A 288,358-nucleotide genomic window follows, 5' to 3' on the forward strand; every position below is an offset into this window, starting at 1 on the left:
CTTACCCGGCTTGTTCTGGTTAAAAATGGGGAAGATCGGAAGATACCATACTCGATTTCGTGTTTCCGACCACTCCTCTTTTGTTAACTTGCGAATATAACCCTTTGCAAGGTATTCACTTATTTTTGTTCGCAATACTGCTGCCAGCTCAGGATCTTTTTTCAGTCTTGACTCCAGACAGCACAGTCGCCGTAATGCCATGGGTTTGCTATTTGGAAGGCGAAAATCATCGTACTTCCACAGCAATCGGGTGACATAATGTCTACTTTCAGCTCATGTGATGCACTTGAGAATGTCTTCAGCCCGCTGGTCTTCGATTGATGCGAGGGAATTTTTGGGTTTGTAAACCCCTAAGTTCTCAATCGAGAAATACTCGGTCATCATGTTCTGAAGGGCAGCATCATCCGTCCCACCACAGGGACACTTCTGCAAACTGTGAAACCCGATTAGTTCTTGAATGGGTTCCGTTCCTCCGTGTATGATCCAACCCAAGCGTGTTTTAGTGGCGATTGGCTGATGTAAACCTCCTTCTCTACCCTTCAACGGAAGCGTCAGGTTAGCATTGTCAATTCCGATGAGAATACGGGGTTGAGCTTTATGAAAGAATTCCACTGGAATTCCACGCAGGTATGGATATTGGTCAACCAACTCTTTTGCGTTCACGGATTGTTGGAATAAATCGAGATTGGAGACAGTATGTACCTCTTGAAGACTGTACTTCTTGTGATTCTCCCCCGTTCCAGAAATCTCGACATTCAACCGCAGGGAATCGTTCTCCAAACGGCTCTTATTGCTTGTCCATCGGAGACACAAAGGCTCTGGTTTTCCGCTAAGCCTGAGCTCTGTCGCTAAAACAGCATCTATCAAGGTTAGCGACGATCCATCGTCTAAGAAGGCATAAGTTCTGATCGATTTCTCTGGTCCGTATAGGATTACGGGAACGACTCGGAAAAGCGTTTTGTTTGTAGACTTCAGATGCATATTACACTCTCGTTCTGTTTGCGCACTTTGCTGCACATCTTCCGCTTCTGGTGTCATGGATATCTGATTCGACGTAGTGCTGTCTCGTTGACTATTGTGCAGAAGCTGATGGTGCTTGAATTGACATCCGTTCTTCCCACAAACTTGTTGAGATCTGCACGATCCTTTGTGTTTCTTCAGGCACTTTCTACACAAACTAAATTCTTTCACTGTCGCCCATCGTGAATTGTAGCTAAGTTCAGCAAACCTCTTACACTTGTCTACGCTGGGACAGCTGTTCTTGCATATTAAACAGGTTTTTGATGGAGGATTTGGTGATGCAGACCTGACGAGCTGATTCGACATATTTCTAGGATCCTCTACGCCTTCCGTATGCGCATTGAGATAAGCCGCGTCTTTCTTGCCACGAGTTGCTCTTGATTCAATACTTGGTAACATGGCAATCGGGCAAACTGTCTCAGCGAGATCGTACAACCACATGGAGAAAGTGGTCAGGCTGACGCATGGAAGATTCCGACGGTATTTGGCCCAGTCGACCTTAATCGATGGCGGCAGCTTGTCGACGAGTTCACGCAGAAGCATGACGTTGTGTGAATACTCGTCCAACTGGCAAGCCTCTATTGTGGCACATAAATTCTGGACCGCTACTGAAAACTCTATGAGTGTATCCAATCTATCCGACTTCGGTGGAGGTGTGGTCCTTACTTTCGCAATCAAATTGTGCACAATCACCTCGGGATTGCCGTACAGCATCTTCAACGTCGATATGATCCCTGGTACGTTCGATGGGTGCATTAGCCTGCACTTGACTGCTTCGAATGCTTCCCTTCGAGACACTTTTGAAGATGTATCAGATTCTCCTCGGGTGTGTAGCCACACATGTTGGTTGTGGTGTTGAAGGTTGAATAGAACAAGGGCCACTCCTCAGGGGTACCACTGAAGAACGGAAGCTCTCGGGAGACTGCTTGGCGAGCGGCTTCCTGACTACGTGACAGGTTCATATCATCATCTTCTACTACTGTCTGACCGAATGTTAGACGCTGCACTGGATTAAAACCACCAGCATTTGGTCTGGTATTCTCGATTCGCGACGGACGTTGTGAGTTTTCACCAATTCTTAAATGTTCAAGTTCTGGAATTGCTGGTTGAGGCAACGTTTTGTATTGTTGCACGGTGCTTTGAGGTAGCAACTGATATTGTTGTGTCGTGGGTTGTGGTGGCGGACATTGTTGTACTGTAGGTTGAGATGGTACATGCGGATGCTGCTGGGTTTCCCCATGATGCACTTGAACTGGGTTGTTTGATGGCATTCCTTGCATCCACTGATTCACCGTGTTGTGTAACGCTTGATCACCTTCATCGTATTTTTCGACTTCATCGTCCGTTGAATCTTCAGCCATCTCCCTCAAAAGTTTATGTTTTTTGTGAAGATATTCACGTCTCCTCGCTTGTTCTTCTTCCTGTAGTTTTCTCTCTTCCTCGAGAATTTGTAGCTCCAATTGCAGTCTTTTCTCCTTCTTGGACTTTCGGGAACATGCTGCTCCTGAGCGCTGGCTGGCAACTTCCTCTTGTCCTTGTTTTTTGTTGACGGATGGATTGTTCCCTGCCAACATAGGTACAGCGTTGTGGTTTGTTCTTTCAGGTAAACTGATGGTCGGCACATTTCTTGTTGATAAGGGCGTACTGTGCTGAACGGATGGAATCATTTGATTGCCACCTGAAGGCACTGTGAAACACTGAGCTTGCGTAAACACTTCCGGATAGTAACTAGGCGCGCGCGTACTCGGTGGGAAAATCGGACACGAGGGCTTTGACAGAGTGGGCGGTGGCATTTCTAATGGCAACGATAGACTGAGCATTGATATATGTTCGTATTGTTCGAATGTTCTTGGCGGTACCATCGTAGCTGGAGGAATAACGGTAGCTAATGGTACGAATGAAACTTGGCTGACAGTGGGGGTGTACGTGATTGGCGGAATTTGTGATGTTAATGCTGTTTGCATAGTTTGGAAAACGGGGACACTCGGTTGTATATTTGTACAAATTGCAGTCGAATTGACGACGGACACACAACCATCTACTACTGCTCTTTCGGATATCTCTTCTGATTGTCGTGTTTGTAGTTGAAATGAACTGGTTCTTGGAACATTTACATCCGTACTTACTGGCGGAACAATTGGTGGGGTTCTTGTCAACGTTCTGCGGTTCTTCCTAATTGCTCCCGCGGCTACTTCACACGAGAAGCAGAGGAAATCGTGATGCTGAACGTCCGCGGTAACTCCCACGCACTCGAAGTGGAACCAGTCGTCACACTTGTCACACTGAACCATGCGACTGTTGTCCAAATTTTTACACAGTTTACAATGATGTTCGGTGGTCGTTTCGATGACAGTGGTCTCCTTCTGCTGTTGTTTGTTTCGTCGCGACATATCGCTAACTTCCGGATGATCTCCCAAGTGATTAAACGAATTTTTTAATGTGGTGAATTCTCTTCACGTTCAAATGTAAATCCGTTTCCGATTTTTTAACCTCTATTATTCCAAATACGAAGATTACAGACAGATTACAGAATTTGTTTACACAAATTCCTACAAATAACAATAAGGTACAAGGTAAGTATACAAATAATTAATTTCATCGTAACTCACGTTTAGTATTTATATTCAAATTTACAATATTTTCTTTTCTTTTCAGCTAATCCAATTTTCTTTTCAGGTTTTCCAATCAATCACTTTCTTTACAGGTTTTCTAATCAATCGTTTTCCTTTCAGCTTCTGGTTTGCTTTGTTTACCTCTATATGACAGACCGTCCCTTTCTAATAGCGAATTCGTTTTTAAAACTGAGTCAGTGCCAAACTGACTCTGTAATAAAAAAACGTTTTCAGTTTCACGAATGCGGTGGTTTGTTGGTGTGCGTTATATAGTCTGATTTGTTTATATTTACGACGGCAAATGTACAGTGTCGACGTCTGGTGGTGATATTAGTGCTTGGGAGGTAAATTGTTCTCCATCAGATCAGAAGGGCCAAGTGCAGTGTAAACATATAAAAGTTCGAATGAAAATTTTTACTTAATATTGTATGATTACCTAACACATGTAGTTCTGACACTCACTTAACCATTTGTCGATGCATTTCCTGTTTGTTTCACAAATAATTACTATTATAATATAAAACCATCATTAGACACAGTTTTCGTTCAATATTCTGCGATATCGGAAAAAAACTTTTATTTAATCACATAAAATAAATATTCGATACGTTAAAGTAAATTTTCATTCATAATTTTGATTTTGAAATTTATTCCACCTGAATATCCATCATTATTTTCACCTCCCAATGAAAGCACACGTAGCTTAATGCCGTCTACTCTATTCTTCAAAATCAGAATCCGAATTGGACTACGATTCCAATAATACAAAAGCAAAAGCAGCAGGTTTTCCATTTTCATAGTCTTTATTTTTAGATTTTCCAAAACAATATTCGGAACTTGACAGTTCAGTATAGTTGTATTGGTGAACCCGAGTGCCAACCCGTGAAACATCTCAGTGCGAAACTAACAGCTTTCGGGGCGAACTAGTGCGACACTGAGTGCGAAACTGAGTGAATAAAAAAACGTTTTGACAGCAGTTAGTGCGGCATTGGGGTTGAAACTGAACAAAAACGAATTCGCTATAATTTCCACCGTTCCTGTACCAAAATGATAGAGAGAGGTGCGACGACTGTGTTGCTGGAGCAATGGTGTCATGTTAAGGTGACACAGTCGTAACACCTTTTATATATATTTATATTTGCAATTGTTCATCGGAACACATCGTTTATGCATTTTACTTCAGTATTGAATTGTTATTATTTTTTCAAAGGTATTCTAAGGGTGGGTTTAGACTAGTGATATATTCATGTGAAGAAATATGATGAGATTTATAAAAAACGCATCAACCGTTTACACTAGCGTGAACTTCTATAATGAATATATTCATATTTTAGGTGAATTTATTCACCTGAAGTAGAACTGCATCCAACTTTAGTGATTTCTCACCAGTGAGAAATTCTCAAGCGTTTCCATATGCTGAATTTATTCAAGTTATATATACCTCGAATAAGTGTATCATATTTATTCTCACCCGATTACACCTATTTCACGTGAATAAATCCATCTATAGCTATAGATCTCCCTAATGTAAACCCGCCATAAGACTCGTGTCAGTGAAGCGCCACACAGTCTAATAAGTGAACAAAATTGATCATTGTACTAAAATCAAAACAAACGGTGTGCTCTTCTCTTACAAACACTATTACCCCTTGAAAACACATGGTTTTACCTATACTACTACAATGGCTTCGTTCCACCTTCACCTTATCTTTCCCTCCATTCTGATTCCATCACTATCCTTACTTTCTTCTCATCCTGATCTTTCTTTCTTTTCCTTAATTTTTCGGATTGCTGCAACTTATTGAGATGATTTTTTTATACCTTACCGGTTTCTCCGATTAGACCTATTTCACCAGGCTCACCTTGCAGATTTTAGATTGAAATTGCGGACAGAAAGAAATACATGTGCCATTTTCCGAACAAAATTCTCAATATTCTATAAAATAAAAACATAACGGTGTAATTGAATATTAAAACCATTTTATTTGCCGCTGATGACACTCAAATTTACGTAGCATCACAAATTGCTTGATATATATATATATATATATATATATATATATATATATATATATATATATATATATATATATATATATTTAGTATATCCTACCGTTCGATTTTTGTTTTCTGCCTTGATTTAACTGACAGTTTTATAAAATGTAATATTGTACATTCACTTTGTTTATGTAATAATTTAATCCCTACATAATCTACGGATTTAAAAGTTAGTGAGGAACCAGGGAAGTTTGCAATGTACCTGATTTAGTATTAATCTTTTTTTTTTGCATTTCAAACACAAAATCATATAAATATCAAATAACATTTTGTCATTATTACCAAATCTTTTTTTGCAGATTGGTCAACATAAAAATGGTTTTGGTTGTGCTATTATGTCAATAGATTATTTTTCCTCACACTCCATGTATAATCGCACTCTTTTTGGTCGCACTTCATGCGCAATGTTTTTTAATCGATTGGATCCTTCCATTTCTTACATATTTAAATAAAAACAAACGCAAATCGCGCCGATGGCCAATTCTATTCTATACAGGCGTATTATCCTGTGCCTGCAAGGTTTAGATTTTTGGCTGGATTAGACTGGATCTTTGCGCTCTGTCCCAGCAGGAATAAATTCGATTGATGCCGAGTTGATGCAATACCGTTTGCGCGTCGGTAGTGGTCCATCCTCGAATACATGACCCATATGGGCGCCACATTTGGAGCACCTAACCTCCGTCCGCATGCGGCCTGGTTGTGTGATCAACAATAGGAGATTGCCGCCTTAGTGCGAGTGAGTTAAGCAGGAGTTTTGGATTGGTTTTGTGTGGGAAGGTTATTTAGTCCAGATTAAATGAGGAGAGATTAGTTTGGATAGTGTGTATGTATAATTAAAGCATTGGGAAAACAACGCATTGAAGGACAAATGACATGTGAAAAGCAAGATTGTTACAGAATGCCATGGATATTAATTGAAAATACAGGTAACATGACGGTATAAATTGAATAACATTGAATGGCATCATCGTTTGCAGTTTTTAGATTTCCACAATTTAAATCATGGCACGATTTTATTATTTTTCGTGGCAAAAATTTATTTGGTGGTAACGTATTCGGTTGATATGCAATCGTTTCGTGTCGAGAGGGAAAAATGAGAAAGAGAGAAAAGTAAACAACCATTTATTAGAACCGACACCGTATTCTACTACGGGAGAGAAAGATATTTTCAAGTTTATACAGCTACTTTGAAAAAGATGAGCGATAATAATTGCGAAAAACTCAAAGTAAACAATACTAACTCACGTTGAAAGAGCAAAACCAAACACCAAACCACGAGCAAAGAAAAAAATAAGCGAGCGTGCCATGAAGTGCGTCGATAAGCGAATGTGGTGTATGGAATAACGAAAGTTTCCGTAATCTAATACGATGAGCAAGAATTAGGACACACAAATACATATTGCATCCGATTATTGCCGTGATTATCACAAATAGTGTGGATGACAATGAACTCTGTTTATACAAAACAAAACATTTAGATGAGTTATAACTACATTGAGCTTTAAAACGAGGTATGTCTCATAAACGCTAACAAAGCACATAAGTGCATTATTACGAAAAATATCATCTAAAATTTATCGATCTTCAAAACTATCCTTCTAAACGTATCACGGTGGTGAAATTTTTTTTTGGCAGTTCTCAAAAAATCACATCTGATGGCTAGAATTTTCTATTAATTTCCTTTGAATTATTAATGTATGGGGACGGCGTCCACGAAGAAGTGACCCATATCTTTTACATGAACTATATCAAGGTCTACGTCGATTCACGTCAGCGTCTAGGTGTAGCTATCCGGGTTGTCGAAGAAATAAGCAGGGACATCCGCATGGAGTTCGGCCTCGACAAATGCCAATATGCCCATCGAATCCGGAAGCTACGAGGTCTATGACGGCGAGTTGATAAGAGACATGGTTCGTGGCGAACCTCATAAATATCTCGGATTCCGACAGCTTACCGGGATTCGCGTCTCCGTTGCCAAAACGGAACCGAAAGACAAGTTCTTGAGTTGAGAGATTTTTGTCCCAAAGATTTTCTTCAACGCGGGAAACAAGATGCGCACAATCAACACATTCGCGGTTCCCCTACTGACCTTCAGTTTTGGAGTATTCAAGTGGAGCAAAACTAACCTAGAAGACCTTCAGAGAAGGAGGAAAGCATTCATCTGCAGACAGTAGAAAGAAGACTGCAGCTTGGAAGCAGAAGGCAGTGCATGGTCTCCCCCCATAACTAGAGCGACCAAACGTCGACAGAACCGCATATTATCTGTGGCTAACGCGTGGTAAACTCTCTTCAGTAATAGAAGCCGACATAGCGATAGCAATCCAAGAGAGGATAACATGGACAACAAACTGCAAGCGATACGTCTGGCATCAAGATGTTCATGACATTAGCCAGGTGTGTCATCAACCCGGAGAAAATATAGAACACATCATGAGAGCAAAATTTGCAAATACCGGCCATTGGTTGTGGAACTCAAGGAACTGCAGGGACTAAGGGAAGAATTGTTCCAGTCATTCTCTTGGGAGAACGTCCCAAAGACTCTTCTGGAAGCTCTAAAGATGTTGATAGCGAGAAGGAATTGGCTACCATCCAGAAATCGGTCATCCTTAGCACTTGCGCGATTGTTTGACAACTGCTCGGTCAAGACTAAACAGCACGAGCATGCAGATATGTGCATTCCGCAGAGCATAGCCCCTCTTTGGCATTAGGAGGTCCGGGGCCGGTGAATATTCTGGCTAGTGTCGCCTAGTCAAGAAACGTTATCAGTTATCACTCGGCAAAAAAAATTATGAAAAAATAAAATTTAACATAATAAGCTGTTACAGTATCTGCACCATAAACACCATTCACAATTTCAGCGGCCTTGCTTGCATTTTTGTGTTTATCAAAGGAAAACTGTAAAATGTACCGAATTTTCTCTTTGTTGACTTTCATTGTTATTACTCTGTAACTCACAACTGAATGGAACAAACAAAAACCAGCAAAAGATTGTTCAGTGTGAAATGTCGCCTTGGCAACGAGCATGCACTTGAAATTGTTTGATCGATACTGTACAACTACCGAGAAAATAATGGATTTCTGTTTCTCCAACCTACTATCAATACACATACATTGATGTTAGGCAACAAATATTAAAGTAATCATAAGAGTAATTATCTCTTGTGTATCAAAAGCATCAGCAGTTATTGCCTTACAATCATTTTATGTGTTTTGTTAGACCAATCTAAATTAATCCATTCCAATTAGATATTATAAAACTTTGCGTACAACAATTCGGTATCAAAAATGTATCGAATCTTCCATGTAATCAGCATTCTACAACATTTTAAAACAAGATTTTGCTAAAGAAATCTAAGATGAGACTAATTTTCACACTAAACCTACTGATGTTTCATGTATACCTATTCTTACTACAGGGGGTCAAGTGACCCTTTATAAATAGTTAGTGAACAATGACTATATTTATATTTTTGTTGAGAAACGTGGTATACCATATTTCTCCTGTATATTTCGACATTTTGGGATAACAATTATTAGCAAAATATTGAAATTACAGTTTATGACACGCAAAATAACACTGTAGCTTGGAATGGTTACTGTTGGCTCGCTTGGATAGTCAGCAATACGATTAATTCTGATCATTCACAATTCATTCACAAAATCCAACAAACTATATAAGGCAAAAGCAAAAAAATATGTAATGCAATGGTTTCGTATCACAATCCCACATACAAATCTTTCTGATATCATATAAATGTTCGCAAGGGTCAAATGACCCGTTGTGGTAGTTAGGGCAGATTACATATATATCTCAGTAAAAAAAATAAAAAGAGGAGTAAACACTGAAAAATACATTCGATGTATGTTTTAGGAAAAGTAGTGTAGGCAAATGATGTGACTAAAAGTTTAAAATGGGTCATTTGACCCCTCGTGGTAGGTTTAGTGTTAAATTGATAATACATTGGCATGCATGCCTCATTCCACTGTGCGCAATAACAGCAAATATCACTGAACGAAATAGTTACTGATAGATGCACGTTTTTACACATCACCGTGTTCTGAAAGCATTCAAATTCTAAACATGCAAAATATCATTAACCAACTATCAACATAAAAAAACTGGCTAAAAATCATTTTACTACAAAAACCCAGTACGCAGTCCATTCCTTACCGGCTAAACTTGGGTCTGCGTGAAGCGTCACCTTGCCCTTGTCGAGCACATCGTTGAAGGCCGGCCAACCGCAACCAGAGTCATATTTCGTGTCTGAGCTGAACAATTCTTGGCTGCACACCACGCAAATGTAGGTCCCCTTCTCGTAGAATTTGTTGTACTTTCCTGTAAACGGCCTCTCGGTACCGGCCTCCTGGGTGATCCGGTACTGTAGAGGGGTAAGTTTCGCCAGCATCTCGGCTTTCTTGTCCACGCTCATTTTCCCCTCACCTTCTTCAGCAGCAGATGCCTCACTGCCGGTTGAGTTACTCTTATCTGCAAAAAAGGCGGAATCATTGATAAGCTCATGTGTATTCGTTCTATAGGTTTCAAGAAAATAACAAGGAATAGGGAATTGGATGTAAAGTTTTGGTTTATTTTTCCATAAACAACAGAATATTAACACGATTTACTAGAATTGGAATTCTTTATAATTCATCGCTATAGCATGTAGTCATTTCAACCGATCAAACAAAATCGATACATCCATAGCTAATTCATGAAGCAACACGAGCTCAGTTTTGTACGACACATATATTCAGCAGTTCATCGACGATAAAATTATTCAACCGGTATTTGTTTGTTTGTTTTAAATCACCGGCTCAACCTTTAACATCATTGTGCAAAACAATTGCGGTGAACGTTAAGCCACCACAAATCGCCCCTGTTTAATCCATTACCGGCCAAGCTTTGAAAAAATCTTAGTTATTCTCCGATTTTTCGAACAACCGGCCGATAATGAATTTATAGCTAACTGCCCAGCTTATATTGAACGCAGGCGCGAATACTCATCCGTGTATCACAAATCGTTGAACCTATCGTCATGGTTTGTCATTCAACCCGAGGGCTAGCTGTGCACTTTTCTTCAATAATAAAGGCAGAAAACATAAGGCAAGACAATTATTTTTTCTTCGCTCCGTTGAGTTTCTAAGGGTCAAATAAAAACGAAATTTTTCGAATGGTAACTTTGTCCGGATTTTATTGCACTAGTTTATTTCTCTACATGCTTTTTTCTCTATTTTCATAGGTACATATAAAGGTTGAACACGAAAAAAATACGGACACATTAAAAGCTGCCATTAAGGCATCTTGGAAATAATTTGTTTCAAAATTTCACTGAATCAAGCTAAGAGTGTATAGAATCATAGTAGACATTGCTTGTAAAGATAATTTCATTTGTTTACATCTTTTCTGATTTTCCAGAGATAGGTAAGAAGTCGGTTGAATTGAAGTATATAGTATATTGAGCTTGAGCTTGGGTAGACTGTACAATTCGTAGTTGCTCTCCGTGATTGACCTGAACCAACCAAATTACACAAAGAACACACAGAATGACGCTTGGGACTAGCAAATCATTCTCGTTGTGCAATTTTCGGTGATTCAAGCTTTAAATGGTCAATAACGACGCCGGCCACGTCCTTACAGTCACCAGGGAAGGGAAGGAATGTTAGTATGATATTCGCCGCCCGAAGGCCAGAAGGGTCGTCTCTGTAGCGTGGTTCCCTAGCGATTATCAAGGAAGGGATAGTTGTTAGTGGGAAGAGGTAATAATCAGGATTCACCGAGGTAAGTGATGTGATTATGTAAACGCGAACTATCGACCACTCTACAAAACGAAATTACGAAAATCTTATGTGTCACTTATGTGTATCTTATAACACTCGAGAGTTATCTTTGGGAAACCTGAGAAGGTAACACAGAGAACTCCTCCAAAACTAATTGGACCGTCTATACACAATCGCGCCTACTCATTATCGAATTCCAATCTCGACGTCGAAGAGTTAACTTTGGGAAACCTGACAACGTAACCGAGAGAACTCATCTAAAACCAATCAACAAGGCACTATATATCGCGTTCGCTTTATCGAGAACCAATCGTAACAACGGATAATTATCTTTGGGAAACCTAAGAAGGTAACCGATAGTACAACTCTCCTCGGACCAACAGTGGACTTTCCATCCGGAGTACACCAACACTGGAACCAAAAGTAATTAAAGAATTAAAGAATAATTTGAATTGAAGAATCACAAAATTGAAAAAAAAGACGGGTGGGTAATGTCGGGGACATAACCGGAGTGACGTAGGACTATACAAAGGGGACAGCTTTTGCTAAATATATATTTTAAATATATTGTTTTATTTTCTTCTGCTACGTGAATACCTACCTATCTACCTGAAAAATGGATTAGTTTACTGTTTACTCTTCATGAATATGTTGGGGGTTCTGCAAAGCATCTTTGGTGTTGTGTTTTTGCGTTTTTTTTTTACAAGCTTTCTCATTTTTTTCTCGCTGTCTTGTAGTTAATTCTTGATTTTTTTCCGAAGGCTTTGTACTTATTAAATGTTCAACGCCGGGCATCTTTCGGCGTATGCACATATCGTACAATCAAAATGATGGCTGTGATAGGGGATGCATAGGTGGTCATCAGCTCATTCACTATCATATATTTCACTATTGAGCACATTACCGTACCTTAACCCTTTCAGGACCATAAGGTTACGGTACCTTATTAAATCAATTTAGCTATATGTTATGAATCAATAGGCACCCTAAAAACATAATTTATACTAAAAATTCAAAAAACTTTTACCTTTTTTTTTGTTAAATTTATGGCACAAATATGTCCCTATGGTCGCTATTATGTATTGCCAGTAAAAATAATAAAAAGGTACATTCCGAAATATTAAAATAAAAAAATAATTTACAATGGTTACGTGAATATTTAATTAATCCATGATTTTTGCTTGGGACATCGGCGTCCCCGTGGTCGTGAAAGGGTTAAACTGTTTCCGTGTTTCGGAGACGAATGAATTGTAAGATTTGTAGTTTCCGCAAACAAAGTAAATAAAAATGAACTGAGGTTTTGGAGACGAACTCTACGATCTGTCGAGAAATAAACGAGCTATAAGCGTTCTGAAAAACCAACAGTAAATACATGGACGAATGACCTTCGGATTAAAGCCCTTTAAAATAAGAACAGAGCAGCAGGAAATACATAGAGGCGAATGAACTGCAAAGTTCAATGCCTCTTAAAAACAAAGAAAGAAGAATAAGGAAATACATAGCTCATCATGTTGCTCCTTAGTTATTTTTCTATACAATGCAGATGTAACGTCATTCATTTTTCAACATTAGTTATCAACCAAAGAAAGCAGTTCTTGCTACCGAGAAAATTCGTTAATGCCATCCTGCATACAATGTGTTGTAATTTGAAGCCATTTTTAATTCGGAAACCATGCATGGGTTTGTGAAAACTGAATGATCAATTTAAAAGATCCCAACCACCAATAAGTTCAAGAACAAGATAAACAAAATAAATCAGTTTATATTATATGTCATATTATGTCTCTTTAGAATGCATTGGTATTGTGAAAAACTTTCAATAACTCTTCTTTGAACGGTTTAATGGCCCTGAAAAGTGCCGTGTTTTACGGTGGCTGGTTTTGCCACCAAAGCAGTCTGTATAAACAAACTTTTTCCTTCTTCTACCTGCTTCCGTTTTGCGATTGCGTTTGCCACTCGCTGAAACTAGTTGTTGCCACCGAACCGAATGTGCTCTGTTCTGTTCGGTTTTGCGGGTTTTTTTTATTGTTGTGAGCAGCTTTGCAAGCCAACTCGAGCACTCCGGCGGCCGAAATTCTATAACCGCTATTAGGTATACTGGTGCTCCGGCACCAATCCGTTGATGCGATCCGCGCCTTTTGTACTCTAGCGGTACACACTCACAGGATAGAGACAAATCAGCAGACTAAGCCAAAGGGGCGAGTCCAACGAGACGAACGAAAGAGCGTTAAAAGGCAGCGATGGCAAAAAAATACATTCATTACGATTTGTTCGCTCGTTGGATTCACATGCAGGCTAAAAAGGGTCCTTTTCAGGATCACAAAATTATCTTTAATCTAAAGAGTTGTTTTGTTTTGTTATCACTCGATATCCCCATCTTGTTCGGCTAAACCTTCCTGTTTAGCGATTGCGTTTGCCACTCGCCACAGCTTTCACAGTTGGAAAATTTCTTCCCATCCAGCTTGTGACATGTTGTACAGTAAATTACATTTAATGCGACGTGCCGAAACACCACTCAGTGTCGCATTGGATGCGATTTTAACCTGTAATTGAACATTTGCGATGACAGTGGTACAGTGTCGACTTTCGATGTGGGGTCATAATTTGGACCTCGAACTTTATGTTTACAAAAATGTCCAACTAAATATGTCGCATTACAGGTCCGTCCAATTATGTCGAATGTCGAGCTAAATGTAAATTACTGTACTTTCAATCTAGAAGCAATTTAAAAATTAATGAATATTGAATAATCGGGAAAGTTCCCAACCATAAATAAGCTCAGAACAACTGCCAAATTCACATACTCATCATATACTGGCAAACAAATTATGAAAAAATCAATTTGTGTTTTATTATTATTTTGGATATTATTTTAGAAAGCATTGAACTGTATTTCGTAAACCCTTTTTTGAAAGATTTAATGGCCCTTATAAGCGCCGTGTTTTATGGAATTTTAGAAAACTTAGTACTCGTGGTTTTGAAAAAAAACCATTTCGAACGCCCTCGATGCCGCCTTATTCTGGATTTGCCACCAAGCAGGTTGTATAAAGAACAAACTTTTTTCTTCTGCTACCAGCTGCCGTTTTGCGATTGCGTTTGCCACTCGCTGCAACTGCCTGTTGTTGTCTTGATGTCCACCGAACCGAATGTGTTCTGTTCTGAATGCGGGTTTTCTTATCGTCGCGAGCAGCTTTACCAGCCAACTCGATCACTTCGACGGCCGAAACTATATAACGCCGGCTAGGTGGACTGGTGCACTGGTACTAACGCGCTCGGCCTAGCTACCCTTGCGGGGAACTCCAGATCAACACGGTTCGTGCGGGATTTTGCCTTTCCCTTCACTTTTCCTCCTTTTCCTTGGGTTGGTTTGTTGAAGTGTTTTGATGCGAACCGATGTGGTGTACGGTTTGAATGAGAATGATCGTTACGGCAGCGGAGTGGGGATTTTTAAGCTGACTGGCTGGCTCGAGAATTACGCATGTGTGAGACAGCGACCAATGTTTCGTTCATTTTTTTCTTTTTCCTTTCCAATGGTGCTTCATTCTATTTCGCTGCTGCTCTAGTTGCCCGTTTTGGTCGGTACGATTTGAGGAGCACAAAATGGACCAATCAAAAATGGGCACATAGTGCATTTTGACAATGCTTGATATTTCACAATTATTCAATTATTTATCTCAAGAAAAATGAAATGTTATTCATTATGATAGATGCGTAGATATATTTCCTATCAATTGATGCCAAACCCATTGCGATCTATTGAGAAATGCTCGAATTATAAGCGTTCCAAATCTTGCATTTTTTCCTACTTGTTCAGTGCCTAGATTTCCATTTCACCCCCTATATCTTCCGGTGGAATTGAGTGTGTGTGATTATCAACATTGTAATAATTTCCTTATACCCCATCCTTTTCCTGAGAAAATGTCACCCTTTTAATCTCGAGTCCACCACGAGTAATCGGTTTCCCACATTACTAACCATAGATTTAAGAAAATTGTTCATATATATAGTTTTAAAAATATATTTAAGATTTCGGCTCCTTTAAACTTATGTAACTGAGCCTGTAAAAATAAACGAATTTATAAAAAAAAAAAAAAAAAAATCTTCCGGTTAGACGTAGTCCTACGTCAAAATCGAGAATAAAAAAATTTCAAAATTCCAGAATTTTTGAATTTGAGTTCTATAAAAACTCAAAACATTGAAAGATACTACTTATCTGGCACTACTGCACGCTCAGCCCATCATGCCGATGATTCCTTTGGCTGTGATACCTTCACTACATACTCTCGATGTAGAAAATATAAGAACGAACACTCATACATTGCCATATCTCTACTAGACGAAGGCAAACAAACCGCTTGCCATGATAGTTTAAACACGCGGGAACGAGAACACACTAACACAAAGAGCAAGCGCAACAAAAATGATAGCTTTCACTATCACCAACAAAGTATGAAAATGGCTTCCTTCAATATTCATCTTCACCGGTGCACCTCAAATGATTAATGACAACCGATACCTAAGATTCAAGGAAATATTCACTGGTTTCATAATTCCTACGGAAGAGCGCACACTTTTGGCTTATTGAAAATATTATTAGCAACACAGCACATACGCGCACATCTGCACATGCCACCCTGCTCAACACTTAAATACGGTGATATTTTCACTTTCAGATATTGATGATGAACACTTAAAACACCTTTCGGAATGTGTGAACTAACTTTGTTTCATATCATCATCCACTCTCTAGCGATTCGAAACATGTCACAATATGTAAGCGAAAGGCAAATGCCAGCATAATTAAATCACACTTATACACGCGAAAACAAAATAAATTCCTCCGCTGAATAAATTCGGTTTTTTTCCAAGATTTCTTTCAGGATGATTAATTTGCTTCCACTGGATTTAATATCTCTTATCATCTATCGTTGTCTACATAAAAAAAACAATAAAAAAACTAAAATTCAAGTATTTCATAACTATAGAACCAGATGGAAAAACTCTTACTCCTTTACAAAATTAACGTCAATTTCACATCAATTACAATAAATTTGTAATTTGTAGGTCATCTTTAGCTCTCAATCAGATCAAATAACCCATTCGGGGTGGCTTTGACCAAGTTGCGCCATGTTGTAGTATGTATGTTGTTCTACGCAGAGGATACTGTTCGTTTAAGCTCTTCAAATCACTCATACTGCTTGTAAGCTGCTTCTACTGTTCATACGATCATTCCTCGTAAGTTCTTGATAGGGATTTGATCTGGAAAACAAGCTGACCAGTCCAGATTCTGAAGCTCCCATTCAATAAACCATGCCTAGACTTTCTATATTTTATGAATTGATGCCAAATTACCCAATTATCATACTGCTTTAGATGTAAAAACACCAGTAAATAATTTGAGAAGTACTTCGTTGCACTTCTGACTGTTTATTCGTGTTGATGATAGGCTACCTAAACCAGGTATTTTTGAGCAAATTCTCCCCAAACCATAAAAACCTATCTCCAAACCTTCGGGTCCAAAATTCAAAACGGCCAGGTTCAGATAGCTTTTCATCAACACCAATGTACAGTTAGAAATGCTATGAAGTTATTCAGAATCATTTATTTTGTATTTTGGCATCAATTCATAAAATCCGGAAAGTCAAGGCATGGTTTATTGAATGGGGGCTTCAGATTCTGTACTGGTCAGCTTGTTTACCAGATCAAATCCCTATCAAGAACCTATGAGGAGTGATCGTAAGAATAGTAGATACACACTACAACATGGCACAACTTGGTCAAAACCACCCCGAATGGGTTATTTGATCTGATTGAGAACTAAAGATGACAAACGAATTACAAACTGATTGATGTGAAATTGACGTTAATTTGGTAAAGGAGTAAGAGTTCTGGTTCCATCTATAGTTATGAAATACTGGAATTTTAGTTTTTTTTTATTGTTTCGCGCGCGATCTCTATTTATCCGCTCGAGGGATAGGAAATTTTTTTGAATTCCCGAAATGAGGAGGGCTGGATTAAGAAGTTTTAAGATCGAAATGCTTTTTGGTAAACGACTTAACAATCGGTATTTCATCTACCTGCATGCAAGAAATAGACCCCACTCGTGCTACTTAGCTTCGTATCCAGTAACTCCTATCCTCACCTCCTCGCGGTGCCAAATGGAGTACGAGTAACCAAAGTGAACATCGGGTAACCAACCCCGATGGGATCTTAGTCATATGCTGACGGGGAACAGTATCTATCCGAGCGTCTGTCCACCATGGATGTGCAGCTCAAAATAGTTTCCCATATAAGGGCGACTGATCACTGTCCTCGTGCCAGCGTGGGACTCTAATCAGAGCTATGCACAATGGTCCTCCAGCGAGAATGGGGGCTTGTGCAAGTCTTACAAACCATCCGTAAAAATGAAATGCGCAGGAAAAATCACAAAGAAATTCGAGACAGGACAATCGGACTAGACGCAAGTAAAGAACACGAACTAGAGATTGGAAGCTCGGGACATGGTACTGCAGGTCTCTATCTTTCTTACGAGTACCCGAGTTATCTTGGAAATATTGAGAGCCCGCAGGTGTGCTGCTCCCGTGGACGAGTGGTTAGTGTCACGCCTTACATGCCCGGGGTTCGGGTTCGATTCCCGTTCTGGTCGGAGGAATTTTTTCGTCAAAGAAATATCCTCCGACTTGGACTGTGGTCACGCGTATTCCAGAGCTTGCCGCTCAGAATGCATTAAAGGCGTGTTATTAGGCATAGAAATCTCAACTAAGTACTAATGGAAATAACACAAGAAGAGACGGCGATGTTCCTCTAGGCACTAGATGCCATTTAAGAAGAAGAATATGTGCTGGAAAAATGCAATAATGCGATCGTTTCAAAGGCTACGGCAACACACAAGAGCTGGGTACAGCTTTCATCGAGATGGGGGAAATGCAGAACCACAACCCCCATCTAGGTAGCATCGATGACAATAAAGAAGAATTCTACGAAAACGACCTAAGATTTATCGACTTCGCTGCCTCCAAGAAAATGACCATACGTAGCATCTTCTTCCAGCACAGCCTCCAATATCGTTACAGCTGGAGATCACCTCAGCAAACGGAAACACAAATTGACCACATTTTGATCGACGGTCGGAACTTCTCAGACATCATCGACGCCAGAACCTATCGTGGCGCCAACATTCGACTCATACCACTACCTGGTGATAGTGACACCGAAGGCGAAGGCAGCAAACACAGCGCCGCGATGAAGTGGAAGAGCGTGAGGAGATACGAAAATAACCTAAGATTTATTGTTCTCGAGAGTCGCGGAAGTGCTTCAAGAAACTAAACGCCTCGCACAAAGACTTCCGAAATCTGCAGCAAGAAGGCATCTTGACGAACGAATTGGCAGAACACATATGAAGGTAGCGTACTTGTATGCCCGACTGAAACACGAAGCAGTGCCGATTGGGATTGGCATCAATACGTCTAAGACTAAATACATGCTAGCAGGAGGAGCTGATCATAACAGAATCCTTCTTGGTAGTAGTGTTATGATCGACAGAGAAGCTCGAGGTGATAGAACGCCGAGTGCTCAGAGCAACATACAACGGTTTACTGGAAAACGGAGTATGGATAAGGAGGATGAACCACGAACTGGCGCGAATCTACGGCGAACAAGGCTACTAGAAAGTCGCCAAAGCCGGACGAGTGCAATGAACAGGGCATGTTAGAAAGATTGCCGAACAGAAGCCCTGCAAAGATGGTGTTCGCATCGAATTCGGTAGAGACAAATAGAAGAGGAGAACAGCGAGCGGAGTGGTTGGAACTGGACTTGGTGAGAATCGGTGCGGAGCTGGAGAACTGCAGCTATGGTTCGGATTAATTGTCCAACCATTGTTGTAAATAAGATCTAATTCCTTCATGGAATGTAGCATAAATACGCATGGAGTCCCCGATAGCACTCTGGGAGCATTTTACCGGAAAGGGTTACGATTTATAGATTGTTGTCTACAGAGGAAGATATGTGATGAATCACGAACTATATCAAAACCACTACGATCAAAGTCGGAATGACATAACATCTCTAACTAGATGGATCGACCATGTGGAATGCGACTAAGGACAATTCGAACGAACAACCCAGACTCTAATGCAGTAAACTGGATTATTTTTTTACGCGATTCTCTCGAAGTCATTCGATTTTTGTTTTACGCGTTTCTCTCGAAATTACGCGATTTTCTTGATTGCGATCTCCGTTGAAAAAAGCGAACGCGTAGAAAAAAAGAACTCAGTGTACAGAACATTTTTTAATACAACAATAATTGCTGGAGTCCTCCACTGAGTTATGAACGAACATTCATGTTATATCAGTATATACTGTTCTTACTTCGGAGTCGAATGTGGCTTCATTAACTCTATGGTTTTAATCGTATGTACCGTTTTGTCTCAAATTCCGAACACTTAAACTTTGTTGACCATGAAATAGTGCCTCATTAATAAATGGTACTGTTTCAGGGAAGTAATTTAATATTTTTTTCCACTTGATTGGAATAAAATTTATTTGCAAATACCTATACATAGCAAAAAAATATATAATAACAACATTTTCAATATTTTCAATTACTTTTGACTCAAATTCCGAAAAGCACAAATATGCGGGAATATTGTTGGATAGTCTTATCGACAGGATCTGCGGGAATCAACGAAGAACTTTTATTTTGCAGTTTATGTTTGAGAATTGAACTTGGATTAGGGAAAGATTCACAATCAAAGCCCTCGGTGTTCCATGGATGCAAGCCGCACTTCAGAAATTCATTGATCAGTAATAGGCAGTGAAGCGAAATGTCGTTTTGAAACCATGCCTCTCCATTTTTAAAAACGCCACTTAACGAGTGTAGTATCCCAGACCGCTTTCATCGGGTTGAAACATGAATCGTAAATTGACTGAATAAATTGAGTGAGGTTTGGAGGCAGACAGACAAGAATAATGTCGCGATGTTTACCGAATTTAACCGTGTCGTAAGTCGCATGGGAGCGATGTCCACCGACAAAAACAACGCGAAGCTTAACATTTTTTTTGACCAACCAAGGATAAAATACGTTGGTCATATTCTCTTGGAATGCTGCAGAGTTCATCTGGCCACTATCAGTTCGTCCAGCACCTTTAGGATTAGGAGTTACCGTTCCCTTCGAGATGGTAGAATTTCTTTTTAGAAAACGCGGCACCTATCGTCGTGATGGTATTCCGGGTGGGAATACTTCTGCTTTATCCAGATTTTTAGTGTATTGTGTTACATTAACTTTAAATATCTCTTCACAGATTGGATGACTTGCAGCGGTCATTTCTGCTAGCCAGCCCACGATCTCTAACTCATCAGTGGATGACAGAACATTGGATTTTCCAGCAACAACTCTGCGATTAATGGAGTTTTGTCCAATCGTATAGCGTAATTATAGAAATGTTATACATCCTCACTGCAGCTCGATCTTTCGGTTTAGTTATTGCCGTTTTATGCTTCCTTTACAATGCAGGCTTTTAACCCTCCTGTACTCGCGTGCAAAATCATAACACGTATACTCGCGCACGGTGTCACAGACCGAAAATTGAACTTCTCTGTAATGTTGCCATTGTGTATTTTTCAGGCTTTATTGGCATTTATTTGAAGAATAGGGTATGATTAAATGAAAAAACTCCAAAAAATATGTTTTCTTCGTCTTTTTTATGTTTTAATAGTCATCTAATTCAGCCTCCTCAAAACAGAGTAATTTTTGATACTCCAACACAAATACCGAAAATTGAAATTTTCACTGTTATTAATTGAAAGTAAGCAACTGAATATAATTCATGGAAGTATAAAGAGCTTTAAAATAATATGAAATCGTATTAATCGATTGTGGTTTCATTGGAGTAAGAATCAGAACATAGCATAACTGCATGCTCGAAGCAAACATATTTTTTTCATTTCATGCAGTTGTTGCGTGTTTTCGGGTCTTTTATCGAAGAATGTATACCGACCTTCTATATAATCACCAGATGGTAAAGGTTCTGGAATATAAAATTAGCATATTTCTAATATTCTTCGTCTCTGTATTCTTGGTAAACTAAGAATTAATGCCTTTTTATAGATAGGGCATAAAAAGATGATATAAAAGGATTTCTAGGAACTTCCTTTTCTTTCTCTTGTTTTTTTGTTGATATTTTTCATTATAAAAAAATATCCCCGAAACTGTAACTGTTAAAAATTACCATAAGCCACCGATTAGTTTATAGTTTACTGTTTACAATTCTTCCACAAGTGAAATTCTTTCAAAAGTGTGTATATGTATCACCATTATATTTAGCGAATAACTATACGAAAGTCAAACATTTATATTTTGTTTTTGAGCGTATGAATCTAACGACGAATATATCGACGAAAAGGTTAATATAAGGATCCGTTCAATGCTGTTACAAAAAGGGACTGAAATCAAATAAGAATAGTCCGGTAATGATCTTATGCATTATATTCAATAAATATTCCACGCCATTAACATTAATTTATACATTTCATTCAACAATATTCTAGAATATGAAAAAAGGCACTTGTCCAGAAAAGTTACTCCTATACTCGCGTCGGTGTGTCAGACCGAAAGTGTTAAAAAAGTGACACACGTCCCCTTTGTACCAACACTTGCGATACGCTAAACGATGACGAACGACGAATAACGAAGCTAGAGAGAAACGCAAAGTCCTAGTGTTGATATCTTTTGAGAAATGAGCGAATTATTGATTTCTCGGTCTGACAGACCAATGCGTGAGTATAGTGTTAATCGCATGCGATATACTCACTCGCGATATTTTTCAGTGCAGCTCTTTACAATGGTGCGCGATATCGCGCGATAATCTGTCATAATGTGTCTGTCAAAGCTGCATTCCTCTAATCATACTGCCATTATTTGTTATGGACAAGGTCGTACTAGATTGGTGCAACAAAATCATATCGCTAGAAGTTTGAATACAAGCATAAAATTCCAGATAATCAATAATTGAAAAACTAACAAATTCAATCGGATATTAACAAAAATGTGTAAAATTAATTATGATTATGCAACAATACGTTTGCAATAGGTTATCGACTCAGCTCTCACTTATTGAAGCGGTCCATATGTATATAGCTGAACATTCATTTCGATATATCATTCCTCTTATCTAGCATATCTTGTTCCACCTCTCTGATGTATGTAGCGTCTCCTGTCAAAGCAACGCGATTTTCGCAGCAAAAGCTTGGAGAGTTCTATCTTTTTTCGCACTGTCATGGATGATTTCGCGCTTTGCTCTGATTGGTTGGCGAATAAAAATCGTTATTAAAGAAAAAAAAATCGCGCTCAATGTGAATGATTGTGAATCCGGCATTATTGAAGAAAAAAAATCGCGCTCATTGTGAAGGATTGTAAATCCGGCATTAGTGGAAGACCTGTTAAAAAAGCTTCTTCACTATCGTTGGTTTGTGTGTGTGTAGTGCACGGTTTGCCAAGAAAGGACTTATGAACATTTGTTCACAAATGGAGCTAGGTTCTTTTCTATTGTTGCTGCAGAACTGGATAGTCCTTTTAGGCCAAATTAATTATGCATCGAAACTTGATTCATATTACGAACATTACTTTAATACTAATTTCAACGAAGATTTCTTCATTAATGATCACTAGTTTAAAATTAGTTACAGTAGATTCTTACCTTTTTTACAGGGTTTGGCTGTCATTTTTTTTTAAATGCTTACTATAATAAATTATGGGGTGTTTGATACCTATAAATGATGCCATACGGAAGTGTATACCCCAAAGAATGTGGAGGTTTTCATTATTAAATTGTGCATAAAATAAAAGTTCAGAAAATTTACTTTTCAAAATGAAGTGTTCGGAATTTGAGTTTTTCCATTCTTTGTTTTTGAGATACTTTAAACTTTGCAGTTATTTCGCCTCCAACATTTGAGTCTGCTTTTCTGTATTTGTCAACTTTATAACATTTTCACCTATCGATCGATGAAATTCACAATGATTAGCCAATCCACATATTTCGCCCAGTTTTGGATTACGCAAACTTAAGTACACTTCACACAATAACCAGGCAGCACCCTAATGGAAACATCGTTTGATCAACGCACATCTCCAAATCTGAAATTTTGTGTCTTCGATGTAATAAAAAATCTTTTCTCCAATTACGAACTTACACGTTCAATCGCACGCTTATAGTGAATTTGGAGGCTCTTTGTATTTTTAGAACTGCTAGTTATCGCACGTTACGGATAGCATATACACTTCATCGTGAAAATCACGAAGCAAAATACAACAGCAGATTTATATTTCGTTTAGTTATACAGAATGTATAAGAAGCCGCCAAAGGTATACTCGCGACGGGTATAGACATAATACTGACGACGAATGAAAAATACTCGCGCAAAGCTATGCCATGCGCGAAAGCGAACATAGCGTTCAGTGGGCCAGTAGGTTGAAACGCACAGTTTTTTTAATTGAAGTTTGGCGCTGTGAGTGAGCAAGGCCACTCGGAGTTTTTTGATGGTCACTTTGTCGGTGTGATTGTTGAGTGATTAACAATTAAGTGTTGCCATCATTCTCTCTATAGTTCTATAGGTGAAGTCTTGCGTATGTTGAGATGACATAATATTGAATTAAGTTGGAGGCACGACTATGTATTATAAGTATTTAAATAAAAAAAGAATTAATTAAATTCAATTCAAATTATAACTATTTAAAGCTGACTTGCTGCATACCACGATAGAAATGTCGATACTTCATCTTCGTCATGTGAATTCTTCCACCACTAAAATACTAACGTTCAGTGTGATATAACAACGAACCCAAATAACATTATTCAATCATGAATAGCAATATATGAATCGACAAAAGTAGAGCACCGTTGAATGGAAACGAGAGAAAAAAAAATAAGACAATGCCCACCTGTTCTGACGAATGCACTTGTATGCAAGCTCGTGCAGCGGCTTGCAATAGCCCCCATTACAAATGGAGTCATTGATCGATTTGATGCAAACATAGCGTAAACAGAAACACAACTTATTCTTAGAAAATAAAGTAATTTATGGGAAAATCTTGATGATATTGCAGAAAGATACATTGTTTTCTTCGATCACAATTCAAATTCAAATCACTGCGGTTTGTTTTTGTTTTAATATTTTGTATAGATCTGACTGAAAGACCGGTCGTATCGATTGCCACTGCGTAAATTGTCACTTGTCCACGGTAAAAAAAATAAATAGCACTCACCGAATAATCACCTGCCGGGTGTCAAATTTACGTACTTCAATAATCTGTAAATCTTAGTGAATCTAATATTTTGTTGCAAAAATCCTGGTATCAAGCATCAATGCTTCTGAGGAACTTTCTATCAATGCATTCCTTTCTGATGTTTCGCATACCAGAGTATATACTCGGCAAAGAAACTGAGTTCAGTGGTTTATTTACAAGCAGCACATCCAACGCGATTTGACATACACTACAGGTGAGCTTTAATCGCACACGAAAATCACTCGACGTATAAAATAGCGTGCAGTGTTTTGTTCAGAAACTGTAAGGGGCTCTCCACATACCACGTGGACAACTTTAGGGGTGGTAGAGGTTACGAAAACGTCCACGGTGAGGGGGGAGTGGGTATAGATATTATTTTTTAAATCTATTCTATAAAAAAAAATTAAGTAGCTAGAGTGCAATTTTCAGAACCGATTCGCACTTGTTTCTAAACGGTTCGGCAGATTCAGCATTTGCTGGCATTGTGTAAAGAGATTCTGAGAGTGCCAGCCGAACATCCATACTTCTCTCTTCTTGATCTCTTTCAGTGAAATAAATATTCTGAAAATAATGCACATAAACTGTGAGCGATTGATTGATTTCCATTATTAGTAGAGGATAATTTATTCGTGCAGGATGAAGATAACACCGCAGGCCGTTAGTACTGTTATATCAAAAATGGTCGACAATGCTTCTTTAGATGCGGGTTTCGATGCAATTTCCGTTCCTGATAAAAACCACTTCTTTTCTATATCTTGAGAACCTTCAAGGTTTTGCAAAAATGAAAGACAAACAACACATTCTTTTAAAGGTACACGGGTTGTATCTAGAGATGGGCAAAACAGTTCACTTTGATGAACGGTTCAGTCACTAACCGTTCATCCAAGTGAATCAGTCCTTTTGAACCGTTCTTTCGCTCTTTCGTTCAGCGGTATTAAGAACAAGATAGAATATTAGCTGGAATCCAACATCAATAGACAGCTATTTATTGATATTGTTGGATTGGATAGTGTACGTATGGGATTTATATTTTTTGAAATTTGGTGGGGAAAGATAAGGTGCTTCTTCTTTAAAAGTTGCAAACTGTATGTGAAAATAAGTTTTTTGGCCGACAAAAGTATATGTAATAATTTGATGCGAACAAAATATGTGCAGTTTTTCATATTTTCTGTTTGGACAATACACAGGTTCCATGTACAATCATATTTCATTCAGGGAAAAAAATCAGCAGCGATTTTCACTAACTATCAATCACACAAACAATTACGATAACACGTACACGCAATAGGTCAAACAATGGATTGAAAGCAACGAAAAAACTTTTTTCTCGACTTGCCCTCACTTTAAGATTTTATGTTTACCTAATTCATGAATCGGCCCAGCTTCCCCCAGATTTTTTCTGATAATCAGGAAGTATATGAATATTACGCGGAATTGAAAGAATACATGAAATTGCAAATTTATAGCTTTGGCATTAAAACAACAAAAATATAATTTAATTTTTAATCCAAAATTGTGTATACATTAACAAAATACCCTGCGTTACATGCATTTAGCTAATAAATGACAATATCGTTTTGTTTTTCTTACAAGCCTTCTCGTTATATTTATCCATTCCGTCCAGCACAAATCAGTTCAGCTGCACTCGTTCGTTCGCAAACAGTTCGCCCGCAAACACTTCGTTCTCAAACAGTTCATTCACAAACAGTTCACTCGCAAACAGTTCGTTCACAAACAGTTCACTCTCAATCAGTTCTTTCTCATACAGTTCACTCGCAAACAGTTCGTTCACAAACAGTTCACTCTCAAACCGTTCTTTCGGAGTCAGTTCGTGGGGAGAACTACCGTTCTTTGAAAAAGAACGACCGTTCGTTCCCAGCAAACATTAAATCGTATAATTTTGCACGTGCCAAGTCTTACAAGAAATCCGAATAATCGCATATAATATCAATCAAAGTATGTATCGTGTATATTTGAAATCGCATAAAATGTAAAAACTCGATTTTATATACCATTATCAAATTAAGTCATAATTCGGTATAATAAACATCAATTTTATGATGTACATTATCGTAAAATATATTTAATCCGCATCATATGCGTATATTACGCTGATGCAGTTTGTGTGTCGTATAAACATATAATTTAAATCGATTCAGTACTTTGGTAAATCGTGTTGCATGCTGAAGAAAATCATGTAACAGTAAATAATATTAAATCCTAATAAAGAACATATCACATCATATTGAAATGTGATTGAAATGCTGATGCACTCGAAAGCTGCTGGTGGTGTAGCTGGTGGATGATAATCCAGACGACCGGAGTTCGAACCCACATCGGAGCAGTTTTCACCAAACATCAATCTGTGGCATTTTAAACATTCATATTCCACTCCCAACACAAGTCAATCAAACAATTATTATTTCTACAAACATAAATATTCATATATAAAAATGGCGATTCGTGAGGCTATAATAAACATTTTACGAAAATATTTTGCGCCTTGGCTAAAACCATCCTTCAGCCATCTTGGAAGTATACTGTGTTTTGTTTGTAAACAAAACACAATACGCTAGTGCCGAAGCTCGCTCGTGATCAGTCTGTGTCTTTCAAGCTACAAGCAAATAATTCCCCCTCTGCTTTCTTCCGTTCTGTTTTCATATACCGCTCCCCTAACCAACTTAGTGACGAAACGGCCTCACCTTAGGATATACTTCTATGCGCCTTGGTTGAAGCTGAACAAAAACGAATTCGCTATGAGACCTGAGACACAAAGTACATAGATTAAGAAGGTAGTCTACCCCCTGCTTTGTTCAAGTAGTGGTAGGCAAAGAAAAAAAGCAAAAAATACTAATAAACCATCGATCGAATCCATATAAATTTAAACATTTTTTAAATGAAATAAAACAGAATTCGAAATTTCTGCATCATAACTAAAAAACGAAAAAAACGCCTCTCTGGTTTCGACATATATTATGAGAAAAATCCTCAGCTTTTCAGAAAAAAATATAGCATCCTTGGTCCCGAGACTATGAAAACAATAAAAAACGAATACAATCAATAATAACGAGAACAGAATTAGAATTTTCTGCAGGTGTAGTATTTTTTCAAAAAAGACCTGGTGATTGTTATGAAAAGTTATGAATTTTTGAAAAAAGTCATTGAAAAAATAACAAAAAACGGGCTTAATGTTTTGCGATAAAGAACAAAACTACAACTTTTCACGAAAATCTGAGAACCACTATATTGATTTGGAATGGAATGGCTATATATAGATAAAAAAAATTAAAAAATGTTCATTTTTCATAGTCTTGCAGAATTATTTTTCCTTGAAAACCAGTAATTTCAAGGTAAAATAATTCTGACCATTACGACACCCATGCCCAAATTTAATACAACCGCAAAGGGTAAAACTATATTAATAAATCCAATTCCTTATCTTTTACAAAACTTCTCAGTTCAGTTCAATCAAAATTTACAAAGAATTCATTCATTCGATGATGTCGATAAACGTTTCATTGTTCTAGCTTTTAAGTTTTAAGAACTACAATTATAGAACTAAAAAAAATTTATTACTAGCATACATCTGGACTTCTTGTGAAAAAATACTAGAAAACCAGGGAATATTAGAGATTTTTTTTTGTATTTTGAGTCGACAACCTAATATGGGAAAATGGAAATGTTTCCAATTTTCATCAAACATACACAACAAATACTAGAGAAATTTTGATTTAATTGGTATGCAATTCACAAAATTTGTTCACAGCAGAAAATCATTAATTTTAAAGCTTTTTCATAGGGGGTCATCATGAGCACATAGCTCAGGGCCATCTTTGTGTGTTATTCTAGCTACTAGCTACAATCATCATGTGAAGGTAATCCCCGTCCCTTACCGCTCACATTACGGTCTGCTGCAGCGGTAATTGGTACTATTAATAACACAACAATGGAAGCATCATATCAACAGTTCCGCTGTGTACATTCGAACAATAGGAATATTCTTACGTCGAAAAAGGCGTCATGTGTATCGATAATATAGGAATACTTTAATGCCTAAATGGCTACTGTGTAATATACAACAAATTATCGTGAGATAAAAATGTAAACCAATAAATTCGGCTGTTACAGTTGAATTACTAAATGAGCCTAGTGAAATAAACAGAGGGTATAAGAAAAAGCTGTTACATAAAAATGTTAAATACCTAACCTGATTCGCACCCTGAAAGAAAGGCGTTGTTCTACGCCAAAAATAATATAACATTCGTGTTAGTCATTTTGTTTTATTATCTACTATATTAAACCGCACTTATTGAAAAAGATAATCACAGCTATCACTAGATTGCTAAACAGCTGTAAACAAATCATTTCTAGTAGAAAAAAAAATATTGACCCTATAATTATTCAAATTTTTTTAAGCGCTAGTCCTCTTGAAAGAGTATCATTGCTTGGTGCCAACGTATAGCTTTATCCAAGGATGTATAGCTACATGTTCCAGCGGCATTCGTTGCTCCGGTTCTTTCAGAAGAAGACGCGAGATAAGGTGCGACGCTGGTCGGGACATTTCAGGCGGTATTTCATATCGTACTTTCATTATTTTGTTATAAGTTTCGTCGTAGTTGACGGCGTGGAAAGGTGCCCGACCTACCAGCAGCTCGTATGCCAGCACTCCAAGACTCCATAAATCAACAGTTTTTGTGTGCGGATGGCCTTGAACCATCTCTGGCGAAAGGTAGTCTAACGTACCGCAAAGCGTAGTTCGCGTAGAGGTGGGTTCGTGAACAGACCACCCAAAATCAGCAATCTTTAATTCTCCTTTATGACCCAGTAGCAAATTCTCTGGCTTAATATCACGATGAATCACATTGCGCTCATGCAGATAGATCAATGCAGATACGAGCATACTGATGAACTCTGCACATTGCTTCTCTGGGAACTTGTTGCCCGGCTGGTTTTGCATTTTACTGAATAGGGTACCACCAGGGGCATATTCCAGAATGAGATAGATCCTGGTCTCATCATGAAAGTAACCGTACATTCGCAGGATATTTGGATGACGCAGATGAGATTGAATTTCGATTTCACGTCGAACCTGTAACATTTATCATCATATTATATGTAATCTAATTTGGTGGTTTTCTCCAGTAAACAGTAAAAACATAAATTAACCATACCTGGTGTTCAATACCTTGAGCGTGAACTTGTTTTTTGAAAAGAACTTTCAGTGCTATCACGAATTTGGTTTCCTTCTCACGAGCTAAGTAAACATTGCCAAATTTTCCACGTCCAAGTGGACGTCCAATGTCGAAATTCGATAATGTCCATATTTTCTTCTCCTTGCCTTGGTTAGACGAAATTATGGTCCCTTGCCCGGACAGCTGCTGTTGTATAGCTGATGATGATGATTGAGGGATGTGTCCTGCGGATTTCTGATTATCTAGTTTTAATTTGCTTATAGCCGTGGGCAACTTAAACTGCGCTTCTTCTTTCGGATTTATTTTTTCCGGTTGCTTCACCGAGGGTGGTTCATCTTCTAATGACTCTTCTCTGAAAAACTTTGCCTTATTTAAAACGGATGGAATGGATTCTGGTTTGGCAGTTATTTTGCTGGCAGCAGTTGGTAGAGCAGGTTCTTTGAATACATTTCGAGACTCTACGGCATTATTGTACTGCTTCAAAAACCGACCACTTGTGGCTCCGGCAGCTAGTGCTCTAGCACCGCAAATGGGCTTATTGATTGCGGAATGTTGAACTACCTTTGTGTTTTCTTTGTTAAGTTGCGACATATTTGAATTTGAGTCTCTCTAACTGATGAATCGAAAAAAAACGGAGTCACACCAAAGAACTTATATAGAACACATTTAATACGATACAAATACGGTCAAGAATATATAAAAGCAATGCTAGAAACTTATAACAGAGAACGCGAACCTTAATGCTCTCAAATGCTGCATGAAATACAACGAACGTTCTTTCGGTTTCAGTCCATTTTAAAGAGCTTTGACAGTTTGCGCTTTACGAGCAAGGTTAATACACTGTCTGGCCCAAAAGAAAAACTCAGTGGAATAAATACAGCATGATTTTTACATGCACACTGATTTCTGTTTATGAGCATTACACTTAAATTTATAATTTTTAGGAACTGACTGTTCAATGAAAGCTATAATCTTTTTAAATTTCATCAACATTTTATTTCCGGAAAACAGGAAGTGGAGCTTTTACTTTGTCAAAAAATCTTCAGAAAAAGATCAATCTCGACGGATCGATATTCTAAACGGCGTAGGAGTCGATCACTGATTAAATCGGTCCCAGAAAATCGATCTTTGCTGAATCGATATTTTAAAAATCGAATGTATTTTTTCGAATTTAGGTACTTATTCTATATGACTGTTGTCTTTTTATTATACAACGAATAAACATTTCACATTTCTATTCAAACATGAAACGCATTTTATTTTGATTTTCATCATGAAGGACACAAACAAAACTTGGAAGCCAAGAAAATTTTATTTCCAGGGCTTTTATCTTGTACCGTCATGGATTTATTTCATTGAATAAATTAATTGAAAAATTTTTATAATCACATCATGTTATTTAATCACTTAAAACACTTTTTTCCGACTTTTATTTAAACCTTTGTCTATACATTTCCAACATCATTACTGAAACTTTTCATTATAATATAAAGTTGTCTTCAAAAACAATATCGTACAAGATTTTTTCACCACCTGCAAACAAAAGTGTTTTTCATTTGAACAGAATGCCAAATTGGTACGGAAAGGTTATTTTTCATTCATAATTTAAATTTTAAAATTATGTTCTTTCCGCCTGAAAATCAATCAATTTTTTTACGCTCCCCTGAACTAGTAAACGAAGCTCAATGCCATCAATGCGGATCGTTAACTTGTTTAACTTCAAGCGCAAGATAGCAGCATTAAACATAAATCGGATATGACATCAAAACAAATGATAGTGTTTTCAGATCCAAAGTATGCTCATGAGCATACTTGATAATAACGAAGTAAATACTTGATAAATGCTTTTTTATTCATACGAAATCAGCTAAACATCCATTTTCGAAAAGTAAATACTTTGTTGTTTCTTTTATTCATACCAAACGTAGTAAAAAATTAATCTCACTGCTCGACTGCTCGAATGAAGTAAAGTAAAGGTGAATTTTGTTTTTATTCATTCGGCCTATTGACTTCACTTGAAGCCAACTTCAAGGTAAGTGGGATCCAATTGAATGTATTTATATTATTCATTCATTTTTCTATGAACGCAGCCAATGCTAGGCAATCAAGTTCGAAAACAGCCTCAAATCAAATAATAAATTCGTAAGGAAACGCCTGAAAGCATGGAAAGCTTGATTTGGACTCGGAAGCATTGAAGAAAATCGCTCAGGATTTGGACGATGCATATAACGATGAGTTTAGCAAGTTCAAGTCAGTTCTGCGCATTACTGAGGCTAACAAAAAGAAATATACTAAATCATCAAATCACAAGCTGGAGGAAAAACTGATCTTACTAACGGAACACAATTTGGGTGATAGAAGTTTATATATACCATCTCAGGGTGAAACACTGTCAGTATCGTTCTATGGAAACGCTCCTGTAGAGTTCCACAAATACAAATATCTATCGAAAGCATGTCAGAAAGCAGTTGAAGCTGAAATGTTATTTTCCCGGTGTGTGTTGAAACCTCAGACGGCAAACATAACAGGAATGAACTTCAAATAATAATGGTTTTATCAATCTCAGTCATTGAAAACATTGAATGACCTTTATGATCAGAGTGTATCACAATTTTTGTTGTAATGATCTTAGCGTATAAATGAAACCCGCTTTTGCCGGTCGAGAATTTCGTCTATATTTACATCAATCGCTTCAAAGATTAACGTCTTCTTTATACCAGATTCGTTCTGGTGTCTAGTAGGTTCAATAATTATATTGATTAAATCGTTGACACAGTACATATTGAATACGTCAGTTCCTGCCAAACTGTCAGTTGGGCCCTTATAATTTTGGACGCTAGCATTAATTGATATAAAGAAATGTAGTTCATCCATTTTTGCTAATTCGATTATTCTTACCTTTAGAACAATATTAATTTTTTTCCCCAAAATATATATTTTTATTATACTTTCTTTATGTAGTGGGTTATTATAAGAAAAGTAACAGTTTTTCCCCTCCTGATTATTGGATCTCTTTTTACATTCCTATTGGATTCTTTTTGACAACCAATCTGATTCTATCCCCATGACCCAGGCTACTACATATTAGGTTATTTCAAAAGTTCTTACCCTCAAAGGCCAATCGCCTCATGCTGAATAGCACATTCATCACCACTTTAATGCTCTTCACACAGAAAAGATGCCTCATCATGCGCGGATTGCTATGCCTGGTATCCACTTCCATATGGGGCTGTCCACATACAAGTGGACATCTTTAGGGGTGGTAGGGGTTACGAAAATGTCCATGCTTGTCCGCGGTGAGGAGGGAGGAGGTTTAGATAATGTTCACGTGGACACGTTAAATGTATTTTTAACTAAAACATTCATGTTTATAGTCAGTATTGAATGATATCTGCTCTATATGCACTGTATTTACAAGATTTTTTGAACTTTACGCCCACCCTGAGTACTCTGTACTCATCAATAAAAAGTCTAAGTTGCCTGAGAGTAGTGATCCCCGATTTTTGAAATTATTCGTTCATCAGCTAATCGAATACTTTTCAGCAGTTTGTTAAGATAGCGCTACACGATGCTACGAACACCCTCGATTGCTGGACGGTCGATGATTCGACGCATCGTGTAGTCGACTGACGAGCTACGAACCTCCAATGTCAAGTGTCGAATATTCGCGTTGGAAGGTAATCCGTTCGTTGTGGATTACCTTCCAACGCGAGTGGCACGAGTCAAAGGATTTTTGCCATTCGTTGATTCGACACTCGATGACATTCGATACACCGCTACACGATTCGTCCGAATATATCTTTGATTGATTGGTTTGTTTACAAGTTTTAGATGAGGGAACTATGAAATTTGTGGAACCCCCACTTATGTACAGTCGGTTACTCGTGTATTTATTGAATGGCTTTTTCTCATTTCTGTCCTACCATAGTTTACATGATGTGTGTTGTCCTATACTTGTGCTCTTTGTACTAATAGTATTTCTATGATCGGTAGTCGGGCATCACAAAATTGATTCATAAAATTCAAAATATTCGGCAAAATATTGCAGTTTAATAATGTTGATTTCAAGCATTTTTAATTTACAGCCCGATATCAGTACAATTGCTACGGCAGCAATTTCAATACCCGCATCGTCATCAAGTTTAGTTTAGATTATTACTGCAATAGGGAAATAAAAAGACACACAAGAATGAATGAATGGACACACATTCTCTCGTAGGCAAAAAAACTATTGAAAAAATATATGGCAACAGAGCGTGTGAAATGAATCATTATATTTATGTATGTTTGGAAATAAAATAATTTGGCATATGGATAAGTATAGTGCAACTGGACTAGAGTTAGTTTTTATAATGCTGTTTACGACAACCAAGTTTTTCTGTTAAGTAGGTTTTTTATATTTGTTTATCATTGCAAATTTACATCCCGCGGAAAGATTAGACCTTATTCACAAAAAAGATATTGTTTCGTGAACACGCCCGGTATATGGTTGAATTTCTCCAAGAATGCCATAAAAAATGTCGGGAAGTCTGCACGGAATTATTATGGTGATAAAACGGTTTACTGCTTTCTCGTTAGCACCGCCAGAGACCTTGTCGTGTAGGCCCTTGTACCCCTAGTACATACTCTGCGCCCAATATGATCCCTGAGCTTCCAAATCTTATTCTTGGACAAATCTTTTTCCATCAATCCTCCTAAAACGGTTGTATATTCAGCACAAACAAAAATCAAAATCGAAAACAGCTTGCATGTAGCAAGAATATTTGTAGCAATGTTTACCTGTCAATCCATTGTATAGCTAAATGCACATATGTGTATGTGAGAGTGTAGCGCGAGGTCTCTTTCACATTGTTATCCGGTTATCCGTCCAAACCCAGCGGCGCTTTTTGAAACCGGTCCGGCAGAAATCGGAAAATGTGTAATCGCCCTTACGCTCCCCTAAACATGTAAACGAAGCTCAATTCACACTGACGGCATTGAGGTTTGTCTACGAGTTTAGGGGAGCGTCAAAGATAATGATTGATTTTCATGATAAAACTGCAGCGGACGTACGCTTTTTTCTCTGGGTTTGGATCGATTAATCGACGTAAATTATTCGTTCGCTTTGATTATTGGCTGCGCAGTATCAAGCATCAAGCAGTGCTGGAAGCAGCGCTGCAAGCAGGTCGACGCCTTGCACATGTTGGCGAAAAAGTGGCGTCAAGTTGTTCGATGAATGCATATGAAAGGTCGATAACTCGATTGCAAGGTGGCAGCATTTGAGGTCGATTGTTGACATTTCATCGACCCGATCTTGGCAGGCAAAACGGAATGTGGGAGCAGGCGCAGCAAGGCGGACAACAGCAATATAGAGAGATGTAAGTCAAGACGGGTCTATGGTACTAGGTGAGGCCGTTTCGTCATTAAGTTGGTTAGGGGAGCGGTATATGAAAACAGCACGGAAGAAAGTAGAAGGGGAATTATTTACTTGTAGCGTGAAAGAGACAGACTGATCACGAGCGAGCTTCGGCAATAGCATATTGTGTTTTGTTTACAAACAAAACACAGTAGACTTCCAAGATGGCTGAAGAGTGGTTTTAGCAAGTTGGCCCACCTTAGTATATACTTCTAGGCGCCTTGATGTAAGTCTTCCAAAACCCATAGAAAAAAGCATGATTACAATAGGGAACTCAAAAAAAAAAAGATTTTGTAAAAACCAATAGAAATTTCCTAAATAAAGCAAATAACAGATAGGAACATTTATTAAAAAAAAAAAACGAATTAAGCGTATGTGCGATTTAAACATGCGATCCTAATAGTAGCTAGTTTAATCAAATTGCATAAAGTATATAAGACATGTGCACGCGCGGAGGCTTTGAGGCAAGGCGCAAATTGAGAAGCGTATAGCGCTCGTAAACGAACACGAGACCACCAACACGACTCATACGTGCCACAAACGTAGCGTGGTGGAGCGCATATTCAGTCGCAGTTTGGTGTAAATAACGTGCCACTCGCATACAATGTCTGATTCACACAGTTTTGCGCGATATATTTATTTACTAACACAATCACCCGACCGGTACGACCAGCACGAGAAACTGTGGTTCAGCCACAGCGTCACGCGAGTCGACACTCACGAGCGCTCCACAATCTCGCGTCATCTGGCCAATTTGCGCCGTTCTATCTGTTTTCATTAGCCACAAAAACAGGCGCTATATCGCGGCAAGTTACTCGCGCTATACGCGTCTCAACTTGCGCCTGGCCTGAAAGCGGCACAAACAATCGCAACCATCCCCTAACAAGGAATAAATTAAAGAGAGTCATTCGTACATAAATAACTGTGACAAAATGATTTTTCATATATATATGATTAACTTATAATTAAAATTCAAAGAGAAAATGACATGAAAAATAAATCCATTAATTCACTTTATTATAGGAGAAATAGTAGTCGATTCTGATAATAGACCGAGTGTTGTGAAGCATGGACATGGATGAGTTTAGTAGTTTATTTTCTATTTTTTTAAGATGGTTTTCGCTATATATTTTGAAGAGATAAAACGACTTAGAATTAAAGCACACACATCGAAAGCACAGTTTGTATCAGCGAGCATTTAGCTTTTTCGATTACCAAAATGCCACTAGATGCATATAATATGAAATAACATATAATTTCATGGCAATGGCCTAATGAGGCTTGAATGAATTGTTTTTCTTTTGCAGACAAAGATATATATATATATATATATATATATATATACAACCTTGGAAGCGATACAAATTTGTGAATCGCGACCTTCTAAAGCGGCCGATACGACGGTTAAGGCCAAATAATAATAATAACAATTGTGACCAGCAGTGCGCGTTACGCGCTTGCACCAAAATATATACCATAATGTAGGATAAACAAATTTTCAAGCGCGCTCGTTTGTTTAATTGAATCGAGGCTCATGGCTAGCGCCCCCTCGCATACAATTGTAACAACGACGTAGCTTATTGATTGCCAAATTTAATTCTTAATTTAATTATTCTAATTACAATTTTTTTTTTTCACATTATTAAATTCCTTATCCAATTAATACGGATATTAAATCAATATTAAATGAAAAATAAATCAATATTGAATGAAAAATAGGAATCAGTACAATAACTTTTTATTTTATTAGTACGAGAAATAAATTACCGAAGAAAGTAAAATATCGAATCAAAAATGACAAGGAATTAATGAATTTCGGTACAGTTACCGATGAAAGTAACATATTGAAAACAAAGAAGTCGATAGAAACAATAAGCTTTTAAAATTATTATTATGGGCAATGAGCAAAATATGACGATTTTTTGTCAACAAATATGTTGTATGCAAAGCAGCTTCATCAGCTGTGTAAGGATATTAAATCAAGGTTAAAGAATTACAATTTAATATCATAGTAATGATCCAATGAGAATACATGAATAGAGTTTTTATATTGAAATGCAAGCGAAGAATAAATAAACATTTATATATATATATATATATATATATATATATATATATATATATATATATATATATATATATATATATAAATGTTTTTCAAGAATGAGAAATAAGAAGCTCGTGAACACATACATAAGAGATAAGATAACATTATCATACACGAAAGGAAATCGTCAACAATGCCATTTCCATGTATGAAATCATTGTATAAACCTCCAAAATGCACTAAAAATAAATAAATCACTTATACCCTTGAAATTTTAAAAATTGCAAATGTTTTACTTTTTACTCTTTTTTATCTTTTTCAATTTCTAATTCCAAAAAACTTCGATTTATTAGAAGATTAGTGACGAAAGTCTGATCAACTTCATGTCATGGAATTCGAAATAGCGCGAATGTCTTCAATATATTTAACTTCTTTTTTGACGAAGCGTAATGATGAACTTATAAGGACTTGACCTGAAAGTCAAGAGTCCGAAAATTTTTGAAGCCCCAAAGAAGCAAGTTGAAAAGAAAAAAATATATTATGTACTAAGCTCATTAATCAAAATGGAAGTCAAAAATAAGTGGTTGCTCTTCTAGAAATGAGAAAATAAGTGATATAATTAAATAAAATGGAAGTCAAACACTCGAGTTTGCTCTTCTAGATAAGAAGATAAGATAATATGAAGAAAATATGAACATATAAAAGATAAAAGAGAAAAATGAGCCTAAATAAAAGAATATAATGCAACAGCACAAGAGCTGACTAGCGAAGGAATATAAAATGGGCATATTAAAATAACGAAAGGCAATTGCTCTAGCGCATTGTACCGATTAGTTCAGAAACTTTATTCCGTACTCACATGTCCACTATTCTAGACAGAGATGAGACGAGTAACGAAGAAGTTCATACGCGTTGAGTCAATAAACATTCTAATTTCAAACTAACCTTAAAACAAATACCCAGTTGAAAACTATATATCTTTTTTTAAACATTCACTTTTTAAATTTTGAAGAGTATTCCACATGTTGTATCAATTGTTAATAATTATTTTATGAATAATGAAACCACAATCAGTAGTGCAATATTGTATAGAAAATCTGTTTTTATAAAAACGAAACGGAACGAATATAAGAAATAGGGTCCAGTTCAAACATGATAGATTTATATCCTTTTTATATAGCATAATAAATATAGAAAATACTAATTGCACTATTAAGCACCCTGCAACAGGCAAACAAACGAAAGTACACAAAAATAAGCTAATAAAGGCATGAAACTTATATGCACAAAACTAGTAAAAAAAAAATTGAATATATTTTTCATTTGTAAATGCAAGCTCAGCGGGTATAATTTCTCTTTATCCTTTTTTTCCGAATGGTTACACCATTCTCCTAAAGAGGGGAGGTGTAGCATACTAACTAACCCCAATTCCAATTAAACACAAAACATCCTGACCCTCATTCTTTCTCATCCTCAATTCCGCATTCTTACTTATTTCCCATAACCACTTTTCCGCATACCATATCTAACAACATTTACATAATCTCTACCTAACACCTGTTCGTCAGCAACTTTTGATTTCCTTACGGAAATCCCCCAAACCAACTGATTTCATAACATCGACTAAACGCTATTATGGCACGCCAAACTTCCCTGTATACGACCTCCAACAACTAATAACAATAACATACCGCCCCGCTCGACGCTTGTCGTAGACAACAATAATGATAATAAATAAACATGTAATATCATATGCGAACTTAGCTCGTAAGTTAGTTGGTAAGAGAAATACACTCTTGTGACAGACATCGACTCGTGAATTACGATAAATCCGAAATCCGAGCATGCCAAAGGGACAGGCATGTACATGGCGACTGCGTATCATGGCCTGTGATAGTGTACGGCGACCTGTGATAGTTTACATATACGTCATGGCGACCGTGTTTCACGATCCTGTATCACCGTGATAGTTTACCTATACATCATGCTTTCAGTGTGCTTCATCTTCATCTTCATCTTCAGATTATCAAGTTCCCTTTCAATTCATTTAAAAATGTTTTAATGCGTTCTTCTTTCGTCGTCATTTCAAGGTCCAGTCTACGTAGTCATTTTACGTTAATGTTTTATATACATTTTATGTAATGGTTCGACAACTCGCAAGCAGATCGGACAAGTTTTTAATCGATCCAACAAAGGTGTTTTTTTCACATCGAATAATAGTGTTCTTTTTCACCGGTTGCGCTTGCGAGTGGAGCTAAGTTTAAAGTGGTGCGCGCTGAGGATCCAAATCAGACACATTCATCACACACGCCACACAGCCGCGGCAAGTAGAAATTTATTTTTCTTTTGTTTCCCTATCATTCCTTCTACCTTCTGTGCACGATTTACACCATTGTTCAACTTTGTGTTAACCAAATCGGCAAACGTTGGCATTAGGGGTGATCATTATTTCTTATATACCGTTGAACTTTTATTGGAATTTTTTTTTCATTTTATCATTTTATTTAACATAAAATAAATTGAATTTAATATTCGCATCATAACCCTATAAAAAATATTTTTTTCACTTATTTATTTATTTTGATTATCATTATATTCTGTTCATATCGAACAGCTGACCGATTTTTTTTAAATGGCTGAGGGCGGGAAGGATCCCCCATCGACGCTATTGAATATTTCCGATACCGATCCTCCTCCTGAAGAGCAGGAAGATGAAGCTGAAGTTGAGGAAGAAACTTCTGTATATGAAGTTGGAAGTTCCGAAGATGAGGACATTGACGAAAAACAGGATTTTCGTCCAAAAGAATACCATGAAGGCTCCAAAGGCCCATTCATTGTATACTTTAGACGAAAATCTAAACCTCTCAATGTCATTCGTATCTCGAAGGAACTTACTCAGAAGTTTTCTGCAGTTACCGAGATTACACGGATGGGGCCAGACAAACTACGAGTTGTCGTCTCAAGCAGGACCCAAGCGAACGAAATCACGCGCTGCGACCTCTTTGCGATTGAGTATCGCGTATACGTGCCCTGTTGCAACGTCGAAATAGACGGCGTAATAACCGAAAAGGGTTTGACTCGAAAAGAGATTATCGATGGTGTCGGTCGCTTCAAGAACTCTTCACTAAAAACTGTGAAGATTCTTGCGATCGACTGAAATCTGTGTCACAAAAAAATGACAAAAGGGTTCTCAATCGGACAAACTCTTTTCGTGTGACTTTTGAGGGTTCCGCCCTTCCAAACTACGTTGCAATAGGTGCACTTCGTTTACCTGTTCGGTTGTTTGTACCCCGGGTAATGAAATGCAACAAATGTATGCAACTCGGTCACACGGCCGCCTATTGTTGCAATAAAAAACGTTGCGCAGATTGTGGAGAGAGCCATGATGAGAATCCTTGCGCGAAAGAACACAAGTGTCTTCATTGCGGCGGGACTCCTCATGATATTATTCAATGCCCGGTGTACAAACAACGAGGGGAAAAAATCAAGCGTTCCTTAAAGGAACGTTCCAAGCGGACTTATGCAGAAATGCTTAAGAGTTCCGTTCCAACGACTCAGGACAATCCCTACTCCATTCTGCAGAACGACGAGCCTGTTGCTGACGCTCCCAATGCAGGAAGTTCCGGTACATCGCAGGGTGCCGTCAGGAAAAGAAAAATTACTTCTTTTCCTTCACTCCCCAGAAAGACGACCGAAACTTCCCAAGTTGGAATGAAAACTCGAATTGAACGTGCTGAGAATAGACCGAAGCAAGTACCTCCTGGTTTAAGCTGTTCTTCCACGCACCAGGGTTCCTCAACACTTCCCGGAGCAGCACCCACCCGGTCTGTTCCATTTTCGCGGTCGAGGCAACAGCCACAATCTGGTTTGCTTGCGCTTTCTGACCTGGTGGACAACATTTTAAATGCTCTAAATATAAATGACCCTCTTAAAAGCATAGTATTATGTTTGCTTCCGATTGTGAGAACATTTTTGAAAGAAAAATGTGGTTTTTTAGCAGCGTTCATTTCCCTCGATGCCTGATTCAGTGCAAGAGGTCAAGGATTTGACCACTGTAATACAGTGGAATTGCAGAAGCATCATCCCTAAACTAGATCAATTTAAATTTTTAGTTCATAGTTCTAACTGTGATGTATTTTCCCTCTGTGAAACATGGCTTTCTTCAGCCGACGAGCTGAATTTCCACGATTTCAACATTATTCGCCTCGATCGAAATGACTCGTTTGGTGGCGTACTATTGGGGATCAAAAAATGTCACTCCTTCTATAGAGTCACTCTCCCATCGATGATAGGCATTGAAGTTGTCGCTTGCCAGACACAAATCAATGGCAAAGACTTCTGCATTGCCTCGATATATATTCCTCCAAGAACCATGGTCGGCCGCCATCAGTTTTTTTATATCATCGCGGCATTGCCGGAGCCGCGGCTAATCTTAGGTGACCTCAACTCCCATGGAACAGCATGGGGGTCACACTATGATGACAGCCGTGCCACGTTGATTTATGATCTGTGCGACAACTTCAACATGACAGTTTTAAATACAGGGGAAGCAACTAGGATAGCCAACCCTCCTGCACGGGCAAGTATGCTAGACATATCACTTTGCTCTTCTTATTTATCCCTGGATTGCACGTGGAAGGTAATCCAAGATCCCCACGGTAGTGATCACCTGCCAATAATTTTATCGATCGCCAATGAATCAGGTTCTCGTGAGTCAGTCGATATTGCGTATGACCTCACGAAAAATATTGACTGGAGAAAATTTGCAGAAATAATATCTGAAGCACTTGTTTCAATGCATGAACTTCCTCCACTCGAAGAGTATAACTTTATATCGAGTTTGATTTACGAAAGCGCACTTCAAGCTCAAAAGAAACGTGTTCCTGCTACCACTTTCCGACGTCGTCCTCCATCACTTTGGTGGGACAAGGAGTGCTCAAAGGTCTACCTTGAAAAATCATCCGCTTTCAAAAAATTCAGCTACCATTCGGTAATCGGTAGTCATTCGTATCGGATGTATTTATTGATAGCTCCTGCGGTGGTTAGAACGAAAACGTCCATCATCGTTCTTTCTTAAGTCGAAGTGGTTTCTTTTGTTGTGGTTTCTTTTCTTTCGCATCAGACTGTGTTAGAACAATTGAGTTGGTGAATTGAGTTAGCCAGTGGTGCGTTCCGTACATGAAAGCGAAAACGCGCCCCGACTGCGTGCACCGGACCACATACGTGAATAAGTGGAGTGCGCAAGCAAATCTCAGTCAACGAGAGGAGAAATTATTCCACAGCGAGCGCTGTAATCTTTTGTTCGTGCATCGGCATTGATTGCCCGTTCGACACCAATACACTGACGATAGTGTGGAGAGCGTGGTCAGCGGAAGCAGTCATTGAATCATACGCACTGTGTGCAAATTTAGGTATAGTCATAAAAAAATTATTATAAGATATAGTTTTTTTTTGTTTTTTTCATTATTTTTATTTCATTATTATTTTCTATATATTATATACAAAAATCATAATTAGAATTAAAGTTCCACGTAATGGCAGAGGGTGGTGGGGAGTCTCCTTATATGGAGATCTCCGACATGGAAACAAGTGACTCCCCCTTATGTATGAAAAAGGAAACAGGAAGAGCACTCAAACGCGATAACTCTTCCGGGGACGAGTCAACTCACCCTACTAAGCCCCCCTCGAAAAAACTCGCAAGTCTCCCTCCCCAACTTTCCGATTCTCCCACTCTCCCTCCTCAGCCCTCCAATACTCCCACTCTCCCTCCCCCTTCCTCGGTTTCGCTTCCTCCTTCTGATATTACCGTTACAACTCAATCCTCGTCCTCGTCTTCTCCCTCTGTTGTCTCCGCTCCACGTATCAGAGTCTATCCAGAAGATGCACCTGGAACTGGCCCGTGGGTTGTTTTCTTCCGGCCAAAACCAAATGGAAAAGGCCTTAACGTGATTCAGATCATGAAAGATCTGACCAGATACACTTCCGTAGAAGAAATTTTCAAGGTCAGACCGAACAAATTACGAGTTGTCGTGTCTGAACGGAAGGATGCAAACAAGATTGTTGCTGATAAGCATTTCATCCTCGAATATCGCGTATGGATTCCCTCCAATGACGTAGAAATCGGGGGGGTGATAACTGAAACGGGTCTGACGTGCGAAAAAATTAGAAGTGAAGGAGTTGGCAAGTTCAAGAAGCTCCCTTCGGCGGAAGTCATAATCTTGGACTGTCGCCAACTCGGTAAAGTCTCCCAAGAAAAGGAAATAATAAAATTCACGCCGTCCGACTCGTTTAGAGTAACTTTTGCTGGTTCCACTCTCCCGGACTACGTTATGGTGGACAAATTGAGGCTACCGGTGCGACTCTTCGTGCCAAAGCCCATGACTTGCCAAAAATGCAAGTCAGTCGGCCACACTTCAGCTTATTGTGGCAACAAGGAGCGCTGTGCAACTTGCGGAGAGCAACATGTGGGCGAATCTTGCAGTGCGACTGAGCATAAGTGTCCATATTGTGGGGGGACTCCACATGTGCTCTCAGCTTGTGAAACTTACAAGAGTCGCTGGGAGAAACAGAAGCGCTCTTTAAAGGAACGCTCGAAGCGCACTTTTGCGGAAATTTTGAAGGGCGCTTCTCCACTGGCCCAACAACAACAACAATCAATATCGACACACAATACCTTTTCCACGTTGTCAGTTGACGAAATGGAAGCGGACACAGCTAGCGGGGGCACACCGTGTATTTTCAAAGGGAATCCCCGGCGCAAAAATGTGACCACTCCCAAATTTCAAGAACAAGTCCCCCCGGTGAAAACCCCTGTTAGCTTGCCTAAAAAATCGAGTGCAGCGGACAAGCCAAATCAGGTTCCTCCTGGCTTCCGTGGGAATAGTTCACCTTCGAACGACCCAGCACTCGAGGGGACATCAAAAACCCTAAATGTCCCTTTTTTTGCGTCCAGCTCAACTTCCCAATCGGGATTTATAAAGTTGACTGACCTTGTGGATCAAATCTTCACGTGTTTTAATGTTTCCGACTCCATCAGAACCATTGTCATCTCAATGCTTCCAGTATTAAAGACAATTCTGCAACAATTGATGCAAACATGGCCCCTCCTTGCAATGATTATCTCTCTTGATGTCTAATTCAAATAGAGAGGTCGGAGATATCACTGTTTTACAGTGGAATTGTCGTAGTCTTATACCTAAATTGGATACGTTCAAATTTTTAATTCATAACTTCAACTGTGATGTTTTTGCTCTGTCCGAAACTTGGCTCTCTTCTCAAAATGATCTCTCTTTCCACGATTTTAATATTATACGCTTGGACCGTGATGACAGATACGGAGGGGTGCTATTGGGGATCAATAAGTGCCACTCATTTTTTCGAATTGACCTTCCACCTATTGGAGGGATCGAAGCTGTTGCTTGTCATGCAAACATCAGAGGCAAAGACCTCTGTATTGTCAGCTTGTATTGGCCTCCGAGAGCTGCGGTTTGCCGCAAGCAACTTGCTGACATGTGCTCACTCCTTCCTGAGCCACGATTGATCTTGGGAGACTTCAACTCTCACGGAACTGCCTGGGGGGAACAGTACGATGACAATCGTTCATTGTTGATATATGACCTTTGTAACAGCTTCAATATGACCGTTTTAAACACTGGGGAAACAACACGTGTACCTAAACCTCCTGCTAAACCAAGTGCTCTTGACCTCTCGCTTTGCTCGAATTCACTATCGTTAGATTGCAAGTGGAATGTAATCCAGGACCCCAACGGTAGTGATCACTTGCCAATCAAAATTTCCATCACCATTGGGTCGAATTCTTCAGAATCTATAAACATGGCATATGACCTCACAAGACACATCGACTGGAAAAAATATGCGGACGCGATTGCTCTAGCCATCAATTCCAGAGATGGTTTGCCTCCATTGGAGGAGTATAACTTAATTTCTCGTTTGATATATGACAGCGCGGTACTGCAGTTGTTTTGTTTTGACTAGATTCAATGTACAATGTCCACATCTAGTCACAACAACCGGGTTTTGAAACAAAATACAATTTTAAATTTAAGAAAAATGAATCATAGTTTTGACTTGATACGGAAAAGTAAATTTGAACTAATAATTTTTATTTTCAAAGTGTGTTCAATCCACCAGTCAATTGAAATTATTTCTTCCCAAAAACGCATCACAAAGTTTAAGCAGTCAACGCGAATAGTATACTAATGTTATTTATGAATCTGCGCATCAATTAAATGAACAGTATCAGAAATTGGACGCCGTCCGATGTATATGCGTTTGAGCGACGATTCGGGTGTATTGAACGATCCAAAACTAGCAATACATCACAACATTTTTACCAATGTGAACTGCGCGATGATATCAACATCGTTGTTTATTGTTTATTGTATAGTTTCGAGATTCGCACGCACAAAGTGCTTGATTTCATTGTAAGATTTTTTTAACAAATAAAACAGCTACCCAACTTCAATAAAAATACTCGAGAGTATTTTCACAAGCGATATTTTGATATGAATATGGAGATAATATAAATATAATTTGGAAGAAAATAATGAGCTTCCCAAACAATGCTGAAAGAAAATTAAAACAAATCGTAGCTATTAATAAAACTATCATTTTTAACAAAAAAAAACATGGAATGGAAAATAGAAACAAACTTGGAGTGAATTTTAAGTGAAAAAAATTGAATTTCATTGATTTTTTTTCCCAAAAAGTGGAAGAATGTTCATGTGAACAACAGGGGAGGGGTATAGAGAATATCCACGCTTGTCCACGGAGGGGGAGGGGGGTGTCTTAAATCATGCTTTTTCTGTCCACGTAGTGTGTGGACAGCCTCTATGCTAGCTTGGAGAAATTGCGCCAATCAGGCGCTATCGCTATCATACGCAGGTTGGTGGCTTAGCTTTCACCACTCGGTGATCGCTTCGCATGCACCTTTCATGCGCACTATCGTGCACTCCTCTTACGCAAACGTTACGGCATCGTATGCACCATTCATGCTCGATATCGTGTACGCCTCTTAAGCATGCACCCATCCAGGCTTTCGCTCGTATGGAACCACCAACACGCAGCTGGGTAAAAACTGTTGCAGCAAAGATACTTAACCCTCCTGTACTCGCGTACAAAATCATAACACGTATACTCGCGCACGGTGTCACAGACCGAGAATGGAACTTCTTTGTAATGTTACCATTGTGTATTTTTCAGGCTTTATTGGCATTTATTTGAAGAAGAGGGTATGATTGAATGAAAAAACTCCAAAAAATATGTTTTCCTCGTCTTTATTATGTTCTAATAGTCATCTAATTCAGCCTCCTTTAAAGTTGAGTATTTTTTGATACTCCACCACAAATAACGAAATTCGAATTTTCACTGTTATTAATTGAAAGTATGCAACTGAATATAATTCATGGAAGTATTAAGAGCTATAAAATAACATAAAAACGTATTAATTGATTGTGGTTTCATTGGAGTAAGAATCAGAACATAGCATAACTGCATGTTCGAAACAAACATATTTTTTATATTTCATGCAGTTGTTGCATGTTTTTCGGGTCTTTTATCGAAGAGAAGAATGTATAACGACCTTATAGATAATTACCAGATGATAAAGATTCTGGAATACAAAGTTTGAATATTTCTAATATTCTTTGTCTCTGTTTTCTTGATAAACTAAGAATTAATGCTTTTTTCAGTGGGGGCATGAAAAAATTATATAAAAGGATTTCTAGGAACTTCCTTTTCTTTTTATTGTTTTCTTGTCGATTTTGTCCATTATAAAAAATATCCCCGAAAATGTAACTGTTAAAAATTATCATAAGCTACCGATTAGTTTATAGTTTACTGTTTACAATTCCTCCACAAGTGAAATTCTTTCACAAGTGTTTGTATATGTATGACAATTATATTCAGCGAATAACTATACGAAAGTCAAACATTTATGTTTTGCTTTTGAATGTATGAATCTAACAACGAATATATCGACGAATAGTTAATATATGGATCCGTTCTATCCAGTTACAAAAGGGACTGAAATCAAATGAGAATAGTCCGGTAATGATCTTATGCATTATATTCAATAAATATTCCATGCCACTAACATTGATTTATAATTTCATTCAACAATATTCTAGAATATGAAAAAGGCTCTTGTCCAAAAAAGTTACTTCTATACTCGCGTCGGTGTGTCAGACCGAAAGTGTTAAAAAAGTGGCACACGTTTCCTTTGTACCAACACATGCAATACGCTAAACGATGACGAACGACGAATAACGAAGCTAGAGAGAATCGCAAAGTCGTAGTATTGATATTTTCTGAGAAATGAACGAATTATTGATTTCTCGGTCTGACAGACCAATGCGCGAGTATAGGAGTGTTAAAAATAATTTGTATACATCAACTATTTATCTGAGTGTAAGGTAGAGAAATCATATTTTTTCTTATTACATTGTTTTTTCATGGGGTGTTGTCTGTCAGTCCCATATTTCGCAACCGGCAGATAGCGTTTTGTCGAATATTTTCGACTTTTGACTTTCAAACTGAAAACGACCGCCATAAGTGGAGGTCTGCGAACGTCGAAGCAAATAGTATCTTTCATCGTCACGCGTAAAACAAAATACCTAGGAAGCTATCATTGCAGTGCTAGAGTGAAACTTTCCAAGTTAACTGGACAAACCAGCAGTTGTTAATTATTGTATCAGAAGATACATTGCCAAATCACTGATTTGCGAAATTGTGAATAGTGGACACCCAACAACGGTGATTGGACCGAGAATGTTCTCAACCAAGAAAGATATTGATCGACACGTAAAAACGTCGCTTGCCAAACTACCAGAGAATGAGGTACGAATTTGTACGAAATTCTTGTTTTTAGCTAGGATTGATTTACGGAATCATGCGAATTTTTCAATATTGAAAAAATCCGTGAGGCAATATTTGGCCCCAACCATTTTTCTCTTGCTTAGGCAGCTGAAAGCTTACCCGAGTAAAAAATATTGAATGTTGTGTAGCGGTGTATTCAATGTAGTGAACGTTAGTATAGGTTATGCTCTGAAAATTATAATCAGATTTTGATATTAGTTTATCTCCATAAAAGATACTACTTGGAATTTTTCTAAAAACGGTATACCCTCGTGTGATCGGGGTGTACTGTGTGGATCACTCAACATAATTCTTACTCGAACTTCATACCGAATGTGGACAGACTAACATCATGGATCAACTCACCTGCTATTAAATTGCATATTTCAATTTGCATTTTGCTAAATTGAACCACATTTTATGCAGTACTCAATCTATATTTTAGATGATCCTTGTAAAGGAATACGCCTTTCTTCTTTTTATACTAACAATATTTTCGAATATTTTCAGAAATATCTACGTGGATTGGTAATCGCACGTCCATATTTCAAGCTGGGCGAGTATGCCAGTGCCGAGCATTGGTTATCCTGTTATCTTTCGGTACAGGAAAACAGCGCACAGGCACATAAACTGTTAGGTCAGTGCTACGAAAAACAAAAGAAAATTGATCGAGCCATTACGTCCTATCAACGCTCGCTGCAGCTCGATTCGAAGCAAACTGGTCTCATCACAGATGTCTGTAAGCTCCTATTGTCGGATGATAATTTCAGTAAGAACTTGTCAAAAGCAAAGCACTGGTGCGATTTAGCTGAATCCGAACGTATCAATCACGAGGCCGTACTGAACTTGAAGCTTAAAGTTGCCGACAAGGATACAGTCACCGATAACAAACTGGTAAAGGATATTATTCTGAAAGAAATAATAGCACGCCCAATGGATCCCGGATTGAGAATAAGGCTAGTGAAACATTTCATCGACGAGAAGAAAGTAGACGACGCGTTCAAGTATTGTATCGATATTGAAATGAAGTTCATAGAAACGTTCCAGCAATCGATCGAGTGGACAAATGTCGTTTCCTCAGTGCTAATAAAATACGCCGAAGTTAATGCAAATCTCACGAACTGGAACTATTGGCTTCTCTCCGTGATGATGCTAGATCGACAAATATATCTGAACCTACTTGCCGATTCATCGTTGCAAACAATTAAGCAAAATAACATCAAAGAAATAGCAGCGCTTGTTTTGGAATTTGACCAGTTACTGCATAAATTTGCAAATAAGGGACGGAATGCTTGTCCGCACAAGCAACTTGCAGAGGAATATCTCCGACACTATCGCGGTCAACTGATGCTCAATTCCGCTTCACTTCTGTTGAAAAATGAGAAACAAGGCGGAAAGATACGAGATGTTACAGCAAAATGCTTACCGCTTTTGTTTTTGGCATATCAATGTGGAGTTCCAGATGCGGATGAGCCATGGTTAAAGCATACCAATGACAGTACTCGACAACTATTGTCCTACTGGAGCAAACAGGCCGCTTTTCGATGTTACCAGGCTGCTAATACAATTTTGTCATGTTTAGATGAAAGCGTGGATGCGTCAGTGATTGCTCAAATACAGAGCGTTACGGCAAGCAAAATATGGAACACAGCTGATGATTTGGTCAATCAGGTATTTTAAAAAATGATTTTTCGATAATACTCACTAATATAGTATTGTGTTGAACTATTACAGGTCCGTCAATTCTGCTCGGATGTAAACTGGAAAAATAATATTTTTCGCTCCATACACAGCAGCAACGGTGAACAAACTTCAAAGATGTCCGCATCGTATTTTATGCAGAATGCTTCTATCGGCGAACCGCTATATGTATTGCCTAAATGGGAACACGTGCAGATGTATCTGGAGATGTGTCAACATCTTTTTCCATCATCCCTCTCTTACCAGGTTTACTTAGGTCTGGGAGTGGATGACTTGTCTGAGCTCAAATGCAAATCATTTAACGGATTGAACTTCTCCACTAACAATTTGGACAATTCAAGCATCGAAACGCTCAATCAACTCGACGTGGATTCATTCCTGTACTGTTCAGTCATAGTCGCCAAAAGTTGTCTCGATAACGAGAAGAAATATCATGATAAGATGGACACAGGAAAACCGTTAATTTTGCCGGCCCCAAATATGATTTCAACACTGTGCGATGAGGACAAAATTGACTGGTGGAATGCGGCATGTGCGGTTTTTAAGAACACTCAAAAAGAAAACTTTTCTTCAGATAAACAGCTGCTCCAGCATGGTATACAGGCGGTACGTGGGACGGGAACTGCAATTACCGATGTGATTGTGTTGCTCAAATTAGGTAAAATTCTTGCTAAGCGAGCAAATACAGCTGTTCTTCCCGAGGAACGACGGCAGTTGGAACTTAGAACGGAAGCCGTTTATAAAGCAGGAGTGTTGTTATGGAAAATTCGCAACGAGACATCATTCGGTAGTTCGAATGTATTTTTCAAGTATGGCGTTGATTCCTATATGTGTAGTCAGGAAACTGTGAAACTCGCGGAGGAAGCTCTAACGCACCTCGCTGGATTCTATTTTAAACACGGGCGATATGAAGAGTTCACCCAGGATTTTGGAGGTATCCCGCTACCATTTGCAGCGTATTTCCGAGCGGAGGCGTTCAAAAAGTTGGACGAATCAAACAAAACACCGCTGAAAAGTAAAAAGTTTTACAGTGAAAGAGCTCGAGAGTGCATCAAACAGACGCAAAAATATCTAGAACTACCTTATATAGAGAAAAACCACCCACTGCACTATGTGGTACACAGTGAAATAAAACGATCGCAGCTTAACGAGTCAATGAACGATAGTTTCAACACATCATTGAATGGTTTCGGGACTGCAGCAGCTGACGATAGTGACCACTTTCAATCGTTTAGTTCATCAACGAACGCCGGAGTGAATCGAACAGAGAGGGAATTGGTGCATTTTACCGCCAAAACTAACGAACTTGAGGCTCTGATCCGCAGAATGATGGATACATTAAATCTGGTTAAAGACGATGTACTTGGTATTAGAACTGACGTTGGTGATATTCAGGAGAGGTTGACTAAAATCGAGGATAACATACACAAGAAACCGGTAGAAGATGAAGCCACGACGGCAGCTTCGGTACTGAATGATTTGTATATTTTGGACGAACTTCAGAACCCATATGGAAATCAATCGTCTTATAATCACCCAATCATTCAACAGCAGCTAACGCCGAATCTTCCACCAGGCCACGCTCGTATGTCTTCACATACAGCGGCTGCTGCAGCTGCTGCAGTGGCCATGCAACAGCCAAATCCTTATCAACAGTTTTACAACACATCTTACCCAATGTACATGCAACAATACGCACAACAAGGACGCCCACCGATTGGAAATATCGCTTCCCCTATGCATTCCTATCATCAGGATAACAACCTACTTGTATCTGCATCACCAGCAACTTATTATCAGCAACAGCCGCAGCAGACCCTTCAACAATCTTCGACTTCTCACCATCAGCAAGGATCAATAACTGCTACCAAAAATGGAACACCCATCGAACAAGCCTTGCAAACACCGACCCTCTTAAATACTTGGAATTCTACCTATAATTATAATATTCCAGCAACTTCTGTTACTTCGGTTCCGGCACCGATACATGTTCCTGCTGCAAATCCGGTATCAGTGTCCGCTCCTGTTGCGTATCCGATAGCTCCAATAGCATCAGTCTCAACAATCGCTTCTGGCCAATTGGACAAAGCACCTCCTGTGAACGTGGTGATTACTAATTCTGATCCGCTTCCAACTAACATCTCAGTTAGTATCACTCAACCTACGTACAGTGTGACGATTCCACCACAACACATTAAACACAGTATGGTAGGCAACACTCCTTCTGTATCGACTGTAGCCCCACCAGTGGTTCCCAGCTCTGAAAATGTCTCACTCGTCAACCAACAAGCAATAAACACCAAATTCCCAATCCCAGCCCCAAAACCAACCGTCCCAATGATGTCGTTCGGTACGTTCAATCAAAGCACTGGAACCACGATGAATGACGCCGAAGACGATGACGAGGACGACACGGCAAACGTGTCCGGAGAGTATGACCCGCGTCCTGATTTCAAGCCAATCATCGCTTTACCCGATGAGATTGAAGTGAAAACTGGCGAGGAAAACGAAGAGCAGGTATTCTGTGGGCGTTCAAAACTACTTCGGTTTGTGGATAAAGAATGGAAAGAGCGGGGATTGGGTGATTTAAAAATTCTCAAAAGCAAAGCCGATCCAAGCAAGTATAGAATCGTTATGCGACGAGAACAAGTTCATAAGGTGGCTGCCAATCATTCGATAACTCCAGAGTTGATCATCAAACCCATGGAAAAGAACAACAAATGCTACACCTGGGCAGCAATGGATTTCGCTGATGAGGAACCAAAGAAAGAAACTTTCTGCGCTCGATTCGCCACTCCGGAACTGGCAAAAGATTTCTTTGATAAGTTCAATGAAGCAAAGAATGAAGTCATGCGTTTGAAAAAGCAGAAAGAAACTCTGGGCACTCCTAATGTTTCCAAGACAGAGATTAACAAATTACCAGCGAAATCTGGTTTCTCCGCGAGCACTCCTAATGTCGGTAGCACTGAGGTGAACCCCGTCAGTGTATCACCGTTTGGGTCGAGTGTAACCAAACCTATTTTCGGTACAGCTCCTTCAGGCATTATTATCTCCAGCACAGCTACCACCACTACACCAACATCATCCTTCCAAGGATTTTCATTCGCTAATAATTTTGCTTCGAAAATTCCGACACCTGCAGCTACAGTCGAAGAGAAGCCAAAGGAACCAGCAAAGCCAAGCCCGTTCGCTTCGTTCAGCTTTGGTGGAATAAAACCAACCACGACACCAACGGCCGACGATTCGTCCGGAAATAAATCGTTTACTGATATTTTCAGCAGCCTAAACAAACTGTCTACACCAACAGCTCCAACAGCACCAATAACCGCTACCAAAACTCCAGATAAGAATTTAAATACTTCCGCCAATGATGATTCAGTCGATGAATTCGTGCCAACTGTGGACTTTAAGCCGGTCATTCCTTTACCAGATGTGGTTGAAGTTAAAACTGGCGAAGAAGGCTTCGATTGTGTATATGAGCATCGCGCAAAAATGTTCCGCATGGATAAGACTGCGAAGGAATGGAAGGAACGTGGCATTGGTAATATTCGAGTGTTGGTAAACAAGGACGATAATAACATCGCACGGTTGTTGATGAGACGCGAGCAGGTTTTGAAATTGTGTTGTAATCAATTGATTACAAAAGATATGAAGTTCACACCAACTGACAAAAACAACTCTCTAACATGGGTGGGTCATGATTATTCTGAAGGTGAGCTGGTCATTGAAACCTTCGCTATTCGATTCAAGACCGTAGATATTCGAAATGATTTCCATGATATTATCAAAAAAATTCAAGCCGCTATGAAAGAAAAGACCGACCTCAGGGAGGAAAAGAAAACAGTCAAAAAAGACGATGCAAAAGGATTTGGTGATATGTTTAAACCGAAGGCTGGGGCATGGAATTGTGAAGCTTGCTATGTTAGCAACAAGGCAGGCGATATATATTGTATGGCATGCGGTGGTCCTAAAGATTCGACAGTTCCCAAAAAGGAGGCTAATCTTTTGGATAGTCTGGCGAAAACAACTACCAAGTTCACTTTTGGAATGCCAACATCTGAGTCGCCGAAACCCGCGTTTGGTATGGTAGCGGCTGCCAATGTTCAAAAATCAGCTGAAATTGGCAAAAAAGAAGAAGTCAAAGGATTTGGAGAACAGTTCAAACCCAAGGTGGGTACGTGGGTTTGTAGCGGATGTTATGTCAATAACAAGGGTGAAGACTTGTACTGCTTGGCTTGTGAAACCCCAAAAGATTCGACAGTTCCCAAGAAAGACAATAAAGGAGTTCTAGGAAGTGAAACATCAAAGTTCAATTTTACATCAGGTGGTGGGTTTTCTTTTGGTACCACTGCGTCGGCGAACAATCTTTCTACAGATGCGAAAGGCTTAAGCTTCGGATCAACTGTTCCAGCTTCTGTCAGTACTACAACTACCGCGGCGTCTGGAGGATTTAAGTTTGGAATGAATACGGTAGCTGCCGCGGTCACTACTATTGCTACTTCCACCACCAGTAACACGACTGGAACTCCAGGGTTCAGTTTCGGTTCAAGTGTGGGATCTGGCTTTTCGTTCGGATCTGTCACAAATAAACCGATTGTAACCCCTGCTGCAACTGTAGCTGCAACGGTTTCCGCTCCTCCCGCTTCGAGCTTCAAATTTGAACTGCCAAAACCAACGATGTCATTTGGGTCCAATTTGAACAAATCTTCAGATGAAAAACCTGCTACTCCCAGCAAGCCATCAGCTCCCGAAAAATCGACATTCGAATTTGTCTTCAAACCTAAATCTCCCGGTAAACCCAAAAGTCCGGGACGAACGTTGAGCACTGGTTCCGTCAGTGAGGAAGGTGATGATGGAGAAGAATGCGGAGAGGAAGAAAACAATACATATTTTACACCAGTAATTCCTCTACCAGATAAGGTAAGTGAAATGGTAGAACTTAACATGGGATATCAACTACAATAAAATTTCCTGATCTCTCACATAGATTGAAGCAAAAACCGGGGAAGAAGAAGAGAACGTTCTGTATTCGCACAGGGCAAAACTGTTCCGGTTTGTAGACAAAGAATGGAAAGAACGTGGCATCGGAGATGTAAAAATTCTTAAACACAAGAACACTGGCAAATTAAGGTATTGTTTTGTTGTAGTAAAAATACCATCTTACCATATCTCTCCGATTGTGTATTGTGTATTTAATCGTTTTATTTATGCTGTTACTCGACAGAGTTGTTATGCGTCGTGATCAGGTATTGAAGATTTGTTTGAATCACGTTCTGGATGCGGATGTTAAATACCAAAAAAAAGATGATAAATCATGGCAATTCGTGACGAATGATTTCTCTGAAGGTGTTTTTGAAACGATGAACTTTTCGCTTCGCTTCAAAACTCCAGAAATTGCAAGCGAATTCAAAGAAGCTATCGACCGAGCTCGGAGTGAAGACTCGACAGGGACTCCTACAGCTACAGCAACATCTAACAAACTCGATACCACTCTTGACTCTACAATATCGACTCCAAACAGCAATTTCAACTACTCGCAGCTTAGTGATATATCGCTGGACGACAAAGAGCTTATCGTTAAGCTGAAACTACCGAGAGATTTTTACGAAAGAAAGCAACCATGTGATGGATGTCGCGGATGTGACCCAGACAGATTCGTCTTTCCCAGCTACGACAGTGCGGTGAACAAAGATCTCGTCGATAACGCACCGCTGCCCGTTAATGTAAGCGACGTGAAGCAGGTTCCCGTGACAGCAAAATTGACGAAATCTCCTAAGAAGGTTAGCTTTACGGCAGAAAGTGAAAAGCAAACAGTGGATAATCTTTTCAGTTCCGTCTCTGCACCGAAAGTACTCGCTGAAAGCAAAACATCCTTCAATATTGGCAATTTTATGGCTGCCGAAAAACAATCTTCAGCGTCAACCATGTTCGGTAGTTTCCCTAAATCAGTCGAGCAGAGCACGCCGAAGACAGTTTTCGGAGGTAAGTTGGTTCTATTTCAATATTGGTATATTTAGTATGATCTCAATTTTTGGCGGGTGACAATAAATCTGTACAGGCTTTGTTTTGCTCTAAGGGTAGATGGCAGTCAAGTAGATTAAAGCATTTCAAAGTTTACAGCCAGATAACACAATATTATAACAAAACCTGTATTGGTATGCTGGGCGAACGTTCATGTACCGTAAATGATTGTAACGAATCACTTTTAATTAGCAACTATCGACGGTTCGTCACTCAGGACCCCCCTTACACTTCCGCTGATGCTGTTGCTCCGGTGCGGTTTGGAGATAGTTTTCAACATATTCAACAGGGTGGCACAGTTCTTTTTAACTTCGTCAAAACGGCGGAGGAAGCTAAGTTTTTGGTCAACCAACACTCCGAGGATCTTTAGCGTTTTTCGGCGAGGGATGTTTTTGTATAGCTGGACCCTGAAGTTGGGACCCTGATGTCTGTCGCTTTTTTTTAATTCTTTATTTGAGAGGCTTTCAGCCTCCTGGGCTGGTTCGCCTCTGTAGTGACGGCAGTAAATATTGCCGCAAGGTACAACAACTTACATAAAACATTAACGTAAAATGACTACATAGACTGGACCTTGAAATGACGACGAAAGAAGAATGCATTAAAACATTTTTAATAAATTGAATAAAAAATACTAGTTTTTTTCCAATTGCTGCTTGCTTGCTGGACCAGATGGTAAGGATGTCCTCGAACCATGGCTCCACGCCAATGGAGAGGAAGCCGTAGCCGTTGAAGATGCCGAGAAGTTTTCATTCCCCTTCATCGTGGAGGGGAAGGAACAAGGGTCTTCGTGGCTGATCCATTGTTCACGCGTTAGACTCTGAAGAATAGTTCGGCATCTTTGAGGTAGCAGAAAAGCGCTGCTACTTTCGCTGGTTCGTCGCCTAAGATATCTCGCACGCTCCCGCTGATTCCATAAAGATTTCGCAGATCGTCGTATCTTGGGCAACCACACAGGAAATGTTCGACAGAGTTGTGGATTTGGCAGTGATCGTAGAGTAGTCGGAAAGGTCCTCCTTTGAAGCCGTGCGAAACCGAGCAATGACCGGTCCTCAGTCTAGACAGGATACGTTGTTCTCGTATCCTTTTTACGTCTTCGAACCCTGCAATCGAACCCTTTACCTTTCTGAGGAACAGCCCTCTCTCTGCCAGCCACCTTTCAGATCAAAAGGAGCGGAAAGAATTGGTGATCCACAACTTCGTGTCGTCAAGCGGCACCTCCCGAGTGAAAAACGGTCTGGTGTGACCGATACCGGCAAATCGATCGGCCGCTCCATTCCCTGCGATGCCGCTGTGTCCGGGTGTTGTATAGCTGGACCCTGATGTCTGTCGCTGCATATCACCATATGGCCGCTCTTCTGCGCTGAAAGTCTAAATCCTCTCACAGTCACTCACCGGCCGATGGCATTGGTAGCTGCCTGTATCCTGATGCGTGGAATCCTTTGGGTGTCACCCACTGCCATCAGAAGAATGTCGTCCCCGTAGACAAACACGAAGACTCCCCCAGACAGGACCTGGAACAGACTATTCATGGTGACGAGGAAGAGGGTGACTGACCCGTCGGTATAGACGATGCGTTTATTAGCAAAGTCGGTACGTAGGGCCTCGTTAACCACTGTCTGCATCTTCTGGGGATTATCCCCAGACTTTACGTGCCATTTATCCTCCAAGTAATACTAAGAGGGACGGCATCCCAGGCTCTAGAAGAGCAACAACTCAAGCGCATTGGACGAGGCAGTATATCATCTATTCTGGTTTAATATTTTTGTCTGATCCTGATCCAAAAGGGGTATCGAGCGGTAGGTTAGCTGGGTACTCTTCCCACCAGTGCTTTCACTATTAATTCAAATTTGAATGAACCAACCGTAACACAGTTCAGTTGCCATAAAGCTCTCACACTAACCTACCGAGCAACTGCTGTTCGCGCTGAAGATACCACACGAGGAATAAAAGTGAGAACGATTGTTTCCATGCATATGTGCTGAAGAACTTGTACTCATAACGCTAAAAAGCCGTGAGAATATTTCGAGAGAGTCTAGCAATTCTCTTTTATTCCCTGAACGTAGACTGTAAGCAGTATATTTGGTTCAGTAGCATATGAGATTCGCGGGCCGGTTTGCCGTTGAATCATTCAGATTCATGAGTTGCTTCTGAATTTGAATGCAAATAATTCCTCATACGTATTTCCTTTGAACCAGCTAGAACATATATTTTAGGAATGCGCGCGACCTGTGTGTCGCACTTTTTGTATTCATATCGTCGACATTATTTTGAAGCAAGTTCATAAGGCGCTTTATCGTGTTTTGAGTCTAAGTTTGTGTAAATATAATATGATTGTGTGAGCGATGCAATGTTTGATAAATTATAAGATATTTTCATCCTCACTTGAATTCCCGTATAATTATCCTTAATGATATTCCATAACTTAACGTTCATACGTTATATACTGTAATAATGTAATAATCATCCTTCCACCAGAAAGATTACGGTAGACAACACTGTATGTATTTGCTGTATTTCGCAGTACGAGGAATGCATTCACGTGAACAAAGCTTTACCAAAGTTTACCACGTTACCTCAAAACTTTCTGAAATCGAATTTAGGAATATCGTGTAATAAGAACGATATAATATATATTCTGACAAACTTGTCTATGTCTTTCTGTAACACCCTGTTTTTGATAAAAACGCGCATCGATAATGACAAGTTTTATTAACAAGTCGTTTAAAAATGATATGTTTAGATAACAGATTTTTGTACTCTTGGAATTATTGCTTGAAATATAAATCAATTGTTTTGAAACTACTATGCGAAGCAGTACAGGTAAACTTCGATATAACGTACATTTCTATTTCAAAATTGTACGTTGTATCGAATTGTACGTTATATCGAAGCAAAATAATGAACCCAGGAACACAGCTTATATTACTTTTTTGTTTTGTTATTTGGGTAAGGTAAATAAATAACGATGAAAGAGTTAAACTAAAAGATGAAGCCAATCTTTCTCATGATGTTTCCATTCATACTGCTCGATTCATTTAGAATCCAGAATCATAAAACCAGTTGTATCTAGAGATTGGTTAAAAGTACAGGCCACCAAGTGACCTTTGTTGAACCTGTAAGATTGACATTAAACTCTCAGTACCTATTTCGGAAAATATTTTTTACACATCGAAAATGTGTATCGAGGTAAAATGTACGTTATGTCGAATGACGTTATATCGAGGGTACGCTAGCAGTATAGCAGTTTCAATATAGTTTTCAACAGCGTCTGATACAGCTCCGAAATTGCTACTATACATACTAAACTATTTATTTCTTATTTATATCTTACGCAGATTGATATCATCAAAAATAGTTTCGAGCTAATCGGGATCATCATCCTCGTCGTGATTTTCAGCAGATAAATCCTTGTTTTTTCTAATTGACGAATTTCATGCCAACTCGTCTTAGGAGTTGGCAGTACCATCTCAGATAGTAGTGGAACGTTGTGGGTGTAAAGACATGGGTCATTTAAGCAACTTTGCATACTTGAAATATTCGAAAAATAATTAGACTACTTTTTGGGAAAAGACATTTTTTTTTCTTAATTTTTTACCAAAAATTATAATTTTAAAACTGTGATACCTACAAAATTTTTGTCAAAGGATGAAATGTAGGAAATTGTTTAAATTTTCACAAAAAAAAATACCAAAAATTTTTTGGCAAAAAAAATTTCGCTGAGAAAAAAGTCTTCGACAAAAGTTTATATTTTAACGAGATTTAAAACTTTGTCGAATACAGTATATCGCTATCTTGACTTTGAACAAAATTAGGATAAGTTGTATTATTTTCAAAGAAAACATGAAAAAGTTGTTGTTCGAAAAACTTTTTCCCTGTAAAAGTGCCCATCTTCCGATATATGGACGACTTGTTGGAAATTGTAGGGGTTGTTCACATATATATATATATATATATATATATATATATATATATATATATATATATATATATATATATATATACAACACGCAACAATCACCAGCGATGAAGATCGATCCACGGTCGAAATAAGATCGATTCATCCATACAGATGCTCTGCTCTGCAAGACACATCGGGCTGCTGTTCTATAAATAACTTAACAATGATAAATCAACTGTCTCCGCTGTCCAGAATTTATCAATGTGATAGCAATTTAACAGTGTTTACCAAATAAACTCATGATGCGTGTTTTACAATCAGTCACACTGATATAATACAGGTGCAATATATATTTTTCCGGTCTCCAGTTGAAAAATCTAAGGAAAATGTAATCCGTGATACATTCCTAGATCAAACAACAGAGCCCAACTATTAAAGTTCAAAAATTATGATGCTTTCTGATAAACCTATTTTGGTGGAGATAATTCAAGCCTAAAACCATTGTTAGGTAGATTAACTTGTTATGAATAGAAAACTCGACTTAACAGTAATAGTTCAAGTTTCAAATTATTACCTAACAAGATACGTAACGTTTAATCAAAACGTTATGACATTAAAAGTTTTATAATCTTCACGTTTGAGCCTAATAGTTTGCTGTGAATAAAATAAATGCGAAACCAGAAAAATGCATCAATTCAATTCTCCTCCCGTGTACCATACGTGCAGGCAAGACTCGCACACAGCCCGCTAGGAAAGCATAAGCGCCTGTATTTAGTTAACAGTTGTGAGTGGATGACGTCCACCAGTAGGTATCATAACGAATAGAAGAAAGAATGAGCTTAGAATGCTCAAGCTCCTCGTTTAAAATTCAAGCTTCGAATGTTGATGGTTCACCGATGTCGATGGCACTGAATCAAGGCAATTCGCCCGGCACCTCAGTGTTGGATGGTTCAAAGGGAACACCGTTCATGAATGGGAAAACGAATGAAGGGCATTGGCTCATATTTAGTTCATTCAAAATCCAAGTACTGCTTCCCAACTAACCAATGCTTGGACCATCCTCTACACACATAACATTTCAAACGGTTGTTCGCTTATTTCGGCTAGTAGGCTCTTAATGGGACTACTATGAAACGAACCCATGATTATACGTATTACACTGTTATAAGCTGATTCCAGCATCTTGAAATAACTCTCCGATTTATTTGTGAGGACGATACCATACACTAGACGGGGGATAATTCAACTTTTGAAGATATTCAAAAAGAAGTTCCTGGGGCTGCCTTTCAGTCTTCCTTTAAGGGGGTGTTCTAGTGTAGAGGCACGAATTTCGGACGTCTTTTCGAGCTCCGAAAAAAAAATAAACAAAGGATATTTTTACTATCCATTATATCATTATATGTTTGTCTATCTTTGAACAATAAAACAAAAATAAAACAGAAACAACATTATTCGTAATCAGAATAGTTATAAGCTGATAAAGTTCGATGGTTCAAAAAAAAAAGTTGTGCCATGGCATACATGATTCCAGACCTTCTGGTTATCTTAACCAAAAAAACAGATTCTGAAAAAAATCAGAAAAGATGCCGCTATCGCATGAACCTCAGACAAGTCAAAATACGTTTTTTTTTCAAATGGCGACCGTTTGAAGAGAAAAATGCCTTTTTTATAAGTATTTCCCGTTTCTCGATTTTTTAAAATAGTGAAATTGAAAAACTATATTTTTTATTGGTTCATGCGATAGAGAGGTGCATACAGATTGAATTCATATAAATGAATCGGTTTAGTAGAACTTTAGATATCGTGTACGCCAGTTTGAAAAAACTAGCTTCGAGAAAAATGACTCTTCGCAAACGTTTCCTGGATTTCGCTCGAAGGTCTGAGGATATTAGAAGTATGTCATCCGCATAGAGATAACCTTCACTCCATCAGGGATGAAATCGAATATCGAATTTATCGCTACCATGGAATGAATGACCGATAGTATAGGACCGATAGGACCTTGGGAACTCCGTTTTCAGCTGCTTTCTCGCTAGAGAGGCAATCCGAAACGACTACTTTGAAAGTTCCGTCGGTTAGAAAGCTGGCTTGGTATGTCATCAAGCCCCAGTTTGCATGGCGCTGCCACCAAAGCTTTGATAAAGTCTGAGGGGGCACAGGTGTTAGCATGTGAGGGCTTGAATAGCTGACGGAGCCATACTTCAAGTTCTACTAGATAGCTTACGATTCTCCTACCAAAGCGGAACCCAAACTGTCGTTAGTTCAAGAGTTTCTCTCTTTCTAGCAAGTAGCTGAGTACCGTTATGGGTCTATAGCCACTGATACTAAATGTTTTCTTTTTGGAATTGGTTAAAAGGGTGGGTTTAGATTAGTGATATATTCATGTGAAGAAATATGATGAGATTTATAGAAATCGCATCAACCGTTTACACTAGCGTGAACTTATATAATGAATATATTCATATTTACGGTGAATTTGTTCACCTGAAGTAGAACTGCATTCAACTTTAGTGATTTCTCACCAGTGCGTTTACATATGCTGAATTTATTCAAGTTATATATACCTCGAATAAGTGTATCATATTTATTCTCACCCGTTTACATATATTTTCACGTTAATAAATCAATCTACAGCTATAGATCACCCCAATGAAGTACATATAGAGGTGGTAGGCGAAGTGTATCTGTATTGGCAAGCCAAATGTCGTGTCGTATTTATTTGCATTCAATATGGAATGTATATGGAAGAAACAAAACAATGTTGAAAGTACTTACGGTTGCATGATAATAAGAATCAAAATTCTCATGAAATCATTCAACTGGTTGTTTTTTAACAGATGACAATTATATCGTGGCTTATTTCGATTATTCATGTGGTAAACAGGTCCAGAGAGCAGTCGTATTCTTGGTTCTCAAAAGCAGTAACATTTTTGGTAAAATTTTGATCAATTGGCGATTATTATCTCACAACATACACACCAACACTGAGCCTTCGAAACATCAACTTCATAACGGTAAAATAATGAAACTTCGTTTGTTTCTATGAACGTGGGGAAGTGAAAATGGCACATGGAAACATCACTTTTATCCGTCTTTTTCGACGTGATTTCACAAATATTCACTTCACGCTATCACATTAGCTTCATATTCAGCGGGAGCTCTACAAAAATGTACGTTTTTAATTGATAAATTACTTCCTGAAAATGGCATTTTTATATGGATGCGGTGAGCAATCAAAGATAAACACAACGACTGACGTCATTATTTGCGAAATAGTTATGGCAGCATACTATGTCGCTCGAAACTCGACTATCTTCATTACCTTTTTTCCAGGACATAGATCACCCTAATGTAAACCCGCCATAAGTATGACTATCACAGTCTTCCATACACTAGAGATGGTGCCACGTATCCGTATGTCGTTAAATTCTTGCAAAAGCATGCATTTCGCCGCGGTTGGGAAGTCGTATGATCTACTCTGGTGTGTGCACTATCATTTAAGAAGGTGAGACCAAGATTATTGACCAGCTCAAACACCTCTACGGTTTGATTTGCTTGATCCCCAGCGACGGACTTTTGTGAACCGTTCCAACAAATCGCCGTCAGTGTCTGACATTTGCTAGAAATATGACCAAATTGGTAACACTTAAAAATTTGAGGATGTGTTTCCTAGTTCTGATGACCAGAAAAACCAATTTGACACAATTGAGTTGCACGCCAGAATTAGGAGAGGAGTGTTCACAATTACTTCCTCCACTTTTTTCTTTATTCGCCTAACTTCTATGAAATGTTGAAGTTTTAATTTCCTTTCCAAGTCATCCTCCGTCATATCTGTCGCATCACGACAGAAAATTACCTCCTGGACGTATTCAGGCGCTTCCCTCAGTATTATTGTTGAGTTTTATAACTTTTGCAAGCTTTTCAGCTTGGTTTCTGTTGGAAAACTCTACGATATACTTCCGATCTCTATCGCTGGTTCTGGCTCTAACGATATACTCGATGATGGGGGCCAACGATTTACTTATTACGAAGGGGTTCCGAAGAAGCCTCTCACCGTTGTTGGTCTCTAGGACTAGGAAGGTGTTACCGCGGATTTCGGATTTTTAGGTTTAGATTCAGTCCCACGAGTCGCTAGGAAAAAACAAAGGGTCACTGTACCACTGCCCTGGCGTAACCCAGTAAGGGCAGCGTTATTGTGGAAACACTGGTACCCATTCACGTTCACGACTTCGTATTTATATCGTCCACTTCGTCATCCATTCATAGGCTCGGTTACTACACGCCCAGGCTGTCCCACGAGGCGGCGGACTACGCTACAGCCCTAGCGGGATCCACGTACGATGATATGCCTTTGACGTGCTGACGGTTTCTATTGGCTTCAGCTATCCTCCCCAAGAGTTGCAAATATGAGTTGAGCCCATGCACAACCGGAAGGCTAACTGCCGGTTATCCAATTTTCCATTTTCGAACAGATAGGTGACCAAAGGTCAGTTCGTCAACCTCTTCAGGGTCTCGGATGAACAGGAGGTTAGTGCGTTGACTCGGCCCCAAAAATCGACAGTGGACTGGTTCTCATTTACGGATTCCAGGAAATCAGTCCAACTGTCCAGTTTCGCCTTCTTGATCAGCTGCCGCACCCTTATGTGCTGCGCTCGGTATTTGTTCATGGACGCTTTTTTCCCAAGCCATCGATTAGGTTTTTGCTTGGCCGCAGAATCTTCCCCCGCTTCTTAATCTTGTTTTTTGATGTCCTCGGATCACCAGTGCAAGGTTCTCTCACCCGGTTAGTTTTAGTTTGTGGAATCGTAGATTCCGTCGCTTCTATCGCTTCTTGTTTAATTGTGCAATGGTGGTCGGGTTACTTACGGCAATCAAGAAGTCGAAGGTTATTTTGTAGATTGCCAAGTCAGCTTTATCGACTATAGCGAATGGTTTGCGACGGCGGACTAAATAATCTATTTGAACAAAATCCAAGTTTTTGTTCGACTAACCATCGTATTTTCATTGGAATAAAAAATACCAAATATGATATTTCTCTTATGCCACAAATTGAACTACATCTTTTTTTTTGTTTCCCATCACAGGTTTTGGTTCAACCGTCGGTTCAGCATCACCAGCAACCGGATCAATATTCTCATCCTCACTCAACACGACGCCTAAAACTGCACTCGTGCCTCATCAAACTACACCTGACACATCCCAATCACCACTATTGCAGCCTTCTTTGTTTGGACCCGCTTCTTCAAGTCTGAACAAATCTGCGGAAGGAGTGAAGCTATTCGGATCCGGTTTCGGTCAAACCGCTGCTAGTCCAAATATTTTCGGAGGAACACCAACTGCAACCTCGGTAAAAGTGGAAACAATTCCTGCTAGTGGCGCATCAGTATTTGGATCTGCTGCTACCACTGGTCTTTTTAGTGGCTTCGGAAGTACTGCTTCGCCAATTTCTTTTGGGTCTGTTGCGATCGGGGGTGATATATCAGGATCTACGGTGAAGGATGACAAGTCGAGTAAGCTTGAACCGGATTTGCTCAAAAAGATGGAAACTGGAATGAGTTTCGCGTCACTGGCATCAGGAGATTCTGGAAGCTTCTTAACGAAGCAAAACGCACCCAACAGTGGCTTCGTAGGCCTCACTGTAAAGGAAGACATATTTTCGCGTTTGTCGAATCAGAATAAAAATGATAACAATACCAGTAGCGAAAATCCCAACAACGGAGAAGAAGTGGGCACTGATGAGAATTACGATCCTCACTATGAACCAATTATTCAGTTACCCGATGAAATCGTAGTGCGAACGGGAGAGGAGGAAGAAACAAAACTGTTCGGTGATCGAGTGAAGTTATTCAGATACGACTCTGATACGAAAGAGTGGAAGGAACGAGGTTTGTACATTACAACGTAGTGAAAGTATTAGATGTAATTATCTTACCATTTGATTTAGGTGTTGGCGAGTTGAAAATACTATATCATCCTGGACGCAATACGTATCGTCTGCTGATGAGACGAGAGCAAATTTTTAAATTGGTACTTAACCATGCAATCACTGGTGACCTGAACATTGCGCCAATGAACAATTCAGGCAAAGCGTTTGTTTGGGCTGCAATGAACCATGCCGAGGAAGGACCACAGCTGGAACAATTAGCAGCACGTTTCAAGAATGAAGACATTGCCAGGAACTTTAAGTTAATGCTCGAGCAATGTCAAGAAAAATTACGACAAAAATCGGACTTGGAGCCAGACCAGGATTAGTGATATATTCCCCTGGACGTAAGTAATCAACAAAAAACAATGTAGTTATAATTTAATGTGTAATTATTTGGTCACTTGAGCGCCTTAGGTTAATACATTTTGTTTTTTACATGTATCGCGTCTTTTCTTATGACAGTGTTTTTTTTGTTTTTTGTTGACGGCTCTTCACCTACATGACTATTTCAAGATGTAATTTTCAAAATATACTTTCACAACGGAACGCGCAATTGATAGTCTACCTTTAGCTTACAGTAACTGAACGACATAAACATACAATATTCCATCAGAGGCAAGATTCGTTATTATCTTAATAGCAATGTAACAAAAGGAAATCTATCCTGAAGCGTTTACAATGCTCGTAATTATGAAACAAAAACATATGCTGATATTGCGAATAGAAGACTGAAATATAGAGGAAATTGGAATTCGAATAATTTTCACGGATTTAGGCCGGCATAGTTTCACTTCAGGATGATTTTCAATGTGCTATTTGACGCATCCATACATTCAGAGAGCGTTGTAAATATAATCCTGATTATGAAAAAAATGTTTGATAAAAATTTAAGATTTTGTTGAATTCAATTACTATTACAATTTACTCCGCACACCAGGATCAAGATTTTGAAACTATGCATAGACCCAACTCTGAAGTAAATTTTTCGGATGTAAAACTTCACAGTGCTTGTAAGCATTCATGCCAATGTGATTCAGGACATTTATCATTGGTCTGCTTATGTTAAATGCTGTTGCGGATAAAAATGGAACTCAAAGCATGCGTTAATAAGAAATACATATGTGAAAGATTTGTATTTCATTCTACCAATACTGTGTAATTCTATAGGTTTTCTATTTGTTTAACACATGAACATGCACTCATGGTACGTTGTATGGAGAAATCCTGTGAGGAAATATGCATAATCGGCCACTTTAGATCACAGATCGGACATGGCTAGGATTTGCTTGCATTGACAAACGTGTGTAAGTCACATAAAGTAATGATTCATTAAATTAATGTTTTCAAAATATATACAAAGTTGTGTTATTATTCCGAAGTAAGTTCATCCGAAATAGACCATGTAATTGATTGGAAGTGTTACTGTCTTAGGTTTTTTTGGTAACCAATAAACACTGGGTACAATTTACGATTTAGCCATTCCTTGTATTTATTTTATTGTTTACTCTGGAGTTATACCATTTAATCTTAATCTGTTCTTTACTGTTATCTCGATTTTAGATCATTTTCCATTCTACTATTTCATTTGATCATTGATTGTGTAAAGAATTGGATATATGCATGTAACCTGCAATAGCAGCACTTCTATGGTTGTGTTTAAATTGTTTAAAATAGTTTATGCTAGGTGTGCAACTTGCTTTTAATTTTCATTCATCACAATACTACGAAAGCAAATCGAGCTGAAAAAATGCAAAAATGAAGAGTCTTTCTAGCTCCGTATCGTTGTAATTTGTGAATCAACTATTACATAAATGATTAAGCCTACTGTATGATTGACCAATATGATAACCCCTCAAAAGCTGCTATTCCGATTCGATTATTGTTTTTTTAAGATTTAAATAATCTTTGTTTAAACTCTATAGTTTATTATTCATTTTCAAACCATGTGGTATTTCAATGCTTTATTCTCTTTTTAAAAAATAGAAATATAAAAAAAATTAGATCAATCTTGCTTTGTTCGATATCATGCCCGAAAATAAAAAAAGAACTATTTAAAACATCTGAGATTGTTCTGAAATGTTCCGAAATTCTTGAATTCTCTTAAAATGCGCATAATGCTTTTCATCTCTGCTAGAAGCAATCGAAGCATAAAATATACGCATAATGAAAGGTATAAAAATGAAAATAAAGTTTCATGAAAACGTGATGAAATCTTACAAGTAATCTCATTTATCAAGCCATTGCCAGCAGTGAAGTCATTTAAAAACACCCAAGGATATATAATTGGAACGGAAATAAACCTATTTTTCTCCAATCCGATTGACGCGCCTTTCCCCCAACCATGGTTCACAAAAAATCTGTCAGATGCCAGCATGTTCGCCGCGTACCAGAATAATACAAAAACGTCAAAGACGTGCACCATACACCAATACATTCCCGCAAGACCGTTCATGCGAATGTATTGCAAGAGTCTATTTGGCGCTGGTCGGCATCGCTTTCAACGCAGCAGTATATTTACACTGCTTGCTTCGATGCCTGATAGTCGAAACTGGTCGAGCAATACAATGAGTTTTATTTGATTACACACTAACACAGCGCAGTTGGCATGTACACCAGTTTATTCTTGGCCTTTGAGAGCAGCACTGTGTAGTAACATATTCGCAGAGAAAGTTCAGCTCGGATTCGCCAGCCCAGGAAGATCCAGGAGGAGGAGGAAAAATATTATCCCAACATTTGGGAGGAATACAGACCAATTCCTTATCAGGATAGAGCACAAATCGATTGTGCAAGGTTAGAACTACGATTCGAAATACACCATCTGTACCGTGGATTGCAGGTGAGTGTCCAAATCATATTTTCAATGTGCTAATATTTTTCTTTCATTGCTGGTTATGCCTCAGTTTCCATTTTATGCTTTTTCGAATTTCGGAATGTAATGGTATCGAGCGACGAAAATATGATCTAAATACTGCGAATATTTCCTCTTCGCAAAGCTTTGTGGCGATTTTCAACTATTATGTACAGAGCTCAAGTAAGGATGTTTTTTTTTTATTTTTGTAAACATCGTCATCATTTTGGTGGTCTTCAGCACTTGATTACAGCCGAAGCTTTTTAAATTTACATACAACGGAGCAGCATATTTGGTTGCAATCAAGTTGTTATACTGTAGCTAATTTTGTGCTTGGGTAGGTTTTTCTACCTATCTAGTAGACGTGGAAAATCTTCGCCTTATGGTTTTGCTCTTTGCCCCTAGTGCTAGTTCTCAGAATCAACGCTGTGATGGCGCCCTGAAAATATTTACCTGTACGATTGGTTTAAAATGTATGTTACGATATTAACCTTACTTTGTATCAATGCTCTAAATTAAAGTCCTCTTGAATGAAAAAAATGTTACCAAAATTGACTCACTGCGATTAACATTCTACTCGACGTGATATCATAGCGATGAGCCATCTGAATAAACGAATATCATGCACAACGGGACACACCACCTCTATAACTCGGCGGTTTGTGCGCTTGTATTCCCCCTTGCATACACTCGTGGTCCGTACGAATAAGATGTTTTTTGTCATGTTGGTTTTGTTATACGCTGTATTTAGTTTCGCTTATGCAAGATTCCCTTCTTTCTGTGCGATTCGACAAATTTTACTATGAAATAATGTATTACAAGACTTACAATATTTATATTTTTCTGACTCTAATGTCCTGATAAGCAGATTTTAATGTTTATTTGGTGAAGCTGAAACCGTTATTTCTGAGGAAGCTTGGACTCTTTCAAGCTGGTTATCTTTGGTAACAACTCACCAACAATGCGCTGTCGAAACGTATGGTCCGGTGGTCTCAAATGTTGGCGGGGGATACAGATCCTTTTGCTTTTCGCAAACATAGATATCAAATGAATCGGTTGCTATCCAGGTCTTTGAACTTTTACGGCCGGAAAAACCTTAAGTCGTCTTACGGAACTAGTTCGCTTGTCAAGAGACACTTATTGGTTGTACGTATACCAGAACATCGCACCGTGATATGTGCTTTCCATTCAGTTTGCATGAAGAGGGAATAGTTAACGGAGAGTGCTTCCAAATTAACACTGACAATCCCAGTTCCCAAAGATGATAAACTGAAGATAATCAAAATGCAGTAATATTTTTGTCGCTCTGAGTTATAAGCTCATGATTGTTCGCTTAGTAGCGGGCACGCAACAAATTAGCCTACGAAGACCCCCTTTTATCAACTCATATCAAAGTTTTATTCAGCTCCATCGCTTTCATCTCGCTTAACGTTTCGTTAAAGACGGCAATGAGCTATTATTCTCAGGAGATTCGTCCCAAGATATTTTTGTAAGATGATTTTGATTTCAATGTTTTTTTGTCTCTCTGTTTACGTTTCCAGAACACCTAAATGGTCTAAAAAGGTTGCAATCAGATGATTTTGATCTTCTTCTAAATAGTTAAAACGACCATTCCAGCGTTTAAAGATGTTCTCATACGAAGTAAGTTCGGTGTTCTTTGTGCAATTTCACCCTTGTCAAAATACTTTTAGGATGCAGGAACATGTAGAATTACCTCGAATGTATAAAAGCCCAACGCACTTCTCAACCAAGCCTAACCATTGTTGAGTCTTTAAATTAGTGAATTTGTCACCGATCATAATAATTTCGATTTGAAGACGGTTCTAGGTTCGTTCTCAATCCCAATGAAAACAATTGATTGTTGATTGCATGTAACTCTTACTCTTACTCGGGCAGTATTCGACTTATCTCAATACACTAATAAAAATCTATTCATAATAATATAAAACCATTATCAGAATGAAACTGTTCTGGATTGTAATGGTCTAAATTGCAGAAAACATGATACACTATAAAATAGGTTTTTTTCCAATTAGCAATAATCGCACCTCGGTATAACCTCATTGGTTACGATATCGCCACCACGTGAAGCTAAATTGAATACTTATTCTAAGCGAAAAATTTGATATTCGTTCAAAATTTTTATTTAAAAATGTGTTTATTTCTTCCTTACATTTAACACTTTTTTTGCACCAAATGTCGTTTCTCTCAATTTTGTATTTGCTAATAAAGAGCCGAATATCCGGCCAAACCACTATCCGTTTCGTCACTACTAAAAACAGTTGGCCGGGACATTTGCCATTGCTGTGGAAAACATACCTGTTGGTATGTTCTTCAGTTTTTCCTAAGTAGAACTAATAAATAGTTCCTCCTCCGTTTTTGCCGCGCAATGATTGGGGCTGGGGGCGTTCGGAAGGTTGGCATGACTTCTGAACAACATCTATCTTCAGCGGTTCATCTCCTCCTTCTGCTCCTTCGTGTAATGAACGGAGGCCAGGTCCGGCCAAAACACCCCACCCTCATCTGGATGATATTTTTGGATGAAGGAGGCAACTTTCGACAGGCATTTTGTACTCTAAATCTCCCCGTACACCGCAGGTCCCGAACGGAAGAAGAGCGGTTTTGACATCCCCTTTTGGCTGATGGTTAGCCACAGAAGCACTTTCTCTGAGAATTTGGTGTGGGAAATTACCTCGTTGTTATCCAGCGTTAAATACGTCTCGTCGTCCATGAAGACCGCGAAGTTCTGCTTCGCAGGAAAGATTTTTTTTTCTCCTGGAAGCCTTTGTTTCAGGGTCACAGCATGATGTTCTGACACGGCCGGTCTTGACTTACGTTTCCACATGACAATGTCCATCCCCGCTAGGAATTTTTTCATTGTCCGGCCCGTTGCTCCGATCTCCCGGCCCAAGGCCCGGAACGATGTTGGAACATTTTCCTCCATCTTTTGCTTAAGCTTCAACTGCAGTTTACGATCGCGTAGCACCGTCGGACGACTGGAACCAGGCTTCCGTTCAATCTTCTTAAGGATATTATAGATACTGGAATTTGCGTATCCGGCGGACTCCAAGTACTTGACGATGTACACTTTCTTCGCAACGGCATGGAGCTCCCAGTACGCATAAACCATGGAGCGCGAATGCTTTACTGTTTTCGTCATAACTTCCGCAGTTCAACTTATAGCGCTGTTGAATTTTGTATGAAAACTCATGGGTCACTATGATTGACGATGCATCAGGTGTTGAGATGAACGCATGATAAATTTCGTAAAATTTATCTATTTTTTAGTGCAAGCGTTAGTACCATTCTGCTAAAATAACAAATTATTTGTATTTGTGTTGACGTTAATCACACTTATTTGCGTAACCTCATGCTCTACATCACCTGTCTAGATAGGACTCTAGATCGATGATGCCGTCATCTTTGATACCGCATCGAATAGTGTACTTTTGAGAGTGTATTTGAGTCACATGAGTCTTTTGTAATTCCCACGATCCAGTTTTAAGGTCTCAAATATTGAGAGGGAAGCTACGGGTAAGATTCTTGTTCTGGCAGTTTTTTGTAAATGAGAAGTTTTCCAATACACCCATACCTCGCTTTACGGCCTAGATACGTTCCATGAAATTCGGCCACAACATAAAAACACGTACAAGGAATCAATCAGTTTTAAAAAAAAAAACTCTTTTTTGAATTACAAAAAATTCAAACTTTGACGGCTGTGCGACACAAGTAATTGAAGTCCGATTAAGCTGATATTTTGCAAAAGGTAGTTTTTCGGGGGAATTAACATTATTAGGAATGTTCCGTTTGAAAATTCGAGATGGAAATTTTCATTGGCACTCTAATATAAACCTACCTAGATATATCAACATCGGAAAAAAACATTATAAGTGAGTCATTTGTGATCTCTCTGAGAATGCGTGATTTCATAGCGGTTATCATGGAAGGAAAAATTGTTAGGGGGAATGGGTACGACGAATCAGTATTTACTGTGGTGAGTGATGTGATTTTGAACACTCGGGAAAACGAAATTTCTAAAATAATATCTATTCTCAGTTGAAAAGGTTACGATAAAACTACTTTAAAAACTCTCGAACGATTTTTTTTTCATTCATCACTCGCATTACATTTGAATTTTTTTTCAATTGTCTCGTTTTTAAGCAACCTGAGAAGGTCGCAGACAATTCCTTTAATATTCCTCGAATAGACGATATATTTCCCAACTGAGAAGGTAACAGAGGGAATTCCTGTCTCAAGGGATTATCCATTTCTTTCTTTGCAGAATAACCATGAATAAAAGTTATTACAACCATCATCCTTAGGGGATTTTGACCCTCTACTCTGGTTCTCAATAGTTTCAGGTTCTTTTTCGGGCATGGTACTGTAGAGACCCGTCATTCGCAGGCGGAGTTCGAATATTAAATGTTTCGTTTAGACTAAATGTTTTATAGTATATCAAGTTTTCTACGAGGAATCTTTTTTCTGGAACCAGTTTAATATTATAATAGTAAGGTTTTTGTAAGTGTAAGTGTAAATAATTCTAATACTGGTCGAGTGAGGGTGAGAATTACGTGTTTCAAGAACAGTCATCAATTATTGTCATTGAGATTCAGGGATGGAATTCTGAAAGTGTATCCCTTACTTCACTATAAATGGAGTTTATCATTTACACGGCGACACATTAACTAATTTGATGACTCAACAACTGTTAGGATTGGTTAGGATGGTAGTAGTGTTGGGCTTTTAAATATTCGAGGTAATTCCGCATGTCAAAAAACTATTTGGACAACGACGAGTCGGCGCAAAGAACAGATCTGTATTTCATACCAGATCATCTTTCAACGCTGGAGCGGTCGTTTCAGCTGCTTTGGAGAAGATCAAAATTATCTGATTGTAACCTTTTTATAACCGAGGATCAAGTCAGACCACTTAAAAGTTCTCGAAACGGAAACAGCCTGATAAAAAATTTCATGGATCATACAAAAATAACTTGAGACGAATCTTTTGGGAATGACAGCTCATTGCCGTTTTCAACATCTGTTACACGAAAAAAGCGATGAAATTGAAAAATACGCGTGATTCACATCACCTTTTGGGACGAAGAAGTAGCAATTTTCTTTCGCCAATGTCGCGATCAGACAAAAAATCGAATTGCTAACGAAATCGACTGCTATGTGATAAAAGACAGCTCTGAATCGGTTGTCATCATCAACTGCTCCAAATTTATTTTCATTCATTCGTCATAATTTACCAATGGTTGATTCTGAGTACTGTTATAAAGTTGATGATAATTTAATTTTAATAACTTAATTTTTATTACATTTCTGACATGTCAGCAATCACACCGTATTTTTAATTACGTTTGAATGATGTTTAGCTATTGTGTTATGATTTATCTTGTGTTAATTTTTTGACGTAGGACTACGTCTTGCATTAAGGGTGCCAAATCAGAAAACAGGTCACGTTTTTATGAAATAAAGTTTACGTTAATGACTATTTTTGCTGAGAATGGATTTTCACGATTTGCGTACCAATCGAATCGGAAACATTCTAAGATTTGTTCGATATGCTATACATTACAATCCCATAGTCTGTATATGGTTTAAATTGATGAAAATTGGAAGCATTCCCATTTCCCCATACATTTGTTCAGACCGTTTGTGTGCTTTCCCGAACAGAGCTGTCAATAACGAGCAACTTATGCTGCCGCTGGAATAGAAACAGTCGGAGGCAAATGAATCGTTGGATTTAAAATTTTCGTAAATAAAGGAAAAGAAGAAGAAGAAGAATAGAAACAACGAAGGGGGATAGCGAAAAGAGAATATTTGCGAAGTAAGTAAGCTGTCGATAGCGTTTAAGTATTGCATCTCCTCTGAGGAAAATTCTTAGAATCTTTCTGTGCTCGACACAACGAAGGTCGCTTATTCTGCTCGTTTTGTATTTTACCTATTCCCCTCGAGCGGTGAACGCTAGCTGTATATGTGAATAGCACACCTTCGATACTTTTAGTTGCCATTCGTATTTGCTTTCGTGGGCATCGAACAGAAGATGCATCTCGTTAAATACTCAGTGCAATGCGTGCATTGATATAAAGAAACAAATTGCGGTGTATGACCAATTAGTGTAATGTTCTCGCAAAGGCATGCAAGAATCGTTGCATCTCGAAATGGTTCTTCAAAACCACGCAAGCCATTAAACCTTTTCAGGGTCCCCGGTATTTTTTACTAAAGAGTTATTTATGAACTTTCGACGTATTCGAAATAATATCCGAAATGCTAAACCAACAAATTTCAAAAAAAGATTGCGTAGTCCTACGTCCTAAGCGGTCGTGTCTCGGATACAACCCCTCGATTTTTTTCTAATATTATAGGTCGGATACCGGATAGTTATCGGATATACGTTTCATCTCTATTTATAAGGTATTATTATAATTTTGTCCCAAAAATACCTAATAAACTTGATTGTTTTTATCAACAATCAAAATTCTATCAATCAAAAGCTCTCTAACCGCTCTACAATTTCTCCTTTGACACTCAAATTCTACCTTTCCATACAAATAAAACACAAATTTCTGCATTACTCGAGAATTAATGAAGCAAATGAAACGAAATTTAGCATGTGGAGGTTTTAGGGTGCAATAAATGTTTCTATGGTGGTTAGATACTCCACCCCCTCTCTAAGGGGAGTCTGCCATACAAATGAAACACAAATTTCCAAATTTCTACATTACTCGAGAATTTATCAAGCAAATGCAACCAAATTAGGCATCTGGAAGTTTTAGAGTGCAGTAAATGATTCTATGGTGGTTAGATACTCCTCCCCCCTCTTTTAGGGGGAAGTGGGCTGCAATACAGATGAAACACAAATTTCTGCATTACTCAAGAACTAAACAAGCAAATGAAACCTAATTACGCATATGGAGGTTTTAGGGTGCAATGAATGATCCTATGGTGGTTAGGTACTCCACCCCCCTCTCTTAGGGTGGGCTGTCATACAAATGAAAAACAAATTTCAGCATAATTCGAAAACTAATCAAGCAATTGGAGCCAAATTTGGCATGTTAAGATTTTAGGGGGCACGAAACGTTTCTATGGTGAATGGACACTCCTCCCCTTCTCTATGGGGAGAAGGGGGAGGGGTTTGTTTTTATTCTATCATATTTTCTGTATCAAACATTTATTCCATGTAACGAAGAAACGTGTTTTTTGCAAGTGGTTGAAAAATCTTTAACGAGAATTGTGTCTGGAAATAATCTGATATTATAATGATGAGTTTTGGTAGAAGTACTAGGAATTTTTTAGCAAAAGGTAAATTCAACGGGGTCAATTAGAAGATCAATCAATGAACAGTTCTGTGATTGGACTCATGAACTTGCGCTTAGTAAGAAAACGTGAATGTTTGAAGGTATTGATAACCAAAACAAATTGTGGGCGGGACGAAGTTTGCCGAGACAGCTAGTAGCATATAAACATAATTCACACGTGATGACGAAAAAAAGATGTGATTACTGACATGTCAAAAATGTTATTAAAATTTAATTATTGTCAACTCATATCATTCAGCTTCATCGCTTTCGTTTAGTTTAACGTTTCGTTGAAGGCGGCAATGAGCTGTCAGAAGCTTCGTCTCAAGGTATATTTGTATGATGATTTTGATTTTAATGTTTTTTGTCTGTCTGTTTACGTTTTGAGAACTTCTAAATGGTCTGTCCTGAACCTCGGGTCTAAAAAGGTTGCAAAGGATAATTTTGATCTTCTTCTAAGTAGTTAAAACGACCTATCCTTATTCTTATTCTAAACGAAAAACTTAATCTTCGTTCAAAATTTTTATTCTTAAATGTGTTTATTTCTTTCTCACATTCAACACATTATTTGCACCATGTCACATGCCATTTCTCTTAATTTTGTATTTGCTAGAAATGAGCCGAATATCCGGCCGCCGGATATCCAACTATCCGGCATCGGAGTTGACCGGATATCCGGTATCCGGCCAAACCACTATCCGTTTCATTACTAATATATAATCGAATCCGACCTGTACTTAAATATGTTGAATTAAAAAACATGTTTCGTTAATTGACATTGGGTCTTCCCATCCTGTTATAAGTGTACTGATATCTTCTGATGGAAAACATCATCGTAATAATCTTACCCCAAATGTTACTGCCCTCCCATAATGAAATTATGTCAATTTCTACACTTGTCCCTTTTATATTGCGTGTATTTTTGTCGGAAAATAAATCAATTCAAATTATTGATTTTTTATTGTCACTGCCTTAATTTTGTTAATGGAACTACGCCATTTCAACCTAGTTTTACTTGCGTTATTTTTATTAGTGCTTGACTGAGGTTTCTATGCAAAAAAAACACATTGATTACATACTAAGTGACAAGTTCGTGAATACGTGTATCGAAAAATCCCACGACCAAAACAGGAATTGAATCTGATGTCTCTGGCATTATATGTGTGTCGCAAACCACTTGGCCACCAGAGCCACTGATTAATTGGATGCGAAATTGTCACAAAACTCACACTCATGCAGAAGTTCCACGACGAAATATACACGAATGTAATGTGATATCATCATTCTACCATTTTTTTAAAACTATTTTCATATATTCTTCAATATTTTTAATTATATATTTTGTATTTATAGGCTGAATCATGTCCACGACCAGTACGCCAAAAGATGCTGCTAGATTGGCGAGTAATGTGCTATCACCGACATCCCCCATCGTTTCATCGCCGATCACAACATCTATGATTGATACCAGGAATGTGTACAAAATATCACCTGGTAAACCGACAGTGATTAGCCCCCAGCAGCAGGACATTGTGAAAATCAGACTTACAAAAGATGACAGTGGAAATGGAATAGGATACACGAAGTCAATCATCACTAATTCCCCAGTATCTCCGGAAGGTAACCGACCTAATATTAGCACTCAGACTAGCTCACTAATTGTAGTCAAAAAGGATAATCGAATAACACATCTAAACGAACGTGATAAAGTCAAAACGTACTTCATGAAAAGGCAGCCGGCTTCGGCTGAGCGGCATCATCAGCCTTCATCGTTCAAAAGCGAAACAGTTTCAAAAAGTGTTGAAAACTTAAACTTCGTTTCAGATAAAACAGAGAGTAAGACAACTCCACAAAAAATGAGCATTAACCTGGCACAGCAGCCCACTCTGCAGCTGAAAACTTCTCAGAATAAAATCGTGCTCGTCAAAATGCTACCCAAAATGCCTCAGAATTGTCCGAAAGTGATAACTGCACCAACACCTGGAAACAGTGTTTCCCCAACTACGCTAGGATTAACTAAAAGCGTACAAGGCATAAGACCATTCCCGTCTGTAACTTCTCCATCTAGTTGCACTGTGACCTCTTTCATAGTAACAAAGTCTCCGGCCAAAGAGGAATCTAATGCCAATCGAGAAAAAAACTATTCGTTGATTTTGTCAAACGCTACCACCGCAACAACATCAACTACGTGTACAATAATGACTGAGCCAAAAAAGTCATCACCATCTTTTTCAAGCAATGAAAGTATAAATAAATCTTCACCAACTGGTGATAAACCCGAAGAGTCATTGAATAAAAATTCAGAAGATATGGCTGACTCGGGCGCAATGTTGGATGGGTCAGCCAACGATGAGAATGATAGCAGCAATGTTACAAATGTGAAAATGTCTCGCGAAATGAGATGCCTTAAGGCATCCCAGAGTAGTTCTAAAATTCTAACTGAGTTCATGCAAGATTCTTTCTCGTCGGAAAAGTTGAGAAAACGTCGTCGTTCACGATGTGAGGGTGATGACAGTCGTAGTTGTGGCAGCGTTACGCCTACTTCACTGAAAAGATATTCTGTTTCTGGACGCGACGAAGAGGACCTTGATGAGAGTAAGTGTAGTCCAATGGCGGGTATGAAGCGTACAGGAATGCGCTCAGCGAATGTGGAGTTTTCAATGAAGCAGCGGAAATTTCTTAGTAGCATTCATCAGCACAGCGATGGATCGGACAACTCCGATAATGAGACGGATCCTTCTAATATAAAGGTCGCTAAGAAGGTAGAAACACAAATACCGGTTGCACCGAAGGTATTCTTCAATTGCAATTTAAAATTCTTCATTAATGTACCTCTACTTTACTCCATAGCCTGGATGGGACAAATTCTGCTGGCGCTGTAAGACGTGTGATCCAGGGTTAGAAGCATGCACAGCATGTGTTCGGTGTTTCCATCCGGTTTGTATGAAGCTTAACCCGGCATACTTTATTGTCGAGAAGAAGTGGAACTGCCCCGAGTGTGTCAAGCTGCATCAAGCTGAGGAAGAGTCTGGGAAGGACAAACTAAAAATCGACAGTCTAACTGTATCACTCAAGTTTGCCATGAAACGTATGCAGATGTTGAAAGGGGTATGTAGTGCGCAATTATAATTACAGAACCACAGACTACTTACTAATTACTCAAAATAGCACCGGAAATCGTTAGAACAGACAATACTGAGATGACATCAGTGCTTTGGGTTATTGGAATACTCATGTCTTGTTTTGGCCATCGAAAGATAAACCGTAACCTCGTTTGGAATTTATTCAATATCGATAATTGGTCTGAACTGTCATAGAGTCCGCATCCTAGGTAACACGTGAAATCAATTCCCGTTTTTGTTTGGGAATTTTGATGATTTTAATCATTCTGCTGATATTCTGGATGCACAATGATTTCATCCGTTCATCATTAAAACATTAATGTTCAACATGGTTTTGTCGACACGCTTCTGCGAATTCGGATATAGCAACGGTTCTTACCTGACTTGAAAATTGAATAAAAAAAAACTACACTACTTAAAAAGATTAATGTTACCGGTAAATTTTATTGGTCCATCCGAGACCCTGAAGAGGATAGCGAACAGATGTCTGGTCACTTTTCTGTCCTTAAACAGGAAATTGTATTACCGCCAGTTCGTCTTTCGGCACAGTATGAGCATCAACCCATACTTTGCGACTTCACGTAAGCGATTGGCATTTTTGGTGACCATCACATACTTTCCTTGCGCGAAAGTTATGGGTCAATATGAACTGTGAATGTGAGCACAAGTGCATTGCCGCGGCTTCAATAGTCAAAACAGAGATAAATGTAAAATCGCGAACACGACCGTCAGTTGAATGTTTAAATGTTCTCTCTTTCTATCGATCGTACACAGAAGAGCGGTGAAAACATGCTATTTTCATTCTTTCATTCGTAGTATAATTGTCCTTCGATTCCGGCTCATTTGATTTTAATTTTAATGTCATTTGACTCCCAGTGATATGAACTCTTCTTTCCTCTTCACTCTGCTTGCGTGCGTAGTCTCACACACACGTCCACACCCATCCACACACATTCATAGACGATGGATTGTACTTACACGAATTGCTCATATCATAGCAACCGTCAAACTCTACCCTATCAATTACAAATGTGTTGAATGAAAGTTTCAAGCGGTAAGCGTTCCACGTGAACACTATTGTATGATTACAAAATGATGAACATCAAATGAATAAAACGAAAAAAATGTCGAGATGTCATATAACATTTTTAGTTGAACTATCGATTGAATACTCATTTTATGATGTTCATCAACATAGCACAGCACATACATTTCCACAAATAGTCAAACGATGGTGATCATTAGCAAGACTGCTCTGCTATCCTTAGGGAGGTGATAGCTGAAGTGAACGGAAACCTTCAGCACGTTCAGATGGAAGCTCTGGACCTGGAAACGGCATACAATCGAACGTAAATCCAACTAATTCTCAAAGACGCTGGCAGATTGGGGTGTACACTATACTTTATCAAGAACATGGCCACAAGTCGGACCTTCGCGGTCAAAATAGAAAACACCAGCTCCAGAAATTTTTACGAGAAGACGGGAATACCTTATGACTCTGTTCTTGTCGTTATCCTCTTTCTAATTGGTATCAACAGACTTCCAGATCTAGCAGAGGGGAGTTTTTGTATTTGTCTACGCGGGCGATTTTCTCCTGGTGGTGGTAAGAGACACGCACAAAATTCCATGCATCAGGATGCAACCAGTTACCAAAGCTATCGACCAGTGGGTAGCTAAGAAAATAGCTAAAACTTCAATTCACAACAAGGCACAACGAACTGTCTCCGGTATACTGCCACCTACGCCAGCATTCTCTGAATGCGCTGAAATGGAAGAACCCCTTTTGACTTACTTATCGATTCGACGATTGTATCCGAGACGGTAAGCTCCCCTGCAAAATCCAGCGATAAGGAGGAAACACACCTTACTGTGTTTAGTAACACTATATTGTAGTGGGTCCAACCTCCTCGTGTTTGCAAAACAAATCTGGTTTGGGGCGAATGATTGGAGGTCCCCAGTTGTTCGAAGGGAAAACGGTATCAGGAACAACTTCCGAGCTGGAACGAACTCGTCAGACATGCAACGGACTTTTGTGGCAATGATGACAGCAGGAAAATACCGTTTGCACGAAATCTGACACATGAAAGGGTCTAAGACCAGGTCTTCCTTCCTTCCTGAAATAGCCGGAATCTACGTGGCAGCTACGATCTCGCCAACAAAGCCGCTGTTGGTCATGTCTCCAACTCGGCGAGTGGCATTGATACCATCAGTGCAGCCAAGTCCAGACATCGCCTGACACTGTCCTCATGTGGATTCCTAAACACAGTGGCGTCGGTCGCACGGAAGGTGGCGCTGGACGATATCAAATTGTGGATCATTAACTCCTTTCGCAACTGTTGGGATAAAAGGTGGCTCGCAGAGAGAAGTCAAATTTTGTGGAAAGTGAATAGTTTCATCACCTTTCCATCAATTCTGTGACCACTTCGATATTCACAACTCCTTCGAGCATTTTTGTACGTCTTCCAGAAATACGGTTACCTGAGAAATATGTACACGATTTGCAGGAGTGTGCGGGACGTCCTGAATGACGTCGTCGTCCGTCGAGAGTTGGAGCGTTATTTTATTACACAAAAGATGCCGAATTATTTGACAAAATTCAACAAATCAACAACGAGCATCCTTGTTCCTTCCGTTTTATAATCAAGGGGAACAAAAACTTCTAAGCATCTTCTCATGTTCCAGATTCCTCCCCACTAGCCTGTTGCCATAGCCCGAGGACATCTTCGTCATCCAACCAACAACAAGAAGTTGGCCAAGAAGGCAAGGAGGCCTGAGAAACAAACGAAAAAAGTGATAGTGTATTATTAATGGCCATTTCTACAGAGACAGACCAACCCAGGCTGAATGTCTCTAAAATAAAGTATTAACCGAGCGTACCAAGCTATAGAGATTATTTTGGTGTAATTTTGATTACTAACGATAAAGAAACCACAATGTTCAAGAATTTTTGGTTTTCCAATCTTCGATTTTTCGGGAAATGACAAAAATTGCAAAATTTAGAAATCGAATTGGCCAAGACCTACATTTTTCTTTTCTGTAGGAGGTTCAATCGAATGTTTTTTTTTTCCTACATTTTCCTATGGGTTGAAAGAAATTCAATCAAGAAGATTGATTTTTGACTCATCCAACCATAACACGTTATGCCACTTATTTGCATTCCAGTTTGAATACTTTTTGGCAAATTTAGTTCTTTGCCGAAATAAGTTTTTTTTTGAGTTGAGGTATCTGGTGATTATTGTTTTTCTTAAGGGAACTATGAACATCATGAAAAGTATGTGATTTTCGCGATTTTTTTCAACGAGAAAATAAATTTCTATGATTAATCCGATATAACAGTTTTATTCAGTATATATTACTTAACAAACAAAAAAATAAATTGGTGTCAATTGGACTGTCCCCTGGAAAGCCGCAACCGGTTTGTTGAACCCTTGCAGCCAAAACATTGTAAACTGGTGGCAGTTCTACAAGTTTTTCTAGTGGAATGATTTCAACCAATGATTTTTTTTACGTAATCTTGAATATATTTCCTGTCATCTTACGTAGGATTTTTTCGAAATATTGATTTTTGACAAAATAGCGACATTTTTTTCTAAAAAAAATTGCGTTTTTGCCTAAAAAAAATCGAGACAAAAACATTCACCAAAATTTTATTTTTCAAAATATCAAAAAAATCCAATGACAATGACAGGAAATTAAGTGGAGAATCAGGGAAAAACTATTCCATCAAAATCCGATGGACCATTCCGGACGTAGAACTCCCACTAGTTTGCAAAACATGGTCTCGAGAAAAACGTATTTTAAATTTTGAATCCGCGCTCCCTACGCAAGGACTTAGGTCCACTAATTGGCTTGTAACTTTGGAATGGAGCATCGGACGAACCCGGGATAAAAAACTACAGTAAAGTAGACATCCCAGAGAACACTTCAGGCCAGATTTTTTTTTTCAGTTCTCCATAGTGTACTACCCCTTAGGGGGTATTCTAGTGTAGAGGCAGAAATTTCGAGCTCTGAAAAATGAATAGAAATGAGCAAATGAACAAGAAACAACTTTTTACTGCGTCCACATACCGCTACAATTCTGGTTTTTTCGAAGAAAATTCTAGCATGAGCTTGAGCTTGGGTAGACCGTACACTTAGTAGTTGCTCTCCGTGATTCACCTGAACCAGCGAAATTGCACGAAGAACACACCGAATGACGCTTGGGAGTAGCAAATCATTCTCATTGTGCAAGTTTCGATTAATCGAGCTTTAAATAGTCAATAACAGTCACCAGGGCAAGGGAAGGAATGTTAGTATGATATTCGCCGCTCGAGTGCCAGTGAGTCGCCCCTATAGTGTGGTTCCCTAGCGATTATCAAGGAAGGGATACTAACAAGGGAGGTAAAAATCAGGATTCATTATTTTCTACATTTGATAGTTTCATGTATAACAGGGTGTCTTAAATAGCTTCATATATTTTGTGAATAGGACAATCAAGAAGTATCAATTGGTTTTTCGTTAAATTATCGAAATTTATGCATCGGTTCATTTTCATCGCATTTCCCCTACAAGGTTATATACCGAATCGAAAAGTTTTTTTTCTGTATTATAGAAACTTTCAAACACTTTTGGCTGGAAGAATGTCGGGAGTGAAAATTGAATTCTTGACCTTTAGCGTGAGAGTTACGGATGTTACCATTATTCCAGATCGCCTCCAGGCATCGAAAAGTTGTTTCTATGGGTATATTCTCGAACGTCTAAACTTCAGAAATATGAACAGAATAAACCTAAATGATTTTTCAAATTCCAAAATTAGAATACCTCCTTAGCCAGATTGGTTTTAACAGACGAACAGTTCATGATTGCTCAACGCATTCTCCAGACATTAATCTTATAGAAAACTCATGGAATATTTGGAAGGCGACTTTGCATAGTATTATTGATGGAGAAGCATTTTTGATCAATCTCTGTTAAACGTTCTTTTTGATTTAGCAAATTTCTGCAAAACGACCATTAATAGTATGAAAAATATCTCATGCAAATACTGCCAAAATGTTTCATTTTATGAATCTTTTATTTTAATATACGCGATAACAAAGAGAGGCGTAACACTTAAAGCATTCCAATGCCCGCATTACGTTCTCTTTTTTCCGTTTCGTCTTTTTTATGATGAAGCAAGGGCTTAGCTATATCGAAGTTAAGGATGTGGTAGTGGAAGAAAATGGCAAAAGCGTGTGCGTATGATGCATCCCAACACATAAAAGAACGTTAAACGACATCGCGTATCTCTTTCATCTTAAATGTTTTGTTGCTAGATGTCACAACAATCGCTAAGTATCATCTGTTTGCTCCTTTATTCTAGAGTACAATTTTCAACCCACTCGAGAAAGAACAGTATCCTAATTATGACCAATATGTGACGAAACATACGGATCTCAAAATGCTACAAAAGAACGTTTCGGATCAGAGGTATCAGACAACAGATGGATTTCAAGCAGATGTCAGCTGGATACTGCACAATGCTGCAATTTATCCCAGTAAGTCAAACAGTTAATCTTTTTTATTTTTCGCTAAAAACATTTTTTTTTTCAGATAATAATAAGCTGCTTCCAGTTGCCAAAAGTTTACTGAAAATCTGTAAACAAGAAATGAATGAGATCGAGGCTTGTAATGAGTGTTATTTCAATGCAAACACGAGCCAAACCTGGTTCATCGAGGTTTGTGCTAAGCCTCATTTACTAGTTTGGGCTAAGCTAAAAGGTTTCCCATTTTGGCCGGCGAAGCTAATGTCAGTCAATAACAATCAGCTGGCAGATGTACGCTTCTTCGGGGATCATGACCGTGCGTGGGTTCCGATAAAGGAGTGTTTTCTTTTCTGCGAGAAGGACCCAAACACAAAACTGCAGCGACGTTCCAATATGGCAGAGTGCATGCGCGAAGCTGAAGCATATATTTCCAAAATCAAGAAAAAGTTTGGACAGTTTCATTACGCTGAATTTCGTACTCCCGTTGAGATGAATAAACTGGACGATCATCTCGATGCAATGATTCCTGGTGTATTGAAAAAGCTGTCGGAAAACGGAGATTCCCATAAAGCGAAATTGATGCTTAAAATCATAAAAACGGCCGACAATTTTCTTTCTATTTCACCAGTTTCGATTAGCCCTGCTAATGCATCCACTCCAAAAAATAGTCACGGAGATAAAACTACCGTAGATAAGGCACAAGATGCTGAGGACATAAAAGATAAGGTACAAGTTATTGGGAGCACAACGGAAGGTTATACTGAAAAGTCCGAAAAGGTACAGAAAACGTTATCCAGAAATCGTTCAAAATCCGTTGGGCCAATAAAAGAAGAAGTGCGAAATTCAGTTTCCACTCCCGAACCTGGGGAAGGTACGTCTCGCGCGTATTTTACTCGTAAACGAAAGAGTGTCTCTCCTCCAGAGGAAATTAAGGTCAAGGAAGCTGAACCTGATGCATCACAGATGGAATCGAAAACCCGGGGTAGTCGGACAAATTCTCTCACAGGAAACAAAATAAAAGAAAATGATGTGATCTCAAGTGCTGCTTCAAACTCGCCAGCAATCCTCGATCAGCGGTCATATCCGTTTAAGAAACGCAGAAGTGACTGTTTACAAGTGGACATAAATAAACCAGATAAGCAAAGCAAAATAGAATCAGTGGTAATTCAGCGTAAATCAGATAGCTGGAAAACTGTTCCAGCAACAAAGAAGCAAATAGAATTTTCTGAGGAGAAATTTGAAGCGAAGGAAAATGATTTAGGAGACGTATCCGTCACCGATACGATATCGAGAGATACTACGTTGGTGTCGGAGAAGGAGAAACAAATAGAATCGAGTAATACTATTCTTTCACAAAAGAATACTAATGTAACCACGGAGAATCCACCGCTTATTGTACAAAAAAATCGTAATGCTCAAAACAACAATGAAACGGAGGAAAAAAGTAGATTTGCTGTGGTACCTTTGGTGCCCCTAGCTACAGATGAGATAAAAACTGAACCTTCCGAAAATGAGGTAACTCCTGCTATACAGGCAGTGGCAGAACCTTCTACGGAAGTCCCAGTTGTTCCAAGTAGTGATCAGACATCATCTGCAGGCAGTAATTTTGATCAAACTACTACAATTGTTCCTCAACAATTACGACCCATCAAAATTGAACCTCTCTCTGATGAAGAAACATCGTCTGCAATCGATGGTGCTGCACCGGCCAGCATCGGTGAGCCTCCCCACCAAAATATCAATATGAATCAGGTGGTCATTCGTACAAACAATCGAATAATGGTCAAAGACATCAATCGATTGACCAATCAAATTGGAACACATACGAATACCATTACTAACAGTAATGGTCAGCCGATAGTTTTAACTCCAGTTGACAAACCTAAAGGTGTGCCAAAGGTATCACCTAAAATGGTGTCAAATGTTCAACAAAAGGTTCGCAAATCGTTCCCTGGTCAGCAAGTGGTATCTAATTTTACACCTTTAACTAGACCGCCAACAGCGCCAAGCGCAATGTCGGTTCTTCCAACCGGAAGCAATCCTGGTGGCAAAAATGTCAATAACATGATGCATATGGTCCACATTCCAAGTCCCCTCACCTCAACTAATGATCAGTCACGAACTGAACAAGTTTTAGTTGGTGGGCCAGCATTGGGTCATGCATCGCAAACAAGGCCACAGCAGCAAACAATTACTATTGCGAACAACAACTTATCGACGTCAACAAACATTACTAACAACCAAGCACAGGCACCGGCTGGTTCTGGAGTGCCAGCTGTGGGTGTTATTCCTACGGTAGATCCATCCTCGTCAGCATCAGCCTCAGGAACATCAGCAACTTCAGCCGAAAGTCAACATATGATGTCAGGCTTCATTACTCCCAATTTAGCTGCCGCTGTCACTGAAACCATCGTATCCACACCACCAAAGTTGCAGTCGAGGCCTAGCGGTGCTCTGCGATCAGAAGGAGACGCCGTTTATCCGTCTGGGGCTGGACCTGTTTCGCAGATATTAATCAATAATTCCTACAAGGTTTGTAGTAATGAGTTTGTCTGAATGTAATGTAATATAATATGAAATATTTTTTTTTTTCAGATGGCAGACTTCTTTCGATCTGTTATTGAAGACACACTGGCTGACCTTTCAAACAACAGCGGCGCCTTAGAGGCAAAAGTCAAGGTGTTGGAACTGGAAATTGAGAAGCTTAAGCACTGCCATCAGCAGGAAATCACCAAGCTTAAACACAATTCGGATTTGGTGCTGTGTGAAATGCGTAACAGCATAGAGCTTGAGAAAACTCGTATCATCAACGAAGTTCGCAAACAGTGTGAAATGGAAAGAATACGCTCCGTGGAGGAAGCTAAGAAGAAACAGTGGTGCATCAACTGTGGAAAAGAGGCACTGTTCTACTGCTGTTGGAATACGTCATACTGTGATTATCCCTGTCAACAGCAACATTGGGCAATCCATATGAACAATTGCACACAGAGCCAGTTTAACCTACCGAGCACTGCAATAGCTAGTAAGCCATCGAATGTGATCAACAACAAGGTGACGACGCAACACATAACCACACCGAAAATCACCACTGTGCAGACATTGCATTTAAACGGAAGATCCGGATTGACGATTCAACCTACACAGCAACAGCAGCAGCTGATAATAACATCCGCGAGAGGCGGAGCACAACTTGGAAAAGGCCAGTCCTTCCAACGATTGGTAAATTGATCTGTGTTATATAAATTGTGAAAGGCTTACCTAAATTCAACTTTTATTTTTCCGTTAACTTCCCGATCTATGAAGCGTTAACTTTTAAATTAGTCTGTTACGAGCTGCACGAGTTGATTTGGTAAATTGGATAGACCCCGTCTGTTGGATTCTCCTACGGATTTTATAAATTGTTATTTTAAGTTGTCGACAATACAACGACTAAGTGAAGTACGTGGAAGTGCCATATTTATTTTATTTGTTGAGAAATTAGGTCCTTTCTGAGCGCTAGTAACTATCGATCATGTGAGACATCCCACATGTCTTTCCATTCTAAAGTACGATTCGGATACACAGTAGCGTAACGTAAATAAGTTATGCCAAAATTTTTGTATCATACACAGAATTAAAAAAAAAATATCATACAAACTTACATAATTTTACTGCTTAGTTAGCAATAATAATGCAAGCAAGGACCTTTGAGACATGCCAAGTTAATTGTCTGTGTACAATGAGTCTTGCCGACGTCAACGTTGATGGTGTACGTAAATGCAGCCATCAGATTTCTATAGAAAACGTTGACTTTATTTTGATGATACGTTGTGTGTGTATCGCATTAAAAAATGCCCTACGTGAAATGTTATTTATTAGTTCCAATTCTTCTCACAATCTACTTGGGACATCTGTGAACAAATACTCGAATGGTTGTAGTCTGTACTAAACGATTTAATTCGAACTGTATGAGGCTTGACATGGTTGTAATTTAGATAAGAAGTTTGTCGTGTTGCGAATTGAAAAATGTAGTGTATTTTTCAATTCGTGGTAATCGTGGTAATGTGACATTCAGGAAATATCATCTGTCGCTCATTTTCGCCTGAAATGAAAATGAATGTTCGGACATGTACCTGAAACTAATAGGTGAACTGGCCTAGAGAATTCTATAACATTTTCGTATGTTTTCTTCCATAATGTTTGTATCACACCATACAGAAAGCACATCAATATCCGACTGGAGTGTGTAACAATCTAACAGAGTCCTTATATCGTAAACAACCTTCAGATCATCAGCATACAATAACTTCGGAGATTTTATCAAATAGATGATGGTCATCAATGAATATAACAAATAAGAGTGACTTCCTTGTGGCACTCCGGAAGAAATATCAAAGAGTGAAAATTACGTGCCCTCTATACGTACGAATGCACTTCGTTCTGTCATATAAGTCCAATTCCTCAACGGCAGGACGATGAGAAACCCTGTCGAATGATTTGACCAGATCAACACGTAAACACGTGCCTCATGTAATATTATTGTTAAATTATATATTAATATATCGGTAACATTAAACTGACCAGACAAAGTGTTCTGCGCTAGACTACGTCCTGCGAAACGTCTCGCATTTGGCAAAAGAAGCGAAAATGTCCCGCGATATCGATATATTTCAATATTACAATTCGATCATGTTGATTTTCTTAAATAGATAAACCTCAAAAAAAAAACATGTATTTGGTAGACTGTTCAAGAGCTGTCCAATGAGTCCGAAGATTAACACGTTGAGTCAGTTTCGTCGCACCGAAAGTGAACTTCTTGTTTAGAGAGTGTCAACTGGGAACGACAGCAACAGAATTGGAATATTTTTATAACAGTGCCTCTATTCATCCGCAAAGACCGACGTGAGTCAAACAAAAAATTCATTTCGTTCCTCTAGCTCGGCCGGGGCTCAACGCAATAAATAAGCCGGAGGAAATAGTGGATGCTGGACAGCAAGAGGCAGAGATGTTTGAAGAAGTAACGTAAATAAAGTGCCGGGCGACCTTACGGCCGGAACCTCAACCATGGCCGATGAAAAGATGGATGTCGGAATGTTTTTGAACCTTTTCGTGGTCTTGGCGGTCAGCTGTCTCTCCGTTCTGGCCATGAAATTACTGGAGGAATTCTTCCGTTTGAAGTTCGCCCACAATTTTTCTATCCTTCGCAGCTGAGGAATGTTGGTAAGGTTTGCGATTTTCGCTACAATGTTTGTCTCCAGTTGATCCATCTCCTCCAGTGATCTCTTGGCATAATGGACAGCTGCCATGTTCGGCCTAAATACCACATCACCGTTGCGTGATACCTCTTTGTGAAGGCGGCAACTTCCGGGTGGTACTTCGTACTGTTTATTTCCCCGTTCATCGCAAGACTCGAAAGAAGAGGGGCTTGGACATTCCCTCCTCGCCGATCGTCAGCAAGAGAAGGATCTTCTTCGAGAACTTGGTGTGGAATATTCGGCGTCAAGTAGGTTTCGTCATGCATTGTGAGCACGACATAGCGCTTCGTCGGACAGAAGTTTATCACCAGCACCTTCAGCTACTTCATCTGACCTCGTCTGAGACTTCCGCATGAAAATGTTCATTTTGACCAGATTATTCTCCACCGTTTGGCCGGTTGTTTCGATCTCTCGGGTTAAGGAGTGGCTGGGAGAGGATGTTGTAAATACCAAATCGGTTCTATCAGGTGGACATGAAGTGCCTCAGGATGTCCATCTTCTTGGCTCCGGGTGGAGCTGGCAGTTAGAAAAATCGTCAAGTTTTCACCATGGCTGCTGCGAGTCAACAGCGTTGAATCATTTTTGTTGGAGGCTTAATAAACATAAGACTGAAGAAAAATTTGTTCCATTGAATTATCTTTTTTAGTTTTTTTTATCCATCATCATGCATACGTTAACACTAAAATTGTTGAAAAATGGCTTGTAGAATTTGAATCGTGCTTGCCGGGCTTAGATGATCTGACTGAGTGAGTTTTTTTTCAAGCGTAAACAAAATCTGTATTACCGAAAAATTACATCTATGTGCCGATATTCTGAAAGCAATAATACAGATCAGGTTTAATTGCAGGGACACATATTATGAATTTCATGAATAAATGAGACTCGTTAAATTATGGCTTATGTTAAAAAAATAAATGGCTTGTGTAAATGAATAAAAATTTTTTGTGTCCCGCGTTAGACCTCTGACCATCTGGTCACTTTAGGTAACATACTTGTTCTAAACTTTCAAATTTCAACTTGCTGAGAGTCCAGCAATCAGGGTGTTTTCGTAAGATTACTCATAACATCCGACATTCTGATAACAAGCTGGCAAAAGCTAAAATCAAAAAAAATCCAATCACCAACTGCTTTGCAAAATCACTCAAATTTTAGCTCTGATAGCGAATTAAGAACAAATTGATTTGTAAATTGATATATTGTGAATATACAACAACAGTAAATGAAGTACGAAGGAAACAGAGCAAAATGTTGAGTGAATTTTGATTGGAACAGAGAGAGTTTTGATTGGAATAGATGACACTATCACTGTGAATAGAAAACGTTGGTTTTTAATGGTTTTCTATGGCATCCTCCGATTCGATCTCAAATAATTTTCATTCAAAGCAAATTTAAAATAAATTATATTTGAAATTAGGTGTACTGATATACCAAGTAAGAATGAGCATATGAGTATTATGAGTACCAAACCAACACATGAGAGTTTTTGGTTTCACTGAAGTTCACTGCGAGTATCAAGCATTCGAGTTCGTGAGTTCATTCGTCAAAATTGCGTTCATGATTGTTGAATTTCTCATGGAATTCTTACGAGATACAGCTTCTCCATCCCGTCATGCTCTTCTCTTCCTTTAGATGATTCAAAAAATCACTTGCCATTGTTCTATTTTTGTCGAATCGCTTGTTGCAGAATAGTTGCGAGTGTGCATTTTTTTCTACTACGTTTCAAGCTTATCTACTGCATATTGAGTAGACTGTAGACTGTAGGCTGGAAGCTATAGCGAGATAGGTGCCAATCAGGAATAATCTGATCATAGTAGATACCACTTCCATTGATGAAGCGTCTCCGGATCTCGCCGCTATGGCTATTACTATTACTTCCACAGGCAGGGTGTCGACTCAAAATCCGAAAATGAATTCCCGGATTTTCCGGTAATTTTTCAGAAAAATTCCAGGTGTAGACTAGTAATTAAATTCTCTAAAAGTACTTTAGCTGTAGCTCCTAAAACATTTAGTTGGATTAAACAATGAAATTTATGAACGTCTGTCGATATTTTACAATAGATGAATAGTTTGTGATTTTTAATTAAGTTTAACGACCACTGATAAGGGTCATAAAAGATTAAAAAAAATGGATTTACTAATACAGTTCAAAGTTATTTTGAAGGAGTATCAAATACTAGTACAGAATGAGACATTTTGATTTTGATTTGGATCAATTTCATGAAACTGTTACGATTTTAACGAAATGCTTTATCTCGCAATCTTTTGGCTTCCTTCTGTACGTTTTCCAAAATTTTCCCCGTTTTACTTCCAGAGATTCCACTTCTGTTTCCCGTAGCCGTTTTATTAACTTTGATTCATATGACGATAAAAAAAGCTCAACATCTTTTTTGAAGCTTTCCGTCCAAAGTGAAGTAAAGCATCATACACTTGCCGCATAGCACAACCGTTTACTCCCACATATTTTCATATAAACATTCGCTAATGGAAAAGCCCTCTCAAAGTTGGGGTTTCTAATGAGAGACAGAAAACCGTTTTGGTAAAACTTCCGTAAACCTGTTTCGGATCATAGTGAGCAAACTTGTTTATGTTGCTAGCAATATTGTTTCAATTGTTTCAAAAAATCTGTTTGAGCTCCACTGATACGTCCAAAATCCGTCAAATATCGAAAAGTCAATAGTCAAAAGCTTCTCGAATCGTTTTCTCTCCATTTTTTATCGGAATCAATGATGGAAAGATCAAGGATACTTCAACTCATCTCAAACGAAATTTCAAGACAAGTCAATCGTAAAATTTTGGCGAGTTTTTTTCATACCTTTGATGAAGCGAGTGAAATATGCAATTCAAAACAAATTCAAAAGCTTTTTTTCTCTTCATTTTGAAAAATCAGTTGCAGCTTGCGTAATATGACCAATCCACATTTATACCGTCCATCGACACAAAAGGGAATTCTTTTTTTTTTTCCAAAATATATATTTTATTAAGGCACATATGGCGTTAGCCTGACGGGGCCGGGAGTTCAATATTTTGACAATTTTTGTCTTACGACTATGTTAGTAATATGTAACCGATTACTCGCGGTTGGCTCGAGGTTAGTATTACAAAGATTCTCATAATTGGGATGTTGCAGTCTCCAGTACTATGTATGTGTGGCCGACATGGGATACTTCCTATTGGGGTGCAACTGATCATTAATCAGCGACGCCCCCCTAGTCTGTACCTCATATCAATCGTGGTGTATATCTCTTGACTCGAGGAATCTAGGGTAGAATAGTCACTGGGCGGTATAATCTTCAGCTCGTGTAGAGTTGTCATGAGCGGTACAACCTTTGGCTCTTGTTGATTGTTCAGTGGCCTGCACAATCTTCGACCTGTGTATCTGTAAAGAGTATGTGTATGTATTGCCGCGACTAAGTAAAAGTTTATCGATCGGATAGGAGGGATATGATACAGGGATACAATGGAGGAAACATCATTAAACGTTGACATCGGCGTTTCTGAGGAACAGGTATAGATGAAGCAGAAAATCAGGATCGCGGCTACCTAAGATATCTCGGACGAGGATAACCGATTGTCTGCCTAGTGCCCTCAATGTTCTGGTGAGCTGAGAGCGGGCAGCATGGAACCGGATACACGACCAGACAACATGCTCGATGTCGTGGTAGCCATCACCACAATCACAAAGATTGTTTGCTGCGAGCCCAATGCGATAAAGATGCGCGTTTAGGTTGTAGTGATTGGACATAAGCCGAGATATCACGCGAATGAAATCACGACCTACATTCAATCCCTTGAACCATGCACTCGTCGAGACCTTAGGGATAATCGTGTGTAACCAACGACCGAACTCATCTTCACTCCACATGCGCTGCCAACATACGAGTGTGTGCTGACGAGGAATGTGGAAAAATTCATTATAAGCAATTTGCCTTCAAAAAGTGTGCCTTCTGAAGCGCCCACCTTAGCTAGCGAGTCCGCTTTCTCATTCCCCGGAATCGAGCAATGAGAGGGAACGCATGCTAAGGTAATCTTGAATAATTTTTCGACCAAAACACTCAATAGATGTCTTATTCTTGTTAGGAAATAAGATGAGCGTTTATCAACTTTCATTGAGCGGATTGCCTCTATTGAACTGAGACTGTCTGAAAAAATAAAATAATGGTCGATGGGCAATGTTTCAATGATCCCTAGTGCGTAGTATATCGCACCCAGTTCAGCGACATACACGGTGACTTTGTTGGGAATTTGTTCAAATATATAATTTTCATGCCTTCTTCAAAAGCTACAAGTCCTGATGCTTGAGAATGCCCCAAGAACATTGACGTCATGTAAATATTTATCAAATCCTTCTCATTTTCATCCCAAAACCTGACATTCAGATCCATCTGGTTCCTCTTTGTAGTCTTGTTCAAAGACTCGCCGAAACCAAAGGCAATGTATAGCTTACATAGTTTCATCGAACCAAAAATCGTCAAAAAGCTCATTTTATCACGCCCTAGTTAGACCTTCTCAGCGTCCTGGTTGTCATGAAAAATTCTTCTCAATACAATAATGGGCCTGATTACGAACGTCACTTCACGGTGAAAAGGGAATAAAATGCATACGAATTGCATACAATTCATTTCGTTTTCACCGTGAAGTGACGTTCGTGATCAGGCCCAATGTATTTTTCAGCAGTGTGGAGTGATTTGTACTACATAACTGTTTCCAGGCACCACAGGAGCTCGGCTTTCATAGTATGATTTTCAAGCATTAATTTATCGATAGTTTTCGAAGAAGAAAAGGAAGGGAATTAGTTGAGGCTGAACGGCAGATACTGATGCCAAAAATGTCAGTAAAATATCGCGAATGTAAAAGCCGTCTACTTTTGCGCGCTGTACTGAAAAACCTACAGAGAGTCAAACTAGTCAAATACAACATTTTTGGTATCATTAACTTTCTAATTCAAAATTATAATTGACGGAATTCCATTTTTTCCAGATTGGTGACGAAATTCCCTGATATTCCCTGACTTTTCCTGACATTGTTTGAATTCTCTGATATTCCCTGATTTTCAAGGATTTTCAAGGTAGTCGACACCCTGACAGGCTCCATATCGGCAGGGTATTTAATCGAGTTTGTTGGGCCAGGGGGTTGGCAGGGGATCGAGTTGGTTGGATTTGTGGAGTCCATAGTAGGACCAATTTCCGTTTCTTATGCATCTTCGATTCCCATGGCTGTTGTTATCAACGAACTAAGGTGAATAAACTCGTCGACCACCTCGAGTTCGTCGCCGTCGATTGCAATGCTACTGCCAGGACGAATTCTGCTTCGATCAGTCCCTTTTGTTAGCATGTATTTAGTCTTAGATGCATTGATCCCAAGAGATCCCAAGAATTATGTCAGCAGCAAAGCAAATTAACTGTCTAGTTAGTTATTGAGCAGACAGAAGAGTCAATTGTCTTGTCAAAGTCTCCCGTGAGTCTCAAACGATTCCAACAGATCTCCTGAAATCCGCACACTGCACCACACACCGTTCATCGTTCCCTGAATCAGTCTTGGACCCTATTATAGAAATCGATTCGATAAGAATTCTGCTCGTTAGCTTTATTTTACTATCGGGGTTTTTAATAAGAGCGTTACAAGTTTTTTTTTTCAATAAAACAAAAACGGTTTTGGATAACATGAAATTCTTTATTCATGTGAAAATACATTCGATGCCATTATGTATGGAACTCGATTTCTTTTGCATGGCCTCCATTGGCACGCTTGCAGAAGTGCAGACGCTGAACCCAATTTTCGACAGTTTTCAAGCATAAATTGACCGATACTGCTGCAATTTCACGTTCGATATTCTTACGTCGTTCAACAATCGTCGCTGACTTGTTGGTATAGATCATAGATTTGACGTAGCCCCACACGAAGTAGTCTAATGGCGTCAAATCGCACGACCGAAGCGGCCAATTGACTGGGTCATTTCGTGAGATAACACGCTCATCAAACTTGTTTTTCAGTAAACCGATTGTTAAATTCGTTGTGTGGCTTGTGGCACCGTCCTGTTGAAACCACATATTGTCCAATCCCAAGACCAAGATCATCCAATCCAGGCCAAAAATATTCGGTTATCATTGAGCGGTAGCGATTCCCATTCACAGTAACGTACCGGTCTTGATCATCACAGATGAAGTACGGCACAATGACGCCGCCGGACCATAAACCGCACCAAACCGTAATTTTTTCGGGATGCAATGGTGACTCATGGAGTACGTGTGGATTGCTGCCTGACCAATATCGCATATTTTGCTTATTGACGAAGCCATTCAGCCAAAAATGAGCTCCATCGCTGAAAAAGATTTTTCGATGAAAATCCGGATCATTTCCAAGTTGTTACTCAACCCAATTCACGAACATACGACGCTTCTTGTGGTCAAGCGGCTTCAGTTCTTCCGCCAATTTGATTTTGTAAGGATGTAGGCCAAGATCTTTTCGCAAAATTCGCCACAACGACGTCACAGAGATGCCCAACGCTTGAGAACGACGTGTGAGAGACTGATTTGGGTTTTCCCCAATTGATGCGCTATCGGCAGCGATATTCTCGACACTACGGGTAGTTTTTTGCCTAACTGGCACGGGAACATTTTGCACTGTGCCTGTGGATTCAAATTTTTTCACTAGACGCTCAATTGTTGATCTGGCAGGACGATTATGACGACCATGAATGGGACGTAGTGTTCTTAAAGATGAGGCCATGATCTCTCCATTATGAAATGGCGAACTTGAACTGAAGAGAAATGCCAAGAAAACGGGAAAAAATATGGCGTCGTTTGCTGTCCTTATTGATCTACTTTTGTAGCGTCCCTATTAAAATACCCGTTGTTATAGGTATCGAGCCAGTCGATAGCATAGACCGTGTGATAGCTACCGGTTCAACTGTCATACTTTTTCGAGTTGTTTGGTTTGCTTGTTGCATGTATTCAGAGAATTACAATGGAACCTCGATTATCCGAATTACAATGGAACCTCGATATTACATAGTAATTTTATAAAGCTTCCCGAAATTTGTCAGTGAGAGGAGAGGCACTTGCTTTTTTGTAGCTATCGTTGAGCGTTGGTATCATATGCTGCTTTGTAGTCGATGAAGATGTGGTGAGTAGGCACTTTATACTCGCGACACTTTTGGAGGGTAAAAATTTGATCCGTCACCGAGCAACCGAGCATGAATCCGGCCTGAGGATCCGAGACAGAATTTCGCATCATGATTGCATGGCAGTTCTAATATCCGGCTTGTCACCTTTTTTTTTATAGATGGGGCAGATTACTCCGTCTTTCCACTCCTCCGGTAGCTTTTCCGTGTCCCTGATTCTCACTATCAACCGATGCATGCATTGTATAAGTTTTGCCGGACTTCTCTTTAAGAGTTCTGAGTCACCTATAAGATAATACAACTTTATCAATTGAATCAGAAACATTATTCCAAAATATATAGCATTACCAAAATTATCCGACTTATTATAAACATATCTTTCACCTTTCAGATGCTCAATCCTACAATCGTCTCTACCAATATGGGCCAACAGACATTCACCATCGTGAACAGCCCCCAAAGTAGATTGTCTTCGACAAATACCTCATCAACAACTGCGATCAAATAACCCATCCCGATCACTAGGTGACAGCGCGTCACATATTCAACTAAGCTACTGCAACGCTAAAGGGTTAACAAATATAAAATAAATAACAGGTTAAAATTATCTGTATTATAAATCTGTTTCGCAACAGAACTATGAATTCGGAATTTTTAATTAAATAAATCGAAATTGTATATCGTTGTATGTATTGTCGACTCGATTAAACACTACTAATCAAGTAAGCTGGTTACTTGTTTCTAAGGTATGTGATTGTGGAACAACCGCACCTAAACCACAAACCTAAAGATTTGTGAAACGCTCTAACCTGCGTACGCTGTGCGTAGAATGTAAATTCACCACACTTCAGCAATAAAAATTCTATGTGTTTTTTATTATATTCTTCTATTACTACCTATACTTTGAGAAATCCTTGATGGATCTTCCGAATGAAATCAGTCTTTTACACTGTACTAAAGAAGCGCTAGATTTCTAAATTCTACTAAAACAATGTTAAGTACCCTCGGAACTGTTCATAGTTTTCCTCAGCTGGAACTAATAATCTTCATTGGCAGTTTCTGCACGAGCTGCCTAGGATCTCGCAAATCAGAAACAACAAATAAATAACGCTGAGCACTATGAAATAATAGCCATACACGATGAACTGTCCAATCACGTCCAAAGCAAACCATCCGCTCGAATCTGTAACAGCGAATGTCAGCATTGTTTGCAATGATAAAGCTATCAGTGTGTTAAAACCGAACACCAACCCAAAACTGTCATCGGATATATTTTTGGCGATCTCGGCACTCACGGTGGTGATTGTGAATGCATACAGTATACCGAACACTATGTATCCCACGTAGGAGATGACGAGTTGATTGGTGGTAGACGTCAGTAGAATTGCGCCACCTTGCCCTAGTGATAGAACGGAAAGTGCCAAGAGACTACTTCTAGGTCTCAGAAAGCTACCATGGATGTATCCAGCTAGAAGAGATACCACCGCTCCGAGCAAGGTTAGGATTGCTTCTACAGCGCCATTCCAAACAGCCCGTTGCGTCTGGTCTACTTCTCCCCAAAGCGCCTGAATGTACGCGGTAACCTGTATGTAGCCTGCCATTGCGAGAGCATACCAAATACTCCACTGAAGTACGGTCAGATTTGTAAACGACGTTTTGAAGTGCAACCAAATCAGGACGAATGCTGACAGAATCTTCTGCTTGAAGGATGGAATGCTGACAGAGATTTTATCACTCGAACAGTCGTTTCCGCAACTGCCGTCGTTGATTGGAGTACACATGGTCGGTGGCAAGGCGGCCCTGTGGAAGTACATGCTAGTTTTGACTGATGGTAACAACAATGCCCAAACCGTTGCACTGGTCTGCGCTGCCAGAGATAAATAATTGAGTTGTTTGTAGTTCATGGCGTTAAAATATACCAGTGTTTGTGCCAATACGCCAGCTAGGAATCTACCACAATAGATGGCCGCACGCGTTTGTGAGGTGACTTTTTGGTAGTGCTCTCGGTCCACTTTAGCATAGACGTAGCTGTAGTATGCAATTTCGGCAGCGCAATATGTTCCGTAGAACACCTCTAATATTTTCAACGCCTGCAAAGAGGTCGTCCATATCAGCATGCTCCATACGATGATTCCCGAGAGACCATTTACGACAATTAACGGCTTATAGCGGAGCAGATCAGTTACTAAAAATATGATAACCAGTTGTGCTAAGTATGAGTATGTGCCAACAGGAAAAGCTTCTTGTACGATCTGGAAAGGGAAGCAAAAAAAAATATTTTCCGCAATTAGTGTCTAGCTTGTAGTTTTATCACCTCCGTCATGGTGAGATTGCGCCATGGTCCAGCCAGGTAATCCATAATGAACGGTTCGCTAGGACGGATTTCCTTTAGGAAGCCAAACGTACACAGCATCAGCGATATTTTTAGCCATTCCTGCATTCTATTTCTAAATAAGACGGAAGAGAGGATATAGCTACAGACAAAACGCGTTCAATTTACTCGTTCACGAGTGGTTCACTAGTACATGGCCTAATTTTAATGAAGGTGAACAAACGCCGATGGAAGCAAATGTGTAAATGGGAGCTTTTGACACATGCCAGGATGTGTTTATTGCTTGCTTCTATCTGGATGAGCTATATTATTCGTGGTTATTCCATATTATTTTAACAATTTCTGTCGATTCTCAATAGATAAAGACAAGAATCTCAGTATTTTATTATTTTTTTTTCCCAAAATATATATTTTATTAAGGCACATGTGACGTTAGCCTGACGGGGCCGGGAGTCCAATATTTTGACAATTTTTGTCTTACAACTATGTTAGTAATATGTAACCGATTACTCGCGGTTGGCTCGAGGTTAGTATTACAAGTGTTCTCATAATTGGTATGTTGCAGTCTTCGATGCTCTATACGTGTGCCCGACACGGGCTACTTCCTATTGGGATGCAGCTGACCATTAATCAGCAACGCCCCCCTAGTCTGTACCCCATATCTAGCGTGGTGCATCTTTCTCGACTCGAGGAATCCAGGATAGAATGGTCACTAGCCGGCGCAATCATCAGTTCGTGTAGAGTTGTCATGAGCGGTACAACCTTTGGCTCTTGTTGAATGATCAGTGGACTGCACAATCTTCGGCCCGTGCATCTGTAAAGAGTGTGTGTATGTATTGCCGCGACTAAGTAAAAGTTTATCGATCGGATAGGAGGGATATGAAACGGGGACACAACGAAGGAAACATCATTAAACGTTGACATGACGGCGTTTCTGAGGAACAGGTATAGATTAAGCAGAAGATCAGGATCCCGGCTACCTAAGATATCCCGGACGGGGATATCCGATTGTCTGCCTTGTGCTCTCAGTGCTCTAGAGAGCTGAGAGCGAGCAGCATGGAACCGGATACACGACCAGACAACATGCTCGATGTCGTGGTAGCCATCGCCACAATCACAAAGATTGTTTGCTGCGAGCCCAATGCGATAGAGATGCGCGTTTAGGTTGGACATAAGCCATAAGCCGAGATATCACGCGAATGAAATCACGACCTACATTCAATCCCTTGAACCATGCAGTCGTCGAGACCTTAGGGATAATCGTGTGTAACCAACGACCGAACTCATCTTCACTCCACATGCGCTGCCAACTTACGAGTGTGTGCTGACGAGGAATGTGGAAAAATTCATTATAAGCAATTTGCCTTCAAAAAGTGTGCCTTCTGAAGCGCCCACCTTAGCTAGCGAGTCCGCTTTCTCATTCCCCGGAATCGAGCAATGAGAGGGAATGCGTTCCCTAATCTTGAATAATTTTTCGACCAAAACACTCAATAGATGTCTTATTCTTGTTAGGAAATAAGATGAGCGTTTATCAACTTTCATTGAGCGGATTGCCTCTATTGAGCTGAGGCTGTCTGAAAAAATAAAATAGTGGTCGATGGGCAATGTTTCAATGATCCCTAATGCGTAATATATCGCACTCAGTTCAGCGACATACACGGAACAAGGATCTTTGAGTTTGAAAGAGGCACTGGAAGTTTCACAGAAGATGCCGAAGCCAGTGGTCCGTTTATGAATGAACCGTCAGTAAAGAACATTTTATCAGATCCAACTTTCCCATATTTTGCCGAAAATATCGGCGGGAGTATTTTATTTCTACAGGAACAGAGCATGAAGTCGAAAATTTAAGTGTTTTTTGATATGCTGTTACTTCATCAAAAATCAACGCTTACAGATGGGATATAGATCATTTTAAGGCTCCAATGCCAAGCTCAAACATTAATGTACATATTTTTATCATGGTGTGTGTAGGTTAGGGTGGCAATGGATGTATGGGAAAAATTGCATCATCGAATTTCAAAAACCGACCATGTTCAATTTGTTTATTGGCCCAAAATAATGATCTGTGCAAAGTTTCAGCACAATCGGACATGATTTAGGAGTGTCTCAAAGCGCTCAAAGTTTAGATTTTTTGATCCTCGATAATCTTCCAAGGGGGGAGTAAAGGAAATTTAGAAAATCGAGGACCGAGGATTTTCGAGAACCAAAAGTTAAAACTTTGAGCGCTTTAAGGCACCCCTAAATCATGTCCGATTGAGCTGAAACTTTGCACGGATAATTTTTTTTTTGCCAACAAACAAAATGTACATGGTCGTTTTTTGAAATTCGACATGACCATTTTCGCTGCCACCCTAGAGTAGTTGTACATTTTTTGCTACCAGCTTTCATTTGGTTCCTAGAACGCTTCTGTGGGACCTTTCCATTTTGTTTGAATGAAAAAACAATTAGCTGACCCGGCAAACTTCGTCCCACCCAAAAAATACTTTCCGTTATCATATTTACGGCGATCTATTTTTATTTATATAGATAGAAGAAGATATAAGAGTGTGTTTTATCAATTTCGTTAGCGAAACATCAATGGGCTAACAACGCTATTGTAGAACAAATGCGAATCAAATTTTCCCATTTTCCTTCAGAATTTTCCGAAAATTTTCAATTGTCATGTTTGGTTGAAATATGTGTATTATTTTTACGTAGCCCTCTCCATTCCTGGGGAGGGACGGGTGTCATACTATCATAGAAACATTTCTCGTACCCAAAAACCCCCACATCCCAAATTTGGCTCCATTTGCTTGATTAGTTCTTGTGCTATGCAGAAATGTATGCTTCATTTGTTTAGCAGGCCCCCCCTTAGAGAGGGGGAGGAGTGTCTATTCAGCATATACACGTTTCTTGTCCCCTAAAACCGTCACATGCCAAATTTGACTCCATTTGCTTCAATAGTTTTTAAGTTATGCAGAAATTTGTGTTTCATTTGTATTGCAGCCTCCCTTAGAGAAGGGGGAGGAGTGTCTATCCACCATAGAAACATTTCTTGTACCCTACAACCTCTACATGTCAAATTTGGTTTCATTTGCTTGATTTTTTATTTTTTTTATGTGAGGCTCATTAGCATTTTAGCTGTAACAGAGCCGAATTTTAATCGTGTACTATATATCTATAATTAGTACATTACACAGTTGCCATTTTTCGGCGTTAGAGTATTCCCTTCTATACCATTGCATATGGTACACATTTACACAGTAGCCATTTAGGCGTAAGAGTTTTCCCTTCTGTTTTTCCACTATCCACCAGTTAAACCGGACAGTGGAGACAGTTGATTGATCATTGTTGAGTTATTTATAGAACAGCAGTCCGATGTGTCTTGCACAAATATGGTCAATGAGGGCCCTGAGTTTTGAACTCACGATCGATCGCTTACTAAGCGAACGCGCAACCAATGTGGCTACGGAGATCCCCATTTGCTTGATTGATTCTCGAGTAATGCAGAAATTTGTGTTTCATTTGTATGGAAAAATGGAAAAAATTGAAATTCCACTGTCGCCACGACCAAATTGGTCGAATTGTACTACGAACTGCTGCCCCATCCACCGTATTCTCCAGATTTGGCCTCGCGCGACTTTTTTTTTGTTTCCAAATTTGAAAAAGTCACTCGCCGGGCAGAAATTTGAGTCGAATGAGGAGGTCATCACCGTCACGGAGAAATACTTTGCAGACCTCGAGAAAACGTATTTTTCAGATGAATTGAAGTTGGAGCATCGCTGGGTCAAGTGCATCGAGCTAAAAGGAGACTGTATTGAGAGATAAATCGCCACTTTTCCAAAAATTTTGTTTTTTTTTCGTAGGCTAAGTACTTATCGGACTGCCCTCGTATATATATTATCGCAACGCAAACAGAAAGGTAGTTTTGAAAACTCTAATAATTTTGTACGTATTTAATTTATTGCTTTGACCAAAAAAAAATCATTTAAATTTTTGCATCGATTTTAAAAGTGTCAAAAACAGGGGTTTTCCATGTTTTAGAAAATCATCGGCAATTTTACAAATATTGCAGTAAGTTCTAATGTGAGCAGGAACATTTTTAGCCTAGTTTAGCCTAAACCCCTTTTAATGTTTCTTATTGATACGTTCAGCTGTTTTTTACCCGATCGATCAATGTTTGGAGTAAATTGGTGAATCACTTCATCGCAAATTGTACAAGAAAAAACTATATGTACTCTCAGAATGAACGATTAGTAACATTCGTTTTCATTTTTGTCAAATGTATTATAGAGGCCTCTATAATAGGGGTGAATGAACTCAGTAGTTTAAAGTCTTTATAATAGATAAATCAAGCAAATCCTTCTGAAACATTACTTTCCATAGATTACCAGTTCGTAACAGATGATCAAGTTTAAATTGACCGGTTTGTTTTAAATGATGCTAGTAGGGTTGTATGCATTCCTTCGATTTGACATATTAGGTTGGGGAAAAAGAAATCCATTATATTCTGTTGACAAAATCACAGAAACAATTGAGGTTGGCCGGCGTGTTAGTAGTCGTAGCATCGTCCAGCTGGATTCGAAAGAAAGATCGACGTTGGGGTAGGGTAAATGATCTTGGTTTGTCCAATTCGGGGTGTTTTTACGCAACTAGTAAATGCAAATCGATTTTTCTTCATGAAAATCACACATAATCGATACGTTTGGGTTTGTTGAAAAGCCCCAAGTCTCTAGTTGCTAATTCTACCATAAGGAGTTCAAACTATTCAAATTTTTATGTTTTTTAACGATTTTCCTTAAAGAGGAATTATGATCATGGTTTGACCATCTCTGGTTATGTTTTGTCCAAAAAATGATCATGGTTTGTCCGGTTTTAGAAATCACCATTTTTGAATGAAAACATTCGAGTTCTCAAGTAGATGTTGAATTTATCATTCCTTGAGTTTACTGTCATCATATTGATCCATTCATAATTTAGGCTTTCATCAGAATATTGCCATTTCTTGGGCATTTTAAAAGTGTTACCCTCCACACACCCAACACAGAGAAACTTTATTTTTGCTATGGGCGAAGGACACAATAAACAAACTGCAGCGCGCAAAATAACATTGTTGAATTGGACAACTCATGATCAGAATTGAGTTCATCAAAATGCGTTAATTTAATGATTTAGCTATGTAAATCTGATACAAATGGTGTGCAAACATGATGTCTATAATATTTGTAAGCGTAATAATCCAGAAAAGATCTGAATACGTGCCAAATAATCATCTGGTGATCGATTAAAAGTTAGCTCGAATGAGGGGCATATTGACACAAATAGAAGGTGTATTTTATAATCCTTTAAAACATGTGATTCCGTAGAAATATACTATAAAACTACTGTAAATCATGAAAAAGACAATTTTATTTATATGTTTTAAAACATTCGAATACCTTATTGGACACAGGAGCGCTGAATTAGAGCATTCAAAAAAGTGGGCAAACCATGATCATATTTTCGACTGGACATACCAAAATCATTTATCTTACCACACCAATTAAGATCAGGAAAACATGATGAATCTAATTTCCATCTGTGAAACCTTGACCAAATGGAATGAAATCAACCCATTCCTTAAACGGATGTTGTTATTAAATATTGTGTGAAAACGTCCGTAGTCAAAGCGTGGTGGAGCATTTCAAACGATGGCCGCACCAAGACAAACGGTCTGAAAGGTTCTACTGTGTATTTGATGAGGCTTGAATGAAATATAATAATAAGGATCAAAACTTCTATGATGGAGACATTACGAAGCTACCTTGAAAAATGTGATAGTCATTCTGCGAAAAAAATTGTTAGGGGTTGTTGTATCAAGAATACGACCAGATTTTCGACGTAGAACTACGCAATTATTAGCAATCCATTTGTTTACCACTTCGAATATTATTTTAGAATGAAAAAACTTTTTCGTTTTTTTTTTATTATTACTACTTCAGTAGTAAAAAATTTCATTTTAAACTCGAACAATTTCAAACTGGTAGGCCTGGTCTGGTAAACTGATAGCGAATAATATGGATATCGCTACCGGACTGTAGATTTACATATCAGATATATAATATATTACATTTACGATTGAACAGCGCACCAGAATTTCTCATTCCCACTCAGATATCGATCACAAACTATAAACACTTTTGCTTCTATATTCCGCTTGAGGTGGAATCGAACCCCACAACATGCAATAGTTAGGTTTTCCTACGGGGATTTCAAAGCAAACTTCCATGAAATATATCTTCTTCTTGGATAGCACTAACGTTCCCAGTGGAACTTTTGCCTTCTCAACATAGTATTACTTGCGTCATTTTCATTAGTAGTACTAAATTGAGATTTCTATGCCGAATCACACACCTTGAATGTATTCTGGAGTGGCAAGCTCTAGAATACGCGTGAGAACAGTGCAAGTCGGAAGAAATTTCTTTGACGAAAAATCGCCCGACCCGAACGGGAATTGAACCCGAACCCCCGGCATGATAATGTGGGACGCTAACCACTCGGCCACGGGAGCACTATGAAATATATGTTGTATCTGAATAAATGCAGTGTATATTCATGTAAATAAAAAGTTTGAACAGTTGCCATGTAAGATCAATTCATTCATTATGGTAGATTATGTTCTTCGTTACGAGTAAATTTGATTTACGTTTGATATGATGCCTAAAACTACCAAGATACATCTAGTATCTGAAATGACGATTTTCCCAAGCTTCTAAGTTTGAAAGTACGTTTTAGAGATACATATTCCGGTCTGCACAACGACAAGTGAGTACAAAAGTACTCAACACCAAAAAATACCCCCGCCTTGCATGTATTTACAATGCGAATTCCCCCGGCACACTAATTTTGAATATTTGTATATCTCATGAAAAATAACATTTTATGAATTGTGATAGACACGTAGAAATATTTCCTATCAATTGATGCAAACACCTTTCCGATCTATTAAGAAATGTTCGAGTTATAAGCATTCGAAATACGGGGGTAGGGTTAGAACACAAATCGGCAGAACGAATGTATGGGAAAAAGGAAATTCTTCCAGTTTTCATGAATTTAAACCGTTTAAAGATTATCGAATTGTAATGTGTAGCATATCAAACAAATCTTAGAGAATTTCCGATTCGATTGGTATGCAAATCATGAGAATTTGTTCACAGTGAAAATACTTATTAACATTAACTTTATTTCATATAAACGTGACTTGTTTTCTGATTTGGCACCCTTCCTGAAAGACGTAGTTCTACGTCAAAAAAACATACTAACTATATCGTGATAAAAATGTCGTGTTTGGTTCTGAATTAAGAGCATTTGAAACATTCGCTGCTTTAGTTTTTCTTCATTTGAAGGAATCCACAATTTGCCTGAGTGATGTGTAGAATCAAACGGGGTTTACCACGAATAAAAATATGTTGAGGTTCTCCTGAAAATGGTGTGTTTTCTCCATCGAAAAAACCGGGCAATTCCAACTTTCATCCCTGGAAAGCAATATTCATCACAGAAAATAGCATAGACGTATTAAGGTGAAGGTGGAAGCTAGCCACAAATGGCTGCCACAATGGCGCTCATTTCTTTCATCTCCCTCCCTCACCCCTCGCCCGAAAATCAATAATTTTGCAAAACAGTGTGAAGAAAATGATCGTTTTCGCACACTTCCCATCAGGTAATATCAACCAAATTCTAATCGATTACTCACAAGATATTAAATTTTCATCTGCTGTCGCACTGTATAGAGAAAAACGTCGGAAAACTCGAGCAAGTGCTCTGAAAGTTAAATTTTCTTTTTTCAATCTTCGGCAATGGTTTTGTTTGTATTGGTGAAAGCATCGTTATTTTTTCGACACTGATGCCAGACAACATAATCGGAACAGCTATCAAAACCACTCAAATATTATTCGTGAGTCATAGCGTTTCATGTCATAAAAATCAATAGAATAAAATTGTGTTGATATCAATACAATCATTGTTTTTACGTTTAATGGGTCTATAATGTAAGTTTTAGCAACTTTAACATTGGGTAAGAAAATTGTATTGCAGAGCTCGGAACACTGCCACGACTGCCTATGCTTTCAAAAACAATAAACAGAAAAGCATTACATTCAATCAAAATGTCTCGGCCAACGAAGAGAAGGGTTAAGGCTCTCCAACGTGAATATGTGGAAACAATACGACCAACGAAGGAAAATATTAATGAATTATCAGCATCGAGTTACTATGCGGAAGAATTAGTTAATATCAAAAGAGCCCCATTTCGCATGAATTTGCTCATGTTACGCTCGCGTATAATTAGAATTTTACTTCATATGCAAATTGCACCTTCTATATATATTCATGTATGCAATTGTTCATCGGAACATTTTGTTCATACATCTAACTTCAGTATTGAATTGTATTTTTTTTTTAAATGTATTCAAAGACTCGTATCAATGAAGCACCACACAGTCTGATAAGTGAATTGATCTGTTTAAGTGTGCTTTGCTCTTCTCTCACAAACACTATTACCCCATTTTTACACGTGGGTTTACCCAAGGCGCCTAGAAGTATATCCTAAGGTGGGCCAACTTGCTAAAACGACTCTTCAGCCATCTTGGAAGTCTACTGTGTTTTGTTTGTAAACAATACACAATACGCTAGTGGCGAAGCTCACTCGTGATCAGTCTGTCTCTTTCACTCTACAAGCAAATAATTCCCCTTCTGCTTTCTTCCGTACTGTTTTCATATACCGCTCCCCTAATCAACTTAGTGACGAAACGGCCTCACCTAGTACCATAGACCCGTCTTGGGTTTACCTATACTACTACAATGGCTAGCTTCCACCTTCACCTTAATACTTAGCTTCACGAAGACGAAAGCAAGGCGAACGTGGACAACAGTTCCAAAATTGAAGCTTCTAAGACAAATTCTATTAGGTGTATCGGTAAGTTTCTTCGGTTTTACAATATATGGCGTAACTTGATTATAATTCCAGTGAATCAAATTTCCAGACATTCGTTCGAAAGCTACTGTCATTGCGCGTCTTTTTCAGCATATGTCAAAAAAGTTGGAGTGCAAACAGCATAGTTTTTATCACTTCGAATATGTCGAATTTCGTACCAGCGAGAGTGTTTTTGCGGGGAGTGGGGTAATGATACCTCAATATGAAGAAAAAGGCTGTGGAAAGTCATCGCATTTTGGTGGAAGTTTTTGGTGATCATGCTCCAACTGAGCGAACGTGTCAGACGTGGTTTGCACGGTTAAAAAGTAGTAATTTTGACTTGGAAGACGAAGAACGTTCCGGAACGCCAAAAAAAATTTGAAGATGAAGAATTGGAGGCTTTACTCGATCAAGATCCGTCACAAACCCAACAAGAACTTGCAGATACACTTGGATTAGCTCAGCATACCATATCCGATCGTTTAAAAGTAATGGGAATGATCCGAAAGATAGGACATTGGGTGCCGTATGAATTGATGCCACGAGACGTCGAACTCCGTTTTTTCACGTGCGAACAATGCACCAACGGCATAACGGTTTTTTGCATCGAATCGTTGCTGGCGTTGAAAAATGGGTCCATTACAACAATTCTAAACGTCGGGCAACGTATGGATGCCCCGGCCATGCATCTACATCCCCGGCCGAGCGGAATATTCACGGCCAGAAGGTTATGCCGTCTATTTGGTGGGACCAGCTTACCAGAAGCTGCTAAAAACCGAATTAAACCATTACGGGGGACCTCTACCGACGACAATTGATGCGTTTGAGCCGTGCACTGAAGAAGAAACGGCCACAATATGGGAGGTCCTATCCCACCCGCCGTATTCTCCAGACATTGGTCCGTCCGATAACTACCTTTTTCGATCGATGCAACATGGCCTGGTTGACCACTACATCTCCAATTTTGATGAAGTCATAAATTGAATCGATTCGTGGTTAGCCGACAAACCGGCCGATTATTTCCGCAAAGGGATCCGTGATTTGCCAGAAAGAATGGGAAAAGTTTGACTAGCGATGGGCAATACTTTGAATATTAAATTTGTAACCATTTTTGCGGAATAAAGCATTAATTTTTGAAAAAACGAAGAAACTTACTGGTACTCCTATTATTATCGAAGAATCAACATTATCTTGTCTAAAAAACTCTTGATTAAAGATTCACCAGATACCACAGTTAAGGAAAAATAAATTTAACCTCGAGCAAACCGTGAATGAACTTTGATTGGAAAATTTGCGACACGAGGGTTCACAATTAATAAGCAGCATTTAAGAAATAGTGCATTTCCACGACATGAAGGATGATATGAAGGTAGATTATGAAATTGAAGTTGAACAATTGTTTTGGAATTTTCCCACTGTTCCATCTAACTGATGCAATCTTACAGTACTATTATTATTTTCTGTTTCTTCAAACCCGAATTGTAACCGCACAATTGATAGCAACGGATCTACATGCTTCTGTCCATACTTTTTGAGGTAACTCAGAGCGGCAAATCACTATTCGGGAACATTAGAATATTTGAATATACCACATTTTTAACGAATAATCATGTTCACATGTTCAACAGGAATGACTCTCCTAACGTAATCAATATTTTAATTGATCCCGCCAAAAAGACTATATGCTGAACATTCCTGAACATATCAAAATGCAATGTGTCTGACCGCGTATTGCAGGCTTCAATCAACTTTCAAATACAGACAGGTATTGATAGTTGAAAGTAGATATTACATTCAGTGTATGCAATTTTTTCTATTATGACCACCAAAAAAAACACAATCACTCCGTATCTACTCTGTTTGAATCGCCAATCAAAACAAAATACTTATCACGATAAAGTCCACCAATTGCTTCCGATTAAATTAAACCGCGATAGAACGACCAATATACATACGTTATCAGTTAATCACTTAGAGCATCGATGATTTACATCACTCTCCATTATCAATGAAACCAACAACAAAAAATACTCACAGCCAATTTTAAGTCGACTGAAGATGCAGAATATTTCCACCTCGCGTATGTTGTGAATGGGTGCTGCTGCTCTCAGGAACGCTAGAATGGCACAGTCTGTACAAGGTGCACTGATCGGAAGCTCTCACTCTCGGGTGTACACAAGTCGCCTATAAGCGCCGCTGTTTTTGAAAGTATTGAAGCGACAGCTCAAAACATACTACGCACGTGAAATAGTATCGCCCCAAACATGCGCTAGTTCGCGTTTGTGTGTGTTTTGAATGTTTTCAAGATAATTACAATAAGGTTGATATCGTAATGTCAACTAGTTTTTCGATTGTGACTTGTAGTATTCTTTCCCCCACGAGCAAAAAATAAACAAATATCAGCTGTCGGAGACTTTTGCCGTTTATTCAAATGAGTTTTTCAATAGTGAGATGTAATATGATCGAACAAAATGCACACCATTCGTGTTTTTTATAAATTCGCTCCGGCAAAATGCACTGCAACAATTGGATAATTACATAAACGCCAAGTATTTTGCTGACTGTATCCATATTCAGCTAGTAATAACTTTTGGCTTCTTCACGCAGTTTCTCAGCCTAAACGACTAATGTTAAAACCTCACGATTTGAAACCTTATTGATCGATGTACATTGTATGAAAATGCTTTAGAAAAGATTCATGATGAAATTTACACTTTTAAAAATGTATTCCAATTCCGTCGATCGAGAGCACTACGGGGCAAAATGGGCCACCATACGGGGCTATATGACCATGTTGGTTGATTCAATCATTTAAGCATGTTTTAGCTAGGAAATAACGTAACAAGTTCATATAACGAAAGTTTATTCTATTCACGTATATTTCATTGGATTTCATTCAGTTTGTATGTACAAAAAGTAACATTGTGATCAGAGTGATTGGAGTGCAATTTTACGTTACTCAAAGCAGGAACAGAGAATATTTGTGCAGTTATGTACCCACGAGTGGCATCGATAGCATTGGTTCCATCCATCGCCGTCCGTAGAGGAACTGAATTGTGCCCCACAGTAGCAACATAGAGTGTCCTGTGGAAGATTCTATGATCGTTATTCCGTGTTCAGCACTCAGCGCTCAGCTGAAGTTATAGCGCTTTTCTGCCTTTTTCCTCGCATTGTTAGAATTTTGGAATTTCTGTTCTGTACATGTTGAATGAAGATAATAATTTTTAGTTTAATTCGTTCTCCTATTGATAAAAAATAGTTACTGGAATCAGTGATGTCTCATCCACGTTGAATTGCCTTACTGGTGGAATGTCGTATTTCTGCTGTACGTCCTCCAGTAAATCGTAGAATTTTCCGACTGCAACGCGATTGAATCCTTGTGCCCTGGTGGCGGAGATTGCTTTTGGTGTCCAAAGTGAGAGTTGTGGGTGGCGCTCTCCAAAACCAGCCAGTTAATCCATTCCGGCTAATTGCTTTTGGCTATTGAAAGGGTGAGAAATGCCATCTTTCGGCCAAATCGTACGCCAGCTTCCGGATTCCTTTCGCCGTAACACTGTAGAACCATTGATCCATAGAGAGAATGTTATATAAAAATATAACAAGTTAAGGAAACTTCCGTCGTTAAAACATTACTAAATGATCCGAGTTTCTGGAGCAGCAAAGGATCTGCGCAACGTAAATAACGTTTGAGTATTTCTCGCGGGACACAATGCACTAAGGCTGCCGCGTTCAAGCTGGTCTGTGACCACTTTTTACGTTCGGATGTTCTGGTATAATTCCGCACCATGATTCCACATCTAGTCATTTCCAACTATGTTTACAAATTTTGACAGCAGTATTTACAGGTTATGTTGAAGAAATACCTGGTCATAATGCCCCAAGCAGCTATACCCATTCCGCCCTGCACGTTTACGCTCAATGAAAATAAACTGTTCTTTTACATGAAACGGCAAAGCGGCGCAATAAATCAGTGGAAATGTTCAGAAATAATACCAGTACGAATTGATATAAAGAGCAGAGTAATAAATTTCAGTATGAAGCGTACAGAGCTTATTTCGTTGACTGCTTTTTTATATGGTTTACATGATTATCAGTTAGTGTGAGATTTCCTTCAAAATCTTTATAAAACAGTTAAATTTAAATACGGGTTTCACAGAGATACTTAAGTAGAAAATTCCTAACACAATTGTTTGAAAATAAGTGTCATTGGTTCAATAACAAGCCCAAACGAAGGGTGGCCCATTTCGCCCCGCCTGGTCATATTTCCCCTATCTACCCTATAAAACAGCGTGCAGTGTGTGCGCGCTATTTTGCACGCTATTTTCTAATACTAACGCGAGGGCCTTTCAAGCATACTTGATAAATGTCTAAGTTCGTTGGTTTGAGTTCACGATGGGTAGACAATAAACCGTCCATTGATGGGGTAACTTCTTTTATGCATCAGAAATCATGTTTTCGTTGTTCTTATGGACGTAAAAATAAGATTGCGTATGCGGGTATACATTTCGTTCCTAGGGGAGTAGAAATGTTGATTGAAGTCAGTTGAATGAAGCGGCACATTTGTATTCATTAGTCGAGTCAGTTAAATAACCACTGACTGGACTAGTTCACCAGTCATCCTCGCTAGTCAACGATAGTCAATTCATTTTTTAGTCAAGTCACTTTTTGTTGTGGGCGACTACCGAAGCAGTTCTAGTTGAAGCGAAGCTATTGAGAGTAGAGTCGGTCTTCATTTTTCACCTTCGAAGATTTCGGGCCCTGCTTCCACCCATGACGTTTTCTGAGCGGTCGTTTCTTTTGCAGTTGTTTTCTGGTGTGATTTATTCCGAGAACCGCATAAATCATCAGAAAAAATCATTTCATTCGATCATGACCACGCGTTCGATGCGACGTGATGAATGGAATCGTTTCTTCGGAGAAGATTGTCGGCACGAGCGCCGGAGCAGATACTTACACGAAGCTTTAAACAAGGCGAACTAAAACTACAACTGCCAACAATCAAATGCATGGTGCTGCTGATTTGTCGGCATTGTTCGGATTGTAGGGAATACACTACCTTTTTGTAGCTTTCACCTGGTGAAACTTTCCGGATGAAACGGTGAATCCAGATCATTCCCGACAACAAATGATGAAATTAAACTTTGTATTCATGTATTCATTTGTATTCATGGAAAAAAAACCGGAATGGGCACGAAGACACGGTAAAGTGATATTACAGCCTGACAATGCAACGGCGCACACTGGGAAACATTTTCGCAACCGCCGTATTCTCCAGACATAGTTCATCAGATTATCACCTTTTTGCTTCAATGGTACATGTATTTACAAAGCAGGATGTCGTCAAATATAAATATAATTGTAATATTATTGGAAAGGAAAGGCAAATTGTGGAATTTGCTTGAGTGATGCCTAGAATCAAATACCACTAATAAAAATATGTTGAGGTTCTCCTGAAAATTATGTTTCCTTCATCGAAAAAAACCGGACAATTTCAACCTTCACCCCTTGTAAGCAATATTCATCACAGAAAATGGCATAGATGTATTAATACTCAGCTTCACGAAGACGAAAGCAAGGCGAAAGTGGTCAACAATTCCAAAATTGAAGCTTCTAAGACAAATTCAATCATCGAAGAGTCAATATTATCTTGTCTCAAAACTCTTGTTAAAAGTTTCACCAGATACCACAGTCAACACGTTGAGCCCAGCGTCGGTCCCTAGGGGCTAGTCATTATACAATAGGTATCTTTGGGAACTAGGACCGACACTGATACTGTGCAAACGCTCTTGATGCGTGATGAATGGAAAGTGCAGCAAGAAAAAAATCGGGGCTTAACGTATTAAGGAAAAATAAACTTGACGTCGAGCACACCGTGAATGAACTCTGGTTCGAAATTTACGATACGAGGGTTCACCATGAATAAACAGCATTTAAGAACTAGTGTATTTATATGACATGAAGGATGATATGAAGGTAAATTATGGAACTGAAATTGCTGCGTTGCAGTTGTTTTCTGGTGCGATTTATTCCGGGAACCACATAAATCATCAGGAAAAATGATCTCATTCGATCTTGACCACGCGTTCGATGCGACGTGATGAATGGACGCGTTCGTTTCTTCGGAGAAGGTTGCCGGCACGAGCGCCGGTGCGGATACTTACAAGAAGCTTAAAACAGGGCGAACTAAAACTACAACTGCCAACACTCAAATGCCTGGTGCTGCTGATTGATCGGCATTGTTCGGATTGTAGGGAATACACTACCTTCTTGTAGCTGCAAATTTTAGCAGCTAAAACTGCAAACGTAATTCAGTTTTAATATCAAATAACTCAATAACAATATCGTTCATATTTCCTACTTTCCTACTTGAATAATTCTATGTTTTCTGGTGCGATTTATTCCGGGAACCACATAAATCATCAGGAAAAATGATCTCATTCGATCTTGACCACGCGTTCGATGCGACGTGATGAATGGACGCGTTCGTTTCTTCGGAGAAGGTTGCCGGCACGAGCGCCGGTGCGGATACTTACAAGAAGCTTAAAACAGGGCGAACTAAAACTACAACTGCCAACACTCAAATGCCTGGTGCTGCTGATTGATCGGCATTGTTCGGATTGTAGGGAATACACTACCTTCTTGTAGCTGCAAATTTTAGCAGCTAAAACTGCAAACGTAATTCAGTTTTAATATCAAATAACTCAATAACAATATCGTTCATATTTCCTACTTTGCTACTTGAATAATTTTTCGACCAAAACACTCAATAGATGTCTTATTATTGTTAGGAACTAAGATGAGCGTTCATCAACTTTCATTGAGCGGAATGCTTCTATTGAGCTGAGGCTGTCTGAAAAAATAAAATAATGGTCGATGGGCAGTGTTTCAATGATCCCTAGAGCATAGTATATCGCACCCAGCTCAGCGACATACACGGAACAAAGATCTTTGAGTTTGAAAGAGGCACTGGAAGTTTCACAGAAGATGCCGAAGCCAGTGGTCCGTTTATGAATGAACCGTCAGTAAAGAACATTTGGTCAGATCTAATTTTACCATATTTTTCCGAAAATATCGACGGAATAACATTGGATCGTGATGACCTTGGATTCCATGATTTTTTTGTCGCATGGACAGATAAAAAATGACAGAGGAATTGCAAAAGTATGGGAAGCAAACTTGGTTGGAGATGCCTGGTGAAGGGTGCACGTCGTGGGTGAGGTACTCATGGTATAAAGACATAAAATTTGACTGAGGAGTCAGTTGGAGTAGATTTTCGAAGTTATCAATCACCAATGGATTCACGATCTTGCAACGGATGAGAAATATGTATTTTTTTTTTTAATTTTTCAGACTTTTTATTGCACTTTTTTTTGCACTCCAAAAATAAATTCCATATACAATACGCGAGAGGTTAAGACGATCAGCGCACAAACTAAGCAGCCGCAATAGCTGCAACCACTTAACGGTAACGGCGCATATACTGACGATTGCGTCGGCGCCAGCAGGCACGGCGCGATCCCCCGATGGTCTGAGCGTAACGGTAACCCCTGCCCAATCTACGGCTGCTCTTGCCGGCCGACGTGAGATCACACAGTTCACGGTGCCTTGTGGGCGGTGTCGAGCATAATCACCTCGTAGTACTTGTAGGCGGCATCCTGATCGTGCAAATCAACATTTCGCAGCAAGTTCCGAATGAAAAATCGAGATAAATATTTTTATTGGCACCCTAAACCATACGTTTTGCTTCGTATTCCGAAAAAACGAGTCCCAGAGTGTCGATTTTTGACTATTTTTTTCCGAAATGACAGTAGATCTGTTCGTTTCATGCAATTTGAAGACATTTGGCATCAAATTTTTTTTTCGAAAACCCCGATTTCTTTTGCTCCCCTCTTGGGTGATTTTTCGGTTTTCAAAAAACTCGAACTTTGCGACACTAGTAAATGAAGTCCGATTGAGCTGATATTTTGCATAGGGTAGTTTTTTTGTGGGAATCAACATTTTTAATCTGGTTCCCTTCGAAAATTCGAAGGTCACTTTTTTCCCATACATCCATTGGCACTCTAACCTACATATATTTATTTCGAGCTGTGCGTCATCTTGCCATTTGAGGAAATAGCAGTGAAGTATCATTTTGGATCAGTTAATTTATTTCGACTTTCAACAATTCTTTCTGTTCTTTCTTATCGGTCATGGCAACAAATTGAACATCGATGACAGATTCAAATAGAAATATTTTGGATTTAAAAATTAGCGTTGCTTACTTCTACTGACCAAAACACGTTCTGTTGCAATTGGTTTCACGCTACACCCTAATGCTACAATGTCATCATTGTCAATATGGTCAATGGTTTTATTAATCCATGGACCATATTCGATCGCGATAATGGCACTGTCTATTCACGTGCTCGCTTTCCTAACTGCATTGATGGAACATCGCTTTTGTTTTGGTGATTGATTTCAATGCATTTATTGTGTCTCAAAATGGAAAAAAAATCCTATTGGGTAACATAACACAGTATGTAGCCAGTTGTGTAGGAGAAAAAAAATAATTTGTCAGTAGCGAACCTGTATCACTATCTTCCCGTCCACTTGTCCCGATAAAGAAGTTTCTCAACATTTTCAGTAAAATACAAAACAAGGCTTAGTAAAAATGTTTTACTGCTACTACACAGCAAACTAACACGAATTGTATTCTATGTTATTTTCAGTTTTTTAGTTTTGTTTCCATAAATTTTTGTTTTAGAAAACTATGCGGTGCGCTTCTCGGATGATTGGTTGGCTTAAATACAATATATCAAAAATAATGAACGAATAAACTTTAGGTGGATGTTTCAGTATGATTTTGTATAACATTGGATTGTTTAAGTATTGCCCAATCTCATGTGGATAATCCATTTGCGACAAGGTCAATCATTTTTTTACATGCTATCATAAAATGAATGGAACAACATATATGGAATAGATTTTAGTTTTTAAGTTCGCACCCAACACGTTCCTTTGTCTAACTGCGATCGAAACTACATTTGAATCTGAACATTACTTGTATATTATATTTCTTAGACAAAAATAGTTGGCAATATTTTGAACAATTTTTTTGTCTTCTTTCGTTCTTCTAATTCCATAAAAGAGAATTGAATCCTAATTACCGCTAATCAAGGGGTCTTGTTTCAACCAGTGTTGTCCGTTGAACAGATAATTAACATATGGCGATTGAAAAAAAAACAGAGTATATAAACGTTAGCTCATTTCGGCCTTCACGCAAAACGCCCACGATGGTTTCGGGGTTTCGCACTGATTGAAACTCTAATTCCTACACCCAGATTGTAAAATAGTGCATTAAAACAGTTTCACTTAAAACTAGTTCATGTTTATACAAAATTGCTTTTGAGCACAGTTTGTAATAAATAGAGATCTTTAAGGACGAAATGTTTCTCGCATAAGAATAAACAAAAATAACGACATGATAAACATAGGTACAATATCAAGAATTCAAAAGAATAAAATGAAATTTAACAAAAAAAAATACATAGCTGAGTGTTGATATGGACCAACGTCAGCAATCAATCTCAAAAAAGCAGTCTCGTAGCTCACTTCAATAGTTCTAAACAATTCTATGCAGACGGGGCGATAAATATATCGGAACTGGAAGTACAAACAGTAGTTAAAAATTTACATATAATATAGCGAAACTGATTTTTTATGGATTCATCACGATGCTCTGCCGAGATGATTTCACACACTCTCTAAAGCCAGGATACCTTTGAGGCAACGGAGTGACAGGCCGTTCAGTGTTGCTTCAGTGAAATCGCACCTCAAGAAGAAGCTTCTCAAACTTTTCTTTGTGTATATTTTTTCTCCGTTAATATCATCCTTTAGTTCAAGGCGAACTTTTGCTGTTTCATTCGTTTGACCGTTTCATCTGAATAATCCCGTTGTGTTTGTGAGATTCAATAATAACCCACAGTGTTCATTGTTTATCATATTTTGTTTCTAACAAATGGGCTTAATTAATCTCATGATATATATTCGTAATCGCAATGCAATAAATCGTGTTGTACTGGTTTACACGCGGAATAGAACTAATGACGATGAACTAGTATATTAAAATTAGCTATTATATCTACATTGCATACTTTTAGAAACGTACAATTTGCTTTAAATTGTTCACTTACCTCTAAGGTTAAACAGAACAAATCACTGGTTTCCATAGTAAATAGACATTCCCTTTGCCACGCAACAACCAACTCGAAAGAAATCTGCTCAGTCATTACCTCTAGTTGCGCTCTGCGTGTCCCTGCTTCATAGCGGCCGGATCGTCATAATCACCAACTGGAATGGAGTTAGGTCAGAGTTAATTGTATACACATCTCAGAAAAAAAGTGTATGATGAGTTTTTCGATTTTCAAATAATGTAAGGTAACTCCACCTAACTCTACGCACCACCTAACTCTGTGAAATTTCGTGTTTTTTAAGACTAAATACACCAATTGACTATAAGTTGTGCGTATTAACATATATAAAACGGATATAAAACACCGGAAATGGCATGAAATCCCACAATACGATCGTGAATGGTAATGTTGGCATATGTCCAAGGGTGCGCGAAGGGGAATAAAAAAAAGAATAATGTTTGATAGTGAGAGATAGGATTTAAGTGAGGGATATAATGTTTGAGTGGAAAGAAAGTGCACATACAAAGGAACACGCAAACATCAACGATCAAAGTCAACGTCATCTTCAACACGCAAACATAAACGCCCTTGCTCAGGTATGTGGGCGGATGCATACAAAGAGTTTTTCAAAAGTTTTTGATAGCAAAATCAAATGCGTTCCCCCTGTAGTGAGCGCCACTTAATGAACCACGATTGTGCTAGCCATTGATGGCAAGCGCCAGAGTGAACGTGTTAAACAATTACTTTACTATCTGGAGGTGGGTTTAGGACCACCCCGACTTTTCTCAAATAAAGACATACCGTGTATTACAGGTAACAGGTAGATTCAATTTATAAAGCTTATTTTGATGAATATACCATAAACAATTAAAATTGCCTTGTTTCGCAATCCAAAAGAACATAGAACTCATTTTGCATACAGGTCGAATGTATTTCTTCTCTGTTTTTGAAGGAATGAAAACGTAAAATGGCGCTAAAACGCTAGAATGAAAGAGCCAGAAAAAAGTTACCATATTATTGAATTGTCAGCCTACACCTCTTATTCAACACTATAGAAAATTCAGTAGGAAGCACCGTTTCTGAGATACAAAGGAGGGTAGGTTCAGAACCACCGGTTGCGTTAAGACCAACTTCTCCTAAAGGATGGACTATTGAAAGGGGAAGGGGAGATCTCAGAGAAAAGTGCGTGTTCATAGTAATAAAAAAACATAAAAAATAGTATATCGCTTGCTACAATACGGTGAAATTCTTATTTAATACAACTTATTGATTGTGTGACGTGACAACGTTTCGTGGAGACTGTTTATTTGCACAGAGCGCGTTGTCACGTCTCAAAATGCGTGCCGTCAAAATGCATGTTCTTGCGAGTTTTGTGAAAAACTGATTATACAGGAATCTACGTTCATCTTTCATCGACAAATCATAGAACAAAGTTTAAACGGAACTGAAAATACAACATTAATATTCAAAAGTCGGAACCCGCAAAAAGACAGGTGTTGTCACGTAACAAAAGTATTGGGCTAGCAACAAGCGAATTCAACTGCAAAATATTCTCCAACTGAAGATTCTTGTAAGATATTTTCTCAATTTCACTTTAAAATCGTTTACACTTTGGAAATCGTGTGATTTATACACGAAAACGAGAAAAACCTGTTTTAGCGACTCAAACCGTTGTCACGTCACGCTGGAATGGGTATAATACTGTTGATTGTTCTTTTGTTTTTGTATTACCCAATAATCCATAAAAAAAAATGAGTTGTGCAGAAAAAAATAATTAAAACAAATCTGACATTACTGATAATGTCAAATTTTTGTTCCAGTTGGCATGAGTAGAACAATTAAGGCGGCATTCCATCTATTTAACATGCTAAATATTACAAGTCAATAGTAAACAACGAACGCACACTGCTCCAACATACATATCTGTTCTGATGTTTTTGTTTTTATGATCAAACATTCTGTTGTTCCATTATTGTGGTGAGTTATGATAATCGTCAATAAATGACGTAGTTGCTCCAATATTGTCTTGCTACACAGGCCGCACCGATCCGCAGGCCATTGGATAAGGTCAACATTGCTCGACAAGACTAATTATGTCGTAAAAAGATATTCTCCAGTAAGCCAGACCCATTGACATTGGCAGATGGAAGAGTTTGGGAGCGTGGTGTGCATGGTAAGCATGCGCTGCCATAGCTACTTTTCACGTCGTGACGTCAATATTTGTATTTACATTCAATTGTCTTCCACATTCATGTGAAAATGCTATTTTCAGCAGGTTTTTATCAATTAAAAATAGATCTTTATTGGAGTTCTCACTGAAAATGAGTATAATGTGACAGTGTGCAGTGGATATTTGGTCGGTGTTAAGTCAGAGGGGACCAAGTCGCAAAATTGTAAATTTCGAGTTATTGATTACATTTGGTTAAGCATTATGTGAGCTACATATCACATTCATCAGATTTGGAAAATCACGCATACAGCAGGAATAATGGATCGTTACAGAATGATACACTTTGACTCTCAACTGTTAATTGATTGAGAAATATTCCGAAATTGTTCAGTCATAGTGAACCAAGTCTTAAAAAATGCTTCATTTGGTTCAGTCAGAGTGGACTATGTAGTCAGCCAAATAACTGCCTTTTTAGGCATGATACTCGATGTTTTTTTTTCTTAAATTATCCAACGTCAAAGTATTGCCAGAGAGTAGCTAACATTTCTGAAGACAATATTGATCAAAAAAATTAAATGCTTTGAAAATAGCAGAGCACTAAACTTCGAGTTCGTTTTTCTCGAAATCATAAAAATGTCACATGGTCCGGTCTGGCTTAACACCGACCATTTGTGAAATGATGTCGGAAAATGAATAAAAGCTATATTTTTGTGTTTCATTTTTACTCTCTAACCTTCATAGAAACAAACAAATTTTCGTTATTTTCGCGATGATATGACCAACATTTCATTGAAAATGTTGCTATTCTCGAGGACTAAGAATACGGCTGTTCTCTGGAATATTTTTTGCTCCGTAAATGATGGAAATAATAGCGAATTCATTTTTAAAACTGAGTTAGTTCCAAACTGACTCTGTAATAAAATTAATAATTTGTTGGTTTGCGTTATATAGTCTGATTTGTTCATACTTGCATACTATGACAAATGTTCAGTATCGACGTCTAGTGGCGATATTAGTGCTTGGGAGATATATTATACTCTATCAGATCAGAAGGGCCAAGTGCAGTTTAAAATAATAAAAGTTTGAATGAAAATTTCTACTTCATATTGTTTGGTTACCTAACATATGTAGTACTGACACTCACTTAACCATTTGTCGATGCATTTCCTGTTTGTTCCACAAATAATTACTATTATAATATAAAATCATCATCAGACACAATTTTCGTTTTTGCAATTTCGGAGAAAAACCTCTTATTTCATCACATAAAATAAATATTCGATACGTTAAAGTAAATTTTGATTCATAATTTTGATTTTGAAAGCATGTTTATTCCATAGTCATAGTCAACTGAGTATAGTCAGCTGTCTATCTGACTGACTATATGCGTATTCAGTTAATAATGACTTTTGGCTTCTTCACGCAGTTTCTTCACCAAAACAACTAAACAGTCAGTCGGGTGTTCAGTCACTATCTCCCTCCACCGACTCGACTATATCATTTCATTCTTCCCAGTCAAATTGTCCTCATTGAATTTTGAAGTGACTTTCCCCAAAACGAATTCGTTCCTCTCTCTCTCGCCCATGTGTCATGTATGCATGCCTCGATGTTTGAGTTCAGCGTGGTTTGACAAACGCAACAGGTGAGCTTTTTTGTATCGTACTTGAAAATTTTTTTTTTTTTTTTTTTTTTTTTTTTTTTTTCCCTCCGCTCACCCCCATCTCGAAGAAACTCTGTTATGAGCTTCCTGGAGTTGGGCACCATTTATTAAATTGAAAAAAAAGACAAAACACACAAAGAAAGGGACGCCAAAGGGTGAACGGGAAGACATAAAAGGGACGATGTTTGGATCCCAGTGAAAAATAAATTTCTTTTAAGGGATCCAAGTATAATTACAACACAACATAATATCAATAATTAGGAAAACATTAACAATGAATAGAACTGGCACTCGTACTTAGAGAAAGAATTTGTGAACATGGAGAGTTATTACAGGAATTGTTATGCTTGTTCGTTGTTCAAATTATGAAAGCGTTTATTGTCGATTTTAGATGTTCCTTTAATTTCTTTTTGAAGAGGTCAGAGCGTGTGATAAGTCGGACTTCAGACGGTAATACATTGAAACGAGACGGTCCATAGAATAGAATGCGATGCTGGCCTATACTAGTCGTTGCTCGACTTCGTACTAAATTCTGGGCTTGTCGTGTGCTGTGTCGGTGGTTTGCTGTAGGGATTTCTAGGTTGTGGTGGGATTTATTGTCATTAATAACACTATGTACAAGTTTACAAGTCTGAAGTTCTCGTAGTCCGATAAGAGGCAGTATACAATTAGGGTTGTCAGAGTATAATTCCAAAGTTGGATGTAGAGTCGGTAGCCTATATATTATTTTCAAGCATCTATTCTGCAATGATTGAAGCTTCTTAAGTCTTGTTTTGCATGCATGACCCCACACTATTATACCATACTGCAGTTGAGAGTGAATGCATGCAAAATAAAAATTGATTAGAGCTCTCTGTGGTACAAAAGTGAATACTCTTTTCAAAATCCCGCAAAGGGAGGAGATTTTTTTTTCAAGATAATTTATATGATACATCCACGATAGGTTTACGTCTAACAGAACCCCAAGATATTTGAAGTGTGTCACTCTCCCAATTGAAACATCCATAATTGCGGGGTCAGGGTAAATGGGGATTTTTTTCCTTGGAGAGTGGAAGACCATGTATTTGGTTTTTGATAAATTGAGTGACAATAAATTTGCTTGGAAATATTTACACAAAACAGTCATGTCTTTTTTAATGTTTAAAACTACATTTTTGACATCTGAGCACGGGTAAAACAATGCTGTGTCATCAGCAAAAAGCCTAGCAGTTCCTATAAGTGGCAGGTTCCCGATATCGTTGATGTACAATAGAAATAACAGAGGTCCGATATTACTGCCTTGGGGTACACCAACGTTTATTGAACACAGGTTGCTTTTGGCATTATTCAAAGATACGTATTGCTGTCTATCGGAGAGATAGCTTCGTACAAGGTCGTTGGCTTTTCCTCGGATACCATAAGTATTTAGTTTTTTTAATAATATTTTATGATCAATTGTATCAAAAGCCTTCTTGAGATCTAAAAACAGTGCTCCGACAATCATTTTACGATCGATTCCTTCAATTATTTCATCCACAAGTTCAGTGACGGCAGTTGTAGTGCTACACCCACGCCTGAATCCATATTGAAGCTTGTAAAAAACATTGTTTTTATTCAGGAATTCGAGAAATCTCTTCACAAGCAATTTTTCAATTATTTTATTTACTACAGATAGTGTTGAAATGGGTCTGTAATTGCTCGGATTCGTAGAATCACCAGACTTAAAAATTGGCACAACTCTAGCTACTTTCAGGCACCTTGGATAAATTCCCGTAGACAGCATTTTATTGAATATATCTGAACAAATAATTGAGAATGCGGCTGAATTCCCTTTTATGACACTTACTGGAATGTTATCAGGACCGCAACTCTTCTTGCTATTCAACTCACTTATAGTCAGCAGCACCTCAGCTTGGGTTGAGGGAAACAAAAATATCGTATTTCGGACGGGTTGGGAATTCATAAGAGAAATATTGTCATTATTTTTAGGGATTGCGCTGGACAACTGAGTTCCAATGTTCGAAAAATAGTTGTTAAAAATGTTGCATATTTCGTTGTCGCTTTCAAATTCCCTACCATTATGAATTAGTCTAGTTTGGGGTTTTTCTTTGGAACGTCCTAGAATAGAATTTAATTTTTTCCACATATTGGATTGGTTCGTACTGTTCAACATTTGTTCGAAATATACTTTTTTACTCTTCCATTTTTCAACCTGTGTCTTCTTCGATACGTGATTTAGCAATTCTCGTAGATGGGAGTCGCTAGGCCGTCTTTTTAATTTCTTTAAATATCGATTTTTGATTTTTGTCAATTTCCATAGATCGTAGGTCATCCAAGGGCAATAATTACCCTTAGTATTGACCTCTACCGAGATGGTTCTGGAACATTCCAATAGCATCGAGTTGTATGTCGACGAGATATTAGCAAGACACTCGTCGACATTTTCTCCGCAAGTCACTGTATTTAAGAAATTAGAGAAGCATGCGTTCAATTTATTGTGATCAATTATTGTCTTATTCAATTTAGTTTTCGCTTTGGGATCATGCATTTTGAATGACGACACTATCAGTGAATGGTCACTGAGATCGGAATTACTTACACATTACTTACATTACTTACAAATTACTCACACGTATAAAATAGCGTGCAGTGTGTGTGCGCTGTTTTGCACGCTATTTACTAATACTAACGCGAGGACCTTTCTAGCATATTTGATATATGTCTAAGTTCGTTGTTTTGAGTTCACGATGGGTAGACAATAAACCGTCCATTGATGGGGTAACTTCTTTTTTGCATCAGAAATCATGTTTTCGTTCCTATTCATATGGACGTGGAAATAAGATTACGTACGCGGGTATAAATTTCGTTCTTAGGGGAGTAGAAATGTTGATTGTAGTCAGTTGAATGAAGAGGCAGATTGGTATTCATTAGTCGAGTCAGTTAAAATAACCACTGACTGGACTATTTCACCAGTCATCCTCGCTAGTCAACGCTAGTCAATTCATTTTCTAGTCAAGTCACTTTTTGTTTTGGGCGACTGCCGAAGCAGTTCTAGATCATTCGAGGTGTCTAGGATACTGTGCGACATCTTGTGTTAAAATCTGTTTGTGAGGAAATTTACTCTCTATCAGGTTAGTGGGCCCAAACCAATTTAAAATTCTTAAAATTTGAATAAAAGTTATTATTTGCTGTTACTTGAATGCATAAAAGCAACCGTAGCAACTTTACTTGATCAATTTTTTATAATTTTTCTGGAATCCTTACTAAAACTCTTTAGTATAAAATAGAATTGTTAGTTGTTATGTTAGTTGTTATTGTCCGCTCACCTCGTACCTAAATATCTTGTGTTGTCCTGTGGAATTGTAAATTGTTTTAATTTTTTTTCAGCAAAAAATAATTGGTGCCCAACTCTAGGATTCTTGAATAAGAGTTTCTTCGAGATGGGGGTGAGTGGAGGGCATATATAAAAAAAGAAAATAACACCAAAATTAGTTTTAGCAGCTGGGGAATATTCGGAAGGTTGGCGGTCTTCGCGACAATTGTTATCTCCAGCAGATCCATCCTGCAGTGATCTTTTGACATAATCGGCTGATCTCAGGATCAGCATAAAGACCACATCACCTTCGCAACTTCCGGTAAGCACTTCGTACTATATATCTCCCCGTTCACCATATGACTCGAAAGAAGGGCGGCTTGGACATTCCCTTCACGTCTGTCAAAGAAGGACCTTCCTTCAAGAACTTGATGTGGATGATATATTCGACGTCATCGCTTACCTGGGGAACGTAAAGTACCCGGTACCCTGCCATTCGTTGAATTCTAGCATCAAGTACGTCTCGTCTTTCATTATGAGCACGAAAAAAGTTTTTCACTTCTTTCGCCGTAAAGAAGTTTTTCACCAACACCTCAAGCTACTCCTTCTGGGTGATTGCCTGCTGCTCAGATACGGCCGGTCTCGTCTGACGCTTCCGCATAAAAATGTCCATTTTGGTCAGATTCTTCTCCACCGTTTGGCCGGTTGTTTCGATCTCCCGACTTGAGGTGCGGCAAAGAGATGATATTATAGATACCAGATCGGCTATATCTGGCGGACACAAAGTGCCTTAGGATGTCTAACTCCTTCGCTGTGGGGTGGAGCTTACAGTATGGAAAAATCATCAAGTTGCTTGACAGTGCTACTGCTGTGAATCAACAGCCTTGAATCATTTTTGTTATAGACTTAATAAACGTAAGATTTAAGAAAAATTTGTTCCCATCAATTATCTTTCATCGCCATCCGAAATTAGTTCATTTTTTGAATGCATGCATTAACATTAAAATCGATGAAAAATGAATTGGAATTTTCGAGCATTCCATTCGGTAATTTGAAGAAAATCGTAGAATTTGAATCGTGCTTGCCAGGTGTAAATGCTCTGATTGAGCGAGTGATTTTCGGGCGTAAACAAAATCTAAACCACCGAAAAATCACAACTAAGTGCCGATACTCAGAAAGAAATAATACTGATCAGTTTAGACTCGCTAAACTATGGTTTATGTTCACATAACGTATATACATAACGTTTTGTTTTTTGTGACGCGTTAGACCTCTGACCATCTGGTCACTTTAACCTAGTGCGTTGTGGAGGCGATCTGGCGTAGTGGTAACATCCATACCTCTCACGCAAAGGTCACGAGTTCAATTCTCACTTCCGACATTCTTCCAAAAATGCCAAAATGTGTTGAAAGTAACTATAATAAAGAAAAAAAACCTAGTGTGAAACTAGTTTGAAACTGAGTGAGTAAAAAAACGTTTTGACAGCAGTTAGGTTGGCAATAGGGCTGAAACTGAACAAAAACGAATTCTTTATTCGCGTTGACGGCGGAATGGCGTCGACGTCTTGAAACGACATTAGTTTGTATGAGGCCAAATATTCTCTATCGGCCCTAAGGCAGTTTTAAATTGCTAATATTGTATGAAAATTTTTTCATGGCGTTATTTACCTACTAGAAGTACGTTGTTCTGACCCTAATTTAAACTATTTTCCATGAACTTTCAGATGTTCCCACCAAAAAAAAATTATCTTTAGACACAATTTTTGTATGATATTTTTTCACTACTTCAAAGCAAAAGTGATTTTCATTTACATAGAGTACTAATTTTATTTGGAAAAAATAATTTTCATCCATATTTTTATTTTAAAAGTGTGTTCATTTCTTCTGCAAACCCATATTGTCATGCCTACTCTCCCATTTCGTAATACGAAGCTCAATGCCGTCAACGCGGATAAGTCACAATACAACTGTCATCTATTAAAAACAATTAGTTACAAGATTTCATTCTCCCCTGAAATTTATCCGAAATCAGTAAGTTCAAAGTGTTTTGTATCTGAATGTGATTTATTTGAAGTGATTAAGTGAGTATGTTCCTTATTCTGCCCAGGATGAAACAAAGATGACTCCGAGGATGAAAAATGCGCATTATTCCCGTCAGAAACTTGTTATAGCAATGGAGATGACAAGAGAAGGTATTACAAAACGGCGAGCAGCAAAATATCAAGGAATTTCGGAAAGTACTCTCCACGCACAACTGAAACTGAATGGTAACGTGAAACGTCCTGAAAAGCACTCAGTTTTGCGGAAGTGAGAGAAAGAAAGCCTAGTCCAGTGGGATCGCGGCATCCAGAGCCGGGTTTCTGATTGATACGAAACATTTGAAGACATCCGTGGCATATTTTCTGCGAACCATTAAATGGAAGAACGGGGTGTTCCTGGATGCAAATGGCTGAACTTTGGTTGGTTTGGAAGAATTCCTCAACGTAGCTCAACTAAAACGGTTCGAAGAACATTTTCTGAATGCAACTTGGCCGGGTCCAGTAATCGATACAAATCTGTTTTACGAGGAAGGTCCGATTAGTACTTAGCCTCATCGCCCGATGGTGTCAGTATCGCAAGAGAGATTACTTATCGTGTAGTACATTCTCGTAAACGGCTACTGTCAAAATTTCAGCCGAATCGGACTCGTAGTTTTGTTTTGACCGGGCTTGTCCGCGGATTTTAGAAAAATGGAAAACATGGAAATTCCGCCGTCGCCACGGCCAAATTGGTCGAATTACACTAAGAACAGCTGCTGCATTTACCGTATTCTCCAGATTTGGCCCCGTGCGCTTTTTTTTTGTTTCCAAACATAAAAATTCACTCACCGGGCAGAAATTTGAGTCGAATGAGGAGGTCATCGCCGCCACGGAGGCCTACTTTGCAGACTTTGAGAAAACGTATTTTTCAGATGGATTAAAGAAGTTGGAGCATCGCTGGGTCAAGTGCATCGAGCTAAAAGGAGACTATGTTGAGAAATAAATCGCCACTTTTCCAAAATTGTTGTTTCTTTTTGTAGGCTTAGTACTTATCGGACTGCCCTCGTATAAACGACAACAGATAAAACGTGGAGCAACATCAAAGGCCTGTGACTTTCGTGATCAGGCCCCTAAATCAGAACGATTCCGAAGTGTTCTATGGATTTACCAAAACAAATATAAATTGTAGTTAGTTTATACCAGTAGAACGTATGAAAGCAGCATTTATAATCATTCTTTTACTTTTTCAGATCAACGTAATCGTATTGACTTGGCATTTAGTAATGCACAGTGTCAAGAGAAATCAAGTCTACTCGCATCTATCGGACAACATTACATCTGCAGATGGTCTGCAAAGTGCTAATTACGACGAAGCTTTCAAAAGGGGGTTTCCGAAACAGCTTTAAAACCAAGCAGAGTCAGAACTCGTCCACCGGCACCCGTTGTGGCCACTAGTGAATAGTACAAAAAGTATTACAACGATTTGGAAGCTGTAAAACAGAAGCAAGAACAGCAACGATCACAGAAGACCGCGAGAAAAGAAAATTGACGAATGAATGGTCAAGGCTCAATCCCAGAAAAAGATCAAGAAAAAAAAAACAAAATCACTGCAGATAATTTTTAACTATCTATTACTTGTTACGTTTGTCTTGTCCACTTTTCTAGCTAATCTTTCTCTGGAAATACTGGTGTCATATCATTCAATAATATTCGCTAATAAATAAGAAAAATAAACTTTTTAACAGCCAAATTTATATTTTTTAGCACAAGTGTAATTGTAAAATTGTATATGAGGTGCTTAGAATGAAAGGGGTGTAAGTGATTTGATCGATTTCTCTACATCGACTCTCTCTTTCGGTCATACCTTAGCTGCAAATACATTCCCAGCTGTATTTGACAATGTGGAAGATAGGTATATAGTAAACTTAAATTGGAACGTTTTTGCAGTTGAGTTATTAACTAAATAAAATGTTGATGAAGAGAAATCGATCAAGTCAATAACACCCCTTGCATTCTGAGCCCCTCATATGATAGCGGTTGTGTTGGACTACTTCGGCATTCGCCGTCAACATGATTTGAATTGACCAGAAACCGAATTGACGAGCGTTGAGGGTGAGGATGACTGATGAACTATTCTAGCAATTGATTATTCTATTTGATGTGACTAATGAATACAGTCTCTACTTCTTCATTCAATCTGACTTCAATCCACACTTCTACTTCCCCTGGCACGAATCTCGTTATCCGCGTACACAATCTTATTTTTACGTCCATATAAAGTGAAACGAAAACTTGATTTGTGATGCAAAAAGTAGCTACTCCATTAATGGATGGTTTATAATTTACCCACCGTGAACACAAACCAACGAACTTAGACATCTAACAGATGTAGATAGCAGGTATGCTGTGAAGGTCCTCGCGTTAGTGTTGGTAAATGTAGTGCAGTTTGGGAGGAATTCTGAACAAAAATTCAGTTCACTTTGTCTTTGAGTTCAATTTTGTGAAAAAACATACGGAAAAACGGGTTTATATTAACAAAAATCACAAGTTTGTCAGTGTTTCTGAACACTGAACACTTTTCTTATATGTATGAGTAATTTTGTACGATACAAAAAAATCTAGCTCACCTGTAGTATATTTCAAACCACGTTGAACACAAACATCGATACATGCATATGAGATAGAAAAGAATTCATTTCGGGGCGAATCACATTTTAATATGCATTGAAGACCATTTAACGGGTAAGAATGAAATAAGATTGTCGAGTCGATAGTCATAGAGTGAGATAGCAATTAAACTCCCGAATGACGGTCATGTTGACGGAGCAACTGCTAGAAGAAGCCAAAACTTATTTCCAATTGAATACAAAGTCGAGTATCTTCATAGTCTGCTGACTATCGTCAGTTGAATATGACTTTGTCGAGCCCTGGTTGTAGCACTGGTGGAGTGAACAAACAATACCCAACAACCAAACATAACGGCTCTTTTTAGGGCCACCAAATCAATATCAAAGAGTTTAACGATGTAATGGCGGGTTTACATTAGGAAGATCTATAGCTATAGATGGATTTATTCACGTGAATATAGGTGTAAACGGGTGAGAATAAATATGATACACTTATTCGAGGTATATATAACTTGAATAAATTCAGCATATGTAAACGCTTGTGAATTTCTCACTGGTGAGAGATCACTAAAGTTGGATGCAGTTCTACTTCAGGTGAACAAATTCACCGAGAATATGAATATATTCATTATAGAAGTTCACGCTAGTGTAAACAGTTGATGCGATTTCTATAAATCTCATCATATTTCTTCACATGAATATATCACTAGTCTAAACCCACCCTAAGTCTATCGGAATCCTACGTCAATTATGCGGTCGTCTCCCGGACATTGTTTGCAGTTCCAATGTTACTACTAATGATATACAGTGATTCGCCTCTAATTGAACGTGCATATTTTACAGAATGGTTTAAACTTTGAAAAATTCGAACTGTGCATAATATGGTGGAGCTACGGTAGTCTGATAATTTTAACTTATGTTATAAGACTGTATCTGATATATTTAGAATCAACTTGAAGCAATGGAAAACAAGAAATGAGCACTCAGAGAACAGACTGTTTTTACGAAAAACAAATTTTGAATCAATAGAGAACTAACCGATATGCAACAATTCGTTACTTACTGTCACCCTCCTCCTCTCCCTCCTGCTGTCCATCGAGGTGTAAATCTTCCTCCATTTCATTCGGATAATTATCACCCTCCTTTCCGTGATCGCGTACGATCTCGTTGATTAGTTTTTCCCCTATACTGCCTTTACCAACAGCAGCGCCAGCATTACCTCCACCGTCTTTCTTCGCACCAAGATGCTGATGCATCTCGTTGTAATCAGCATGCTGCGGCTGCTGTTGAACCATCGCATTGCCGAATAGCTTTTGATCGTACAAATTTGTGTCCTCTTCTGCGGCATTAAAGTTATCCCTATTTTGCGTACCGTCTTTCACATTCGGTTGCTGCAATTGATTGTTATTTACTCCACCGACCAGTTTAAAATCGTTATCATTCACCTCGTGTGCACCATTCTCTAGGTCCACGTTACCATTTATGAAATTGATATCCTTATCGTTCCGAGAACGTTTCTCGTCGTTATTGGCTTGGCCCTGATGGGCTGCTATGTTCAAGTAACGATTATTGACTGCATTCTCGCTGTTGTTCTCATCAACCTTCATTAGGTCTTCAATATTGTCGGGAAACGGAACAACACCTACTGGAAGTATTTTAGTTCGCAGCTTGCTAATCGACTTCTTCACCAAACTACTGCTGGGTGTCGTTGTACTGGTAGAAGAAGAGGATGATTTGCCTCCGTCGGGAGAGACAACAGTTGGTGCGGCCAAAATAGGCACTTGCAAGTTGCTATTCCTTTCAGATGTTTTTTTGTTCAACGACGATGGTATTGATGTCGATGTTTTCAATAACTGTGGTTCCTGCAGTACATTATTCTGTTGATTGTCCTTTTTCCCGTCTGCTTCGTTGGGAACGAGTGGTAGTGGTTTGGGAATAATCTGAAAATTTTCCACAGAATTAATAACTCCTCCGTCAGCCGCTGCCGCAACCAATTTTGATTTGACATCATTAGTTTCGTATGGTTTTGCGATAACGCCTTGACCTTCTTGTACTTGTTTCTTGACGCCAAGTACCAGAGCACCACCATGCAAAGCCCCGTATTTATTAGTATGATTGCGCAATACTACTGGAATTTTATATAAATCTTCACTCACTGATATTTGTTCAGCAAAGTTTCGTAGAGGGCCTGACTCCATGAAGTTGAATGAAATGCCCTCGAAAGCATCACTTGCTTTGAGGTGATGAGGCATCTTTTCGGGAGGAATATTACACAGTTCCATATATTGTGCGTTTTCCTTTTCCATTTTTTCGTTGTGCTCTTTAAGTTTTTCCATGATCTTATTTTTGTAAGCTATTTTTTGCCGGTACGTGCTATCCAAACTAGCTTTCTCCAATTTCAGTTGGTTCACCTGAGCCTGAAAATGTATGATGGTAATCACAAATCTGACAAAGTAAAAAAAAACTCATTTTTACCTTCAATTGTTCTACATCACTGGCGGACTCCTTCTGATGAAGGGCAATCTTGCCCTGCAATTCGCTAACTTTCAGTCTCAATGAGTTGACTTCTTCTAGTTGCCTTTTCTTGCTCTTGGAACATTCTTCAGTCAAATCGTCTAGCTGACTCTTCATCAGATTGTAATGCTGCTGTAGTGACGCATACCTAATATTGGCTTCCATCGTTGATTTATTGTGCTGTTCTTTTTCGTCCTGAGCCTTCTGCTGCTGTTCTACTCGGCTTTGCTCATTTATCATGCGCTCTGAGGCAAGCGAATTCTCCAACCGCAACTTTTGATCGACAACCACTGAGGGAACAGAATAGAACATCATAAACATTTTAATCGTGAACATATGAATCTACCTTGCATCTTAGCGGATATTGCCTCTTGTTGCTGCTCGCATCTTAATCCCAAATGACGAAGTTCATCTAGCTGTTGTTGGGAACTATGGAATATTGCCACGAATCCAACCATCAGCACCAGTATTCCAAGTCCAACGAAAAATCTACTGCGACTAGCTCGGGCGACTAGTCGCGGGGCGGTCATTTTCATTTGGCCGGAGAAGAATCTACTCTTCTTCACAAATGTATCCGTATATCGGTACTATCCACTTTCTTAAATATATTATTTTGTCAAAAACCTGTTCACTGGATTAATTAGAGTATTTTTTTCAATCGTCCACCGCATATCATGAAGTGTTTTTGCCACAACCGAATAACGTCAACGCGTATTTTTCTTCCATCAAGCACAGTAATAAAGTATGGCTGTAGTTCGGGACATCTAAAGCAAGGCGCCTAGAAGTAAATCCTAAGGTGAGGCCGTTTCGTCACTAAATTGGTTATACTTATGACAGACATACAACTGTACTTGCCCTGTACTTTGAAAATTGTATGTCTGTCACTATGTACAGCGCAAGAACCATGGAAGCTTTTCGGTACAATCGCTGTATCTGTAACGACCTGTTTCACCGTTGTACATGGTTACAGTTATACTGTGCGCAGCGCCATAGATGGTTAGTGGTGGGTAGCATGAATAAACTGAATCAAAACACTTGGTAAATATTCTTTTCATTGACTTTCTCTTGAGTTAATGGGGTCTATTCCGAGAGTCGCTTAACGAAGTGATAGTCAATTTGCACACGTGTTTGTATTCTAAGAATCGGCGTAATTAAAAAAAATGCCAGGTGCAATGAACTCTTCTCATTTCTCATCGACTTCCGAGTCACCCGACTCTTAGAATTGGGTGAGCATTGTCATATAACTCCGAAGGGAAAAATGTCACTTATACCGACAATGAACTCAATGAACTCTTCTCATTTCTCATTGTACTTCCGAGTCACCCGACTCTTAGAATTGGGTGGGAGTGGTCATATAACTCCGAAGGGAAAAATGTCACTTATACCGACTTCACTTTTAGATTAACCCCAATAACTCAGATTGGAAACTTGTTTGTTTTGTTTGATAGTTCAGACACTAAATCAAAAACTTTTTCATTGAAACATGTGGTGAAAATTGGTCGAATTTCTGATTGTCAGTTTGACATGCAGTACAATGTACAACCAAAGTATGTGTGTCATGCTACCATGGTACCTGTACAATGCTGTACACGTACGACGCTGTACACGTACAACGATAGTACAGTTGTATGTCTGTCCCTGGTGTATAAAAACAGTACGGAAGAAAGCAGTAGGGGAATTATTTGCTTGAAGCGTGAAAGAGACAAACTGATCACGATTGAGCTTGGGAACAAGCGTATTGTGTTTTGTTTACAAACAAAACACCTTAGGATGTACTTCTAGGCGCCTTGATCAAAAGGTGAGGACAGGGTGTACGTGACACGCGTTGCGATGGGATGCGAAGTGAACGTGATTTTCAAAGCGACGTAGTGTCCAAAATAGACGCGATTGTGCGACAGATGTAAACAAGAGGTTTTATTTTCATTTCATATTCAACGCGAGATATCAATCACTACACCAAGCAAACATCTCTGCGAACAATCGAGAAATGGCAGAATTTCAGCTTAAATCGCAATATTTTCTTTCTCCTCTCATTGCCCTTTCAATGATCGCTGCTATTGACTCGTGTGTGTTCAGGAATTAGGAAACTGAATGTATAGCATATCAAACAAATCTTAGAGAATCACATCATCAGAGCTCGTTCGTAGTGAAACTAGTTATTAACGTTAACTTTATTTCATGAAAACGTGACCTGTTTTCTGATTTGGCACCCTTCCTGAAAGCCGTAGTTCTACGTCAAAAATTGAATTATATAACTAGCGCATAGCGCATCATACCCAGCAAACATTAAATCGCATAGCAAGCGTATATATAACATCATATGCCCTAAAATTTGGTTGGCATATAATGCGCCTAACTGGCATATGCATGCAAAAGTGGAGGCCATATACATACATGGCAAATGCTTACCGAATTTGTTTGGATGAATATGCAACTTAGACCGGCTATAATAGCGATTATGTTGAAATTGAATTGCGATCTAATATGAATATATAAATGAACTGTCAAAGCACCAAATACGTCTTTTGCCATACTCATATACGATTTATTACAGACATAGAAAAAAAAACGAATGGCACCAAATATTTCCGTGAAATGTTTATTATAGCCTCACGAATCGCCATTTTTATATATGAGTATTTATGTTAGTAGAATTAATAATTATTTCATTGACTTGTGTTGGGAGTGGAATATGAATGTTAAAAATGGCACAGACTGATGTTTGGTGAAAACTGCTCTGATGTGGGTTCGAACTCCGGTCGTCTGGCTATCTGAAATTTGATTCAACAGCGGTTAAAACTTTCGAGTGCATTAGCATTTCATTGACATTTCAATATGATGTAATATGTACTTTATTAGGATCTAATATGATTTACTTTTTCATGATTTTCTTCAGCATGTAACACGATTTACTACAGTACTGAATCGATTCAAATTATACGCTTATACGACACACAAACTGCATCAGCGTAATATACGCATATGATGCGGATTAAATATATTTTACGACAATGTACATCATAAAATTGATGTTTATTATACCGAATTGCGACTTAATTTGATAATGGTATATAAAATCGAGTTTTTACATTTTATGCGATTTCAAATATACACGATACATACTTTGATTGATATTATATGCGATTATGATTTATTCAGATTTCTTGTAAGACTTGGCACGTGCAAAATTATACGATTTAATGTTTGCTGGGTATATTCCATATTTTGTGTGGTATATTGGTATATTGGTGGCCGAGGTTCTCGGAATGAATCGCACCAGAAAACAACTGCAACAGAAACAACCGCTCAGAAAAAGTGTAGTAGGCTAGAAATATTGTGACGCGGGAAAAACATCATGGGTATAAAACAGGGGTATGACTAATACGTCAAATTCCTCATATTGCCAAAGTACCCAATATTGCTGCGGTTTACTGACATTTTGGTTCTGTCAATTACTGTTGTTTACAACACGGTCCGGTTATATAGTTAAATAGTGGCTAACTTTAAACTCCATGTTGAATCTGAACACCTCCATGTGAAACCGAAATATGAAAATCGCTTATGCAGTTAGAAATAAAGCAGCGCAATTTCCGCGATTTCAACGATTTCAATCCTCGCAAATGGTATGTTGGTAAACAAATGACGCCATATTGATTTTACTTTGGGTAGCCTATATTCAATTCATGCCTAACCCCTGGTATAAAACGGTCTGTGATACCTGTCGGAATCTACATTGGCCCTTTCCTTATCATCACCCTTAACTGTGAACCCTATCGGAGTAACAGCCGAAGGAATTGCAACACAGAAATGTGCCATAAGGCCGAGGGGCGGGGTCTTTGCGGGAAAGCACTTTCGTTCACGAATGCGGAAATTAAATGCAAACCACCTGGACCTGACATAGTAAACGCCATGCGAACACGATTTCAATGCGGCGAAACTGTGGGTGGAGTGTTTTGCCGCGAGTGAACGCGAATGATGGTTGCCAGACGATATTCATAAATATCTTCACGATCGAACTCATCGAACGAAAATAAAAATTGAGTTGTTAACTTATTATTTTCGTTTTGTTCAATAAATCATATAACATTATTCTAATTTACATAATGCGTATAATGAAAACGTTACGTTAAGGGCTTTCCATTTACAATGTTCACAAAAGATCTCACAATTCAGCTGTTTACAAAATGAAGACATGTTATCATATCTGGTATCCTGGGCTGGGTTGTTTACATTTAGAATGGAGTGGAATGAAACATAAAAAATGCGCGATTTAAAGCGATCAGTATGTCCTAGCACGCGATGAGCTTCAATTAATCACTTCGCATCGCATCGCATCGCACCGCACCGCCCTATTACTATGCCCTCGGCCTAAGTTAGTTAGCGTGTGGAAGCAAACGAATATGGTCGTAACGTTTTTAAAAGACCTTGGTCGTTAAATCAATATCCGACAATACCGTGCGCGAGTATACGAGTTATGTTTTTGCGCCGTGCAAACGTAATGCGTCAGGCAAACGAATGTCGTCCGACGTTCATTTAAGCTCAGTTGGCCCTTGCTAAAGGATCGTATCCTATATTTCAAGCTGGACAAGTAGCGGAACACCGGTTTGTGTACGAGACACCACCGCCTCCGACGGCGGGTCGGCTGTCGACTCGGATCACGGCATCTTGACGACTTGGGCCGCCTCGATTCCTTATCCTCGTGAAATGGGGATTTCACCTCCATTACATTGACCTCAGAATAAATTTCGAGAAACTAAAAAGAAAAAAAAACTAATTTATAATAGAAATTACGCTTTTTCTATGATGTTTTTCCTGCGCTACAATATTTTTAGCTTCTTAAACCGTTTTCTGAGCGGTCGTTTCTGTTGCAGTTGTGTTCTGGTGTGATTTAGTCCGGTCACGGGTAGCGGATGTTTGTTATACCAAATTACGATTTAAATTGTCGTTAAAAGTAAAATCAGATTTTTCGTATTTCATACGATTTTAGATATACGTGATGTATGCTTTAATATATACGATCGTGATTCAATCCCACTTTTTATACGATATAGAATAAGCCAATTTATACGATTTATGTTTGCATCTAAAAATCCATTATCATTTCCGCTTCTCATAAGCCGAACACAAAGCTCAATGAGGTCAACTCGAATTGAGAGAAAATCAAATTTCCTGCATGAACATATTTAAGGCTGATTTAGACGATGCCAGTCAGCGCTCTAGTTGAGGTATCCAGTGAACAGAGAACAGACACTCTGTCCAAGTTACTTGTACCAGTATCGAACAAGTAATTGGCCTCTAATTTGAACAGAGTGTCTGTTCTCTATTCACTGGATACTTCAACTAGAGCGCTGACTGGCATCGTCTAAATCAGCCTTTACAGACATTTTTGTAACTCACATACATTTTTCACAAACATTCGAAAAAAATTTATAAAACATCTGGCAGCTCTGAATGCATCACGATGTTTGACGTTTCGGCGCAGGTTATCATTCGTCTCAAATCATATCACTGTGAGAAACATCGTGTTCCTCATGTTTCTAGCTTATTTAGCCGGACGATAGATTGTGGCTGCTGTTTTAAAATAATTGCGTCATTTTTCGTATACATTTTCGTTCGCTGCACTGTTTGAGGACTTTTTCGGATTATATATATATATATATTCAGATAAATATGTCGTGGTTGTTCGGATATAAAAGTCAAGTCCCGCAAATGCCTCCACCCGGCAGTGAAGGTGGTTTTCAGGAACCTGGAACAGCAGGACAAGCCACCGGTGATCCAAACTTGACTAAGGCCGAACGGAAAGCAATGGAAGCGTACCGTTTTGATTCGTCAGCGCTGGAACGTGCCGCTGAAGCTGCCAGAACATTGGAGCGATCAAGTAAGGATTATTGAAATAGAATCGACAAAATGATTGCGTAATTTTTCATGTGACATGGAAATAAGTGTTCGGTAAATTTGTGTCTCGTTGATCTTGTTCTAATAATGTCTTCCTATTTACAGAACATGCACTAGAGGCACTTGAGTTGTCGAAATTGCAGGAAAACACACGACAGCAAGAATACCTCGCTAAAGTTAAAGAATATGAGGCACATATTGAAACATCTAAGGTAGAACAAAAGCGTGTTGATCATGAGGAACGGCGCAAGACGCTTGCTGAAGAAACTAAGCAGCAACAACAGCGGGCACAATATCAGGATCAGTTAGCTCGAAAACGCTACGAAGAACAACTTGCTCAACAACAGCGAGTACAAGACGAGAATCTGAGAAAACAAGAGGAAAGCGTGGCGAAACAAGAAGCAATGCGAAGGAAGACTATTGAGCACGAAATGGAACTACGTGAAAAAAATAAAATGAAACTTCTGGAGGCTGAGTTGAGAGCGAAAGCTAAGGTAGACCGAGAAAATCGGGATTTGACATTGGAACAAATACGTCTTAAAGCGGAGGAGAACAGAATCACAGTGATGGAGGGTATAAAAACAGCTGGATCGGTACTCGGACAGGGAGCTAACGCTCTTCTGTCTGATTGGAACAAAGTTGCGACAACTGTTGGTGGTTTATCATTGCTAGCCCTTGGAATCTATTCCGCGAAAGGCAGCACTGGTGTAGCAGCACGCTATATTGAAGCTAGAATTGGCAAACCGTCGCTTGTTAATGAAACATCCAGATTTTCACTATTAGACTCACTTCGACATCCAATAGCTACATTCAAGCGAATGCAATCAAAACCTACAGATGCACTGCAAGGTGTTGTTCTTCAACCGAAACTGGAGGAAAGATTGCGAGACATTGCGATTGCAACGAAAAATACAAAGAACAACAGAGGGCTTTACCGTAACATTCTGATGCATGGTCCTCCCGGGACTGGTAAAACCATGTTCGCTAAAAAGCTCGCTTCTCATTCGGGGATGGATTATGCTATAATGACTGGTGGTGATGTCGGACCGATGGGTAGAGATGCGGTGACAGCGATTCACAAAGTTTTCGATTGGGCCAGTACAAGTCGTCGTGGATTGTTACTGTTTATCGACGAAGCGGATGCGTTCTTGCACAAAAGATCATCCGCACAAATTTCGGAGGACATGCGGTCGGCGTTGAATGCCTTCCTGTATCGAACAGGTGAACAAAATCCACGATTTATGTTGGTTCTCGCCTCCAACACCCCGGAACAGTTCGATTATGCTATCAATGACCGTTTGGATGAGATGGTGGAATTTACGCTACCAGGACTAGAAGAACGGGAACGATTGATTCGGTTATATTTCGATAAATTTGTACTCCAGCCGGCGGCAGTAGGAAAAAAGTTCGTTAATAACTACAAACAAATATAGAATGATTGTTTAATGATTAATTTCAGACGCTTCAAAGTAGAACAATGGGACTATAGCGCCGTTTGCAGCAAAATGGCCGTGATGTGTGAAGGAATGTCCGGTCGCGAGATTTCCAAATTGGGAGTGTCGTGGCAAGCTGCATGCTATGCTTCTGAAAACGGTGTTCTTACTGAGAAAATGGTTCTGGATCGCTGTGAAGCTGCTTCAAGGCAACATAAACAGAAGGTACAATACCAATTGATTCAGGTTTCTTAATTTGCTAAACAAGGTGCTGTCTGTATTTTTAGATGGCATGGCTTTCAGAGCAGGAAAAACTTGATCATAAATCGATAACGGGAGGAAAAGGATTTCTGTACTAACTTCGCTTCGAAACATGATCATAGATTCCGAATTCCAATTCGATTACTAGCTTCCAATCTGTGGAGAAGTGTTCTCTGAAAACTGGGATTGTGATTGTCTCCAGCACTGAAGAAATACTTCTGGAACTGGAACTAAATATTAATAGGCAAAAACTTCCCTACCACTCTTCTGTTCAACTCAGGGAAATTTATATTAAACTTCTTCGAACAGGAGAACCTACATTTTCTGGGAAATTGTCAGATCACAGTTGAAATGACATGGAATGCATTTATATTCATCTGCATTGTCTTACTCGAATGTGTTCAACATAGAAGTAGCTTCTGATACTTTATTACGCGTTTAGGTACTTTTTCTTGTTAATGTGTATATTCGGCAAAATGATGATTAGGAATCTATTTCTCTGCAAAGCAGAGAATGTGAAAATAAAAACTTCTGAACCAAATTTGTGTATTAAACAATTGCATTTATTGTTGTGATGTCCTATATATGGCGTTAAATTCCTTATTGAGAATCTCTTAGAAGGTGTTATGAAACAATTTTGCCCTCGTTTATGATTTTTCCATTTTTTTTCACAATAACAATGCTGTAACTCACGAACCAATCGACCGCTTGCTGTCAAATTTTGACACGTATCCTTTGGTGCTTTGTGATAGTTAAGTAGATTTTTGCAACAGGCGCCATGTAGACCTGAACTTTGAACATGATGAACTTTTCAGCCGAACTGTTATAAAATCAGATTATTTTCAGATATGGGAATTGAATTTTCCCATTTTCCTTCTGAGTTTTTTGAAAATTTTCAATGTTTTGGATCGATTCTTTGTATTTCAGAAATTGATCTTTTCTTTACGATCTTTCCGATCTTTTTGATCGTACAGAAATTTTTGTAAATTTGTTTTGCCAGGGAACATTGTTTTTAATCTCACCAAAAACCACCTAATAAACTTCATAAACATTGGATCCATTTCAAGGTTGTCAAATCAGTGACCGTAAATTTAGAAGAAACAGTTTTTAGTTTCGTCTTTACAAAACAAGTGATTACAAGTTGTATTTACAACATCACATTGGATAGGCAGACAGTGAAAATTGTGACGAAATTGGATGGATTGGATGGCTTAGAGAGGGAGGAGGAGTGTTTATCCACCATAGAAACATTCATTGCACTCTAACAAAAATACCAAATTTGGTTCCGTTTGCTTCACTAATTTGTGTTTCATTTGTATGGCAGCCCCCCTTAGAGAGGAGTAGGGGTCTTGAACTATCATAAGAACCTTCTCCGGTCCCAAAAAACCCTACATACAAACTTTCACGTCGATCGGTTCAGTAATTTCCGAGTCTATAAGAATCAGAAAGACAGGAAGACAGACAGAAAGACAGACAGACGGACAGACAGACAGAAATCCATTTATACAGGGTTTTCCATTTCGGGCTTCCGAAAGTATACAACCCTGCGCTGACAACCGTTTGACATAGCTGTCAACCAAAGCGTCATATCGTTAGTTGAATGTCTGCCATTTTACAATATGGATCGTTTTAGCATCGCACAACGTGTTAATTTTGTTAAATTATACTATAAAAATGATGAAAAACCGGCAAATGTTTTTCGAGCATTACGGACGGATTTTGGTCGTCATGGACGGCCTACAGAGCACACAATCGCTAATGTAGTGCGTAAATTCGAACAAACTGAATCCGTAGCGGATATTGTGAAACCTGTGCATCATCGTAATGTGCGTTCGGCCGAAAATATTGCTGCTGTTGCTGCCAGTGTGGAGGATGACCCGAATGTTTCGATTCCACGGCGTGCTCAGCAATTGGGCTTGTCAAACACATCATTGTGGCGAATTTTGCATTTGGACTTGCACCTACATCCATATAAAGTCCAACTGGTACAAAAATTAGAGCGTGGTGACCATGGAATGCGTCGGGCATACGTCGATTGGGTAAACGAACAACAGCAGCAAAATGCTGAATTTTCGCATCAAATTTTCTTCAGCGATGAGGCACATTTCGAGCTCGGTGGCTATGTGAACACCCAAAATTTCCATATATGTGGCTCAGAAAATCCACACGTGATTGTTGAGAGGCCATTGCATCCGCCAAAAGTCACTGTTTGGTGCGCATTATGGTCTGGTGGAGTCATCGGGCCGTATTTCTTTGAAAATGAAGACGGCGAGACGGTAACTGTGAATGGTGAGCGCTATGGCCGCATGTCAACCGATTTTTTTGCCACAAATTGAAGATATGGATACGGCTGACATGTGGTTTCAGCAGGACGGCGCCACGTGCCACACAACACGACCGAACATGGCCATATTGCGAACGAAATTTGAGGGACGCATAATTTCGCGTTTTGGTGATGCCAATTGGCCGTCCAGATCATGCGATTTGAACCCGCTAGACTTTTTTTTGTGGGGTTATGCGAAAGACCGTGTCTATGCCAACTCTCCGCAAACTCTTGAACATTTGAAAGACAACATTCGTGAAGTTATGACCGAGATACCGCCCCATATGTGCCGAAAGGTCATCGAAAATTACCTGTTCCGGATCAAGGTGTGCGAGGAAGCCCTAGGTGGACATTTGAATGATGTTGTATTTCACACATAATGGCACAAACCAAACTTTAATTTGAAATAAAAGTTTCATCGAAATTCGAATTCTAAGCGTGTTTTATTTCAATTTACTTTCAGAATTAAAAGTTGGAAAACCCTGTATATATACAGCCATTCCATATCAAACCGATATAGTAATTCTCAGGTTTTCGTAAAAGTGGTAGTTTCGTTCTTTAACGCAAACTATTAGACCCGCATTTTTTTATTTTTTTTTTGTTAAGGTGGCATATCGACATATCAAATTAAAGCTAATTAGCTCATTAGTCATTCTTGAAAAAATCCTACACTTGCAAAAAAAATAGATTTTGATTATATCTTTATTGAATGTATTTGTTTTTTATAGTTTTCATGGTCTCGGGACCAAGGGCGCTATATTTTATTTCTATTTTTTAAGGAAAGCTGTGGATTTTTCACATAACATTTCTCGAAATCAGGGAGGAGTTTTTTTCCGTTTTTGATGGTCCAAAAAATTATTTTCCTTTTTTTCCCAAAAATGACTTTTCAAAAATTTATTACTTTTGAACTACTGGACCGATTCAGATGATCGACATATCAAATTAAAGTCTACTGGCTAACTTTTTTCTTGAAGAAACAGCACAGCACTTGCCAATTAATTAGATTATAGTCACATACATCCAGTCTAGTCGCAAAGAAATATTGAACGAAAACTGAAAACATGTTAACTTTGAAAAATCATAACTTAAAGACGAAAAATAACACCTCTCTGGTATTCGGGTCTATTATATAAAAAAATCTCAGCTTCAGGATAAAATGTGAAAAAAGGTGCCCTTGGTCCCGAAACGATATAAGCTATAAAAAACAAATATAATCAATAATTACGAAAACAAAATCCATTTTCATTCAAAGTGTAATATTTTTACTAGCAAGATTAGCTCATTGGCTTTATTGGCTTTAATTTGTTATGTCGATCATCTGAATCGGTCTAGTAGATCAAAAGTAATTTGTCGTGGAAAAAATGGGAAAATAAATTATTTTTCGGACCATCGGTTAACTTTGGGAAGATATGTTAAGTGAAAAATCCTCAGCTTTCCAGAAAAAATATTAAAAATAAAGCGCCTTTGGTCCCGAGACCATGAAAACTATAAAAAACAAATACAATCAATAATAACGAAAAAAATGCAAGAAAATGGATTTTTCGGACTGTTGGATATTGTATAAACCACACGATAGATAATATGTTTAAATTGTCAGTGATACACGCAACAACAAACCTTTATAACACAACGCTCTTGTGAGCCACATCATTATACGCTTTGAAAGCTCACTATCGTCATCACACTTATCATTGTCACGCTAACAAAGCTCATCTAGCCACATCATTGTCAGCATAGAGATCTAAAACACAATCCTCATTGTAACGCAACACAGTAGGTTTTGTTCTCGCCTTTATCATGCCAAGCTTATAAAACTGACCGAATGACCAAATAAAACCACTCCAAAGGTAGACTCGAGAGAACTCAGTTCAAAATTCAAACGCTTTTTCTTAATTCATCCGAAAAACGGTACGGTTTCCGGATCGGTTCATTTGTGTGCCGAGCAGTAAAGCCTTCGACGTCCGGTGTTCATTTCAAGCACCAGCCGGTGCGTTATCACGGACCACCCTAAAATAAAAATGGTCACCCTAACAAAAAAAATTAAAAAATACGGGTCTAATAATTTGCGTTAGAGAACAAAACTTCCACTTTTGACTAAAATCTGAGAACCACTATATCAGTTTGGCATGGAATGGCTGTATAGATATACTGTTAAAAATAATCATTCAAAAATTGCATTTTATGTTAAAAGCGTATAGGAAGGTGAGGGAAGACGGCCACCCGGGATGAGCATTGAAAGAAACACAAATTTGTGCATAACTAGATAACTAACCAAGTAAATGGAGCCAAATTTGGGATGTGCGGGTTTTCGGGTACGAGAAATATTTCTATGATGGAATGACACTACTCTGAAATGGAGAGGGGGTCTCATAAAAATATTACACATATTTAGACCAAACATATATGGCAATTGAAAATTTTCGGAAAAGTTCGATGAGTTTTCTATTAGTTGTCTAATTTTGAATGTCTCTTAAATAATTTTTAAACATCAGTAAACTCTTCTTTATAGATTTCGGTACTTGATACCACACTAAAAATATTGCTATTGTTGGAAAATATAGTCTAAAAATAATGTGTCCCAATGCTGCTTACTTCTTAACATTTCGCTAAGGATCATGCAATCAAAATAATGAGATTTTCATACTGTAAAGCGGCTGTTTTGATGCAAACACATGGTAGACGCATGCATTACAACCTTCTCAATGTTGTGTTTTTAAACAAAACTTGTATTTTTGTATTCTCATAACTAGTGCAATTTTACATCTATGTACCAATTATCGTCATATCGAAAACTGCAATGCTCCAACTATCGCAATACGAAAACCCCACGTTTTTACGTTGTGCAATTGCATATCATAGGACGCTTCAACGCTCTGACCGAAATGTATGAGTCTGGTATAGGAAGGTGGGGGAAGACGGCCACCCGGGATGAGTAGTGAATGAAACCCAAATTTGTGCATAACTAGAGAACTATTCAAGTAAATGGAGCCAAATTTGGGATGTGAGGGTTTTTGGGCACGATAAATATTTCTATGATGGAATGACACCCCTCCCTCCTCTGAAATTGAGAGGGGGGCCCATAAAAATATTACACATATATCGACCAAAAAAAATATATGAAAATATATGGCAATTGAAAATTTTTTGAAAGTAATCTGATATTAAAATGACGAGTTTTGGTAGAAGTACTAGGTATTCTATAGTAAAAGGTGATTTTAAAGGGGCGATTAGAAGATCAATCAATGTTCAGTTCTGCAATTGGATCCATGAATGTTTGCTTAGTAAGAAAACGCGAATGTTTGAAGGTATTGATAACAAAAATGAATTTTGGGCGGGACGAAGTTTGCCCGGTCAGGTAGTTATAAATAAATAAATAAACAAGTGAATCTTGTAGTGATGCTTTTGGACAAATGAAAGGTAAGTAAACAATTAGTAGAAAACATTTTATTTTCAGACAATCATTACCTTACAATATAACAAAAAGTACAATGAAGTATTTATTGACTACGTTATAACAAGAACATTAAGTCATCTGCTCCAGATGTAGGATAAACTGACCATTTATATCAGTTTTCTACATTTTTGTGTTTTTTTTTTTGTTAACTTTGATTCATATGAATTATCTACGTACGTTGATACGTTTGTAACAACAAATTATCAATATCACACACATATTTCCAACAACCAAGGAAATTCACTTTTTGTTTTGTTTTTTTAGCGATTGAATCGTTTTGTTTAAAAGCATTTGATACAATAAATTGGAATAAATTATTTGTAGCGATTTGTGTGTGTTTTTTCACAATGATGGCGCAATTTCAATTTCTGTTCACGAAATTATAAGTAGGGGCGGATGGTCCTAATGGATAGACTTGTGAACCGGACTATACAATTCAATGCTGAATCCACTAAAACAAATATTATAAATCCATGATGGCCTTCACAATTCAGGTAGTCGGTTTAAGAACACCCTCCCCTATCATTGACCAATTATATAAGAACTAACTGAGGAAGTTCCCATTATATAAGGGACGAATGACCTTTGGGTTAAAGTCCCTTCAAAAACAAGAACAGAACAGTTCCCATTATATCACGTTCGTTTGCTGAGAACGGCGACAAGAGGGAAGTGTTAACGGCAGATACATGAATGGATGCATAGCCACCAATAGCTTGATAAAAATACAGACATTGTTGCAAAAATGAAGAAGAGATAATGAATGAACTCATGTGAGTTTCACTCGTGAAGTCTACCACACCTCACATTTTTGGACGGGATTCATTGGTGATCCGGTAGGACAATTGAAATCTTTTGAAAATTCGATCATATTACTCATTGGACCAAGTACTCGAAACTGTCCAGGTGAGTGAACTCCGGTGGTGATACGCATTTTCATTGTTTCCGGACGGTAGACGGAACACCAAGTCTGGGCGGCCGATAGCCAAAACATCTGCTCCGGTGTCATATCTAAACCAGGCAGGCGAGGTTCTGGTCCATTTTTCTCGCTCCATCTCTTGTACGCATAGTATGCTTCCTTAATGCCACCGTTGTCCGCGATGTTCTCTCCCTGGGTGTTGATGCCATTCAGGTTCAGTTTTACGTTCGGTTCAGTGTAGTTTCCGTACTGTTCAATGATGCATCGGGCTTTCTCGAGGTATGCTTTCTTGGTATCTGGCTGCCACCATTCGATAAGGTTACCATTCTTATCGAATTGACGGCCCTGGTCATCGAATCCATGTGTTATTTCGTGTCCGATAACGAATCCGATTGCACCATAGTTCATATATTTTGGTCGATCGTATGAGAAAAATTGTCCCTGAAGGATACCGGCTGGGAATTCTGTGAATTAGACGATTTATTGATTATTTGCTACCAGTTGATTTACGTTGGTATTACTTACGAATGCTGTTCTCGATTGAGGAGTAGAATGCGTTCACAACAGCTGGCCTCGAGTGGGTAATCCAGTCAGTTTTATTCACCGGTAATCGCAGTTTTCTGAAGGCTTTCGTTGTTCCAAACTGATTCATGTATAAAATCGTTGTCAAATAATCGTCTTCCTTCTTGAACTGTAAGTCTTTATAGTAATCAGCTATTTTGTTGTCATCCATTAACTCGTCAGGATAGCCAATGTGAGTGACCATGGAAGCAACTTTTTCTAGGGCCGATTGGCGAGTGACTTCGTCCATCCAATCAACTTTCTTCAGTATGTCTACAAACACTGCCTTGATGTCGTTAACCATGTCCAATGCAGTTCGCTTAGACTTCTCCTGGAAATATTTCCTAATATATTGGGCTCCAACTGAGATTGGTAAGCTTCCGGCGGTAATATCAACACATTCCTTCCAGCGCGGCTCTTGTTCTTGCTTGCCGCTCAGTGCTGTGGTGTACTGGAGTTGCCGTTTCCTCAGCTTCTCGGTCAGGAAGAATGAGGAGAATCCACTTATGCGCCACATGACATAATTCGCCATGGTTCTCTTCGGTGTGTTCTGAAGAAGGGGTCCCAACTGTTCCATGAAAGTGGGCACACTAACAATGATAACCTCGTTCTCGTCGATTGCGATTCCAGTATCCTTGAGAATCACATTGAAATATTTAACCCAATCTGTGTAGGGATATTTCAGCTGGAATTCTTTGACGGTCATAGGATTGTAAAGAGCGGTTGCATTGCGACGTTTTTCATTCGGTAACGAAATGTTGGCAAGAGCAATTTCAAAGTTGAGCGAATCGAGAAGTTCCCGTTTGGCGCGTTCCTCTTCGGCACCTAGCAAAACGGCCATGTCGACCATATAGCTGTAATAGGCGGACACGATTGGACTGTCCATCCCCTTGACTAGGTATTCACGGCTTATGCCTAGAGCAGCTTGATCTGTCTGGAATGGAAAAGTTGTTTCAGCAATTGCTCGAATGCATATACAAATGTTCTTACATCAATAATTCTACGAGTTGAGTTCTTCAAATCGGTTCCAACGGAAAAATCGAAGAAGTAATCCGTGCTATACCCCTGCTGACGGAAATCGCCGACAGATTTCACCCATGTCCAAGAAGAGTCCTGGTCCCATTGGTCACCCTTTAATACGGGCCAACCACCCAATGATTCCAGTATGTCGAGAAGCGGTTTGATGCCTTTCTCCTCGATCCGTGCTGAAAAAAAAACAAACGGATCAGTTTTCCATCCCAACTTTTACAATATTGTCTTTCAATCATTCTAGCTAAAGGATAGGACATGTTGAATGACCGTCTCATAAATGAACTCACTTTTATTCATACACAGTTTGAATAGATTTTTGGCAAGCTTGAACGGTGTCGCCTCGGTTTCGCCTATTTCCTCGCTCACCAACGATCGCAACTGCTCCTGCAGCCGATCGCCGATCACCGAAAACGTGTTAACGGAAACTTTCTCGTCAGGAATATTGGTGTTCTTCAAAAACTTGCCACATGCATAATTGTAGAAATCGTCGCACGGTTCCACGCTAGAATCCATCTGTTCCAGCGCTTTGGAAGCTGTCGAGTGAGAGGGAAAAGTAAAAAATGACAAATATCGTTCAGGAGTGCAAATGGACGTTTTCACTGACCCGAGTGGATGCATCCTGGGGAAAGACAGAGGAAGTCACTTCCTTTCGCGTCATTTGAGCCGAATTTTATGTTTTTGCCACGACGAAAACTGGTTAGAGCCTGTGGTGACTGCGACGAACCGCTGGCTGCTGTAATTAAATGAGAAGAGAAAGGATGATTTCATAACTGTAAACTTAACGGACTTATCATCATGTGTACGATTTCGTCATTCGCTTAAAAGAGATAATTAGTCCTTAATTAATCCTGTCTTGTGCGTTTGGACATTCCGAGTTATTTCGCAGATATAAGTGAGGTCATTTGAATGATGCTTTCGAAGATTTACAACACATCAATTGGACTAGGAAGAACATACTCCAAGTATCTTTATAGAGCTATACACATTTATCGTTTTGTCTCAATTTAAGCTTTGTTGGCCATTGGACAGCTTTTCATTACTGAAAATGGTACTGTTTCGCGAAATTAATTTGATTTTTGGATACAATTAGGCCTTTCTTCACTTGACTACAATAACATTGATTTATAAATACATATTCATAGTAAAAAACTAAAAATATGTTTAATTACATTTGTCTCCAATTCCGAACACCATTTTTGTCACTGACTCATATTTGAACACTTTTGTCTCAAATTCCGAACTGCAAATATGCAATTAAAAAATATCATAACTTTTGAACTACTGAACCGATTCAGATGATAGATACCGTGAAGCTCCCTTATACCAGTCAGTGCATAATTCCACCCACTTGACATAAAATACTGTTTTTCACACTAGCTACCTTATTTCTTCTGATAAATTATTTCTGTGTATTCTTGTTGAACTATAATTACGAAAAATTGACAACCAAGTACTATTAGTACTTGCAATATAACTTATTCAAATTTAAATATACCAATCCAATCTAACGGAGCACTGCACGATTCTTTTTCTTGATAATAGAACGAGTCAAATTAAAGTCGAAAACACGATGACAATCATTGAACACTCGACACATGCCACTTATTGGTTCATTGTGGCCGTAATTTGTGCGGAATGTAGTAATTCGCAGAAAATCGTGCGAACGGAGAGTTCGACGACGAATATACAAATCAAACTTGTTCAACAAAGCAGGGCAATCGATGTGCGATTGTAGAACGTCAGATACAAAGCAAGCCTTGGAAACATTTCGTCCAGATCGATTAGCTGACATCGATCCTCATATCTTGGGAGATTGAAAGGATCGTTCCAAGGCAGTCGTTTAAGTGCAAAGCGTGCAAACTTGCGTTGGATTGCCTCCACTTGTTGTATACCGTTTTGGTAATACGGTGCCCATACAACTGCTGCATACTCCAGTGAGGATCGAACCAACAAACAATATGGAACTTTCAGGCAGTGAACATCACTAAATTGTTTTGCTGCACGAAAAATGAAGCCAAGACATCTTGAGGCTTTGGTGGTTATATAACTTACGTGATCTCGGAAGGTTAGGCTAGAATCTAGGAGAATACCCAAATCCTTAACCATGATTTCACGTTTCAGAGATGTATTGGCGATGGTATAATTGAAGAAATATGGGAAGCGTTTCCGAGCAAACGAAAAGACCGAGCATAATCGACTCTGTATATAAAACAGTCCAATCTGTTACTTGGAATCCGGTTTCATTATTGTGGTTTTAGTTAAAAAAAACCTGACCAAGAAAATCAATTTTGCTCTCCTTGGTTTGCTCACAAACATTTGTTTACAAATTGAGTTAATTTATATGTTATATTTTTGCTCCATAATTGGACTGTCCTTGTATCCTAATTTGTGAACTATTTCTGTATTTGCCTGGAAATAGAGTGTTCAAACATCTACTGTTCGGAATATGAATCATGCGTCGAAACTTGATTAAAATTTCGAACACTACTTTATTACTAAATTGAATGAAGATTTCTGCATAAAAGTTCATTTTTTTTCATCCATTTATATTAGATTCTTACCTTTTCTAGTACTAAACATGAACACAGCAAATAGTTAGAACAACTACAAAAACTAAAAAATAAACGATGTTTGTTTTTTTACGGAATTTGCTAACGCATACATTTTGTCACTGGTTGTGACAGTCACTTTTTTTTGCAAATGCTTAGTATTATAAATTATCAGCTGTGTCGATACCTGTAAATTATGTTAAAACGAAGCCTATACCTCAAAGAATGTCAGGGTTTTCATTATTCAATTATTTTTAACATTGAAGTTTAGTAAATTAACATTTAAAAATAATAAAAAGTGTTCGAAATTTGAGGCAAGACGGTAAATTGAGATAAAACTTAGGATGCCATGAATTTGGATTTATTCGAAAGATAATTCGGCACTTACGTATTAACGCCACCGGAGCGCAATTAATATTATGAATTTATTTTTTTCTTAATCAAATTTATTCTGAGCTCAATTAGATGGTAGCAAATTCTTTATCAAACGAGGGTAAGGAACCGAGACGGCCCCAAGTCGCCGAGGTGGCGCAATCCTAATCGGCGGATGAATGATATAAGGAACACCGGGGTAAGTTGAAACGATTTTCTCGAAGTTGTACCGGGCCGGGAGTTCAATACAATTTTTCTTATTATCTATGTTAGTAATATGTAACCGATTACTCGCGGTTGGCTCGAGGTTAGTATTACAAGTGTTTTCGTAATTGGGATATTGCTGTCTCCAATGCTCTGTACGTGTGCTCGACACGGGATACTTCCTATTGGGATGCAGCTGACCATTAATCAGCAACGCCCCCCTAGTCTGTACCTCATATCTAGCGTGGTGCGTCTTTCTCGACTCGAGGAATCCAGGATAGAATGGTCACTAGCCGGCGCAATCATCAGTTCGTGTAGAGTTGTCATGAGCGGTACAACCTTTGGCCTGTGTGTCTGTAAAGAGTGTGTGTATGTATTGCCGCGACTAAGTAAAAGTTTATCGATCGGATAGGAGGGATATGAAACGGGGACACAACGAAGGAAACATCATTAAACGTTGACATCGGCGTTTCTGAGGAACAGGTATAGATGAAGCAGAAGATCAGGATCAGATATCCCGGACGGGGATATCCGATTGTCTGCCTTGTGCTCTTAGTGCTCTAGAGAGCTGAGAGCGAGCAGCATGGAACCGGATACACGACCAGACAACATGCTCGATGTCGTGGTAGCCATCGCCACAATCACAAAGATTGTTTGCTGCGAGCTCAATGCGATAGAGATGCGCGTTTAGGTTGTAGTGATTGGACATAAGCCGAGATATCACGCGAATGAAATCACGACCTACATTCAATCCCTTGAACCATGCCCTCGTCGAGACCTTAGGGATAATCGTGTGTAACCAACGACCGAACTCATCTCCACTCCACATGCGCTGCCAACTTACGAGCGTATACTGACGAGGAATGTGGAAAAATTCATTATAAGCAATTTGCCTTTCAAAAAGTGTGCCTTCTAAAGCGCCCACCTTAGCTAGCGAGTCCGCTTTCTCATTCCCCGGAATCGAGCAATGAGAGGGAACCCATGCTAAGGTAATCTTGAATAATTTTTCGACCAAAACACTCAATAGTTGTTTTATTCTTGTTAGGAAATAAGATGAGCGTTTATCAACCTTCATTGAGCGGATTGCCTCTAATGAGCTGAGACTGTCTGAAAAAATAAAATAGTGGTCGATGGGCAATGTTTCAATGATCCCCAGTGCGTAGTATATCGCACCCAGTTCAGCAACATACACGGAACAAGGATCTTTGAGTTTGAAAGAGGCACTGGAATTTTCATTGAAGATGCCAAAGCCAGTGGACCCGTTTATGAATGAACCGTCAGTAAAGAACATTTTATCAGATCTAACTATGCCCCCATATTCTGCCGAAAATATCGGCGGAATAGAATCTGAGCGTAGATGATCTGGGATTCCATGGATTTTTTTGTCGCATGGACAGATCAAAAATGACAGAGGAATTGCAAAAGTATGGGAAGCAAACTTGGTTGGAGATGCCTGGTGAAGGGTGCACGTTGTGGGTAAGGTACTCATGGTATAAAGACATAAAACTTGACTGAGGAATCAGTTGGAGTAGATTTTCGAAGTTATCAATCACCAATGGATTCATGATCTTGCAACGGATGAGAAATCTGTAGGATAATTCTGTGAACCGAAGAGTAAGCGGGGGTACTCCTGCCAAAACTTCGAGACTCACCGTATGTGTCGAATGCAAACACCCCATTGCTATACGCAAGCAACGATATTGTATTCTCTCCAGCTTGAGAATATGAATCCTGGCAGCTGATCGGAAGCAAAAACTGCCATATTCTAACACTGATAATATCGTTGTTTTGTATAACTGAATGAGGTCTCCTGGATGGGCACCCCACCATGTTCCGGTTATTGTTTGGAGAAAATTGATTCTTTGCTGGCATTTCTGTTTCAAATACGCAATGTGTATTCCCCAGGTACATTTAGAGTCAAAATATACTCCAAGGTATTTGAAAAACATCGAGTGCTTGATCGTTTTGCCGGATAGGTGAAGCTGGAATTGGGCGGGTTCGTGCTCCTAGAAAAAACGACCATTTCGGTTTTCTCCGTAGAGAATTCGATACCCAGCTTGAGAGCCCACGTGAACAGATTGTTCAGGGTATCTTGCAAGGATTTTTGCAGAACGGCGGGATTAGTACCCGTGATGGAAATAACTCCATCGTCTGCAAGTTGTCTCAGCGTGCAGTCTCTAGTTAGACAATCATCTATATCAGTGGTGGCCAAACTTTTGGGCACTACGGGCGACTAATTATTCAAATGTTAGGCTGCGGGCTACCAACGTTGACTGTATCAAACAGTCATTAAAAAAATAATGAATACTAGACAATAAAACCAAGTTTGAACTAGGATTGGGCGATCTTGCATCGATATTCAGCAGATCGATCTTTTCCTCTCCGATTTCCGATTTTTTGGTTCGTTCTTTGTACTGCAACAAATCGCGAAAATCGATCTTTTCTTTTCGATCTTTTCGATATTTTTGATCGTGGAAATCTTTTCAAAAATTTGTTTATCAGTGAACATTGATTTTGACCGTTCGAGTTTGAGGATAGCGCTCCTCTAGGGATCACCTTTTAACAAACGATTTCGTCTTCCGGGAATATAATGGAAAAATCTAGATGCTATCACTGAATGCTCATCCATTTTTCGATAGATTTAGGAAATGGTTTCAAATGCCCCCTTTAAGCTGAAGCTTTTTTAAATATACTCAAACTCATTCACATTTTTGGCATACTCTCACAAAATTTGCTCAGCACTCTAACGATTAATCTCATCAAGTTATATACAAGTTATATCCACTTGACTTGGTTGACAGTGAAAATTGTGACGAAATTGGATGATGACATCAGGTTCTTTCCTAGAACTGAGACAACACAATACAACACTTTCGACTAAATGCCATACGTATAGCACGGTTGGATTTTCTTGTTTGAACCTTCCTGTACTTGCGCGCAAAATCATAACTCGTATACTCGCGCACATTGTCAGAGACTGTGCGTGTCTCTATAATTTTGCTATTGTTTTTTGCTGATGCTATTTTTAGGCATTATTTGTATTTATTTTATGCAAAAAAGATACAGATACAGACCTCTAATGGGTCATACTGAGACACCACTCAGTGTCGCATTAGAGGCGATTGTTACCTGTAATTGGACTTATCAACAAACACAACCCAATGTGAAAAATAAGTTAAAACAGGAAAATCATTGAAAATCTAACAAGTAGTCACTAGAAAAGTGTCCAAAATGCATAATCTAGTGAAATGATTGAAAACACTCCTAAAAATTTATCATGTTGTAGAAACTTGCACGAAGGAGGTTTACGTCGAATTAGAGAATCATATCAAAATATCCAATAATTCGTGTCGCATTACAGGTCCGCCAATTAGCTAGATGTCCAATTAGAGGTGAATCACTTTTTCTAATTAAATGAAAATTATAGATTATCTATCGAAAATGCTGGTCCCTATTATGTAAATTGGATCAAACGATAGATAACTATCGTTTTGTAAATCAATAGAATCTTATCAAAGCGAGTTGTCAAATGTTTCTTAAAGCAAAGCATCAGAAATGTAACAAGCAAACTGAACAGCTCGAAAAGTTATGCAGACAGCTTTCACCCGACTGTATCTATAACAGTAAAATAGAGCTAACAAGCAAAAATCTGTTGAACTAGAATTACATAATAGATTTCAATAGTTAATTTTAGAAATTTTTAATTTCTCATTCATCACTGTTGTTCTATTCATGACTATGTTTCTTGAAAAAAAAATATATGTGCAGATAATTTTCTCATTACTTAAAATTTACTTCTTAAATTAAAATAACAATACTTTATTAAAACTCGCCTACGAGTACGCAGTCAAAAACGAAGTTTTGTTCGAAAATTTAGTTTTTATCGATTTTCGAAACCTTATGCCGGTTGTTTCCAACCTTTTCAATTGTTCAAATTTAACAAATTATTGAAATTATTCCTAGTGACAATTTTCTACTTTATCACAAGAGGTCGAACAACTGGATGGGTTAATATTAAATAACTAACAATCTGAGAGAAAATATAAAACCGAACCTTTTATGAAGAAATAACTACTCTCACAACTAATTTGTTTTATTGAGGTTAGCATAAACACCATAAAAAAAATGTCGGGCCTGCTTTGAAGTTATTTAAAAAAAATACTAAATCACTAAATTGAAATCTGTTTACAGCACATATAAAGTATGACGGATGAATTTCAATAAAAAATATTCACAATGGAGTTTCGAAAAATATTAATTCTGAAAATGTTAAGGCAGTATTCTAGTCTAGAAATTTGAAGAAAATCATACAAATTTTCCCTCATATTTCTGCAGTTTAGGCATTCAAGAATATGCATCTCTCTATCGCATGAACATCTAAAAAATAATATTTTTTAAATTTTACTATTTTTCAAAAATCGGGAACATACAAAAATTTAGAAAAAAGAGTTTTGGTACACGTGAGATGTGAGGGAGTAGTTTTGGTACACGTGAGATGTGTGGGAGTAGTCGTAGACGCAAAATTGACACTACATACAGGAACTAATATACGAAACAATAACATCAAGAATATTATTTTAGACACCTTCATGTCAGAGTAGAGTCACTCAAAACGGCTACAAATGAGGTCATTCAAATATTCAAATATTAAGTAACGCACTCAGAATGGGAGGTGAGGATGCCTTGTGGAAGCTTGTTTAGTAATAAATCAAAATAAGTCTAAACATTTTTATATAAATGTCCATTTGTCACAGTATGTAGGGAAGAGGGAGTCTAAAATAGTAAAAAAATGCGTTACGTACATCCAAACTAGCGTTGGCAGGAAACATTTCATCTTTGGCAGAAACGATGCCATTTCGTGTGCTGGAGGGTCAAATGCACAAATAATGAGCTGTTTTAAAGGATTGAAAATGGTTTGTATGTATGCGAGCAGACATCTCTTTCTGTTTTTTTTTCTCATTTAATTTGGGATTGTGCCAAAAAAACAAAGTCCAAAGTCAATGGGGATCGAACCAAGGCCGGTTGGAATGCAAAGCTATTTCATACGACCACGATATCCATATAGCTGCCAGCGCTGTTATATAGAAGCGTGATAATATTACACCTCATCATAAAATGAAGATGGAAATTGATGGATTCTTTATCTAAGAGGATAAAGAAGAACATGAACGACAATATATCTTTCTCTGACTGGGCCGTGTATTTGGCAAACTGTACGAAAGCTTTCATATGCTTTCATTTAAATGTGTCTCCTGTTTCGCTCGCTCATATTGGCTCTAGCATATATATTATACAAATTATATACATGTATTGGGGAGTTATTTAATAATTATTTAATAAATTTGGATGCCATAACATGTGCTAAAAATTAACTTTGGGTGCAGTATTTGAACGATCCCTAGATGCAAAATTACCAAATTTGACTTGTCTCATGTCTGTGTATTCATGAAATACGTAGAACATACTGATGAAAGAAATATTAATGATTCTCATTTTTCGAATTTATCACCTTTCATTCATACAGCAATCACCGACAAATAACGTCCGGCACCTGCAGAAAAGTGTAAAAAATAGCCGATTTTCACTGCTGTTTCAACTTACCTGTGGATTGAAAAAAAACATTAGGTGAGTTGAAACGCTCAGAAATATATGGAAGAAGATTTTACAGTATAGTTTTCTATCAATATTTGATTACTCGTCGTGTAATTCTGGTGATATTTTTGAAAAAACAGTGTTTCGGACCAATGAAGTCACCGCGCAAAAATGTTTGTTTAGATTTCCCGAACGAGGAAAAATAAACAAAGGCGCGGATTGCGTTAAGGCATTCCAATGTTCTGGTAATGGCTGTCATAAGGTGGGTTGAAAGATATTGTTTACTGAAAAAATATATCACATCAATCCATCATTCCTAACAAAAGTTATGGCTTACGTTTTAATTAACTCCGTATTTCAGCTTGCCCCGGTTTACCTTATTGATACACGAATGGTTTGAGTTAGAATCCGGAAACAATGTTTATTTTAAAGGAGCGGTCGTAGTAGGCGTATTTGAATTCGTTCGACACAATTTGTTTGGAAAACCTGTATCTTTCAACGGTAAAAATTTCATGTTGACTCGTTTTGAAAAGTTGTGCAAGATGGTAGTTGGGAGAAGAAATTGAAAATCTGGCGTGGTCAGGTACTAAAATCGCAAAATCGCTGAAGGTGGCTAAATTAGCCATGCATGTTATACTGAAACGTTTCCGTGAACGTACAACTGTTGTTCGGGTGAATCAGAAGTCGCGTCGTAGTGAAACTTACGATCGGAAGGTGAGGTTGAAGGTATTGCGAACAATTAAGACAAACACGGGACTCTCGGACTACGACATCACCAAAAAATACATCTCTGACCAAAGTACTATCCGGAGAATCCGTATGCGAGAAGGTTTTCGTAATTTCGTGCCTGCAAGCAACCAAATAGGATGCTGAAGCAAAATCTAATGGCCAAAAGACGCACTCGAAAGTTGTATAGCAAAGTTACAAGGATACCTGCTGATGAATGCGAAACGTACGTGAAGATGGATTTTGGACAGCTCCCAGGCCTGAAATTCTTTAAGACCTCTGCCAGAGGAGATGTCCCCAGTGGATTTAAGTTCGTTTTCGCTGATAAATTTGCCAGCAATTCCCGATTTGGCATGGGATTTGCAGCTGTGGACACAAAAACACACTTCTCGTTACAAACAAGATAATGGACTCGAAAATGTATAGGAAAGAGTAACTGCGAAAACGTCTTCCTCCGTTTATCAAGGCCCACAAAGATCCGGTGATGTTTTAGCCAGATTTGGCAAGCTAACGATAGCGTCCAAAATTTGAGAACGAAAACGAAAATTCGTCAGAGCTGTAACAGAAAATTTTCTCAATATTTTTTTCTGATGAGAATAATACATTATTTGCATTTTAATATAACAACATTTTTTTTACCTTTAACCATTCCCTAAATACAACTGGTTTTGTGATTCCAGGTTCTGAATATCATGCTTTCAATATCAATATCAAGCTTTATTTGAAATCGAAAATCAACCGGCCAATTTTGCACCAGGTGAAAAAATCCAGTATCTAAAGGATTCTCAATTATGTTTCAATCTAGCTAGGCAATCGATGAAAAACAGATTTGCTTGGGGGCCGCCGCTTTCGACGGCCGGTTGGCGACCGAGTCAAACCGTGGTGAAACCCAACTACCCAACTATCAAGCAGGTTGGACACGAGTAGTAGCCAATTTCTATTGCAGCCTTAAGAAACACACACAAAGTCTGATCAATTAATTAACACTCACAAAGGCAATTAATCAATTGGCTAATATTTTGACATCAACAATGTTTGAATTCATTCTGAGGGTGCTCTCAACTTCGAGACGAGTTGGCGTTAATTCATTATACAATAAAGTTGAAGCCGCTTAATTAACGCATAGCGGAAGTATTAACACGTTGAGGCCCGCCCGTACTAGGCGCCGACATTGAATATTCTATCTGTTTGCACGACTTGACGAATGTAACGCGTGAAACGTGGATCCGTGGAAGAATTATAACCTTTGTAAAAACTTTGATAAGACTCTTCGCAATAGTAAATTTATGAGACATACGAAATTATCACTTTTTCACTTCCATGATAATCGCAAGGGAACCACGCTATAGAGGCCGCGAATATCACACGAACATTCCTTCCCTTCCCCTGATGAATGAAAGGATGTGGCCGGCGTCGTTATTGACTATTTAAAGTTCGAAAATCACCGCAACTTGCACAATGAAAATGGATTGGTACTCCCAAGCGCCATTCGGTGTGTTCTTTGTGCAATTTCACTGGTTCAGGACAACCACGAAGAGCAACTACGAAATGTACAGTCTACCTAAGCTAAAGCTCATGCGAAATTAGCGCTTCTTGATTCGCAGATTTTTATCTCTCCAAGTCAAGACATAAATAGGCGTAGCGTCGCGTGGGTTCTTCTTGAGTTACAGCTTCTGCTGTCTTAACGTAGATATTAACTTGCGTCATTTATGATTATTTAGCTGAGATTTATTATGTGAAAAAAAACAAGCTTTGAATGTGTTCTGAGTGCTCTATTCGAAACTTTTACTTCGGAGGAAATCTTCCGTTTACGAAATCTTTACTTTTGGCGCCAAATGATCAGGATCCCGCACAATAACACATCACACGTGAAATCGCAATACTCACATTCATTCGTTTGATCACTCAGCAACACTGAAAGAAGAGAGATCAACAGGGCGACCACAGCGATGCCGCACACAATACTGATGAGCGTGAGAACCTTCTCCAGTGCCGTTCGTCGCCTCCACCAGCCTGGATTTCTGTAATAAATAGAAAAGAGCAAAAACCATTGATCAGAAAACTTGCGGAATCGACATGATCGCAATGAATTACTGTGCATCATATAGTAAATAAAATTCGCACAACTCATAACAGACTGAGATAATGTTTGTGTTGGGAGGAGGTAAACAACTTTCCTTGTCACTGTACCGCAATTGCACTGTGTCGGTAGATTACAGGGACGGTACTTGTGAATATGCAGAACTCGTATTACTCTGTTTATACTGATAACGAAGCTAAAGACCGCCATTCAGCCGTCAATCAATTGACCATTAGTTAAATGTATTTACAGCATCAGCTATGATACACTTCAGTGGTCTCTCTATATACAAATGGCGTTAGCGTGGAAGTATATTGGCTAGGTTTTGTTAGACTGCGTGCTGCCGCTCCATGAAGGCTGTTACTGTTTTTTTTCTACTTTGTACGACTCCACCGTAGTAAATGAATGAAGGTGTCAGCATGAAGTAAATGAGTGCGGACGCTTAAGTGAAAACAAGGAAATTATACTTTCTAAAATACGACAGACAAACATTTCTTGTCAGCGAGTTTTTCTGTCTGTGCTATTTCGTATTGCATAACTGAGGTTAGACGAACGTTTGTGTTTACATGTAACATTATCTCATCTGTAAACTGTAATCGTGCGGCTACCGTAGTTAAGTTACCTGTTGTGGTTTCGGTTTAAAATGCTTATAAAATAAATGTGATGTGCTGGGCTGATACAGTCCAATGATAACGATTAGTTATACACTTACTTCGGTTTTCGTTCAAAGATGAAGGAAATAGCGTCAGTGCTGATCAATGAGTTTCGGCTTGTGCTGATGCGTCGTAAGGTCTCCATTATCGACACGATTTAGGTATCACCAGAATGTCATTTTAGTTATTCAGTTTTCGCTAAGATTAGACTTATTCTCTTGTAACTATCAATTCAACAAGTAAGGTGGAATGTCCATTAGGGAAAAATGGCATCAGTTCAATGGACACTCAGCTTAGAAGTTGACCGCGATCTGGCTAATAAAGTTTTGAAGAACAGCTTGCCATATATCCATTTTTTTTGTATTCATATATGACAAAATGAGGTACACCGGAACAAGTTGAAACGATCTTTTCGAAGTTCAACTTGAAAGTCATCTTAAAAAATCACTAAATCATTAAATTGAAACCTGTTTGCAGCATATACTAGGTATGACAGACGACTTCCGATAAAAATAGAGACACTGGATATTTAGAATAATATCATTTTTTGAAATGTTTAGTTTTCATTTGCATTGTTTCAACTTGTCCCGTAGAGCGGGGTAAGTTCCTATCGTACCTATTTATAAAAATCTAAGTCCGTATGAACCAGAAGACCATAGACCAAAATTTTTAGAGATTACAGTCATGAAATAAGTCTTGGGCCTAGGACATAGAGATTGCCATGCGATGCGGGTGCGGGCGCGGGCTCGTTTGCGGGATAGCTTTATCGTTCACAAATGCAAACCGCCTGGACCTGACATAGTAAACGCGATGCGAGCGCGATTTCGATGCGGCGAAACTGTGCGTGGAGTGTTTTGCCGCGAGTGAACGCAAGTGATGGTTGCCTTCAATTTAGATTTTTACCTTTTTTGAGAAAAAATCAATTTATTATCAAATTAAATATCTCACAATTCAACTGTTTACAGAATGAAGATGTTTTATCATATCTGGCATCCTTGTGCTGGGTTGTTTACATGTGGAATGGAGTGGAATCACTTAGAAAAATCCTCGGTCGAAAACTACCAAATACGTTTGGTAATGCAAAATTAGGAGAATGTACAAATTTTTTGTACATATTGTCAACAAACCTGCATCCCTACCAGCGATTAGTATATTTTACTCGATAACATTAGTAAACTTGGATATTGTCATATCTGAAAACTGGTGAGAAAAGCGCGTATTAACCATTTTCATTGTTCTCATAAGGCAATACGGAGGTATAATAATAGTATAATTCTGATACGTGCATTTTCGGCGAGAAAATATAGCCTATATTGGGCTTCCGAATCATGGTTCTGCTTGACAAGTATGTTTATTAGTACGGTCGAAAATGACTATAGATTGGTAGTATTTACCAAAAAATTCGTTATATTTACTAATTATTTCTCTCAGTGATGAAACATCAAAAAAACGCGTGATCTGGAGCGATGAGCTCCAATTCTTCGCTCCGTATTGCATCGCATCGCACCGCACCGCGTTTACTATGTCCTCAGCCTTAGAGTGTATAAATAAAAAAGAGACTCTCTTAAATCAACAATCTGGGTTCAGGAAACGCTACTCGTGTGCAATATAAACGTTATAAAGAAAAAAAGGTAAATTACGTGATAGGGAGAGTAGTTCAAAATATAGAGGATTTTGATCATTGTGCATCCGTACTGCTTCAAATTTTACAAAACAAATTCATGGGCTTTTTATATTTATTAATATGTGATTGACGAAGTCCATGAGATTCATGTTACAATCCCTACAATGGATGTTAACCGGTCAGCTTATCAAAAATAGCTCGCTTTCCTTAATATTTCAGATGATCAACGGTATGACTTTGAATTATAAAAAACTATTATAACTTATGAATATAACCTAAGGCAAGCAAATGACCTCAGAATTATGAATTTCAAGTTGATCTGCATTCAAAACACAGTTTTGACATAAGATTACGTCTTTCAGTAGGGGTGCCGAATCAGAAAACAGGTCTTGGTTTTATGATGTAATGTTAACGTAGATAACTATGTTTGTCACAAACGGATGATTTGCATACTAGTCGAATCGGAAATTTTCTAAACTTTATTTGATATGCTATATATTCTGTCAAATATATGGCGGAAATTTGTGTTTTAAAGAAAACGCTTTTCTTATCATCTAAATTCATATTTTCGCCTTAAAAATAATACACCTTTTCCATCGAATATTCGTCGAAGTCATCGAAACACTTTCCATAGCTGTAATCAGGAGTTGCCTCTAGATCACGCAGCAAATTCGTTTTTATATCTTGAATGCTGTCAAAACAAGTCCCACATGGCGGTAATTTGAGTTTCGGAAATAGGAAAAAGTTACACCCATGCCTCACCGCCAGTAATCATGCGTTGGACGAATGTGGAATCATAATTTGATCGTTCAAGCATGTCTTCAGTCATTTGAATGCGATGAAATTTTTGAAGAAAATTGGGCTCTTTTGCAACGTGCTGCGACTTTTCTCATGCCTGAAAAATCAACCAAAATATGACGGTCTCGTGAGAGATATATAATCCACGAGCTGGCTCTCTTAAACCTAAATAACGATTTCTGAGTATATTTTTTTTTAAATTTGTCGATGCTTTCATCAGTTGAAAAGGTATATGATCGTTCTTGGCGTGACGAATCGTTTATTTCTTCTCGGTCGTCTTTCAATGCTTTATATCATTCATACACCCGTGTTCTCGACAAAGTTGGGTCCCCAAATGTATTCTGCAACATTTGAAACATTTCGGCACAAGAAATTTTTCTTGTAACACAAAATTTCATACAATATCTCTGACCGATAGAATTATTCATATTAAAAATCGCTGAGCAAAGAAAAAAGTTTACTTGTTCTTAATAACGCTATAAACAAACTAAATGGGAAATCGCAGGAAGATTCAAAATTACAAATTCTTTATGTATATTTGACAAAATGTACATTAGTTTTTAATTGGTTTGAATTGATGAAAATTGGAAGTATTCCTCCCATTTTTCCATGCATTTGTTCTGTCTATTTCTGCATTACACGCACACTTTGTTGTTTTTTTTTGTTTTGTGTTGCCAAATGTAGATTGAAATGGTTACCTTTATGCGCTTTTGATGTTTTATTTATTAGAAATGTGGAATCATGGAACGAACTTATAATCGCCTGCGACCGTGTGTATGTCAACTGGGAAAGGCAGCCGTTATAGCTGTTACAGCTATAACACCAACAAGAAGAATACAGTAAGTGATACAGGTTCAGTGCATAACCAGCTAGTGTATCATTCTCGGAAGAGAAACAATAAATCATGAATCACCGATGATTCTACAAAGCTACGCAAACCATCGCTTCTTTTGAACACCACTAGAACGTTCTACTAAGAGTTATTGAAAATATTTCAATGCAATCTAAAATGATATCCGTAGTGGTGAACATGTGGATTGAATAACATAATTTCTAGGCCTCCATACATTTTTTACGAATGTTTGAGATTTTTATCTGGGCTTGTCATTTTTGAAAATGATTTCTGGAGTTGATTCTTCTGTTTCGCTCATTTCTGCTGTTTAAAACGGATTCATTTGGAAAGCAGAGGCTTTTATTGGCGATCGAAATATCATCCTCAAAGTGTTTCGTTTTGAATGCAAAAGGACTCTCGAGAGTTTCATTCCCGTCATTAGTTTTTAATGAAAATCACATATGATCAAGACAGGTTTGTTGAAAAGCCCCAAGTCTCTGATTGCTAATAACACCATAAGGCGTTCAAATTATCCCAATTTTCATGAGTTTTAACGATTTTCTTCAAAGCGAACTTATGACCATGGTTCGTTCATCTCTGATCATGTTCTGTTCGAAAAATGATCATGGTTTATCCGGTTTTAGAAATCACTATTTCTGAACGAAGAAATTCGAATTTTCAAGTAGATGCTGAATTTTTCATTGCTTGAGTTTACCGCCATCATATTGATCCATTCATAATTTAGGCTTTCTTCAGAATATCGCTTTTTCTTGGGTATTTTAGAAGTTGGACAGCACTCAACACAGTGAAACTTTATTTCTGCTACGTACGATAGACAACATAAACAAACATACATAGTAACAATGTGGACAAATCAACATCAGCGCATTGAACAAACCATGAGAAGAATTAAGGTCATCGAGATGCATCAATTACACGATTTAGATGTATAAATTTGATTCAAATGGTGTTTATGATGATGTTAACAACATTTGTAAGTGTTATAAGCCAGAAAAGGTCTGAATATGTACCAAATAATCATTTGGTGGTTGATTGAAAGTTGGCTCAAATGAGGGGCGCTTTGACGCCAATGAAAGGTGTATTTTATAAACCTTTAAAAGATGTGAATCTGTAAAAATATCCTATAAAACTACTGTAAATCATGAAAGAAGATTTTATTTATATATTTGGAAACTTTTGAATACATTTTGAATACTTTTGAATACCAATAACGAATGCCTACTGTGCTTCAATGAAGTTCTGAAATGCTTTTTTATTCAATAAAAACATCGAAGCGTTTTTCGTGAGTCCGTTTTTTTCGTGTTCAAACTTTGATACAGCTGAGCGAGAGGCATACAATATAAAACAAAAATGTCTGCCCAATGAGCAGTCACCAAACATCTAATGACATTCAAATCACTTATAACAGATTGTATTCGTGCTGTATGTACCTCAGGTAGTCATTGCCAGTGCATTACCAGCCATATTTAACGAGCCAGATAAATTACGCATAGCATTCCCATTGACCAATATGCATCCATAATAAACTATGCGAGCAGTTCGTATGGTTATGTGCAATGCGATGCTGACCAATGATTCATATGTATGATATTACGTTTCATTTCAACGAGCGCGTACGAGAGGAACTCGTTTAGCATCATATAATGTGCCGACGTAAAATGTTGCATATAAAACCATGATTCAGTTTGCGCTGAATGTGCTCGGCGCCGCTATTAAATATCGTAAATTGTTACATGTGTTTGTCCACCGTTTCGTCAAAATAGTGTCACTCGATGGTTTCACTATTTATCTGCCATTGATACCTGCGATAGATTGATTTTATTGGAATGCCACCAATTCCTACATGACGTTCGTTATTGATAGAAGCAACAGTTATGCTCACCATATGCGCGAAAACAGTCTGCGATCAGCTGATTTGCATGCAGTCCCTGTTATTAGACTTAATGGACTTAACGGTTTACGAACTACCGCGAAGCCAATCTAAAGACCAGTTCTGGCTACCGGGTAAGGAAAATTATGTTAATCAGAGTTGCTTCCGATATGACCATGCTCCTTGTTTGCGAATGCCATCGGCGTTTAAAATGGTGTAGAGTAATTCCAGCTATGAACAACATTTCAGATGATTAATATGTGTTCATCCGGTCGAGCTTGGTTAAAATTGGCAAATTTACTCTATGATAAGTTGAACGGTTGTTAAACACTAATTCGAGATGTTGCGTCATTATCACACAACGCTGGTGTTCACTGAATAGAAATCGTGCAATTTCCAATCATTTCGGTTTGAATGGATTTATATTGGCTGGAGCACTGACCGTGTTAGTGATAATTACATCCAAAGTAAATTTGGGTTCTCATAAACTTTGGTTGGATGTAAAACATACAAAAAGGTTTTCTTTTCAAAAATATATATCACCTCTGTATCTGAGAACGAGTTTGATCTTCTGTCTGCTTTCACTTTTTTTTTTACAAAGTTTGGACTCAGATTTATTTTTTCATATTTATTTGCAAAAAAGCCACATCTAAATTGTGTTGCTTTTAGATGCAAATAAAAACCATGAATACCCATAGAAACCAGCTCGAATCCTAATTTGAGTTTGTCCTAATGGCAAATCACCTTTCGCAAGAATCCAATTTCACTGTTTTTATTATTGCTGCACGCCCCTTAAATGGACATCGAATGAACGGGACACACCTCGATGATGTATCAATCACGGTTCATAATTATAAACGGTATTGCATAATTGCATTGCTCTTTTTATCGCTGGAAGCTCTGGGTCAGCTGGGCCGCCAATTGTGGTGGCGGGCAGCCTAGTGGTGTAGCAATTGTTGGGCCATGAGTTGGATATTCAATCGTGTTCATTTTAATCAACATATTGTTCCACACGAGCGACGACAAGACCCTTCAGATATCTCAAGAGAAAACAAGTTCAATGATTTGCAAAAAAAAAATTCAGGTGATCGGAACTTAACGACAATTTAGTTGTGGTGAATGGTAAAATAAATGGCACCGATGATGAGCCGTTTCGTGAAGAGATCTATTCGTTGAATTTGATTACGCAACTATTTTTTACTGGTGATAAAAATGGAATCACATTCTAATCATTTAAATGGCGGAGTCAAGTAGAGCATCGTATTTGAAATGAAAATGTTGTTTTAAGGAAAATAATCAATGTTTCCAAGGAACCCGTTAAGAAGCTGAGGATGGCGAACGTTCTGGATGATTCTCAATAGGTTGTAGTGAGTTTCTTCCTGTTAGATCGTAGGACTAGAAATATTTTTTTCCGAAGACATGCGCTGCTTGCAAGAAGCATTCCAGAAATAAAACACCACAATTTGTTGCGGAACAATTCATTGCAATTTAAGCAACTACTCACTCTTCATAACTATTTTTTTTTGAATAAAATAACACCATGATGATTCATCAGTCTCCGTGTTTGTAGGACATTGTTGTCTACGAACTTTGAACTTGAACTTTGTCAGGAGTGAAATAAATGTTTCGCATTGCAAGGAGACCGCTAAAAAGAGCAGATCTTGCGGGTATTCCGGTATTCGCGTTCTCGACAAGGATTCGGAAAGCTTTCGCAAAACCTCTACGATTGGTAATGACCGACGAAAATACTGATGGCGAGCTGCGTGATGAACTTTTTCGACTCGCTCGGGTTATTATCGTCGTTCTCAATACACGGTTAAATGACCATCTAACATTCTGGGCGTTCTAGTTGCGATTGGGATCAGGAAAAGGCTTTATTTCCTGGGTACTGTGGAAGCGGTGTACGAATCTTCTGCTTCTGTCCAAAACTTTTCGAAACAAATTCACACCTTTAACGATGCTAGCGAACACGCATATAGCTGTGTAGTCTATTTGCGACCGGTCATTCGAGGAAGTGTTCATTGCAGTTTGATGATGTACCGGGTAAATGTGGCACCGATCAAACGTCAGTGGATCTCGTCTACAGTTGATGAGAGCTGTTCCAGGGGCTCGACTGTACCGAACCGTCATGGACTCGCACACTTAAGGTTTGATATATTGGGTTGGGGAATAAATTCATAGCGTTTTATATTTCTTTTATTTTACAACGATTTGTTTGTTGTTTGGCAAAGGTTAAGTATTCATTCGATGAAACTCTTTCTGCTCTACAAAACTATTTTAATTGTATACTTTAGTTATCTAATTTTTATTAGTATTGAGGCTTAGAAAAATCAACATTTTCGACACCTTCTTGCTTTTCATCGAGGTCAAAAAGCGAGGCAGCATGGGATATTTATGACGTGTAAGGGGAACGTGACATAGGCGAGTCTACATCATGGAAATGGTTTACAATGTTCAAAAATGGCGGCTTTGACGTCGATGACACGCCCCACAGCGGAAGGCCTTCTGAATTCGATGATCTCAAATCACTTTCGGAGGAGAACGGTCGCCAAACCAGCCGTGAATTGGCGGAAAAAATAAACTGCGAACATAACATGATTCTTAATCACCTTCATTCAATGGGATCTACCGAAACATTGAGAGCCTGGATACATCACGAGCTCAACGAAAGAAAACAAAGAAAGTCGCCTTCAAATTGTTTCTCAGCAACTCACCTGCCATCGTCACAGGAGATAAGAAACGGTGCCTATATATCAATATGAAGCAAAGAGTGGGTGGGTGTGGGTGGTCGCGAAATCGCTGAAAGTGGCTAAATCGACCGTGTATGATGTGTTAAACCATTTCCGTGAAAGCACAACTATTGCTCCGAGGAATCAGAGGACGCGTCATAGTGGAATTTACGATCGGAGGCCGAGGATAAAGATATCCTTGTCACTAACAACACAATGAACTCGAAAACTCGAAAATGTTCATTGTGTTGTTGTGTCCGAGGACTCTGAGAATGGCCCTGCGTTTGGTTAAACGAGTCACAACTCAACTCCGTCCATTCAGTTTGGTGGGCATCGACTATCTTGGTCCTTTGGAAGTAACAATCGGTCACCACAAAGAGAAACGCTAGGATGCATTTTAGGCTTTTGAATTGCTGAATACGACAATTTTGTTCATAACGTATCCGTTTAACCAAAAATGAACCTCATCGTTATAGACAATTTTTTAGATGAAACAAAAAAACACACACACAAACACATTTTTGATTTTTATAATAAAATTCAATTATTTGTAAGCGTTGTTCGTTTGTAAGTCATTCCATAATGAAATGGCAATGAAAACTACACAAATTTAATTTTGACACATGACACGAAACGCCAGGATGCCTACATCGGGAGAAACCGAATGCCCGGAGGCCGCATCAACGGCAAAAAAGGGAACTAGCGTTTTCACGTGGCACCTCTATATCTCCGTCCGGATATCGCGAACGAGCTGGGAACGTCGTCTACAATCGTGCATAGAGCTGAAACTAGCCTGAATGTCGATTTGTAAGATGTTCGTGTATCCACATCGCGACGATGAACATAATAAAACGTTCCCGGATGTTGTATAGGACTATGCTGACGACAAAACCCACGTCAGTTTTTCTGGGCAGATGTTTTTGTAACTGCCGAAGATCGCCAAGAAATATTTAGTTTGCAGGCTATCTGTACATGTGGCTTGGAAACGAGGGAAATTACACGAATGATTGTTTGGAAAATGTCGAATGTCAGCAAAACCTTATATAGACTCTACTTCTGCCGAATTTATGATTCAATTGAATTTTTGAAAACAATAATAAAGATTAAAATCATCTCAGTTCATAATTCGTTCATGTTCGAATTAGTGATAGGTATACTATTTGTGCTTGACACACGACATTAACATATATTCCATTCTATTACAGGGCCATGCTTTAAATATCTTGCCTTTTTGTATTTTGATTTTTTCTGAAATCGATCGTTCATGAACTAAACCAGCATGCTTCCCTAAACCCCATTGAGAGCCTCAGGTTTCGAACGATTGATGATGTTAAAAATATCTTGGACATAACTCATTTTGTTCAAACCTGCATTAGCAACATTTATTTTAGAAGAATTCTAGTCCGTGAGGCTCATAACGAAGACAAACTGTATGCTACTGTTGATGGACTTGAGATAGCACATTCGGCGTCTTGGGAAAAAATAAGAACTCCGCTCTGCAAAGTTTAGTAAACATGAACAGGTTTTTGTTTTCTCAAAAATATCCAACTGGGCTGGGAGTTGATTATAGGTTGAGCAGGGATGCGAGAATGTCACGTTAGCCTCTGAACCACCAACGTAGGCAACCCATCGTACATCATATCCTTGTTATTTTGGCATTGAGAATTAAAAAAAAATTGTAACCCACTGTTCGTCGATTGCAATTAACTCTTTTTCTTTTCTACAAAATACTTGAATCGCCACGAGTGTAGCATCACCACTTGCCACTTTGTTGGCCTTATTTATTCGTGAACATTCAGAATTCTGCCACTTATTGGTTAGAAAGAACTAATTCCAACTGGGAAGCTCAGAAATTCACATTGATTCTCCACTTTTACTGATTCACGCATTAAAATACAGGAGATGTAGCACTTAGTCTCACATTTTCCGATTTATTAGTGGAACTAATTGCGGTGTTGCTTGCCTGTTGCATGTTTCTTACACCTCGCGACATGTGGCGATTCCTTGCATTCATTGCAAACAGTTTCCACTGAAAAGCACATTAATCAACATCGATCGTTCGTTTTTTACTGCACCATAAAGGCATCAAAACACAAGAGATGTAGAATTAGTCTCACATTTTCTGATTTATTAGTGGAACCGGGTACTAATTGCGATGTGTTGTTTATCTTTTTACGACGATAACGCGTAATTTCTCGCGGAGCAGTTATTCAAAAGTCGTTTGGATATTACGAGCGACTTCTCGGTACTGAACGGGAGCCAATCTATCGAGTACTTGTTTCTATTATTGATATTGCACACTACATGGACAGCTGGCTTCACCATTCGCGGTTAAGTGCTTTATTGAGTACAAACTTACGATGGCACTAAATCTGAGAATGTATAATTACCGATGACACTAAACCTGAGAATGTACAATAACTTGTTTATCTGGTTGAATAGTTCTTGCAATTCGATTAGTTAGATGGAATACGAGTTCTCTGATATCAATTAGTAAATCACGCATATTAATGGAAAATACTTCGAACCGTTGTTTATAATGATTTTTAATCGCCACTGTGGTAATATCGAAGAGACACATTTTTAATCGGATAATGGTGAACAACTGTTCTTGATCAAGAAGGATTGTGGTTTATAATAGCGAACGATTTACGTCAGTCTTCCTCTATGAGGCTGTGGAATTTCTTCGTGGTATTCGCATATCATGAATTTACGTCAAACGCTCGATTCATAACCATAGCTTCGCTTTTACCTTTTGATGTTTGATCCTCCTCATACAATAGCACTAACCAGATAAAATATGGATTATAGTCATTTGTAAATGGGCTGTAATGAGAGGGGAGAAATGAACGAATACCGAATATCGAAATCAGTGAGGATGTACAATAACATCTGCCATCTTGCATCTTTGATTCATTCATCTTCAACTCTGTTCCATGATCCTCGTTTCCAGAAACTAATATTCATTTACCTGATTTTTTCCATTCTATTCAAATTATGCAAATATTGCTAATCCTGTTACTGTTCACTGAGTTTTTACAATTGCTTCGTAAATTCAATTCTAATTATTTTTTAAGTAGAGATACTATAAATATAACATATAAGAAGAGCGAATGTTAGTTAGTGCTCGATCGATCTACAGCTATCAAGGGACGGAGCTTGATTTCATTAGACAGTTTTCAGTCAGCAGCAGGAACAAAAAATTCAAATGGAAATGACAGAATCGTTGTAAGTATCGACATCTCTCCGACCTAGAAAGGAGATTCAATAGTAAGTTCATGACGGAATACAGTAAATTGGCTTTCGATCTGATGAAAAAAAAGGACTGAAGCATTCGTTCAATGAACCATTGGAAAGGCTTAGTTTAACGATTTTTAAAACGTAATCCGAATCTGTCATTCCGGATGACGAAAGCTAATTAAAATATGAAAAATGAATGAGAAAAATTACAAGGCTTTTAGATTTAGCTCGAAAACCTGTTGAGAACAACAACATTAATTTCAAAATATAACTTTCCACTTAGTGTCCATCTTTCCCACCCTAAGTGTCTATCTGTCCCTTCAAGTGACTCTCTCTTATTTTTTGAAAGATGTCGTACAATTAAATTTAGCGAAAATTCTGACTCAGAAACAATTTTTATTATTAACAAAGACTTAGACTATCGATTCGTGGTCAGATAGCTATATATTTTTCGTGAGATTCAAGAAAAAAAACAACCATCATTCAAGTGGTCCGACTTTACCGCCCTTCTCCGACTTATACGTATTGACTTCGTCCATTTTCCATCGGTTCATATCAGCTACATGCGGATGGTTTGTACTTCTGCTTTTTGCGAAACCCATACAATATGACTTTGGCATGTGTTACTGTAGTCAATTCGTCTTCAAACTGAATAAATTATTGCTAGATAATGTAAAAGCTGTCTAAAAACTAAGTTTGATCTTCATTTGATAATTTATTCGCATGTTGGGCTCCGCAAGGAATTCAGAAATTCGCTTTGGGCGACGAACGTGTTGAATTAACCGCAACTCTTTATCCTCATGATTAATAGCTTCAACCTCATTCCGAAGAGACACAAAAGATATTAAAAAATATTATAATACAAACTATATTACATAAACAACAAAAACTAGAAATTTTTAAATCGCCTTATTTTTTTGCCAAATCTACTAGAAAACTAGCTTTTGCTGCCCTTCAACATAATCATGCATGCTAGAGCTTTGCGCGATATTTTTATATCACAATCCGGCTCAAAGTTATCTAAATTTGTTACAGCTAGAATTCGAAATGTGATCGTCCAAAATAAATCGTTCTTCTAGTGAGTAACTGTGTAACTCAAAGCATACAATTTCAGGTAATTCTCTCTTTCCAAATGTAAAGAGTGTTGAGATAACAGTTTGATCGACTCAAACTTGATGGAAACTTATATTTGTACACTGGCTTGATGGAAACTTATATTTGTACACAATGCTTGTCTAAAACAATAAATCAAATAATTTTAAAATTATTATAACTTTTTCTTCAGCGTAAACTAAAAATAGGAAGAATTGCAGACATTTCAACTTTTTGGAGGGTTAGAAAGGAAAAAAATGTTTAGAAAGGAAAAAAAATCCAGCATTCCTCTTACAATGTGAGTTCAATTCTGATGGAAACCTTCATCTAGTTTGTCACGATCAAACATCCCCGTTTAACAACACTAGTGTCTTGTGGCGGTATAGGTGCCCCTTCTTTGATCGAGTAGCAACGTTATCGTCAAAATGTACATTAAAAAACGAGAACAAACAACGTCTTCCCTGAATACAGTCAGTATAATAACTCAGCCCGTAACAGTTTTAAAATCCATAAATTAGCCAAATTTGTGTTAGTCATGTGTTGATCCCGGACCTACTCCTCTCTACGCTGCGACGAAAACGATTATGATTTTCGTTCTACTCTGATTTTTGAAAAGAAAAAAATACTATTTGATGCCTGCTCGGTGGGGTATAAATACAAAAACTAAACGGCTTCTCTTCTTCTCTCATCTGCTCCCTGAACTAGAAAAAATAATTCTGATGGCAAGCCAAGAGCTGGAATGGCCGTTTTAGAGATTGCTTCCGCCACTTTTTGATGTGGTTTGGCTGATTCTGAAAGAAGGATAAAAGTTTTGTTTGATATGTTCAAGAAAACTTTTGTTTGAACAAGAATGACAAGCCATTACCAAAAATTGTAGTTTTCGAATTTTTTGTTGAATAACTATCGTAAATTAGAGTAAAACACAATTCTAATTACGTAGAAATGTTCTCTAATGATGAACACTCGTAAGTGTTCAAGGAATTGTTGAATAATATTAATTTTTCACTGAACTACGATTAAATGAAAGTTGACCCAATCTCACCCAAATAGTTAATATTATTTTCTATTAAGAATTGTGTTTAGAAATAATTTCAAGATAATTCAACAACATGTAAGTGTCTTAAATGATTATTTGTGTTACGAAACTAGTGTCAATCCACCTAGAAGTGCGATGGAAATGTTTATATACAGCCATTCCATGTCAAACCGATAAAGTGGTTCTTGGATTTTCGTGAAAATGGTAGTTTTGTTCTTTATCGCAAAACATTAGACACGTATTTTTTATCATTTGGGTGATCATTTCCATTTTAGGGTTGCCAAAAAATCAAAATTTTCTAATTTTTTCCAAAAACAACTTTTTTTTTAAATTCATAACTTTTGAACTTCTGTACCAATTCGGATGATCTGCATATCAAATTAAATAGGTGGCCGTTTCCATTTTAGGGTGGTCCGAAAAATATTTTTTTCTCATTTTTTCCAAAAAAATGCTTTTATAAAAACTCATAACTTTTGAACTACTGCACCGATTCAGATGATCGACATATCAAATTAAAGCCAATTAGCTAGTCTCTTTTCGAAAGACATCATACGGCGAAGTTCCTCTAGGAACTTTAGGGCCATTTAAGAAGAAGAAGAACTTTTAAACTACCGGGCCGATTCAGATGATCGATCTACCAATTCGAAGCCACATGAAATACCACATATGCATAAAAATTTTATTCTAGTCGCATAGATGTTGTCCAGTCGCGCAGGAATATTGAACGAAAACTGAAGCATTTGAACTTTGCAAAATTACTCGAAAATGAAAAAAAACACCTCAGCAAAAAAATCTCAGCTTCGAAGAAAAAATATAAAAAATAGGGTGACCTTAGTTCCGAAACCATATAAGCTATGGAAAACAATTACGAAATAAAAAATCTTGTTTTCTTTCAAATGTAATGTTTTTCAAACAAAACTAGCTCATTGGCTTCCATTTGATATATCGATCATCTAAATCGGTCCAATAGTTCAAAAGTTATGAATTATTGAAAAAGGTCATTTTTGGAAAAAAGAGGGATAAGTTGATTTTTCGGACCACCATAAAATGGAAATGGCCACTCTGGTGAAAAAAAAAATAAAAAACGCGAATTCTCACCCCCACTCAGTGTAAATAAGAGTTTATTTCGAAAATATTGAAATTCGAACGGAAAAAAATTTTGATGTTCAAAATCAGTAATAGCAAACTCCCGAATAACTTCAGTAAAGGGTGTTACATAAAAATGAGAATTTTTTCAATCACATATAAAATTATTTTTTTTCATGGATTTCAGTATTTTTTATTAATAACATAATGTATTTTCTTCAAAAAAATTTCAGTGAATGTTTGAGTAAGGACCATGGTCTGCTGTTCGACGCAACTTTGTCGCGATGCGCTCACAAGAACGTTGTACGGCACTTACGTCCATTTTCCGGATACAATTCCGGATTCTTGTAGTCAGTTGCTTCGTGTCCTTGGCCCTCTAATTCTTTTTATACACTAGGGCACTGAGTGAGCCAAAGAAATCCTCTATTGGGCGGCACTGGGGCAAGTTTTTTGGGTTACGATCTTCCGGCACGAACGGTATCTTTTTCTCCTCAAGATACGCCAGCGTCTTCTTGGCGTAATGGGAAGACGCCTTGTCCGGCCATAAGACGTACTTCCCATCTGCGTGATGCTCAGGAACGGCAGCAGGATTTTATCGAGGCACTCTTCTCGATAGATTTGTTGGTTGATTGCCAGACCGCTCGGCTTAAACCAAGGCTTTGAAATGCCCCGGTCGGATATGGCGATGTACAACATAACCTTTTTTTCAAACATGTGCTTGAACTTGTATTTCACTTCAGGCGGTGTGGATGACTTGTCGCTGGAGTAGTAATTATCATTTCCTGGAATATGCGTTTTGGACAGCGGAAGATAGCTTTCGTCGTCCAGAACGAAAGACGTCCCGTGGTATTTTTTGGTCATCCACCGACACTGTGATTTAACCGTCTCAATCTGCTCCTCCGTGTACTCAGGCGACCTCGTCTTCTTCCTGCAGACGATTCCTTCCATCTTGAGGGTCCGATGGATAAATACGTGGGAGCAGCCATATTTCCGACCGGCGTCACGCAGGCTGGTTGCGTCCTTGTGGTCAAACAGCTTCTTCAACGATGTCTTCCTCTGCTTCGTCATTATCGTCACCGGACAACCACTTCCGACCTTCCGCTCTGCGTTCAGGGAACCCAGGATACGATATACCGTACTGACAGGTACATTTTCTTCCTTAAAATGTGCCACCGTGAACTTTTTTCCTTGCTGAAAATGCGTTTCGTAGAACCGTACAATGCTTTCGCGGAGCACGTGCTGTTTCGACGCCATCTTTGCTTCGACTAAATTCAAACTAGCAAAACCAAACACGCCTACTGTTTCTAGGGAGCCCAAAGAGCAATTTTCTTGGAGAAAGAAAATTTTACGCTCTTTATTTGAGTTACTGAAAGGTATTGAAAAAAATTTCATTTTTTATTTAGCACCCGTTATGCCTCACTTGCCTCACGTATGGTTCATAAAAACTTAACATTCCTGATATCCAGATTGCAAAAACCCAAACACAATTTTCTAATCGAAGAAACTTAATCAAGAACGAAAATATTTACCGGGACATTATACTCGTTGGAGAAAACGTTTAGAAGGGAGCCTGTAGCAGCTCTAGCTACCGAAGAGTAAGTACATTGGCGCATCCGGAAGTACTCGGGTGATAAGTAATGAAATAAACGAGTCTGTTTTACATCTTCAACATAATCATGGGATGGTTATATCTAATACAAGAAATGATATTAAGAAATACACTGAAAAGTGGAGGTGTTTAAAAATGAAAGATATTCATTCTTCATCTCTAGTTGGGTATCGTTCCACTTTAATCTACAGTATTTACAAGCGATTTGAGATAGCGCCATAATTTCCAACGTATATGTACGCATTACTGTGTCGCAAGTAAGATGTTCGTTTTCGAATACACCGATTTTCAATCTCCCATCTTTGCGCTTAATATTACCGGGTGGCGACATATTCGAAGCACGATAAAGGATGCACGAGAGTTCAGTGATTGATTGAGGAAATGATTAATAGTCACGTCTAGATGCATGGCGTTGGAGGAACGCTAGAAGGCTACTGTGAGGGAAAAGGTGTTTCCAATTCCGGATGCGTAGATTATTTCCTCGATAAAATACGAAGAATAAACTCAAGGTTGGGTACTTAACAAAAATAGATTTAAAAACTTCTTCACAAGGAAGCATTGGTGCCATCTCAGCAAGACCCAAAATTCATTTTTGCACGACATTTGAACCCGGTCTAGAAACAATACACACTTTCAACGTCTTGATACGCTCCGTTTCATAACTATAGAACCACTCCATTTTTCAGAGTTTCCAGAGATATATAATCGGTTGAATTGAAGTGTAGGAATATAGTGTAAGATATAATAACTATATAAATTTATAAGACTGGCCATTCGAACTTTATTGTTGTGTTCATACGCGAAACATTCAAGAAACAAAAACCAGTGTTTTATAACTATAAATCCAGATGGAAAAACTCTCACTCCTTTTTAAAAATAAACGTCAATTTCACATGAATTACAAGTTTCTAATTCCTAGGTCATCTTTAGTTCTCAGTCAATTTGAATAACCCATTCGGGGTGGTTTCGACCAAGTTTCGTCATGTTATAGTGTGTATCTCGTTCTAAGCAGAGGATACTGCTCGTTTAAGCTCTTTAAATCTCTCATACTGCTTATAAGCTGCATCTACTATTCGTATGATAACTCTTCATAAGTTCTTGATAGGGTTTTGATCACGCAGTGTACTAGCGACGAAATGTAGTGACATACTTTCTTTCGCAAATTTCAGCATTTGAACATGGTTACCATTTGGTGTCATTAAAGGAAATTGCTATGATTTTGCTTTACCAATAGGATCATTTTTGAAAATTTGTGGCTTTTGAATCACTCAATCGATGTACTATTCCAATGAAAAATGCAAATGAAAAGCATTTCAGTAGACTTTTCAGAAAAAAATCTACTTCATCTCGGAAAGCTCCATTCAGGCGGAAATTTCAAAATGTTGGTTTTTTTGTTTTCGAGGTGTCGCGCTGGAGTAGGCCTAGCCTGATTTATTTAGGAGATTTCATAGAATATCAAGAATGGGAAAAATATGTATCTGAAAATTGCAAAAACAAGTATTTCTAGAATTTCCTCTCTAAACAGCAATACAGAAAACTTTACAGTCAATAGCGATCGTTACCAAGGCATAACTAATCATATTAATTCCTAGAAATTCAGGATATTTCACTTGGACGAGCTATGGTACATGATCGGTTTATTATACACTAAGTACTAAAGGGTGCACCGTTTAAAATTCGCACAAACAAAATTCATTCTCAAAATTCGAGTTTTTATCCGATTAAAGGGTGTGCCACATCAAATTGCATCACGGAAAAAACGCTGTAGAAATTTAATTTTTAGGAATTATATCTTCAGCTTTCGCTTATAATCAGATAAGAGTGTATAGATCACGTTGGCCATGCTTCACTGTCAATTTTTCGTAAATTTGGAAAAATGTCGTCGAACGAAAAAGAGCGTCGTGAATTAATCCTGTGCACTCATTTCGTGAATCCGGAGTTGTCACATCGGGACATCGGTTAGATGCTGGGAATCGTCCAATCCACGGTCAGCAGAGTACTAAAACGATACTTCGAGAACTCAACCATCAACCGGAAGGTGAAGAACGGCAAAAATGGACGCTCTGTCAGTGAAAAAAATCACAAGCGCGTAGTTAAGCAATTTAGACGTGATCCGAGAAGTTCGGTCCGGGATGTCGCCAATAAGCTGAATTTGTCAAGTTCATTCGTCCAGCGGACCAAGCAGCGGGAGGGCCTGCGTACATACAAAGTTCAGAAGGCTCCTAACCGCGACGAAAGGCAAAACATGGTGGGGAAGACGCGAGCCCGGAAGCTGTACACCGAAATGCTGACAAAGCCGCATTGCCTGGTAATGGACGACGAAACCTACGTCGAAGCGGACTTTCGTCAGCTGCCGGGCCTGTTGTTCTTCTCCGCAGAGGACAAATTCAGCGTTCCGGAGGAGATTCGCAAGCAGAAACCATCCAAGTTTGCCAAAAAGTACATCGTGTGGCAAGCGATCTGCTCTTGCGGAAAGCGGAGCGCCCCCTTCGTGATGACCGGCACGGTAAACGGGCAGGTTTACCTTAAGGAGTGCCTACAGAAGCGCTTACTACCACTATTGAAGCAGCACGAGGGCCCGACCATCTTCTGGCCGGATCTCGCTTCGTGCCACTATTCAAAGGACGTGTTGGAGTGGTACGAAGCCAACGGGGTCACCTTCGTGCCAAAGGAAATGAACCCGCCCAACGCGCCGGAGCTTCGCCCAATAGAGAAATATTGGCGATTATGAAGCAGGCCCTCCGGAAGAACCCAAAAGTTGTCAAATCGGAGGCGGACTTCAAGAGAAAATGGATTTCTGTTCAAAAAAAAACTACAACCTGACGTTGTACAGAACCTTATGGACGGGGTAAAGAGGAAGGTGCGAGCATATGGGCTTGGGCTCGAAGTATGAATAAAAAGAAAATGCCAAAAGTTGTTTAATAGTTTTTATTTTACTGTCTAAAATTTTCAAAAGGATTAGTTTTGGTATCATTTATCTAATTTATTTCGCTTTTACATCTGAATGCGCGATCCTTGGCCTTAAGGGGCTGTCCACATACCACGTGGTTTTAGAGATGAACCAGCCTTTAGCTAAAAATCTTCATTGAGCGATCAAGCTTCCATTGGCAGTGGAGGATCTTTGTTTTCAACTTCTTAGCTACGTCATATTTGAGTATAAACTGAACTCTGTGTTCTAAATCCAGGTCTACGTGAGAGTAAATTTGACATAGCGAATTGCTGATACATTTGTATCTGCAGAGTATATGTGGGATGTTAATAATATGATGAAATGACCGGAATATTATAGGATTTTCCAAATAATTTGAGAAGGACTTAGCGAAACGAGTGCGATCCAAATTTTATAATACCAGCTCAAAAACAGAGTTCATATGCAGAACTCTGCACTAAAAGAAGCAGATTCAGTCCACCTTTTCTAATGGGTTGTACTCTCGTTCCCAAATATTTCTCGAATTTTAGCATCCATTTTGCGACGTTATTTGACGTTAATGACAAATTGATACAGCTGCGTTAGGTATGCTCAGCTCCGGGATCAGTTTTTTAAGGATCATTTTGTCCTACCAATCGAAAGATTGTGATGTTACAAATGAAATTTCCGTTAATAAGCACATGTTATTACGATATTCGGGTTTTTTTCCAGAGGGGCTTTGATTAGATTACATATTCTGATTAGATTACATATTCTGCACCACAGCTAAGGGGAATCCCCTATCAATACGCTTTATGGAGTAAAACATTCAAAACATTGTTTTCTTTGTTATAATTTTCGCTTCAATATATGAACTAGTATCTTGCAGTCAAAGTTTAGTAAAGAAGTATGCCTAAATCCATTGGTTGTTTCTTCATTTAAATACTTTCGACACATTTTTTCTAAATAGTACCTCGATTAGCTTCAAATAAAACAACATTCAATTGCACTAAACAATTGCAGAAGTCTTCAGAAAAACTCTTTTCGATAGACACTCGTTTCTCGGAGATTATCTGCAGGCGAATGATTTTATTGTCAAACAAGTTTCTTCAGATGTTATTTCATGCTTAATTGTAAAAATATTCGTTTGATTGTACAGTTTTACTGTTGTACTTTGAAGTCACCGTAGAAATGTTTCTAATTTCAGTTTTTATTTTTGCTTTGGAAACAATCGCTACGTCAAAATCATTCGAAAAGCAGATATGTATTTGACGTTGATTCTCTGGAATGTTCTCGAAAAGCGTTTTGAAGTAGTAGTAGTTTGGGCAGTTATCATAATGGGATTATTACACAAAACATTAAATAGATTTACATACGCATTCGAACAAATGGGATAAAAAAGAAGGAATTTTTGGTTTTAGTAATTTTAACTCACCATTTTATACAATTAACAGAGCGTTTCCTGAAGCCAACGATTTCACATATTTTCAAACTCTCAAATATATTGGTAGGAAGTGGTATAAGAAATACTACATAAATATAATTTGGAACAAACTGAAGCGCGATACAAATAACTTTTCGGGAAATGTTAATGAAGGAATTAAAGAATAAAAAACAACCGTTACTACTAATAAAGCTCATTTGCATTATTTTTTTTCAAAAAAGGTTATTTGATTCAAGATTATAATCAGGAAGTATATCAGTTTGCGTTGCATCGAAAGAAAGATGCACTGCCTCGGACGAGAATTGTCTAGTGTAATTTTGCCTCATGAAGTAAAGTAAATGGAAGTAAATGCAGAATGGTCGCTGGGAATTCGTTGATAACACATATTTTCATGGAATGGAGTTTTTATGAAATGCAACGCGTCCTCTGTAAATTCTCCAAACGATGACGGGAAAGGCTGACAACAACAGTTAATTTGAGATACTGTAGCTGGATGAAGTACAGTTAAGAAGCTTTCGAACTGTTGCCTACTTCATTTTTTGAATATGTGATTTGCGGAGACGAAAAAAATCTTTTTTTTTATTTCTATTCATTTGTTCACTAAAAAAGAACATGTTTTTCTCTTGAATTTTTTTTTATCATTAAAAAACACCAAATATAAAATAAGAGTAATTTAAAATCGAATATAGGCACAATGCAATTATTTCCTTTTATGCAATTACAATATATGGAAGAATGTCCACGTGGACAACAGGGGAGGGGTATAGTCAATGTCCACGCTTGTCCACAGAGGGGGAGGAGGGAGTTTAAAAGCGTACTTTTTCTGTCCACGTGGTATGTGGACAGTCCCTAATTTCATTCTTCACGACCTCAGAGTCGACCTCAGATTTTTTTTGTATATTAAACCATGCTTCCTTTACATTCTTCTACATTCTTTACCACGCTAGGTAAGTGTGCCTTCATAATTGCCCTGTATTTTTCTATTGGGCATATCCGGAGTGCTTGGGGGTTTAGATCTTTCGGCACGAAATCGACATCATTCGTCTTATACAATTTTGGCACGCCCCCGTGTAGTGGCATGATGCCAAATCCGACCAGAAGATGGTCGGATCGTCGTGAACCTTCAAGAGAAGGAGAAGCCGCTTTTGGAGACACTCTTCCAAATACACCTGGTGCTTGCGATAACGAGAGCTGTACTCTGCTTTTTGCAAGTACAAATCGCTTGCCAAACTCCGCACATCTTCTGTGTCCAGAGGTTCTCGGGAACATCCAACTTATCTTTGGCAGTCACATACAGGTTTCCTGGAATCTGGTTGAAATCCGTCTTCACATATGTCCCGTTATCCATTACGGAGCAGTGTGGTTTCATTAACTTCTGGGTACGGCTTTTTGCGACCGTTTTCTGTTTATCGTTACGGTTCGGGGACTCCTGAACCTTAAACGTACGTAGTTCAGCTCTAGTTTTGGTATTCTGCACGAAAGTCTTGCTCCCTTTTTAGCCACATCTCGAACTTAGGTGTTCGGTTTCCGTATGAAGGTCCTAACCACGCGTTTGTAATCGTTATCATTGATTTGACTGCTTTTTTCGGATCTTCGCTTACAGTCAGACGTTCTTCGAACCGAGTTTTTTGACACCAGGCACCGTGGAATCTGCGATTCGCAACTTTTTTCCCATTTGCACGATGCGACAGATCTTTATACTGTTATTCTCGTTCTCGTGCAAAAATTTCTCGCGGACGTACTGTTCTCTCGTCGCCATTCGAAAACTTTTGCGCACCTGAAATCAACTCACAGAATGAAAACAATATACACCCAGGTTTTTTTTACGCGGGGGATACGTACCTCGTAAAAAAACCGCGTTAATTGGAAAATCCGCGAAAAAAAATCATACCACTTGATGATAGATATCAAATGGGACTATCATTACGTTGAACGGAAGTACAAAGTGAGTGTTGCTCGCTTCCGAAAGCCCGTAGTATTTTCCTGCTATTTCGATGGCTATTGGTAGCTAAAGTTCGGGTTTTCTCACGAATGAGGTCATCTGCTGTTGCTAGAAGATTCCCTTGTAATTTGTACACTCTACTGCCGATGCACGGACAGTACCACTGTTGGACCGTCCAGATCTAAGTGGATACGGAAAAACATTCACGGTGAGCCCGGTGAGTTCCCCGTTACCCAACACCTAAAATCCACGTAAAGGCTGATTTTGACGATGCCAGTCAGCACTCTAGTTGAAGTATCCAGTGAATAGAGAACAGACACTCTGTTCAGGTTAGATGCCAATTACTTGTTCGATACTGGTACAAGAAACTTGAACAGATTGTCTGTTCTCTGTTCACTGGATACTTCAACTAGAGCGCTGACTGGCATCGTCTAAATCAGCCTTAAGAATCGTGATAAGGTGCGGCACTAATTTCCTTCATAAGCGCTAAGCTCCGTTACAAGCACTAATAACCGTAGTATGCTCTGATGGAACATAAAAAAGAAATGTGAGCTGAGGGAGAGATGTGATATTGTACCGGTTTTTTTTTACGCGGATACCGCGTAAAAAAAACTCGTAAAAAAACCGCGCAAAAAAACCGCGTAAAAAAAACTGGGTGTACATCAAACTATATCTACGCAAAATTTTCATTAATTTTACGGATCGGATCAAAAGCAATTTGAGAGTGTTCGGATTTTGAACGGTACACCCTTTAAGTACTATGTACACTGATATGGTAGGATGCTTGACTCCAACGGAACTAAAAAAAAAGGCAGATGCCTCTTTGTGGGGTACGTAATATGTAATGCCAATAAAGCCAAATAGTTAATAATTAGTTAATGTCCAATCAGAGCATCATTCGTTGGAAAACGTTGAACAGAGTTTTTCAACTCCTCTTATGAAAGAAACCAACACTCACCCAGTGATAGTTTTATGGAGTCAGATGTATATTCTTCACTATTTATATGTATATTTGTGCTGTAAATTTTAGAATTATTTATAACATGAATGAATAGAATTTAAAACATTAAAAATATTTTCAGTAAACAATAATTATTCGAATAGATGAGGTTATTTCGCAGACGAAACCACTCAGCGCATTTGTTTAAAGTTCCATTTTTTCAAGTACGAATAACAAATAATTGTTCTGTAAAATGATATTCCAAGCAGGTACGCGCCGGTTGATTTTGGGTCGAATAACATTGTCGTTCTGCTTCACGGCGAAATGAAGTAAGAATACAAAAACACGCCGGATCGGTATACTCGTAATTTTCCTCGTGGTCAAACGCATCGGATCAATGACTGCTGTATGGGGTGTTGATCAGTGAAAAAAAGCTATTCCAGTTGAATGCCGTTTAAGTACAGATAGCTAATAAAAGGTGTTGTCGTATACGGTCGAAGGCCTCAGAATGTAAATATCGCTAAACGATTGAAAGGATGTTTCATTTCATTGGCTTCGGTTACCAGTAACAACTGGTTGCAAAATACTTGAACTTGGTTAAAATTTGAAAAATTGGTGGGATTAAATTGCAGTCGGAAGAATTAAATTATTTTCTGTCTTATATGCATTGTCATTAAGTATTGCATGCGGGACATTGCCGTCAGGTAATGTATCCCACACTTGTTATATTTACATTTAGCAATATCTTTTTTTTCATTTTTCGCTTCTCGTCATGTCCCCAGATTAAATTTATCAGGAGTATGAATTGTGTTTTTTCGGAGTTCCATTCACGTTCTGGAACCGTACGATATTAACATCATTTTCTACGTGGATGATCGACTAGAAGCATATTGACACAACAAATTACATTTACTAAGGGTCTACTCGAGCATAACAATATTGGCACCATGTGTGTGACAACCAGTAGCTCGATTCTCCACCCAAACGCTGTAATCATCGCTTCTCGTCCCCTCTCCCTGTGCACAGACGAAACGTGCATGAAAAGAATTACTGTGCAGAGATATTACCCTATTGATACAGGTAAGGATAAACGACGTGAACCTTCACAGTGCAAACAGAAGTCACCGTGAGAATGACAAACGTTTGAGAAATTTAAACGTGACAAGCCATATTACGATTCACAACTACATTGCGTTCCGGAGGAACAGTGCCAAGGGGCGAGTTTCCTCTCCACCTAAGTCACGTAAATGGAGGTCAAATGCCTTTCCTTAATGCATTTGTTTTAACTTAATACAACAGGCCTAGCTTTGAAACTTATCACGATGTCCTTTCTGGCGATAAACATTGCTTTTTCCGCTTTTCACAAGGTAATGACTCTGTGTTTCAAATTGAAACTGTGTTTGTGTAATGTTCGTTGAGGTGCGCTTGGGTTAACTCGGAAAATATTAATAAATGAAGAGATAGTACATCATACTACGAAAATAACCGCAAATTGTTCGGATTCTAAGGAATATGAACGTTTAATGTAATGTTCAAAACTCATATTATCTGTAGCATTGTAGCAGTGCCATTGTCACTCTTCTGTAATATTCTGTCGTTTATTTGCAAAATCTACTCTGCTTACTTTCCCAACCTTCTTCTTCTTCTTCTTCAATGGCACTAACGTTCCTAGAGGAACTTCGCCGTCTCAACGTAGTATTACTTGCGTCATTTTTATTAGTACTTAGTTAAGATTTCTATGCCAAATAACACGCCTTGAATGCATTCTGAGTGGCAAGCTCTAGAATACGCGTGATCACAGTGCAAGTCGGAGGAAATTTCTTTGACGAAAAATTCCCCCGACCAGAACGGGAATCGAACCCGAACACCCGGCATGTTAGTTATGACGCTAACCACTCGGCCACGGGTGCACCCAGACTAACCTTCCCAACCTGCTTCAAATATATTTGGATGATCGACCAACGTTGGTAAAGTGTATTTGACAGTTTCTCGATTGCAAAACCCATATTGCATATTGACATATGAGGGGCTTAGAAGGAAAGAGGTGTAAGTGACTTGATCGATTTCTCTTCATCAACTTTTTCTTTAGTTGATAACTCAACTGCAAAAAAGTTACAATTTGAATTTGCTGTAGAATCCGATAGTTGAGTTTCTGACTTATCTTCAACATTGTCAAATACAGCTGGGAATGTGTTTGCAGCTAAGTTATGACCGAAAGACTTCGTACACTAGTTATAAAAAAATCAAAGTTCGAACAGATTGAATTCAAATTTCGGACACTTAATTTTTAATCCGAACTAAAATTAATAATTTTAATTTTAATTTTATCCGAACTAAAATTACAAACTCTTACCAAGCAATCACAGTAACCTGATAACGATGATGACAATTTATTAAATATATATGAAGGGGTAAAGTCTACGTGCTCACGCTAAGCAAATGTCAAACACAAACGATAATGAGTAGTCCTGTTAGATTTTTTCCTACTATGTAATAATTCAATTATAATTCTCAAATAAAGTGATAGTGAAACCAAGGAATTACTCTAAAGAAGCAATTGTGATAATAATTTTATAGTTATATCCTCAGTGCATTAAGCATTTCAAGATATTAGAACAAAGTGTCCGAAATATGATTCAGAACGGTATATAGTTGCCATATTGGATGTGAACGTAGGAAATCAATTTTGGCATTCTTGAACGTTTAGAACTCTTAGATAAACGCCACAATTGTTTTCGGTAACAACGGTTGCGTTAGTACCTTTATGAAACTCAAAAAAATCAATGCCGAATATGCACCTTTTCTGGTATTTTTTCTGCTCCTTAAATTGCAAAATGACAAGTAGGGTGATGTTCAAGACACGACCGCATTGTTAACGTAAAACTACGAAATTGGTCTATTCAATTTGCCTGTTTATCAGTTCGGATATGATCTCAGATAGAAACATATTTCAATAACTAACTTTTTGATGGAAAAGCTGTTTCTTGCTCGCGGACTAGAGCAATACTGGAATAGAATTTGCAAATGACATCTTTTATACTCTCGTTCGGTGCATTTGTTGGGCAAGGGCGGGACTCATGATGCAAACGTTTCCCTTTTTCCTTATATCGCGTGTGCGCAGCGCAAGTTAGCATTCCAGCCTGCCCAGTCAGCTAAGAATGGCTCAGAAATAAATGCGAACGGGTTGAAAAATTACATGCATTGGATGTTTTTTTCTGACTGTTAGGCGAGCAAACCACACTGTGTAAATAGACTCTCAAAGTACAGAACAAGCACACGAAGTACTAAGTGCTCAACTTTGGATGGTATAGTTGGGAGTGCATAGAATACACGAATCAATTTCAATTGTTAAATAATTTGCTAGAAAGCCATTTTCAATATTATAAAAGCGAACTGCTATGAGGATGAAGCGAAAAATATTGACGATAATGTAACTCATCGTCAGAAACGGGCCTGATGCTTCTACAACGTAAGCATTGAAACACGGATTGGTGTTACCCTGCCACCTGATAGTGAATCCACCTATGCATCGTCAATCGTAGCAATCAAGTTGTGTACAGAAAAAAATGATAATGTTATCAGTTGATTTGAAGCAGGCATGCCAGAAATAGTCCAGCAACTAGGCTCAATGCATTGTTCGTACTGTACTGCTGGAGGCTTTGGATGAATTCCAAAGTAAGCAAGAAAATCTTCACGGAATTCGTATTCATCGCGATTTCGGTAATTCAGCTAACAACCAGACGGCGGCAGCGAGGGCATCTGAAATAGCTTATTACAAGGCCATGAGTTTAGAATAATCTTTCTAAATTGGGCTTTCTCAAGGCTAAAGACGAATGAACTACAAATAATTTAGACTCTACAATCAAACACTCAATTCAAATTGTTCTAATTTTATCCGAGATTGCGACTGTTATTTTATGTTTCCACTTTCAGTTCTGACGGCACCTTTGATTTCTCAACATATTATAACACATATTCTAATGGATTAATGTCTTGGTAAAACGTTCACCTGAACTCTGCAGTCGAATAGACGTTTGTACCGATGCAATGATAGTATTGCGTTAAATTTATAATTTATGTCAACATTGTATTCACTTGGTCCATAAGAACGAGTTCGTAACTTTAACGAGCGATTAAAAATCTGTATCCATAAGCTGACGATAATTGACGGTTCAAAAACAAACTCAGGCTCCGGCCTTTCGAATTTTTATAGCCCATCCATATTAGCTCGTAAAACGGTGCCATCTAGTGGCAGGTATTGAGGTCTTCTGTGATAAAAAAAAAGTTGAAGCTACCCGAGACATGACCGCATAGTTGACATAGGCGTACGTTACAATATTTACTGCATGTTGAGTTTCAATATCTTTGAACAATATAAGCCGCAGTTACAGTAGAAGCCGTTTTAAAGAAACGCCTCTCGATCTACATAAAAATTTGTGAAATCAGAAACTTTTATCCTAACCCTATTTCCAAATATTAAGTTTTGAAAATGTTTTATTTATATAATCATGTTCGTGAAATATTACAAAATGCATGCTGCTGCTGGACATTACGACTAAGGTTCCAACATCGTACAGGAATTTCACTAACATTATTTTCATATCAACATTGTTAAATTTGGAGGGTGTTTTCTATAAAAATACAATCAAAATATCGAAGGGGAGGTGTTTTGAAATAGAAAAGTTTTTAATTTTAAATTCAATTTTTGAGTACAATTTTAAACAGTAATTTAAAATGTTATTTTTCATAAATAGTTCTCTAATTTTTCAATAACTTTGTCAAACATCGGGTTTTTTCAGACATCTGGACCTTGAGAAACGATTTTATGAAAGAAAGGTTAATGATTTTGAATACACCCTTTTAAAAAATCAGTCGTAATTTAAATTAGTCATATGATAATGAAAATTGTGATTTTGAGCATCATATACACCAAGTTTGAATAATATCGCGTCTAAATTTGCTGTTTTTCGGTTGATTTGGCGTGGAGTTACTCTAAAATAATAATTTTTACAATCACATCCAAAATCCATCAGCTTCAACTCGGAAGCTGGGTCATCCTAAAAGCACTGTCTGCCCATGTTTGTATAGGAGACGTAAACGACAAAATGAACAAAATCGACTTTTTCGCTGTTTCGCATTCTACACAATGTAATACGTTTGCTCAACATGCATACAAACACTTTTTGTTCGAAAACATTTGAGCAATTTTGAAAAAACGTTTCCGCAAAATCACTGTTTGTCCGCATAACAGACGTAGTTCCATACAGCTTTCATACATCGTTCGAAAATCAAAGATTGTCAGTATTATGTGCTATAAGCTAAATCTACATTTGAATCACATTCTTTGTAGAGTCCAAACATGTCTGTAACGATAGTGTCTTATTACTTAGTGTTTCCTAATAGATGAATATAAGAAACCATTGAAACGCTGCTCATATAATTACTATTTTCTGTACACGATGAACAAAGACAAGCAATTGTGTTTTTTAATGTTATAAATACCTAAATTTCTGCATTTGAATCTTCAAGTAGATAATGAAACAATCAGATCAGTAGTAAAATTGAAATAATATTGGTTCTTAGCATTATAACTCCTCGGACTCAACATTGAATTATTTTACGTACTCAGCATTTACTCATACCGTTGGAGTAAGTCACTCCACCATCTGTATGCGATTGATCGTGATATCGGTAAATCATGTGGCTAAAATTATCAACATTGCAGATTGACTTTACAAATTCAATTAATTGAAAAAACACGAACCTGCTGTTCTTATCATATCCCAGAGTATTCTTCAGGAAGAAAGTACTATCATAGACTCGCAACAAATAAAGAGCACCTTTTTCAGACATTTCACTAAATTTCTTCCAAACCTTTTTAATTTTATCCGATAACAACTAAAACTACCGACAGAGACATTTTGACTATTATCGGAATTGTAATCACTAACGCTACCAACAGAGCAACCTGGTGATTACGTCTAGCTATGCGGACAAATGTTCATTGAAACGATTGATTGTCCGCATGAATAGACGCAAGCGTTTTCCAAATGGAAAAAAATATGTTATAATCCGCAAAATCACCTAGGCCCTCTTTTGCCGATAATATCCTTAAACTGGACAGATTATTTCATCGGGAATTTGAATGGTTATGCTGGTAGGCCAAAAAACAACAAAAATGAGTTTTCCTAACACTAATGTTGTTGGTGATTACGTCCCCTATGCAACCATGGGCAGTGTGGTGCGATTGAATAAAAAGTACAAATTCTCATGTGTGCCCGTAAAGAGCAAACGAAGCGTCGGCATGGAACTCTTGACCAAATATCTTGGACCATGATTTGTCCTAAAAACTGAATGCCGACCGCTATACTGTGCAGCGAATTCATCTCCGGTAAGACTCCAAGTGTTATTGAGCAACTCGACTGAAGCCTGATACTACAAACAATGGGTAGAATCCGGACTGTACCACCAAATGTTGAAGAAACTCGAAGAATTTGTCTTGATCAACGATGAAACTTATGCGAAAGTCGATTTCAAACATATATAGGGTTGGGGAAAAAGAAATGTCGTATTTCTGATCGAAATTTGACGCTTCATTGAACATACTTAAAATTATCCAATTTAAGTCAAATATGCGCCGTTTTGTTCGCAAACTTGTTGCCATTTAGAAGGCAACTTCATTATCCCCCCCTTATAAAACTCCCCCTCCTTATTTGCAAAAAACTTAGACAGCCAGTTTTCGCAAGCCTCTTTTGAGGCCAACTTAGTATCACCAAGAGCGTTTTGCATGGACCGGAAGAGATGATAATCACTTGGAGTCAGGTCCGGACTATACGGTGGGTGCAATAGGACATCCCATCCGAGCTCCCGTAGCTTCTGGCGGGTCATCAAAGATGTGTGAGGCCGAGCGTTGTTCTGGTGGAAAACAACATCATCCATATTGATCATTTCTGGCCGCTTCTAGTCAATCGCCTGCTTCAAACGGTCAAGCTGCTCACAGTAGAGAACCGAGTTGAGGGTCTGTCCATAGTTGAGCAGCTCATAGTGGATGATTCCCTTCCAATCCCACCAAACACACAGCAAAGCTTTGCTGGCCGTCAATCCGGGCTTGGCGATGGTTTTGGCAGGCTCACCGTGCTTCGACCACGACTTTTTTCGCTTTAGGTTATCGTACGTGATCCACTTTTCATCACCAGTCACCATATTCTTCAAAAACGGGTCGAGTTCGTTCCGTTTCAGCAGGCGTTGATTCGGTCTAAAAGATTTTTTTTCGTCAACTCGTGTGGCTTTTTTGGAATCCAATCTTCTGCAAATGGTTCCAAACGGTTTGATGGTCTATACCCAGTTCCTGGCCAATCGAGCGAGTGCTCACATGCCGGTCTACTTGGATGATTTCAACGATTTTATCGGTTTCCACGACGATTGGCCTACTAGTACGGGGTGTATCTTCGACAGCCACTACACCAGAACGAAATCGATCAAACCAACGCTGTACTGTGCGAATCGTTACAGTATCGGGTCCATAAACTACACGATTTTTTTCGGCCGCCTTCGTTGCTGTTTTACCTCACAGGTAGTAAAAACGTAAAATATGGCGAATTTCTTGCTTGCTGGACTCCATCTTTGACGCGCTATAACTTGAGACTGAAAAGGACAATCACAACACTGTCAAAACGACACTTGTGGCACAGATTGTCGTTTTTAAATAGCCGTATAGTATGACCCGATGCGATAAGTACAACACAAGATATGTTTAAGTGTTACCATATATTGACAATATACGACATTTCTTTTTCCCCAACCCAATATTAATGGGATGAAATTCTTCAAGGCTCCTGCTGGAATCACGATCCTTACATATTAAAATTTGTTTTCGCGGATTATTTCACCAAAAAATGAATAACTTGGCATGGAAAATGTTCTTGTAGAAATTCCGCGTTTTGTGGCGGATAAACCATGTATTCAGAAGTATACAAACAGGAGTGTCTCAGCTAACAGATTTTACCCTTCATTAAGCCCCATGATGATCCAGTTACTTTTTAGCCTGATTTAGCTTTTCTTTTAATTTTTTTTTCATGAATTATAATGTTATTACCTTTTTTCCGTCCTTAGAAAGTGTTTCGATTGAAAGGAAGATTGACGTTGAGCCCCGACCGAGGTAGGGAACTGACAATGAACTTTCCATCTGGCCCACATTGGTCCTTGTAGATCGATAGTAGACTTGTCTAAAAATCATTCTCTGATTTTGTTGTTGTCGTTACCAGTGCCAACACTATCTGAATAAATAGTCTACAGTCAGTCCGATGAGACTGGCGCGAAAAAAAAAATATAGAAAATGTGCTACTCCCCCATACTAGTATATCATTTTTATAATATATATGCTATAGCAATATAAGAGCAATATGAGCGAGCGAAACAAGAGACACATTGCAAATTAGACATTAAGACATAAGTATGTTTAGCGATGATGATGAGTATTCATCATTTAGAAATATCCACGATTTATATATACTCCATAGGTGGTCATGAAAACATACACAGATTCACAGGACAAATAAGCAAATAAGCACGCGTTAAAGCTTTTCGCATACTTTGCCACATACACGGCCCAGACCGAGAAAAATATAGATTCACGTTTATGCTCTCGTTTTTACTTTTAGAAAATACTTTCTAACTTCATTACTTTTCAGCTCCTGTTTGTTATCCGAGTCGATAACCTATGAGGACACAAATTCAAATCTCACACGAGTGACAAACTAGTCACGTCATGCGCCTGCAGGGATACCGTGACTTGAGCTATCTCACGTCATTCGCCGCGCGGAATGAAGGAGATTATTTCCATCAAATAAAGCTCTCCCGCGCTATTCCTGACCGAAAAAAATGTGTTTGATTTCAATTTCAAATCCTATCGATTTTATTGAGAAACCCTTCAGCTGGATCAACCCAACGTTTCAACGATCATAACAAAGTTTTACCGAACGCCTTCGCCCGGGTAACCCCCTCTAGACAGCAGCAGTAATTTACAGCTCACTCACAAAATCATTCGATCTGTAGCCGCGGTATGCCTAACACGAAGTGATGGCTGGAGAATGACGATACTCGGCTTTTCCAATTTATAAACAAAAGCGAACAGCATCGGCTAAGCTTGGCGTATCCACTTGTTTTCGAGATATCGTTTGAAAACGTAACCGGTTATTCCTCCGCGCCTCTGGTGGCTGTTACGAGCTCGGACAGTAACCTTCTATCTCGTAAACTTTATGGCTCTACCGCTAACATGTGAATCCGTCATCGGAGGTAACTTCTTCTTCTTCTTGTATGGCGTTAACGTTCCCTGTGGAACTTTTGCCGTCTCAACATATGCATTAACTAGCGTCATTCATTAATACTTAGTTGAGATTTCTTAAGCCAAATAACACGCCTTGAATGTATTCCGAGGGGCAAGCTCTAGAATACGCGTGACCACAGTGCAAGTCTGAGGAAATTTCTTTGACGAAAAATCCTCCGGCCAGAACGGGAATCGAACCCGCACACCCGGCATGATAATGTGAGACGCTAACCACTCGGCCATCGGAGGTAACACACTTATCGAATCAGAGCGTCCCAATTAACACAGTAGGGATTCAAATAACTGGATAATTATAATAAATTATATTGAATTCTATTATTTTATGGAAAAACACATCCATAGGTTCAAGAGTGCTTAGCGTGCTCAGGTAAAGCAACAAGATAGAACAGGTATTTCCAACGAGATTAATTCAGACGAAGCACAAATTGATGATCACGTGACCAAAACGAAATAGGGCATTTTATCTTTACTCAATCATATACTACATGTATGTATTGCATGTTTACTTTTTTTGGAGCAGGATGACTAAATACTAGGGCGAACTACAAAGACGCACCCTGTTTGTAAACTCTACGCACTGTTATGTTACTATTTCCTGTGTGCTGTTTTGTTTGCATTAGTACATGTCAAACGTAATTATGGTGTTCAACTGTTGGATTCTGTGAACGCCGGACTTTAACTCCTTTCACAAACTGATCCCAAATATAAGTAGCTATCGGCAATTTAGAAAAAAACTAATTTGAGGCAATCTTCAATCTTAACACCAAAAGAAAGTTTTTGCGTCTATGTCTACATTGGAAGAATACACACGTAACTGACGAAGATAATGCTGGTAGAGAACGAAACGAGCTTGTTTCCACCTGCGCCAATAATTAAACATAAATGTCGGTGTTTACAGATGACAACAGGCAATTAAATTTTTGTAGCGCACCACACTCCACCGACTCAACAGATTTCGCTCATCAGAAATAACTTAGTGGACAGCATGGTTCGAAGCACGTTAAAACATTTCAGACTGAATCTTCGCCACCAAGATAAGTTACGTGAATAGTTTATTGAGACCATTGTTAATAGGCGATTATCTTCGATGTGAATACACATATTAGTATTAGAACTCAGATACGATGTTTTGTAATTCGGAGAATGGTTGCACTTACTTGATTACTGTTTGCATAGTTGTACTGGTCATTCCGGCGCAACAAAAAGAGAAACTCAACGGAGCCGAAGTACTATTTACTGGCGATTGTTCAATACACTGATTTGATGAATAAGCAATCCGAATTTATTTTTCTGCAATGTTTTGAATAAATAATTTTGAATGGCTTCTGCAACACTGATTTTCATGCCACCTATTTACTTCACTTTAATGTCCATACTTCCTTTCATTTCACTACATTATCATCTATCAACAGTATTTCCTGTAAACTTAAGATAAAAAAAAATCAATGTTTTCTCTAGTTTGAAAAAAATGTTTGATTGTTTCTGAGCATCGCGCCTTCGCTGTGTCTTTCTCTGTTTGCAAGTCTTGTGGAGAAAGTTCCACATGCAACATTGGGGCCAGACTCCTCATACCAGTTCGATCGACCGTCTGTACTCGTGCTAATCAGTAATCAAAACACAGCAAACACGCAATCGTCGCGGGGAGAAATAAAATTAATGGATCACTGCAAAACAAGATTTTATACACTGGAACGCGTTTATACAGCTTGTCAGACTGCAATACGCTAGATACACTCGATTGACTTCAAAACCATCACATAAACATTCCACATAAGGACATATCCTTCACTGGTATTGAGCAAAATATTGGAGGTCTTCGTGCGAAACATTATTTTTTTCTCTAAATCTTTCACGCGATCTCCGTTATCAGCGCATTGTGCGTAGGAATGGAATATCTGACTTTACTCTCATCCTACTTCTAGCTGCTCATAGCGCCTCAGGCTATTCAGCCGTTAAAACGTAGATTTTGTTATTTTGAAAAATCATATTACTACAATAAGTCGGGCATCAATTAGAGAGAATATTCCAAAGAAAGCGCACGAGATTACCTTTCTTCACCGGTGAGAACGCGGCAACGAAAACAACGAACGATTCGAGTAAAATTGTCGGCAGAAAAAACGCGTCAACAACAGTTAAAGCTCGACCGTCTACTGGGTCGGCTATGGAAGAACTAAACATTCACGTTGGTTGCTTCACGGTTTTATACAGCGCGTGCCAAAAACACACCGTCGATGTAGTTTATTACCTTGCGCTCCCCTTATATCGGCAGCGGCATGGATGGCTGGCGTGGTAAAATTGATTTGTGCATTGGTTCCGAGTCCGCGCGTTACTTTCTATTCAAGCGTAATCTGCTTCCGCCGCTAGATCGGAAGTTATGCTAAGGGTTTCGGCAGAACTGCACTAACTCTGAACCGATACTTGGCGACGCTCGGAACAACTCGATCGCTGGCGATCATGTGACATGATATTTGAAACTGAAATTAAGAATTTCGTGCAGTCAAAGGAATTTATTGGAAAAATCACACATAAAAATTACATTGAGTTTAATTTACTAGTAAAATACAGTAGAACCCCGATTATCTGCGAGCGGATGATCCATGGTGCGGATTATCCGCGGCAGCGAGTTCCATAGTTAATCTATAGACCTTCCTGGAATTTGTCAGAGATCTTGCTCTTTTGTTTTGGTCATGGCTTCAGATTATTTGTATAGTATCCGGTCCCCTGCCATTCGTTGAATTCTAGCATCAAGTATGTCTTTTCTTTCATTGTGAGTACGAAAAGAAGTTTTTCACCAGGGAAAAATAAGTTTTTAACATATAACGTCACTCGATATAACGTACACATTTCCAAAGTGTGAAGGAAATTTTTTTTCTGATAGAACAATGAATTATCCGTATTGTGATGCTAAAACAAGTTTTGTGCCTTCAATCAATCCCGAAATACAGCTGGTTTTGTGATTCCGGATTCTAAATGAATCAAGCTTTAATCAACAGTACGAAGGGAAACATCATGAGAAAGGCTGGCTTTGTCTTCTGATTGAAGTTATTCATTAAATCTACTAAAACAGCAACACAATAATGTATTATAGACTACGTTTGTGAGTACTTTATTATGCTTCGATATAACGTACAATTCGATACAACGCACAATTTTGAAAGTGAAATGTACGTTATATCGAAGTTTACCTGTACTGCGAATCAACAGCCTTGAATCATTTTTGTTTTAGGCTTAATAAACGTAAGATTTAAGGAAAGTTTGTTCCATTGAATTATCTTCTGTATTTTTTTTATCGCCATCTGAGATTAGTCCATTTTTTAACGCATACGTTAACACTAAAATCGATGAAAAATGGATTGGAATTTTCGAGAATTCGATAATTGGAAGAAAATTATAGAATTTGAATCGTGCTTGCCATACTTAAATGCTCTGACTGAGTGAGTGATTTTCAGGCGTAAACAAAATCTAAACCACCGAAAAATCACAACTGAGTGCCGATACTTATAAAGAAATAATACAGATCAGGTTTAATTGCAAGGACACATGGTTTATGTTCACATAACCCATATACACTGAAGTTGCTTTTTACGCAGTTTTTTTTATACGCGGTTTTATTTTACGCGGCTTTTTTACGTGGTTTTTGGAATTTACGCGGTTTTTTCAACGCGGCTCGCATTAATCACGTAAAAATTCAATATGCTAATTGATGTGACATTTCACAAAATAAGTTTGTATTGTATCACTGATTAGCAACTGAGAATTAAAAGAAGATACAGATAGTACAATCATGCAAAAAAAAGGTAATCAGTTGTTAGAGTATGGGTTGCATTCTAAACTACTAATTCGCTGTTTGTTAGATTTTTACACGGATTTTGAAATTTACCCAGTTTATTTTTACGCGGATTTTGGAATTTACGCGGATTTTGGAATTCACGCGGTTTTTTTTACGCGGATTTTGGAATCTACGCGGCACGTATCCCCGCGTAAAAAGCGACTCCATTGTACATAATGTTTTGTTTTTTGTGTCCCGCGTTAGACCTCTGACCATCTGGTCACTTTATCTACGGGATATGGAAGAAACAGCTATACATATAACGTCATGGGAAATGTTGGGGAACAAATTAAGAACAAACCGCTACTATTTCTAAAAATAACATCAATGTTATCGACCGCTAACCTATTAATCGAAATAAATTACATTTTAATTTTTGCATGCTGCATATTTTCGACCTGCAAAATCAGCTATATGGTTTGACGTCACCGTATTGATATTGAATCGCATTGGTTTGGGAATATTTGGCGATTTGCTTAGGGGGTCCAAATAACCCCCATTTACATTAAATGCACGCGAAACCAAGCCCGTACTTAATGAACGGCGACCTGAACCACGAACGGTCGATGAAGTGATAAGTTATCCAACAGTCTGTGCAATTTTAAATTACTCATGTTCAAACAAAGATGAGCAGAATCCACAGTGCATTCAAAAAGTTCTGGGACTACCACGCGCTAAAATCGGGAAGTGGCGCAGTCTCTGCTTCAACGCACGAACTACTTTCCGTCAACTTCCGGCCAGCTACTGTTTCTACCGTGAACCGTCACAATTTTAATTATGGAGCAGAGAGCCGCCATCAAATTTTGTGCCTACAGGGCAAACAGTGAATGCGGTCTTCTACAAAAGTGTCCTAGAACGATTATTGGCACGGAGACGGCGCATGCGGCTCGACCAGTGCCGATCTGGAGAATGGTTTTTGCTTCATGACAATGCGTTCGCGCACACCGCTATTTTGGTAGCGCAGTTTCTAGCCAAACGAAAGGTGACTGTCATCACCCATCCCCATATTCTCCGGACCTCGCCCCGGTAGACTTTTTTTTTATTTCCCAAGCTAAAAAACGCTATGATATGGGACCGTTTTTACGATGTTCCAGACATGCAACGAAATGTGACGCGCATTATGAACTCCATACCGGCTGAGCAGTTCAAACGCGCATTCCGACACCTCAACAAACGTTCGAAAAGGGCCTGGCCGGGTAAGGGAGTAAAAAGTGCCCCCAAACCAAATCACTAGCTGTATGGCAAATATTGTAGAGGATATTAAATACGAAATTTTGGCGGATTTTTTAACCCCTATGTGGTTTATCATAGGATCTATAGTGAAAAACGTACTTTTTCGTTTATTACACGCCATCCTCAAAAGCTTCGAGATAAAAATTTGAAAAAAAATACTGAATGTGCATCTCACTACGGTGTATCAAGAAAAATTATGAAAAAAAATTCATCAAAAATTTAAGTACAAAAAAAATTTGAAATTTTGATTTTTTTTTTTATTTTTTTTTATTTAGAGATTCAGTACTACTCTAATTCACATTTAAATGTGTTTCTACGGCTTTTCTAAATATGTGTGGTTTTTTCCAGATTTTTTTTCAGTGCTGCGCGGTACAAAAAAATTATTTTTTTATATTTCCAAAGGGTCTGGCTGGGTAAGGGAATAAAGGACCCCCAAACCAAATTACCAGCTGTATGGAAAATATTGTATAGGATACTAAATACAACATTTTGGCAGTAGTACCATATATTTGAGTTCTTATATGGTACACCATAGGATCTATGGTGAAAAATGCACCTTTTCGTTTTTTCACGCCATTCTCAATAGCTTTCAGACTAAAATATGATGTAGAAAAACTGAAAGTACATTTTGCTAAGGTATATCATCCATATATTTTCAAACATTTTTTTCATCAAAAAATCAAATACTAAAAAAATTGAAATTAATTTTTATTTTAATTTTATATTAAATTTTATTTATTTATATTTTGAGATTCAGTACTGATCTAGTTTTCGCGGTACAAAAAAAAATTCATATTTTCAAGTATTTCGAAACTTTGGGTTTTTTTTATTCAAATGCGTTTGTATGTGTTGTTTTTTGCCACATGAGAGTAATTTTTTCTTGATCTTTTAAGAGGATTGCGCGAAAAAAAATTTTTTTTTTGGCCTTTGGGCAATTTTTAATATATTTTGAGTTTAGAGATCCTTTTATATCTATATTATATAATTATTAGATTTTCTGGTGAAAAAAATGTTTGAAGATATTTATCGATACACCATAGTAAGATGTACTTTCAGTATGCTAATTATTCGCTGAGATTAAACAAAATATCTGTTCACCTCTCCTAAAATATGTGAACAGTCGTCCAAACCGATGATTTGTCCAATATATCAGATTGAATAAACTAAATTTCGCGAGAAATTCCTTAGATACCATGCGCACAGAGCTACGGCCTAATGGCTATCGAGAGAGCAATTCAACAATTCAGGGTGACTCAAAAGACATTAAATTCTTCAAAGTCAATAGTTATATTACTAAACAAGCAAGTGACCAATCACAACCTCCCCACCCCCAATACCAATTTGCCAATAGAAAACTTATATCTTATATCTAATCTCATTTTTTCTTTGTTTCACAAAATAGTCCCGGAACTTTTTGAATGCACTGTGTAGAATCATATTTATATTAGAGCAGGAGAAACATGTTGTTTTTATACATGTTTCTCCTGCTCTATACATGTTTCTATATAGCTCTAGAATACACGTGACCACAATGCAAGCCGGAAGAATTTTCTTTGACGAAAAATCCCCCGGCCAGGAACGGGAATCGAACACGAACTCCCGGCATGATAGTGTGGGACGCTAACCACTCGGCCACGGGCGCACCAATGCGAATGCTAGTTTGAACGAAACATATTTTATTGAAAATTTCCAAATAACGGTTACTACCATCCAGTGCGTCCATAAAACTCGATTATTTATATCCTCATGTACACATTTCCAGTTCCACGTTGGTGTGATTTTTTTCAACTCCATCCATATTCTTGTTTTATCTTGCTTCTCGCATAAGTATTATCATTTCTTTCTCTGCTGACTCAGACCGGTTTGGGTAAAACAACTGGAACATATCACATCCAGGCCCTGACCTACAAAAATCCATTGGCTGTTCGATTTTGGTGCTGAACTCAAGTTCATTACCCTCATGAACGCATCGTATTTGTTCTGTTCTGTCGAAGAATATCTGACAAATTTAACGTCTGACGAACGTGAGCGAAAATAATAATACTAAAATCTCCCCAAAGTGTCAGAATTTTGTGTTTATTTTTCAAATTTGTAGTTCTAGGCACTATTGCATATCATTTATAACGACGAACTGTTCTCCGTTATTTCAATGCAAAATTGGTTTCTGTTGGGCCGAATGTATTCTGTCAAGTTGAAATATAACGGATATCAACTGTTTTCCGTTATATTTAAAATCGAGAGAAATCACAATATGAAAGGTGATAGTTTAATCCGACCCAATTTCTTCGAGTATATATTTTCGGGGATTTTCCGCTGATTCCTGGTCCATATTTATTTATTTCTTATTTCGGCACTAGCAGACAGTGTAAAATACATCACACAAGTTTGGAAAAATAGGCCATTTAGGCGAAAATGATATGCAGAAATAACGAAAATAGAAGAATATCAAAAGCTAATTTTGTGAGATGATACATATTACTAGGTGAAATATTGCATATTCATGCAGCTTCAGAGATAGCCTAGTTTGATCCATGTTTGCTTTTATAGTTGTTTCTTATATTAATCAACATATTCTTGTTTTGTATTATACGATTCGAAAAAGAAGTAGGGTAAATACGCAAAATATCACTGTAGCTTGGGATGGTTGCTGTTAGCTCGCTGTGATAGTCAGCAATACAATTAATTATATTTATATTTTATATTAATAAATTAATAAAATTAATTAATTAATCATTAATTAATTCACAAATACAACAATATATAATATATATTATATAATATATAATATATAATATATAATACATCCGATGTATATTTTAAGAAAAGTAGTGTAGGTAAATGATGTTGTGACAACGTAATTTACAAGAAAATTTGGACAAAAAGTTTAAAATGGGTCATTTGACCCCTCGTGGTAGGTTTAGTGTTAAAATGCCCAAGAAAAGGCAATATTCTGAAGAAAGCCTAGATTATAGATGGATCAATATGATGGCAGTAAACTCAAACAACGATAAATGCATGAAAATTCGATTTTTTTAGTTCAAAAATGGTGATTTCTAAAACCGCACAAACCATGATCATTTATTGGACAAACCATGAGGTGGTCAAACAATGATCATAATTTTTATTTAAGGAAAATCGTTAAAAAACATAAAAATTTGAATAATTTCAACGCCTTATGGTAGTATTAGCAACTAGAGACCTAAAGCTTTTCAACAAACCTAAACTCGTATCGATTATTTGTGATTTTCTTGAAGAAAAATCGATTTGCATTTACTAGTTACATTTACTAGCGTAAAAACACCCTAAATCGGACAAACCAAGATCATCTATCCTATATTTATTATCATCATTAAAACTTGATATCGCTTTGCTTTGCTAATACCAGAACAATCGGGATATCGGGAACATGGTGCTAGCAAAATGGAGAGAAGAATTAGAATGTATAGATACCATCATTGCTGTTTTCTTGAATCTAAAACGCAATTTCGAGACAATTTCTAGGTCCTTGTTGTAGAGTATGTTTAAACGCTCTCGAATTACGAGTACTGCATTTAAATGGTTTGAGAGCTATTTGAATGACAGAACTCAATGGACTATTATTGATGATTCAATTTTCACTCCCGTAGTAAATAATCTTGGAGTACCTCAGGGAAGTGTATTGGGGCCCCTTTTATTTATTATGTACATCAATGACATGCGACGAGTTTTACGACTTTGTGGTATTAATCTTTTTGCGGATGATACTGTGTTATCCATTGCAGCTAATGATTTGAATCAGGTCGTTTTACATTTAACATTTACAGACATAGATTTGCATTCTTTAAGTAGATGGTTGAAGTATAAACAATTGAAATTAAATATAAGTAAAGCTAAATTTATGGTAATCTCGCGAAACCTTTCTAATGAAAAAGTCTCTATCGTAATTTATGATGAGACTATTGATCGCGTTCGTGATTATTGATGACAAACTCAAGTTCAACACTATCATTGACAATGTCATCAAGAAAATTGCCAAGAAGAATGGAATCTTACGTCGATTGAGAAACGAGTTAACTATTTGCTGCAAAAAACAACTATACAAATCAATCATCTCTCCTCGTTTAGACTTTTGTTCTTCCATTCTATTTCAAACCAATGATACACATAAATCGAGATTACAGCATTTGCAGAACAAAATAATGCGGTTGATTCTAAAATGCAATCGGTCCACTTGCTCATCTTTGATGCTGGACGCCCTAAAATGGTTATCCGCGAAGAACATAATTGTTTATTTAATTATGGTGTTCATTTTTGAAATAGTTAATGGTTTGCTGCCTCGATATTTGTATGATCGAGTTGAAAGAGGAAGTGTCTTTCATAGATATAACACTAGAATGAATGAATTAAGAACACCTAATTTATTGTCATGTGCTTCACAAAATTCGTTGTACTTCAAAGGAATTAATAATTTCAACTCGATGTCAAGACATATTAAACGCGCAACAACACGTACATAATTCGAGAGGCACTGTATTTCACACGATGAAACAGTATTTTCATAGCAGCTGAACGATGTTTTTTTTTAAATTGGACGAGGATTGTACATGACGAAGTTTTATACGAACGGATAACTTAATGTAAACAGTTTATTGCAGATTCTATATATATATATATATTTTTCTCAATGAATTTTTTACCTGGCGAAGTTTCTGTTTTAAACGGAATATGCTGTGTCGAAAATTCTCTTTTTATTATTATAATTTTTTAATTTGTATCAGTATTATGTCTGCCATGATATCGATGATAATGGGCTATTTTAATTCCATTGTTTTCTTTTGTATTGGTTAAGAAAATAAACGAGTCCACAAAAAATTTAACCTCACGCGCTTTACACAGATATAAAGGATATAAAATAAAAGTTTTGTGAGGGCCGGTCTAGGATTTTTCCGTAATGGAAAATTTCTCGACTTCTCTGAATGGAGATATCCATTGTCTCTTCAAAACTAGGCTGGCGATTGGACTTATGTTCTGATGGACCAATTGGCTGTAAGGGCTTTGTCGGGACCGAATTTGTAAGTAAAATCAGCTCGTTTTTTTTGTTCAATTGATTTTAAGGCAGGGGAAACATGATATTATCTTACAGATAACTCGTCTTGCTCAAACCTCTGCAGGGGAAAGTGACGGAACCATCATAATCATATAATGAATGTACTAAAAGTAAAATAACATTTGCTGTAATTGTTTTATTTATAATATATATTTTTGAACAGCTTGAAAAAATGTTCATCTATAAAGTGCATTATTAGTAATCAGCATGAACAAAATGTGAACAATCATTTCTAACAATCTAGGTGGATGGTTCCGATTATTCCGTACCGATTATCCGACAGAAACCAGAATTTAGCGCCACATGTGTTCTCTACTGTGGTAAGTAGGTAGGTGACAGAGTATGTAATCTATTTGATCTGTTTAATGAACCTGCTTTTGTTAATTGCTTTTGAGCATTCATAAATGTTGAGCACGAAAAAATCCGGACACACGAAGAATTGTTTCATTGATTTATTTATTCGTTTAATTAGTAAAAAAATTAAAATTTCGCTGAATTACGCTAAGAGTATATAGAATCACAGCAGGCATTTATTGTCTGGATAAAATCATTTGTTAAAACCATAACGTCACATGAACAAGCTTGCTCTAATCAATGCTGCACACTCGAGGTGAAAATTACGGCCTATCCCCTTGTGGATTTGATAAGCTTTTGAAATACACGATGTATGCCGTCTTGGAAAAAAAAATTGAGATCGTCTGAATACCTACATGACCGTTTGAGGAATACTGGTCGTGCAAGGTAAACCGAAGAAGATGGGATTGCGAGCGACAAAAAGGAGTTCAAGCGAAGATGGAATTTGGTTGTAAAGGGAAAATAACCAGGTGCAAATGATGATGGGCCGTGTTCGGGGAAAAGTTTGTGCAATGAGCCATTGTAAATTAATTACATTAAAAAATAAAACGCTTGATTTCACTCTAAAAGGATTTTTGTGTCCGGATTTTTCGTCTCAACCATTAAATGTTCTGTTCCAGTAAGCATACTGAAACTCTCTGAAACATTACATTATGAATTTAATTTAAAAATGTATTATATACTATTATCGTAATGATCTTTGATTTTTTCGATTGCTGATCTCTGAACATGTCGGCATAATACTGAAGCTTATAAAAATGACCATATGTTGCCAAAATATGCGTGACGACTTTTCAGATAACTCGATATATAACTAATATAACATGTAAATTGCTTCAGTGAAGTTGCGACAAATTAGTTCTTCAAATAAACGAATTGAAAATGAAAATGATCTTTGCGAACTAATTCACGCCAAACAAATGTGTGAATAGCAAACACCACCAAAATAAGACACAAGATGAGACGATCGGGAGACCTACATAGCAAGAGACAAAAAGTCCAATTCATGAGGATAAAGAAAGAAGCGGCTGCTGGTCATACATAACAAAAGTCATCATCTGATGACACTAGCGGCGAGACGTATCAACGTAGTCAGACATTGCTTTGGCGTATTAGCGATATTTCGATCCCACTGGATTGTACGTAAAAAGGTGGAACTGTGAGCATTATGTACATATACATATGTAAAGAAATATAAGAGAAAGCAGGCCTGTCTTACGTGCGAAATGCAGCCGGCAAGATTTATTTCATGAATGAATATCAAATAGGTTTGTAAACATAGTTTTCGCCACCTGTCGTCGTTTTGTCTTATCGAAAACTCCGAACAAATGTTGACTAAAAATGGATAATATTCTATTCCCATTGCCTGACATTATAATTCACAATGATTAAAATTGCTGGTAGAGTAAATTCGAAAACATATCTGACTCCTCAACCTACCCCCTGAATTGTAAGTATGTGCCTAAAATCATGAGTAGCCCGCACGATATGGGTATTGAGGTACTAGCGGGAGCTGACTACCATATTCCGACGTCATTTTGAAATGCATGATGGTTAGTATGGATAAAGCACGAAGCCAGCTTACATACATGCGCTCGCTCATTAATATCAGATCATTTAACTTTTTTTCAATCGCCCCATCGATATTAGAGCATGTACTTATGGTAAATCAGTGAGTCAGAATCGTAATAAATCTATATCAATTTTCAACAGAGCTTCATTCTTCAAAATGATAAAAATTACAATTTCGAAAAAGGTTGGTTGGACTTTCACATGTTGGTCTATGTTTACTCCGTATCGAAGAATTGATAAAGATCTTGGTATCTCCACCGCATATTTTAATCGTCGTCCGATGGATTGTTTTGTAACAATGCGATGGTGATACGGTTCATATTTCTGATGAAAATAGGTTTTACTTAGGTTACACTTGGGTAATGAATAAACAGAGAGATGGCTTACTACTAGACAATAATTCTAGGATTACTTTCTAACATTCCCCCCTTAATCGCAAATTATTGGATTCCGAGGATCTTCTTCTTCTAACTTCACAGCCAACATCGCCTCAGTAAGAACGTCGGCGATTTGATTCTCCGTTCCGACGTAGTCCAACTTGATGAAGTACTGCTCAAACTTTTCTCGAACAAAATAATGACGGATATCTATGTGCTTACTCCTAGGTAAATATTTCCTTTCTCACCAGGTTTCTCGCACAAGGCTGTCGCAACGGATTCGAACTGTTTCAGATTTTTTTATGCAACTCCTTCCGTAGTCCACGCCATCACAAAACTTCTTGGGTCGCCGCCGAAACAGCCATATGTTCCACTTCCATAATAGACAACGTAACTGTAGCCTGCTTTCGACAGCTCCATGGAATCACACCATCTGGTTGTTTGAAGACGTATCCATTCTCTTAGATCCCGCAGAACACCAGTATATCGTCTACGTACATGACCATAATCAGCCCATGTTGCCTTCTATCTTGAAGTACACACACGTGTCATAGGTGGATCGCTTCAAACCGATGCGCTGCATTTTAGCATTCAACTTTTGGTTCCACACCCTTCTGGATTGCTTAAGGCCATAGAGTGTCTTCCTCAACCAACAAATCTTTCTGGATGGGGCTGTATCCACAAATCCTTCCGACTTATCTATGTAAATGTATAAGTTAAGGACTTCAGGTTCAATGGAACAATGATAGAGTTTGAGCTCTAGACTAGAACTAGTTTATTTCACATTGTTTCCCATTTTTATACACGGCTAGAAACTTTACTTTATCTACCCCTTCCGGCATAGGCGGATTACCTGTATCTCCTTTATTTACCCTGTTTCCTAGCATTGTTCCTTGTATTGCTCTATGTTGCTTCTATTGTTGTTTACCTGGCGGCGGGCTGAATGTAGGGATCTTAACTACTCCCCCTTTTGAAGACGAATCGTCCCGATTCGTTTTATCACGATGCTCCGATGCTCGATATTCCCTCGAACGCCGATGCGTGTTGAGTAATTGGTGATGGTTCCGCCTGGTGCTGTTCGAAAGTTTCTCCGGGTGTTATTAGTTCGATATTCCCTCGAACTCCGGCAGGTGTGGAGATAAACAGTCATGGTGATTCTCCTCATAGCTCCGATGTGCCTTCAAAGACTAAGCCGAAGATTCTAACACCACAAAATTACCATTGACTCCCACAGCCGGAACTACCGACTGCGCCAGTTAAGGACTTCAGGTTCAATGAAACAATGATAGAGTTTGTGCTCTAGACTAGAACTAGTTTATTTCACATTGTTTCCCATTGTTATACACGGCTAGAAACTTTACTTTATCTACCCCTTCCAGCATAGGCGGATTACCTGTATCTCCTTCATTTATCCCGTTTCCTAGCATTGTCCTTGTTCAATGCGTACCCACGTGACTATGCTCTATGTTGCTTCTATTGTTGTTTACCTGGCGGCAGTCTGAATGTAGGGATCTTAACTTATATATCGCCCAAAACTACCTGCAGGAACGCCGTCGCCATATCCAGCTGATTAATCTTGAGGTTTGTTTTGATAGCCATCGACATAAGGTACCGTATTAAAGGTATTACTAAGCCGGGAGTTGCGGGTTCGATTCCGGTTCACATCTGGTTTATTTTTGTCAAAGAAAACTCTTCCGACTCGCACTAGTACACACGATTTTGGCGAATCGATTTTCTCAACGTCGTGGGGATCGATTCACTGATCGAATCGAGAGCGGAGAATCGATCTTTGCTGAATCGAACACCTATTTCCCATTTTTTACTACTTATTCTATATAAGTGTCATCTTTTCTTCAAACATGTAATAAACATTTCACATTTCTATTCAAACATCAAAGACATTCTATTTTGATTCCTAGCATGAAGATCAAAAAACAAATTAAAAAAACAAAAAAAAGTATTTCCCAGGGCATTCTTCTTGTACCGTCATGGAACCATTTCATTGAATAAATTAATTGAAAATTTGTTATTAAAAATCAACAACTGATATTCGTCCAGAATTCCGCTGATAATAATCCCATAAAATCCAACGAGGCAATTGTCTGGCGTTCAGCCGAAATCTTGGTAGTAGTCCCAGTTCTAGGAAAGGAAGTTACAGCTGGACCTGATGTCACCATCCAATTTCGTCACAATTTTAACTGTCAGCCTGGTGTGAAGGTTTGATGGTGTAAATACAATTTGTGACTAAGGTAAATGATTTTGGTTTGTCCACTCGAAAATTTGATCATGGTCCACTTTTTTGAATGCTCTAATTCAGCACACCTTTGTCAAATCAGGTATTCGAATGTTTCAAAACATATAAATAAAATTGTCTTTTTCGTGATTTACAGTAGTTTTATAGTATATTTTTACGGAATCACATGTTTTAAAGGATTATAAAACACACCTTCTATTGGTGTGAATGCGCCCCTCATTCGAGCTAACTTTTAATCGATTATTTGACACGTATTCAGACATTTTCTGGATTATAACACTTACAAATATTGTAAACATCATGGTTGCACACCATTTGTATCAGGTTTACATAGCTGAACCATTAAATTAACGAAATTTGATGAACTCCATTTTGATCATGAGTTGTCCAGTTCAATAATGTTGTTTTGTCCACATGATTTCTATGAAAACCGCTTGGCACGCTGCAGTTTGTTTATTGTGTCCTTTGGCATAGCAGAAATAATGTTTCTCTGTGTTGAGTGTGTAACAGGGTAACACTTTTTGAATGCCCAAGAAAAGGCAATATTCTGAAGAAAGCCTAAATTATGAATGGATCAAAATGATGACAGTAAACTCAAGCAATGATAAATGCAACATCTACTTGAGAATTCGAATGTTTTTTCATTCAAAAATGGTGATTTCTAAAACGCGAAAAACTATGATCATCCCAATATTACTGCATTCACCATATAGCCACAATCTCGATACTGCCTTATTTTCCCCAAACATGGAGCAAGCAATGACCAGAGTTTAACTGCGTCGTAAGGCTATCGAAGTTGTTTGTATTCCTTGGAGCATCGTTTGAATCGATATTTTGAATTTGAAGGCATAGGCAGTGTTACCAATGTTTCAGTTTAAACTGGATTCTTACAGTTTTTTTTCCTCGATCCAGTTGAACCCTAAAATCTTCCAGTTTTTTTTTCAATATTGTCCAGTTTTATCCAGTTTTTTATATGGTTGCCTCATTTTACCAAGTTTTGTAAAATAAATTCATGATGCAAAACGATACAAAAATTATCTCTCCCTCATACCATGGACAGACATACAGCTGTACTAGCGTTGTACGTGTACAGCGGTGTACAGGTACCATCGTACCATGACACACATACTTTGGCTCTACATTGTACAGCATGTCAAACTGACAATCAGAAATTTGACCAATTTTCACCACACACTTCAATGAAAACGGCTTTTATTCAGCGTCTGAACTATCAAACACAACAAACAAGTTTCCAATCTGAGTTACTAAATCAAGAGAAAGTCAGTGAAAAGAATGTTTATCAAGTATTTTGATACAGTTTGTTCATGCTACCCACCACTAACCGTATAGGGCACTGCGCACAGTACAACTGTAGCCATGAAAAATGGTGAAATAGGTCGGTACAGATACAGCGATTGTACCGAGTTGCTTGCATGGCTCTAGCCCTGTACATAGTGATAGACATACAATTTTCGAAGTACAACGCTGGTACAGTTGTATGTCTGTCAATGTCTGTCTGTGATCAATTTTTTTTTTTGACCTTGGATCGATCTTTCTTTTCTCACTCACTCTCAGTATTATTTTTCTCCTTCCTTTTTCACTTCCGAATTTCAATACGGTTATGCTGGCTTTGAATTTTTATAAACATCAGACGTTATAAGTCCTCCAAATCATCCTAAAGCTCCATTGACTAAAAATTTTGACCTAGGACTACGTCTTTCATTTCTATACCACGGTGTAAAATCAAAGTTTCGAAAACGAAAGCGTTACGCCGGAGACCGAGATTTTGAGCGTTAATAGCTCCTAAACAACTGAACGAAATGGTATGATAAACCCTTCATTCGAAAGATAAAATTTCTACACGTTATATACTTGTTACTTTTTTATCCAAAAACTTGTTTCAATGGTCTTAAAATTGCCTTCAAAACAGGCTATTGAAATCATCAATCGGTATATAAGCGAGCGCCGCTCGGAAATCCACTCAGTTATAATTGAACAGCGATGGGAGCATGTTGTCGCTGTTGTGGTGAAGCGCTTCGTTTATCATGAAAGCGCGGATGAACGATGTCACCAAGAGCCTGTTTGTGCACCTTAGGCCATCAGGAGGAGAGTGATGCCACAAACGGTTCCCGGGAAGAGATCGGAGCAGCCGCCACACACACATACATGCGCGGAACTCTTCGTTTGGATGCCATTCAGCATCGAGAAAATTGCGGAAAGATTCAATTGTTGCTGAAAAATAATCTGCCAGTTCCCCTGGGAATTGAAAAATACATTCATGTGAAAGAGTTTATTTTAATGTTTTCTAACCATATAACACAGCGACCAAATATTTTTCAATCAAGTGCTATTAACAGGTGGTTATCGAGTTAGCATTAACCACTGGTGGGCTTCGAGTATCGAGGAAAATCTGGAACGAATTAATCGTTGCTGAAAAAGACTCTGCCAGTTCCCCTGGGAATTGAAAAATACATTGATGCGAAATGTTGTCTATTTAATGTTTTCTATCCATATAACACTGCAACCAAATACATTTGGTTTTGTGATTTTTCAATCAATCGCAGTTAACAGGAAAGCTTCTGAAGTTTATTCCAAGACGGGTCTATGGTACTAGGTGAGGCCGTTTCGTCACTAAGTTGGTTAGGGGAGCGGTATATGAAAACAGTACGGAAGAAAGCAGAAGGGGAATTATTTGCTTGTAGCGTGAAAGAGACAGACTGATCAGGAGCGAGCTTCGGCACTAGCGTATTGTGTTTTGTTTACAAACAAAACACAGTAGACTTCCAAGATGGCTGAAGAGTGGTTTTAGCAAGTTGGCCCACCTTAGAATATACTTCTAAGCGCCTTGGTTTATTCTAGGATTCTAAGTAGGATATGTTTGTTTCCAATATTGGATGCGCGCGCAACGGAAAATGTTTCGCATCGCGAAAAACATAATTCTCAATCGGTTATTGCTCAGTCGCTGAAAGTTTCAAACTCAGAGAGTTCATTCCCCTCTAGTTTGCCTTCCAAATTGCCATCGTGAACCACACTTTCTTTCTATTCAATCACGGACAAAAAGCATACTTAAGCGATATTCTGGTGGTGAAACGGAATCATTTTTCGTGAGGACATCGACAAGACAACATCGTAATTGAACGAGCTGAACGTGCTGGACGAGCTGGACGGCGAGGGATCAAGAGATTCATGACCTGACCTGACCTGACTTGAAACGCATACAGTTTGTTTGGAACTGTGAGGGAAAGATTATATCTCGCGTAACTTTTGAAAAGGTCCAAAGTAACATTCTCGTCAACTCGAGAAAAACGAAGTTGGAGACCCGAACATTAATCTGCGAATTGTATTGAAAGGTATCGATCTCTATCGCTACTTTCATCACTAGCAGTCAAGAATAACTCTGAAAAACCAATCGTAACTGTTGTTCAGTGATTTGAGCTCAAATTTGAAGCCTAGGAACGAAAAATGTTACATTGGACGTTTTGACTGCCGCGTTTGCACATTGGACATATTACATTGCACGATGCGAATCTGAAACTAACTACTAAACAGCAATTCAAATATCAGCATTTCGTTCTAAAGACATATTATTGTTGTTATCACTCGTTGAATTGCACTGAAATCGCTAACAACGCCTGTAAGAAACAAAAACCCAAAACGACCGAAGTAGGACTATGTGTTATTTTGACTGCTTTGTTACTTCGGACGTTCCGAGCGTCGGAGGAAAGTGGCGTCCGAAGTAACAGCCGAGTGCTTAAAATACGAATCTGCACATTGGATATTTTTTGTATCGGCGATAAAAAGATGAAGAAGATAGATACATGAACGATTGTTTTTGTAATGCATTCAATGATTGAAAACTAAGAGCGTGATCCATTAACTCGATTTGTTTACTTTTGTTACATAGGACCTTTTCAAAAGTTAAGCGAGATATAATCTATCTTCTATCGGAAAGACCGGCTATATATTCTATTATTTACCTTTTCCAATCGAAATTCAATTGCAACGACGAAAAATTAACCGTGGGAAACCTGAGAAGGTAATTGAGAGAACTTCTCTAAAATCAAGCATCCCGGCGATATCTTATGTTATAAACAGTTTATACACATTATAGAACTCCATTCGCGACGGCGGAGAGTTATTATTGGGAAATCTTGAAAAATAACCGGAACAACTCTAAAACTAATCGAATCGGTGATATATCGAACTCCAATCTAGAAGGGGTGAGTTATCTTTTGGAAACTTGAGAAGCCGAGAGAACTCCTCTAAAAACCCAAAAATATGTTCCAAATATGAATAGCGCGTACGCTTTACAGAAATTTCATCGTGACGAAGGAGAGTTATCTTTTAGTAACCTGAAAAAGTGACCGAGAGAAACCAACCAATATTCCCGGCGATATGTTCAGTTATCAATCGCGTGTACTCTGTATCGAACTTAATTCGCGACGGCGGAGAGTTATCTTTCTTTAGGTAATAGCCACGAATAACAACTTACAACCGTTCCCCTTATGGGCTTTGGATCCTCTGCTCTGGTTCTCAATAGTTTCAAGTTCATTTTCGGATATGCTACTTTAGAGATCCATCATTTGCAAGCAGAGTTTTTTTTATTCCATATTCTTCGTGATTGGTAAAAAAACACTACAGATATGTCAAAATTCGAGAAAGAAAAGAACAGAGGATTGAGGTTAGGTTTGATGCAGTGATCTATAACCAGAAATCGTGTACATTGTCGAGCCAAAAAATAGAATATTTTTCAAGTTTTATTCAAATAAAACCGTATTTACTAGAGATTCTAGAGATTCTAGAAAAAAACTCCTCAAATGTTGTTTCATCGTTCCATGCACGTCAATTAATCACAATGTCGAGCAATAAATACGAGATTTTTAACCCTCCTGTACTCGCGTGCAAAATCATAACACGTATACTCGCGTACGGTGTCACAGACTGAAAATTAAACTTCTCTGTAATGTTGCCATTGTGTATTTTTCAGGCTTTATTGGCATTTATTTGAAGAAGAGGGTATGATTGAATGAAAAAACTTGATATAAAAAATAAAAACTTGAAAAAATATGTTTCCTTCGTCTTTATTATGTTTTAATAGTTTGAATTATATAGCTGAATTAGATCAGCCTCATCAAAACAAAGTAATTTTCGATACTCCAACACAAATAACGAAATTCGAATTTTTCACTGTTATTAATTAAAAGTAAGCAACTGAATATAATTCATGGAAGTATAATGACATAAAAACGTATTAATCGATTGTGGTTTCATTGGAGTAAGAATCGGAACATAGCATAACTCCATGCTTGAAGCAAACATATTTTTTACATTGCATGCAGTTGTTGCGTGTTTTTCGGGTCTTCTTCTAGATAATTACCAGATGATAAAGGTTCTGGAATATAAAGTTTGCATATTTCTAATATTTCTAATATATATTAGGCTGTCAAAAAAGTCCTGCGGTATTTCCGCGAGGTGTCGTTGTAAGCGCGTAGTTCTAGTTGTATTCATTGTATCGAGTCATACTATAGCTTATTGGAAAGGTATTTTTGCGCGCTATAATATAGTCCTTGACAGTGTTTTGTTTGGTTAAGTCGTTCGTGAGTTATAGTTTCGCAAATATGGAGCAAAATATAGAGAAAATCCGACATATTTTACAGTACTACTATGACAAAGGCAAAAATCCATCTCAAGCTGCCAATAAAATTTGTGCAGTTTATGGACCCGATACAGTTTCCATTTCCACCGCACAACGATGGTTTCAACGTTTTCGTTCTGGTGTAGAGGTCGTCGAAGATACGCCACGCTCCGGAAGGCCTGTCGTCGAAAATTGCGGCAAAATCGCTGAATTAGCCGAGAAAGACCGGTATAGTAGCAGCCGTAGCATCGGCCAAGAGCTGGGGATAAAGCATCAAACCGTTATTAACCATTTGAAGAAGCTTGGATTCACAAAGAAGCTCGATGTATGGGTGCCACACACGTTGACGCAAAAAACCGTATCGACGCATGTGAATCGCTGCTGAATCGCAACAAAATCGACCCGTTTCTGAAGCGGATGGTGACTGGCGATGAAAAGTGGGTCACTTACGACAACGTGAAGCGCAAACGGTCGTGGTCGAAGCTCGCTGAAGCGGCTCGGACGGTGGCCAAGCCCTCATTAACGGCCAGGAAGGTTCTGCTGTGTGTTTGGTGGGATTGTCAAGGAATAATCTATTATGAGCTGCTTCCCTCTGGCCAAACACTCAATTCCGACCTGTACTGCCAACAACTGGACCGCTTGAAGGTAGCACTCATGAAGAAGAGGCCATCTTTGATAAACAGAGGCCGCATTGACTTCCATCAGGACAACGCCAGGCCACACACTTCTTTGGTGACGCGCCAGAAGCTCCGGGAGCTCGGATGGGAGGTTCTTTTGCATCCGCCGTATAGTCCGGACCTTGCACCAAGTGACTACCACCTGTTTTTGTCCATGGCGAACGAGCTAGGTAGTCAGAAGTTAGCCACAAAAGAGGCCTGTGAAAATTGGCTATCCGAGTTTTTTGCCAATAAGGAAGTGAGCTTCTATAACAGGGGTATTATGAAGTTGGCATCTTGTTGGGAACAAGTCATCGAACAAAACGGCGCATATTTGAGTTAAAACAGATGATTGTAACTAATTTTATGAACAAATGAAAATTTAAAAAAAATACCGCAGGACTTTTTTGACAGCCTAATATTATGATGCCGGGTGTTCGGGTTCGATTCCCGTTTTGGCCGGGGGATTTTTTCGTCAAAGAAATTTCCTTCGACTTGCACTGTGATCACGCGTATTCTAGAGCTTGCCCCTCGGAATACATTCAAGGCGTGTTATTTGGCTTAGAAAATCTCAACTAAGTATTAATAAATGACGCTAGTTGATGCGTTGAGACGGCAAAAGTTCCACAGGGAGCGTTAACGCCATTCAAGAAGAAGAAGATATTTCTAATATTCTTTTTCTCTGTATTCTTGGTAAACTAAGAATTAATGCCTTTTTTTAGATGGGACATAAAAAGATTATATAAAAGGATTTCTAGGAACTTCTTTTTCTTTTTCTTGTTTTCTTGTAGATATTGTCCATTATAAAAAAATATCTCCGAAACTGTAACTGTTAAAAATTTCCATAAGCCACCGATTAGTGAAATTCTTTCACAAGTGTGTATATGTATGACCATGATATTTAGCGAATAACTATACGAAAGTCAAACATTCATATTTTGCTTTTAAACGTATGAATCTAACGACGAATATAACGACGAATAGTTAATATATGGATATGTTCAATCCTGTTACAAAAGGGACTGGAATCAAATAAGAATAGTCCGTTAATGATCTTATGCATTATATTCAATAAATATTCCACGCCGCTAACATTAATTTATACATTTCATTCAACAATATTCTAGAATATGAAAAATGGCACTTGTACAAAAAAGTTACTCCTATACTCGCGTCGGTGTGTCAGACCGAAAGTGTTGAAAAAGTGGCACACATCCCCTTTATACCAACACATGCGATACGTTGAACGATGACGAACGACGAATAACGAAGCTAGAGAGAATCGCAAAGTCGTAGTGTTGAAATTTTTGAGAAATTAACGAATTATTGATTTCTCGGTCTGACAGACCAATGCGCGAGTATAGGAGTGTTAATGGTTTATTTCGGTACTACATCCGCTTCGTTGGAAATTTTAGATAAATCAAAGCCAAACTTTTTAAAATTAAACGATTTCACAGGATCCAGTTTTTTCCATTTTTTAAGAGCAATATTCCACTTTTTTGAAAAATTATATTGGCAACCCTGGGTTCAATTGCCACGTCTCGTACACATAGGTGTAGAATCAATATGTAGCCTATCCGCGTTGACGGGATTTAGCTTCGTTTACGGGTTTAATGGAGCGTTAAAGATAATAATTGAGTTTCAGGCGGAATGAACACGTTTTTAAAAATTAAAATTATGAATGAAAATTATTTTCTCCTTACCAAATTAGTCTTCTTGGATATCACTAACGTTCCTAGTGAAACTTTTGCCTTCTCAACGTAGTATTACTTGCGTCATTTCTATTAGTAATACTCAGTTGAGATTTCTATGCCGGATAACACACGCCCTAAATGTATTCTGGAGTGGCAAGCTCTAGAATACGCGTGACCACATTGCAAGTCGGAAGGAATTTCTTCGACGAAAAATCCCCCTCCCAAAACGGGAATCGAACCCGAACCACCGGCATGATAACATGGGACGCTAACCACTCGACCACGGGAGTACATATAATAGAAAAATTAGTATTCTACTTAAATGAAGAAAATACTGTTTTTGTAGGTGGTGAAAAAATCTCATTCGAAAATAGTTTTTAAAGACAATTTTATATGTTGAAGAAAAGTTGAGGTAAAAATGTCAGAAATGTAAAGACAAATCTCGCGTAACTTTTGAAAAGGTCCTATGGAACAAATGTAAACAAATCGAGTTAATGGATGCAATCATTGAATGTATTACAAAAACAATAGTTCACGTATCTATCTTCTTCATCTTTTTGTCGCCGATAAAAAAAATATCCAATGTACAGATTCGAATTTTAAGCACCCGGCTGTTACTTCGGACGCCACTTTCCTCCGACGGCCGAAACGTCCGAAGTAACAGTCAATACAACTCGCAGTGGTACTTCGGTCGTTTTGGAATTTGTTTCTTACAGGTGTTGTTATCGATTTCAGTGCAATTCAACTAGTGATAACAATTTACGGGTTTAATGGAGCGTTAAAGATGATAATTGAGTTTCAGGCGGAATGAACACGTTTTTAAAAATTAAAATTATGAATGAAAATTATTTTCTCCTTACCAAATTAGTCTTCTTGGATATCACTAACGTTCCTAGTGAAACTTTTGCCTTCTCAACGTAGTATTACTTGCGTCATTTCTATTAGTAATACTCAGTTGAGATTTCTATGCCGGATAACACACGCCCTAAATGTATTCTGGAGTAGCAAGCTCTAGAATACGCGTGACCACATTGCAAGTCGGAAGGAATTTCTTCGACGAAAAATCCCCCTCCCAAAACGGGAATCGAACCCGAACCACCGGCATGATAACATGGGACGCTAACCACTCGACCACGGGAGTACATATAATAGAAAAATTAGTATTCTACTTAAATGAAAAAAATACTTTTTTTGTAGGTGGTGAAAAAATCTCATTCGAAAATAGTTTTTAAAGACAATTTTATATGTTGAAGAAAAGTTGAGGTAAAAATGTCAGAAATGTAAAGACAAATCTCGCGTAACTTTTGAAAAGGTCCTATGGAACAAATGTAAACAAATCGAGTTAATGGATGCACGCTATTAGTTTTCAATCATTGAATGTATTACAAAAACAATAGTTCACGTATCTATCTTCTTCATCTTTTTGTCACCGATAAAAAAAATATCCAATGTACAGATTCGAATTTTAAGCACCCGGCTGTTACTTCGGACGCCACTTTCCTCCGACGGCCGAAACGTCCGAAGTAGCAGTCAATACAACTCGCAGTGGTACTTCGGTCGTTTTGGAATTTGTTTCTTACAGGTGTTGTTATCGATTTCAGTGCAATTCAACTAGTGATAACAATAATAATCAGTCTTTAGAACGAAATGCTGATATTTGGATTGTTGTTTATTAGTTAGTTTCAAATTTTTATAGTGCAACGTAATATGTCCAATGTGCAAACACGGGCAGTCAAAACGTCCAATGTAACATTTTTCGCTCCGAGGCTTCAACCTTAATCTCAAATCACGGAACAATAGTTACGATTGGTTTTACGGAGTTATTCTTGACAGCTAGTGGTGAAAACAGTGATAAAGATTGATAGCTTTTAAGACAATTCGCGAAATAATGTTCGGGTCTTCAACTACGTTTTTCTCGAGTTGGCGAAAATGTTACATTGGACCTTTTCAAAAGTTACGCGAGAAATGGTTAAATAAGAGTCATAAACACGTGTTTCAAGTAATTAAACAACATGATGTAGAAATTTTCATTTTCATTTTCATCTGACAGATATTACACTATCAAATTTGGGTCCCAGCTTATGGCCCCAAACTGAAAGTCGCCGCAGACGTCGACACTGTACCACTGTCATCACGAATATTCCAAGTATCCCTTATGACATCATGCCAAGAGAGAATCGTTCAATAGACTGATAGGGAGAAAGGATTGGAGAGATCTAATCTAAACAATCTAATCATCTTTCCAAAGTGTCCCCTATGGCATCATATCGAGAGGAAGAGAGAGAGAGAGAGAGAGAGAGAGAGAGAGAGAGAGAGAGAGGAAGGTGCTAAACCACCCAGGTAATTCTCTCAGAAACTGTTCTATGCTATAAGTTACATGACACCATATTGTTATCGTTTTTACTTCCATGCCAATTTCATTCTTCTTCAAAAATCATGAATTCTTGTAAATATTAAGATGCGTTTGAAATGAACATTAGGCATCTTAACCCTATTCTAGATAGGTACAAATATTTTAGGATGAGCGGAAAGTTTGAACATCTTGAAAATGCTAAGCAATGTAATTTATTTTTAAATATAGGTGTGAATGTGTTTTTTAAATATTTAAGTGCAATACGCATACAATGTCACCGTCCCCGTTTTGTCCACGTGTCCTCGTGGATATTTACGTAATCCATATCACGTGCCCATGTGGTATGGGGACATCCCTTACTCAGATGAGAGTCATATGTTCCAATTGTTTCTCTGAGTGTTATAGGTTTTCAGTGTGAACTGTGCTTACGAAACCAGAGTGTCAGAAACGTCAAATGGTAAAAATGGTCGCTTGTTTCACGCGCTGTTAGGTATTGAAAAGAAAAGTTTAGAATATTCAGTATTTTTGGGAAATTTTCCAACCAGCTTTAGTGGCTTTTCATAGTAGCAACAACTCCAGTTTATTAATCGAGAAAATTCACTATTAAACGTCAAGCAGTGAATCGTGAATGTTGAATCGATCCGGAGGGGTTGCAAAAATGCACAACTGTCTTATGTGGACCTTTACATTATTTTAATTGGTCGTGAAAGCAGTGAAAATATTGTTCATATATCAAAACCAACATATGCAATCTAGATCGAAGTAGGGAATAAGATTACGCGATGGAGTTCTCACAACCGCCGCCAGATCCGATGCCCAATTTTGCCAACCCTCCCCCGATAAATCGAATTCTCAGTTATCAAAATCCTCAATCGCAGAAGCAACAGCATAACTTTTATCATCATCGACCGTATCATCATTTCAATGGGTTCCGCGGCGGTCCACCCATGACGCAGGATGACTTCGATGGAAAGCGTTTGCGGAAATCGGTAATGCGTAAAACAGTGGATTACAATGCATCTATCATTAAAGCTCTGGAGGTAAGTTGACCTTGAAAGTGGCGGCAAAGATAGAGATGTATGGTATTATCGTGTTTGCTCTATCCGATCGGCAGACGCGCACTTGGCAACGGGACTACCGTGATCGGCGCACCCTGCAGCCCGAGTGTATCTACATTCCGGAACTACTTCCTCCGCCGAGCTACATGGACAACCCGATCAACGCGGTCACGACACGTTTCGTTAAAACGGCAACCAATAAAATGCGATGCCCGATTTTCACACTCGCTTGGACGCCGGAGGGTCGGCGACTAGTAACAGGCGCTAGCTCGGGGGAGTTTACCCTTTGGAATGGGTTAACCTTTAACTTCGAAACAATTCTGCAGGTAATTTGACGTAAAAAGCTATCTACAAAGTATCGAGTTAGTATACAATCTTCATTTAACTGTACTCTGGCTATTTTTTTGTGGAGCTTGCCTTCATGCGTTTATGTTATGTAGTAAAACCTCGATTATCCACAAGCGGATGATCCGCGATCGCGAGTTCCATAGTAATTCTAAAAGGTTTCTCAAAATTCGTCAATGAATAGTAGGCTCTTGCTCTTTCACTTTAGTCATGTCTTTTACATTATCTGATCACTTATATACAGATGATCTTACAGACGAATAGTTTAATGATATCTGGATTGTTTTTCATTGCGTTAACCGGGATTCTCGGTACCCTCGGTGACCTTGCCTTTCAAGCGGATAATCGGGGTTCTACCGTACTAAAAATATGATCTGGGTTATTGTTCTAGGGATTCGATATACTTCATATATGTCTAGACACAAGAATTAGATTCAAAAACAATTACAATTATACAATCAGATTTTGGTCAGATATTGGAATATTTATTTGAGTGGTATTTTGTGTAATTTCAAAGTTAACCATCTCAAAATATCTAAGTAATACACTGACAAAAATATGAATTCAATCATTATAATCTGCGACATGTTATTCTGTTTTCAATAATTATAAATTCCCCTCAGGCTCATGATGTTTCTGTCCGAACGATGGTGTGGTCGCACAACGACAATTGGATGGTAACCGGGGATCACAACGGCTTCGTCAAGTACTGGCAGTCGAACATGAACAACGTAAAGATGTTCCAAGCCCATAAGGAACCCATCCGAGGAATCAGGTACTACCGCTACAGCATCAGCAAGTCGCCGTCGCCAGAAGCAAACCAATGGGATCCCTGTTGGCTTCTACTGGCTGCCGGTTTTGTGTACTGCCTAATTACCACCTATCTGCTCACGATTAAGTATACCTTTTTTATTCTCTTGATCTGCTCCTTTGAATCATCAAATTTGAACAAAAAAGACAGTACCAGTTGGCTCATGTTATTCATGCGTTGGTCTCTAGAAGCAAAGCATAATAAAAATGATAGGGTCCAATCCGTACAATTGCTGACTTCATCCCTTGAACAGTAGTATTCGCCTGAAACCTATTCTGTCTTTGACGTGACAAAACAAATAAATGAAAGAATGTATGAATGCAGCAGCGTGAGTGAACGTTGTATAATTGTGATAATTTTATATTTTTTCGAAGATTCATATAACTTATAACAATAATATGAATGCTGTACGTTAAATCACTTGAAGCTGATGACACCGTACCTTTAACCGGAATTTAGTTTTTCTATTTTATTTTTTTTTCGCAGCGATTATCAAAGTGAAATCCTTTTTTATCTTTTCATCAAGGGCCATTCGTCTTAGCTTCATGCAGCTGGAATGCGATATTTTTGCACTGGGATATTTAAACAATTAGCAATGTACTTTCAGCTAGAATTGAGTTTTTCAATACACATCTTTCTCGCAATGAGTATTAACATTGGGATCTATTTCATGTTTTGTCTAATTTGTCCTAGCCTTACCGGCATGCAATATGCATTAAACATGCAACATATCGCCTTTTTGTACTTCGGAAAAGCATTGAATCAGCCTTCAAACCGATGTTGTACTCACGATACCAAGATGTTCTCACATCAAAGTATTCGCACAAAATTGAAAACCAGTAATTTCTGGTGAGTCTGTTTGACTGTACGATCACTGAAATGATAGAGTTTTTGGGCCATTTCTCGAAGATAATCATTCCCAACGTTGTCGATGGTAGCCACTTCCACTGAAAGTTCCGAACGATGTTCATGATAAAGATGGCAATTGCGAATCCATTTGTGAATACTCCTAGCCACTGAAGTGGATGTACCATGAACTTTACTCAATTCGGGTTCACTCTATTTAGAACCCCTTAATGAATTTTAAAATCATTGGAATTGTGCACTGTTTTATATTATAAATAAACAGCATTGGTTGACAGAATAGATTTTGTTTTTTCGCTATTCTACAGTCGTTAAAATACAAAGTTCATTCGCTTCTAGCCTTGAAAACAGCAACTTCTATAAGAATAGAAATACTCGATGTATATAGTCGAATCTTTCACAGCAACTAAGAACATTGAACAATTCTCGTAACAAAATTCAAAGTTGCAAGAAACGGTTACTGAGGGGGTCTTTATTGTCGAAAGGTTATACATTCGCTTGCTAAGCGAACAATCGTGAGTTCTCAGGAATCCTAATTGACCTTACGTGCCTGCAACAATCGTAACAAAGGGGATCCAGCCTCTCTTCATCCTCACACTAAAGATCGGCCATTTTACAACGGCTAAGCTTTCAATCGGATATGTTTCAAATTGTTCTGTATTTATTGTAGTTTCAAGACAAAATATGGGTTTTACGGTTTTTAATCCCCTCCAATGCAAATTCGAACTTTGGGCTTGATACGTACCGCTTTTCCAGTATGTGTCCGTTTGGGCAGAACCGTGGCAAATTGAGGAATTTACCCTTTTCTCAATAACGTCTACTCTGTTATCGCGTTATCACAATTTGTCAAATCAGTCCAAAACTTGACATAGCTCCGATGGAACCTAATAAACTACAATACACGGTTTTTCGAGCATTCGTTGATGTATAGCTGTCCGGTCATATTGTTGGTACTGGAAAATCGGAATCTTTCGGCCACAGTTGCAGATTCCCTGACAGATCATCGTCTCACCGACAAACTTGTCCGTAGAAAACAAATTCATATTTCTTGGGAACTCTCCGCGACTGCTGGTTACATCAAACTTATGTGACGGAAGCTGTTTGAAGTTCAATTTAACATACCGTATGCGTGATAATGTTTGCACCATTGTGCAAAGTCAAAATAAAAGAAAAAAATCTCAAAAATTTCAGTTTCGCTTTTTTATTTATTCAAAAGGGTAATGTTTCTGACAGTCTTAAACTGTGTTAATCATTGATCTAGTTTCAACTCGCTACAAGTACGGCCTCTACACGCTTCCCGAACTTCCGTACTGCTCTTTGATCCACGGAAGAAACCATCTACTTAGAATCTCGATTTAGATGTTTACTTTGTCGCCTTCTGGAATGAACACAGGGTCCATTTTTTGTCATCGGAAGCCACCAACCCATACACCATAACACTAGCAAAATACTTGGTCAGATACACGTTTTTTATGCGCGTCGACCACGCCTTTTAGAGCCCCCGCAGACTGGATACTCTTGTTGGCCGACAGTTTGGTCGGCCGACTTAATCAGTACGGAGCGATATGCACATGCGCACACTACACCGATTCAGAACCGGCCGATAAAAAAGTTTGATAGGTTTCCCGATTGCATTCAAATTATTCTGTCGGTCAACTATCGGGCGTCCGTTTAACCCTTTCACGACGGCAGTGTGCACTGCGCCGAAAAGAATGCATACCGCGCTGGTGTGATCGATGTACAGTATCAGCCTGATGTCGTCTAAAGACGACGCTCGTATACACAGCGCATCGCTCGGATGTCGTCTATAGACGACGCTCGTAGAGAAAGGGTTGATCAGTACTGGCTAACATCGATCTACGCACACACGACGATCGTTTATCGGCCGATTGTTCAATTCGCTCTCGATTCGCTCTCAATTTTGGCATTCGACATACGTGCCGTGCGAATCGCTGAGAATGGGATGTACCCAATGCTCTCTGAATATTTTTGATTTTCCTTCACCGTTCTCTTCTCTATTGTCAAACACAAATTAAATACACAGTCGTTCGAGAATATTCGGCCGAAAGTTGGCTAGTATGCGCACTCTTGACCAACCCGACTGTTTGGTTGGCTCGGTGTGCGCACTAGCAACCCAACCCGACCAAACTATCGACTGGAAAAAAGTCTGCAGTGTGCGGGGACTCTTACCAGGAGTGAACTAACCTAGCTCTCGATTCTGATATTTAATACGGGTTCGACGGTTAACATGCTCCTGTTGGTGAAGAAGATTACCGGATTTTTTTTGCTTGAGAAAGTCCAAGATTTTTCTTACATCGCTCGACTCGTAGCTCGCGGATGCGGTTGGTTATCATGTGAGTTTTTTTTTCATGCCGTCGACTTCGTCCCGCAATCTTCCTTTACAATCCCGCTTTCCTTCGCAATTTACTTCATTGAACGCACTGGTTTCGCCAGAACTTTCTTTTGATGGCAGCGAAACCCCTCGCAATCCATGTGCTCCCGTGGCCGAGTGGTTAGCGTCAACCTAACATGCCGGGGGTTTGGGTTCGATTCCCGTTCTGGTCGGAGGAATTTTCTCCATCTTGCACTGTGGTCACGCGTATTCTAAAGCTAGCCACTCAGAATCCATTCAAGGCGTCTTATTTGCCAAAGAAATCTCAACTAAGTACTAATGAAAATGACGCAAGTAATACTACGTTGAGTCGGCGAAGTTCCTCTAGGAACATTAGTGTCATTTAAAAAAAAACCCTCGCAATCCGAGCTGGCCTCGGACCACCTTCGCGTATAGTTGTCGTTAATCTTCTCGGTCTAAGACCCATTTCACAGTCCCACGGCGATTGAAATGTCTTTTTGCGACATGGGACAAGTGGGACAAATCACGAATACGCTGCCACTTCGTCATGGTGCAACTATCAAACTAATGAAATCGGATTCTTTTCCTCGCAGCCTATTATGATATGAATAGAGTGTATGAACAAAAACCAAGGCATCATATGCACAGGTGAGACGGAAACTTTTTTTTTGTACTATGGTGCAAACATTGTCACGCATACGGTACGTTTCATCTTCCATAAGAATACATCCGTTGAATCTGGTTAGCCCCTGGCGTTTTTTCTGTAGTGTTTGTCTTGTTTGATTTCTTAACCCTCTGAAACCCAATTTTTTCTATCCGCGTGAAAAAACTATAGTAGATCGTATTTTTGATGAGAAAATCGAAAAAAATAACGGCAATTTTTTTAGGTCACGGATTTTTTATATATACCAAAAAACCAGTAATCCGCCTAAAGGCGGGATTGGACATCTGGTTGAAAAAAAAATTCTTTTGAACTGCTCGTAGTAGTTATTCCTTATGATGGAAAGCATAAAAACAATACTGCTGCAGTTGTAAATTGATCTGAAATCTGATTTTTTTCTATGTTTTTAAATTCAGTAGACTTCGGATCAGTTTTGTCTGCAGATCCAGTGAACCTTCCGGGTCCTACATGTAGACCTGACACATTTGACTGCTTATTATCTATTTTTTTTTGTTCTTCAATTTCCTGGTCATTGTAGTATTCACCATCGCTCCCGAAGCCGTCTTCAGGATCTACTTCGTCATGTCCCCATACCGTGGTGAAAAACAAACCCATAAAAAACACAAAAATAGACTCAATTTCTGCAAAACAGATGTATTCGATGTTAATTTTCAGTAGAGTACACTTCAGCAGGAGTCTGATTTTTTTCGCTCAACTGCCCAACACCGCCTCAGGGCGAGTTATGGTTTTCACCGAAAAACTGTAATTTTTTGTTACTATAATAAAACTTGATGTCGAACGTAAAATACTAATGAAAATAAACTTACCGACCAATTTTTCCACCAATGAAATGTTCAAAAAGTGTGTTTGTTCTTCGTTACTTCTCTTACGAAGAAAGGTACTTGAGTTATCATTTGTATCGTTAAATAACATCCTAATTAAAATAAACGAAAGGGATAAATGAAACAGTCGACTGAACATTTAAGTTTGAAAAGAGCACTTCATACAATACTATTATTTTTTTTAAATAAAAGAGGATTTAAGCCCAATTGTGCTAAAGCAAGATAACGTACAATAAAGGAGCAAAACCGAGACATGACGTAAATGAAAGTAAATTTTGAGGACCCAAAATTAAACCGCAAAGGTCTCGGACCGTTCAATTGGGATATTGAATAATGGAATAATTCTCTCTATTATAGATCATCCGCCTCTAACTTCAAAAAAGACCTATTAGAAGATAGTCAATGAAGCATCTTGTGACTCGAGTCACGATTGTTTGCTTAATAAGCTGTCGCCAACCATTTGTTTGCGAAGATCCCTTAACCTAAAATGAATCCAGAGATCGAAATTCTCGCTCAGCTGCGAGATAAGTATTCAGTCAATCAATCTAGTTTTCGATGAGTTGTGCAATGTTGAAATTTTCAGCTCTTCTTCTTCACCGAAAATTCTTTTTCAGAGAGAAAGAGATTTTGAAAATGAAAATCTCTCTGTCTGAAGTTTAACGAGAATGCTTTTTCGTCTCTCATTTAGTACTGAAAATATGGAGCGGAAAATCAAAGCTAACTTTACCAACGTTAGCCTATTTAGACAGCGTCTAAACAACCTGTATTTGGACAGCCTCTGAATTGTACAAATATTACCCATCTCGGTCACGATGAAACCAAATGTTACCGCATGTTTTCAGCTGTACTGAAGAAGTGAAAACCCATCTGTTCGGGCTTATACGGTTTGCTGCTCCGACGTAATGGTCCATAGCAACAGAACTGACAAACGGCTGATTCGCCCATGTCATACGGACGGTGGCACCGAAACATCATTCATTGGTCTTTTCGTCTCCCAAAGCAAAAACATTGTAACAACTACAATCAAGTATGTCCTGTAAAATTTTCACCTTAAAGTGCGATTCACATACAACATCCACATCACGTTACTTCAATTATTCCCCCATGCAATTCTTATGAAAACATTCACATACACCGGCAACGGAAACTTCGACTTTCCGTTGATGGTGTATGTGTATGCTTCCATAAGAATTGCATGGAAGAATAATTGACGCAACGTGACGTGACGGAACGTGAACGTGACGTGGATGTTGTATGTGAATCGCACTTAACTGTGTCTGCCGTCAAAGTCGTTTCAATACTTGTGACTCGTACTGTTCAGGAAGACTCATCAGCAAAATCGACTCGAGTCAGGAACCGTCCACCTCGAATCCAATGAATGCGAACTTGTGGCTCGCGCTCATTGATTGGTCCACATACGCCTCTCCACTAGTACAGTTGATCATCCGAACCTACGTAAACTTCCGAGTAATCCAATTTTTCTGGTCAACTCGCTGTTCTGGAAAGCAGATTCCAGATTCTTCCTACGCTTTCGCTGCGTCCTGCACCAGGCTGTAGTTATAGCTCTCCAAACTTAGACAAATCGTGGTCAGAGCCGGTAACTTCACTCCCTTCGAAAACGCCATCGTAATCTCCGTCAACGGCTGACCATCTTCTTTCGCTGGCTAGAATCATCCGCATCGCAATAGTTCACGTTGAATAATTCTCTCGTTCTCTTAGTTTTTCAATTATCGGCAGCAACACAGAACTCTTGCTGACTCCAACGCTTTCCGCTTCAGTCCTACCTCTTCCATTGGCATCTACAGCGCCTTGACTACCGCCTGTGGTCATCTTCCTATTTCGAATACCTTGAGAATCTACCGGTTTATAGGTTCTGGGTTCTGGGCTCATAACCACTAAAGCACGAATAAAACACGTCGACCTTTAGTAACGGTTAACAGTGAAATTAATCATTTGAAAAACTTATGTCAAAGACTCGGATTATAAACGGTTGATGAGATCTTCGATAACCAACACTTCAGCATAAATCTGTCCACTTTGGCCAGATACTTCTTCACCGTCTAACCGGTCGTTCCGATCTTCCTGCCCAAGACCCAGAACTATGATGCTACCTAGCCCTCGGTCTTCGTCTTCAGTTTTTGCTGTACTTTACGATCGAATGGCCGGCTTCCGTTGGACGCTCACGCCTTTCCCCAGAAGGGAGAGGTCGCAGATACCGGACCGCTTAAGGCTTCAGACATTTAGAATCCGAAATCACGAAATCAGTTGTATCTCTAGATTGGATAAAGACACGAAAAATGTTTTTATATTAAAATGCAGATAATTTACTGTTCAATTCAGAAAAAAATATCCGTTACAGTTTTGATGAATTTCCGTACTTTTCTTCGGATATATTCCATCAAAGTTTGGAATCTCTGTTGGTCAACATCAGCGACCATTCTATTTCACGATCTCTCCATGTCTGAAGCATTCCCAGTCACTTCGACACTCTTCTTCAATTTCCGCTTGACAATTGCCCAACATTTTTCGATTGGAGGATTGAGGTCTTTGCAATGTAATCGACTCAATTGTCACAGTACCACTGAAGCACCACTAGACTGTAGTGGGAGCTTGCCAAATCTGAAAAAAAAAGATTTACCGCAACTTTGTGAGCCTTCATAAACGGAAGAAAGCGTTTCTGCTGACACACTTACCCATTCAGGTCGGACTCGATTATATATAATCGCAATTTCACTTTCAACGTTAATTTTTGAATCCAATACATAATCGAATCACAAAAAAGGTATTTTTCTATTAATGTTTGACATTCATACATTAATGAAAAAAATGATTTCTTGAGATTCGATTATGTATAGTATTTGTACATAATTGTTGAAAAAAAAAGGTCGACTATATATAATCGAGTCCAATCTGTACATATTCGAGCCCAGTGTCTTGTTTGTTATGAGAACCTTGGTTTTCAGTTCACAGCTGCAAATCCCTTGCCAAATCAAGAACATGCTGGCAAATTTATCATCGAAAACGAACTTAAATTTGATGGAGATATCTCCTCTGAAATTGACCTAATAGAATTTCAGGCTTGGGAGCTGTCCAAAATCCATCTTCACGTGAGTTTCGTCATCGATTAGCATGCACAGTTCGTACTTCGTCGAAACCTTGCTGTACAACTTTCGAGCGCGTCTTCTGGTCATCAGATTCTACTTCAGCGTTTTGTTTGGTTGCTTGAAGGCAGGGAAATTACGAAAACCTTCTCGCATACGGATTCTCCGGATGGTAATTTGATAAGAGTTGTATTTTAGGCGATGTCGTAGCCCGAGTGTCCCGAGTTTGCCTTAATTATTCTCAATACTCTCAACTTCAGCTCTCTAGCAGTTGCTCTACGACGCGTTCTCTGATCCATCCGAAAAACAGCTGTACGTTCAGGGAGACGCTTCAGCACATCATACGCGATCGACTTAGCCACTTTCAGCCAAGACGGGTCTATGGTACTAGGTGAGGCCGTTTCGTCACTAAGTTGGTTAGGGGAGCGGTATATGAAAACAGTACGGAAGAAAGCAGAAGGGGAATTATTTGCTTGAAGCGTGAAAGAGACAGACTGATCACGAGCGAGCTTTTGCGTATTGTGTTTTGTTTACAAACAAAACACAGTAGACATCCAAGATGGCTGAAGAGTGGTTTTAGCAAGTTGGCCCACCTTAGGATATACTTCTACGCGCCTTGCTTTCAGCGATTTCGCGATTTGAATACCTGACCGAACGGTCGCCGAACCGCCGAATTTTTAATATGGGTGTTCAAAATCATATTTCTTCTCTTTCATCCTGTTCAACTTCTTCAAAACGAAATGGTTCACCGTGAATTTTTTTGACGTCGAAAGATATAAGTTTTCCAAACAAATTGTTGTCAAAAGATTTCAGATACGCCTACTACGAACGCTGGTATAAAAATGATCAGTGATTCCGGATTCGAAATGCGTCAAGCCTCACGATGTCCAATTTCTTCGCTCCTGGGTGGAGCTTGCAGTACCAACAAAGCATCGAGCGCAGTTGCTTGACTGTTTTCGTCGTGGCTGCTGCAAATCAACGTATAAAGGCCGTTTTATATTATCCAGCACGTAGCATAAACGACACGGACAGACAAATACATGATGCATTTATATTATCAGGCATAGCGGCTTCTCTGTACGGACCGACAGCGGAGATGGAGCGGAGAAATTTGTTTTCAGAGCGGGAGTGTAAATTCGCGTCAACGGAATTGAGTTTCGTATCACGATTTTGGGAAACGACAATTACTATAATGAATTTTGTTGCAGATGGGGGAAAATCTTCTACGAAATTGCGTGTGAAGAAAATTTCATATCATAAACATGTGTTTCAATTGAAGCATCACTTTCCAATATATATAAAAATGGTCGAGTAAAGATTAGTATGTTTTGAATAATCAATTAACATTAAGTTAATATTTTCATTCAAATTTTTAAAACTGCCTTCGGGCCTTCTAATCCGATAGAGATTAATTAGTCTCCCTTAATGAATATTGCCACCAGATGTCGACACTATAGCCAAGCGTAGCTACTGGTGATTGAACCGATGCCGTACCGAAGAGGGACGAACACACCCATACCACGAACATGGACGTTTAATTTGTATGTATGGTGCTACTCGCCCGTGGAGTTCGTGACCGGCACCGGCAAAATATTCTTTTCGAGAATTCCTTCATGCATTTCTCTGAAACGTGCTGTATATGTCCGGAGTCGTTCCGCTATATATTCGCATACACATTTGAAACACACGCAATAATATTTGTCTTGCATGAAACGTACCGTGCCGGTTACGCTACGTGCCTGATAGTATAATATTACCTTAACGCTGTCAATTTTTTTCTGTGCACAACAAGGTTGCTACGATTGGCGATTCATAGATGGATTCACCAGGATAATCGCATGGAAAATCACCCATTTTCATACGTTAGTGGGTCATACTTTAGTGAGAATAGGCTTCGTACTGAATGTCCCTCACATACCCCGATGACTGACCATGGTCGATCCTACTCAAGTATAGGTTGTCATATTGGGAGAACAATGAATCACATTCAATAAATTAATCATCTTGGAATGCTACTTTTTCTCCATTACCTAAAACTATTGTTTGTTTTATAAAAATATGAGAACAATTGATGCGAGGCATAAAACAATCAAAACAAACCTATAACGCGACAAATATCCATTTTGAGTACAAAAATAAATTTCTGTAGATCATTTCTATATATCCTCATGTAAACCCGGCATCAACTCACAAAAAAATACAAACATAATGTATATTTGAGTAACAAAATATAATAAGTATAAGCTTTTCTTAAATTCAATCTTTGATAGATGAAATGACTCATATACATCGAACCAGAAAAAGAACAATGAGCAGTGTGTGTGCGTATGATGATGTAAATGTGATCTGGACGAATGATTTCAAATATAAAATGCACCAAATCCCGATAATTTTCTGTGATATCATCTCAAGACTGAAAAAAATCGAATACATGTAAAACACTTGTACTGACCAGTAAATTAAGCTGTATTTTTATAATTCGATTGTACTATTTTCTCTGGAGCTTCTAATAAAAAATACAGAACTTGAATGTCCCGCCTCGAGAACCGTTCCCCTCTTATATTTTCTAAACGGAAGCAATAAATCGCAAATGCACTTACGAATACCATAAACCACGGGCTTTTTATTTGACCATTCATTCCCGTCTGGAGAAAACAGAAAAGAGCATAATCCAACAATCCACCTTTCTATTCTCCAAACTATTTCGGACGACGTTTTTCGATTCCATTGGTTGCATCGCATCCCGACCGCTAAATTTTGTGTTCTTGGGCGAAATAAATAAAGATTAAATACACTCGAACACTTCTCACAGTTCCCTCATTTATCTCGAAAACATTATATGGCTTCTGGAATTCATGGCATCTTCCACTTGTAAGACGATAGAAGCACGATGGATCCCGCGCAAAGATGAACCGCCAGCTTTCTTCGGCATCAGAAACATTACTTGTTTTGTGTTACCTATAATTGAAAATAAATAAACGAGAGAATAACTGAGAGCCCTCCCTGTACCTATACATGAATAAAGTTGATTAAAACAATGAAACTTATTGCTAACCGTGCCAATTGCTAATAACCCAATTATTCCCACCCAAAATTTAGCTTCAGCCCAACGGATTCCAAATTTGCCAGTTGTAGTGACGACGGAACGGTGCGCGTTTGGGATTTCCTGCGCTGTCAGGAAGAGCGAATGCTCCGAGGTTTGTGGCGAAAATTGCCTCTGGCAACTGAAGGTGTTTGTGTTGTAATATTCATTCGTGTTTTTCTCCAGGTCACGGAGCAGATGTTAAGTGTGTCCACTGGCATCCGCAGAAGGCACTCATCGTATCCGGTAGCAAAGATAACCAGCAACCTATCAAACTCTGGGACCCCAAATGTGGTCAGGCGTTAGCTACATTGTAAGTGTGCAAATGGAATTATGTGTTGTGAAATAAACTCTAACCGGTCTGTACCTTAGACATGCCCATAAATCGACCGTGATGGACCTGAAATGGAACGATAATGGTAACTGGCTGGTTACGGCTTCCCGTGATCACTTACTCAAGCTGTTTGATCTGCGAAACTTGAGCGAAGAGGTACAGGTATTCCGAGGCCACAAGAAGGAAGCCAGTGCGGTTTCTTGGCATCCGATTCACGAGGGATTGTTCGCTTCCGGTGGTTCGGATGGGTCGATTTTGTTCTGGAACGTTGGGTAGGTGAAATGTTCTGTGTTTCCCAACAAATAAATTATAAAAATTTGATACTCTTCGTAGTACTGACAAAGAAGTTGGCGGTATTGACAATGCCCATGAGAGTATAGTTTGGACGCTGGCCTGGCATCCGTTGGGACATATTCTTTGCTCAGGGTCGAACGATCACACCATCAAGTTCTGGACCCGCAACCGACCTGGTGATCAGATGCGGGACAAATATAACTTGAATACGCTTCCGGCAAGCCTGGCTGGGCTCGACGAGTGTGAGCTGGAAGATCACGTCGTTATCCCTGGCATGGGACCTGAAGATAAAATCGACATTGCTGAAAGCTTGGGAACCAACAACAATGGCGTTATTCCTGGGTTAGATTTTGCTAATGTTACAAACTTCAACGAAAAGATGCGCGAGAAGAAGATACCCTACAGCAAACCGATTCCCCGAAACTTCCAAGCACAGTGGAACGAAGCGGGCAAATATGACGACCATCATGTAGCATCGGAAGAAATCAAGGAAGTGATATCACAAATTGTAGAAAACACTCCTGGAGTAGTGCCACTGAAGAAAATCGCCCCATCAGCAATCATTCTTTACGACCGAGTAATACAAGTACTTCGTAAGTACATCAAATATTTATAAATCCTTCAAACGTGTTATAAACTTGGCTCCACTTTTACAGCTGGTTCCGAACTTGAATCGGCTATTCTAGAGGGACCGGCAACCCTGAATCGGTACATTCTGATGGGTAGAATTGGAGAGCTGCACGACATGATACCACCCATCGATGAAGAAGAACTAAACAATATGGAACAGAATGGTATCGATATCCTAGCCAGTCGCGCGAATCTAGAGATTGATCCGACCTACATTTACAACAAAACTACAACGATAGAACCTGCGGAACCACCAGAGGCTACCGAACCACTGCTGTCGTCCACTTCTCTGATGAAACGAAGGACACCTCCCCCACCGACACCAGATCCAACGGCGGGTATTCCTTCGCTACTGCAGCTCGATATCAACCCACCGCCCGACATAAACTTCAACACTGACGAAATGGAAGATGAAATAGCCCTTCGAAACAGCAAAAAAGGAAGAGAACGAGAAAAACTAAGAGAGAAAGAGCGCCGTGAACAGGAAGAAAAAATGAAATTCTGGGCAGAGCACAATGAGAAAAATTGGGATGAGGAGGAATGCGACGACGGTCGCAGCTATAGACGACCTATTTCACCCGTAACGAGCCATAATAGCAACAGCAATGGATTGGAGTGGAACAATTCCAATTATGACAATGACGGGGGTGATGACACTAGCATTGAAGGTAAATCGTGGCAGGGAGATAGTAGTAAAAGAGATGAGAATCGATCCGGTAACTTCAACTTCACGCAGGGAACCACAAATTTCGGTGGCCCTAGCAATTTTAGTCCCCACAGTTACGGCGGCTCAAAGAATTTCGGTCCTGCTCCAAATAATTTCAATTCGGGACCGAACAATTTTGGATCTGGCCCGAACAGCTTCAATTCAGGTCCTACAAATAACTTCAATCCTAACGTTCCTCCTGGCCCCCCGCCAAACTTCAACGCAGCCCCTCCACCCAATTTTAATTCCGGCACGTCTAACAATTTTAATGCACCTCCCATTGGAAACTTCGGAAACAGTTTCAATTCGGGTCCACCTCCGAACAGCTTCAATAATTTCAACAATGGGAGCAGTTTCAATAACGCAGGTAATAATTTTGGCTCTGATCATGGAGGTAACGACGACGGTTGGAACAGAGGGGGCAATCGTAACAGGAATAACAACCGGGGTGGCCGTGGAACGAGGGAACGAGGGTACCGCGGAGGAAACAGGAGAAATTAACTGTAGACATACACACTGAGAACGTATGACTTGTAAGAAGAGTAGTTAATATAAGATTAAGTTATGGCTGGAAATGTATGTGTGATATCGTGCGACTACATTTTTTTGGAAAAAAATCTTATGTGGTATTTGCATTGGATGAGAATGTGAAATTTTTAAGTTAAAAATAAAAAAAGAAATATGAAAAAACATACAGCATAATATAATTATGGGTACATTCATTTATTCATTACTAATTCAGGTTTACGGTATGTACATGAACTAATCATTTTTATTTATCAACAGTTGTTGTTATACTTTCAGTCGATCTTCATTGCGATTCGCATTGCATTCTACTAATTCTTTGTTTTCTAGAGCATGATAATCACAACGGGGATATTGAAAGAGAAGATCAGACCGATGAGCCGAGGTTTGGATTACCTATGCCGATAAACTCATCGATGTAACCCAGCAATTGAATATTGTAAATAGCGCTTGTACATTTTATATTTTACCAGCTGGCCCGGCAAACTTCGTCGCGCCATTTTTTTTTGTGTTATCAATACTTTCAAACACTCACATATTCTTACTAAGCGAACAATCATGAATTCAATCGCAGAACTATTAATTGGATGATCTTCTAATAGACCCCTTACAATTTCCTTTTACTATAAATTTCCTAGTACTTCTAACAAAACTCATTATAATATAAAATTATTTTCCGACACAATTCTGGTTCAAGGTTCTTCAATTACTTGCAAATAACGTTTTTTCAACTGAAAATATTAGGCTGTAAAAAAAGTCCTGCGGTATTTCCGCGAGGTGTCGTTGTAAGCGCGTAGTTCTAGTTGTATTCATTGTATCGAGTCATACTATAGCTTGTTCGAAACGTATTTTGCGCGCTATAATATAGTCCTTGACAGTGTTTTGTTTGGTTAAGTCGTTCGTGAGTTATAGTGTCGCAAATATGGAGCAAAATAAAGAGAAAATCCGACATATTTTACAGTACTACTATGACAAAGGCAAAAATGCATCTCAAGCTACCAATAAAATTTGTGCAGTTTATGGACCCGATACAGTTTCCATTTCCACCGCACAACGATGGTTTCAACGTTTTCGTTCTGGTGTAGAGGTCGTCGAAGATGCGCCACGCTCCGGAAGGCCTGTCGTCGAAAATTGCGACAAAATCGCTGAATTAGCCGAGAAAGACCGGCATAGTAGCAGCCGTAGCATCGGCCAAGAGCTGGGGATAAGTCATCAAACCGTTATTAACCATTTGAAGAAGCTTGGATTCACAAAGAAGCTCGATGTATGGGTGCCACACACGTTGACGCAAAAAACATCTTTGACCGTATCGACGCATGTGAATCGCTGCTGAATCGCAACAAAATCGACCCGTTTCTGAAGCGGATGGTGACTGGCGATGAAAAGTGGGTCACTTATGACAACGTGAAGCGCAAACGGTCGTGGTCGAAGCCCGCTGAAGCGGCTCAGACGGGGGCCAAGCCCTCATTAACGGCCAGGAAGGTTCTGCTGTGTGTTTGGTGGGATTGTCAAGGAATAATCTATTATGAGCTGCTTCCCTATGGCCAAACGCTCAATTCGGACCTGTACTGTCAACAACTGGACCGCTTGAAGGTAGCACTCATGAAGAAGAGGCCATCTTTGATAAACAGAGGCCGCATTGTCTTCCATCAGGACAACGCCAGGCCACACACTTCTTTGGTGACGCGCCAGAAGCTCCGGGAGCTCGGATGGGAGGTTCTTTTGCATCCGCCGTATAGTCCGGACCTTGCACCAAGTGACTACCACCTGTTTTTGTCCATGGCGAACGAGCTAGGTAGTCAGAAGTTAGCCACAAAAGAGGCCTGTGAAAATTGGCCATCCGAGTTTTTTGCCAATAAGGAAGCGAGCTTCTATAACAGGGGTATTATTAAGTTGGCATCTTGTTGGGAACAAGTCATCGAACAAAACGGCGCATATTTGAGTTAAAACAGATGATTGTAACTAATTTTATGAACAAATGAAAATTCAAAAAAAAATACCGCAGGACTTTTTTGACAGCCTAATACATTTCCACTTTCGGACAAAGATCAATTTCGTTAGCGTAAACATAAAATGAACTAAAAACACATATCACGCTGCAATTGTGGAACATTTGGGGATTTAATTTTACGAATTTTCCTATTTTCCTTCAGTTTTCCGAAAATTCTCAATTGCCATGTTTAGTTGTTAATCTCAAACATTCATAACTTTTGATCCACTAAACCGATTCAGATGATCGATATACCAAATTGAAGCCAATGACTTCTATGGAAAAATACTATACTTGCGATAAAAAATGAATTTTGTTTTCATGATTATTGATTGTATCTGTTTTTCATAGTTTGCATGGTTTCGGGACCAAGGGAGCTGTTTTTTATATTTCTTCTCGAAAGCTGAGGATTTTTTACATAACATATCCAAAAATCAAAGATGTGTTCTTTTTCGTTTTTGAATAATGATTTTTTAAAGTTAACATTAACAAAGACTAAATCTATGCGAATAGTAAGTACTCCATACTTTTGCAATTGTTATATTTTTTCGAAAAAGACTAGTTCATTGACTTCAATTTAATATGCCGATTATCTAAATCGTTTCAATAGATCAAAAGTTATGAATTTTTGAAAAACGTTATTTTTGAAAAAAAAAAGGTAGAGAAGCGATCGGACAGTCGTCGCACAGTGGTCCCTCAGTAATTCTAGGTGGCATTAAAAACGAATGGAAATGCCTTGAAATTTGATGTACGGGCGTTTTCGAAGGTGTTGAATCTATTTTTGAGTCATTTTGATTATGTACCCCAAAGTAAGGGCTTGGGGAGGGGTAAAATTTGAAATTTTCCGAAAAACACGTGTGGGGTGTCTAAATATATGTTTAGGGATGAAATTAAAAAAAATCGGAAAACACGTGTGTGGTATCACAATATTTATGGCATTTTTTCGCAATGTGGTCAGAAGTCATAAAGGTCATCATAAGGTCATAAGTGCATAAGTGTAGAGGGGACCCTAAGGAAGACCTTTTGTTATAAAAATCTTTGGAAATATTTGAAGAATTTTTTGTAGGTCTACTTTTGTATAAATTCAATGTAGAAAATGTGCTTACTTTCAAACACTCATTCCGCAGCTTCAAATTTTTTTAAAACTAAAAACGGAACACAAATTCGGAATCAGCATAAAATTCTCTATCTAGAACACCATCACATTATTTTTTAACGTAGTACTTGTGCAAAATTTTAAAAACATGCGTGTTTATCGCTACACTAGACCATTCCTTCGGTCGGGCATTGTTGTTCATTTTTGTATTTAATGCCACCAACAATTTCTGAGGGACCACTGTGCTTCGGGTACGGATGTAATTTTACTTCGTTCCGCTCTGCGTTTCATTTTTCCCGTCACCCGTTTTAAGGCGGTAGAATTATAGTGCGATTCACATACAACATCCACGTCACGTTCACGTTCCGTCCCGTCACGTTGCGTCAATTATTCTTCCAAGCAGTTCTTATGCAAACATTCACATACACCAGCAACGGGAACTTCGACTTGCCGTCGAACTTCGACTTGCCGTTGCTGGTGTATGTGAATCCTTCAATAGAAATCCCATGGAAGAATAATTGACGTGACGGAACGTGAACGTGACGTGGATGTTTTATGTGAATCGCACTTAATTCGTGATTCGCGATGAAATAGTGCTTCCTGTTATTAGTGAAGTTATCAGTTTATTCGAATCGACAATTTTCGCGTAACTTTTGAAAAGGTCCAATGTAACATTTTCGTCAACTTGAGAAAAATGAAGTTGAAGACCCGAACATTATTCCGCGAATTGTCTTAAAAGTTATCGATCTTTATCGCTCCTCTCGCCACTAGCGATCAAGAATAGCTCTCCAAAACCAATCGTAGCTGTTGTTCCGTGATTTGAGTTTAAAGTTGAAGCCAAGGAGCGAAAAATGTTACATTGGACGTTTTGACTGCCCGCGTTTGCACATTGGATATATTACGTTGCACGATAAGAATTTGAAACTAACTACTAAACAACAATCCAAAAATCAGCATTTCGTTCTAAAGACAGATTATTATTGTTATCACCCGTTGAATTGAACTGAAATCGATAACAACTACTGTAAGAAACAAAAACTCAAAACGACCGAAGTACGACTTCGTGTTGTTTTGACTGCTTTGTTACTTCGGACGTTTCGGGCATCGGAGGAAAGTGGCGTCCGAAGTAACAGCCGGGTGCTTAAAATCCGAATCTTTACATTGGATATTTTTTGTATCGGCGATAAAAAGATGAAGAAAATAGATACGTGAACGATTGTTTTTGTAATGCATTCAATGATTGAAGACTAATAGCGTGCATCTATTAACTCGATTTGTTTACATTTGTTACATAGGACCTTTTCAAAAGTTACGCGAGAAATGTTTAGTATCTGAGTTCTGCGCCGGGTACATTTTGCGCTGTCGTGCTTATGAATTTTGTGCTCTTCGCACCAAGAGAGAATACGAGTTTTCTTTGAGCGCGCGCTGATGAAAGTTAAACTCAAGCGCAGCGCTGCGTTTGTTTTCTGAAGGCTGCTTGGAAGTACCTACTACATCTCCGTTTTGTATTTTTCAGCTGCAAATTTGCAGGAGCAACTATCTTTCCATTGTCATCTTTCTGTTTCGCTATAAGTTTATTCAAATATTGTTTTATCATTTTATATACAATCTATAATTTTTTTTCGATTATAGCGTTCTACAATGTTATCATTTATTTATAATAATTACAGAATAATAAACTTTTTAACAGATATTTTCATACTTAACTGTTTTCAACTTCATTCGTATTATATACTATTAATTCCGGCAGTATGTTATTCTTAACAACAAGTTTTAATCCGAAATCGGACGAATTCATAAACATTTTTAGTATATTTTCGCCGTTCTGAGGTAATAAATGCTGAAACATAAAGCGTAACTTTATGGTAAGAGACTGTGTTTGTATATCAATCATAAATATATTTCCCACCTCCGTCCCGCATTACAGTTATTCAGGAACGAGAACGCTTCCGGTACACAACGAAGCCAACAGCAGCCGCGGCTATCAGAATCAAAACCACTACGATGGATATGCCCCAGGTGAGTCCACTTCCTCCATCACCATCGGCTGGTGGCATTTGCTCGCTGTGTGGCTCCAAATCCGATCTCTCGGTTGTTCCAGGTTGGGATGTGTCTCCAGGTTTAGGTGTGTATGGGGTCACCGGTATCGGTGTCGTATATTTACAACACATACCATCAACTTCCTGTAGATGCGACTGGCAATTGCTGTGGCGCTCGGATGGCGTTGCAATGTTATTCTCGTGCAGATACTTTAGCATTACCTCGAGGTATCTGCAGGGAAAACTATTTCCATTAAGATAAATAGTTTTCAATGATTTTAGCTCCAATAGTTGTGGATAACCGATTTGGTCCATATCATTATCGTTCAGTTTTAGTGTATGTAACTTTTCAAATGCGTAGAATATATTTATTTGCAAATCTACTGAAAGTATGGTATTTCTCGACAAATCTAGCACTTCCAGGGACCTCAGTTTTGTATCTTTTGTGTTTTGCAAATAGAAAGCTCCAACATCTGATAAGTATAGTTCACGCAAATCATCAAGTTTATGGAATAAAGAAAAATCTAGTGTCATAGAGTCGACTAGATTTTGATTACTGCTCAAATTGACCAGCTTTAGTTTCTGGAAACGCGTAATATTCTGGACATTCTCCAGTCGATTTGCGCTTAGGTCTAACTCTTCTAGGACTGGATTTGCTCCGCTTTGGTGTACAATTACTTTGTCAATGTAATTGTTTCGTGCGTATAAAGCCACCATCTTGGCGGTGATAGTAACTGACCGCAGTTGGCACTGTTCTACTTTTAACACGGTAAGTTCTGAACCGAACACCTCAATAAATTCACGCGGAATATGCACCATAGTTGAATTCAAAAATACTATCCGGTTGGGTTGAGCGACTCCGTCCGGTGAAGAAAAGGAAATCTCGGTTGTGTTTCGAAAGAATTGAACATTTCGGAATACACAGTATTCCTCACTTTTTGGTCCGTTAGATTCGACCGTGCATTTGTATGTTTCAGCATTCGAGTGTCGAATTTGTAAAATCAATAGGAGCGCTAATAGGTACACAATTGACCTAAAATTATAAAAATATTAGCAACACAAGAGTATAATTTAATATATTCTTACATCATATTTGCCGAAGACCCTATGCTTGATTTATTTGAATGAAAAATGGAATGGATAGTAATGTTCTTGGGAAAATCCTAAATTGGCGGAATGAGTCACCTCAGAACCCGCTAGAGAAATGCCCGGCACCAAAATAAGGGAATGCTGCAGATAGCACACAGCTGGTTAAACTGTAGACGACGTCAATATGAGCGTACGTCATTACTATCTACACGGCAATTTTTTGAACATCGCAGATGAGAATCACTTTATTTTCAGGAGTAATTCTGTTGATCGTTGCTACACGATTCTAATGAGTTTGTTCAGCAAATTTCACCACGATCACAGGTGCGTTAATAGTTGTCATGTTTGTTGACAATTATCGATACAAATGGCGTCACCATGCGAAATATACACCTATGCACGGTTAGACTAATCGTTGTCAACATCGATGATGCCGATCAAGGCGCCTAGAAGTATATACCAAGGCGCGTAGAAGTATATTCTAAGGTGGGCCAACTTGCTAAAACCACTCTTCAGCCATCTTGGAAATCTACTGTGTTTTGTTTGTAAACAAAACACAATACGCTTGTGCCGGAGCTCGCTCGTGATCAGTCTGTCTCTTTCACGCTTCAAGGAAATAATTCCCCTTCTGCTGCTGACGGGTCTATGGTACTAGGTGAGGCCGTTTCGTCACTAAGTTGGTTAGGGGAGCGGTATATGAAAACAGTACGGAAGAAAGCAGAAGGGGAATTATTTCCTTGAAGCGTGAAAGAGACAGACTGATCACGAGCGAGCTCCGGCACAAGTGTATTGTGTTTTGTTTACAAATGTGGGCGGGACCGATCCTCCACAGCTGGAGAATAGCACAGTTATTCGACTAATGTGTGAGAAATTGTGAATTCCTGATGAAATAAAAGACACTCGCGACGACACATGCGGTTACAAAGTTGTGTTCTGTTTTATTCTATGAAAAGTTCAAGGTATTATAACAAGGTGAGACAAACGAAAAACAAATCTTACAGTTCAGTGGCTCAGCGCCCCTATGGTAAATTTATACGTTCAACACTCCTCCTCGCTGATTTTTGACGTAGGACTACGTCTAACCGGAAGATATAGGGGGTGAAATGGAAATCTAGGCACTGAACATATAGGAAAAAATGCAAGATTTGGAACGCTTATAACTCGAGCATTTCTCATTAGATCGCAAAGGTTTTTGCATCAATTGATAGGAAATATATCTACGCATCTATCATAACGAATAACATTTCATTTTTCTTGAGATAAATAATTGAATAATTGTGAAATATCAAGCATTGTCCAAATACACTATGTGCCCATTTTTGATTGGTCCATTTTGTGCTCCTCAAATCGTACCGACCAAAACGGGCAACCAGAGCAGCAGCGAAATAGAATGAAGCACGATTGGAAAGGAAAAAGAAAAAAATGAACGAAACATCGGTCGCAGTCTCACACATGCGTTATTCTCGAGCCAGCCAGTCAGCTTAAAAATCCCCGCTCCGCTGCCGTAACGATCATTCTCATCCGAACCGTACACCACATCGTTTCGCATCACCTCACATCAACAAACCAACACAAGCAGCCATGGTTGGATATGGCAAAGGAGGAAAAGTGAAGGGAAAGGCAAAATCCCGCTCGAACCTTGATCTGGAGTTCCCGCTCGTGTTGATCTGGAGTTCCCCGCAAGGGTAGCTAGGCCGAGCGCGTTAGTACCAGAGTACCAGTCCACCTAGCCGGCGTTATATAGCTTCGGCCGCCGAAGTGATCGAGTTAGCTGGCAAAGCTGCTCGCGACGATAAGAAAACCTGCATTCGGAACAGAACACATTCGGTTCGGTGGACATCAAGACAACAACAGGCAGTTGCAGCGAGTGGCGAGTGGCAAACGCAATCGCAAAACGGCATCAGGTAGCAGAAGAAAAAAGTTTGTTCTTTATACAAACAGCTTTGGCGGCAAATCCAGAACAAGGCGGCATCGAGGGCGTTCGAAATGGTTTTTTTCAAAACCACGAGTACTAAGTTTTCTAAATTGGAACCATTCCATAAAACAAGGCGCTTTTCAGGGCCATTAAACCTTCCAAAAAAGAGTTTAGGAAATAAAGTTCAATGCTTTCTAAAACATTATCCAAAATAATAATAAAACACAAATTGATGTTTTCATAATTTGTTTGCCAGGATTTGATGAGTATGTGAATTTGTCAGTTGTTCTGAGCTTATTGATAGTTGGGGACTTTCCTGATTATTCAATTTTCACCAATTCTTAAATTGTTTCCAAATTTAAAGTACAGTAATCTACAATTAGTCCGACATTTAGCTAATTGGACGGACATGTAATGTGACTTATTTAGTTGGACATTTTTGTAAACATAGAGATCCAAATTATGACCCCACATTGAAAGTCGACACTGTACCACTGTCATCGCAAATGTTCAATTACAGGTTAAAATTACCTCCAATCCGGCACTGAGTGGTGGTAATGCGACGTGCCATTGAATGTAATTTACTGTAAAATATGTCACAAGCTGGATGGGATGAAATTTTCCAACTGTGAAAGCTGTGGCGAGTGACAACAAATCGCTAAACAGGAAGGTTTAGCCGAACAAGATGGGAATATCGAGTGATAACAAAAACACAACACCAAAGGTTCTTTTCAGAACCATCAACATATTCAGAAAGAGTAAACAGTAAACTAATCCATTTTTCAGGTAGATAGGTAGGTATTCACGTAGGTGAAGAAAATAAAACAATATATTTAAAATATATATTTAACAAAAGCTGTCCCCTTTGTATAGTCCTACGTCACTCCGGTTATGTCCCCGACATTACCCACCCGTCTTTTTCTCTTACCAGATTGGTCAACCCTAGATTGGCTGTATGCTGCTTCATCTTCAGTGGTCCCAAAGGCTTCGTAAAGATGTCCGCAACCATTCTGTCGGTTGGGCAGTACTCGAGCTGAATCAACCCTTTCGTATACAGATCTTTCGCATGGTACAGTCTTGTATCGATATGCTTGCTGCGTTTGTTTTGCCGCTCAAGAGAAACGAAGTCGATACACCCTCGATTATCCTCGTTGATCTTGGTTGGCAGCTGCTGTTCTTCCCCAAGCTCACACAGCAAACGTCGTAGCCACACTGCTTCCTGTGCCGCCTCAGACAGAGCGACATATTCCGCTTCCATTGTGGACATGGTTACACAGTTCTGCTTTCTACTGCCCCAGCTGACCACTGCATCACCCAGCTTGAAAACGAAACCGCTGGTGGACTTCCGGTGATGATGATGATGATGATGGCCCACCTCATACCCCTACAAAGGTTTGAGCAGGACGATTTATCTTATAGATAATAATTAAGTTTAAAAATATCAAGAGACCAGTATTATAAAAAAAACGAAGCGAACTGGATCTGTTGCAGGCATAAATATCTACTAATAGAACAGTAAAAATAGGCACAAACTGCGAAAAAACAAACAATGTTCCTATCCATATTGACATTGCCATAGTCATAGTCTCAACTTCAGGCCCAATGTTTTTTCTGAGGCATGTCAAGAAAATTTCCAACCCGGGAAGATCCTTGACTGATTGGGAATTGAACCCAATATCTAAAAGTTTCTACTTAGAACATGAAAGAGATCTGCTACAATCAGAAATAATCGATATAACCATCTGATGAAAGATAGTTTACGACAATTCCGAATGAGCTATCCCAATTCCAGTTTCCACTCCAGACCCTATATAAAAATTTCATTATGTGTCAGTTTTCTGCCAGTGTTCATTATTAACATTTGTCCAGACCCACCAAACGCGCGCGAGGCTCAAACTTTCGTAGACAACGCTAATTTTTTTTTTTTTTTTTTTTTAATAATAAACTACAATTTTAACAAATTTAACAATACAAATTTAACAACAAAAAAAAACATCATCATCATCAGTACGAACATGGCAGTTTGAGATACCTGTAAATATTTTTCTAATTTCAATTGATATTAAACATAAATAAATCATTTGACAAAAAATTACGAGAACCTGTTTACAAAACAGATTTTACGTGGGAAATACACATTCTCTTAAACTCTGCCATTGTTGCCGCACGTTTTATTTCTCTGGGCATCGAATTGAAAAAATGTATTCCTTTGTATAACAACGAGTTCTGCGACCTACTGAATATAAAGTTAGGTGTTCTTGCATCATCCGCGTTTCTAGTATTGTATCTATGAACATCACTTCCTCTTTCAATTCGATCACACAAGTATCGAGGCAGCATACCGTTTAAAATTTTGAAGACGAACACCATTGTCAAGTAATAAATTCTTTGCTTCACAGATAGCCACTGTAGCGCGTCCAACATCAAATTAGAGGAAGTGTATCTACTACATCTTAAAATCAAACGCATAATCTTATTTTGTAAACGCTGCAATCTCGTTAATTGTGTATTGTTTGCAAGGAATAGGATCGACGAGCAAAAGTCTATGTGCGGTGAGATCAATGATTTATACAATTTAATTTTACTGTTCACCGTCAGTTCTTTTTTCAAACGACACAAAACGCCGTATTTCTTGGCAATCTTCTTGATGACATTATTAATGTGAGACTTGAAGGTTAAATTGTCATCAATGATAACTCCTAGGTATTTGATTTCATTCACGCGTTCTAATGTCTCACCATCTATTTCAAAATTTACGTCAATACTGGAGTTCACTGAAGAAATCAGCATGTATTTTGTTTTGCCAACATTTAATTTCAATTGTTTAAATTTAAGCCACTGAGCCAGAGAATGCAAATCTTCGTTTATGTGATCCTCGGTTTCTTTTATATCCTTAGCTGCGATGAACAGGACAGTATCATCCGCGAACAAATTAATATCACAATATCGTAAAACCCGTCGCAGATCATTTATATATAAAATAAACAAAATGGGCCCTAAGACACTTCCCTGCGGCACCCCGAGTGAGTTGCCGATGGGATCGGAAATAGAATCATTAAAACGAGTCTTTTGAGTTCTGTCGCACAAATAGCTTTCGAACCATTTGTACGACATTCCTACAATTCCATTGCGCTCCAATGTTTGTAACAATAAGGGCCTAGAAATTGTTTCAAAAGCGCGTTTAAGATCCAGAAAAACCGCAAATATAGTCTCTTTCGCTTCGATATTCTCTTTCCATTTTGCTAACACCAGATTCAGAGCGGTTTCACAAGAGTGTCTCTCTCGATATCCCGACTGTTCCGGTATTAGCAAATTGTTGTTATCTACAAAATGCATCAGCTGGACTTTCACAACAAGTTCTAGTATTTTTTCTAATGTGTGCAACATGTTAATAGGGCGGTACTCTTCGGCTTTATCCGTCCCATTAACTTTGGGGATCGGAATCACAAGGGATCCCTTCCAAACCGTTGGCACGTGCCCAGTTAGTAAAGATTCATTAATTAGGTCCAGTAGATCGTGTCCAATGACATGAAAGCAATCTTGTATCACTTTTGCGTTGACATTATCGATACCAGCCGATTTTTGCAATGAAAAACAAATATCTCTTAACTCAGCAAAAGTGATGGGTGAAAAACAATCTAGTCTACAATTGATATTAATCGGCTGTATTATTTCGTCAGGTTCGCTGACCAAGTCAATACTTTGGTTGATCAGCAGAACACTATTGACGAAATAACTGTTGAATTTATCGGCAATAGTTTGGTCTGACTGTTCTTCTGACCCTTCGAAAACTATGGATCGCGGTGTACTATTTTTAGAATTTAATAACTTTTTTAATAATTTCCATAGTTCTTTGCTATTATTTTGATGTTCATCGATTTTCCTCTGTATATATTCACTTCTAGTCCTTTTCAAGACCTGTGAATATATATTCCGCGCGAAGGTGTACCTATTCCAATCATTTTCTAAATTAGTCTTTTTAAACTTTTTGTACTTTTTATCTCTTTTGCGTTTGAGACGCAGCAGATCAAAAGAATACCAGCTGTTCGAATTGTTTAATTCAATATATTTTTCAACCACTAATTTATTGGTACACTCTCTCAGAATATCGGTCAGAACAGCTGCTTTATCATTCAGGTGTCCCGTCATTGCTTCAAAATCCAGGCTTGTCGAAACAAGCTGAGACATGGCTTCTTTGGAATATCTATTCCAGTTTTTAATTTTTATTCTATTTCCGTCACGGTCATCCTGTCCATTCTCAATGTAAACAAAAATTGTCTCATGATCAGTTATTTTTAATTTGGCCTGTGTAGAAGAATGGACAGTGGCATAATTAGAATACACGTGATCTATTAGAGTTCTACTATATTTAGATATTCTAGTGGCTTCGTTAACAGATTGTTTTAAGGTAAAGTAATGTGATAATTGTTTCAATTGATTCGAACTTCGGGCATTAAGCCAGTCAATGTTAAAATCACCAGCAATTATATTTAACTTACTGCAATCAACAATGCTTTCCCACCAGTTTTCCAAAATATCTAGAAAACGCTGGCCACTAGAACTGGGGGAATGATATATAATTCCATAATTTCCCATCTGCATGCCTCTTTCAACTGAAATAGCCAAGAACCAGTTATTTTCAACAGCTTCGTTTGAAAGAGTGTTGAATTTGACTGATTCTATTGCATAAATTGCAACACCTCCAGTGTGTTTGGAGTGCGACAAGCAAAAAGCAACTTTATAGCCCGGAATTTTGTACTGATCATATGTCAGAAGTATCACCAGCCCAGTCCGCGTCGCTATATCCAGTCAGCTTCAACTCATCTTCCTTCTTGAGCCCAAGTCGTAGAACCAGATCTTCGGTTCCGATCAGGTATCGAACCACGCGCTTAAGTTCGATCCAATCCCGCTGTGTTGGATTGCTACTGCTGCGACTGAGGATAGACATGGATGCTGCAATATCCGGTCTGGTATTCGTGACCAAATACAATAGGGCTCCCACTAAGCTGTGGTACTGTACGTTGTCGGGTAATGGTTCAGAATCCGATTGCTTCATGTATCCTACGTCCAATGGATACTTGGATGCTTTCGCCCCGGTAAGTCCGAAACGTTCCGTGATCTCCTTGATAAACGCTTTCTGACTAAGAGAGTAGAATCCATCACCGCTTCTTCCGACCTTAACAACCAGGAAATGGCTTATCTGTCCTAACGACGAGATTTCAAAATGCTTGCGCAGATGTTGTTCCAACAGGTTCATCTGCTGCTCGTCACCACATACCACAACAATATCGTCTACGTATATAAGAAGGTACATCCACTCACCGCTGTCCAGCTTCTTCAGAAACAGACAAGCGTCCGAATCCGACTGACGAAATCCCAAACTCAGCAACACCTTTTTCACAGTTGCGTTCCAGACGCGAGCTGCCTGTTTTAGACCGTATAAGCTCCGATGCAATCTGCAGACGAGCTCCTCCTTTCCGGGTTCAGCATACCCAGGAGGTTGGCGCATGAAAATTTCTTCGCTCAGGGTTCCGTTCAGATATGCGTTCTTCACATCGATGTGACGAACCTGTAGCTTCCGCTGTCCCGCCAGTGCCAGGAGTACCCGGAACGTCGACTGCATTGCAACGGGCGCAAAAACTTCGCCAAAGTCTCTGCCGTATCGCTGCGCATATCCCTGGGCAACAAGCCTCGCTTTATAGCGCACTACCTGTCCAGATGAGTCCTTCTTTCGTCTGAAGACCCACTTAGACCCTATCGCCTGTCGACCCGTCGGTAAGGGAACCAACGACCACGTACCCTTCTTCATCAGCGATTGATATTCGCCGTTCATCGCTTCGACCCATTTCTCACTTTCAATACTGTTCATTGCTTCGCGATAGCTCTTCGGTTCACTTTCGTCAATTTTCGCGACACCGACAACAAAATCATTGAATTTCGACGGTAGCACACCGGCATTTCCGCGTAGGGGTCTACCGAGCCCCGCTTGGTCTTCACTGTAGTCTTCGATACTATGATTATTCACTGATTCTAAATCAATCAACACTAATTCTTCCGAACTCGCCTTCGATTCAATTTCGTCCATCTTCGCAGGTTGCTTCCTGTTACCTTTTTCTGAATTCTTATCATCGCAAGATAACTCTTCCTGCAGTGCTGGCTTGAGTTCCAGAAACCTGGCATCTCGACTGATAACTATCTGGTTCGTCTGCGTATCTAAGAACCGATACGCTTTAGAACCGCAAGCGTAACCGACGAAAATATGTTTTTTCTCTCGACTGTCAAGCTTTACCCGTTTCGTGTCCGGAATGTACACGAATGCTTCGCATCCGAACACTTTAAGGTGACTCAAATCAGGTTTTTTTCCACACCATACCTCCATGGGTGTCTTCGTCACCGACCGTGAGGGTAGTCGATTTTGAATATATGCTGCAGCAGCTATTGCCTCTCCCCAATACTGCTTGTCCAAGCCGGCATCGAGGAGCATGCACACCGCCATCTCTTGAAGGTAGCGATTCCTCCGTTCCGCTACGCCATTCTGCTGCGGTTCGTACCCAGCCGTCAGCTGCATCCGAATACCTTCCTCTCGGTAGAAGCGTTTCAGTTCATTGTTGACGAACTCACCACCTCGGTCAGATCTAATTATCTGAGGCTTTCTTCCGAACTGGTTCTCAACCATTCGAACGTAACTCATAACACACTGTTTCGCCTCAGATTTCTCTTTAAGAAGGAACATTACCGTGTACCTGCTATAGTCGTCGATGAAGGTTAAGAAGTATCTCTTCCCGCCAGGAGTCACGTTACTCATCGGACCGCAAAGATCAGTATGGATGAGCTGCAATGGCTGCGTTGTTTTCCGCTCGGCTTGCTGCGGATATGGCAGCCGAGTCATCTTCCCCTCCATACACAACTCACACGGAATCCTCGCACCACAGTTCACTAGTTTCATGCCGGTAGCCAGATTTCCCTTTTCGATCTTCTCAAACACTGCCGGGTCACGATGCCCGAATCTTCGGTGCCACGTATGCTGGCAGTTCACTGTATGACACTGTGTAGCTGCCACCGCTACCCTTTCCGGCTTCGCTAACACGTACAATCCACCGCGGCGCTCGCCTACAGCGACGACCGAATCCGAATCGTTTCGCACTTCGACACTGTTCTTCGTGAATAGCACACTGTACCCTTTATCTGCTATTTTACTCACTGACAGCAACCCACCGTCAAGGTTCGGCACGAACAAAACTTTTTCCAGTTTGATCTCAACCGGATCACCGATATCGTCAACACCGCTCAAGGAACCGAAACCGACACCACCGGACTTCGAACAGTTACCGTTTGCCATCGTCACCGTCACGCACGACTTTTCAAGCTTCTCGAAAAAATCCGGACTGCTGGTCATATGGCAAGATGCCCCACTATCGACCGTCCACAAACGATCCACTTTCGCCGTTGCACAGATGTTTTCGCCCTCGACATTGGCAGAAAAACAAACACTGTTATCTTCCGGTTTCTTCACCTGTTTCGCCTTTGCAGGCTGTTGGCTACTCGTACCCGGCTTCCCAACGGATGCCGCTTCACTATTTTTGTCCTTCGCATTCAACCATTTTCGACATTCACTTTTAAAATGTCCCGGCTTTTTGCAATAGAAACAAAGTTTGTCTTTGTTTACACCCTGCGTTTTCAGCACTTGTTCACCGGATGACGATTTTCCGCTTCGTTCTTGCCTCTTGTGATACTCGTCCATTAGTTTTGACCTAACCAGTTGCATTGTTACGTCCGCATCCGGCCGTGCTTCCAGGGCCGATGCCAGGAAATGGTACGACTCTGGCATACTCCTGAGTACCATCGCAATCTTCAATTTTTCGTCCAGCTGCAAACCTGCATTCACTAAGCGCTCGAACAACGCATCTAGCTCCAACAAATGTTTCTCAACGTTTCCCGTTTCGCCTAACTTGGCATCACACAACCGATTCAAAAGCGCCAGCTGCGACGAAGCTGTCGACTTTTCATGGTATGCCTTCAAGGTGTCCCATACCGCTTTTGCACTGTCACAGTCTTTTATTAGCACATATTGATTTTCTTCAATACACAGTCCCAGCGTTGCACGGGCTTTCCGATCCGCTTTATTCCACATTTCGGTCACTGGCTCCGGTTTGGCATCCGCCACGACGTGCCACAGATCCTCACGAATGAGGAACATTTCCATTTGGAACTTCCAACTGGCATAGTTGGTGTTCCCCAGCTTGCTCAAAGAAAATTTTCCCGGATCCGCCATTTTGTGAAAGTTCACTGTCGGCAGCAATCAACCGAAAAACGTACAGAACGACGCCACAAAAATGACAGAATAAACTTCCGCGAATTCCACCGTAAAAGACGCCGATTTCCACAATTCCGCTCTGGGCCCATAACCTGTGGGCGGGACCGATCCTCCACAGCTGGAGAATAGCACAGTTATTCGACTAATGCGTGAGAAATTGTGAATTCCGGATGAAATAAAAGACACTCGCGACGACACATGCGGTTACAAAGGTGTGTTCTGTTTTATTCTATGAAAAGTTCAAGGTATTATAACAAGGTGAGACAAACGAAAAACAAATCTTACAGTTCAGTGGCTCAGCGCCCCTATGGTAAATTTATACGTTCAACAACAAACAAAACACAGTAGATTTCCAAGATGGCTGAAGAGTGGTTTTAGCAAGTTGGCCCACCTTAGGATATACTTCTACGCGCCTTGGTATATACTAAGGTGGGCCAACTTGCTAAAACCACTCTTCAGCCATTTTGGAAGTCTACTGTGTTTTGTTTGTAAACAAAACACAATACGCTATTGCCGAAGGTCGCTCGTGATCAGTCTGTCTCTTTCACGCTACAAGCAAATAATTCCCCTTCTACTTTTTTCCGTGCTGTTTTCATATACCGCTCCCCTAACCAACTTAGTGACGAAACGACCTCACCTAGTACTATAGACCCGTCTTGATGCCGATGATGCTCAATGATACTTATAGCGGTTGAGTAGTAGGCGAAATATATTTGTATTCGAAAACGTTTATTTGCATTCAACGTATTGTAGGTACTTACCTATACCTACGCACAAAGCCTCCGCAGCGCAATTTTGTTCTACTTTTTCGTAATGAAATTTATTCTGAGGACAATGTCCGCCTGCGAATGACAGATCCCTAGCATGTCCTAAAAAGAACCTGAAACTATTAAAAACCAGAGCAGATGGTCCAAGGAGGCCCCAAGGTTGAGGACATAGTGAACGCGATGCGATGCGGGTGCGGGCCCCTTTACGGGAAAGCTTATTCGCTGCCGGGTGCTATGATTGATGCTGAGATCTTTAGCAAAATCTCAAGCAGAACTGTCAGTGGGATACCCAATTCATGGGAAAACAAAGGGAAAATGTCAGTGGGATACTCGATATGTTGGTTCCTGTCAGTTCAATAGGGGTTCTCTAAAGACGTCACCCACCTACTTATTCGTTCACGAATGCGGGAATCAGATGCAAACCGCCCGGACCTGACATAGTAAACGCGATTTCAATGCGGCGAAATCAGGGGGGGTCCTATGCGGCCATCTTTCTGTAGCCAGCATAGAAAATCATGAGCATAGAAATCGTAACCTGAAATTAAAAATGAAGTGCTTCACACGATCCTGCAGCAGTGAATTTAGTTGCAAATCGCCAAGAAAGCTTCTGGATGGGTACCCTAACACCGCTTGCCAAAGGAGTTTCGTAATTAATAGCGAATTCTGTTTGAAAACAAACTGAGTTAGTGCCAAACTGACTCTGTAATAAAAAATGTTTTCAGTTTCACGAATGCGGTGGTTTTTTGGTGTGCGTTATATAGTCTGACTTGTTTATATTCGCGATGACAAATGTACAGTGTCGAAGTCTAGTGGCGATATTAGTGCTTGGGATGTGAATTATTCTCTATCAGATCAAAAGGGCCAAGTGCAGTGTAAAAATATAAAAGTTTGAATGAAAATTTCTGCCTCATATTGTTTGATTACCTAACACATATAGTCCTGACACTCATCTAACCATTTGTTGACGAATTCCTGTTTGTTCCACAAATAATTACTATTATAATATAAAATCATCATCAGACACAGTTTTCGTTCAATATATTCTTGCAATTTCGAAAAAAAAACCTCTCATTACATCACATTACATCTCATGAATATTCGACACGTTAAAGTAAATTTGCATTCATAATTTTGATTTTGAAAGCATTTTTATTCCACCTGAATATCCATCATTATTTTCGCCTCCCAATGAAAGCACACGAAGCTTAAGGCCATGTTCTCACTGCAGCGGGGCGTCAACGTGGCGTGTTCACTTCTCGCCACGATATTTAATTCACTCACATTTGTAACCATATATTGTTACAAATTAGAATATCGAATAAAACTGCGACGAAAATTTGATTTTCACCATTTGGATTCCGGGAGAGGTGGTCGAAGGTGGAAAAAACAATGTTCGACGACAGCAAAATGTGTAGATCCCAAACCAACGGGAAAATCCTATTATATTTTGAATCTCTCCCATGGTGGGTGGTTGGGTGAGAATAACCACTAGATGGCATCGATGAGCAGGACTGGATGACAGGTTGGAATGGTAGGAAAGTGGAATGGTTGGAACGGAAGAATTCGGGGAGAAGGAAAGGATGAGGTTCGAGAAAGGAATTGGAAAGGAATTGAGCTCTCTTGGGTTTCGACCGCAGAAGCGTGTACATCGATCGAAGTGATCAAAGTTTTCCAACACGGAAACTCGTAATGTAAAGTTGACTAGGTGAGGAAAAATCCGCATCTGAACATAAACTACACAACTTCAAAGATTGATCTTGAGCTTTACTAATTGTGTTGCAAACGCCAATCGAATAAAAATAAGTGGGCTTAAAATTATTTTCAAATACAATTTTAGTTCAGAATTTTTTCAACACTTGCAATGAAATGTGTTAATATCACATATAATACATATATACAATAAGGTTAATTTGAGATCTCAGCTTCATTTCAGAAGTGTAGATGGAATACTGGAAATCGAATGAAAAATTATCCTTTCTTTTTGGATTATGCATATTTCGTGACATAACGATCGCATAGTAAATCGACGGGCAGTTTTGAAATTTTCTATACAAGACCCAGTTATTGCTTTGACAAATGTATCGTTTTATGACAGAATTACAGCGTTCCAAAAACTACTCAAAATTTTCGATGCCGCATTCTGGTCCTTTATTTTTTTTTTCTTGAGTGCAGATCTTTGCCCACTCAGGAGTATGATTGATCACAGCAAATGCCGATTCATCTTCACCGTAGATCTTCGATTCACCTTTAGTCGGCAGCGCAATACCATAGTTCGGAGGATTTTCAGAGGGTTTTGAAAGCGTATTAAAATATTTTGTTATTTTTTAAATCCTTATCGATCATTCTGCAATTCTCGCGTAACTTTTGGAAAGGTCCTATGTAACATTCACATCAACTGGAGAAAAAAGAAATTGAAGATCAGAATATTGTTCCGCGAATTGTTTCTAAAGGAATCGATTTTTATCACTACTTTTAACACTACTTACACTAGCAGTCAATAATAACTCTGAAAAACCAATCGTTACAGTTTTTATGTCATTTTAGTTTGAAATTTAAGCCTCCGAGCGAAACACGCTACATTGGACGTGTGAGGTGCGTGAAAGACACAACGTCCTATTTCTCGCAGTTGACAGTATAACAGTGATGTTGATATTATATACTGCCAACACTAGTTAGCCATACATTGGGCATCATTTCCTCTCACAACAGACAACTGTCGAGCCGGTAAGTCATACTCAATATTTATTCCCTGTGTCGGGTGATTTCACTGTAGGTTTATACCGACTACATTGAGGAACCTGTACAGTAAATATATGAATGCTTCACACAGGTGATGCCGTCCGAATTGTCTCGATACTATCATTCGCACTGTCGTAATCCGTTTCGTCTTCCAAATCGTCCTCCGACGACAGGTCTTTTTGATTTTCATCATTGCCTTCGGTGGAACCAGTTGGCAAGCCGATAGCTTCATTACCTTCAACGATCTCTTCACTCATTAATTCCATCATTTCATTCACAGGTTCAGCTTCCGACATCTGCATGGCATTTCCGCTAGCTTCGCTCACGAAGGCGACGTCACGAGACACAAATACTTTTCCAGTCCTTGGATTGAACATCGAAGGCCCTTCGAATGCTCGGAATATCCAACAAATATGCCAGCTTCGGATTTTGCATCCCACTTCAATCGCTTCGCCTTCGGAACATGGCACATTACTTTTGCTCCAAACACACGTAATTTGGACAGGTCTGGTCTCACACCGCTGAACCGTTCCTCCGGGGTCACTCGTAAGTCTTTCGTCGGTGATCGATTCGCCAGGAACACAGCAGTTGACACAGCTTCCGCCCAGAAGCGTTTTTCCAGGTTGGCATCAAACAACAGACATCGTGCCCGCTCGACGATCGTACGGTTCGCTCTCTCCGCTAACCCGGTCTGCTCTGGGTTGTACGGCACCGTGACTTCATGATGAATCCCGGATTTGCGAAGAAAATTCTCCATCTCTCCATTCACATACTCTGTGCCATTATCCGTCCGTAAGCGCTTGATTCGTTTGCCGGTTTGGTTCTCCACCATCGACTTGAAGTCTTGGAAATACTGCAACACTTGCTTCTTCGACTTCAAAAAATACACATGAATTTTGCGGCTGCTGTCATCAATGAACGTTAGAAAATACCGGCTACCACCGATTGACACGTTCTCCATCGGGCCGCATAGATCACTGTGGATCAATTCCAGAACTTCTCCTGCGTGGTTTCCACTCTTCTTGAAGGGGTGACGAGAATGACTGAATGACACATGACTGTACCTCTGCATCAACGAAATCGATTCTTGTTGCTATGGACCGAAGCATCTTCAAACTGTGCACGTTCAAATGCCCCATCCTTCGGTGCCACAGCACTATGCCATTTTCTTCCATGACCACATACGAAACACGTTCATTCACCAAACAAAGTTTGTAGAGTCCGCCGTTTTCTCGTCCAATGACCACTACCTCGTTGGAAGCCGATCGCACCTCACATGCATCCTTGGTGAATGTAATCGAATAGCCATTACTGCATATCTTACTCGCCGATATCAAATTGATTGCCAAGTCGGGAATACTCAACACGTTGGACAAAGTTACGTTACACGTGCCATTGCCGATATCAGCTTCAATCTTCACGCTGCCAACGGCGTCTACCATCGACACAGCATTATTCGCCACGCTGATTCGCTGCTGGACTTCTTTAGCATCTTCCAAAGTAACTTCACCGTTGCACATGTGTGAAGTAGCACCCGAATCGAATATCCAGCTCACCTCGCGCTTGGCTGACGATTGCGTTATCATAAATGCAGTATGCTTATCGGATTTGACCTTCTGCTTCTCATCCTTTACAGGACACTTCGCCGCGTAGTGCCCCAATCGCTTGCACTTGTAGCATTTCACGTTGGCCTTATTGAACGACTTGGATCCTTTCCGCTGCTGGGAGTAAAACGCACCATCATGTCCGCTTGAGCTTGAATCGCTGGAAACCTTGACGTCTTGAAGTATCTTGGCCTTTACCGAATCCGCTGTGATTTTCCTTCCTGACGCCTCGAGGCCCATTATCATTGGTTCATATACCTCGGGGAGTCCCATCAGCAACAGACTGGCCAACCATTCATCGTCAACCTTGAATCCTGCTTCACTCAGCTTATGACTCGTACACATCATCTCGTTCACGTACGCTTCAACAGTGGAATAGTCTCCCAGGCGAATACTGGTCAACTTACGAAGTAACCCAATCCTCCGAGTCATCCCATCATCCTGGAAGGCTTTCTTGAGGTTATCCCATGCTTGTTTCGCTGTGCTTGCCGACTGGACCAGGCTATAATTGATCGGTTCAATACTGAGGCATATCGTAGCTAGTGCTCTCAGCGTCCTCTCGTTTTCCGGATCACCTTCTTCCGGTGCATTCACAGCGTCCCAAGTTCCCTCACGGATTAACAGCATTTTGGTCGCGAATGCCCATGAAGAATAGTTTTCTCGGCCACGAAGACGTTCCATGGCTGGCAGCGAAATCCTTCCACTGCCGGTCGATCTTCCTCTATCTCCGAAATTACGTCCATTTCCGTCCCCGCCATGTCCGCTTCCGGTTCCGGAACTTCCGCTTCCGTTTCCTGTTCCAGAACTTCCGCTTCCAGCTCCAGCAAGAGACATCTTGAAATAACGTTCTTCAAAAAAAAAAAAAAAAAAATTCACCCCCCTTTTTGTCCGTAGCTATGGTACCTGGGCCCATAACCTAATGGTTACTACGTTAGTAAAACACGTCTGGTTATGACTAGTGGTACAGACAGAATGAACATTTTATTAAAAATCTAATTCATGGCTTACTATATCAACAAAACGACCAATGTGACAATTTTCGCTCCGAGGCTACAAATTTAATCTCAAATCACGGAACAACAGTTACGATTGGTTTTTCAGAGTAATTCTTGACTGCTAGTGATGAAAGTAGCGATAAAGATCGATAGCTTTTAAGACAATTCGCGGAATAATGTTCGGGTCTTCTCGAGTTGACGAAAATGTTACATTGGAGTTTACGTGAGATTTTTTTTTCAGAATATGGATTTCAGTGAAGAAGTCCAAAAATTTAATAAAAATATACGAAGAACCCTCAGGCAACTTAATCAGTTTATTGATAATTACAAAACACTCAGGTTGGGCGGGGTTTTAAAATTCTTGAATACGGAACAGTTTTTATTTAATTTAGAATGCATTATATTTGAAAAAATATTTATTCTTCGTGTCCACGTGGACATAGTCTATACCCCCTCCCCCCTCTCCTTGGACAAGCGTGGACATTTTGATACCCCCAACCCCCCTAAAGTTGTCCTCGTGGTATGTGGACAGCCCCTGTATTCGAAGTGTATTCGAGAATCAGGCCCAATGTGAGTTTTTGCAAGACGGGTCTATGGTACTAGGTGAGGCCGTTTCGTCACTAAGTTGGTTAGGGGAGCGGTATATGAAAACAGTACGGAAGAAAGCAGAAGGGGAATTATTTCCTTGAAGCGTGAAAGAGACAGACTGATCACGAGCGAGCTCCGGCACAAGCGTATTGTGTTTTGTTTACAAACAAAACACAGTAGATTTCCAAGATGGCTGAAGAGTGGTTTTAGCAAGTTGGCCCACCTTAGGATATACTTCTACGCGCCTTGTGTTTTTGAATGAAAGAATGAAAATTGGTTTATTTTTAAATATTCCAACATCGTGGGACATATCCGGGATAAAAATCGGACGGTGAAAAACGTAAAAATAAAACAAAACGTAAAAAATTAAAATTATGACACTACTACAAACAAATATATGCAAGAGAGAAGCGGAGAAGTACAAATATCGCCGGCGTAAAGTGTTTTCGTCTGCACGCCAACCACACACCAAACCCCCGCTCACGACACGTCAGCGTTGTGTGAACACATCGGTAAGAACACACACGATTAATCGTTAGTATCACACGCCCCGCTGCAGTGAGGACAAGGCCTAATACTGTCCACGCGAATATACTCCTAAAAATCAGAATCCGAATTGGATTACGATTCCATTAATAAAAAAAACGATCCCACAAAAGATAATCGTGCCATTCGTCTTTCATTTGGTTGAAACCGATTCTTGATCTTGTCGCGAGTTCTAAAAAAAGACATTTCGCAAGGAATTGTTATCAACATCTAGTTCAGTGATCCTATAAGCCACTGGATACAGTACATCCTCTAAGTAGCTTCCGCTAGTTCTGTTTCTGTCAGCATTTGTACGGAAGTAAACCGTAGAAGAAGCGATCCAATCGTTGACATTATGTTTAAAACATTGTAAGGTGGTCTTCGGTGAGTTTAAAATCGATGTATACTGAAAAACAAATCTTCAAAAAGTATTTCTGAGATCGGAAAAGTTGAAAGCAAAAAAAATATTTTGTACTCGATTTTCTCGAGTACAAAATATCAATCCAAAAAATTTGAAATCTGAAAAAAAAAATCAATCTTCTAAGAATCGATCCGAGATCGCCCAATCCTAGTCTGGAAACAACATTACTCGGCACTGCTGAAAAAGACATGGTTGTATTGAGAAGAATGTTACACGAGGGACAGAAAGCTGAGATGATTCAACTAGGGCGTGTTGAAATGAGCTTTATTGTTTTATTGTTTATTGTTTATTGTTTTACAATTCATCCATCGGACTTAAAGGTCTACATGAATACTGTGGAATCCATTATGTTCGGGCAAAAGAGAATCTCCCCGAAGCACACATGAAGGACTTACCTCGTAGACGAACGGATAACGAATGCTTGGTGTTCCAGCCAATGCCGAAGTAGCCGAGACGATGACCGATCGGGCCGCTCATTTTGTGCGTCATCCGTTGGTAGCGCTGTGGAGGATATGTTGCAAAATGCATGATTCGATACCACCGCAAGCCAGTGCGATATTTTATCCAAGGGGTTTTAAATCCCCACAAATACTACACTTAAACTACATTTAAAATTCGTCACGGAAAACTTTACAGCTCACATTGAAATCAAACAAATAATAAAAAGAATTAAAAAGAACACACATAGATTAAACTGGTTCGTGCTGAGCATAATCTGTTCGGTGTGGTGGAAGTCGAAGGAAACTCCGCTGTCTGAGTGGTCGTGGTACAACGTTAATATTGATTCGAGCGAGAATCCATGGGGCATCGATCTCGCCAAGAAGAAGTTTTCAGACGAATGTGGCTTTAATTATGTTCCGTCTCTTCTCCAGTATATCCATTCCCAGCAGACGGCATCGTCTTTCATAGGATGGGAGCTCATTTGGGTTTTGCCAAGGCAGAAATCTCAATGCGTACCTCAGAAACTTAGATTCTATTCTCCCAATCCTTTCGATCCATACCGTGCGAAAGGGACTCCATACTACAACCGCTGTTTCCAATGTGGACCGGACTAAACTGAAATACAGAGATCTTAAGCAGTATGGGTCACGGAATTCGGCGGATATCTGGAAGATGAACCCTAAGTTTCGGTTGGCTTTGTTGATGACATAGTCATAATGTTCACAGAAGTTTAGCTCTGAGTCCAGCATTACACCGAGGTCCTTCACAACGCGTGTCCTTTCCAATGGTTCATTCCCTATGCGGTAGGTCCAGATAATAGGGGTTTTCTTCCTAGTGAATGAGATGACTGTGCACTTCTTCACGCTTATGATCAGATAGTTTCGCCTGCACCAACTCGCAAAAATGTCTATGATCGTTTGCAACATCCTGCAGTCATCGACAGACTTCACGTGCCAATATATTTTGAAGTCATCGGCATATATGATTCGACATCCCTGGGGCATGGCATAGCAGACATCATTGAAGAACAAGGAGAACAATAATGGTCCAAGATTGCTACCTTGTGGGACACCGGAGGGGTTAGTAAACGGTTCAGATTCGGTAGTCCCTAACTTAACGTTAAGCTGACGGTTTGTCAAGTATGATTGCATCCATTTTACGATATTCGTCGCCACTCCCAGGCGGTCTAGCTTGGACAGAAAGATTTTGTGGTTATGATGATGCTTGGCACTACCCCATATTCTAAATCTGTTTTCATTGTTTAAGTTAAGCATGAAATGTTTTTAGAAGTACTACTACAAAACTAGTAAAAAATTTGATTACTAGTCTACAACTGGAAATTTTCTGAAAAATTACTGGAAAATCAGGGAATATAAGGGATTTCGACACTCTGTGTTAACTATTGAAATCCAAATCGATTGGTGAAAGAATCTTGTATATCCATCAATAAATAATTGAGTGACGCGACAGATTTTTGTTTCTATTAATTTGACCTTCAATGTGTTCCCGAAAAACGTAATCCTTCGCCCAAAAATGTCCTCACATGGCTTCACCCACGAATATCACATGTCTTATTATCAAGAAAAAAAAACTCAAAAACGATCACCAAACAAAATATCACGTTTTCGATAAGAACACTGAGAAGGTCTGTCAATGCATTCACATATTCTGAAATATCTTCAAATTTTGCAATGATTTCATGTTTTCACATCTGGCATCTCTGCTGGGACTTTAGGGAAAGAAATGTCAAACGCCAAGTTTGCATCGAGACATAAACAAATCTGCACTCCGGTTATTGAAGGTGTTTAGAGATTCGAGTGATAATACTGCTTTTTGCTGTAAAAGTCTACGTATTCAATATCTGTTCTTCGATTTAAACATTACAAGATATTCGCGAGTATGGCTGATCACGATATCTCCAAGATGAAGGTATGTATCGAAGTTTTTTTTTGTCATTGCTGTGTGTTGCATTGCAGGGACAAAAAAAAAAGGAAAATGGGTGACGCTTGTTTATAGGTTATGGGTTCATACTTAGGGGATTTTGATTTTGTTCATGTTATAGGTGGCCGATCTGAAGAAAGAGCTAAAAAATCGCGGACTCAGTACTTTGGGGAACAAAAATGAACTCATCGATAGACTACAGAGTGCACTTATTGGTATGAATCGCAATATTGCTCAACATTGTTAGAGATAATTTGTGTTACATTGTTTCCTTGCAGATGGTGGTGATCCACTGGAAGATACGGCCAACTCGGAGGATCTTCTAGAGGACGATGAATTGAATGATGATATTTTGGAGGAAGACGAGGAAAAACTACAGGATGGTACCGCCGAAGAAGAACATATTTTGAAGTCGCCGACTCCAAGCGAAACTTCTAAAGTGGAATCACCAGTACAGGAAAAGAGCGAATTAGATAAGATACAGCGACAAGAGAAAAAGGATGATCAATCCACCGTGCTGCAGAAAAAAGTCTCTCTCAAGCGAAATATATCTATTTCTGTTCCTACGAGTGTTGTCCCCTCGGTCACGAGTGGTAACAACAATGGTAAGGCAAGCGAAAGTGACAAAGGAGTTGGTGAAAATAACGGGGAATCTAAATCGAACGAGCCGGAGAAGAAAGTTATAAAGTTAAGCCAGATGAGCGCTCAAGAAAGGCTTGAAATGCGGGCGAAAAAGTTTGGTCCACAGGCTGCCGAAACGAGTGATACCAAACTTCAAGCTCGGGCCGCCCGTTTTGGTATTGGAGGCAGTAATCCTTCAAGTAGCACAAATGCGAGCAATTTAGTTTCACTGGATGCACTCAAAAAGCGGGCAGAGCGTTTCGGCTCCAATGTATCGGACAAATTAACGAAAGTGGAACAGGAGGAAAAGCTGTTGAAGCGACAAGAGAGGTTTGGTGATTCGGTGGCTTCGTCTAAACTCACAGCCACCGGTAAAATTGCCATAACTGCAAGCGGCACCGACAGCAGCGTTAAGACGGATTACGCTGAACGAGCTCGTCTCCGACTAGAGAGATTCAAAAATACCGCCTAACCACATTAACCCGACTCGGTTCTCAACAAACAATCAGGATACAAATGTAACCGAATTATTTCGATACATTTCTCATTAATAAACTTACCAAGTTCGTTCCGATAATGATACAAGCGTTCGACTGGCTAATAAAACCCGTACTTGTATTTATTTAAGAAAAAACAAATTTGAAACATTGCTCTGTAATGTAGCTCTCATAACTCCAATAACTAATAATTTCAACAAAATAGAATTGAGTGATACCTAATATATATCGCAAATAAATTCCCATGAATCCAAGTGTTTATTTGATTAAAATCGTCTCAAGAGGCATTCCACCAGTCAACACGAAATCATTTAAATTTCTTATTTTTGGTTTAACTGAAACTTTGCCAACTTGTTCAGCGAAGCAAACTAAAACCTGGCTAGTTTATTTTCTGAAATGATACCATTTTTGCATAAGCGCCTTCCAAAAATTAGTCATGATCGTATTTAAAAAACTAATACCGTTCAATGGTATCGTACCTAGTGCCGAAAAAGTCGGCAGTTTCAGTTAAATCAAAAATGTGACATTGAAAAAAACTACCAAAATTCGTGTTGATTGGTGGAATGCCGTGGAAGTCGTCGTGCACAAATTAAGTAACGCGAGGAGGGAGGGGTGTCGAGGTTGCGTTACTGAGTATCAGAGATAGGAAGTTGCGTTACGTAGGGGGGGAGGGGGTCCAAAATCCGGATTTTTAGCGTTACGTAATTTGTGCACGACGCCTAAGTAAAAATCATTTCGAAAAATAACTGAATTAGTTTAAACCAGAAATTCTTTATTTCGATATCGATGGAATATGACAACTAACAACTAGTGACCTTGTAAAGAATGTTTAAAATTCAATGTGATACTCGTATTACATACAGCAGACATATGCTCACAATTTGGAATTAAAAATATTGGGAGAAATACAAGCTTTTATGGGGCACCGGCCTCTATTTCACTTGCCGGAACATCCGGTTCTTCGTCGTTGTAGATGTTCTCTGCCATTTGCCACACCTGCATAATGTTGTCCTCGGATACTGAGCAAATCACCCACGGTTCGTTCGGATTCCACGAGAAATCGGAAATCTTCGCCGTATGGCCACCGTGGATGAACAGCAGCTCAGGTGGACCATCTTCCGTGTCTTCTGCGCTCTGTTCTTCGCCAATTTTTGACAGATCCCAAACGTGCAATCGCCTATCCGTTCCCGAGGAAGCAAGAATGGTTTCGTTATGAGGGGACCATTGCACCTGGAAGATCTCGTCTTTATGTGATTCGAACGAATGCAGCTTAAGCTTCAAGTTACGCAAATCCCACAATGCCACCGTTTTGTCGGCGGAACCGGTTGCCAGTATGAATTCGGAGTATGGATTAAAACTGAGACAATTAACCTCGGCTGTATGTGCGTCTACTGTGTGCGAAGGTTTCGAGGTATTATTACAGCGAGTGTCCCAGATCATTAATTTCTGATCGTCCGCGACGGATCCAAATAGCGACTCATGAAGCAAATGCCAAGCAACATCCTCAACAACAGCGGTGTGTCCGGTGAATATATTCTTAGCGTCAATTATTCTGTGCTCTTTGGGAGTTGCATTGATATCCCACAAACAAATAGTATGATCATCACTTGCTGATAGAAGATATCCATTTAGATTTGGATTCCACGAGAGGCCATATCCTTCCTTCTGGTGTCCTCTCAAGCGCAGATCTGGATGACATTCCCCACTGGGTTCCGGTTTGCTAGGATGCTTGGTGTAATCAAACACAAGCACATCACTAGATGGCGTCTTTGTGGCGATCACACATGGATTCTGGGGCATATATCTGGCCCTGTTCACCTCACCCTCATGATTGATTTTTATTTCAATTTCAATTTTGCCAGAAACCGAGCCAAATCCACCAAATTCGCCTTTTTCGTTATCATAATGGCTTGCGTCGAATTGAGCATCTTCGTTAGGCAGTTGCACACTGGCAATCAATAAATGATTTTGTTCATCAGATGTATGCGTACCCAAAATTAGACGATGAACCGAGTAGTCTTTTCCTTCGGGTTTGGTCACATCCGGCAACCACTGAGCAGTAAGTGAAGGCCACTCCAATGCATGGGTCATCACCAAATCGTACAGGAATGGAGTATTTTTCTTCCATATCTTGTACTCTTCATTTATAACGCGTTCTTCGACCGCATCATCGAAGGATTCAGCTGTTGGAAAAAAAACAGAAGATTCAATTACTTAATATATCGTCTGTCAACGAAAAAAAAAGATCAAAAATACCTCCATCTCCTCGATCACACATCCCGCTGATGCTTTTGCAAGATGTATAGCAACTAAATTAAAGTCTATTCGACGGTGCGGCCCCTCAATTGTCCTGTTGATCCCTTTTGCAATTAACTTTAGACACGCTTAGCAAATGATGCTAACCAGCTAACAAGAACATTTTGGAAACGAAAAACAATCAATTTAAATGAATTATCATGCAATTTACTTCGGCCATCATGCATTTATGAAATTTATAGGGAATTTTTAGTCAACGTAATTCCCTCAATTTAAGAACTGACCTGTGTATTCGGCGCTTCTTTCGAAAGAAAATGTCGCACATCGGTCGCGTACTGATTACCGATGGGATTTTATATTTACCCGGTCGTTTTGAGTATTGTCAAAAATTTGCACAGCAAATGGGTAGATGCATGTTATGCACTGAATGAAAATGCTAATGTCAAGATATTCTCCTTTATTCCGCGCGGCGAATGAGGTGAATGGCTCAAGTCACTGCATTCCTGCAGGCGAATGGCGTGACTATAGTTTGTCACTAGGTGAGCTTTGAAGTCGTGTCCTCATATGTTATCGACTCGGGTATCGAAAAGAAGTTGAAAAGTAATGTAGCTTCCACAATGAAGCGAGAAATTTGCTATCTCACGTCACTCGCCGCGTAGAATAAGGCCAGGCGCAAATTGAGACGCGTATAGCGCGAGTAACTTGCCGCGATATAGCGCCTGTTTTTGTGGCTAATGAAAACAGATAGAACGGCGCAAATTGGCCAGATGACGCGAGATTGTGGAGCGCTCGTGAGACACGACTCGTGTGACGCTGTGGCTGAACCACAGTTTCTCGTGCTGGTCGTATCGGTCGGGTGATTGTGTTAGTAAAAAAATATATCGCGCAAATCTGTGTGAATCAGACATTGTTTGCGAGTGGCACGTTATTTACACCAAACTGCGAATTAATATGCGCTCCACCACGCTACGTTTGTGGCACGTATGAGTCGTGTTGGTAGTCTCGTGTTCGTAGATGAGCGCAATACGCTTCTCAATTTGCGCCTAGCCTAAGGGGGATTAGTTGAACAGACATAGTTTTAATATATTTTTATTTTTATTTTATTTTACTACGTCTTCAGCTATAATGCTGCACAGACTGAAATCTCTTATAATATTTGCCTAATCATATTTCTAAAACTTTGTCTACACATATTAATTTCAGAAAATACAGAAATATAAAAAAAAAGTAAAGCTCATTTCAAGAGGATGGTTTTGTCCGAGCACAGTGCGATGTCTAGCGGTCGCGAATAGCAAACGCTGGCGAGAACGTCTTGCTGGAACAAAAATATTCATCTGCTGCAAGAGATCTGGGCAGCCGATTCGGTTGCTGATTAAATCAAACGCAAACATTCTCCGCAGGTATTCTCTTCGCTGACGTAGCGTCTCTAGGCTTATTAGTTCACACCGATGTTCATATGGAGGTAATCTAACCGGATCATTCAATGGTAATCTCCTCAGGGCATATCGAACGAAGCTCCGTTGAACTCTTTCGGTCCGAGCGATATGAACTTCGTGATAAGGGGCCCAGACTTGAACACCATATTCAAGTACACTGCGAACGAGACAGCAATATAGTGCCTTCAAAGTGTACACATCGCGGAATTCAGATGCGTTTGGGCGTATGAAACCGAGAATTGCGAAAGCCTTTGCAGTGGTTGCAGTGATGTGTTCGTTGAATGTTAGTTTGCAGTCCATTGTTACCCCTAAATCTTTGATCGATGTGACACGATCCATTCTGCTGCTGTTCACTTCGTAATTAAAATTCAGCTGTGTCCGAGATTTGTTGAAGGAAATTATTATGCATTCCGTTGCGTTCATCTCCATGCAGTTTAATATGCATCAATTCGCCACGGTGTCAACCTCTTGTTGCAAAGCGGCACAATCGACCGGTGAGCTAATTACTCGGTAGATCTTTAGGTCATCAGCGTACATGAGATGATGCGAGTTAAGATGGTGGCTTAGGTCGTTCACAAACAGAATGAAATTCAACGGTCCGTGGTGACTACCTTGTGGTACACCAGATGGTGTAGAGAAACAGCTCGACTTTGGAGAGCTCTGTTTCAGTTTCCTTGCAGGTATGAGCGCAGCCACATGATGAGTCAACTTGGGAATCCAAGTTTGTCGAGTTTTTTCAGTGCTAATTCATGAGGTACCTTGTCGTAGGCTTTAGTGAAATCCTCGTATATGCTATCAACTTGACAGCGCTTATCCAAGCTAGAGTTTAGCAGGCTCGTGTAGACCATCAGGTTTGAAACAGTGGAGCGGTTTTTCACGAAGCCATGCTGATACTGAGATATCATGGGTTTAGCAGCAGAGTACATTTTTTCGTGGATTAGTAACTCGAGTATCTTGGCCAAGCAGCAGAGAATTGGAATAGGTCGATAATTTTTAACGTCATGAATGTTTCCGGATTTGTGGATAGGTGTTACCGCAGAGATCTTCCAGGCATCCGGGGTACATATATTTTTCTTGCTGTGAGTCTTCTATTATTATGGACTTTGTGCATACCGTATATCCAAGGAATGAACACAATTACGAATAATCTTATTCGATGGATCAATTGTTGTGCTATGAATAACACAACAATGATCATATCAACTGTCCCCGCTGTTCGATCTAACTGAACAATGGAAGAACAGACGGAATGCTCGTACGCCTAAATGGCTACTGGGTAACGTATCATATATAATGGTATAGAAGGAATCCTCTTATGCTATGATATATAAGTAATACTCAACTAATAATACGCAACTGTGTCATGTACAATTTAAAGATACTATAAAACATGTAACACGTTTAAAATCCGACTCTGTTACAGCTGAAACGCTAATGAGCCTAAATAAATAAACAAATGGGATAAAAAACACGACAAGCAAATATTCAGTTATTGAATGCCTAGAATATTTTATCGGTCTGTTCTTCCAACCTGTCGGTACATGGTTAGATTACCTTAAATATTTCAGTCGAATTTTTTCATGTTCAATGTTTGACATTGTTTGTAGTTTTGAATTTGAAAATTCGCGTTGACAGCATTGAGCTTCGTTTACGGGAGCGTCAAAGACAATGATTGATTTAGAATAAAACTGCAGAGGCCGTATGTTTTTTTTCTCTGGGATTGGATCGATTTATCGACGTCAACTATTTGTTCTCTTCGATTGTTCGTTGCGCAGTATTCGTTCGATTAATAATCGATTTCTTTATACTTCATTCGATTAATCGATTAATCGAACGATTATCGGGGACAAGCAATTAGTTTTCACTGTTTGGAGACGACTCTCCCTAAAACCTAACGCCTCTAGCCTAGCCATTATTTTTTTCAGGCAAAGCAAATGAAACAACCAAGTGTCAATATCATTTAAATCTGTCAAATGTAAAAATAAAATAGGTGCTTATGTGAAATGGTTATTTTCACCATTTTGGAGGATATAGTGCAACTTTCAATAGAAAATATAGCGTTGAATTCTATTTTGTCAAGCAACGGTATACTAAGGTGAAACAGTGCTTGAAACGTACACGATTATAGTTTGTGAAAATAAGAAATAGTGTATATTGTGCAAGATAACGCAGTTTTTGCTGGATTTCAAGAGGCATGGACTACGCCCTCGTTCTAATTTCAAACCATATTCGCCAAATTCCAAAAATATTGTGAAGGGGCTGGGAAGTATTTTACTTTTTCAGGGACTTTCCGTGTTTTTGCGAATATTGAAACGCTCTAATTTACTGTTTGATTCATTTTATTCACTTATTTTTATCGGGGGAATTGAATTCGACCTGGATTTCGGACTGTCCAATCGAAAATGTTGCTCTGGTGTTAATGAACATTGAAAATAAAAATCTGAAAATACATTCGGTTACGCTTGAAATCTGGTGATTGTGAACAAAATGATACAGACGATTTACGATGTCAGCGATTGTGTGCCACTGTATTTGCCGCATAGCCTTTACCTCAAACCATCGGCAAAGCTTAATGTGTCGGTTGCTTTGCCAAGTGTTATCACTGGCAAAGCGATCTCGAACTATGAGGTTATGGATAAAATGCGACAGATGATTCTGCCAGAGAAGTTCTCTGTGCTCAAGGTGAGCAATCGGGAGTGCAGTTCATTATTTTCCTTTTTCAACAGATTCGTTCTCTATCTCAGGTTTCGAAGAGCACCGTTGGATTCATTCGGTTCGAAGGTGAACTGGAGGATCGTAACAAGCTACGACACGTACTAGGACGACTAGATGGGCGCCCTATACGGTTAACAGGGTTTTCTGATTCAGCAAAATTGCGGGCGTCAGAAGCAAAAGAGGACTTTCCCACCCGCCATGATTGGGATTCGTTTTTTCGGGATGCTAAAAATATGGACGAGATGAAAGCAGGCGAGCGCCCGGATACGATCCATTTTGTTAATCTTCCAATCAAATGGTTCCGTCCGAGACATCTGGAAAATGAAGATGACACCAAACCTAGTGAAGGTATATTCAAGCGTATATTTGAAAAGTTCGGCGAGGTGCGTTGTGTAGATATCCCTATTTGTGATCCGTACCGGGCACAGATGAAGTCCCATATGTCGGGAATGCAAAAATTCAGTTTTGATCAGGATATGTACTTCGAAGGGTAAATACAAAAAAAAACTTCATTGCAATTTCTATTTGCTTCGAATTTTTCCCATAAATTGGATAATATTTCTAAGATGGGCTAATATTTTCAAGGTATGTACAATTCAGCGAATACGTCGGATTTGTAAAAGCAATGGATGAATTCCGTGGAATGAAAATTGTGCGTAAGGAAGAAGATAAAAATTTAGCGGTTTCAATAACGGTGGACTTCGATCGTACAAAACATTTAAGTGATGCCTCGATCAAAAAACGGAAAGTGGTTCGGGATCGATTAATTGCTATGGAGCGCGAGAAAGAGGAGCTGGAGAAGCAACGCATTGCTGAGGAGGAAGCGAAGAAGGAACGCGAGAGGTTTGAATCCAATTTGAATTCCGATTTAGATTTTTATTTTTATTTCCAAAATAACCATTTAAAAATATTTTTATGAGCATCAGATGTCCTAGTTTCCGCCGTTTCTGCCTAAAGTTGCGGTAGGAAGTTTCGATCATCTTTTCGCTCGATCCCATTTCTATTAAAGTTTCTGAAACAGCTGTGCAAAGTGTTGAAATATTCTAACTAATAAAGTCAAGTGCAGTGAATACAATCGGAGCAGTGTGTTGAACAATAAGGATGTTCCGTTTCGCCAAAGAGTCAGTTCTGTATGGGTCCTACTTGTGTATTCCACAGAAAGCGCCAGGAGGATCTAAAGAAAGCGGAAGAGTTGAAGCGCATGCAGCGGGAGCAAAGACGGAAAGAGAAGCATCTACAAAAACTGCGACAGCGGGAAACGGATGAGATAAGTCTAAAAATACTACAAGAAGAGCGCAAGCTTTTGGAAACGCAAAGGAAATTGGAGAGCATACGTCTTCTTGATGCACTTCTTGAAAGGATAAAAGTAAATATCATCCTTCATGTTTGTTATAATAAAGTTCATTGATTTTTTTTTCTATTTTCAAGACCAAACAGGCATTTCTAGCGGGAAAATCATCCGAAATTAGTACGGCTAAGGAATCTTCCAAATCTGCAAATAAAAAAGCAGAGAAGTTGAAGGCAACTCAAGAAAAAGAAATCGAAAAAATGCGTCAACGTGTAAAACAGGTTAAAGACGGAAATTTGTTGAAAAACTTTTTGGGTACATCTGGATGCATTTCATCTAATCGATCACGATCCCCAAGTGTCAACACCATCAGTTCTGATGATAGTATTCTTAACGAGCATCCGCCGGATGCAAGAAAGAAAAAGAAAAAGAAACAATCTGGATCGGACATAAGTTCATCATATTCGGGAACCGGCAATGAGGACGAAGAAGAGCAACCGGATACTGCTAATGCGATTGTCCCTTATGCTTCAGTTCCTCCGACTTTACCTCCGGGAGCATACCCTGGAATGTATCCAGGATTCGATTGGGCAGCTATGGGATATCCGTATGCATATGATCCATTTTACGCCCAAAGAGCAGGATATTATGCGAATGCTCTTGCATATCGTGGATATCGCGGTGCCCCCAGGGGAGGGAGGTATCTGCGTCCACGTGGTAGAGGTGCCTACCGTGGCCGCGGTGGCTTCGATTATTACAGAGATAGGGGAGACGATTATGGGGATTATGGTGACTATCACAATCGAGGGCGAGAAAGATCAAAAGCACGCACATACTCAAGGTCTCGATCAAGATCCCATTCTCGGTCACGTCGTAGAAGATCGCGCAGCAGAAGCAGAAGCAGATCCAGAAGTCGCAGTCGATCTCGTCGTGCTCGGAGCAGCAGATCTCGTTCTAGGTCCAGATCCAGATCCAGATCAAGAACGCGTTCTAGTTCAAGATCTCGATCTACAAGACGATCAAGATCGCCATCAGACCGATCTAGATCAAAGTCACGCCGATCAGAGTCCAAGCCGAAAAAGTCTCTTCAGATATCGAAACCTATGTCTAAAAATCTAGCTTCCACAATCAGAAATTCAAGGTCACTCACAAGATCTAGATCCAGATCAAGATCAAGATCTGGCTATCGTCATCGTTCGAAACATCGCCATCGTTCTCCACCTCGTAGAACCCACTCAAAAGAACCAGGGGACGAAACTGTCCCAGAATCTTTCCGAAAACATCGTATTGTTTTACAAACTGATAAATTGGTAAAAAGTGCTAAGGAAATTGAAGAAGAAGTTCGAGAGCAGCTGCGTAAACATCAAGAAGAAGAAGACCGTCGTCAGGAAGAAGAGGAGGAGAGGCATAATCAAAGTGAACATTCTGAGAGTACTAGTAATCACAATCACGGTCGACCCAGACGCTCCCGTAGGACTCGCTCGCGATCGAAGACTCGCTCTTCTTCAAGAAGTACGGAAAAACATCGCTCCAAAAGTCGATCTTTATCCAAAACAAGAAGTTGTTCGAGTTCGCGTACCGGTAGAAAGCCCGGGAATGGCTCAGCTTCACCTGCAGCTGAAAAACAACAGGTAAAAAAGCAGCGACGAAATGCTTTTTCAAAATCGCCGGAAGGCGAATTGGAGAAGTCAAGGCAGGCTCGAAAGAGCTCTCAACATAGACGAAATAAATCTAATTCGGAGACATTCGACCGGAAGCGGAAATCGCATTCTGTAGAGAATGCTAAATATCCATCGTCTAAGCAACGCGATAGAAGAAATGATTTGTAAGGATTGTTACAATTTTTGTTTGTTCGCAAAAGGTGTGCACCGAACTCTGCTGAATTACGGTGGGATTATAGCCTAAGCGTAAAGTGGTTAAATGCATTGCAGAGAATTAAAGGCTCTAAGCTTTTCCAAGTAATATACCTTCTTCACTGGTATTTATCCGAAATAAAACCTACAAGCACAATCATGCTGAAGACTGTTTTCGAAGCAAATGTTATCAGTTTTCTTATGAACATGGGTCAATGGTATCAGGAGGTATGGATAACATGCAAAACATATCCCCCTTGTTTTGTGTTGGCGAATAACTTGAGATGACTCGAGTTGTAATATTCCCGGAGGTGAATGATTTGACTATAGTTGTCATTGGGTGAGATTTGAGGTCATGTACTCTCCCGTTATCGTTCCGGGATAGAATAGAAGCTAAAAGTATGACCATTTCTAGAATAGAGCGAGTGACTTTGAAGCAAACACTTCAATCCGACACCAAACAATAGTAGATTTATCCGTTATTCATAAATTTATACTGTTACGTCTGTTACGTTTGAATGATTGATATATCGGATAGCGACAAAGTTTATGTATACCATTCAGCTCGCGTAGGTCAGTAATGTCATTCAGCTCGCGTATGTCAGTAATGTCATTCAGACCGCGAAGGAGATTGATCATATTTGTGTTTAAAAATGTTCCCGAAAAGGACCATTTCCAATTGATCCCAGGGACAGTGATCACTATAATAGAAGAAACGCTTAATTAAAAGAAGACGCACATTGCACAACAGGATGTATGCTAGGATAGAGAAATAATTGTGCTAACTTGTTCAATTGCGTTGCTTTTATTTCCTTTGCGATATTTTTCGAGAATCGCAAATACATGCATAAGACAACAAGTTTCAAGATAAAAGCGGACGATTCATTGCTATGTACAAATTTATGAAATTTGTGACAATATATTTTTTACGTTAACTCAATTTTTTTTTGGCAAAGTCTAATCAGCACGATGGTGGGTCGACGTTGTAGGTTAGAGGGTTTATTTTTGTTTCCGGGTATTCACTGTCTGTCAGGTGCCCCAACTACTTTCCACGCCTTTTTTTTCTTTTGAAGCGACATCTACCGGAATCAAAACTGAAACAGTCTAAATGGTTTGCAACTCGAATCCTATGAAGAAGTTTACGATGCGATCTAATTGTAGGCGTATCACAATGGCAAAACATTGCAAGAAATCGCGTTATTAGTTTTCCCTTCAAATACACCAACATTGATCAACTTTGTCCCGGAACGCAGGACAATAACCCTTTTTTTAAGACCGCGGCATCTACAGAGTGGATTGAATTATGTACACTCTCCGATTTCTTTCACTGTTTATATTCGAATCGAAGAAAATTTTACTTGTTTTTTATACATATATTTTTCGTTTTTTGAACATAAATGAAGAATTTAGTTTTTGATTCACCCCCCTTAAGTCCTAAAATACCTTTCTCACACAAAAAAACAGGAAGTGGGTTATATCTATGGTATAACCGCAAGGGTGACGTAGGACTATCGTTGATTTAGAGAACATTTGTTTGAAGTTGAATCTAAATCCATTCTGAATGAATTAATAAATGAATATTTGGGAGACTTCGAAAACGAGAGCGTTACGTTGGAGGCACAAGGTTTTATGCATCCAATATAGGATACGAAAAACCTTGTTCTGAAGAATAATCTTCAGAAGCTAACCTGCTAACTGTACTTGATTGACAAATCACAAACCCAAATGTATTATATGGATATTTTATGGATAGAAAACATTAAAATAAACTCTTTCACATGAATGTAATTTTAAATTCCCAGAGGAACTGGCAGATTATTTTCAGTAACGATTAGATATTTCCACATTTTCCTCGATACTGGGCTGGCCCACCAGTGGTTAATACTAACTCGATAACCACCTGTTAATAGTACTTGATTGAAAAATATTTGGTCACAGTGTTACATGAATAGAAAACATTCAAATAAACTCTTTCACATGAATGTATTTTTAAATTCCCAGAGGAACTGGCTGACTATTTCCCAGCAATGATTAGATCTTTCCGGAACTTTCTCGATGCTGAATGGCATCCAAACGGAAAGAATTCTGTGCGTGTATGTGTCGATCCTTCGCCGTCCACCTCCTCCAGCACGTTAGGCAACGATGTTGTCTTGTCGATGTCCTCACGAAAAATTAATGTGTCTCACCACCAGAATATCGCTTAAGTATGCTTTTTGTGTGTGATTGAATCGAGAGAAGGTGTGGTTTACGATGGCAATTTGGAAGGCATACTAGAGGGGAATGAACTCTCTGAGCTCGAAACTTTCGGCGACTGAGCAATAATCGATTGCGGGCGCATACAATATTGAATACGGAAATATCCTACTGATGGGGAAGAATAATCTTCAGAAGCTATCCTGTTAATTGCGATTGATTGAAAAACCACAAAACCAAATGTATTTGGTCACAGTGTTACATGGATAGAAAACATTCAAATAAACTTTTTCACATGAATGTATTTTTGAATTCCCAGAGGAACTGGCAGATTATTTTCAGTAACGATTAGATATTTCCACATTTTCCTCGATACTGGAAGCCCACCAGTGGTTAATGCTAACTCGATAAACATCTGTTAATAGCACTTGTTTGAAACATATTTGGTCACAGTGTTACATGGATAGAAAACATTCAAATAAACTTTTTCACATGAATGTATTTTTGAATTCCCAGAGGAACTGGCAGATTATTTTCAGTAACGATTAGATATTTCCACATTTTCCTCGATACTGGAAGCCCACCAGTGGTTAATACTAACTCGATAACCACCTGTTGTGTAGCGATGTCTTCCCGGGGAACCGTTTGTGGCATCACTCTCCTCCTGATGGATTCCCTTCTGGCCTAAGGTGCACAAACAGGCTCTTGGTGACACCGTTCATCCGCGCTTTCATGATAAATGAAGAGCTTCACCACAACAGCGACAACATGCTCCAATCGCTGTTCAATTAGAACTGAGTGGATTTCCGAGCGGCGCTCGCTTATATACCAATTGGTGATTTCAATAGTCTGTTTTGAAAGCAATTTTAGGACTATTGAAACAAGCTTTTGGATCAAAAAGTAACAAGTACAGAACGCGTAGACATTTTGTCTTTCGAATGAAGTGTTTATCATGCCATTTCGTTCAGTTGTTTAGGAGCTATTAACGCTCAAAATCTCGGTCTCCAACGTAACGCTTTCGTTTTCGAAACTTTGATTTTACACCCCGGTATAGAAATGAAAGACGTAGTCCTACGTCAAAAAACTTAATTCGTTCAGGAGATGATAGACGATCAGAGTTATTGAACTTTCTTTCTGTTTCGGGCTCTGTTTGCTTTAACCCTTTAACGGGCCGTGAGAATTAGGCAAGGGATCGACTTCAATTTCAGAGAACATAATCCTTACCTTAGGAAGAACACATATTTACCTTTGAATTTTTTTTAACTATTGAAACAGTTGAAAAAAATTGGTGGCAATATAGTTGCCACGACCCGCTAACCCCAAAAACACTTCACTTTATTGCGCCTTTGGTTATGCAAAATTAAAAACAATACACCCAGGTTTTTTTTACGCGGGGGATACGTACCTCGTAAAAAAACCGCGTTAATTGGAAAATCCGCGTTAATTGGAAACTCTCCGTAAAGAAAAAAAGGTCACATAAAAATCCTCTTGAGAATCGTGATGGGGTGCGGCATACGCTTTGAGGGAGCTTGAAAGGGAGAGATATGAACTGAGAGAGAGAAGTGATATTGCTCAGGTTTACGCGCAAAAATCGGAAAATCCGAGAAAAAAACCGCGTTAATTGGAAAATCCGAATTCGAGTAAACATTTATTGTAACTCATTAGATGAGCGATTTTAGGGGGTATGACGAAGCGAGGTGGAGTGTGACAAAGTAATTGTCCAGCCTAAGGTAAATTTTATGGTTTAAATGCTCAAAAAGGTGCGCCTGAGGGAGAGATGTGGTATTGCTCAGATTAAAAATAACATAACAAATTAATTCAAAAAAATCCAAATGTTTAATATCTTTGTTTTTTTAAATTAATAGAACACAGATTCAACCAAAAACTGATAGAATGTATCGTACAATGCTTAATCGCTATCGTAGATAACACCACATCGTCGGCGTTTCAACGGGCTATCGACAGGTTGTGGTTCCTCGCCGTTTAGCTGTTCATTTTCGGTAGTTTTCTTCTCGTATTTTACCAGCTCGGTGTATCGTAGTAAACAGTGCCTTAGATCGTTACGGAAGGAGATAGCTGGCTCGATACAAGGATCGTTTGTCACAAAAAAATCAGCAAGCGTTTCACCAAGTTGCAAACCTTCCTTAATCTTGCTCTCGGTGAATTCCGTTTCCTCGTCATGATCAATATTTGCTGAATTATTCACATAATCCAGTAAATCTTCATCCTCGAAAAATGGTTCCCTTAACATTTCCACAATATCTGCGGTGGAAAAATCATTGAATTCTTCACCGCCAACAGCATGGGCTAGAAGAAGTATTTCGCCCTCTTCGTTACTTGCTGGCATCGATGAATGTACACAGTCAGGCCACAATGGCTTCCAGCAGGCATTTAACGTTGACCTCTTCAACAGTTTCACTGCAACTTCAATGGATTCTACGCATTCACGCATTGTAAAATACTTCCACGCTTCTATTATGGTCGATGCATTGCCTGTATCGATTTCATCCAAGATGTAGCGGAAGGTAGTTTTAATATAATGCCTCTTGAACGTGGCGATAATGCCCTGATCGAGCGGCTGGATTAAAGATGTTGTATTCGGGGGAAGGAATACAATTTGCACATTCGGGTGCTCGACGCGCAGATGCCCAGGAGCGTTGTCAATTACGAGAAGCACTCGAAACTCCAGTCCTTTTTTAGCAAGATAAGGTTTGACTTCCGGCACAAAGCATTCTTCTAGCCATCTCCTGAAAATCTCCTGCGTTACCCAGGCTTTTGCATTCGACATCCAATGTACCGGTAGATCATTGAAGTTTAAACACTTCATGGATCTTGGGCGTAAAGATTTATGCAAAAGCAGTGGTTTCAGCATTCGATCTCCTGAGGCATTGCTACAAAAAAGCAATGTAATCCGGTCTTTAGCAACCTTGAAGCCAGATGCCGACTTTTCCGCCTTTGCCACATAGGTCCTACTCGGCATTTTTTTCCAAAACACTCCAGTCTCATCCGCATTAAACACCTGATCGGGGTGGTACTTACCATCAACTTCGATCAACTGTTTGAACTCGGCTGGATATGATTTGGCTGCCTTCAAGTCTGCTGATGCACTTTCGCCTTTAATCTGCACATTCCTTATCGAGTGCTTCCGAATGAACCTGTAGAACCAACCTTTGCTAGCGGAAAACTCCAGTTTCTTTTCAGAGAAAAACCGCGTTAATTGAAAAATCCGCGTAAAAAAAACCGCGTTAATTCGAAAATCCGCGTAAAAAAAACCTCGTAAAAAAACCGCGTAAAAAAAAACCTGGGTGTATTTCTAGTGCAACGATACCGATTATTTCTGCGATTTACAATATTTCTAGTGCAGCGAAAAAAACTGTTTTTTTATATAGAGTTTTAAAAGAGAAAATAAAAAGGTGATTTTTTCATCAAATACACCATTTATTTTATTGAAAAAACTACATGGCCTTACACAATAGATCCCAAATAGTACGAATACAGTGAAAACTTTTTCAACTTGTTGCATTTTCAACGAAATTAAACAAAATTTCCGGCAGCGCTCTAAAATCGTGGTTTTGATACATAAAAATGACTCCCAAATTAATATCGTACATTTTTAGCAGCCCAAAAAAATTGGAGCATTGCCAAATACCTTTAGAAGATTTTGGCTAAGTAAAATATTGAAATAATATTCCAAGTGCAGCGAAAAGAATTTGTTGGTGGCAATATAGTTGCCAGTACCCGTTAAAGGGTTAAAATGGTTCTATTTTCAAAAAACTCAAGCTTTGACCGCTTTGCGCCACTCTTCCTTAAGTCCGATTGAGCTGAAATTTTACGTATGGTGTTTTTTCGAGGTGGTGAACATTTTGTATATGGTAACTTTTAGAAATTTTAGGGTCGATTTTTTCCCATACATTCATTGACACCCTAATATACAGCCATTCCATGCCAAACGGATATAGTGGTTCTCAGATTTTCGTCATAAGTGGTTCTTTATCGCAAAACATTCGACCCGTATTTTTTATTTTTTACCTGGGAGACCATTTCTATTTTTGGGTGGCCTGAAAAAGAAATTTTTCAGCTTTTTCCCAAAAATGACTTTTTTCAAAAATGCATAACTTTTGAACCACTGAACCGATTTAGATGATCGACATACAAATTGAAGCCAATGACCTTTTGTTAACTTGTCTGGCTCGACGACCGTTTGGCCGCGCCCGTCGAAGAATCAGTCGAATCGTCTAGTTTGTTTGATGTGTTTGTTCACCTTGTTGATTGAAAGTATCGGTATTCTTCTGATCCGCCTTTATCTTCAAAATTTTTTTCACGGCTAAACTAGTATTGCATAAGCAATGTACGTTTTCAACTGTTGCAGTTGGCTTCAATTTGTATGTCGATCATCTAAATCGGTTCAGTGGTTCAAAAGTTATGCATTTTTGAAAAAAGTCATTTTTGGGAAAAAGCTGAAAAATTTCTTTTTCAGGCCACCCAAAAATAGAAATGGTCTCCCAGGTAAAAAATAAAAAATACGGGTCGAATGTTTTGCGATAAAGAACCACTTATGACGAAAATCTGAGAACCACTATATCCGTTTGGCATGGAATGGCTGTATATTAGGGTGTCAATGAATGTATGGGAAAAAATCGACCCTAAAATTTCTAATGTTCACCACCTCGAAAAAACACCATACGTAAAATTTCAGCTCAATCGGACTTAAGGAAAAGTGGCGCAAAGCGGTCAAAGCTTGAGTTTTTTGAAAATAGAACCATTTTAACCCTTTAACGGGTACTGGCAACTATATTGCCACCAACAAATTCTTTTCGCTGCACTTGGAATATTATTTCAATATTTTACTTAGCCAAAATCTTCTAAAGGTATTTGGCAATGCTCCAATTTTTTTGGGCTGCTAAAAATGTACGATATTAATTTGGGAGTCATTTTTATGTATCAAAACCACGATTTTAGAGCGCTGCCGGAAATTTTGTTTAATTTCGTTGAAAATGCAACAAGTTGAAAAAGTTTTCACTGTATTCGTACTATTTGGGATCTATTGTGTAAGGCCATGTAGTTTTTTCAATAAAATAAATGGTGTATTTGATGAAAAAATCACCTTTTTATTTTCTCTTTTAAAACTCTATATAAAAAACAGGAAGTGGGTTATATGTATGGTATAACCGCAAGGGTGACGTAGGACTATCGTTGATTTAGAGATCATTTGTTTGAAGTTGAATCTAAATTCATTCTGAATGAATGAATAAATGAATATTTGGGGGACTTCGAAAACGAGAGCGTTACGTTGGAGGCACAAGGTTGTATGCATCCAATATAGGATACGAAAAACCTTGTTCTGAAGAATAATCTTCAGAAGCTAACCTACTAACTGTACTTTATTGACAAATCACAAACCCAAATGTATTATATGGATATTTTATGGATAAAAAACATTAAAATAAACTCTTTCGCTTGAATGTAATTTTCAATTCCAAGGGGAACTGGCAGATTATTTTCCGGCAACGATTAGATATTTCCACATTTTCCTCGATACTGGAAGCCCACCAGTGGTTAATACTAACTCGATAACCACCTGTTAATAGTACTTGATTGAAAAATATTTGGTCACAGTGTTACATGGATAGAAAACATTCAAATAAACTCTTTCACATGAATGTATTTTTGAATTCCCAGAGGAACTGGCAGATTATTTTCCAGCAATGATTAGATCTTTCCGGAACTTTCTCGATGCTGAATGGCATCCAAACGGCAAGAATTCTGCGCTTGTATGTGTCGACCCTTCGCCGTCCACCTCCTCCAGCACGTTAGGCAACGATGTTGTCTTGTCGATGTCCTCACGAAAAATGAATGTGTCTCACCACCAGAATATCGCTTAAGTATGCTTTTTGTGTGTGATTGAATCGAGAGAAGGTGTGGTTTACGATGGCAATTTGGAAGGCAAACTAGAGGGGAATGAACTCTCTGAGCTCGGAACTTTCGGCGACTGAGCAATAATCGATTGCGGGCGCATACAATATTGGATACGGAAATATCCTACTGATGGGGAAGAATAATCTTCAGAAGCTATCCTGTTAATTGCGATTGATTGAAAAATCACAAAACCAAATGTATTTGGTCACAGTGTTACATGGATAGAAAACATTAAAATAAACTCTTTCACATGAATGTATTTTTAAATTCCCAGAGGAACTGGCAGATTATTTTCAGTAACGATTAAATATTTCCACATTTTCCTCGATACTGGAAGCCCACCAGTGGTTAATACTAACTCGATAACCACCTGTTAATAGTACTTGATTGAAAAATATTTGGTCACAGTGTTACATGGATAGAAAACATTCAAATAAACTCTTTCACATGAATGTATTTTTAAATTCCCAGAGGAACTGGCAGATCATTTTCCAGCAATGATTAGATCTTTCCGGAACTTTCTCGATGCTGAATGGCATCCAAACGGCAAGAATTCTGCGCGTGTATGTGTCGATCCTTCGCCGTCCACCTCCTCCAGCACGTTAGGCAACGATGTTGTTTTGTCGATGTCCTCACGAAAAATGAATGTGTCTCACCACCAGAATATCGCTTAAGTATGCTTTTTGTGTGTGATTGAATCGAGAGAAGGTGTGGTTTACGATGGCAATTTGGAAGGCAAACTAGAGGGGAATGCACTCTCTGAGCTCGGAACTTTTGGCGACTGAGCAATAATCGATTGCGGGCGCATACAATATTGGATACGGAAATATCCTACTGATGGGGAAGAATAATCTTCAGAAGCTATCCTGTTAATTGCGATTGATTGAAAAATCACAAAACCAAATGTATTTGGCCACAGTGTTACATGGATAGAAAACATTCAAATAAACTCTTTCACATGAATGTAATTTTAAATTCCCAGAGGAACTGGCAGATTATTTTCAGTAACGATTAGATATTTCCACATTTTCCTCAATACTGGAAGCCCACCAGTGGTTAATACTAATTTGATAACCACCTGTTAATAGCACTTGATTGAAACATATTTGGTCACAGTGTTACATGGATAGAAAACATTCAAATAAACTCTTTCACATGAATGTATTTTTGAATTCCCAAAGGAACTGGCAGATTATTTTCCAGAAATGATTAGATCTTTCCGGAACTTTCTCAATGCTGAATGGCATCCAAACGGAAAGAATTCCGCGCGTGTATGTGTGTGTAGCTTCCCGGGGAACCGTTTGTGGCATCACTCTCCTCCTGATGGATTCCCTTCTGGCCTAGGGTGCACAAACAGGCTCTTGGTGACACCGTTCATCCACGCTTTCATGATAAACGAAGAGCTTCACCACAACAGCGACAACATGCTCCAATCGCTGTTCAATTAGAACTGAGTGGATTTCCGAGCGGCGCTCGCTTATATACCGATTGGTGATTTCAATAGCCTGTTTTGAAAGCAATTTTAAGACTATTGAAACAAGTTTTTGGATCAAAAAGTAACAAGTATAGAACGCGTAGATATTTTATCTTTCGAATGAAGTGTTTATCATACCATTTCGTTCAGTTGTTTAGGAGCTATTAACGCTCACAATCTCGGTCTCCGGCGTAACGCTTTCGTTTTCGAAACTTTGATTTTACACCCCGGTATAGAAATGAAAGACGTAGTCCTACGTCAAAACAGTTTTTTTCGCTGCACTAGAAATATTGTAAATCGCAGAAATAATCGGTATCGTTGCACTAGAAATTCACCCAGGTTTTTTTTACGCGGTTTTTTTTACGCGGTTTTTTTACGAGGTTTTTTTACGCGGATTTTCGAATTAACGCGGTTTTTTTTACGCGGATTTTTCAATTAACGCGGTTTTTCTCTGAAAAGAAACTGGAGTTTTCCGCTAGCAAAGGTTGGTTCTACAGGTTCATTCGGAAGCACTCGATAAGGAATGTGCAGATTAAAGGCGAAAGTGCTTCAGCAGACTTGAAGGCAGCCAAATCATATCCAGCCGAGTTCAAACAGTTGATCGAAGTTGATGGTAAGTACCACCCCGATCAGGTGTTTAACGCGGATGAGACTGGAGTGTTTTGGAAAAAAATGCCGAGTAGGACCTATGTGGCAAAGGCGGAAAAGTCGGCATCTGGCTTCAAGGTTGCTAAAGACCGGATTACATTGCTTTTTTGTAGCAATGCCTCAGGAGATCGAATGCTGAAACCACTGCTTTTGCATAAATCTTTACGTCCAAGATCCATGAAGTGTTTAAACTTCAATGATCTACCGGTACATTGGATGTCGAATGCAAAAGCCTGGGTAACGCAGGAGATTTTCAGGAGATGGCTAGAAGAATGCTTTGTGCCGGAAGTCAAACCTTATCTTGCTAAAAAAGGACTGGAGTTTCGAGTGCTTCTCGTAATTGACAACGCTCCTGGGCATCTGCGCGTCGAGCACCCGAATGTGCAAATTGTATTCCTTCCCCCGAATACAACATCTTTAATCCAGCCGCTCGATCAGGGCATTATCGCCACGTTCAAGAGGCATTATATTAAAACTACCTTCCGCTACATCTTGGATGAAATCGATACAGGCAATGCATCGACCATAATAGAAGCGTGGAAGTATTTTACAATGCGTGAATGCGTAGAATCCATTGAAGTTGCAGTGAAACTGTTGAAGAGGTCAACGTTAAATGCCTGCTGGAAGCCATTGTGGCCTGACTGTGTACATTCATCGATGCCAGCAAGTAACGAAGAGGGCGAAATACTTCTTCTAGCCCATGCTGTTGGCGGTGAAGGATTCAATGATTTTTCCACCGCAGATATTGTGGAAATGTTAAGGGAACCATTTTTCGAGGATGAAGATTTACTGGATTATGTGAATAATTCAGCAAATATTGATCATGACGAGGAAACGGAATTCACCGAGAGCAAGATTAAGGAAGGTTTGCAACTTGGTGAAACGCTTGCTGATTTTTTTGTGACAAACGATCCTTGTATCGAGCCAGCTATCTCCTTCCGTAACGATCTAAGGCACTGTTTACTACGATACACCGAGCTGGTAAAATACGAGAAGAAAACTACCGAAAATGCACAGCTAAACGGCGAGGAACCACAACCTGTCGATAGCCCGTTGAAACGCCGACGATGTGGTGTTATCTACGATAGCGATTAAGCATTGTACGATACATTCTATCAGTTTTTGGTTGAATCTGTGGTCTATTAATGTAAAAAAACAAAGATATTAAACATTTGGATTTTTTTGAATTAATTTGTTATGTTATTTTTAATCTGAGCAATACCACATCTCTCCCTCAGGCGCACCTTTTTGAGCATTTAAACCATAAAATTTACCTTAGGCTGGACAATTACTTTGTCACACTCCACCTCGCTTCGTCATACCCCCTAAAATCGCTCATCTAATGAGTTACAATAAATGTTTACTCGAATTCGGATTTTCCAATTAACGCGGTTTTTTTCTCGGATTTTCCGATTTTTGCGCGTAAACCTGAGCAACATCACTTCTCTCTCTCAGTTCATATCTCTCCCTTTCAAGCTCCCTCAAAGCGTATGCCGCACCCCATCACGATTCTCAAGAGGATTTTTATGTGACCTTTTTTTCTTTACGGAGAGTTTCCAATTAACGCGGATTTTCCAATTAACGCGGTTTTTTTACGAGGTACGTATCCCCCGCGTAAAAAAAACCTGGGTGTATTGTTTTTAATTTTGCATAACCAAAGGCGCAATAAAGTGAAGTGTTTTTGGGGTTAGCGGGTCGTGGCAACTATATTGCCACCAATTTTTTTCAACTGTTTCAATAGTTAAAAAAATTTCAAAGGTAAATATGTGTTCTTCCTAAGGTAAGGATTATGTTCTCTGAAATTGAAGTCGATCCCTTGCCTAATTCTCACGGCCCGTTAAAGGGTTAAAGCAAACAGAGCCCGAAACAGAAAGAAAGTTCAATAACTCTGATCGTCTATCATCTCCTGAACGAATTAAGTTTTTTTTTGTGTGAGAAAGGTATTTTAGGACTTAAGGGGGGTGAATCAAAAACTAAATTCTTCATTTATGTTCAAAAAACGAAAAATATATGTATAAAAAACAAGTAAAATTTTCTTCGATTCGAATATAAACAGTGAAAGAAATCGGAGAGTGTACATAATTCAATCCACTCTGTAGATGCCGCGGTCTTAAAAAAAGGGTTATTGTCCTGCGTTCCGGGACAAAGTTGATCAATGTTGGTGTATTTGAAGGGAAAACTAATAACGCGATTTCTTGCAATGTTTTGCCATTGTGATACGCCTACAATTAGATCGCATCGTAAACTTCTTCATAGGATTCGAGTTGCAAACCATTTAGACTGTTTCAGTTTTGATTCCGGTAGATGTCGCTTCAAAAGAAAAAAAAGGCGTGGAAAGTAGTTGGGGCACCTGACAGACAGTGAATACCCGGAAACAAAATTAACCCTCTAACCTACAACGTCGAACCACCATCGTGCTGATTAGACTTTGCCAAAAAAAAATTGAGTTAACGTAAAAAATATATTGTCACAAATTTCATAAATTTGTACATAGCAATGAATCGTCCGCTTTTATCTTGAAACTTGTTGTCTTATGCATGTATTTGCGATTCTCGAAAAATATCGCAAAGGAAATAAAAGCAACGCAATTGAACAAGTTAGCACAATTATTTCTCTATCCTAGCATACATCCTGTTGTGCAATGTGCGTCTTCTTTTAATTAAGCGTTTCTTCTATTATAGTGATCACTGTCCCTGGGATCAATTGGAAATGGTCCTTTTCGGGAACATTTTTAAACACAAATATGATCAATCTCCTTCGCGGTCTGAATGACATTACTGACATACGCGAGCTGAATGACATTACTGACCTACGCGAGCTGAATGGTATACATAAACTTTGTCGCTATCCGATATATCAATCATTCAAACGTAACAGACGTAACAGTATAAATTTATGAATAACGGATAAATCTACTATTGTTTGGTGTCGGATTGAAGTGTTTGCTTCAAAGTCACTCGCTCTATTCTAGAAATGGTCATACTTTTAGCTTCTATTCTATCCCGGAACGATAACGGGAGAGTACATGCCCTCAAATCTCACCCAATGACAACTATAGTCAAATCATTCACCTCCGGGAATATTACAACTCGAGTCATCTCAAGTTATTCGCCAACACAAAACAAGGGGGATATGTTTTGCATGTTATCCATACCTCCTGATACCATTGACCCATGTTCATAAGAAAACTGATAACATTTGCTTCGAAAACAGTCTTCAGCATGATTGTGCTTGTAGGTTTTATTTCGGATAAATACCAGTGAAGAAGGTATATTACTTGGAAAAGCTTAGAGCCTTTAATTCTCTGCAATGCATTTAACCACTTTACGCTTAGGCTATAATCCCACCGTAATTCAGCAGAGTTCGGTGCACACCTTTTGCGAACAAACAAAAATTGTAACAATCCTTACAAATCATTTCTTCTATCGCGTTGCTTAGACGATGGATATTTAGCATTCTCTACAGAATGCGATTTCCGCTTCCGGTCGAATGTCTCCGAATTAGATTTATTTCGTCTATGTTGAGAGCTCTTTCTAGCCTGCCTTGACTTCTCCAATTCGCCTTCCGGCGATTTTGAAAAAGCATTTCGTCGCTGCTTTTTTACCTGTTGTTTTTCAGCTGCAGGTGAAGCTGAGCCATTCCCGGGCTTTCTACCGGTACGCGAACTCGAACAACTTCTTGTTTTGGATAAAGATCGACTTTTGGAGCGATGTTTTTCCGTACTTCTTGAAGAAGAGCGAGTCTTCGATCGCGAGCGAGTCCTACGGGAGCGTCTGGGTCGATCGTGAACTGTAAACATTGAACTCATATCCAGGGATGCAAGATGTTTTAAATATATTAACACAGCACGAAAAGGGTCTTCACATATTGACTTCTTTATATATATATATATATATATATATATATATATATATATATATATATATATATATATATATATTTATAGATTTTATAGATAGATTAGAATATAATAGATAGTATAAGTATATAGTATATAAGAATAAAATAGATAGTATATATAGATTTAAAACTTTTCTTGATAAATCGTTGATTAGGTGAACAAACATTGCCCCCAATAAATCCATAATAACAAAACGTCTGAGTGATGAACCCATATGCTCTAGGAAAAATATCAATGGAACCAAAATATATATGAAACTTATTCCTTTTTGTTATGTTTTTTTTCAATATTTTGGCACTGAGAAAAGAGTATCGATTGTTCAATTTTAAAACTGTTTGTTGTTTTTCTCAAAACAAAAACATGTCTTCTCATCTGACATCACTGATCATACCGAGTAAAACTGACTGAAGTCTCTCCAGTCTACCAAATAAAACATTTCAATGAAACTCGTGTACTGGAATTGGATATTTTGCTCGTCTCGACAGTGACTGAAACCGAGACGAGACGAGACGAATTGCTTGTCTCGTTTTCTGGAATAGGGCCCATAATAAAGTGCAATAAAGTGAATTTACAAGGCAGTGTTTCCGGGGTTAACGGGCCGTGGCAACATTTTCGGAACATTTTATTTAGATGAAGTCATAGTGTCATATGTGAGTTGAAAGATTTGCTATCTGTTTTCAGAATAATGGTTTTTATTTCTCTAAGAATGGCGAATGTATGTGCTAATGTGTGAAAATTTACTCATAGGGGAAGGGGGGGCGGGTGAATGTGGTCACCCTAAGGAACATGCCCATTTCCTGTGTCCACATACCACTAAAATTCCCGTTCTTCGAAGAATATTGTAGCTCAAGATAGTAAGCGGTTTTCATTATGAAAATTGAAAATAGTACATTTTTCATTATTGGAAAAAAGGTTGAAAAATCGAGCATTTTTTTAGTAAGGAGGTAAAGTGGTCACCTGTGGGGGGCAAAGTAGTCTCACTCGCACATATCACGCTAGAAGAGATAGATTTATGCATGTTTCCTTAGCCAAATTTGCTTAAATCATTATTGAAATAGTAGGTACATGTATGAAATGAGCTAGGCCTATTTACCTAGAATCGTAATTGAAATTTTTTCATACGTACAAAAACGTAGTAGGAAACACATAACGTTTTTCAAAATAAGGCTTGGTTTTGGTTGGGGTTGCATATTTTTCCTGGCTCAAAACCACAAAAGGGACTCCTTTAAGAGCAGAAGGTGATAAGGTATATCAGTCAGTAGTAGAGTAATGCGAAGCAAACGAGCATAAAACTTCGACAACAGTGTAGTCGTTTGATACATTATTACACCAGCAGCTCAAACATATAAAAAAGATACATTTCATGAAAGTGGCAAAAAGTTATGAGGTAAAAAGAGTTTTGCGATGTTTTGATCTATTTTTTCAGTTTTGGAGATGACGATTTACTTACCTAAAATAACTGGAAAGTTCGAAACTACACTGTCAAGGAAACCTTCATTCTATAGTAGACGATAGTGCGTATTCGTTTTTGTGAAAAAGTTCAAGAGCTTTTTTTAAAAATTCGATTAGTTCAAAAATTGCTTGTGGGGCAAATGTGCGCAGTGGCTGTGGGGTAAAAGCTCGCTTGTTTTCAACAAAATTGTTAACGAGACCCACAAGAAGAAAACCGATTTGAAGAAATGCACTCCAGAAATGCTCAAATGGCCCGACAGAGGCTTCGGGAGGGAGTCCTGAAGTGTCGGATTGCGACAGACCTCGGTATTTCTGAATTAACTCTGAGAAAGAGACTCATATCAGAAAGTGATTTATGATTTGAATCTAATTTTATTGCCATTTCTACTTCTGCTGGAATGTGTCAGCGAGCACCTAGTGCGGTTCAGATAGGTATCTACGAGTGATCAGTCTGAGGATCTACAGGCCACTGGACAAAGTTTTCTATGGTATGACTCTCAAAGATTTATGGCGCATGGCGTTCGATTTTACGGAAGCCAACAACCTCCAGCACGAATTCAACAAAGTTGCAAAACTAGCAGGAAGAGATTGAGCTTCTAGCTTCATGTGGAACCACCGTCTGTCTCTTCGAACCCCACAACAGCGCAACAAAGCAACAGCGCTCCAAAACAATAGCTTAAAAATAATTCAAAATGAATTTCACATGAAAAATGTTTTTATTCAATTCAATAACGGTTATGTTTCGTTTATGTTTATGTTTTCACAATGAACTTCAAATAAATTTTGTTTTTTTTCAACAATGAGTTTCAGATAAATCAAGTGAAGGTAACTATGTATTTATAAACTTCATCTATATAAACCAAAATGATTTGGTGTCTGTTCCTCACGATACAACTCAAGAACGGAGCCACGGATTTAAACAGTCAGTATCAGGATTGATGCGTGTTAAGTGCAATTCACATATAACATTCACGTCACGTTCACGTCCCGTCACGTCACGTTACGTCAGTTACTCTACCATGCAATTATTATGAAAACATTCACATAAATACATGTAACGTAACGAACCGTCAACATACGTTCAACGAAAACGACCGGCAGGATTTGTAGAAAAGAATAATTGACGGAGACGGAACGGTTTCTTGGGTTTTTCTCTGGGCTTTGTGTCTCGGCTTTTGTTTTGATTTTGGTTGTACAGTAATTCACATCTAATTCGACATTAAGCTAATTGGATAGACCTTTGATGCAACACGTTTAATTGGACATTTTTACCTTCAATTGGACATTTTTGTAAACATTGAGTTCAGGGCCCAAATTATGGCCCAACATTAAAAGTCACCTCCTCCTTCCTCCTTGGATGGCACTAACGTTCCAGTGGAACTTTTGCCTTCTCAACGTAGCATTACTTGCGTCATTTTTATTAGTAATACTTGGTTGAGATTTCTATGCCGAATAACACGCCTTAAATGCACTCTGGAGTGACAAGCTCTGGAATACGCGTGACCACAGTGCAACCCGGAAGAATTTTCTTTGATGAAAAATCCCCCGGCCAGAACGGGAATCGAACCCCCGGCATGATAGTGTGGGACGCTAACCACTCGGCCACGGGAGCACAAAAGTCACCACCAGTCACGAATGTCCAATTACTGGTCGCAATCGCCTCCAATGCGACAATGAGTGGTGGCTCGGCAGGTCGCATTATAAGTAACTTACTGTACTTGCCAACATATCTCTTAGTTCCAAATTTCGCGACTAGCTGAGAGAAATATATTATTATTGTTGA

General features: G+C 38.8%; 16 protein-coding genes and 1 pseudogene across 40 annotated transcripts; 7 read left to right on the plus strand and 10 right to left on the minus strand.

Moving 5' to 3' along the window:
* Positions 1–5,689: 5,689 nt before the first annotated feature.
* On the minus strand, positions 5,690–24,906 carry LOC129777018 (methionine-R-sulfoxide reductase B1). 8 transcript variants are annotated; one of them, XM_055783055.1, is made up of 4 exons: positions 23,323–23,458; positions 23,160–23,229; positions 9,862–10,176; positions 5,691–6,416 (listed from the first exon to the last, which is right to left on the minus strand). In XM_055783055.1, exons 2-4 carry the CDS (start codon positions 23,182–23,184, stop codon positions 6,229–6,231), a joined length of 528 nt encoding a protein of 175 aa, XP_055639030.1. In that variant the 5' UTR covers positions 23,185–23,229; positions 23,323–23,458; the 3' UTR covers positions 5,691–6,228. The 8 variants fall into 8 exon arrangements, with proteins under 8 accessions (XP_055639028.1, XP_055639027.1, XP_055639030.1 ...); XM_055783058.1 differs by lacking the exons at positions 23,160–23,229; positions 23,323–23,458 and adding exons at positions 24,401–24,441; positions 24,725–24,906 and having other exon boundaries at positions 5,693–6,416; XM_055783059.1 differs by lacking the exon at positions 23,160–23,229 and adding an exon at positions 23,653–23,865 and having other exon boundaries at positions 5,693–6,416; positions 23,455–23,596.
* Positions 24,907–28,517: 3,611 nt separating this feature from the next.
* Positions 28,518–30,747, minus strand: LOC129777293 (aurora kinase C). Of its 2 annotated transcripts, XM_055783504.1 has the most exons (3): positions 30,674–30,742; positions 29,917–30,550; positions 28,518–29,834 (listed from the first exon to the last, which is right to left on the minus strand). In XM_055783504.1, the coding sequence occupies exons 2-3, from the start codon at positions 30,526–30,528 to the stop codon at positions 29,184–29,186; spliced, it is 1,263 nt and encodes a 420-aa protein (XP_055639479.1). In that variant the 5' UTR covers positions 30,529–30,550; positions 30,674–30,742; the 3' UTR covers positions 28,518–29,183. The 2 variants fall into 2 exon arrangements, with proteins under 2 accessions (XP_055639479.1, XP_055639478.1); XM_055783503.1 differs by having other exon boundaries at positions 28,521–29,834; positions 29,917–30,747.
* Positions 30,748–47,901: 17,154 nt separating this feature from the next.
* On the plus strand, positions 47,902–66,239 carry LOC129778119 (E3 SUMO-protein ligase RanBP2). Its single transcript, XM_055784810.1, has 7 exons — positions 47,902–48,236; positions 48,765–49,925; positions 49,989–54,875; positions 54,943–55,085; positions 55,180–55,937; positions 64,959–65,759; positions 65,819–66,239. Exons 1-7 carry the CDS (start codon positions 48,168–48,170, stop codon positions 66,124–66,126), a joined length of 8,127 nt encoding a protein of 2,708 aa, XP_055640785.1. The 5' UTR covers positions 47,902–48,167; the 3' UTR covers positions 66,127–66,239.
* Positions 66,240–68,311: 2,072 nt separating this feature from the next.
* Positions 68,312–97,696, plus strand: LOC129778120 (MYND-type zinc finger-containing chromatin reader Zmynd8). Of its 3 annotated transcripts, none has more exons than XM_055784811.1 (8): positions 68,312–68,636; positions 77,305–77,571; positions 77,776–78,743; positions 78,802–79,059; positions 84,415–84,589; positions 84,645–87,109; positions 87,173–87,796; positions 97,323–97,693. In XM_055784811.1, the coding sequence occupies exons 2-8, from the start codon at positions 77,313–77,315 to the stop codon at positions 97,437–97,439; spliced, it is 4,866 nt and encodes a 1,621-aa protein (XP_055640786.1). In that variant the 5' UTR covers positions 68,312–68,636; positions 77,305–77,312; the 3' UTR covers positions 97,440–97,693. The 3 variants fall into 3 exon arrangements, with proteins under 3 accessions (XP_055640786.1, XP_055640789.1, XP_055640788.1); XM_055784814.1 differs by lacking the exon at positions 97,323–97,693 and adding an exon at positions 87,881–88,025 and having other exon boundaries at positions 68,313–68,636; XM_055784813.1 differs by lacking the exon at positions 68,312–68,636 and adding an exon at positions 70,208–70,289 and having other exon boundaries at positions 97,323–97,696.
* LOC129780837 (U4 spliceosomal RNA) lies at positions 70,626–70,741 on the minus strand (annotated as a pseudogene).
* Positions 95,510–118,383, minus strand: LOC129778122 (thiamine transporter 1-like). 7 transcript variants are annotated; one of them, XR_008743373.1, is made up of 4 exons: positions 110,228–110,497; positions 99,246–99,378; positions 97,280–99,183; positions 95,510–97,216 (listed from the first exon to the last, which is right to left on the minus strand). XR_008743373.1 is itself a non-coding variant. In XM_055784821.1 (4 exons), the coding sequence occupies exons 2-4, from the start codon at positions 99,369–99,371 to the stop codon at positions 97,958–97,960; spliced, it is 1,284 nt and encodes a 427-aa protein (XP_055640796.1). In that variant the 5' UTR covers positions 99,372–99,378; positions 110,228–110,500; the 3' UTR covers positions 95,510–97,957. The 7 variants fall into 7 exon arrangements, 5 of the variants coding, with proteins under 5 accessions (XP_055640796.1, XP_055640795.1, XP_055640794.1 ...); XR_008743374.1 differs by having other exon boundaries at positions 95,510–97,014; positions 97,079–99,183; XM_055784821.1 differs by having other exon boundaries at positions 95,510–98,114; positions 98,183–99,183; positions 110,228–110,500.
* On the minus strand, positions 116,838–133,373 carry LOC129778121 (kinesin-related protein 8). Of its 3 annotated transcripts, none has more exons than XM_055784817.1 (5): positions 132,991–133,372; positions 132,606–132,934; positions 132,287–132,547; positions 131,194–132,070; positions 116,838–118,521 (listed from the first exon to the last, which is right to left on the minus strand). In XM_055784817.1, the coding sequence occupies exons 1-5, from the start codon at positions 133,178–133,180 to the stop codon at positions 118,466–118,468; spliced, it is 1,713 nt and encodes a 570-aa protein (XP_055640792.1). In that variant the 5' UTR covers positions 133,181–133,372; the 3' UTR covers positions 116,838–118,465. The 3 variants fall into 3 exon arrangements, with proteins under 3 accessions (XP_055640792.1, XP_055640791.1, XP_055640790.1); XM_055784816.1 differs by having other exon boundaries at positions 131,194–131,521; positions 131,576–132,547; positions 132,991–133,371; XM_055784815.1 differs by having other exon boundaries at positions 131,194–132,547; positions 132,991–133,373.
* A 4,768-nt stretch (positions 133,374–138,141) lies between these two features.
* On the plus strand, positions 138,142–140,815 carry LOC129776103 (ATPase family AAA domain-containing protein 3A homolog). The gene is made up of 4 exons (XM_055781509.1): positions 138,142–138,522; positions 138,645–139,944; positions 139,999–140,197; positions 140,260–140,815. The coding sequence occupies exons 1-4, from the start codon at positions 138,315–138,317 to the stop codon at positions 140,329–140,331; spliced, it is 1,779 nt and encodes a 592-aa protein (XP_055637484.1). The 5' UTR covers positions 138,142–138,314; the 3' UTR covers positions 140,332–140,815.
* Positions 140,816–145,985: 5,170 nt separating this feature from the next.
* LOC129776122 (neprilysin-2) lies at positions 145,986–195,420 on the minus strand. Of its 5 annotated transcripts, none has more exons than XM_055781549.1 (8): positions 195,261–195,420; positions 194,370–194,637; positions 159,850–159,983; positions 149,124–149,252; positions 148,807–149,052; positions 148,478–148,692; positions 147,452–148,421; positions 145,986–147,390 (listed from the first exon to the last, which is right to left on the minus strand). In XM_055781549.1, exons 2-8 carry the CDS (start codon positions 194,399–194,401, stop codon positions 146,801–146,803), a joined length of 2,316 nt encoding a protein of 771 aa, XP_055637524.1. In that variant the 5' UTR covers positions 194,402–194,637; positions 195,261–195,420; the 3' UTR covers positions 145,986–146,800. The 5 variants fall into 5 exon arrangements, with proteins under 5 accessions (XP_055637524.1, XP_055637525.1, XP_055637522.1 ...); XM_055781550.1 differs by having other exon boundaries at positions 194,370–194,630; positions 195,261–195,409; XM_055781547.1 differs by lacking the exons at positions 194,370–194,637; positions 195,261–195,420 and adding exons at positions 160,755–160,893; positions 170,687–170,795.
* A 23,277-nt stretch (positions 195,421–218,697) lies between these two features.
* Positions 218,698–234,043, plus strand: LOC129774769 (pre-mRNA 3' end processing protein WDR33). The gene is made up of 8 exons (XM_055778719.1): positions 218,698–219,295; positions 219,370–219,639; positions 220,282–220,433; positions 231,390–231,487; positions 231,559–231,685; positions 231,745–231,978; positions 232,040–232,593; positions 232,657–234,043. Exons 1-8 carry the CDS (start codon positions 219,038–219,040, stop codon positions 233,835–233,837), a joined length of 2,874 nt encoding a protein of 957 aa, XP_055634694.1. The 5' UTR covers positions 218,698–219,037; the 3' UTR covers positions 233,838–234,043.
* Positions 234,044–234,050: 7 nt separating this feature from the next.
* LOC129774770 (uncharacterized) lies at positions 234,051–240,609 on the minus strand. Its single transcript, XM_055778720.1, has 3 exons — positions 240,073–240,609; positions 238,857–240,019; positions 234,051–238,787 (listed from the first exon to the last, which is right to left on the minus strand). The coding sequence occupies exons 1-2, from the start codon at positions 240,075–240,077 to the stop codon at positions 238,879–238,881; spliced, it is 1,146 nt and encodes a 381-aa protein (XP_055634695.1). The 5' UTR covers positions 240,078–240,609; the 3' UTR covers positions 234,051–238,787; positions 238,857–238,878.
* A 19,525-nt stretch (positions 240,610–260,134) lies between these two features.
* Positions 260,135–261,697, plus strand: LOC129777445 (uncharacterized). Its single transcript, XM_055783712.1, has 3 exons — positions 260,135–260,313; positions 260,447–260,540; positions 260,604–261,697. Exons 1-3 carry the CDS (start codon positions 260,284–260,286, stop codon positions 261,416–261,418), a joined length of 939 nt encoding a protein of 312 aa, XP_055639687.1. The 5' UTR covers positions 260,135–260,283; the 3' UTR covers positions 261,419–261,697.
* Positions 261,698–262,194: 497 nt separating this feature from the next.
* Positions 262,195–264,090, minus strand: LOC129777444 (chromatin assembly factor 1 p55 subunit). Its single transcript, XM_055783710.1, has 3 exons — positions 263,984–264,090; positions 263,700–263,849; positions 262,195–263,626 (listed from the first exon to the last, which is right to left on the minus strand). The coding sequence occupies exons 2-3, from the start codon at positions 263,719–263,721 to the stop codon at positions 262,359–262,361; spliced, it is 1,290 nt and encodes a 429-aa protein (XP_055639685.1). The 5' UTR covers positions 263,722–263,849; positions 263,984–264,090; the 3' UTR covers positions 262,195–262,358.
* A 1,489-nt stretch (positions 264,091–265,579) lies between these two features.
* LOC129774192 (uncharacterized) lies at positions 265,580–266,061 on the minus strand. The gene is made up of 2 exons (XM_055777897.1): positions 265,894–266,061; positions 265,580–265,843 (listed from the first exon to the last, which is right to left on the minus strand). The coding sequence occupies exons 1-2, from the start codon at positions 266,059–266,061 to the stop codon at positions 265,580–265,582; spliced, it is 432 nt and encodes a 143-aa protein (XP_055633872.1).
* Positions 266,062–267,104: 1,043 nt separating this feature from the next.
* LOC129777443 (A-kinase anchor protein 17A) lies at positions 267,105–271,100 on the plus strand. Of its 3 annotated transcripts, XM_055783709.1 has the most exons (6): positions 267,105–267,230; positions 267,632–267,817; positions 267,862–268,340; positions 268,436–268,693; positions 269,009–269,216; positions 269,279–271,100. In XM_055783709.1, exons 2-6 carry the CDS (start codon positions 267,767–267,769, stop codon positions 270,965–270,967), a joined length of 2,685 nt encoding a protein of 894 aa, XP_055639684.1. In that variant the 5' UTR covers positions 267,105–267,230; positions 267,632–267,766; the 3' UTR covers positions 270,968–271,100. The 3 variants fall into 3 exon arrangements, with proteins under 3 accessions (XP_055639684.1, XP_055639682.1, XP_055639683.1); XM_055783707.1 differs by having other exon boundaries at positions 267,110–267,817; XM_055783708.1 differs by having other exon boundaries at positions 267,110–267,817; positions 267,880–268,340.
* Positions 271,101–275,093: 3,993 nt separating this feature from the next.
* Positions 275,094–277,225, minus strand: LOC129774193 (tigger transposable element-derived protein 1-like). Its single transcript, XM_055777898.1, has 2 exons — positions 277,214–277,225; positions 275,094–276,377 (listed from the first exon to the last, which is right to left on the minus strand). Exons 1-2 carry the CDS (start codon positions 277,223–277,225, stop codon positions 275,094–275,096), a joined length of 1,296 nt encoding a protein of 431 aa, XP_055633873.1.
* Positions 277,226–277,678: 453 nt separating this feature from the next.
* LOC129774194 (tigger transposable element-derived protein 1-like) lies at positions 277,679–282,317 on the plus strand. The gene is made up of 2 exons (XM_055777899.1): positions 277,679–277,690; positions 281,034–282,317. The coding sequence occupies exons 1-2, from the start codon at positions 277,679–277,681 to the stop codon at positions 282,315–282,317; spliced, it is 1,296 nt and encodes a 431-aa protein (XP_055633874.1).
* The last annotated feature ends 6,041 nt before the right edge of the window (positions 282,318–288,358 follow it).

The sequence above is a fragment of the Toxorhynchites rutilus genome, chromosome 3 (genome assembly GCF_029784135.1).
Source record: "Toxorhynchites rutilus septentrionalis strain SRP chromosome 3, ASM2978413v1, whole genome shotgun sequence".
Classification (NCBI taxonomy): Eukaryota; Metazoa; Arthropoda; class Insecta; order Diptera; family Culicidae; genus Toxorhynchites; species Toxorhynchites rutilus.

Coding starts and splice junctions, on each gene's coding strand:
- LOC129777018 (XM_055783052.1), bottom strand. CDS start 24,575: ATGTATCTTTCTGCAATATCATCAAGATTTTCCCATAAATTACTTTAT. Junction 10,177..24,400: donor AAGTGCATTCGTCAGAACAG/GTGGGCATTGTC, acceptor CCTTTTTTGCAG/ATAAGAGTAACTCAACCGGC. Junction 6,417..9,861: donor CGCAGACCCAAGTTTAGCCG/GTAAGGAATGGA, acceptor ACTCGCACTAAG/GCGGCAATCTCCTATTGTTG.
- LOC129777293 (XM_055783504.1), bottom strand. CDS start 30,528: ATGTCGCAACTTAACAAAGAAAACACAAAGGTAGTTCAACATTCCGCA. Junction 29,835..29,916: donor CTCAAGGTATTGAACACCAG/GTATGGTTAATT, acceptor TAAATGTTACAG/GTTCGACGTGAAATCGAAAT.
- LOC129778119 (XM_055784810.1), top strand. CDS start 48,168: ATGTTCTCAACCAAGAAAGATATTGATCGACACGTAAAAACGTCGCTT. Junction 48,237..48,764: donor CCAAACTACCAGAGAATGAG/GTACGAATTTGT, acceptor GAATATTTTCAG/AAATATCTACGTGGATTGGT. Junction 55,086..55,179: donor AAGAACACTGGCAAATTAAG/GTATTGTTTTGT, acceptor GTTACTCGACAG/AGTTGTTATGCGTCGTGATC.
- LOC129778120 (XM_055784811.1), top strand. CDS start 77,313: ATGTCCACGACCAGTACGCCAAAAGATGCTGCTAGATTGGCGAGTAAT. Junction 77,572..77,775: donor TTCCCCAGTATCTCCGGAAG/GTAACCGACCTA, acceptor ACTTCGTTTCAG/ATAAAACAGAGAGTAAGACA. Junction 87,797..97,322: donor GCCAGTCCTTCCAACGATTG/GTAAATTGATCT, acceptor TTCACCTTTCAG/ATGCTCAATCCTACAATCGT.
- LOC129778122 (XM_055784820.1), bottom strand. CDS start 99,371: ATGCAGGAATGGCTAAAAATATCGCTGATGCTGTGTACGTTTGGCTTC. Junction 99,184..99,245: donor GCAATCTCACCATGACGGAG/GTGATAAAACTA, acceptor TTCCCTTTCCAG/ATCGTACAAGAAGCTTTTCC.
- LOC129778121 (XM_055784815.1), bottom strand. CDS start 133,180: ATGAAAATGACCGCCCCGCGACTAGTCGCCCGAGCTAGTCGCAGTAGA. Junction 132,935..132,990: donor AATATCCGCTAAGATGCAAG/GTAGATTCATAT, acceptor CTGTTCCCTCAG/TGGTTGTCGATCAAAAGTTG. Junction 132,548..132,605: donor GTGATGTAGAACAATTGAAG/GTAAAAATGAGT, acceptor ATACATTTTCAG/GCTCAGGTGAACCAACTGAA.
- LOC129776103 (XM_055781509.1), top strand. CDS start 138,315: ATGTCGTGGTTGTTCGGATATAAAAGTCAAGTCCCGCAAATGCCTCCA. Junction 138,523..138,644: donor CAGAACATTGGAGCGATCAA/GTAAGGATTATT, acceptor TCCTATTTACAG/AACATGCACTAGAGGCACTT. Junction 139,945..139,998: donor CCGGCGGCAGTAGGAAAAAA/GTTCGTTAATAA, acceptor GATTAATTTCAG/ACGCTTCAAAGTAGAACAAT.
- LOC129776122 (XM_055781547.1), bottom strand. CDS start 160,840: ATGGAGACCTTACGACGCATCAGCACAAGCCGAAACTCATTGATCAGC. Junction 159,984..160,754: donor ATCTTTGAACGAAAACCGAA/GTAAGTGTATAA, acceptor TATTTATTACAG/AAATCCAGGCTGGTGGAGGC. Junction 148,422..148,477: donor CAACTCGTAGAATTATTGAT/GTAAGAACATTT, acceptor TTTCCATTCCAG/ACAGATCAAGCTGCTCTAGG.
- LOC129774769 (XM_055778719.1), top strand. CDS start 219,038: ATGGAGTTCTCACAACCGCCGCCAGATCCGATGCCCAATTTTGCCAAC. Junction 219,296..219,369: donor CTATCATTAAAGCTCTGGAG/GTAAGTTGACCT, acceptor TCCGATCGGCAG/ACGCGCACTTGGCAACGGGA. Junction 231,488..231,558: donor GGAAGAGCGAATGCTCCGAG/GTTTGTGGCGAA, acceptor GTTTTTCTCCAG/GTCACGGAGCAGATGTTAAG.
- LOC129777445 (XM_055783712.1), top strand. CDS start 260,284: ATGGCTGATCACGATATCTCCAAGATGAAG. Junction 260,314..260,446: donor ACGATATCTCCAAGATGAAG/GTATGTATCGAA, acceptor TTCATGTTATAG/GTGGCCGATCTGAAGAAAGA. Junction 260,541..260,603: donor ACTACAGAGTGCACTTATTG/GTATGAATCGCA, acceptor GTTTCCTTGCAG/ATGGTGGTGATCCACTGGAA.
- LOC129777444 (XM_055783710.1), bottom strand. CDS start 263,721: ATGTGTGATCGAGGAGATGGAG. Junction 263,627..263,699: donor GTGTGATCGAGGAGATGGAG/GTATTTTTGATC, acceptor TTTTTCCAACAG/CTGAATCCTTCGATGATGCG.
- LOC129774192 (XM_055777897.1), bottom strand. CDS start 266,061: ATGTACTCTGCTGCTAAACCCATGATATCTCAGTATCAGCATGGCTTC. Junction 265,844..265,893: donor TCACTAAAGCCTACGACAAG/GTACCTCATGAA, acceptor TGGATTCCCAAG/TTGACTCATCATGTGGCTGC.
- LOC129777443 (XM_055783707.1), top strand. CDS start 267,623: ATGATACAGACGATTTACGATGTCAGCGATTGTGTGCCACTGTATTTG. Junction 267,818..267,861: donor AGAAGTTCTCTGTGCTCAAG/GTGAGCAATCGG, acceptor CTTTTTCAACAG/ATTCGTTCTCTATCTCAGGT. Junction 269,217..269,278: donor CACTTCTTGAAAGGATAAAA/GTAAATATCATC, acceptor TCTATTTTCAAG/ACCAAACAGGCATTTCTAGC.